This window comes from Ixodes scapularis, unplaced genomic scaffold (assembly GCF_016920785.2).
Source record: "Ixodes scapularis isolate PalLabHiFi unplaced genomic scaffold, ASM1692078v2 PGA_scaffold0__279_contigs__length_252992795, whole genome shotgun sequence".
Taxonomy (NCBI): domain Eukaryota; kingdom Metazoa; phylum Arthropoda; class Arachnida; order Ixodida; family Ixodidae; genus Ixodes; species Ixodes scapularis.
This window is the reverse complement of record NW_024609835.1, coordinates 150,939,242-151,227,599: the sequence shown is the minus strand read 5'-3', so window position 1 is coordinate 151,227,599 and position 288,358 is coordinate 150,939,242. Positions and strand designations below refer to the sequence as shown.

At 44.9% G+C, this 288,358-nt stretch overlaps 2 protein-coding genes, 1 non-coding gene and 1 pseudogene across 4 annotated transcripts; 3 read left to right on the top strand and 1 right to left on the bottom strand.

The window, feature by feature from the left end:
* The first annotated feature begins 84,946 nt into the window (after positions 1–84,946).
* LOC121837594 lies at positions 84,947–89,250 on the top strand. Its single transcript, XM_042293245.1, has 3 exons — positions 84,947–88,093; positions 88,859–89,068; positions 89,221–89,250. The coding sequence occupies exons 1-3, from the start codon at positions 84,947–84,949 to the stop codon at positions 89,248–89,250; spliced, it is 3,387 nt and encodes a 1,128-aa protein (XP_042149179.1).
* A 31,384-nt stretch (positions 89,251–120,634) lies between these two features.
* LOC120849171 lies at positions 120,635–121,331 on the bottom strand (annotated as a pseudogene).
* A 55,002-nt stretch (positions 121,332–176,333) lies between these two features.
* On the top strand, positions 176,334–287,760 carry LOC8026263 (atrial natriuretic peptide receptor 1). 2 transcript variants are annotated; one of them, XM_040504815.2, is made up of 23 exons: positions 176,334–177,105; positions 234,818–234,970; positions 235,496–235,653; positions 236,782–236,917; positions 239,487–239,581; positions 242,583–242,715; positions 242,807–242,891; positions 243,860–243,980; positions 246,372–246,425; positions 247,781–247,846; positions 247,969–248,049; positions 248,652–248,756; positions 248,874–248,945; positions 249,513–249,675; positions 250,395–250,550; positions 269,045–269,213; positions 275,650–275,802; positions 277,567–277,690; positions 277,771–277,839; positions 280,084–280,258; positions 281,277–281,375; positions 283,757–283,848; positions 287,557–287,760. In XM_040504815.2, the coding sequence occupies exons 1-23, from the start codon at positions 176,424–176,426 to the stop codon at positions 287,644–287,646; spliced, it is 3,231 nt and encodes a 1,076-aa protein (XP_040360749.1). In that variant the 5' UTR covers positions 176,334–176,423; the 3' UTR covers positions 287,647–287,760. The 2 variants fall into 2 exon arrangements, with proteins under 2 accessions (XP_040360749.1, XP_042146026.1); XM_042290092.1 differs by lacking the exon at positions 246,372–246,425.
* On the top strand, positions 200,606–200,682 carry Trnap-ggg. Its single transcript has one exon. It is a non-coding gene; the product is annotated as a tRNA-Pro (tRNA).
* Positions 287,761–288,358: the final 598 nt, after the last annotated feature.

The following is a 288,358-nucleotide window of genomic DNA, read 5'->3' as shown; positions in this document are numbered from 1 at the left end:
CCTAGAATGAGCATCTTTTCCACCCTTCTTCTTTCTTCAGAGTTCTACTAGAGTGCGTTGCCCTACAACGATGTCGTTCAACGAAGGTGACAAGGGGCGAGTGGTTCCACGAAGGAGGGGAGCTTCTTCGTCCTACTACTAGCAACTCCCCGAAAGAAGCTAAAATTGTCGCGTAGAAGAGTCTGCACCAAGTATAACCGCCAGCCGCATGTCCGCCCACGAGTGTTGGGACAACGGGAAATCCAAGTGGAAGAATATAGACTCCGAGAAGAAGCGGGGCATCCACGCAAGAGGTGTGTAATCAATTTCTATATTCGGGCAGAATAATGCAATGCGTTCGCAAAATCGCATGACAGGACGTGTGTACTAAATAACTCTGCAGGGGTCTTTGCCGTGGCAACCTGCAGCCTCCGCAGGAGCTAGTCAAGCACATTACTGCGGAGGCCGTAGGCGGGCAGTGACAGTGAATTGTCGCTATCTTTGGTGCTTCTTGTGCCGACTTTGACAACTTCCTTTTGCGTTTTGTGCTATGTCCAAGTGAGAATTACGCTGTGACATTCTGGTGGCGCCACACTACCTCAGCTTGGGCTCCGGCCCCTGTCTTAAGATTAGAGAGGCAACCTGGACGTATCAATAAAACGCGGCGCACAAACTGACACTAGTGCACGTAGACGTTAGGCTAAGTAGGAGTTTAGAATATGTGAATTAGAGCACGCACCTCATCTCCTTGTGGGCTAATCCTTTGAAGAAAAAAAAAAGTCTTGTACTGGTTTAATTGACTACCAGCTCTCATTTCTTCATTGTAACCTCCTAAGAAATGCCATTATGAGAACATGAGACGTGCTACTAGATCACACAGCTTCCAATCTTTATTTATAAAACAGATCTGTCAATGCTCTTCCGTTTATTATTTCGATTTTGGCATACTGTCTCGCAGGAACGCTAAAAACTGTGACAATAGACAGTTTTAGTATAGCGTTGCTGGACCTTACGTACGCAATACGCAATAGTATAGCGTACGCTAAAAATGACCTGCTCGGACCGAATTTAGTTGTGCGTTACGTTTTCGAGTGAACACCGCGCGTGATCTTGGATAAATTTGCTAGAGCCGCAGAATTCCGCGTGCTTATAGCGCAACCATGCTCCTGGAAAGAAATATTGAAAATGAAAACGTGTCCAATAATTTTATTTCAAATTAAACCAAGCCACAGCTGCCTCGTCAAGCGCGCTTTTCTGCGGGGTGCAGAGGCTACGAGTACGAGTGCGTAGCCAAATTCGATCACGGAGCCTCCGTCACTCGTCCCGTGGAAACGGCACCTTGTGCCAATACTATCGCGGAATAAAATTTATGACCCTGATGTCCAGTGCATAGCGAGAACTTCGGTGATTTCTTTTAAAGTCGTTCGTCCGTCGTCGATGAACTGTGGGAATAGGCTTAGCGTTGAGCAGATCGCAGCGTCGACGCTCATTCCGAGCGGCGAACATTTTCACTGTGCACTCCTCCAGCTGCAGGGCGATCTGATTAGACCGCGGTACATCCCAGAAAGAATCGCCGAGCTGAACACCACGCAATTTCACGTAACACAGAACTTCGAAAACATCACGTCGCCCTTGCTGCGCCAGTCGAGGCAACCGCCATCTTGAAGCTGGCGCTCTCGTTGGGCCCGAGATCTCTCGAGAGCGTCCCGCAAGGCCCGCTAGCCAGCAACGCAAAATCCCCAGCGTTGCGTGCGTACGCAATACGCTAGCCCTTTTATTGCGTTCTGCGCATGCGTACTTACGACCCGCAATTTCCTTGCGTACGCAAAGCTATACCGTACGATCCACTAAAACTGTCTAATGAGTCGAGTTTTCACGATTGCAACTTGTAGGTTTCCCCTTTAGGGGTGCCATGTAGGAACACAGTAAATTCCTTGGGTCTGGATAATGGTGTGTTTATTGATGAATACGCCACACGTTTGCCCGTGGGCCAACAAGGTCCGAAATAACAGCCCTGTCTCTTTTGATGGTATCACCATTCGGTGTCTGCGCTGCCGCTACTGACAGTATCACGGAAGGGAAAGGGTCAGAACCAGGAAGGAAGACTTTTATGTTTACCAACAGTTGGCATTTAACATTTCTGTAAGGGGGTCATTGTGACAGTTTCTCCTAGTTCTCCGGTGTCTTCACCTTGCCCGTAACACTCGGCGTCAATGTGTTATGCTTGCCTAGATTCGCCAGCCTCACAGCTGCTTGACTTGGGTGACATCATGGAGGTTGCGGTTGCTGCGCCACCAACTAGGCCCCCTCAACCGCCACATGTGGTCGTCTGAGTGAAGACGACTGGAGGCCGCACTGACTGGAGGAGCTGAACCTGCTGCAGGTGGAGCTACATCAGTGTCAGGTCGCCTATTAGCAGGTGCAAGCCCAGGCTTGCACCTGTCGAGCTTGAGGTGCTCCAGCTCGACAGACTAATCAAGCTGCAACAGCTGCTTGTTCTCGGGGCCCAGCTACAACAGTAGGCTGATTTATTCTATTTGTTTCATCTGCCTTTTTAGTAATTATAATGTTTTACATTTTTTTGTGTTTAAGAATGCTTTTTTAAAGTCCGTAACTTGCTTCATTTTATCCCTGACCTGAAGTTGTTACAAGTATAGACCTATCTCGTTCAGCAAAGCCTAGCATGTATTTAAACTTGTTTCTCGATTGGCTATTTGTAGTGAATATTTGATGCAAAAGGGCAGTTACGTCAGCTTTAAATGTATTCTCTCAAAGAGGAGGAAGTAACCGAGTATTTTTCTTTCTTACTAATTACATCGTTTCTATGTTCAGACAATAGGAAGCTAGCCCCAGTGAGCGATTGTTATCTCCACTGTAGACGAGATATTTGGCCAGTGTCGTACCACAGCTATCCTGGGGTCTTTAACTTACATCACAGTAGTCATACACAACCGCATGTTAGTACAATCATCGTCCACATCGATACAAGCAGAGGCAGGAATTGAACTCTGGATACCTATGTTTAGCTGTGCGAGCTTTCCCTCCACGTGCTCCGAGCTGTGAGGCGTTAGTGCAATCGACCACCGATCTCCCTGAACGAAAAATAGGAAACTATGTTTTAATGTACAGCGAGGTGTTTCCTAAATATTGCCACTGCTATTTATGCAATGTCTATTTTATTATTGTTTGTCTATCTGCAGCCTTGTTCATTAAATGCTGTTGTTACAGAGTTTTGCCATAGTTTTAATTGAGTTCAGACATGTCTCGTTTCCTCTCCAGGGGCATGTGCCTCGCAATCCTCTATGGACTTTCACTGCCTCCCAGAGTAAAGTCAACACCACATTGACGAGGCTTGCACACTGCCTTTTTATTGCGGAGATCGCCGTGTCACCGAGCTTTTGGTTGCTCGTCAAAAGATCCCCAGGTGGTCAAAATTAATCCTCAGTACTCTGCTGGAGCGTGCCAGATGCCATCGCTGGTTTGGCACGTAAAACCCCCAAATTTGATTTCACTCCCTTTTCACGGCACACTGCTACAGTGCCGACATAGCAATTGGGCCCAAGTTTGCAGCTGACCAGATTGTGATGCAGTAATTGAACAGCGGTTCCAGCTAAACCCTGCTATGGTGCTCGCCTCATTCATTATCGCACTCAGTAATACATAGTGTGATGCCATCAGTAGGGCCTTGCATACTTGTGTTGTTAGGTACCGTTAGGTAGGGCACCCTCGACCGCCTAACATCCGAAGGTGTCCTCACAAGGAATTGCTGCACTATTGCAATATTTATTCTAACCCAAAGTTCTTCATGTGGGGTGACAGCTGCAAGATATGATGTCAGACATCCTCATGTATAAGTTTATTTCAAACAAATTTGCCCTGAACAACTCGCTGAAAAGTCTCAAGTGGGAACATGACAAAGTTTTGAGTTATTTCTATGTAATTTCCTGAATCTTTTCACTTGCTTTGTATCCTGGTACCCCTCTGCTTTATGCTATTCCCAAGATTGAATTGTTCTCAAGCAAAACGTTTCCACAACAAAGAAAGCAAGTTGGTCTTGCTTCTTTTAAAAGGTTCACAAAACAGCAACGACCAGCATAGTTTAAAACACTGTCGTCCAGCTGGAACCCGAGTAGAACAAAGACAGTGCAACAAACCGTGGTGACTGACTGGGTGAGAAATTGGCGGATTTTTTTCGGTTCAAACTAGAAAGTCTGTGGCCATATTATAAGGTTGATTTGTTTCTCGTCCGATTGCATTTTGAGATTGAACATGGCCAGTGACTTGATTCTTCGGTGACCTAAGCTAAAAAGGGCATGCTCTGCGTTCAGTGCCTATACTGGAATCACCATGCAATGAGTTGAGCCCGCACCCATGTCCTGTTGGATGTGTCCATGGGGTCTGGAGCCGATGGGAGATGAGGCTGCCTTGGACAACATCAGGGGGGGGGGGGGGGGGGGGGCTGGTGGAGTAGGAAGTGGCTCGTTCTGCAGGCGGGCCAAGTTTTGCAGTGCAAGTCCACCAGTGACCATCACAGCTGACCATTCGGGCTTGTGCTGCAACCACATGTGGAGCCACGGAAAGTGCCTAGGCCCACTGCACTTAGTTCCTAGTCTGGAAGTGGGCCTTTTGGTACCTACACAAGACAAGAATTAAGAACCAATAAACATTCGTTTTTCTACTACTGATTAACGTATTGCTGCTCACACAAAAACAATACAGCACAATTATTGTTTAAATAGAAAATGTGGGACTAGTTTGTGCAATAGTGTGTGTCCAATTAATGCTCAGACTACTGTTCTCATAGAACGTTCTGTGTAGGAAAACACTCTTCAGATGTAGACACAGTTTTTTTGTCATGGACGGATAATGTCCCTTCCCACACATTAAGCTTCAAACAGTCTCTTTTAGATGGCTGCAGGCATCAGCACAGTTCGGGCGGTATGACGTACGATATGGACTTTTGGTGCTAGTTGTATTTTCGGTACACTTTGCTGCTTGCTGAAGGCTATCGCTCTGCGAATGGTGTGGCATCGGGGTATGTTTCCTAAATTAGTTTATATTTTTGGACTCGTGAGCCGTAATCTTATAAGCAACGAATGCCAGGAACCAACACTAACCAACCGCGATGAACAACAAATGTTCTCAAGCATTGGGTGTTTGCCATCCAGTTTGGTGGACACGACACAAAAACAAAAACTGTTTACACCTGGGACTATTGTCAGTTACTAATTGCACAGAATACTTAGTGAATGCCACCAAATAATGCTTTCATGTGTATGTAAAAAGTAACCACTCGCTCATAATTTCCTAAGTCTTCATATTTGAGAATCTGGCGATCAAAATAAGATTCATCTGGGAATAGGTGGTGGTGTGACACAACATCGTCTCATACAACATTCACTGGAAATGTGCTTTCGTCATGATCATTCTGGTAACGAGTGTTGGCTCGGGCCGCAACTATCGTGCTCGTCAACCCGATCGGGAGTTCGTTTTATTTTACGTATTTCTGTGCTAACAAGAGCCGGCAACCGTTTAATGACATTTCTTTCCCCAGAAGAATGCGAGTACCGCACGCTCGGTCGTGACAACTGTCGCAGGAAACAGGTTTGTTTTAAAGTCCGCTTTGATTGACATTGTTACGTCAGAGTTTAGACCTACGATACCGCGCATCTCAGCATACATTTTGATTAATTAAATTTGGCACGACTAACACAAACAACAGGAGCGAACTTACCTGCACGTTGATGGAGAAGTATCCATTTCTGTTTCCACATTGGGACCGCCGGGTCCTCTTATCAACCGCCGCGCCACCCGCGAACTTCACCGAGCGGGCGAAGATGGTCCGTGCGAGGATCCGCGAAACTCGCTCCGCAACCCGGCACACTGTTGGTCGCGGCATGTTCACATGGTTCCCGTAACAACTTGGAACGTCGCGGCATCTTAAAAGCTCGAAGCAACGAGGAGCTGCAGCATCAGTGAGGGCCGCAGGCCCCGAGTATTCGCGCTCTCGGCAGAGACAGCAGAGTGCTCGCTACGGTCGCATTAATGAAGTGGCACTGCATAAGAAATTCGGGGTCCCTGAAGTGTTCCAGCGGGTTCAGGCGTCCTCTGGAACATCGTCTTGTCACATTTCTCGGTTAGCTGTCACCTGTGTCGTCGCAGAAGATCTCTTCTTCGCTTAAAAGGAAGTGCGCGAACTCCACGAGCGAATCGTCGGTCGCCATGACAGTCCAAACTCAAGTCGAGGAGCGGCTCGACGAAGCACCGAACCTACCTTGAGATTCTCGAGGAAAGAGTCGAGTATTTCCTCGAGTCTAGGAGTGTTTGGAGTGGAGGTCGGTCTTTTGAAGCGCAAAATCGGCCTCGAGTGGTGTTTCGAGTCGAGTTTGAGTCGAGTTCGAGTCGAGGCCCGTTTATGAATTCGGCTGTTAGTGTCACTCCAAAACGATGGCAATGACGATGGGTAAAGTGATTGGCACGCAAAATATTAAAGTGGATAGGCATATTTCCATAAATAACTTCGTGGTCTTATATAAACACCTTACCACACATCGTTGCGCTAAGTCACGAGTTTTAATTCAAATTTAAGTCCAATTTGATTACTACTATCAGCCATTAAAAGCCAGGATAATCCAAAATTTAAACATCACTTTCATTCGCCACAACGGCCACAACGAAAAAAATAACAATTGGGGTGTTTATGCCGCCTAAAACGTAGTCTGCCTCAACGGGCGACTGGTCTCCCAGCTGTAGATGAGAAATTTAGCCAGTGCAGTACAACCGCTAGCCTGGGGTTTTCAACGTGCACCACGCAGTAGAGATACATTACCACACGCCGGTACAATGTTCATCCAGGTCAAAACGGGCAGAGGGATTGAACCCAGGATCCCTGGGCTCTGCAGCGCGAGCTTTAGCTCCGCGTGTTCTGAGCTGGTGTGCGCGGGCCCAATCGGCCACTCGCCACTCGCCACAACGAAACATCATTTATAGTGTGTGTGGAGGACGAGCTCAATAACGGTTAAGAGTTGAGCTTGTTGGTAAATACTTGTAAATATATCAGCTTGAACTTTAGAAATATCTAGAACACAAAGACAGAAAGGACAGGATATGACACACAACTGCCTACCAACGATGTTTTAGTGTAAACCTCTTCCTTGGGCTTTTGCTCCTTTAATCCGGTTAAAATTAATAATTTTAACCGGATTAATCGTCACCCTTTAGTTATTTAATTATTTGATTAATCGTCCTCGTTCTAAAGTCAAAATTATATATAGGGTGCCCCAAGTAAAAACCGTAAAAATCGGCGCCTGCACAGAGCACTCTAAACGTTTCGCCAAAGATGTATTTGACAGGTCGTTTTTTTTTTTCTTGTAAAATTAGAAAGCGTAGCTCCCTTTCTGTAAAAAATAGGGCCAAGAAACTTGCCAGGGTCAACGGGCGATGACGACGGAGACGACCGAGTCGAGTTAAGGGGCGCGTTTGGTGCGCGTATTAATAGATCGCATCGGGAGTAGCGTCCAAAGGTGTAGCCGACTATACTCTGTTTCACCTTATGATGTACCGCAGGGAAGTCTACAAGCGCGAGCTCCTTGCTATAAGGCACGTCCCGGCGGCACAAGCTCTCGTGCACTAAAGGCTGCTGCCAACGCTATGAGCTCGCGCTTCTAGGCTTCGCTGCGGTACAACATAAAATGAAACGGAGTATAGCGAAAGAAAGCAGACGACACGCAGACGAAATCTGTTTTTAGCAAAAGCGCCGTTGTTACGCAAACGCGTTTCTTTTTTACTTTAAGATTTGCTATTTTTTATTTTTTTTGGCGTGAACTAAAAAAAAGATTATGTTCATTTTAATAAAAACCACGGTGGTTGCGATTGATTGATTGAAACGATTTTTATTAGCAGAAAATGAAATAAACGCCGTGCCGTTTGAAGTGTATTCATCTGGAACGGTGGCTTAGGGAGGGAAGATAGGACCAAAGACGAGAGAGAGAAAGTTTAAGGAGGGAAAGATAATTAATTATATGTACAGGGGAAGGTTCGCTGTGCGCACGAGGCAAGCAGCGAGTCGAGAATGTGTTTCCGGTGGTCGGGGGGCTTTGTGGAGTGTGGGCATGTTCATTCCGCATGACTTCTGGGGCGATAGCTCGCCGGGATTAGATTGAGGTGTGTAGCCCTGTGCATGGAGTGCTTGGGACAGTCCCATATAATGTGAGGGCACTTCGCCGGCACTTTTCACTGAGGGCAAAGTGGGCTAGGGCCAACATCACCCTCGGAAATAGGGCGGTGAAATCTGGCCCCCCACACTGGTGTCAGTGCCGTTTCTGAATGAAGCTTACGGAGGCAGATCCTCTCCCATCTAGTGGATCCAGACGGGAGGAAACATTCCTCCTGAGGAAGGAGAGCAGCAACTCGTGCCATTCTGGCAAGACGAGCGGCCTCCTTGCGCTCCAATGGCTCCACGGGAACCTGGGCTGAATTGGGATGGAGGGGCGGACACAGCCTTGTGAGGGTTCAAAGGTAAGTAATAAATCCCTCTCGGCTGTGTACGCCTTTTCGTTACCCGGAATGTCGGCGTGGCCGGGTATCCACGTTATTGTTATGTGGCCCCCATTGGAGCGGTATAATTTACATACGGATCGGAGCTCCCGGACGGTTCCATTGCGGCTGGTCAGGCAGGCGCACTCTCCACTGCCTCCTGTGAGTCTGTGAATACGCGCATACGCCTACCGTGGTGATGTGAGTGTGACTGAATGGCCCACAGAATTGCTTGGAGCTCTGCAGTTTTGGAACTTGGGTGTACGGTGCAATTTTGCTGCATGTTTGCCGGGTGGTGTGTGAGTAATAGGCAACAGTGGTTTCTCCGTCATCTGCTTGGGCGGCATCAGAGTAAATGAGTAAATTTTGTTTTGTCCGTTTCCAGTATGGTAAGGGCTTTGATTTGCCGAGTTGCAGCCGCCCGCTTGCGATTGACAGGACGCAGGCCAAGTGTCTGTAGGAGTGGTTTTAGGTTTACAAGTAGCGTGTCCTCCCACGGAGGGTTAGGAGGGGCGTTGCTTAGGGCCTTGAATACGGGATCTCCCAGGTGACACTGTATAAGCCGGCCGGCCTGGGTTCTCTAAAGACGGAGTTTCTGACTGATGAGCATTTCAGCGGCAATCTCTCTAATGGAGTTGAGTTGTGCTGCCGAGTGGTGTTGGGCCACGGGGGTGATTTTGGGCAAGCCAGTTATGACCCGAATGGCTGCGCAATTAAGAGTTTCAAGTGTACGCTCCTGCGTACGAGTCAATTGAAGATAGTTGTACCCGTACACAGCCTTAGAAATAAGGAGTGAACGGATCAACTGGCGCAGGAGCTTTTCCTGAGCATCCCAGGTTTTGCCTGTGGTACGACGGATAATGTATAGGCCGTGCTTCCAATGGGCTTTAATGGAGCGCATCCAGCTCTGGTCCCCTCCATTTTGATCAATGGTGAGGCCCAGGGTGCTGAGGCAGGGCTGCTGTTCGAGTGTAATTCCGTGAAGATACAGCTTGAATAGGTCGCTGTAGTTTTTACGTCGCCCTTGGCCGTGGGCTACGATCATGTAATTCGTTTTAGTGGGGGACAGGGCCATGCCGTTGTACTCGAGGAACTGTGGGGTCACGTCCAGGGTATGTTGAAGTGTATTCTGTTGTGTAGCTAGTGGGGCGCCGGCCGTCCAGAGAGGGATATCGTCAGTGTATATTGTAAAACCGAGGCATTCCACTTCGTCAAGTCGGAAGGCGAGCTCGGTCATAGAAATAATAAAGAGGGTGAGCGAGAGAACTGCCCTTTCAGGCACTCTGTTGCATTGTGTGTGATGGGCTCTGAAGTGGCGCCTACCATGACTTGAAATTGGCGGTCTTTTAAGAATGACTTCACGAAATTTAGAATGCGATCGGTGAAGCCGAGGCGTTCAGCGGTACGGATTACGGTGTGATGAGGAATTGTGTCGAATGCTTTCTGCACGTCGGCCGAACGATCGTGCGTGGACCGGAAGTAAGGGGTGCGGTAATGTCGTGATGTATGAGCGCAAGACTATCTTGCTTGGAGAGGTTAGGGTGGAATCCGGTTTGCATAGGATGCAATTTGTTGTGAGTCTCTAAAATCCATGTGATTCGAGTAAGGACCATGCGCTCCATCACCTTACAAAGGTTAGATGTTAAGGAGATGGGACACAGGTTTTTGATATTAGTAAGCGACTTGCCAGGTTTGGGGATGGGTATGACGGTCAAGAGCTTCCAATCGTTGGGGAGCAGCCCTGTTTGCCACACGTCATTAAAACAGTTCAGCAGATCCTGCATATCGACTTCAAGGAGATTCCGTAAGGCATTAATGGTTATGCGGTCTGGGGCAGGGGCGGTATTGCACTTGCCCGTGTTCAGTGCAAACACCAGTTCCCCCATAGTGAAGAGGGAATCTTCGGAAAGATGCGCAGTTTCTGTTTGGATCTGGTAGCATTCAGAAGGCGGTGGAGTAGAAGGTATAAGGAAGAACGTTTCTGCAGCCGGTGTTTCCAACTCGTCTTCGGAAATGTGCAGATGCAGGGCCAAGTTGCTGCCCGTGTACTTATTCTTAGTTTTCCCGGCCATGCCCTGGTAGGTTCGCCAGACCTTGAGCCCTGTCCTTTCGTTGAATGAGTTGCAGTGTATCTGCCACGTGGATCTGTCGAGCTCCAGGGTGTATCGTTTGGCTTTGGCGGTAGCGAGGTTGAGTTTAATTTTGAGGCGTTGGCTTCGCTTGTTTTTACGGTATTGTTGGAGTGCCTGGGGTCGGCTCACCCACAGGTATAGGGGATGAAGGTCCAGAAATGGGGAGTCTTCCTTGACCTGATATGTAGATTGAGCCTAGTTTAGAGCCGAGTTAAGAGTAGAGAAGGCTTCACGGAAAGTGTCCCATTTAGTGAAACGTATTTTCTTGCGTGGGTGGCAGCCAATGTAGAGTGTGGTGCAGAGAGGGACGTGATTACTTCCCATAGTGTCCGTATAGGCGCTCCACCTGGTTCTGAGGCCCGAAAATGCCCATGTCAAATCCGATGGTTACGAGCAGTCTCGATAAGGAGGTAACGCCATCTATCAATGCGAGCGCCGAACGCGACCCGCCAGTCCACTTCGTCGCCTGCGTCGCAGCCCGCCGGTGACCCTGGCAAGTTTTTTGGCACTATTTTTTTCCAGAAACGGAGATACGTTTTCTGATTTTACAAGAAAAAACGGACCTGTTAAATACAACTTTGACAAAAAGTTCAGATTCCTAATTGTAGGCGTTGATTTTTACGCTACATTTTAGATCAAGCCTGGTGATTTGGAACGCCCTATACATGTATATATATACCGGGTGTTTCTGCGAAGACTTTCAAAAATCCTTAAAGTTAAAGCGTAAAAAAAAAAAAAAAAACTTTGTTCGGGAACAAACTACCAGCCACGGCGGACGTCAGGGATTGCCAAAAACATACTAATTAGCCAGCTAATTAATTAAAATTTGTTAAATAACTTTTTAATTAGGGGAAATAGACATATATGGTTCCAATTAGAAAGTTGCTGAGCGTTATTGAACACCACTAAATCAGTCGTTTTCAGAAAGACTTTCAGCGCGTGAGAAGAGTAGTAGTGCACTAAAGTTACCGCTCTTTGAGCAGGTACAGTACAAAGCTAGCGGTTGCGATAAGGCGCCCGCGAAATTTTTCCGTGTCTTATCTAGCCCCAGCCTTGTACCTGCTCCACGAGTGGTAACTTTAGTACAATACTACGCTTCTCACGCGCCGAAAGTCTTTTTGAAAATGACTGATTTAGTGGTTTTCGATAACGCTCAGCAACTTTCTAATTAGAACCATATGTCTATTTCCACTTATTAAAAAGTTAATTAACAAATTTTAATTAATTAGTTGGCTAATTACTATGTTTTTGGCAATTCCTGACGTCCGCCGTGGCTGGTAATTTGTTCCCGAAGAAAGCTTTTTTTTTTTTGACGCTTTAATTTTTAGGATTTTTGAAAGTCTTCGCAGAAACACCCGGTATATATGTTTGCCTTTGTTGAATATGTGATAAACGGCAAAATATACAATTTTGATTAAAAATCAACTTTGATGAGGAGTTGGGAACAGTCCAAAGACACTCACTCACAGAATATTACTTACGCTGCACGATCGAAGCAAAGAAGTTCGTTAATATTCTCCGGCAAGAGCGGTCTCCTTTGATTGTTCACAACAGTCTCTGCTGCGCTAAACGTACACTCGCACGGCGTTGAAGTGGCCGGCACACGTGTAAACTTCTGCACTTGTCTGGATTTACAAGTTTCACCTCAAATTTGTCCTTCATATAGGTATACTCACCCAAGTTTGCGTGGTGAAAGCGTATTATTTTTACTTTCTTTTGGTTTATCAAAATGTTACCAATTAACCGGCTAAGGAATAATCGCGATTAAAGCATTAATCGAATAATTGGTGGGTTAATCGATCAATTACCCAGTCCTAGTAATTTAGCAAAAGATTTATTGTATATTGGCCTCGAGACCCAGATTGAATTGTGAGAAAGCGTGCTTTTATTTATCCATGGTTATCTGGGATGCACGTGTCGATTCCATCTGTCTACAATGCGGGTGTAGACAAAGCATCTACACTAACGGCATTGAGCACGGGTAAGGGTACACAGCACCAGCTCTTAGGAGTTGATTCCAGTGCTCGAGCGCTGCATTGGCGCCTCCCATGACTTCGGCCTCAGGTGCGTAGCGTTCGTTTTGCTCCAAGTAAGTGTAAAACAAAGCGTAGTTCCGCTCTCCACCACATGAGCCTTGCCAATCGAATCTCGAGGCGAATACCTCATCTCACAAATGTCTGCAGTAAAGCCAAAGGCACAGGCGCGTGAGCCTGGCTCAGCAGAAGGCTTTTGTTTGTACGAGAATTCGTGCATAGGAGGCACTTTTCAAAGCCACGTGCCTGTGCCCATGCATTAGCTTGCACTACAGATGTTTGTGAGATGGAGTATAGGGCGTGATTTTTACAAATATCCATTTGAAGAAGAAGAAACACTCTGGTCATTCAGGCGTTCCTCATGCTATATCCGAAGCACTTGGCTTCCATCGGATGATCAGGGCGCGGTACAGGTCGTCCCAAGTATTTGTCTTCCCTCAAGGCAACGGACGGCTACGACTGGCCGTTGTCGACGCTGCTCACCATGCGTGCGACCTTGAGCGTTTCAGCCTGGCTCGTCTTGCTGCCGCTGCTGCCCTCCGGGGTCAAGTCAGCCGCCGTATACCAGGTTCCCGCGGCTGCACCCCGCTGCGTATGCTTCGTTGGTCTTGGCGGGTAAGCAGGCAATTTGACTCCGGCTGTGCATTCTCCGTGCTTTCTACCAGGTCCCTCTAGTCACAGGCAAGGTAATAAGCTAAAAAATTTGTTTTTATCGAAACAGAAAGATTGTTCATGTTACATAAGAGGTAGTGATAATAATAATAATAATAATAATAATAATAATAATAATAATAATAATAATAGAAAATACTTATCTCTATTTGCTCAAAAGAGCAAATAAAGTCTGTACCGTACCGTGGAGCCCAGCGGTGCCGCCTCTAGGAATGGCGATTATGTGATGATATATAGAAGATAAGAGTCTTAAAAGTACAGCCGATTTACTGGACACCACCTGTAAACATTCGCGTAACCTGGCCCTAGATATTCACACTTAAATTTTATTTTTGTTGCCATAGCTTCACCGGCCGCCATATTCGAGTGCGCTGTTCACAGCTCGTACTCAGAATGAGCTCAAACTTATATTCTGCCGGGACCGGCAATGACGACAGTGCGAGATGCGCGTTGCAAAAGCACTTTGGAAGCTCGCAGTCACCTTGCCACTTAGCAGCCACGAAACTAAAGTCTTGCTAGTGAAATTAATGGCTTATTGACAATTTCCATCATGCGTTTGTCAACCTACTTTCGCGGTGTTCTCCTTCAGTCGCTTCCACTGCAAATAACTGATTCACTCGAGAAAGCTGGCGAACGAGCGTACCCAAGGCCTCCAGATTTTTGGCGCGCGAAGCTCTTCTTCGGCCCTCGCAAATGCTCGGCTTTTCAGCAAAAGGGCCCTATAGCACAGCTTCTTCAGAGCTTCCCAGGGTGGGGCTAGTTCTGGGTCACACCAACATCACTAAGGTAAAATTTATGCACGCGGCAAAAAACATTATTAATAAAAAGTCCTGCTGAAGCTAGGGAACAAGCAGCGTAGCATCTGAGCTCGAGTCTAAAGCGCTGGCGCGCCTTAACTTAGCAAGCTTTTGTTTCACTATCTTGCAAGCCGGCCCATGGTCATCTGCATCAAGTCATGTGGAGCTCTGGTGATAGGTTAGTTTACAGCAATAGCTGTCATGGGCTCTTCCCACCACTGGAAATGACACCCGTTGTTGATGTTGTAGTAGCTGTTGATGTTGTAGCTAGCGACGTAAGGCGTCCGTAAACGGTGTTGCGAAAACCTTGAAAAAGATCACCGTCCGCCCGCGAGAGTCGAACCTGGGTCCGCTGTGTGCGAAGCGGAGACGTTATCACTAAGCTACGCTCCAACTATTTTGTTGAAAAAGCTTTGTGCGTAGCTTATAAGCTACGCACAAATCTTTCTTTTTATATATGGTAGTTATAGGGTGGAAAGTACATTCATAAAGACATTCATTCCATCGTACGTACACAGACAAACACAAAGAGGATCTTATTTAGAAACTCACTTGTTGCATATGCACTCGGCATCGTTCAGACGTGTCCTGCTCACGTTGCAAAATATACAATTACAGTTGCCAAATAATTAAAGTCGTCATTAATGCAATAAATCAATCCCTTATGAACAGAAAAGCCGTTGTTCAGAAATTAAGTGGTCCTAGACATCTATCAAACATAAAGAACCAATCTGGTCGGCTTAATTCAGAAAAAACGCTCCTAACATTCGCCACTTGTTCCTAAACTAAAGATTTCGTCAGACGAGGCTTTTCTGCATGTCGGTAAATCATCCTACATTTCCATAAGCTATGAAGTCCTATTAGCGCGAACATATCATACGGAATAATTTCTTTTTCCTCAAACGAAAGGAAGCCCAGGGTTCCTTTCCTTTGTTGAATGAGGTCCTTCCGTAGTGTACGTTGCAGTACATTCCAGAATAAAAAATGTGCCACATTATCATATAAAACAATGTTCTATTATCTCAGCTGGCTCGCTGCAAGTATAGTCTACGATTTACTGTCTAAGGTAAAAACATTTCCTTTTCTTGAAGGTAAGTTTGGACAGGAGATGTGGAGGTAGGTAATTTGAAGAAAATGCCTTTGCTGGTGGAGGTATTTCTATTTTTTCAACTCCTTTGAAAACATCTGTGGTGAGGTCAAAAGTAAAGCGAGTGCGATAGATAAGTATAGGGGAAATGCTTTCTGCGAATCTTGCTGACAAAGTTTCCCACTGCACACTAAAAAAATTAATGATTAAGGTGCAACCCCACCGTGCATGACGCTTTTATGCTTTTTTGACGGCTTATAACTTTCTTTCTATGTGCCTTACATTTATAAAGTTAATGTCAAATTAAAGAGCTGTTCTTTAGCGATATTTTAATGTCTCGGTATTACGATTATTTTTAGTGGTTAGTTATTTTTTTAGCTTTTAATAGACCACAGTCTCTAATATTGAAAATTTTATTTCTCGAGTTAAAACGTCCCATCGTCCACGATATTTTACGTGCGCGTTCGGTTGGATGCAATAAAGTAAAAAAAGTAAGCAAACAGCTGTACGGATAATGTATATTTTAAAATAAAAAAATAAAGTTTAGAATGGTATTATTTCGTGGCGCTATAAAAACGGAATCACGTCAACTAATCAAAATAACGAGACATTAAATTATGAAGCATCCTTCGATATTACAATTTCCAGAACTTTCATATTGATATATTACACGTTAATAGTGTTATAAGACCTCAAACTTTCCCCATTCAGTTACGACAAATTGTAGTTTCTTATTATAAAATACAGATGGCGACACGTGTTCATGAAGAGCTTGATGTGCATTTTCCGTCATGTGCCGCTTGGAACGCCACGTGAAAGACAGAAAAAGCGCCAGATGTCAGGGTGTCAGATGCCTGGATGCTCGCAGTGAGCGAGCCAGAGATGTCAGAAAAACAAGCACGAGGCTTTTGCGCGCGTTCTACTGTGCGTCGGTTCGCATGCCCGACGCGATCCAAATGAAATGTGCGCCATGAAATGCATTTTGCCATCTCAGATTCCGCCACGTATGCGAAAAAATTTTAATGTTTTTATCACTTGCAAAAATAATTTTCGCAATCAAACTATGCTTGTCGGAATGGTTCGACAATATTTTGTTTCAAAAACCACCTTGATGGCTCTTAAGTTGCAATGATATTAAAACAAAACACAAAACATTAAATCGTCTCGATGTCTCTGAGCCAACGTGCTGGCCCATGAATTCATATTTGTCGGATTTAAATAACGGCTGAGGTGCCCGCAATCCGACGGAGGCCAATCTGAGATTTCGGTTGCACGTCAAAAGATCTCCAGTTAGTCAAAATAAACAAGCATATTTTTTTATTAGGGCGTGTTAAGTGATTTTTGTTGGTTTGGCTTATGAAAAACTAAGATCTAAAAATTTGCTTTGCTTTACCTTAGTTCGGAGCGCAGCCAACGCTACGGGATGATGAAGCCACTGAAGCATCACCAAGAGCGCGAGGTTAAGCTGTTCATTCTCTTTCTGTGCCTAGGCGGTCGGTCTAAACTAGAGCCACTAAATAAGCTACGCTTCATACACATCTTAATGCTTAAAATGATGGTTGTCAGTTATCTGAAGCTTTATCTGAAATCACAGGAAACGCTTTTACGTCCTCCACAAATGTTTAAACTGTTCGAGAAAAAGCAAAGCAATATTACGTGAGCTACCTGACACCGAATGCTGAGGAAGTCGCACTTTTGAATTATGACGATCGGCAGTTGCGTTTATTTGTTACTAACCAACAAGATGGCGGTGCCCACAACAATATCGGGGGGAAAAGTGCCGGTACTCTAAGCGTAGCTCATTTGGTTTACCTCACATGCGAAACCTAAAGCCCCTCTATGCCGGGAAAAGTGGCGCCATTCATTGTTGTAGAAATGCTCGAGGCACGTGCCGCGCGCCACTTCTGGGAGATTCATGGCGTCTGAAATCTAGCTCAGTGCTGCGCTGTGCCGCCATGATCTTCCCAAGGGCTGCACGTTGCACGTGCCTCATGCATCGACGAAGCTTGCGCTACTTTTGAAACATGAAGTGGCTTTAGCTAAACCAAGTGCGGTGGGGGATCGTTAACCTAGGGTGCCTTCATGGTGCGCCTTGTTTAGGGTGCACAGGCATCTGGCCATTTTGTTCCACACGTTTATTTTTCTTTTTTGTTCATAAGCGCGTGAAAGAGCGTGTTCCTGCACGCTTTTGTAGCGCTGACTGTGCTATGGCGACATTTTGTTTTCGTGGATTTCTTTGTATTTTCCCCGTGAGCGCGTGCTGTCGGCATTGAGTACTACGAAGGGTGGCATCACCCTAAACAGAAGGACGTTGAGGCACCCTGCGTTAACCGAGTGTTTTGTGGCACCGCAGACCAGAGCACGTGGAGAAATGCTCGAGCGCGAGCTCCGTTCAGGGCAAGGAGCTTAAAGGAGCTGTGCAACAATTTTTGTACTGTGCACAAATACCGCTTAAAACGGATCCCTAACGTTAGTGACCTATGAAACACGCGTTCGTTTTTCACCCCACGCAATAGAAGTCCCAGAAAAAAATTTAAGAAAAACGAGCAGCGTTCACCCCCTCAACTCGCAGCCAGAACAGGCGGCCACGTGATCTGGAGCCGATTATATGCCGCCAGTGTGGATCATAGCCACGCGCTGGGGTTGGCAAAGCGCAGGACACGCGCTGAGTTCCAGACATTGTTATGGCTCGGCTGTTGTCGTCGTTGCAGCGATTGGACACGGGTCACTACCCGAATGCTCCTCGAGCTAGCAATTGTCACGAGCCCAAGTCGAGTGCCCACGTAATGCTCGGGTCCAATCTATGAACCGCATTCAGATATCGTCACTTGGGTGTACTGCGATCCCCGAGTTACGTCATCAAATTTTGCAAAGGAGAGATTAAATGAAAATGATCGCTTTTGTCCTTGAAATTACACCGCAACAAAGGAGTTTCTTGGCCAATGGCGTTGCGTGTGAGTATCCTTGAGTCCCAGGTGTGCCGGTAAGCTCATCTAGAGAGAAAAACATTCCAATTTAATATCGTTGCACAGCTCCTTTAAGCTACAGAACCTGTAGGGACTAAATCCCCTCGATGCCGTTTGCGCTGGTCTTTCATGTAACCTCAAATGTGCCAGTGCACGAGGCCCGTCTCTCGAGCAGCCCTTGGAGGCAAATGGCGGCGCAGCACTAAAATTACTGGCCCCTGAAAGAGATTGGTGGTGGAGCACCCACTCGTGGCACGTGTCTTTCGCGTTTCCACAACAATGGTTGGCGGTACTTGTAAGAAAACGCCTTTATCAAGGGCGTTTTTTTAGCAGGGACCCTGGGTCCAGTCGCCTATTTGCATCATACACCGTCGTGCGATCGTGTACCACATTTACTGCGTAATGTACGTTAAAGACACCGAGCTAACAGTTCTACAGCACTTTTTATAATCTTCATCGAGTAACAATGTCGCCCTACGAAACTCCTGTTCTCTAAAAAACTAACAACTGATTCTGAATGCTCTGTTACATTGCACTTTAATGTGTGTTCGCGTGTTCGCGTTTTTTTTTTTATCTTTGATTATGCGGTTCTTACTTATGAAACAAACTATAGTTGTCGGACTTCTGGAAAATATTATATAAGAAAATGGCACGTGAACGCAAAAGAAAACAAAAAAACATACACATAAACGCACTTAATAAAAATTATTGAAATAATAGAATTGATTATAATTGTATTTTCAAAGGTTTGAGCGCACCAAAGGCTATAGAAGCAAGCTCGATGCATTGGATGGTGCGCTTGTTCACTGGAAGTCTAGTTCAGGGTAGTATGCTCGCACTTGTATGTTCCGCTTCGCTCGCACGATAAAATCCAATACTCTACAGGTAATGTATTTAGTGAAACAAAGCTACCTTCTGCATATGTGCAATGCCCTCAGTTTCCGCGTGATTACACGGACGCTTGTTTATCATTATTGTTTTCGTTTCCCACTGAGATTCATTTCGTGCTTTTTTGTGTGATACATGCATTAGATACCAAGGTAACCCAGGAGCATTCTATTGCGCGGATTGTAAGAAAATCCTATGTAACTAGACACGTGTGCCACAATCAATACAAAATATTCTATAAGCTTCATATGTGACCGCTGGCCTCAGTAAACATTGCTGTTTGTCAAGAACAATTGCGATTGTATGAAATCACATGGGAAAAACTCGTTCTAAGCACACGACCGTTAGCATGCAGTAAATACTCATCATCGGCACCGAGATGATTGGTAGCCGTCAGCGGGTGGAGTTTTTCTATCGACCCAGAGTTAGAATGTTTCCTTCTTTCTGTTGTAAGCAATCAGGAGACAATTTACACCAAATCTTAGGGTAATAAAGTACTATGAACATTCAAACACTACTGCCTGAGCAGTATATGCGTGCAAGCTTTAGCTTTCGATGCACGCTTAACTTGCGATACGCTCAACGCTAGTGCAAGATGTAGCGTTGTTTCAGTCTTAATCAGCGTATCATGTACGTGCTTACACTGCATTGTATGCATCGTCAAACTCTGCCCGTTTGCGTCTTTTTCATTTATGCAGATCACTACTTGCGCGCATCGGGCGGGCGATCCAGACAGGTGTGCTTCTGCCCAAGTCTCATCTATCTTCTGTATTTGCAGAATCTGGACCTTGCAACGGCGATCGGTGAAAGTTATCAGCTGTGCCGCAGCGCTTCCTTCAGGCTGCAAGTCATCACGACGCCTTTTTTTAAGCAAATACCGTGGTCCTATCTGCCCGTTTTACATCTGTGGCCTCTGTACTCTTGAGTGGAGATCTGCGCCGCATTTCCGGTGACGTCGGTCTTTCCGGGACTTGAGCCTATATAAGAGTGCTCGGCGTGGTCTACCCCATTACAGCGGGCGATCCAGACACGCGTGCTTCTGCCCAAGTCTCATCTATCTTCTGTACTTGCAGAATCTGGACCTTGCAACGGCGATCGGTGTAAGTTATCGGCTGTGCCGCAGCGCTTCCTTCAAGCTGCAAGTCATCACGACGCCTTTTTTTAAGCAAACACCGTGGTCCTATCTGCCCGTTTTACATCTGTGGCCTCTGCACTCTTGAGTGGAGATCTGCGCCGCATTTTCGGTGACGTCGGTCTTTCCGGGACTTGAGCCTATATAAGAGTGCTCGGCGTGGTCTACCCCATTACAGCGGGTGATTCAGACACGTGTGCTTCTGCCTAAGTCTCATCTATCTTCTGTACTTGCAGGTGGGTACAGTGATTGGTTTTTGAATTTATTATTTTGTGGTTGTCTGGATCGCCCAGCTGTTGTTTCTTTGTGTTGCTTGTAATTAGCATGGCAGAAAAAAACCTTCAACCGTAAAGGAAGTAGTGAAGATCCTAGCCGAGGTTTCTACTAAGCTGAATGATATGAACACTAAACTAAGCCATGAAATTAATACCATGAACAGAAAATTAGGGACAGAACTGGAGAGCGTAAATCGGTCTATGGACTTTATGAATAAAAATTTCGAGGATTTAAAAAAAAGACCTTGCTGCCGCAGTCAAAGAGATTAAAGAACTGAGAGCTGAACAGGACGCTCTAAAAGTTGAAAACAAGCGGCTTGCTGACGAGCTTTGTACGGTAAAAAAGGAGCTTCTTGACCTCCAACAATACAGTCGAACAAATAATTTGGAAATCAAGGGACTCCCACAGAACCCAAACGAAGACCTTGAGACTCTCGTCGCTAAGCTTGCTGGTTGTGCAGGGGTTCAGGTGTGCCTTGCTGACATTGATGTTGTGCATCGTGTACCTTCGAAAACCCAGGGGGTACAAAATGTGATTGTAAAGTTTGTGCGACGTAGTGTCAGAGATGAAGTCTTGTCAAAGACAAAAAAACGAAGGCTTAGGAGCGCTGACCTTGGTTTTGAGACCTCTGTGCCAGTTTATATAAACGAACATTTATGTCTGGAAAACAAAATCTTGTTGAGCAAAGCGATCCGCTGTAAACAACCCCAAGATTCTCGGACAGGCGAGCGCCGCCACTACTTACGCCATCTATCGGCCACCGTTGCGCCGGCGCCCGTAACTCAATGGACCAAAGTGATCTTTTTTTATACAAAGAAGAGTAATCACTCAATCGCTTTGCACTTTCTTGTCACGTTTTAATACGCTGCCCTCAACCCCCACGAGAAATTTCGTGGTCCTGGGTTTATATTAAGTCTGGCCAAAATGCAACCAAATTTTTGCTCATTGGTTCCTATGGCGAACCGCAGAAAAATCACACGTCTTTTCAACATTCAATGCAAACCCTAAGAGAACCACAACCATCAATTTAGTTGCATTTTGCTATATATATAGCAAATGTCTCTAGCTCCATGGAAACATTTTTTATTTTCAAATTACTTAAATTTAAAGTGGTTCCCCAGGACTTTAAATACCAAAAAGAATCTGCAGTTGGTGAGGAGACTCGAGGATTCAGTGACGTTGTTGCGTTCCTAAATAAATTTTTTAGCAACATATGTAATGTATAACAAAACGGCAATTACACTGAATATTTTCTTAATTGATAAACACGAAACCTGAATGCAGGTTTTTTTCTTCTTTTTTTTTTTTTTTTTTTGTTCTCATCGCGTAATTAGCTCAAATACATTGTACTTAAAGCGCTGAATAATTAAGGAGTCAAAACGTTTTTTGATCCGCACTATATTTTACAAAGTGTCCAAATTTCATTTCACCAGCTATTCCACTTCCTCCCCCCCCCCCCCCCCCCAAGAATGGTATTCAAAATAAAAATGCCAAAATGAGTGGGCGTGGTCCAGACATTTTGGCCAACGCGACATGAAGAGTACCATTTATGGCTACGTTTAGCACGTTGTTACTGCTAATTAATCAATCTTATGTAGGTTTGCTGCGCGTGCGCCCAAGAGCATTTGAAACGGCCCAGTATCTCTTAAGTCATCACAACCTCAGACGTCAAAATCAGGCAAAAAAGGGGCGTGTCCCAGAAATTTGACATACGCGCCGCCAATTGTAGCATCAATGGCGAAACTCAGCACTCTATAAGCCATAATAATGCATCTCCTCTAGTTCTGCGACGCATATGCCCGAGTGCTTTTGAAGCGGCCCAGAATTTATTTAGTTATCGCTCTCCAAAGGTTGCCTCAGACGCCAAAATCAGCCAAAAGGGGGCGTTTCCCACAAATTCGGGCATACGCGCCGTCAATTGTACCATCAATGGCGACACTCAGCAGTCTGTAATTCATTATAAGGAATCTCCTCTAGGTCTATGACACGTATGCCCGAGTGCTTTTGAAGCGGCCCAGAATTTATTTAGTTATCGCTTTCCAAAGGTTGCCTCAGACGACAAAATCAGCCAAAAAGGGGGCGTTTCCCACAAATTCGGGCATACGCCCCGTCAATTGTACCATCAATGGCGACACTCAGCAGTCTGTAATTCATTATGAGGAATCTCCTCTAGGTCTATGACACGTATGCCCGAGTGCTCTTGAAGCGGCCCGGAATTTATTTAGTTATCGCTCTCCAAAGGTTGCCTCAGACGCCAAAATCAGCCAAAAAGGGGGCGTTTCCCACAAATTCGGGCATACGCGCCGTCAATTGTACCATCAATGGCGACGCTCAGCAGTCTGTAATTCATTATAAGGAATCTCCTCTAGGTCTATGACATGTATGCCCGAGTGCTTTTGAAGCGGCTCAGAATTTATTTAGTTATCGCTCTCCAAAGGTTGCCTCAGGCGCCAAAATCAGCCACAAAGGGGGCGTTTCCCACAAATTCGGGCACACGCGCCGTCAATTGTACCATCAAAGGCGACGCTCAGCAGTCTGTAATTCATTATAAGGAATCTCCTCTAGGTCTATGACGCGTATGCCCGAGTGCTTTTGAAGCGGCCCAGAATTTATTTAGTTATCGCTCTCCAAAGGTTGCCTCAGACGCCAAAATTAGCCGAAAAGGGGGCGTTTCCCACAAATTCGGGCATACGCGCCGTCAATTGTACCATCAGTGGCGACGCTCAGCAGTCTGTTATTCATTATAAGGAATCTCCTCTAGGTCTATGACACGTATGCCCGAGTGCTTTTGAAGCGGCCCAGAATTTATATAGTTATCGCTCTCCAAATGTTGCCTCAGACGCCAAAATCAGCCAAAAAGGGGGCGTTTCCCACAAATTCGGGCATACGCGCCGTCACTTGTACCATCAATGGCGACGCTCAGCAGTCTGTAATTCATTATAAGGAATCTCCTCTAGGTCTATGATACGTATGCCCGAGTGCTTTTGAAGCGGCTCAGAATTTATTTAGTTATCGCTCTCCAAAGGTTGCCTCAGGCGCCAAAATCAGCCAAAAAGGGGGCGTTTCCCACAAATTCGGGCATACGCGCCGTCAATTGTACCATCAATGGCGACGCTCAGCAGTCTGTAATTCATTATAAGGAATCTCCTCTAGGTCTATGACACGTATGCCCGAGTGCTTTTGAAGCGGCCCAGAATTTATATAGTTATCGCTCTCCAAAGGTTGCCTCAGACGCCAAAATCAGCCAAAAAGGGGGCGTTTCCCACAAATTCGGGCATACGCGCCGTCAATTGTACCATCAATGGCGACGCTCAGCAGTCTGTAATTCATTATAAGCAATCTCCTCTAGGTCTATGACACGTATGCCCTAGTGCTTTTGAAGCGGCCCAGAATTTATTTAGTTATCGCTCTCCAAAGGTTGCCTCAGACGCCAAAATCAGCCAAAAAGGGGGCGTTTCCCACAAATTCGGGCATACGTGCCGTCAATTGTACCATCAATGGCGACGCTCAGCAGTCTGTAATTGATTATAAGGAATCTCCTCTAGGTCTATGACACGTATGCCCTAGTGCTTTTGAAGCGGCCCAGAATTTATTTAGTTATCGCTCTCCAAATGTTGCCTCAGACGCCAAAATCAGCCAAAAAGGGGGCGTTTCCCACAAATTCGGGCATACGCGCCGTCAAGTGTACCATCAATGGCGACGCTCAGCAGTCTGTAATTCATTATAAGGAATCTCCTCTAGGTCTATGACACGTATGCCCTAGTGCTTTTGAAGCGGCCCAGAATTTATTTAGTTTTCGCTCTCCAAAGGTTGCCTCAGACGCCAAAATCAGCCAAAAAGGGGGCGTTTCCCACAAATTCGGGCATACGCGCCGTCAATCGTACCATCAATGGCGACGCTCAGCAGTCTGTAATTAATTATAAGGAATCTCCTCTAGGTCTATGACACGTATGCCCTAGTGCTTTTGAAGCGGCCCAGAATTTATTTAGTTATCGCTCTCCAAAGGTTGCCTCAGACGCCAAAATCAGCCAAAAAGGGGGCGTTTCCCACAAATTCGGGCATACGCGCCGTCAATTGTACCATCAATGGCGACGCTCAGCAGTCTGTAATTGATTATAAGGAATCTCCTCTAGGTCTATGACACGTATGCCCTAGTGCTTTTGAAGCGGCCCAGAATTTATTTAGTTATCGCTCTCCAAATGTTGCCTCAGACGCCAAAATCAGCCAAAAAGGGGGCGTTTCCCACAAATTCGGGCATACGCGCCGTCAAGTGTACCATCAATGGCGACGCTCAGCAGTCTGTAATTCATTATAAGGAATCTCCTCTAGGTCTATGACACGTATGCCCTAGTGCTCTTGAAGCGGCCCAGAATTTATTTAGTTATCGCTCTCCAAAGGTTGCCTCAGACGCCAAAATCAGCCAAAAAGGGGGCGTTTCCCACAAATTCGGGCATACGCGCCGTCAATTGTACCACAATGGCGACGCTCAGCAGTCTGTAATTCATTATAAGGAATCTCCTCTAGGTCTATGACACGTATGCCCTAGTGCTTTTGAAGCGGCCGAGAATTTATTTAGTTATCGCTCTCCAAAGGTTGCCTCAGACGCCAAAATCAGCCAAAAGGGGGCGTTTCCCACAAATTCGGGCATACGCGCCGTCAATTGTACCATCAATGGCGACGCTCAGCGGTCTGTAATTAATTATAAGGAATCTCCTCTAGGTCTATGACGCGTATGCCCGAGTGCTTTTGAAGCGGCCCAGCATTTATTTAGCTATCGCTCTCCAAATGTTGCCTCAGACGCCAAAATCAGCCAAAAAGGGGGCGTTTCCCACAATTTCGGGCATACGCGCCGTCAATTTTTACCATCAGTGGCGACGCTCAGCAGTCTGTAATTCATTATAAGGAATCTCCTCTAGGTCTATGACACGTATGCCCGAGTGCTTTTGAAGCGGCCCAGAATTTATTCAGTTATCGCTCTCCAAATGTTGCCTCAGACGCCAAAATCAGCCAAAAAGGGGGCGTTTCCCACAAATTCGGGCATACGCGCCGTCACTTGTACCATCAATGGCGACGCTCAGCAGTCTGTAATTCATTATAAGGAATCTCCTCTAAGTCTATGATACGTATGCCCGAGTGCATTTGAAACGGCCCAGAATTTATTTAGTTATCGCTCTCCAAATGTTGCCTCAGGCGCCAAAATCAGCCAAAAAGGGGGCGTTTCCCACAAATTCGGGCATACGCGCCGTCAATTGTACCATCAATGGCGACGGTCAGCAGTCTGTAATTCATTATAAGGAATCTCCTCTAGGTCTATGACACGTATGCCCGAGTGCTTTTGAAGCGGCCCAGAATTTATATAGTTATCGCTCTCCAAAGGTTGCCTCAGACGCCAAAATCAGCCAAAAAGGGGGCGTTTCCCACAAATTCGGTCATACGCGCCGTCAATTGTACCATCAATGGCGACGCTCAGCAGTCTGTAATTCATTATAAGGAATCTCCTCTAGGTCTATGACACGTATGCCCTAGTGCTTTTGAAGCGGCCCAGAATTAATTTAGTTATCGCTCTCCAAAGGTTGCCTCAGACGCCAAAATCAGCCAAAAAGGGGGCGTTTCCCACATATTCGGACATACGCGCCGTCAATTGTACCATCAATGGCGACGCTCAGCAGTCTGTAATTCATTATAAGGAATCTCCTCTAGGTCTATGACACGTATGCCCGAGTGCATTTGAAGCGGCCCAGAATTTATTTAGTTATCGCTCGCCAAAGGTTGCCTCAGACGCTAAAATCAGCCAAAAAGGGGGCGTTTCCCACAAATTCGGGCATACGCGCCGTCAATTGTACCATCAATGGCGACGCTCAGCAGTCTGTAATTCATTATAAGGAATCTCCTCTAGGTCTGTGACACGTATGCCCGAGTGCTTTTGAAGCGGCCCAGAATTTATTTAGTTATCGCTCTCCATAGGTTGCCTCAAACGCCAAAATCAACCAAAAAGGGGGCGTTTCCCACAAATTCGGGCATACGCGCCGTCAATTGTACCATCAATGGCGACGCTCAGCAGTCTGTAATTAATTAAAAGGAATCTCCTCTAGGTCTATGACACGTATGCCCGAGTGCTTTTGAAGCGGCCCAGAATTTATTTAGTTATCGCTCTCCAAACGTAGGCGACGCCATATCCCATGTTACAATAGCCATGTCCTCCGGATTTCGACAACAGCGCCACTCGCGGCAGTCTGCACTTCTGGCTTCACACGGCCGATGGGACGCCGCCGACGCTTTTTCCACTGCCCCTATATTCTAGTTCAGTGTAACTAGAGCGCCGACGTTAGAACGCACGACTCGAGAGCGCTGCGATAGGAGCGCGCTTGCCATTAGAGTGCACGTCACAAGAGCGCATGACCAGTAGAGCGCATGTCACGAGATTGATTACCTTGTCCGAAAAAGAAGCTTTATTGTACGCAAACAGTTTAAAGCACACAGAACCACTTGACGATCGGCTGGGTGCAGGAGCCGAGATTGAATGTTATTTCGAACGGTGAAGTTGTGTACATTAGGAAGTGACTTCATACTCAACCATAACCACATTTTCTGAGTTCCAAGTTTGCGAAGCGCTGCTCAACAACACAAGGAGCACCTCACTAGACTGTTTTTCTCTACCACACAAACTTATGGTGTAGTGGAAAGTCATCACTGGGGCCACTAACTTTAGCGCGTCGGTGTCGCATTGGCCCTGACAGCATTCACAAACACGTATAAAAGTGCGTCACAAACCGCTAACAAATAAATGCGCCCCGCAAACTCAATAATGAGCGGCCGCATCATCGACGTCTGTCCTGAGCCAACTCTGCATGCCATTCGTCCCTTCTTTTTCTGGACAGCATCTCCGTGGCAGTGCACACCGATGTTGCGATCGCCGGAGTACGGTAGAAGCTGGCCGTGTAGTTTCCGCTTCTTTTTTGTTGCGCCAGCGCTTGCTGCAGCCCAACGCACCACCGTCTTTCATAGCTCTGTTGCAAATCGCGGTCGTCTCAAAAACCAGCATGGTCGACACCGGCGTGCGACGTCCTTTTGTGGCGTAGGTGCAGCCCATTTATAGTACAATGGTTTGTTTTAGGCTTCATCTAGCAGTCTGAAGAGTCTAGGACATCTTGGTGCTCGAAATATTCGGTTTGCGGAGTTTTTGTTGCATGGTCGTGGAACACAAAGCGACGCAAAGAGTCGCTTTTGTCCTTATTTTACGATTATTGTTTGCCCGAACTTCATAAAAAAATGTCATCTTCTCTTTCTGCTCCACTTTTTAGCAGACACCACCGCCCCACGGGCGTTAGAGCATGTGTCTTCTCGCCTCCGACCACAATGAATAAACTTGCACCCCCGTGTAGCGTCTTTTGGGAAGCCGGGATCAGGGACTGCAATGATGCTCGACGATTCCTCAGAAGCGTTGCTAGCAACGCCGATTAGGTCACAGAGCAGTGAGCACACGCGTTTTGTAAATAAAAGGGGTTCACATTACCCTTTGTGCATGATTATATTTCTTTTGAAGGCAGCTGGCCTCAGACTCTTACTTTATTACGTATACGACGACTCACCTGTGATACGTGGGCGTTATAGTATTTGGGAGGGCTAGAAACTGGCATTCTTTCCGGAATATATTATTATCAAGCCACAGATGCGAATAACTTCATATGCGTATGCTTATGCACGTTACATACCTATCATCCAGACATATTTATGACAAATCTTAATAAAGATGTCCTAGACGTATATTCTAACCTTTAGAATATTAAAGCATGCTATTGCCAGAAATGACGGGCCGTTTATACCGAAGTATCCGTGTATCTTACGTCTTTTATGAACATGTCCTCATTGGATCACACAGGCAAATAATTGCTTGATTACACGTATCGTATATTTTCATTAGGGGGAAAAACATAGTCAAATAAGACATCTTGATAATTACATCCATTATATTTTATGCGCGACTGCCGCCACAATATTTGAACATTCAAATGTCCGGAATGCCTGCTGGAAAGCTCAGCTATTTGAACTTCCATACGTCTATTTACACAAAAATCTCCATGCAGCAAAAAGTCCTTGTACCGAAAAGTCCGTGCTTTGAAATGTCGGCACCGAAACGACCTACACCGAAACGTCTTACACTGAATTGTTCGGATCCCCAGTCTGAAGAATCCAACAACCTTGCGAATAAAGACAGAGCCATTTGACTCTCCTTGTATTTTTCTAAATTTGTAAAACGCCAGGTATCCGGGTTCATCAGAGATTTAAGCCATAACTGCAGGGACTGGCGGCTTCATAATAATATATAAAAACAAAACTTATGCAAACTTTCACAAGAGCGGTCGTTGAAACAGGGCGCTCTCGCACTACGCTTGGAAATATTGAATTAAAAAAAAAAGGAAACAATACTGGAACGGGGTGTGTGTGATTCATGCTGAAAGCAAGGACGGGGGGGGGGGGGGGGGGTGGAGGGGGGGAGGTGCACTCATCATTCTTCTTTGTTCAGTATACCAGGAACTCTGTGATAACGTTATTGCCCCGTTCAAGGTTTTCGGAACGCACAATGGCGGGGGGGGGGGGGGGGGGTCGTTTAGAGCCTGCTTGGGGAATTCCTTCGGGTCGCTGAGGTGGGGCTTGATGGAAGTAGGACATCCGGACGCTACAAGCTATTCCAGCCGATGCACTGCTGTGAGGATTTCATTAGCAAAGCGCACATGAAGGCTCCCTAAGTTTCATATGACTTCTCGCTTTTTGGCGCGCATCGCTGCACGAAATCCGAATGCCACGTGTCACTTTTCCCAGCACTGAGTCACCTCCGATGTCTCATGGTATCGAGGCGCTCGAGGGGGAAGGGGGGAGGGGGGGAGAGGAGTCTCCACTACGTTCTTTCTTGTGTTTGGGTTCAATGTTTCAAGCCCAAGCCTGTAAATAACGGGGAGGCTTGGGAGAAAGCTTCGAAAACCAGACAGCTTCTTGTGCAAATCGTGATTGATTTGAGCCTGAGCTACGAACTACGTGCATAATGAAATGTCCGAAAATATTTCTACCCTTTTTTCATCACTTTCATCGCCTCGCCTAAAACTTTCTGGTTTTCTCGTGCGTAAATGACATCTTTAAAACAATTGTGAGCTTGGATGTTCCCTACTTTAGACAAGCTTAGTAGCACAAGTGTGACACAAATAGGCGGCGCACACCAAGTCACTGAGCCAGAAACTTTCTGGTTGTCGCCGGGTAGTCAGCACTGCATAGTGTACGCGTGCTTGTCCTCATGCGACTGCCATTATATTGCCGGAGAAAAGCAGTTCTTTTCTTGGTCCTGACATTTAATTGAAAATATGGCATAGAATATAGTTATCCTTCGATGCAAAAGGAACTATTTCCGAAAACGAGAAACGATCTCCAAATACTATTTTAAAGCATTCAATTAAACGGCTTTGATGAAATGGCGTTTGATTCAATAACGTTCGATGAAATGGCTTCGATGAGACGGCCTTCGATGAAGTGTCCGGACCCAATCACCATCATTAATTTGAAATACGAGTTCATCTTTCCTACCTTGCTCAGTCCACGGATAAAACCACCTCATTTGGTTGGTTGCTAATATCAATGACCTAACTTGATTAGAAATGCCATCAGTGACGTTTTTGCGGTGGCCCGTGACCTGCTTTTTTGTTTCTGTTTATTATTAGTAATTATTTGTTACAGATGTACAGACTATTTTGGCAGTGTATTTACCTTCCGCTTTATAACGACTTCGGGCCACGAGAGTGCATTCGATAAACAAGTACACAAAAGTAGTAATTATGGTCGCGTTGTCAACTCTATCCCTTGCTTAATCATGTATACAATGCGTAGGAAGAAACGCGTTGACAGCGATATGAGGGGAGAAGCTTGGAGAATTGTTACGCGGGCGTTGGTTTTTAAAAGCCGGAGATCTTGAAGATGTGTGACAGAACGCGGGGGTTTGCGGCAGGGGTATGGAAACGGGGCTTTCGGATTTGGATTATTTCTGAAACTGATCATGGAATGGGGCAGAATCGTAAATGTCGGCGAGGAGCACTTTATTCTGTCAGGAAGACCCGGCTTGCTTTTGTAAGTAAACGACCGCTGAAACAAATAACAGACGTGCACTGGATTCTCCAGTAGCTTCGAAAAGCCACGTTACGTTCTCCGCTCAAACCGTTACATTGGACTTTAAAAATACGTGGAGCAGAAAAAACGATCAGATAGAAAAGCTACACGGACTGAGTGTGTCTCCGTTTCACCATAACTTGATAAACGGCGAAAGCTACGATCCCCGTTGGCCAATCAGAGCAAAGGAGCGACGCACGAGACAGCTCTCCGTGGGAGGATCGTGTTTCAATGATACATCGTCAAGTGCTTTGCTCCGATGCCCCGATTGGCTCACGAGGGTCGTAGCTTTATATCCTGTCTTCAAAGGACTGGCTCTCACAACGCTTGAACGAGCACTTAACGTTAAGCATTTAATTGCATTATAATTATAACACTTAACGCCTCGCCTTGTCCTGTGCGGAAGGTACTCCGTGATAATGGTTTTGTCCGGTTCGACATTCTGACAATATACAATGACACTTATGTGAGCTGCTTGGAGATGTCTTCGGGGTGATCCGGGAAGTCAGACATACTGCTTTGGTACAAGATTATGATCTGTATACCCAGGGATGGACCACACCGGACGCTGCAAGTCGTTCCAGCCAATGCAGCGCTGCGAGCGCTTCATTTGGTCTCGTGCTCCGCGTGTTTCCACACTCAGCGCATATCACGTCTCACACACTCAGAACTGATGTAGCTCCGATGACTCGTAGCGTCCGCTGCGGTCCATTATAAGGTAGAACGGATCGTAACAGACTACGCTGCTTTGTGTTTGCGAATAATGGATCGCTTAGAGTGGTTCATTGGTAAATCCTCCTTGAGTTCAGCCTGAGCTCGCAAACTCTGTACACAATAAAACTATGTGGCGTAGAAATAAAAGCCACTGAAAATGTCAGTACCGTTTTTCTTTTTGTACTTGCAACTTTTGTTATTGCTTGGGACCGAGTTCGGCCCTGGGAGCTGTTTGCCGCACTTTAAATTTGTGCAGTTATTAGTTAGTGCAATGATTTTCATGTAGGTGATAGGCCCTCTTGGGAAGAACATATTAGAAATAGTTCAATGCTATATCTTGAAGACATTGCCAGATAACAACTCACAAATATTGGGTAAAAATTTCAAAGTGGCCTAGTTTGTGTATTTCGAAGCGCTGCATTTTGGATAGAGACAGAGTAATGCAACATATTAATGAAACACCACGCGATATAGTGTAAAATATTTTCCTCGAGAAAAAAAAAGATAAACGAAGTTTTCTTTTAATTGCACGCTGAAGTTGGGGTTACTTTTCACATTGAAGCACGTTTGAAGCGTTGTAAATATTTTCAGTTATAAACTCGAGTAAAAAAATATTTTTAGATGATTTACCGTTCCGGAAAGAATATACAAAAAAAAATTCAACGCTATATCTAGAAAATATTACGAGATATGCACTCGCAAACATCAGATACAAATATCAAAGTTACACGCACGCACACACGCACGAAGGTACACAATAACCTGAAAGCCGAACGCAGAGGCTGATGTACGATTAGTGATCAAACTGTTTCTGCGGTTGACATCATGGGACGTCGCGTTCATGTGGGAGCTGTAAAGGTTAGGTGATCAAAAATGCACAATCATGACAATCAGAGCACATATCTCCAACATTTTTTACCCTCAACAACCTTCTCTCCCCCTCCCCCTTTTTTCTCGCTCAGAAAAAAAAAAAAAAAGGGAGATCATCTAATGGTGCGACTTTTGCCGACGGTGCACGCGCGCAAAAGTACTTGTCAATCGCAAAAGTGTTATTTACGAGATAAAGTACACATGAGAGTGATTGTCGCTTTAGATGTCATTATAATTGGTTTTAGTAGTGCACCCATACAGTAGCCTAACCACATAGTTTTAACCAACTACGTGAAAAGGATCAGTTCTTTCGTTGACCCGTTCAAGACTGGTAGTTGTTGAAATATTTTAGCAAAGCGAAAACCGGGTATCGGCGCAAATGATAATCTCTACGCAAACCCGAGCCCCTGAAACTTCAACAGAGCCTCCGGTATATGTGTGCGTGTGTTCACCTTGATTAGAGAAGTCATTCCAGACATAGTCACGGCAGTCCGGAAAGTCGAAGTGCTTCCGTCGCATTCCAATTAATGCTCGGAGCCTTTATTCTTGGCTGTAAGTATAGGTTAGGTTAGCTCGCACCTCACGCGTGATCCTGAGAACAAACGATTCCGTCAAAGCATTTTATGCTGCACAGGTTACGCCACCTCAGCTTATCGGATATCAGTGATACATTACAATAGACTTGAGTAGCTCTTGCTGTGTAGCAACTTACAAGCACAAGTAGAGAATTAAAGAAAAAAAATATTATCTTCTTTTTTTTTATTAAAAACGAGCTTGCGAGAGCACGGTTATGGTCTCATCTCATATGTTGCGCTGTAGTACAGCATGGCGACACCACTGATTCAGATACTTTGGAGTTATTAGCGCATCGTAAAACCTCGTTGTCATCGGCGGCTTCCTGAACAAGCTCGCGGCATGACAGTAATATATTATATTTCGCCTACATTGCACTGTTTGCAACAGCAGACTGATATTTCATTATCGACAAGCAAACTCTACCTGCAAAAATTAAATGTAATACGAAGAGAATGCCCATAGTTTTAGTAATCAGTTATTTGTAATGTGATATAATTAAATTTTAGTGATTTTTAAGAAAGGAATCGTAATGTAAAACAGTTAGTTTTGGAAAGTGCTTTTGCCATCTCTCGCCTAGAAATCTCAAGAGGGCGACTGTACTAAAGTGATTAACCATTTCGAGAAGAGATATTGAGTTGAGAAAAATTAACGCAATATTGTAATTACACTTCCAAAATTTGACGGGTGAACTTGTACGTTAAACTTTTGCTTACGGAAGGGTGAGTTCTAGTCACCGGTGTGGCCACGTGCAATATGACGTCTAAACGCGGCACTGGTCACTAGTAGGATCTCAAAACGCAATATAAAAATGCAAGGAACCGGGAAAAAAAAAGGCTGTTTCGTATTATGGATTTTTGCAGATCTCAATATTTGGAGTTTCGGTCAAATTTCAGAACAAAAACAACGGTTTGACAGCCCCCAGCACAGTTTATTTCAACGTGTGTCCCATTTAGGCAACACCAGGTGGGTTGGGGTAAAAGCACCAGACATGTTAGAGTACGCACGCTGGCATGAGTTCCCGTCCCGTAAACACTCTTCGCTTCCTCTTCAAGTACCCAGGGTCACATTACACTCTGTAGTACCGTATTTTCCGGACTATACAAGTTTAGAAGTTGAAAATTCGCCCGATGCAGAATATCTACAGGTGCGGACAATACAATGATTTAATTTTTCTAGATCCTTCACTATGACAATCGTGAAGGATTTTATGAGTAACGGACTATACTGATGTTGATTTACGTACGATAAAGCTTCATCGTGACCTAATACAGTAGGCGTTTGTCAAGATCTGCTGAGTATGATACTTTTTACGTTCGGACTAGGTGCTAAGTGCACTGGGTGCCGATTGTGTACCGGGTGCGGACTATCTAAGAAAACACTTTTATTTTTGACGCAAAATATTTCCCTGCGGACTATGCACCGGGTGCGGGCTATAGTCCTGAAAATGCGGTAGTTCCTTCGAACTCTAGGGTTTTTGGACGATGGCTCTTGGCCTATGCCCATCCTCACATGGCCTTGGGTCACTTTACATGGACGGCAGAAGCAGTCAAATGCTCGGAGTAGCCAAGCATGCTTATCGCAAAACAAAACAAAAATTCAGAGACAAAACCGAAAGGCTTGGCTCTGAAATGCTGCAGAAAGGAGAGTTCGGTTTCGGGTGCTTCTCTGGTATCGCCGAAGGAATGGGGTCGCTGTGCCTCCCGCCGCAAATCGCCCATTATGCCTTAGCTTGGCTTATCTGGCCCCGAGATGCAGCAACAAAAGGAGTCTCCCCGCCATTAAGTTAACTATGGGAGAGGAGGAAATGGGAAGTGTGGCGAGGGGAACTTTTTTTCTGGTTGAAAAATATTCTGCAGGTTGGTCTTTGAGCGCCGCGTGGTGGGAAGTTTTGAAACTAGCCCGAATGTCTCGGAATCTTGGCCTTGAAGGAAAAGGAATGGAAGTTTACCTGGGTGTCCAAGAGCAGAATTTTCATGCGAAAAAATGAGACTAGCGACGTCATTTTGATAACCAGTGAAGACGACCTTTCCAAGATTGCGTAGACGGAAATTAGTTTTTGATTTTGTTCTTTTTCATTTTTGATGTCTGAGAACTTTTTTACGCCCCTCGACTTCTATGATTTTCTGGAAGAAAAGCATTCCTTATCAGATACGTTTCTTCATATGAATACTAGGTCAATAAAAAACAAGCATGATGAGTTGCATAATCTGTTTCATGAATTCGGACCGCACTTAAGTGTTATCATGTTTTCCGAGACGTGGTATACAAGCAGTGCAGATTATTTCATTTTGCCCGACTACAATCATATCAGCGTTGATAGAGCTGGAAAAAGAGGCGATGGTGTCGCTATGTTACTGAAGAAGTATATGAGGTACGAAATATTAAAGCAGTTTTCAATAATCACCGTATGGTATGAAATTTTGACTGTTCTTGTTAATGATATTATATTTTCCGTAGTTTATCGTCCCCCAAGTGCTGCCTTTGCGCCTTTTATTCAATGTTTTGAAGAGCTCTGTGGATTTGTAAATGATCATAACTATAGATCTTGCATCGTTGGTGACTTTAATATTGATTTGTTTACTGATAGTAACTTGCAATTTGCGTTTACAACTCAGTTTCAATCCTTTGGTTTTTCTAATGTCATCAAGAACCCTACAAGAGTAACAAGTACAAGAGCTTGTCTTCTTGACTTGTTGATTACAAACCACGAACATTCCGTACTCTCTGCCGGCGTCATTTCATCAGATATCAGTGATCACCTTCCAATTTTTATATCGGTAGAGAAACGTCACTTCAGACAACGTTACCTTAGCTCGACGATTACATACCAACCTATCACGCAGCACCAGTTAGATGCTTTCCGCTATGAAATTGAACATACAAATTGGTCTGTTATTTTTGAAAGTTCATCGGTAGATGATGCTTATAATTCTTTTTTGGACTTGTATATTCGAATATATGGTAAATATTTTCCATTTAAAACCGTAAAACCCTCCAAAAACTCTCGCAAACCTTGGGTTACACCTAAACTTCTCACTATGATTCGCACGAAAAACAACTTATATGGTCAGTTTTTGAAATCTAGGGAAGCCTCGAAACTTGAGATTTTGAAGAAATATAGAAACAAACTAACAAGCGTGCTGCGACAAGCGAAGAAAGATTATTACATTAATATGTTTAATATTGATGATATACGTCAAAGTGACGTGATGTGGCAAAGACTGAAAACATTGCTTAACTACAAACCACAGATTTCTATGCCAGTTGAAATTAACATAGATGGTTGTATAATATCGGGGACGGATATGGTGAATGCTTTTAATAACTATTTTGTAAATCATACCACATCTCCTGTTTTTACTACTACTGTAAATAATGCACTTCAGTGCATGCCTTCACCCTTGCCTAATTCTATATTTCTTTTTCCTACTGATGTATCCGAAGTCTATAATATATTTATGAGTCTAAACAATAGTAGAAGTATTGATGCATACAATATGCAAATAAAACCAGCAAAGTATGTTCTAGATATCCTAGCACCATACCTAACTTATATATTCAATCTTGCACTTGAGTCCGGTGAGTTTCCTATCAAAATGCAGATTGCCAAAGTTAGTGTATTGCATAAAGGTGGTGATTTAAATAATATTAACAATTTTATACCAATTTCCATAATTCCAGTATTTTCTAAGCCACTCGAAAAAATCGTTTCAAATAGAATTGTCTCTCATCTTGAGAAATACCTTTTAATTACAAATTCTCAATTTGGTTTCCGTAAAAGTTATTCAACTGAGTTAGCATTATTAAAACAAAAATAAATAATATTAAAAGCACTAGATAATCACTTATTAACGATCGGTATATACTTAGATTTCTCTAAGGCCTTCGATACGATAAATCACAATGTCCTCATAGCAAAGTTAGAATACTATGGCATTCGTGGGAAAATATTAAGTTTGTTTCAATCTTACTTACGGAATCGTACCCAGTTCGTGTCTATATTTAACTTTAAATCTGATATTTCAAAAATAACAAATGGTGTACCCCAAGGCAGCATTTTAGGCCCCCTCCTTTTTATTCTTTATATTAACGATATTGTGAATGTAAATCGTGATCTTAAAGTTGAGTTCATAATATATGCTGATGACACTAGCACCTTATTTTCGGATAAAGATATTTGTACTCTAGTAACTAAATGTAATACCGTTCTTGAACGTGTAGAAAAATGGACAAAAAATAATCACCTTAAGTTAAATTCGAAAAACCAAAGCCATTTTATTTAAAAGTCAACACGCTACAGTTATGATCCCAAACCCACTGATTTTGAACAATGAAGAAATTGAATTTGTCGACACTATTAAGACTTTGGGTGTTTGGTTTACAAATAGTATGTCTTGAAATAAACATGTTGATAGTCTTTCGTCTAAATTGTCAAAAACAGTGGGGTTGCTAACCAAGTTTAAATCGTTGCTACCTCGTTGTGTTAAGCTCCAACTTTACAATGCTTTGGTATATTCCCAACTTAATTATTGTCATCTAGTTTGGGGAAATACAACAAAAACAAATATAAATAAACTACATGTTTTACAAAAGAAAGCTGTGCGTGCTATTGCCAATGTTTCATACTATGATCATACTGAACACTTGTTTTCATTGTTTAATATAAAACCGATTTCAAATATTTCCAGGTCCCGACTTCTTGTGGCGTACAAGAAGTCTACGCAGTTTAAAAATAAAGTTTTTGAGGAGTTATGTAACCTAGTCCTTTTCACTTCCTCGTATCAACTCCGCCCTAAAGAAAAATGGTTTGTTTCACCATCACATACATTATATTATAACCACACGCTAAATTACCAATTAACTACTTTGTTAAATGAATTATTTTTAAAAGGTGTTGATATTCATGCAATGACGCTGGCAGAGGTACGAGCATTATTTTAGGGTTGTTTTCTTAGGTACAGCTAAGGCACAAGGATCACTGTACCATTGTATACCACAAGGAATGCATTAATTTTTGTTTTTTCTCTTGTTTTTGTTTGATCTATGGTCTGTACATTTAAATAGAGTTCTTTCTTTCAATGTAGCTGTTGTGTTTGTTTTTGAAATTGCTTAGGAATAGCCTGCTGTAAAGGGGGCCAGGACCTCCGTCAAGCTGCTGCAGCAACTTTTTGCCTTGGTCCCCCGTTTCAGTGATGAAACAAAATAAAGATTTATTGATTTATAAATCACCAAATTAAGACTGGTGCAGGATGTCACAAAAAACATTTACAGTTTTTTTTTTTTACCGCGAAATAAACTACGCATTGCCTAGCGCTAAATTTCCGCCAAAAGGTAGTGCTATGTCACAACCAGATGCCAAAGGTTTTTTCCGAGCGGACACCTCATTCAAAAGTTATAAGTGATTTTCTGAAAATTTTCAATGGGAAAATGGAGCCCGTTTTTGCCCGTTTTCGGTTTCCGGTGCCATAGAGCATTATGTATTCGAAAACTACGTCGGCCGCCATTATCCCATTGAACTTTTCAGAAAATCACTTATAACTTTTGAATAAGGTATCGGATCGTGCTGAAACTTTGACAACTGGTTGTGACCTCTAGCGCTACCTTTGGGAGGAAAATGAGCGTACGGCGATGCCTAATTTATTCCTGCCGTAAAAAAAAAAAATTCTGTAACCTTTTTTGTGACTCACTGTACATTGCTTTAACTCTATGCGAAAGCTATCCACAGACCCAGAATTTTTGCCTGGCCAGTACTGCATTTATCACTGGATTCGTATTAAAATTAATTCCTATAATTTATTGCTGTGAATGAATTATTAACCTCGGAATGTTTTTTATTATGACTCCCGCACCAGTCCTACTTTGGGTTTACCAAACTCAACATCTAAGCCTGGGTGTCATTTTTTGTGTTTTCCAGCCTCGTTGTTTTGGTTAAACTAAACACCCAGCTACCTAAATGAGACACCTCACCGATAGTTCATTCGTCGTGATATTTTAGGTAGTTAATTCCTCAAGCCAAAATTTTGGAAACCCATGTCTATCACGTCATCACGTTTTCCTGGAAATCCCCAAAGAGCCACACACATACACCACAAAAGGGCCGGCCCATCTTATTGCCGCCTGCAGAGCCGGGAAAGCAACAATTGGTCAGGGACTTCTAGAAGATTCGCGTTCATTCCTGCATCACACTTAACTTTTGCCCTGCTTTCTTGTTCTCGAAAGTGCCAGTTCATCCTCGCCCCGAGCATGTGACACTCGAACCTTCTTTGCCTAACTTTCGAGATAGTGACGCCCTGTAGATAAGCAGCTGCCCGCGACATTGTTGAGTGAGTCTCGCTCTCGCTCTCTATTACGCTGCCGAATCGCCGCCTGGTTTCTGCTGCCTCGACGCTCTTTCTATACTTTTTTTTTGTTTTGCACAAAATCGCCGACAAAACCTTTATTTTTCAGTTCACTGTTTGTCCTCTCATCACCTTCATTCGTGACAATATAAATATGATTAGATTGAAATATGTGTAATTGGCCTCTGAAATCTCCGATAACATAGCACGGGCAATTTCATATTTTTCAAAACGTCGGAGGTTTTGTTATGCATGTGTCTCGCCATTTGGCTCGGGACGATTTTCGCGTTTTGTTCTGCCCACATTTGCTGGAGACGTGAGCTCGGAGCGTAGGCAACTGGCCCCCTTGCACAAGAACTGGCGCAGCCGTGCGCGTTCCAAAATAAGCTCGTGCAGAGAAGAACAAGCCAGGGACCACGGATGTCAAATTCAGGACATAGAAAAATAACCCACTGTATCGAAGCGCCACCACGCACGATTTCTCGCATTGATGTACAGGTCTAGAAGGCGATCCCACCGGCCATATATTGGTTCAGAATCACACTAACCAAGGGTGGGGTTGCACATTAAGTCGAACGCATCAAAACCTCCTTCCAAAAAAACTTCAAGGTCTACCGTGAAACGTTGGGCCCGTTGAAACAACCAAAAAGTTTAAGTTCTGGACAAGCTGCAATTGCAATACATTCTTTTTAAAGCATAGTTTACATTCGTAAAAGAAAAAAAAATAATAAAAAAATAAACGTGACACTAAAGGGCGGACGAATAGGTGACTTCGTCCCAACCCTCCAAGTTCAAGTGGAAAGAAAACGTTATCTCTTTTCAGGGGTTCCCCTGTCGACCACCATATGAAAGTTGAAAAAATCTTATGGATTTTTTGTACGCTCATTCGAGTGCAGTGAATCACCTGCAGCATATAGATAAGCTTTGAGGCTATGAATATGTAACAGACTCTTGCCCTTGTGAATATCGATATGTCTCTTCCTTTCCAATCATCTGTTTTTCGTTTCATTGATTAACAATAAGATTCACTACTGTGTATTTGTGATAGTGGGACACCCATATACGTTAGTGTGCCACGATTTCATCCTATGCCTGCATAGGCAGCTTGCTTAGTTGCCCACAAACCATACCAGAAACCATTACATTTTGAGGTGCTTACAGACGTCCCTGTTACCGCGCAGTAGCGGTTCGTTCATTTCATTGCTCCTCAACACTACTTTTTCCGGTACAAAAAAAAAATGCAACGTCATTCGCGTGCGTGAGAACTTTTGCGTCTTCATTTCCCCTGGGAAAACTCGCGAAAGTTTTCACTGTTAGGTACGCTAAGACACAAATGTTCTATGTATAGAGCACAAAGTAGCGGGGATAGTGGGCATTCCTACCTAACCAAAATGCGATGTTTTTGTTTTTTCTTCGTTTGACAGTAGGCTATTTACTATCAGTTCTGTTGAACTGTACGCATAGAAAAGTTGGACTTCCTGTTAAAGCGCCTCCACAACCTTTATAGGCTGTAAGAGCGCAAACGAAAATGAACGGCTGACCCGATCGAAAGCTTTGGCAAGATCTATTTGCACGAGTGCTACCTGGACGTCAGTATCTGGCACGGACTTTAGCATCGAATGCGCAACATGAATATTTGTTTCCATAGCTATGTCACGTATACCGCAAGTTTGATTTTATCCTAATAGGTTTTCAAATATCAGCTGTAATTTTCTTTAACACATTTCCGTAAATTTTATAACCCACGTTACGGGGTAGTTCGGACCAGACTTGTACGTAATCCGTTACAAGTAACGAAATTACTTGTAATCCCTTACATTTATCAGTAATTTTGTAACGGAATAATTCCATATTTTTTAGAGTAATTTTAAAGTAATTCCGTTACATTTTTTACGTAACGGATTCCTTGTAATCCGTTACATTTTCTTTTTGTCAGAACCAACCCCCCCCCCCCCCCCCAATTCTAAATAAAGATTTTTTTTTTTGTAAAGTCGAACGCAGTGACACCGTCACGCGAATCGACTAGCGTAATGGGAGGCTTGGCACTCTTCAGTTCCTCAAAGCCTTTTTTTGCAACACCAAGCCCCTGAATCTATCCTTTTTTTAGACCCTAACATCAATGTCAAAAAAATCCAAATAAACAATTCACGAAAAGAAAAAAAAAAGGAGGGGGGGGGCAAGTCTATTCCGCTTTTTTTTTTAGTCCCTTTGTTTTTTCTTTGCAATCGAAGACGGGGAGAGGAGGACACCAAGTGATTGTGCGCCTCTTCGAGAAGCTCGAGACAATTAACAATGTCCTTCTCGGATATAGTGACTACGACCATTTTCATAATGTCACAACAGGAGATAACGCTCCGTCTACCCTACCCTTTTTGTGGGTCAGCTTTTTGCGAGCATTTAGAATATGGTAGCAGTCTTCCTTTCTTCTTCTTCCTGTTTTGCCCCAGCAGGACGCATCTTATCTCAAGCAGATATTTTTCCAAATAAAACATAATGGTGGCTGACGTAGACTTGATATTCTGGGCTTTTTTGCTGCCCGTGGCATCAACGGACGTCTGTCTGGAGAACACCGGAGTAAACTGCAGTCGGTTCGTGCTCCGTGCGTTTTTGAACGGCACCAAGAAAAGTACACACGGCAAACGTCCGTTTACATTTCCTTGTTTTAAACGAAGTTCTAATTAATTGTTGTTATGAGTGTCCTTTTTTTTTCTTTTATTACTTATATTTATATACTGGAAGCGTTTTTTTATTCACCAACGTCTCAAGTGAGGCTCGAACTGTTCAGAACCAATGGAAGAAGAATATCGAGCCAAACCTTATTTATTATTTCATTATCACCTTACTGTTACAACTATGTTTTGCTATTAATGACTTCTACAGCTTCGCGATTTACAGAATGGAGAATTTTAGTAGATCGGTCCGATGACTCCGATAACGATATCCGATACTTCGCCGCCGTCTTTGCGTATGCATCATATCGTTATCGGGTACCGTTATCGCGGGTATGGGAGGTATCGGAAGGATCTACTAAATCTCTCAAATAGCAGGCAACGGCTGCAACGACGAAGCTTTGCTCTACATTCGCGAGGAAAATAGTACTTCCCTTTCTTCGCTGAAAAAGCTCAATGCAGAGCATGAAGCATTCGTGAGGAACAATATGACACTCCCATCCAGTGCCTCAGCTCAAATTTTGTTCAGCGTAGCAGTCGACATATTGAATAAGAGATAATGCAAAATGTCTGATGAGACATATAAGAGCCAGCTGTTGCTCAAAATACTCAAGGTCATTAAATGGAACAGGTGGCAAGAATAAAAACTTGAATAACCCTCTTCCCTTTGTTTCTTGATAACAATAATGTTAAAAGTAACGCCACGAAAGTAACCGATTACTTTTTCGGGTAACGGTCGGTTACTTTCATGGAAGGGTAATTGTAATTGTAACAAATTACAATTTAGCCTTGAGTAATTGTAAATGTAATTCCTTACTATTTTTCAGTAACGTGTACACGTCTGGTTCGGACTATAATTTTTAAATATTTGTAAGCATCTCTGCGTTTGTTTGTATTTCGGCACTAGTACCGTATGTCTACCGTAAAAGAATGGTTTAGAGCTTTTTTTAACGTGTACCTCCTGAAAAATGTTGAGCAGTACTGGGCATATTTCATTTCTAAACTGTTTGTAAAATTCTAAACTAAGTCTATCAGGTCCAGGTGTTTTGCCTTTTGGCATCGAGTTAACAGCAGCTGTGATTTTTTTTAGGGGTGAAGATGCTTTCATTCAACTTCTCTTCCTCGCTAAGCTTCGGCATCAACGGTGACAGTTGTTCGACATCGGACTTATTACTTAAAAGTACTGAATTAAAAAAAAATATTGATTAAGCTTTTAAATGAATTTAAAATTTCTGTTCGCTCGATCAGTGTAGTGCCTCCGTTGTTTATCGCTACAGTTTCTTTTGCTAATTCATAACGTCGTTCATCATCTAGGGCACTCCGTGTAAGCTGTTCACCATGTAGAAAGCGCTTCTTCGGGAACAATCTAGGGCTCCTCGGTACTCCTGCCTCGTATTTCTGAAGCTGACCTTTTAGTATTTTAACATCACACTGTATAAGCCTGGGTTTAGGCATTCAATCTCATGTACCTTTACTAGATTACGAACCAAATCACGTTTTTTTGCTTGTTTTCATGGGTAATAATTGTAGATCTCACGATTACTAGGTTTTTAGAGCGCAGCTCTTAGGCGCCCGCTTCCGGCTTGAGCGGCGTCGCCGTCGCCGTCGCCGTCGGCGTAACCAAGGTCATCCCAAGGTCACGTCACCCCCAAGGTCACGTGACTCCCCCCAAGATCACCTCGAGGTCACGTGACCCCCACGTGACCCCCTGAAGGTCACGTGGCCCCCAAGGTCGCGTGACCCCCGAGGTCACGTGGTCCCTTCCCCAAGGTCACCTCAAGATCACATGACCCCCAAGGTGACCCCCACGTGACCTCCCAAGGTCACGTGACCCCCCAAGGTCACCCCACGGTCACCTGACCCCCAGGTCACGCCTCCCCGAGGTCACGTGACCCCCCTCCCCGAAGTCACGTGACAACCCCCCTCCCCCCCCCCCGAGGTCACGTGACCCCCCCAGAGAATATTAAAGAATGAGGGGAGGAGGAGGAGAAGAAGGAGGGGTCTACCCTCCCCTCAGTACCCTTCACTCCTCCTCCTCAAGAGCTGCGCTCCAATTCGCCGTTACAGGGAGTTGTAAACGGCTTTCACTTGTTTGTCTCCTTGAAACTATCCCATTTGGCAAACATATGCATGTTGATGATTTGAAGAATGTCTGATAAAACTAAAACATTTTCTTTTATTTAATAATTTATTTATAAGTAGTTTTACGTTCGTTTTACGTAGCTCCCACTCCCCGCCAAAAGCATGTTTTTTCCTAGGACCAGCTCACTGGCACAAGACAGTGGCCGGAAAAAAATACTGGTTTAACTTGGTGGTCATTCATGAAGTCGAATATATTGCCCAATTGGTAAATCCTACCTAATCGTGCGTGAAACGTTCTTTCAAAATGAATGTACCGTATGTGTTCGCTCATTCTACAGGCGACATCAACTAGATTACGGTCCAGATGCATTGACCTGAGGGGCAGTTGTGCTAGCGTCATACCCAGTTTGTGTTGCCGATCGATCCTTTGTACTACGCACCATATTAAATTATACCATTACAACTAAACCTCGCTGTGTCTAATAGCGGTTCTAGAAGCTAAAAAAACTACCATCTTGCACTCGGTGTGTCTGGAGCATTTGGGGCAAATGAAGCGCCAATTCAAAGTTCTAATGCTAACATAACAAACAATAAGAAACCCTCCCGACCAATGTCAATGGAGACGGATGCTAAATCAAGCTTTTTACAAAACAAAAGGAAACATTCTGTAGAGAAACGAGCGGCTTTGCTACCGAATATTTCATAGTCATATGTTCATGTTTGGAGAGAGCTCAGACTCTTGTGCTGCAGCGAGGTCAACGTTTTGTTGTTTGAAAAGATGCGAGAGCTGCTATGGCTTCCTTCCAGACCTTAGATATTTTATATATAGGGTGACAAATGTAAAAAAAGGGTAGAAGGAATCTGGGAAATATGGGGGTACTGAAGTGTCCATTTTGGCTGTCCTCGGTAACCTTGTGGGTGTCGTTGGGCTTGGAGCAGGGTTGGTGTCTAGCTGCTACGTGCTTCCTCTCTTACTTAGAGTGCGTAGTAAGGCCTTCGTCAAAGGGAACACCCCCTATCAGGCAAAACTCGTTGGTGCCTTGTCCTGTGGGAATGGCTCCGCTGTCTCGTTGACCGAAAAGGTGGCTGTGGTCACGGGCATTGCGACAACCTGGTACTCTTAAGCGTGAAACACATGTGAGCAAGGATCGCGTCGCGTCGCGTCGCCAAGCGGCGTGACCACAGGAACCGCCAATGCCGTGCCGTCCTGTGATAGCGTCAGCAACGGTTGCTATGGTTACTTTGCTTGACGGCGCGAGGCGCCGCGATTTTCGCTCACAAGTGTTTCAGGTTGTGTTAGGATGAGAAGCAACAAGTATAATTCCCACATACAAGGACAGTTTTACTGTCCGCGCAGCAAACATACTACTCCCTGCTTGCCAACAGGCCCGAGCTACCCAAACAAACAAACAAGCCTATAAAAATAAATCTGTTTCCACCGCACGGTGGCGCAATGCGCGTGGCAACTTCCTTTTTCAGTTTATTCCGGCGAATGGAACGGCCTGAGGAGAGCCCGGCGCGTAAAAAATATTGGAGGCCATGGAGTGACGCCACAGCTTTCTGTTCTAGCCGCTAGATATCGTCAATTTCTCAGAAGTCGCCACTACTTCTCGGTATTCCGATTTGGCAACAAAAGTAAGGAAGTTAACACGGCAAAATGTCATTCCACTGTGTGCGCTTGTTTTCGATTGGTGTTCAGAACAGAGGAGTTTCCAGAAATTAGGCTCTCTACTAGTATAAATGTTTCGTTCGTGCGAGGACCGCCCGTCAGAAATGGGTGTGCTAACTTTCTATATTTTTCGTATATTTGCTCAACACGTGCACTGGAATAACGCATGAAGCTCAACTGTCATCTTGCTGTAATATGTTACACAACAAAACTTACTGGCTTCAGTGCCGTAGTCCGTTATTTTATTTTTCTCACAGTGTCGGGTTTTCGTCCTGGAGTCGAATGAATCCCAGGAGTTGGTATTTGCCCGAAAAGTAAAACTCCCGGGTATTGTTCATAAAAAGACGGTAAATAATTCGAGCAACTATGGTATGCGATTTGGATTTGAACTGGGCAGGAGCGGAGGGAGGCCACGTGAGTCGCGCTCCTCACTCTCATGCCGTGCTACTGAGGGAAGATTGCTACGCTGCCGGATGAAGCCCAGTCCCTGCGGACGCCGTGCACCCCGTTCGGCCAAGCTGAGCTGCGCCTTACAGGGTGAGGCTCTCGACTACAGGTATTCGCGACTTCAGCGATTTATAGGGGTCGCCACTATCGAGCAAAAATGGCAGTCTTAGAGAGGTCATGCATGTCGTGTGTCAGGTCAAAGCACAACGCTCGGGTCTCAAGAGGCAAGCATTGGGCTCAAATTGGTTTGCCGCGATTTTTATTCACTACGTTTCAAACCTCAGATGATGTGTTAGCGCAGGGGTTCTGAAATCTTTTCCGGTTGGATAAATTAAAAAAGGGACCTTTTCTTCAATGTCGGAAACCATGATGATCTAGGTGCCTCCAGACCCCAGCCAAAGCGGATCCTGGAGCCCGGACTCAAGTACCTGGCCTGCGTCTTTGGCTCTTGCGGTCCTGGCTGTGGAATCTGCGCTCCCCTTCGCCTGCGAAAAAATACAGGAAAGTCCGGACACGTCTTTTTTAGATTTTACAGCGGTAGTTATTAGGGCTCCTTGCGGGTGAGGTATGGCGGGATCCGCACGCAAAAACCCAGGTGATGGCGGGGAGAAAGGAATAGCGCCGCCCTGCAGTCACTCTGTTTCAGTGCTTTGGTTTCTCGCACAAACAAGCACTCGGAATTCTGGAAGGTTCTTCGGCGAGTCAACAAGGCCATCAGGACGCTCATTCAGTTCTCCCGACCCCCGTCATTGCCAGACCTTGCAACATCAGCTCTCCGTCCGAGGACCGGGAATGGGAAGCAAGCCGCGCTGATCTATCCGTCGAATATAAGCGAACATCCTGATTCCCGTCGTTCAACAACGCAACAGCTAGAGTTTTGAATCTCACACTTTGTGTGGTCATTTTCATTTTACGTTGTGCTCTATGTCCTTGCTTTTTTCCTTCCCTGTTTGTTGTCTTACGCGGCCTTGGTGTACCATAAGGATTCACTGGTTCTTGTTCAAGAGATAGTATAAATACTCCGAAGCGTGCTGCTATATTTATTTTTAGTATAACCTGCGGCTTCTGCGAGTCAATTACAGTGACGGAGCGTATCACGCGACTGATCTTCGCAAGAGGAGTGCCCCCTGACGCTGCGAATTGTCACGTGCCTCGCTCCAAAGCTCTGGTTGACACGCTGGGGCAGTAGCTTTCGTTGTTTTGTAAGTTCCTCTGAAACGGAGCATGGAAAGTTTCAAAGCGGGACGAAAGCACTTCCTACGGATCGTCCTCTCAGTCTGAGTCGCTGAAACTTTCTCTGTGTTAGCAATGTTTTCCTTTGCCTGAGTCTAGACTACAACGTCCTTCACCGTGGTATAAACATAAAAACGCGGGAAAACGACCTTGAGCAGCGGTGTTCTTCTAAAGCTTCTTTGGGTTTAAAGGTTCAATACCTGATTCTTGTACGCAGGCGTCTCGTTCCGCGCCGTGGAATACTCGCCTTTCCTAGTGGGCTTGGAGTGGCGTCGCACCATCGCCGCATCGTCGGCATCCACTTCCGAACCCGGAGCCCCTGCTTCCGACACCAAGAGAACCGTGGGGCAACTTGGCGTCACCACATGCTGGACACGGGTAATCGACTGCTTGACTTTTGAACTTTGACACGGAAGTGATGTATTCGACCTCTAGCAAAACTGACGAAGTTAAATTTTCGTTTAAGCATTATTATAGGCCAAGGTATTAGCCCGACAGATGCCTAATTATTGACGGACTCGTAAGTTTGCTATTGCTCCTCACCAGTGCCACCTTTTTCGCACGAAATCGGTCATGTGCGGTACGAGGATTTGTCTTTTTTCATTCTCTTCACGCATATGCAGTGCGGTGCACATAACAATGAATCACAGGTATATACCATACCTTGGTTGCTGATACATTTCGAGTTGTGTCAACCCCGTGCTGCCAGCACGATATATCAGGTTCTTAATTGAAAAGGTTTACTCCGACTTAACATAACAATCATTGGGCCTTTTGTTACTAATTTGTTATGTTAAGTCGGAGTAAACCTTTTCAATCATGAATTCACCCGGCTTTTGGAACATTTTTGCATTTATCCGAGTTCTCTACGGAAGTATTCTCCTTGGCACTGTGAGGGAGTACATCAACCAGTCTACGAAGATCGTGCGGCTGGAATGTCACCTGCACTTCAACTACGAGTGCCTGAACAACAACGTGGTGCCCAGAAGTCTCCACTGCAAGACCCTCGTCGACACCCCCTACGGCCGCACGCTCGCACGGAACTTCAGCCGCAACTGCCTAAAAGCCAGAATACAGGATAACAAGCAAGAAATACAGCAAGTAAGACGTCGTGTGTACGCGGCGGAAACCTGTCTCCGCTCTAGGCTTCGTCCCATTGATTTCCACGACATCATCAGGGCGCGCAAACAAGCTGAAGATTTGGAAAGAGGCAAGTACACCGAAGTCCATCGCCAGAAGTTGTCCCGGTTGTTACCTCGCCATCGGCCAGAACAGGATAGTTTAGAAGCAGTGCATAACTTTTCCTCGAAACGTCTATCGGACAATCACATGAGCTTATTGTCGAAGGGCCTGAATTTTGCAATTGCCCCACGGAAAGTGCCCAAACGTGATATCATCGTGGAGGTTGAGGAGAAGTTGCGGCATATCCAGGATACAACTGGGGTAAACTTGGCTCGTAGCCGAATTGTAAGTGTTTTGGCGAATGCAAAAAAGCACTCGGACGAACCTTACCGCTGGGGAACGCACGGCGCTAAATGATCTCAAATCAGATAAATCTATCGTTATCCTTTCGGCAGATAAAGGAGAGGCTACTGTATTGCTAGATCGAAAGGATTATGAGGAGAAAATGTACAGCATCTTGAACGATCCCTCGAACTTTATGAAGCTGAACCGTGACCCGACAGCAAAGTCAGAGCGCCAGCTCGTTGAACATTTACAGGTACTACGTAACAAGGGACGTTTGGATCAAACGTTGTACCGCCGACTGTTTTCTTCGGACGGGGCCACTCCGACCATCTACGGGCTACCTAAGGTGCATAAAGAGGGCTGCTCTCTCCGTCCTATCGTGTCGTTTGTAGGTTCACCAACCTACAACCTGTCGAAGTTCTTGGTTGAAGTGCTGAAGCCGTTAACTGAGAACAACTCTAGGTCGGTTAGAAACTCTCGCGATTTTGTAACCGAAGTCCGTATGCAGCAGCTTGATGATGACGATGTGATGGTGTCTTTTGATGTTATCTCATTGTTTACAAATGTCCCCATTGGCCTGGCTATCGATTATGTAGAGGCGCGTTTGAAAGAAGATTGTAATTTGGAGAGTCGTACGTCCTTACTTGTGGAGGATATTATAATTTTGTTGCGGTTTTGCCTGAATCAAACGTACTTCAGTTTCGCCAACACGATTTACCATCAAATCGAAGGGTGCCCTATGGGAAGTCCTATTTCTGTTACCGTAGCAAACTTAATGATGGAGCACGTCGAAACACTGGTGCTAAACTCAGTACCCTTTCCGGTGAAAATGTACTGTAGGTACGTAGATGACACTTTTGTAATTTTGAAAAGAATTAACCTAGATGCTTTCCACGTGGGGCTGAACAGCGTACACCACGCCATTCAGTTCACGTACGAAACAGAGACAGATAATGTGTTGCCTTTTTTGGATGTGTTGGTACGCCGGACCAGTAATGGCAGTGTGGAAACGACGGTGTACCGTAAGCAGTGTGACACCGGAAATTTTTTGTCCTTTGACTCGCATCACCCGACCGAACACAAACGGTCCGTTTTAAGAACCTTTTTATCACGTTGTGATGCAGTATGCTCTAACAAGCAGCTACGGTTGCAAGAGGTAGAAAATGTGGTTGGTGCGTTAGAGCGGCGCCATTATCCGAGGACGTTTATTAACGATACGCAGAGGCGGATGCAGGGGGAAGGGGGAATGAGTCACGAGTGCGGGCAACGTCTATTGTATCTATTCCCTATGTCCAGGGCGTGTCAGATGCTGTTCTGAGACCTCTGCGCCCGCTGGGCGTACAAACTGTTTTTAAACCATATTATACCTTAGCGAATGTGTTCCCAAAACCGAAGGACCGCACCTCTGCAGACGGTCAGAGTGGGGTCGTATACAAAGTGCAGTGCGGGGATTGTGACGCGACCTACATCGGCGAAACGGGCAGAAAGAGGGCAACGAGATTGAAAGAACACAAAAGGGACGTTGCCAAGGCCACCCATGCCACGCGGTCCAAGACGGAACTTGTCGAACACTGCTGGACGACAGGACACAGTTTCGATCTAGACAATGCGACGACGCTGGCCCGAGAACAAAGGTGGGGGCAAAGAAAATTCGTCGAGTCCTGGTTCATTCGCCGTGACTCATCGGTGTGCAACACCAACCGTGGCCCCCTGCCGGACGTTTACGGGGACGTGTGTGATGAGTAGACTGGTCGACCTCACCTCATTTGTGTCAGTGTATACTGAAGATGCCACCTGCATAGGTGGCGAAACGTCTGTACCTTTTGTTACTAATTTGTTATGTTAAGTCGGAGTAAACCTTTTCAATCATGAATTCACCCGGCTTTTGGAACATTTTTGCATATATCAGGTTCTGCATGAACCATTGTTCATCCCAGGAGTGGCACAAAACGCCATCCCACATTCGTATCTCACTCTCGCCTCTTGCTGTAGCTACTCCCGTTCTGTGGTCACCTAAATATGTTATGTGCTTAAAAAGCATCTTAAACAATGTGAATGCATATCCCCTTAAGTGGCCAAGGTGGCCCTTCATTTATTTACAGGATATATTTACAGATACCGTCCGGACCGGGAACCAGCCAGCTGAAGGTGTAGCCGTCGAAACCTTTCTCAAGCCACCTGCCCGAGTGATATCTCGTGGAGCTTTTTTTTTTCTTTTTCTTTCACCCGCGCACTGGTGCGCGTCTTTGCGTGTGGCTCGCTTTCTGTGAGCCACATCGCCATCGCGGACACCTAGTTGCTACAAGTCTTCCCCCCCTAGTGGAGCAGTAGAGTTTTGCTCCACGAAACAGTTTTTTGTTTGTTGGAGGGTTCTTGATCAGGCCTGCGAGTGTTGTCTTGCGGCTTCTGCAAGGTGACTGATGAAAACACGCATGCAGTGTCGCAAATTGAGGCTGCCATAAAAGCAGGTTTTACCCGGTCAATGGACACGACGTCGGTTCGTCCGTTGATGATGATGGTGAAAGTCTTCTTGTCTCGGGCGATGACTTTAAATGGGCCGTCGTAGGGTGGTGTTAAGGATGGACGCACGGAGTCACGACGTAGAAACACATGTGTACATGTTGTTAGTTCTGTGTGAATGAAAATTTGCCGTGGTGTTTGTTGTCGAGGCAAGGTCGGTCGCAAAGAGGATAGCAGGTCTCGTAGATCTTGAAGATACGAAGGAAGGTCGGGTGGTGGAGTGGACAGGTGTGTAAGGAACTCGCCAGGAAGTCGCAGTGTTGTTCCAAACACTAGTTCAGCAGCTGTACATCCAACATCTTCCTTCAAAGTGGCCCGGATCCCCAAAAGCACCAAAGGAAGATGGTTCACCCAGTTGGTCCTGTCGTCCTTTGTGATGAGCGAGGCCTTGAGTTGCCGGCGTAGTCTCTCAACCATGCCGTTGGCGGACGGATGGTAGGCTGTCGTGTGGATGTGGCACATTCCAAGCATTTTCGCCAGTGATGCGAAGAATGAACTTTGAAATTGCCTACCACGGTCCGTGGTGACGATAGAAGGGCAGCCGTACCGCGCAATCCAGTTGGTGATGAACGCTTGTGCCACGGTTTGTGCGGTGATGTCCGTAATTGGAATCGCTTCTGGCCATCTGGTAAAGCGATCCACGCATGTAAGGATATATCGGCACCCTTGGGATGGTGGGAGGGGTCCGACAATATCGACATGCACGTGGTCGAAGCGGGCGTCTGGTGGTTTGAAAATATGTAGCGGGCTCTTTGTATGACGCTGAATCTTGGAGCGTTGGCAAGAGGTGCAAGACCGCGTCCAGAGGCGAATGTCTCGGTCGATGTTGGGCCAGACATATCTCGAGCAGATCAGTCGTTGGGTTGCACGAATACCAGGATGGTTCAGGTCATGGAGGGAGTGAAAGATGGGGCGTCGAAAAACGGGCGGGATGTACGGTCGGGGCGTACCCGTTGAGGTGTCGCATACCACATCGCAGTTTGCAAGTGGTAGAGGTACAGGTCGAAGCTGCAGTGAGGTGGAGGACTCTTGGAGTCTCTGCAGCTCGTTGTCATTCTTTTGGGCTGTTCCCAGTTTGGAGAAGTCGAGGTCAGGTGACGCACTGAGTGTCTCGACGCGTGACAGGGCGTCTGCCGCCTCATTGTTCGCTCCAGATACGTGGCGCAGATCAGTTGTATATTTTGAAATATAAGCAAGGTGACGAATCTCTCGGGTCGAATACGAGGTTCGATTAGCGTGGAAGGCGAAGGTGAGGGGCTTGTGGTCTGTAAGGACGTGGAAAACCCGGCCTTCCAGGAAGTGTCTATAATGCCGTATCGCTGCATAGACGGCAAAGAGTTCGCGACCAAACGTGCTGTAACGTGTCTCCGCCGGCTTCAACTTCTGTGAGAAGAAGCCTAGCGGAAACCAGTCCGTCTGGTTGTACTGTTGTAGCACGGCTCCCACTGCGACATCCGAAGCGTCGACCATAAGTCTCGTGGGTGCGTCTGGTCGTGGGTAAACGAGAAGTGCCGTGTCGACAAGAGCTTGCTTTGCAGTCTTGAACGACTCCTCTGCCATCGAATTCCATTCGACCGGTGATGTGGGACCTTTTGGTGAGCGCAGCAGATCTGTTAAGGGTTTGAGAATTTGCGATTTACGTTTTGTCGGTTTTCTTGGGTGAGGAAGAAGAGACTTTCATTTTCCGTATCATCGATCAAATAATGAGGCAAATACTTCTTAAATAATTTGACAATGTTCCATTGTTGTACTAAGAGAATACTTTGCATTTCATCTGAAACTCTTAAATAAAATATATAACTTAAGGACACTGACAAGGCAAATAGAAGCGCTGGATGAAAACGTATTTAATAATTGGAAGCAGCTGATTTAACAGCATTTAAAAATAAGCAAGCAGCACACTCTAAAAAAGATTTTGTGATATTACTTTTCCCGCGAAGTGTGGAGTATCAAATACAGTGATATACCAAGGGAGGCAAAGAAAATATAAAACCAAAAATGGAAGTCGTTTACAAATCTCTTTAATGCGAAACTCTGGAGAAGGAGGAGTGGAGGGTACGGAGGGGAGGGTATGTCCCTCCTCCTACTCCTACCTTCCTCCTCTCCCCTTGTCCTTTCCTCCTCCTTATCTTCCTCCTCATGCTCCACTCGTCCTCCTCTTTCCCTCCGCCCCCTCCTTTCCATTTCCTCTCCACCTGCCGCTAGATTTGTTCATGGGGGATGTGACACGAAGTCGTGGCGTCATTTTCCTCGCTAAATTTAGCGAGGAAACTTAACCTACTAAAGTTAGCGTCAAATTTTTTCCGTTAAGTTTAGCGGGAAAATTTTCCCGCTAATTTAGCTGCAAAAGTTCCCCGCTAAATTTAGTGAAAAAGTGTGCTAAATTTAGCGGAAACGTTTCCCGCCGAATTCAACGGGAAAATTGACCGCTTTAACTTTAGTGGGGAAACGTTTATAATGCAACGCGTGGTTACACCGACGCCGCTAAATCCGGAAGCAGACACCTAGGAGCTGCGCTCTAAAAAAAGGTTTCGGCTTACAGATAATATCTGTATGACATGAGCATATAAAATATGCCCCCTGCCATTTCGTAGTTTTTGTTCCTGATCAAACACTTTCGCTGACACTTACCTTCATAAATCACAGTTATTGGTGCTTCAAGTGCTCCGTGGGACTCAAGTCTCGCTCGTAAACACGCATCGGCTTAGCAAATGCCGGCGCAGCAGGAGTAACTATAAAGCTACTTGATCGTGCTTGTATACTTTGCTACAGTCTACGTTAGGGCGAGAAAGATACTGCCGCGTGCTTGGAGGCCAACTGCATAGTACTTCAATGTCTTTCTAGGAAAAGAAGGACGTTGTCTATATTACTTTTTTTATTTCGTGAAGTTTGGATTTCTGCGCCATCCGAGGGCAAGCAGACGCTACTCTCTAGCTGTTTATGAAAAATACACGCTGCAGTCAAACAAATGCGGTAAATACTTCGGGACAGAAAGGAGTTCCATATCTGTTCACTCCTTCGCAGGTTGTCTTCAGTGCTACAGACCATTTTACAAGCAGGCTTCTGGCAGGTGTCATTTTCAGCTTTCGTGCTTATGTCGCTGTTGTTCAGCAACATAACCACGAATATTTATATATCTTTGTGAGTATTGAAGCGATGTAATCGAGTACAAATTTTAGCGACACTATTCAAAAACGGAAGTTACAATGCACAGCTTTGACTGGCTCTCCGTCAGAAATCTATGTAGAGATATTTTTGACCATTCATTGGGAAGTATAGGAGGCAAATAAGGAGTACCATTAGCCGAAAGCGGGCTCGGGGTGATACAGTGCGCGTTCACAAATTCCAATGTCACTAACCAGAAGCCGCGAATAATTCCCTGGCGGTACTCGCGTTAAACAAAATTAATAAGTTCTTCGGAGAAACTCTCGGCGACTGAAAATATGGTGTACGTGATGTTTCGATCACGGCAAGTTATCCGTACGCCAGGCAGCAAGGGCCGGGCTTCTGCTGTCCGAGCAGTCGGACGCCGTCCAAGCTAAAACAAAGTTCGAGAGGCAAATTTCTTTCTTCAAACTTTTTGCATGATCATTAGCGATATATCCCGTGCACCATGCTTTCAACCATGAGGAATTACTACGTTAAAGTGGTACTACGGCGATTTCTTGAGCTACATCAACTAGCTGTATTCTCGAAATCGCCGGCCTTTACCCTTTCAGGTATTGCATGTAGTATTGCGAAAATCAGAATGGTTATTGTGAAAGCGACAAATAGAAATGACGCCGAAACAAACATTCAAATATACCCGCCTTTTGTAATGCCATGTCTTTAGGAGAAGGCAGGCTTGCAGGTCGAGCGGGCAGTCTAAAAATGGACTATGCCGAGGAATTGCTTCGTGCTGGTCCGCGGGTGCTCGAGCGAGCCTCCGAAGTATTCATTTGACATTATGAAACTGTTTGTAATTAGTTAGGAAGGAAGCCTGCAGTCCAGATAGTGAACCCTTGCCTTTCCCTGACGTCAATTTTTCGTTGTCGCCTGTAGAGTCTCTAGCTTTGAAAATTACGATGGGACCAAAAGTATAAATTCAATAACTTGTTTGTTCGTATGTTTAGCAAATTTTCAGGCAAATCGAGGACTATGAAGAAAACGCCGGAGTACCCTTTAAATCTTACGCACATTAAAAGTGTTTCTTGCTACAACCGCGAGGAAATTACTTTGGCTTTTGGTTCTCCAAGAAAGCATGTCTAACTCGATTTGCGTATGGTGCACGCCCTGGCTCTGAACGCTCGGCTTCACTTTTTGAACAAACTATCTCTGTTTCCAAGGTACGCCAGTGCTCGGGCAGCTATAGGTTTGTCTTCATTGTCATAGAACGCTGTTTTCAACCATAGACAGTTGCAAGCACATCGCGACAACAATAACAGTCGGGCAACATGTTGCTGCCGCCCGGCAACCGTGTTGCCGGGCAGTCAAACACAAGAAAGTTCAACCGTTATCAAGGCTTCAGCGGCTGTCCAGTTTTGGTCGCCACTCCCCGTTTTACAAACTGTCCCTGAGTTTATGCTGCTTTTGCGGAATATAGGGGCGTTCCGCGACCAAAGGAAACAATACGCTTTGCTTTATTGACCGGGTCGTCAAGTTGATCAATCAGTTTTCGGTCGTTTGTTATTAAGCTAGCAAGAAAATAAAGCAGATTTTAATTGATTTTAGTGAGCACTACTACTTAAGTGATTGTTTCCGACAAAGTGGGGTGTAACGACAAAATTTGAAAAACCGCAGAACTTCCGCTCGTTCACAGAAGAACCTCGATGATTACTCGTCTTTCTATTTCGCACTAAAGGTTTTTGGAGCCACGCGCTCGTCTGGGCGTCTCTATATCATCCGCGGCCGTACAGTTTGCTGTTATGATAGTCACCCCACCTCAAGTCACCCAAGATGAATGTTTAAAGTTATCAGAAACTGAACTGTACAACTTTTTTCTCGATCGAGCATAAACAAACTACCTTGTTTTAGGGCAGACTAAGTTCCGCGATATGTCCTCTAATCATTAAAGCCACCAATGCTATTTAGGTTAAAAAAAGACGAGTTCGAAAATGTTGTTCTTAATCTGTAAAATTTGTGCATTTTGCGTTTAGGAAAAAGAGCTGAGTAGCCACAGGCCGCAGAAAAACGAATTCGATTGACACTTCTGACGTTGTGTAGTAACCGTCTCTGTGTCCCCCAATGCCTTTCTGACCAACCGAGAAGCACTGCAGCCTCACTTGCGGCCCTGAAGAAGCCGTCTCAACCAGCGGTTCCTTCGGATCCTATCGACTGCCGGTGGACCTGTTTCGCGCCAGCGTGATCTTCAGAGTTCGCGCCATGACGGCTCCAGATCCGGGAACCACTCTCTTTAAAGCCGCCTTTCATCAAAAGCGATTGGGTGTGTCTCTCCGCACCATTCATTGTCGCTCCGTAGAAATTAAACATCATTGTTACTTTGCGAAGTGCCTCTGCGCAGTCGACGTTTTCTGGAGTGCGCAATATTTATTGTGTTTTTTTAAGTGGGTCTTCAAGTTTCCCCTAATGAGTGCCACAAGTCGTTCTCCGATAACTGCGTGGGATATTTAGCACGAGTACAACAACGCATATATGACATCCCTAAGATGGGCTAATAACTTCACCAAACTTCAAGACAAAGACATGCAGAGGATAGGCCGCTAGCTTTTAGAACCGTCTCTGCGTATTGTCATTTGAAAGTTGCACGGCAAGCCGATCAATCCTTCTTGGTTGCAGAGCCCAGCGCGCCATGTGATGTGAGCGTCCGTACCCTAGGTTGGTCCGTGGTCCGGGTCACCTGGACGTCCTGGCCACTTCGTCTCGATGGCTTCCTGGCAAGTTCGTTTCGGCACAAACGTTTTCTCGAACTGTTTATTTCAAAGACAGAAAGTGTCATATTGATTCATCTCATTGTGGTGTTAATGTTTAGTTTCTGATGGATCCTATGCGGCGTGGAAGTTCGTCAGCTCTTTGCGCACCTCGTGTGTTTATTTACCCTCAAAGCGCCTTCACGTGCTTTTGCACCCCCCCCCCCCCCCCCCGCAATCCTCAAGCAATGAAGCTACACGGTTGGCTCTCTCGTCAACGCGCGTTCCATGTGCCTTCTCTATGTTGCCCTTTGATTGGCGTGCTGCTCCTTGCATTCCCCTGCGTGAAAGACGCATCATGGAGCACCTGCGCACCATATACGTCTTCCAGAATTAAATGACGCACTCTTTTTCTATTGCGTGACTTGAAGTTCGACATGATGAGGAAGAAAAAGTTCGAGTTCTCCCGTTTCTTTTTATATAATGACCATTATTTAGTGCATGCAATTCGGCTCCAAACAAACTCCTCCCTTCCATATGTGAAAGGTTGTACAAACATGCAACTCCTGCAGGTCCTGCCTATATTTTCTATCATTTAATGGTGGCTGACTTAAGAACACTTGAAAGATTTGCAATGTTAGGAACACAACCCCCCCCCCCCCCCCCCTCCCTCCGGGGCCGCAAAAAACAGCAACAACAATAACCATTTCGTCGTTTACCCTGAGACTGGGTTTTTTTTAGAAGAGCAGAAGTAACAGAAAAAACAGACAGGTCACAGGGCTGTCTATTGAAGGTGTGCTTGCAAAGTATGAAGGCGTTTTTGGGTAAAAGATTGGGAAGTTTGAGGGACCCCCAGTATCGCTGCACCTTGACTTTACAATGATGCCAGTCCGCATAAAACCCTGGCAAATGCCCTTCGCACTCACGCTTAAAATTGACGCTGAACATGACTGCCCTATTGAACAAGGCATTTTGGAGCCGGTCACGCAACCAAAGTAGGGGACCCCGATTGTGACGCCCATGAAGGCAACTGGAGGCATCAGAATATGCGGCGCCTACAAGTGCACTTTCAACAAGGCACTGGCTCAACTGTCTGTTTTTTTCTGTTACTTATGCTCTTCTATAGTCAGTTACAGGTTAAGAAGGTAGCGGCAAATGCCCCTCAAAGGGAATCGGATATCCCTCCGCCACCTTCGCATCCAATAGCGTCCCACCGTTTCCGTGACGTCGCGGCCAACGCGCGAGGAGGGTCTTGCCTTTCTGTACATATTTGTTTTATCTTTCGACTTTGACTTAGCATTGTGGAAGCTACGAGAGGGAGATTCGAGTTCTCCCCCACCGACGGAAACAAATGCGACCTTCGGGGATTAGCTTCCCCCCCGATGGATACGAAGGCTGCTTTCAGGGGCTCGGTTCGCTCTCCGATGAATACAAAGGTCGCTTTCTTAAAAAGTGGGATCGGAGACAAGTTGGAATCCATTGAAGCGGAACGAGGAGCGTTTCCAGTGAACTCTTCTTTCGACTGCGGAGAGATTTGAAACGGGCGCATCACACTTGTGGGAGGAGCTTCTCCTACCTTCTTGACTTGTAACCGACTATAAAAAAAAACCCAGTCTCAGGGTAAACGACGAAATGGTTGACTTCCACCAGCTAGCCTGTACTTTGACTCTTTTCTCATTAAACAACAATAAAGAGTCGACGTGTTGTCTCCGAAGGAAAGCACGGGCTTGCGGATCCACAGGTGGCGCGTTTTAATCCCGGCAGGGTTGCCCACAATGGGACGGAGGCTTACTGTGTAGAAGGCGCCGTGTAATCGAGCTTTACGTTATAATTACGAACGAGTGTGTTGGTGAATAGATATGAATACTTGAAAGCATAGCACACCGAGAACGGGGATGGAAACAGGACTTCTTTCCTTGAGCAACAACATAAAATGCCGCAAAACATAAAACCGCCCCCCCCCCCCCCCCCCCCCAAAGGTCTCAACGTTCTCGAAGAAGGATTGGATAAAATTGTTTAAAAAGCGCAAGCGTCATGACGAGGTATCAGTAATCTTGTTATCTCTGGTGTTAGGAATTCGACCTCTGTCATTGTCGGTGATAATGGAGGTGCAGAAATGTTGTTGACAGTCCTAAAGGGAAAAGTACTATAAAATTAAAAGTGTAAAAAGCACTAGCGTCACGACGGGATATAAGTAATCTAATCCTCTCTGGTGTTAAGAATTCAACCTTTGTCTTTCTGGGTGATAATGAAGGTAAAGAAATGATGTTGACAGTCCCTGTAGCAAATGGCTCAATGATTTTCTCAAAATATGTTGTTGGGCCGGCTCACTCTTCTAGTATTCGAGAAATAAGGAGTACAGTCATCGCGCGTGCGGCTGTGAAAGATGATTGAGTGATAAGACTCATTTGAAGCCTTCGATAATTCCAAGTTTTGTTCTCTGAGTTGATAGTGAAAGGGACACTGACACCCTTCAAATGTTTCTTTTTAATTTTTTGCCAGGTGATTTATTATGGTGTCGGAATACTACCCAATTAATATTTTACTACAGAGTCACGTATTTTTCTAATAAAGCCAAAAAAAGCAACTGCTGGAAACTGAAACCGAAACCCCCGCACCGCACGGAGAAGTGGACAGGAGAAAGTGAGTGGCGGAAGTCACGTGGCTACACTAGACCGTGTGATTTTTTTTTCTTCCGGGTGCAGCAGATGAAATGCGTTGCGGGATTCGTTCTCCGTGCGATACCTTTGCAGTTACGTTTGTTCCGCTCGCTGTTCTGTACTTCAACATGTTATGTACATTTAAGCGTAGGCAATCAGTAGTGAGTGCCCCTAGTGAATTCCCGTGGTCGGCTCCCGAAAGAATACTCCCAATATGTTGCGTGAAGAGCTGCCTTAGATGTCCTGCATCTGAAAGTGACATTGTGGGGCAGAGGTGCCAAACATGGAATCCCGTACCATTTAGTTCGGCGACGTATCGTCCACAAGAATTGTTTTTTTTTTTTCAGTAATAATTGTAAAAAAAAAAAGAAATGTAAACATCGCAAAATGTTTGGAAAAAAAATGGTACGCCTACACTAGGGATCGAACCCGTTCCCGCTGCATGTGAAGCGAACGTCTTTCCACTGAACTCAACTGAGGAAACCCTTTCGTTCGTAGTAATGCATCCGGTTGACTGTATGTCGGAAAGTTAGCTGCCGATTTTCCTCCAGTACATGCACTCCCGCCTTGAAATCCGGCAGCACCACGCATTGGCCACATTCGCACCAAGTGAAGAAACAGTACGCGTGCGTATTCAACTCGATGTACGCACTTCGTGCTTGACGTTTGAGCGAGCGACGTCTTCAACCACGAGAAGGGACGACGGCTCGGCGACGTCTTCGTGCAATCGGCTTGCTGGCCGGGCGTGTCGTACGGGATGAATATCAATTCTTTTGATCGATCCAAAATTTCTCTTTCGAAGGAAGACAGAATTTGCCGGTATCGTAAACGACAGTTCTGAAGTAGAGGTCCCACGCCCGTCGTCCACTGCCACTTGCGAGTCCCAAGAAACGCGAAATGACGCAATGATGAGAATTATGCAGTGAAGGCACAGAATGCTTCCGGTTGTCTGTGCAGCCTTTTTTTTTCAATTAACTCATTTGCAACTTTTTGGACGGCACAAAAAAATGGGTTTCTTTTTTTTATATCTTTAGTTTTGACTCTGTGGCTTCAATGACCCACGACTTGGATTAAATTTGGTGGTCGCGTCTAAACCTTAGAAAACGGCCTGTGACCACGGAAAAAAGAGTGAACACGACTCAAACCGGCCAGTTCTCGATCGGCGGTTTTCGGGCGGAAAGAAATCGAATTTCGAGCCGCAAATCCTGTTCTCGGTAGTTTGCCTCTCATATGTCACGTACAACTAAAAACCTCGGCGAGCATAAATACCCTGTCAGTGCCCCTCTAACGCATCTCCCAGTTGTTAAGTTTAAGTTATACGTCAAAAGATTCGCAGGTGGTGGCAATTAATCATCACTTCTCCGCTGGGGTGTGCCAGAGGCCCTTGGTTGGTTTCGTACATAAAACTCCCAAATTCACCCGAAGAAGATACGCTTTGCTTGAAGACCAAATAAGCTCAGTGCCAGTCGCAGTCGCACATTGAGAGTGACGTTTTAAGGGAACTTTACTTAGACTTCAACATAAATCGTATTACCTGGAATGAAATAGTACAAGGAGAACTCCTGATGCGCGGTTTGTTGGACCGGCGGTTAAATTGAATGCTACCTATCGCAGATCACGTGGTGTCGAACGGAGGGCCAAGTTTTATGCTCACATCTGCAGCTCCCTCGCAATGCATCGTCCGTCGTACTTGTGGGTCTCCTACCGTTCCTCAGGTACCGACTAAGGTCAATATTTCCGCTTCGGCGAGTTGATGGTTCATGCTTAGACTTCACAGCGCACAATAACTGCGTGGAGAACTTTTGAAGTGTATCTTTTCTTGTGCGCCGTGAAGTGTACCGACTTATGTCATAGTACGCAAGAAATTCGGATATGACACTACCTGCTTTTGAAATATATCAAACGACTACATTGCATACTATTGAAGCATGTTATTGAAGTGGCTGCAATGTGTTTACTTTAAGTTCATGAATAGCACTGCGAAAACCGTGAAGTGCATCTTTGTACAAGAGGTTTCCACAGTAGTTCAGCTTAACTAATTACAAGTAGTCTGACAATTACCTGAACAAAAAAATTTAAGACACAGAAAACTGACCAAGACCGCTGACAACACCTGTTGTTTTTGAGGCTGAGTCATTATTTTATCTTGTGGGCAAAACATAATCTAAATGCTTTGTTAAGATAAACTTTTTACCATTTGTGTCTTAATTAGTGTTCAGATCTTCAACACGATATGTCATGTTAGGAAATGCAAATACCGGAAACAAAACTATAGGCACTCTTTGATTTCCTGTGGCAATGTCCATGACCATCGAAATAGCCACTTGCGTGTTGGAGTTCAGAATTGTTATTAGACTGATCAGAGGGCAAAACATGTGACTCTATATCTTTATGTTTATGAATATGTGGTGCTGCCTTTTAGTGACTAATTCCATTTTAAATAAAAGTCAGCTCCGCCCTTTTTGTGAACTTACGGAAATAAGAAATAAAATAACTTCAGAATTGCGCTCTGAAGTTTTATAACAGAAAACTTTTCCTATAAAACTAATATATTTACTACACCATATTTAAGTGCGTTTTTTTTGGTAGATATTTCCTTTTATCCGAGGGTCTTTCTAAACGTTTTGTATCTTTCTCACTAGCGGTACTTGACCACGAGCGTCTGCAAAGGCCGATAATTCGGTAGTAACATAATAATTTTCATGCAGGTATCGCTACACGGTGCGCTCTTTTCGAGGTAATCCGAACGGCTCGGAGGTGCTCTTCAGCGCGCCTGTGGTGGCTACGCGGAAAGACAAACTCACTTTCGGTAAGTGTTTATGCAGTTATAGCATACGCTTTCGCACTCAACTCAAACGTTGATATGTCAACGCTTGAGTTCGCACGAACTCAATTTAAACGTTGAAGTCTCCATAATGGCATACTTGGTGAATAGGTGGAGCAAGAGCACATTATAAATATCGCTGCTCAAGTTCGTGTAAAATTAATATGAACAGTCTCGCGTACCCTAAAGAAAAGACGGCAACCGTCTGTCCGATATACTTATCAGTCGAGAAAATAAGAAACACAGTGAGATAATGTAGTACCTCGTGCTTTTTTCCCCTCAAGTAAAATATCTTCCGAATTACAAAATCTTCGCAGATGAAATCACTGAAAAAAAAATTGTATATAGAGGGGCGCATGAATACTGCACTCAGCAAACATTTGCCATAGTATATTGATGAATCCTAACTCGCGTAGACACCTAAGTGAGGAGAATATTGCCTTTATTAAAACAATTCGTGAGAGAACAAAAATGCATTAAGTGAGATTGCTTGACGGAGCCTTTCAGACAATAACAACCAAACCGGGTGTCATTATTTAGCCTTTAAAATATTTTTATAACGCCTTAAGGTGCTGTCACATTGAGACAACACGACGGCAACAGCAACATAACATGTTATACAATACTCGGGCAACTTAGTGCTCGCTACCCGTGTTGTCCAAAAGCATTGTCACACCGCGTAAAGACAGCACAGCATAGACGACAACGACAATGTTGTCTCGGCAGGACAGTTTTCGGCACCGGGAACCGCAGTGACTTGTGGTGGACAACGATTGTTGCCCAGATCGGTTGTTGAGCGAATCTTGTGCCGTCAACACTACAACACAGGTGACTTCCATGGCAGAGCTAGTACCCTACCATTAATATCGTTATTAAGGAGCTTACTAAAATAATGGCTGGGAAAAAGTTATCTAGCAATAATTAAGGCTGGCGTGCAGCTAAGCAAATTTGATTAAACTTTTTACTGCGTAATTACTGAAAGCGATTGTCGAAATGGTCACAGCTACGATCGTGAACGTTCAGACTGGTATTAAAATTAGAACCGCCGGGAGACCAACTCACATTACTGCTAGTGAAATAAAATAGCATGCCTACGCACCGGCTGATAAAGTAAAATAAGAGCAATCCAGGAAAGAGAATCTTAAAAAATTAAAGCATTAAAGCGACCACTATGATCATGATTGTTGATGCTTGGAACTTGAAAACAGCCGCCACCAGACACCTAAAGTGTTTCAAAAGTCCCGAGGACGTATTGGGGAGTGAAGTGATCACATAGCAGGTAATAGTAATAGGCAAATAGACAGCATTGAAAAATATTTATTCACTGATTGTTATGAAAGCCTATCGCGTTTGTGTCGCAGTTTTAAGCAATTTCTTTTCAGCTCAGCATCACGCTACAATAGACGCTTTGGGGTACTGCCAGTAATAACTCAATTTTACGGTAGAAATAGGAATAACATAAAAGTAAGAGCCGGACAGAAACACTTCATACGGTAGCGTAAATCCCGAACATATATCATCGATCTTACTTTCCTCGCTTAGAGCTATCTGCTTTGTCAGCGAATAAAGACATTCGGATAAAATAAAGGGTGGAAAATATTACACGTGACAAGGTATCTAATCAGAGTCACTGGTTGATGTCGTCCTGTGGAAATTTCTGGCCCTTCGAATGCACTGGCTCTTTGTAGTGTCATATTTCCAGCGACTCCGCGCCGCGCACGAACGAAGGCAAGCAATCAAGATGGCGGAGTGTTCCCCGTGTTGTCCCCGCCGTTAGTGCGGTGTGACTAGATGGTCGGACCACAAAATGACCAACACGGTTGCCGGGCGACAGCAGCATGTTGCCCGACTTTTGTTGTTGCCGCGTTTTGACATGATCATAAGGAACACGTTTCGCTCGCCTTACTGGATAGAGTTGTCGAACTGTTTCCTCAATGCGACAGCACCTTTACTTTCCATTAAAGGGGGGCTGAAGAGGTTCTTGAAGCAGACGAGTTAGATGTGAATTCTAGAGTATTTTTATTCCGTGAATCTGAATATCAGGTTCGTTTTCCCCGAAGATGTACCTAAAGCGAGAAAACTGAAAATACCTTTGACCAGTCGTTACGTCATTAAAGGATCTTTGGGCCACCAAGCGCGTGTCGATCGTGTGTGCAGCGCGTGCAATTGCAAGCTTGGCAGATATATTCCCCCGCACTGCCACCAGTCGTGGGTCTTTTTCTGACCTTCTTGAAAATAGCAAGTGTGCGCGTGCGTAGTTTTGAAATTAAGGTGCAACCCCACCCTTGGTTAATGTGATTCTGAACCAACAGATGGCGGTGGGATCACCTTCAAGGCCTGTACATCAATGCGAGAAATCGTATGTGGTGGCGCTTCGATGCAGTGGGGTATTTTTCTACATCCTGACTTTGACATCCCTGGTCCCTTGCTTGTTATTCTCTGCACGAGCTTTTTTGGAACGCGCACGGCTGCGCCAGTTCTCGTGCAAGGGGGCTAGCTGCCTACGCTTCGAGGTCACGTCTCCGGCAAATGTGGGCAGAACAAAACGCGGTAATCGTCCTGAGCCAAATGGCGAGACACAGGCACAGCAAAACCACCTACGCGCTGAAAAATATAAAATTGCCTGTGCGCTGCGATCGGAGATTTCAGAGGCCAATTACACATATATCAATGTGATCAGATTTATGTTGCCACGAATGAAGTTGACAACAGGACGAACAGTGAACCGAAAAATAAAGGTTTAATCGGCGAACTTGTGCCAAACAAAAAAAGTAAAGAAAGAGCGAAAGAGCTTCGACACAGCAGAAAAGCAGGCAGCGATTTGGCAACGTAACAGTGACCAAGAGCGAAACTGACTCGACAAGGCCGCGGGCAACTGGTTATCTACAGTGCGTCACTATCCCGAAAGGTTCGGCAAAGAAGGTTCAAGCGTCGCGCGCTCGGGGCGAGGTTGAACTGCACTATTGAGAACAAGAAAGCAGGGCGAAAGTTACATCTGGTGCAAGAATGAACGCGAATCTTCCAGAAGTCCGTGACCGAGCGTTGCTTTCTCGGCTCTGCGGGCGGCAATATGACGGGCCGGCCTTTTTGTCGTGCATGTGTTTGGGTCTTTGTGGATTTCCAGGAAAACGTGATGACGTGATAGACTTGGGTTTACAAAATTCTATACTTCGTATCATCCTACGGTGGATTAAAGGCCAAAGCCATGGGCCGCCAGGTCCAATCACGTTCCACGCTAAACTATGACACGCTTAGCATTGATTAGGTTTGGACGAGTAATGCTCCGGATCCAAAAACGCTGCGATATTTTTATAGCTTCGACACCGCAAAGAGCTTGTACGTCATGGGCTTCTTTTCAATGTAAAATTCTTAAGTCACTCAGTACAATTCGATCCGAACCACTGTCCGCCCATTCCCATCAGTTATACGACACGCGGGCGCCGATACGTGCATCGAAGCGAAATCACACGCAATTTCTAACTGGCTCGTGATTGGATCTGGCGGTTCGAACCTTCTACCTTTAGTACATCGTAGGGTGAGACGAAGTATAGCTTGAGGAATTAACTACCTCAAAAATCAAAACAAATGAACTATTTTTTGGCCGGTCAGGTGTCTCATTTAGGTAGCTGGGTGTTTATTTTGACCCAAACCACGAGACTGGAAAACACAAAAAATGACACTCAGCTTTAGATGTTGAGTTTGGTAAACCCGAAGTAGGACAGGTGCGGTAGTCGTACTACAAAAATGCCGAGGTTGAAAATTAACTCACAGCAATAAATGATAAGAATTAAATTTAATACGAATCCAGTGATAAATGCAATGACTGGCCAGGCAAAGATTCTGTGTCTGTGGATAGCTTTTGCACATAGTTTAAACAATGTACAGGGTGCCACAAAAAAACAGGCTTTGTTTTTACCGCAAGAATAAACTAGGCATCGCCGAACGCTCATTCTCCGCCCGAAGGCAGCGCTAGAGGTCACAACCAGATGTCAAAGTTCAGCCCGATCCGATACCTTATTCAAAAGTTATATGCGATTTTCTGAAAACTTCAATGGAAAAATGGCGGCCGACGGACTTCTCAAATACATGGGGCTCTAAGGCACCAGAAACCGAAAACGGACAAAAATGGGCTCCATTTTCCCATTGATATTTTCAGAAAATTACTTATATCTTTTGAATAAGGTGTCCCTTCGGGATGAAACTTTGGCATCTGGTTGTGACCTTGCGCTACCTTGGCGCGGAGAATGAGCATTAGGCGATGCGTAATTAATTTTTGCGGTAAAAAAAAACCCTGTCAATTTTTTTGGTGACATCCTGTACCAGTCTTAATTTTGTGATTTATGCGCGCAAGTAGTGGAGTTCATAAACGACAAAGATGCAAACGGGCAGAGTTTGACGTTGTATAAATGTATAAGATATAGTGTACGCATGCACATGGTACGCTGATTAAGAATGAAACAGCCCGACATTTTACACTAGCGTTAAGCGTATCGAAAGTTAAGAGTGCATCAAAAGCTAAAGATTGTACACATATACTGCTCAGGCCGTTATGTTTGAATGCTCATAGTACCTTGTTATAGCCAGATTTGGAGTAAGTTGTCTCCTGATTGCTTACAACAGAAAGAAGATAACATCCTAACTCTGGGTTGATAGTAAAATTCTGCCTGCTGACAGCTACCAATCATCTCGGCGCCGATTATGAGTATTTACTGCATGCCAACGGTCGCGTGCTTAGAACGAGTTTTTCCCACGTGATTTCAAACAATCGCATTTCTTCTTGACAAACAACAATCTTTTCTCAGGCTAGCGGTCACTTGTGAAGCTTAGAATATTTTGTATTGAGTGTGCGCAGGTGGCAAGTTGCATAGATTCTTTTTAGAATCCGCAAAATAGAATGCTCGTGGGTTGCCTTGGTCTCTAATGCAGGTAGCATACAAAAGAGCACGAAATGAATCGCAGTGGGAACCGAAAACAGTAATGATAAACAAGCATGTAATCATGCGAAAACTGAGGGCATTGCACATATACAGAAGGCAAGCTTTGCTTCACTAAATAAATTACCACTAAAGTATTTGGTTTTATCGTGCAAGCGAAGCGGAACATACAACTGCGAGCATACTGCCCTGAACCACACTTCCAATGAAGAAGCGCGCCATCCAAAGCATCGAGCTCGCTTTTATAACTTTTGGTGCGCTCAAACCTTTGAAAACACAATTATAATCAATTATGATATTTCAAATATTTTTATTAAGGGCGCCTATGTGTGTGTGTGTTTTTTTTTTTTTGTCTTTTGCGTTTACGTTCTACTTTCTTAGTAATATCATATTTTCCAGAAGTCCGACAACTATCGTCTGTTTCATCATAAGGAAGAGCTGCATAATCAAAAATGTATACAAAAAAAAATAAAAAAGAAAAGAACGGGAACACACATTAACGGTGCATTCAAAATGTGTTGTTAGTTTTTTTTTAGAAAGCAGCAGTTTCGTAGGGCGACATTGTTACCCGTTGTAGATTATAAAAAGTGCAGTACAACTGTTAAAAGCTCGGGGTCTCTAACGTGCATCACGCAGTATATGTGGTACACGATCGCCCGACGGTAGGATGCGGATGGGCGACTGAACCCAGGGTCCCTGCCAAAGCCCCTTGATAAAGGCATTTCTTACAAGTACCGCCAACCATTGTTGTGGAAACGCGCAAGACACGTGCCATAAGCGAGTGCTCCGCCGCCATTCGCTTTCAAGGGCCAGTCATTTTAGTGCTGCGCCACCATTTGCCTCCAAGTGCCGCTCGAGAGACGGGCCTCGTGTACTGGCACATTTTAGGTTACTTGAAAGACCAACGCAAACACACCGAGGAGATTTAGTCCCTACAGGTTCTGTAGCGTGAGCTCCGTGCTTTGAATGAAGCTCGCGCTCCAGGTGCTCTGATCTGCGGTGCCACAGCACACTCGACCAACGATCCACCACCGCACTTGGTTTAGCCTGTAAGCTAAACCAAATGAGCTACGCTTAGAGTATCGGCACTTTGTTCCCCCCGATATTATTGTGGGCGCCGCCATCTTTGTGGGTAGTAATAAATCAAACGCAACTGCCGATCGTCATGATTCAAAATTGCGACTTCCTCAGCATTAGTTTCGGTGTCAGGAAGCTCACGTAATACTGCTTTGCTTTGTCGCGAACTGTTTAAACATTTGTAGAGGACGGAAAAGCGTTTCCTGCGATTTCAGATAAAGCTTCAGATAACTGACAACCATCATTTTAAGCGCCTAGATGTGCATGAAGCGTAGCTTATTTAGTGGCTCTTATTTAGCCCGACCGCACAGGCACAGAAAAAGAACGAACTGTTTGACCTCGCGTTCTTCGCGCTGCTTCAGTGGCTCCATGAATTCGTAGCATTGGCTGCGTTCCGAACTAAGGTAAAGCAAAGCAAATATTTAGATCTTAGGGTTTCACAAGCCAAACAAATAAATCACTCAACACGCCCCAATAAAAAAAATGCAAGCTTATTTTGACTAACTGGAGGTCTTTTAACGTACAACCAAAATCTCAGATTGGCCTCCGTCGGATTGCGGGCAGCTCAGCCGATATTTAAACCCGACAAATATAAATTGATGGGCCACCGCGTTGACTCAAAGGTACTGAGACGATTTAATATTTTGTGTCTTGTTTTATTATCACTGCCACTTAAGATCCACCGAGGTGGTTTTTAAAACAAAATATAGTCAAAACATTCCGACAAGCATAGTTTGATTGTGCAAATGATTTTTGCAAGTGATAAAAAACATTAAAATGTTTTCGCATACGTGGCGGAATCTGAAATGGCAGAATGCATTTCATGGCGCCCATTTTATTTGGATCCCGTCGGGCATGTGTACCAACGCACAGTAGAACGCGCGCCAAAGTAGCTGTGGTGCACCCGCAGCCTCGTGCTTATTGTACTGACATTTCTGGCTCGCTCACTGCGGGCATCCAGGCATCTGAAACCCTGACATCTGGTGCTTTTCCTGTTTTTGACGTGGCGTTCCAAGCGGCACACGACGGAAAATGCTCATCAAGCTGTTCTTGAACACGTGTCGCCATCTGTATTTTATACTAAGAAACTACGATTTGCCGTAACTGAATGGGAAAATTTTGAGGTCTTATAACATTCTTAACGTGCAATATGTCAATATGGAAGTTCTGGAAAATGTAACATTGAATGACGCTTCATAATTTAATGTCTCGTTATTTTGATTAGTTGACGTGATTCCGATTTTATAGCGCCATGAAAAATGACCATTTTAAACCTTATTTTTTATTTTAAATGTACATCATCTGTACCGTTTGTTGCTTACTTTTTTCATTTCTTACATCCAACCAAACGCTTACGTAAAATATCGTAGACAATGGAACGTTATAACTTGAGAAATAAATTTTTCAATATTAGAGACAGTGGTCTATTAAAAGCTGAATAATTAACTGATAACTGAAAATAATCGTAATATCGAGACATTAAAATATTGTTCAAAATTAGCTCTTTAATTTGACATTAACTTTATAATTGTAAAATACATAGAAAGAAAGTTATAAGCCGTCAAAAAAGCACCAAAACGTCATGCACGGTGAGGTTGCACCTTAAGGCGCTGAAGATCCGTGAGAGCGGAGATTTCGAAAGCGCCTTTTATGACGTAACGCTCCGGGGAGGAAAGGCTTCAGCGGTTCCTTGAAATTTGTTTTCTGCAGCCTCCGTGCACCGAATCGAAAAATAATTTCGGTACTCATGATTGTGGAGGCCAAATAAAGACGATCTAAGTGTTCTTGCTCAAATACAGAACCGCTTCAATTTCCTTTTAAAGGGGTACGGAAACAAAATGACCGTGAGCGCGAGCTCTTTGTATACCCCTCGCTTCAAAATCGGCCAGCGAGAAGTGCAATGCGTATGGCGCATGTGGCGTCAATAGTTCATGAACGGCCATGGGTACTGTAGTTGAGAACTTTGCCGCTTAGTGGCTTAGTGGTGTCAACACGTGCCAATCCCGCCTAGTATAGTAACCTCCGAGCACTGTACGCCCGATGACATAGCTCTCCTGTAACATCATTTGCGGCCATGCCGCTATTTTATGTGCCACGAGCGTTCGCTTTACGGCGTTAGTTTCACACCGCAGAAGTAGTGGCTCGCGGAAACCAGTAAGAAGAAACAACCGTCAGTACCCAGCATTGGCCACACCTGTAAGCTATGTACATAAGGTAATTACTGGGCGCCATATTTGAGCACACTATTCACGGCACACCCGGGAGGGTGTGTGGTTGGCCTGGCAGAGGTCCCCGCACCCTCATATCAAGCTCCTACTTAACGTCTGCAAAGAACGACGATCTTGATAGTGTGGAATGCACGTTGCCGAAAAATTATGGAAGCTTTAACATATAAGATGTAGTAAACGCGTTAGCGTTCTCTACCGAGTCACATTCAGGACTAAGCAACTCCAAGAGCGAGCCATATACAGCCGCTAACTGGCGCTGCTTCGTAGAAACTCATTGTTCCTTTGTAGGCTACCAACGGAAGCAGGTGTTTCGCGTTCAGCCATCTTGAAATCCTAAGTTATGCAGGAAAGCCACTCCTCGCGCGCGTAGGAGCCGTGCTCCGTCGATTTCAGCCGGCCACGTGACTGAATTCGGCGAATAGCGCCGAAAACAGCAAAGCAGGAGAAGGAGGCAAAAGGGGAGGGGGGGGGGGGGCATATACACCGGGCCTCGTGCAACGTCGGCGAAGCGACTTTCCTGCACGGCGCAGGATTCTTTACTCCTCACGTGATCGATCTCGGTGAAAAGCTGAAAGGCTGAACGTAGAAAACAGATGCGCAACTCTGGCTCCTTTCGGTAGCCTATACAGGAACACTAGTAACTCATGACGTGCGGCATTCCAACGGAGCTTCACAGACCGCCACCAGACACAATTTTAAAAACTGTTAATTCGTTTTAAATGTTGTTTTCTTGACTTCTCTGCCGGCGGCCGAGCAACACTAGTCTAAACTAGTGTTTTTGGTCTGCCGGCACAACATAGACCACATTTAAACGAAGAAATAAGTGCAAACATCTTGTTACCATACTCCTCCAAGGAAGAGTTTATATGAATAATAGCACCAAAAATAATAAAGCAAACCTTTTTTTTATAAGATAAGAAAAGTTCAAGCAGCTCAAAAATTAAAGATGTTTAAATTATCTGTAATGCCGAATTAGAACGCAGCTCTTGATAAGGAGGAGGAGCGGAGGGTACCTTTTTAGGCGAACGTTTCCGGGGTTGACCGACGTCGGCGTCGGCGTAACCACGGGTTGTATTATGGGACGTTTCCCATAATGATGTCACACGTGGCATCCCGTGTGACGTTACGAGGATAAAATATTTCCACCAAATTTAGCGGGAAACTTTTACCCTCGTGAGGTCACACGTGACAACACATGTCACAATTTTCCCGCCAAATTTCGCGGAAAAAGTTTCCCGCCAAGCTTAGCGGGAAATATTTGCCCTCGTTACGTCACATGTAACGTTACGTGTGACGTCACGAGGACGAATGTCTTCGCTAAATTTAGCGGAAAACGTTTACCACCAAATTTAGCTGGAATTTTTTACCCTCGTGACTTCACACGTGACGTCCCGTGTGACATCCTAGGAAACGTCTCGTAAAGTCATAATGCAACGCGCGGTTAGGACGACGCCGACGCCGCAACCGGCGCCGCTCAACCCAAAAATGAGCGCCTAAGAGCTGCGCTCTAAAATAAGGAATTAATTATAGCTTTTCTGCACCGCTCATTGCCCGTTGACCATCATATTTTACCTACGTAGTTTACGTTCTAGACTTCACCCCAATGAGAATAAACAGCGGCATATTTTGTGTTCAGTCTAGACAGGCTACCTCCCAATAATTACATCGAACTCTGGGAGACATATTCGACGAACACCACATATGACACAGATAAATTGCAATGACCGCCGCCAGAATAGTACTACTGCTTCTTTTGATCGGAAAAATTATTCGTACGTCTGTAGAACGCGCAAAAAGCGAATTCTCAAATTGCCTTATTTATGAAGTAACTAAAAGGGCAAGTTCGTTTTTTTTTTCTTATAAAAAAATGATAAACCTCTCCGAGTATAAGGAATTCTCCTCAAATACGAATAGTATCTTTGACATCTGGTCACCTTGTCATAACGTTCAAAGAAGGCCCGCGAAACATTATTGTATGATTCGTTCGGTGTGCAAAGAGAAATTGAATCCTGTCAAAGGCGAAGAAGCATAAACTGACGACAGCGTCTCTCGAATACTGTGGCCCAAGCATCCCAGTTTATGTGAAGGAACACTTGACAGGAGAAGACAAAAAGCTGCTAGGAGCCGCAATCGCATGAAAAAGGTGGTGGTGGGTTGGAAGTATGACTGGGCTAGGGGCGGAAAAATATTTGCACGTAAGGACGACACCCTTGACGTACTCAAAATTAACAGTCAAAGCGACGCCGGAAAAATTGCCAACTAGGGTTTCGTAAATGTATTGTTTTAGGAAGTTTTCTTTTTTTTTTTTGTCATGACAGGAGATTAGCAGGAATACAAATATTATGACTGTTTATCTTTCGATGAAATGTACAATTATTACCACTCACATTTTTTTGTCATTCTTCTGAGCGCTCGAAATATTCGAAACAAACTAGACAAGCTTGATATATTATAGCAACCATTTTTTGTTAATTTTGACAAGATGTTATTTACACAAAACATGGCTAACTTCAAGCAAGCCTCCAACTTATTTTGCAAATTCCACATGCGAAAGATTCTGCAGAACAATAAAAAGGGGTGGTGGGATAGCCATGCATTTTCAGGATAATTTATGATACCAAGTTCTCGAAGACTTCAAATAAATAAAAAACGATATGGAATGTCATTTCGCCGAACTAGAGTCTGTGAATAGTGCAACTGTGTATAAGCCTCCCGCTGGCAATGTTCCTGAATTCTTGGAAACTTTTGAGAACTTGGAATTTCTATGCACATGTTCACTGCCATTTTTTTACACTTGGGGTCATATACATCAATGCAATCTCCAGCGATGGATATGCAAAAGAGTTTAAGAATATTTGGAATCAACACGCCTGTAACAATACCATAACGATACCCACCAAGCCGGGTCAAGAGAATGGCGCATCCATTCATATTTGCATCACAAATGCAATTACAGATAACGCTATATCTGGCGCTTTGACGGAAGACTGGAGTGACCATCTTCCCATTTTTCGTCAATGCCCATTCTTATTTCCAAAAAGCAGAATAAACTGAAACACTTTTTTACAAAAAAAAATATAAATTACAAAAATATAAACCCTGAACACTTTTACTCGCCTTCTTATGGAAACAAATTGAGAAGAGCTGTGTGCATAACAATGCGTGGATTCTGCTTTCAGTTACTTTATCTGCAAGTTTAAAATATGTTATAATATTGTTCTTTTTTTAAGCAATGCGACAAAAAAAAACGGGAATATAAAAAATAAGGTCAACGCGGATATAGTCAATCAAATAAATAAAACTAATAATGTGTGTCATGTTGTCTTGCGTTCTCGCGAACTCGTCTTGCTGAATGACTTCAAAGACGTAAGGAATCAAATGAACTCCTATTTGAAGAAAGCTGAGCGCCCATATTACCAGAAAGATGTACGTCAGTCCACAGTGACCAGAGAAATATATGCGAAACCTATAATACTAAGGCAAACTATAGAATGATAAATATGGCGGTGAAATAATTGTTATCCACGGCACTGATGTGACGGGTGTTGAAATAGTAAACCCAAAGAATCAGAATTTTATAAACGCAGGCAGATGTATGGTATCAGAACGCAATGCTGACTACGATAGAATGACAACACCAAATATTATCGCTTCTATATTGCTGTTTCCCACAACAGCGTACAAAATACAAATATTAATTGATAAAAATAAAAAGAGACGTTTCGGCGGGGAATGACGAGATCAAAGCCCTCCCTATTAAGAGGTTAGCCGGAAATATTAGCTTCATATTATCACATATAGCAAATAGCCTGCTAGAAAGCTGTATTTGCTCAAAAAGAATAGACCCTTTTCAAAAGTCAGAGTCCTTTTGTGGCAGTATAAAAAGCTCCATTATTGCCGCTCTAATGGCGGTGATAGGAGATCATGCGCGGCTAAATCAAACACCCTCGATTCCGTGCATCGAAGGTGACGTGAAAGGACCAACATCTTTTCCTTTTTTTTGCTCTATGCTTTCGAAGACGTTCGATTTTTCTGGTGTGGAGAAACAGTGTAGTTCCGCCATTAGAGCGTCGGGTCTGGCTCTGCACAAGGTGGGTAGACTGACTTTCGTAAAGGGTCTATTGAGGCTGGCTAAAGTTATTCCAGTCCCAAGGGTGGTTGCCAAGGAAATCTTAAAATTATAGGCCGATTTTAGCCCTGACAAAATTTTATAAAACATATGAGGCCATAATAATAAACTGCCGAGACAGCTTTTTCACAAAGCACCAAATAATGTCATCTGCGCAATATCGGTTAAAAAAAAACCAACAGAGCAAGCCCTACAGGACATTAAGGAGAGACAGTTTACAATTATTGAAAATAAGTTAACGACACTCGACTTATTTTTAAACCTGAGAAACGCCTTCGACACTGCTCAGCATAATATATTTTCCAAAAATTAGAGCCTTATGGTATCCGCTCGCTCTACATGTGAGGGAATGTAGATGCTCCCCGCTACTGTCCAGCACAAGGATCCTGAAGAGGTGTCCAGATAAGCGAACTCGAGAAATTCTTGAGGCTGAAGTGATTGCGACCAAAGGAGACGCCTGCATCAGTGCTCCTTCGGTGACTTTGTCATCAAAAGAATTAGAGTACATGAAACATTTCCCTTAGATATTCTTAATTTGCTTAAACTTCCTCTTTCTTTTTCTTAATATATTCGCTGTCATTTCTTTCACTGTTACTTTAATCATGGCCATCATTTCCTATTGTTTTTACTAAATTCCATTTTTTTCTTTTTCAATTTTCAGTCTTTTTAGATCCTTTCACTCCTTTCTCACAAATATTTCTAACATTTAACGTTAGGGATCTTCATCGTCCTCATCTTCCGAATTAAAACGTCAGTTGCGAGTAAGCGCTTGTCCTGTGTTTTCTCCCTCTTGTCCTTGTCTTTTGCGTTTTTTTAATTTTCGTGATATTTAACCAATTGTCTGCAATACGTAAAAATGCAAAAACTTTTATCAAGTAAGCTAGAAACGCGTAATGGAGTCCCACAGAGTTCTCCACTGGGCCCACAACTTTTCTTTATTTATATTAACGATATTTCAAGCGTACCGGGTTATCCAGATCTAATAATGTATGCGGATGACACTAATACATTTTTAGAAGAGAACACTTCAAATGCTGAAAGAAACCGCGAACACTTGTAAAGCTTTCAAGATGGCTGTGCTCTAAAAATTACAATAAAATACTAGCAAAACAAAATATGTAATTTTAAACCGGCAACAAAGCTGTATACAAAGATTCCTCAGATTGAATTTGAAGGTGAAATAATAGAACAGGCGACCGATCAAAAATGTTTAAGTGTTTGGTTTCATTAATATCTGAAGTGGAGTACACACGTATATGAATTAACATTCGAGTTACCCCGAGTTGTGTTTGTTTAGATAGTTTCAAGCCTCGTGCCTATGTGGCTTGTTGAAACGTCGCACTGCACTTCATTTTTCTCTCAAATTTGCTATGGAATTCCTATCTGGGGCGCGACAACAATATCAGATTTTAATAAAAGATTAAGTCTGCCAAAAAAGGTGCTACGGATACAAGAACATTATAGAGGTAACGTGAGTGAACTGCGCACGCAACCACTTTTTTATTAAATACTATAGCTTAAAAGCGAATTAAATATATTACGTGAAATTATTTCAGTTCATTTATAAAAGAAAGTTGTACGTTGCGCACAGCAAAACAGATATTTCATCGTAGCAGTTGCGTCACGTTAAAATAAGGATATACTGTATGAGAACTAATTACAAATGCAGAGTTTAATGCATCAAACATTTACCTTAATAAATAGTAGACCCGACATCAATTATGAACAATCTTTCCCAGTATTTAAAAAAGAGTGCAGGGCATTGCTGGTGGGCAGTGCTATACACTTTAGTATATCTAACTTCTATTACATTGTACACAAATATTTGTTATGCTTATTTTGTTTTCTCAGTCTATATTATATATCAGTTTCGGTGCTGATATTTTTGTCGTACATGCGTATATCGCATACTAGCACCTTGTTATGTATTTTGTAATGTCGCCGAGATTCTGAGCATTTTTATGAGCATCTTTTTTTATTGCTTTGTTTTTGTCGTAGCGTTCGGGGGATCGAAGACTGTTTTGTATTTAAACTGTAAAGAACCAGTGCCTCGTCAGGCAGTGCACGAGTCCATCCTTTGAATGCAGTAAAAAAAAAAAAAAAAAAACAATACGAATAAAAACACAAAAAAAGGTCGGTGAAAAACAAAAGTTGTATTGTCGATTTGTTTTCAGACTACGATATGTTAATTATAATTTGCAGTTCCGGTAGAATTAATGCCATCGAAAAAAAAGTTTGAGCCATGCAAATGACTTGTACCTCAGTGTTTTTTTGTTTTTTTACTGTCCTGAAAATCATATTATTTATAATAAGGGTTATGCAATCAGTTAAAACACGCAAAGATTGTTACTTGGTGGAAAATCTTCACAACGCCCATTCTCTGTTTATGTGAATGTGGAATCAACCAGAGCTGTTCCTCTACACGGAAATGCTGGTGGTGATCCTACTGGCAGGAATGCTGACAATCGTGGCCCTTCTGATGATCATCTTTATACTGGTAAGATCGGCTAAAACACTAGAATTCTTTAACTATAGCCACAGAAGTTGAAACGCTAGGAGAGGCAAATCCTTAGTCGTCTTATCGCTCCGCAGGCAATGAGATTGCTGCGTTGGTTCATGAAGAACGCCAAAAAACTAAACACGAAGCAAAGAAGCGTGAACAGCAAGCCCTGCGTTTCATAAGCTGTCATTGATTATAGTCACCCTGCTCTTGTCTAGCACACTAAAGTGATAACAAATCAGGAGCTTCCCAACTGAAAAGTTATGGGTGATTGATATCGGCCCTCTATACCAACACGAAAAATATCTCACCTGGTATTATGACCATTATTGTGCAAAGAAATGCCATGCCCAAAAGTCTGACTTTAGGGTCCGTTTGATGCTCTGAGCTACGAGAGCCACGAAACAATGGTGAGCTTCCTCGTTATCCACCTCACACGAGTCTATTCGAGCAAGTTTGATATGTCTTCACTCGCACGCAAACGCACCGAGCCAGACGCTTCTTGTTCGCGGTGTGCTTCCAATAGTAGAAATGGATTCTTTCAGTCACGCTTTTGCAAACCTCTGTATATGACGCCTGGCGTGACAACAGTCGAATGCGGCTATAGTCACTGACAGGATAAAAGCGCCAGGGAGGTTTTTTGGGCTTTTTTTAGTCCGAGCTTTCTACCTCGTATAGCTCTTCAGCATCTCGTGAGGAATGTGTGCTGGAAGCTTCGGAGTCTGAAACAAGCGCCCCACCATTTTCATTCTCTCAGTGACTCTAGTGGTTTGAATTGGAGCCCTACGGGTACGTTTACAATCGGTGCCTTGAGACGGACGTTCGTGTATCGAGGCGCTGATATATCTGAAGTCCAATATTCACCTTATATATTACAAATTCTAGTGCGTGGCTCTGATTTACACTTTCAGCATATCGTCGGCAGTACATTAAGTAGTCGCTTCCTTTGATATCGAGACGAGAAGTTAAACGCTGCTCGTCTATCTCTATTTTGTTTCGGTTGCAAGCGCGTGATGAGAAAAACAAGTGCACGTTTTGCCAATTTTGATTGCCAAGAATTTACTATGAGCAATATTTAAGGAAATTTAAAGATCTTCTTTACCCCCCTTAACGCTAGACAAGCATCTACGCTCCCATGTCTTCTTAACTTGGCTACCTCGATAAAAACGCAGACTCACGTGCGAAGCTGTACTTCGTCTCACCTAAGTCTGCGCGCAGCCGACTCAGGGAACTGATGAGACCAATCAAATGGCGTGAGAAGCGCAAGTCACTTGGCCTTCCCTGAACGTGATTGGTTCGGGGATGATAGAACACGTACAGAAACATGGCGAAAGGAATGCTGGTGCGCTTTTGCTCCGTTTGATATGTCCCATCAGCTCGTGGCATCGGTTCCGTCCTAATTTAGAGAGAAACAAAGTATATATGTTCATTTGGATGCGGGTTCCTCTACTTTGCATGCGTGAGAAATAAATGGGCTGTAATTACCTTATCCCGCAGAATCAGGTATCTTTTCTCATTTATTTATTTATTTTGATATCCACAGGGCCAAGGGCGCGTCAAAGAGGATACAAGGTGATATGAAATACCTCAACCGTTCAATGATCCCGGAGGAAAAACAAAATAATATTAACACGGTTCAAAAGATCTATTTGCACCCGAGTAGGTGTCATACTCCAGTACCACACACAGCGGGCTTTCTGTTAATAAGCGCCGAACAATTTTTAACAAAAAACATATACATCGCGTGATCATAAAAAAAAAAAAATCTTGACAATATTTGACCAGTGAATTTTTCAGTTTAAAGGTCTGGGTCTCAGCTGGGTGCTTGGCACCGACGACGATGGAGCTGTGGTCGTCATGCCTCTTCGGGAACCACACGCCCAGGGAGACCACCGGCGCCACATGTTGGCCAGGGGCCGACTCAACACGCTGCCCAGGATTCACTCGAGAGGAGACAGCTAGCACGCGCTCCGACGTCGAGAGGCCGAGGGCGGCCTAGGGCCAATATTTTTGTCGCTCATTAGCAGAGATGCACGGGGTGACCAATGAATGAGCGGCAGGTCTAATCTGTCCAGCAAACACAAATTTGCAATGCCGAATGTCACGCTTTAAAATAATTGGCGAAGCATTATAACTATTTTTATTCATTTATTTTTCTTAAGGGCTCTCTGGGGGGCATTACATTACAGTGCAAAACGGGGAAAAGGGGGGGGGGGGTTACATAGAGCTACGTGGTGTGGCTACATAATAAAAAGACAACACTGTCCAAGAGAAGTAAAGGACATCTCGTAAAACTACATAATGACACACATAAAAATATCTTGGAATGTCATAAAGACGCAGTAAATCATCAGCGCTACGCCGTCTGAGGTGCGCGTACATTGAGCAAATTCCATTCGCACATTTGTCAACCTCGTGGCATTGCGTCTCCGCTACGGCTCACGACCAACCGGAACGCACGCTACGAGCCAATCTATTGCTCGGTGCGTAACACGTGACCTTCCAGTTGGGCGAGGCGACGAACGAAGTATTAAGTGACGTGGACCCCATGGGAGCACTGATATGGATAGATCGGCTCGTTGTGGTCTGTTTCGGTACGTCATAAGACGAAATAGAGCATGGCGGAGATTCGCGCTCTAAGGAAACATTGCTGTAGCACACGCTCGTAGAAGACACATTCGAGTAGATACAGCGCTTAAAGGGCAACTCCACTCAATTCCGAAGCTTTCCAGAAAATTTGTGATTTCGCATTAAAAAGCGGTATTAAAAGACTCTGGGGGATCGGTGTCCGAGTGGGCTAGCGCACACCAGCTCGGAGCACGTGGAGGGAAAGCTCGCGCTGCGGAACTTAGGAATTCTGGGTTCAATTTCAACCCCTGTTTGTTTCGATCTGGACAAGCATCGTACCGGCGTGAGGTCGTGTACCACTACTGCGTGGCGCACGTTAAAGACCACAGACTAGCGGTTTTACTGCATTTGCTAAATTTCTCATCTACAGCGAGTGACACGTCGCAACTTTGAAATGGCTGACTAACTACACGTTGTCTAAATATCCACACAACCAAAATTATTATTAAAAGACACAACGTTATTTGTGTCTCTCGAAAAATGGGATATATATATATATATATATATATATATATATATATATATATATATAATGTAATTTTAAACACGAGCAGAAATGGAAACAGAAACTTTGGCTCCGCCCGGCAGCAGGATTCGGATCGCCAAGAACATGGCTTGGCTATCACGTGATACGAGATGTCACGTGATCCTCTGCGCAACGACGGAAGGTTTTGGGGCAGGCGTGTGCCAGGCGGAAGCGTCGTCTACACAGCAATCTTCACCACGTTTTGGTGTCTACGACATTCGACGATGCCTCAACAAATGCGGCATAAGTAGTATGTTGCGGATTAAGAACGTCGGGCGAGGGAAAGGAAGATGGGAAAGGAGGAAGCGGACGCAACGCTGGCGACGGAAGGTGGTTTCCTTCACACTTTGCCAGCGTTGTGTTCATTTTTTCTTCTCCCATCTTTCTTTTCCTCGCCCTACCTTCTTGAGTTGTCACCGACTATAGTTGTGTGCAGTGCAGACGAAGGCAATGGCGAGGCGAAGAGAGAAATGGCGAGCAAAAGGAAGGCAGGACCGGAGAGGAGGGTAATGGAAGGCGAGGAGAAAAAGGAGTAATGCAGATTCTTGGGCGAGTTGGTACTGAAACTTGAAAAACATAATAGCGCTTTACGACAGGGACGAAGAGGAGGAACGAGACAACACAATGCGCTAACTTCAACTGGTTTAATCGTCAGAAATTCAAGGGTATAAATACTCTGCGTCATCGCACCATTAAACCAATCCCACGCCACGCCAATGCTCGCAAGAACTGTGACGCTGTCGCCCAAATCGATCGACGCCAAGCTGACACATCGATCCCCGTAGTTTTCTATCAGGTCTGCCTCTATAATTTCCCTTAGGGTCTATCTCCGATTCTTTCTAATAACAGTGCACAAATTAAAATCAGGTTTGTACCCACAGTCATGGCAGTGCATTGACGAATGACCGACACGTTGTCCGCTCGCTTTTTGGTTGTGTTCGCGCAATCTATCATTTAGACATCTTCCCGTCTGTCCCACGTACTTTTTACCGCACATCAGCGGGATCTGATAGACGACCCTCTCTGCGCATTCTACAAACGGACTGCGATGCTTTTTTACGCAGCCAACCAGTGGTTTGCGGTTAGGGTCCGTCAGTTTGCACAACGTGGCAAATTTTTCCTGGTGCAGAAAAGAGTGTGGATGACTTTCTCGAATTGGTTACATTTATCTAAACTCGACCTTTGTTCAGTGGAACAACGAAGTGTATATTCAGAAACGAGGGGTGTGTATTGGCTCGTGTTTAGCTCCAATTTTGAGCGATGTATTTTTAGTCCATCATGACAGGGTTATCTCAGGGAGCCTGAATGACTTTCACGGTAGCAAGGTTTTTAGATTTGTCGACGTTTCTTCAGTTTTTCTCCACCATGATGTTTCTCACTTTCGCTCAGTGATGAACAGCCTTTTAACAGTTTTTAGTAACGTCCTAGATCCTCTCAAGCTTACGCACGAGGTACTTGTGGACAACGTCATACAGTTTTTAGATATCAGGCTCACACTTTCGGAGCAATATGTGCGTTGGAAATACCAACCGAGAACAAATTAGCCCCTGTTACCGTTCAATTCATCCCATTCGAACTCGTTAGGAGAAGAATTTTAAATTGGTGCTTAGAGAACACCATCAGAAGGTCGTGTCATCATCCGATGCCTTCAGGTCAGAAAGAGCAGTCGGATCGCTTGGTGGCTGCCGGTTATCCGGGGACGCTGCTGGTGTCAGTTGCAGAAAAGGTTTTAAAGAAGCTACGAGGAGTACCGAGTCCAGATCAAGATATGGGCCAAAAGAAACAAAGAGTGGCGGTTGTGCCTTACATGCACGAAACCACACAAAATCTCAAAAAGATTGCAAACCCCGTAAATTCTCAGGTGGTTTTTGCTGCTCCGGAAAAAACTTGCCAAGTTGTGCAGATTGACGGACCCTTACCGCAAAACACTGGTTGGCTGCGTGAAAAAGCATCCCAGTCCGTTTGCAGAATGCGCAGAGAGAGTCGTCTATCAAATTTCGCTGACGTGCGGTAAAACGTAAGTGGGACAGACGGGAAGATGTCTAAATGATAGATTGCGCAAATACAACCAAAAAGTGAGCGTACAGCCAGCGGCGTATCAACATGTTTTTAAGGGGGGGGGGGGGGGGACCAACCAACCCCCCCCCCTCCCCCCCGGGTCGCATATTTTCACTAGTGATGGATCGAACTTTTGCCGAATCTTGGGATTCGGCAGAGCCGAACCTTTGCCGAACTCTTCTAAAGATTCGGCGAAAGTACACTGCCATCATCATCATTATCATTTATTTTCCTTGAGGGCCCGTGGGGCATTATACAAGGGGGTGGCAATAGAACAAAACTAAATAGAACAGTAAACACAATTATACCACTGTAAGCTAGCTAGGTAGGTTAGATAAAGAGAGGGTAATGGCTTCAACAAATTTCGTAATATCACCAATAGAAACGATGTTATGAGGTAGTGAATTCCAATCCTAGACGGTCAATGGTAGTGTGGAAGTCTGGTGAGAAACAGTTGATGATCGAATTGGACGTAATTTACATAGGTTATCTAGACGCGGGAAAAAGCGATGGGGAAGTGATAGCAGTGATTCTTTGACGTAGATATTGCGATAAAAAACTCAATGGAGGAGAGAAAGGCGTGATACTCAGCAGCGAAGAGAAAGTGAATGAAGGTTAGCTGATTGGCGTGATCCTGATTTGCTGGTATATGGTGAGTAGTTGTTATAAATAAAACGAAGGGCTCTGTTTTGGACGGATTCTAGACTGTTTGTAAGATAGGGCTGCCATAGGGGGACCATATAGATGAGGCGTATTCTAACTTTGATCTTATAAGAGTAGTATATGCTAGTTGTTTTACGGAGCGTGTAGCAAGTTTGAGGTTAAGGCGCAAATATCCGAGAGAACGGTCACTATCAGAAATAATAGAAGTTATGTGAGTAGTCCATGATAGGTCAGAGGTGAGATGAACACCCAGGTATTTATATGATGAGCATGCTACTACTTGAGTGTTAGTGAGGTGATTAAAAATGGTGTGGCACGCAACTGCCGGAAAATGATAGGGTCTACATTTATTGAAGTTTAACGTCCTCTGCCATTTTTCACACCAATGGATTAAAGACTCAAAGTCTTCCTGGAGAGTATGATGATCAAGGTATAAAAGAGTGGGTCGGTGTGAGGTTGGCGCAATGCGCGGCGGCGATCGAAAGGGCGCTCCATTTGAAGAGCTTCGTGTGTCCTGAAGCCGCCGCTCGAAGGCGGCTCTCCGTTTGTATACACGGCGGCTTTGGCTCACAAGGGTGGATGGGGAGGTGTTTTCTTCGGCGGTGTCGGGTCCCGATCATTGCGCGCCCGCGGCAGTGCACCTGGAAAGACCCTGTACGTGATCCGAACGGACAGCATCTGGGATCGACTCGTCGGTGTCCCTTTCTTCTTTCTCTTACCCGACGATGTTCGCCTTTCCGGTCCTCACCGCACCGCGTCTCTCCGTCCTGTCGGCTCTCTTTGCTTCTCAAGGGGAGCCAGGCCGTGATTCCTGATACTGCTTTCGGCTTCCGACTCGTGTCGGCTTTCGTCATCTTCTCTTTGGAGAACCGCCTTGGCAGGTGGCTACGCCGACGCCGCCACACGTGGAAAGGGTGCCCGTTCGGGCCCTTTTCCTGCGACCCTTCAGGTGTTCGGAGACCAGCGATCACCCAAGGGTCCTCGTTCGGGCCCCAGAGGAAGGGTGCGTGACCTCTCGTATGTATGTTATGAGGGCGTTGCCAACTGCACCCAATAGGAGGGGTATTGGACTGTGATTGGGTGGAACAGGTTGCGGCCATGGGTTTTTAAGCCCGAGGTGGACTGGGAAAGGGAGTTTTTTTTGTACGAGCTCCAGGGAGTGACCAGATATACGCTCCCGGAGCGGGTCTTGCCGAAAGACTCCTGCCGTGTCCGGCAAGGATGATTGTTCTGTAAAATTCTGCTCTTGTAATTTTTATATTCACTCTTAATTAGTAAACGCATTTGTTCTTCTTGACGTCAAGTCTCCGTGATGCGTTATTCGACATCCTCGTCAACAGGCAAGACTTCAAAATTGACATCAAGCAGCTAGCATCAGCATCAAACATCACCATCAAAGAAGAAAAGAACCTCACTGGCGCAGTCGACAGGATGCGTATGCAAGGCTGCTGATCGAGGAGTGCTGGTGACATCGAGACGTCTGCTGGAAGCCGGGATCTCGGAACACTGGGCGCGAAGAAGTCACGGACAGCGTCCGACGGACAAGCACCGTCTCTTCATACGGACCTGGGTGGAGGAGCACCGGAACCGCATCGGCGTTCACTGGTAGGTGCCCTTTCGTTTGCTGGGACTTGCGCGCTCTATGACAGATCGGTATAATCTACGTAGTGGCAAGGGCAAACCAGGCGGTATGAACGGGGAGGACGGAGGTCGTGCGTCGGCGGTCAACGCTGAGGGTGATAGTAGCAGTAGTAGCTCAGAGATGTCGGTGGCAGACAAGATGTCACTAATGCAATTGCAATTACAAATCGCAGAGGCAGAACTGGAGAAGCAAAGGCTTCTGTTAGAAACTCAACGTCTTCAAAACTCGAGCGCGGTGTCCGTGGTGGATGGGAGGGGCGGACTTGGGGGTGCTGAGGAAGATAGGAGGCTGAAATACGCCAGCCTATTGAAGGGTGTCCTCGCCCCCATGCCTACTCATGAGCCGCTTGTGCCCGGATGGTTTGAGGATGTTGAGGCGACCCTAGACTCGTATGGTGTGCCCGACGAGTGGTGGGCGGGGATGGTCTTACCGCGGTTGAGTGAGAGGGCTCGGGGCATGCTTGCCAAGCTCTCCGCAGAAGAGCGCAAGGACTATCGGACGCTCAAATCCAAAGTATTGGGGGGTCTGCGGCTGTCAGCGGCTGAATACAGACGTCTCTTTCTGAGCTCTAGGAAGGGTAGCAAGGAGACGTGGGAGCAGTTTTCGGTCAGGCTCGAGAACTACTTGCAATACTACCTGAACAGCTCCAAGGTACAGACCATGGAGGAGTTGCAACAGCTAATGGTTAGCGACCGCATGAAGGAGTGTCTTGCACCAGACGCTAGAGCCCACGTCATACTAAAGGAAAAGGGAGGCTTCCTGACCCCGAGCGCGATTGCTCAGCTCTCAGAGGACTTTGACGAAAGTCTGAGATCGAAGGGGGGTTCGGCTACAGACAGGGGCGCTACGACAAAAAAGCCGAATACAGAAGCACGCGACAAGGACGGACGGTCAGCCGCACCGTTCGGGCGCCGCTGCTTTGGCTGTAACAAGCCGGGTCATATCGCAAAAGATTGCCCTACCCGCAACACCAACCCGAGCAACCGGATGGGAAAACGTAACGAGGAAAAGGATCGCACGTTGGCAGCTATGGTCAGTGCGATAGAATTTGAGGTTGAGCCCCGAACGGCGCCATCAAAGGAGTGCAGTGGCGGACACACGGTGTCGCTAAAAAGTGGCGATGTGAATATTACTGCAATCGTGGACTCCGGGGCCGACATTAGTGTGATTCGACAGTCTATCCTCCGTGACTATGAGGCCGCGGGCTCCAGGATTGAGCTCACGAGTGCGTTCGGCGATCGGGTGACCGCGGAGCTTGCGTATGTGCCGCTTAGTGCCGTCACGGGGGGCCCGTATGTCTCGTTGCAACCGGGAAGTCAAGGGGTGTTATGCGCCCTTACGGAGAGGTTGGTTGAGGGGGTTGACGCTTTGATCACACCTTCTGATTACGAGCAGCTTCTCAGCGAGCGAGTGTGCACTGACTCCGCGCCTCGGCCCATGGGGTCAATGGCAAGTAAAACAGTTGAGAAGGGTGGGGAGATCGGTGAGCGGTCGTTGGAAGCAGAAATGCTGACTGTAATGACGGAGGAACGAGAAACTGGCAGTGGGGCGAATCCGATTGCCAGGCATGAGTTTAGGCGATGTCAGGAAAGCGACACGACACTGGATGAGGCCTGGAAACAAGCTCGCGTGGGAACGCATGGAATGGTTGTAATGGACGAGCTTCTATACCATTGTGAACCAGTGGCCGGTCGATCATGCAACCAGTTGGTGATCCCCAAGGGTCGACGTGAGGAGGTGCTCCGAATGGCACACGATTCTGCATGGGCTGGGCATCTCGGTGAGCGTAAAACACTTCAGCGCATCAAGCAGTCGTTCTATTGGCCAGGCGTGGCCGCCGATGTCAAGGCATACTGCCAAAGCTGTCACACGTGCCAAGTGAGGTCTCCCGCGCGACAGTCAGACCGAGTGCCTATTGTGCCGCTCACGAGATCGGACGCGCCTTTCCAAATGGTAAACATGGATATTATTGGCCCGCTCGATCCGCCTTCAGGTAGGGGTCACCGCAATGCGCTCTGTGTCGTGGACTACTGCACGAGATGGCCCGAAGTCATCTGCCTTCGATCACTGACCGCGAAGGCAACATGTGACGCTCTCTTAGAAATCTTCTCGAGAATGGGAGTTCCTGAGACGGTTTGCTCGGATCAGGGAACTAACTTTACGGCAAAACTCACTCAGGAGCTTATGGCAAGGCTAGGAGCGACGCCGCGGTTCTCTACACCGGACCACCCGCAGAGCAACGGACTCGTGGAGAGGTGGAACGGAACATTCAAGGCGATGTTAAGCCACGTAGTCCAGGAGCATGGGCGCGACTGGGATAGGTACATACCGTACCTCTTATGGGCGTATCGCGAGGTTCCCAACGCTACAACCGGTGAGACACCGTTCGAGATGATGTACGGTAGGGTGCCGATCGGGCCACTGGCTATACTTCAGAAAACATGGACGGGTGAGTGGACGGTGCCAGACTCGCTGAATGTCTCAGCAGGAACGTATCTGTCTCAGTTGCGAAAGCGCCTCGAGAGTGCATCCGAACGTGCAAAGGAGACAGGTGCGCTGACCCAGGAGGCCTATGCTAACCGGTACAACCTACGGGCTAGGGATAAGCAGTTCAGTGATGGGGACCAGGTCTTGTGGTCCGAAAAAGAAAAAGAGGGTAAGTTGAGGCCAAAGTGGACCGGACCGGTCACGATAGTTCGGCGGTTGCGTCCGTATTCCTATGAAGTGGAGCTCGAGGATCGAAGTCGTAGAACTGTCCACGCAAACAACCTAAGGGCATATCACTCTCGCGTGTCAGTAGTGGGCGTGATCTTCGAGGAGGATCGAGCGTTCGGTGACGTTCCTACCCTTCCGAGTGCTAAAGGAAATAAGGAAAGCGGTGAGCTTCCGACGGTCGCTCATTTGACGAAACCCCAGCAGTATCAGCTGAAGGCATTGGTAGAGAAAAACCGCGTTGTATTTTCTGAAAGGCCGGGAATGTGCAACGTTGGAAAGCATAAAATCACACTGCAAGAGGGGTCCGAACCTCAGCGTGCGTACCCGTACCGGGTTCCCATGGCGTTCAGACGAGAAGTGGAACGCCAGGTGCACGAGCTTGAAGAATGGGGCTTAGTGTATCCAGTGGAAAGTAGTCACGCGCATCCAGTGGTATGTGTTGCCAAGAAGGATGGAAGTATGCGACTGTGCATAGACTATCGAAAGTTGAACGCTATCACCAAACCAGATGCCTTCCCCATGAGCAGGGTCAGTGATCTACTGCTTGAGGTTGCAGGAGCAAACTTCATATCGATCCTCGACATGCTTAGAGGATATTGGCAGATTCCGATGGACGAGCAGGCGCAGTACTATACAGCGTTTGTGACACCGCAAGGTCAGTACGCGTGGAAGGTAATGCCGTATGGGCTCCGAAACTCAGCCTCTACGTTTCAGAGGATCATCAATCAGATCTTGGCACCACATGCTGAGTATGCGTGCGCCTACATCGATGATGTGGCGATCTTTTCGAGGACGTGGGAAGAACACGTAATTCATCTGGAGCGCGTCTTGGCAGCAGTGGCGTCCGCTGGATTGACCGTTAACGTGCAGAAATGTAAATTCGCTCGCAGTGAAGTACATTTCTTGGGGCATGTTGTAGGGTCGGGGAAACATGGCCCGGACCCAAAGCGGGTAGAGGCAATTCGGGACATCGCTAGGCCGCAGACGAAGAGAGAGCTGCGGAGCTTTCTGGGGCTGGCAAACTACTACCGCGACTACGTCTCCGACTACTCTCGTCTTGTTCTGCCGCTGACTGATCTCACCAATAAGCGCGTACCGCAAAAGCTGCCGTGGACAAAAGAAGCCCAAGAGGCATTCGAAGAAGTGAAAGCACGGTTAGCTCAGGCGCCTGCACTCTTTGCGCCTGACCCCCAAAAGGAGTACATCTTGGCTACGGACGCTTCACAGTTCGCGATCGGGGCGTGCTTGGCTCAGGAAGATGACAACGGAAAAGAGCGTCCGATTGCTTTCCTTAGCAGGAAACTAACCCCTGCTGAAACTCGTTGGGCTACCATTGAGCGCGAGGCGTTCGCGATCATCTGGGCCCTACAGCGGCTCGAGACGTGGCTATTCGCGGCATCGATCAAGGTCGTCACTGACCACAATCCTCTTAGGTTTTTGACACTCAGCACCCCACATAGCGCCCGTCTCACCCGTTGGGCTCTCGCGCTGCAAAAATTTAATGTCACGGTTGTACATAAGAAGGGCAAACTAAATGCCAATGCGGACGCGCTCTCCAGACTGGTGACGGCCGAGGCATGACCACCTAGAGGGTAAAAACGTGTAACCCTGTAACTTGCGAGACAAAAGAATATTCTGTGCTGTCATGGAGTGTGCGGGTTGCAGCGGCCGGAGGGCCCTACCAGTGGCTAATGTGTGATGGTGTGTGCATGTGCGAACCCTTTGACAATCCTGCAAGAGAGGATACTCCGGCCGCGGGTCCATATCACAAGAGCGAATGACATTTTAGCGAACGGCGACATTTGAGCGAATGGTCGTTTTAGCGAATAACGGGGGCGCGCGTTAACCCATCCGTCGCGCTGCGCTTTACGCCGCTTCGCGGCGACAGTCTACGGCAACTCATTACAAAAATATGAACTCACTTGGCCCACCCGAAAACGCCGCTTCGCGGCGTCCGACTATTCGCTAAAGTGTCATTCGATGAAACGTGGGCGTTCGCTAAAACGTCATTCGATCAAGTGAGTGCCTCCCTCCGGCCGCCTGTATTTGTTATGCCCCTCGGAGGCAGGAGAGTTCGCTGTGCTATGTTTCACGGTCGTGCCGTGTTTATTATTGTCCCAGTGTATAGAGTGGTCCTTCTACTCCATTTCATCGGCTTTGCTATTTGTAGTGACTATTGCATATACATACATGTTGCTTAACTCCGTTAATTTGGATGCGATATAGTTGAAAAGTTGACGTGCTTGCTAAAGAGTAATTTTCTCTCAGATGGGGAAGGCGACACGTGTTTTTTTTTTTAAGAGGTGCTGTTGCCCTTGGGAGGCAGACCTTAACGTGGTTGCTCTATGTGTACGTCGTACGTTGTTGTGTTCTTGTTTTCATTTTTTTTTTTTCTGCGACCTCTAATTTTTTTGTACTGCTAACCAGTCCTAGAAGTTCTGGCGCAGTCTTGGAGGGGACGTGTGAGGTTGGCGCAATGCGCGGCGGCGATCGAAAGGGCGCTCCATTTGAAGAGCTTCGTGTGTCCTGAAGCCGCCGCTCGAAGGCGGCTCTCCGTTTGTATACACGGCGGCTTTGGCTCACAAGGGTGGATGGGGAGGTGTTTTCTTCGGCGGTGTCGGGTCCCGATCATTGCGCGCCCGCGGCAGTGCACCTGGAAAGACCCTGTACGTGATCCGAACGGACAGCATCTGGGATCGACTCGTCGGTGTCCCTTTCTTCTTTCTCTTACCCGACGATGTTCGCCTTTCCGGTCCTCACCGCACCGCGTCTCTCCGTCCTGTCGGCTCTCTTTGCTTCTCAAGGGGAGCCAGGCCGTGATTCCTGATACTGCTTTCGGCTTCCGACTCGTGTCGGCTTTCGTCATCTTCTCTTTGGAGAACCGCCTTGGCAGGTGGCTACGCCGACGCCGCCACACGTGGAAAGGGTGCCCGTTCGGGCCCTTTTCCTGCGACCCTTCAGGTGTTCGGAGACCAGCGATCACCCAAGGGTCCTCGTTCGGGCCCCAGAGGAAGGGTGCGTGACCTCTCGTATGTATGTTATGAGGGCGTTGCCAACTGCACCCAATAGGAGGGGTATTGGACTGTGAATGGGTGGAACAGGTTGCGGCCATGGGTTTTTAAACCCGAGGTGGACTGGGAAAGGGAGTTTTTTTTGTATGAGCTCCATGGAGTGACCAGATATACGCTCCCGGAGCGGGTCTTGCCGAAAGACTCCTGCCGTGTCCGGCAAGGATGATTGTTCTGTAAAATTCTGCTCTTGTAATTTTTATATTCACTCTTAATTAGTAAACGCATTTGTTCTTCTTGACGTCAAGTCTCCGTGATGCGTTATTCGACATCCTCGTCAACAGGCAAGACTTCAAAATTGACATCAAGCAGCTAGCATCAGCATCAAACATCACCATCAAAGAAGAAAAGAACCTCACTGCTCTCTTTGCTTCTCAAGGGGAGCCAGGCCGTGATTCCTGATACTGCTTTCGGCTTCCGACTCGTGTCGGCTTTCGTCATCTTCTCTTTGGAGAACCGCCTTGGCAGGTGGCTACGCCGACGCCGCCACACGTGGAAAGGGTGCCCGTTCGGGCCCTTTTCCTGCGACCCTTCAGGTGTTCGGAGACCAGCGATCACCCAAGGGTCCTCGTTCGGGCCCCAGAGGAAGGGTGCGTGACCTCTCGTATGTATGTTATGAGGGCGTTGCCAACTGCACCCAATAGGAGGGGTATTGGACTGTGATTGGGTGGAACAGGTTGCGGCCATGGGTTTTTAAACCCGAGGTGGACTGGGAAAGGGAGTTTTTTTTGTACGAGCTCCAGGGAGTGACCAGATATACGCTCCCGGAGCGGGTCTTGCCGAAAGACTCCTGCCGTGTCCGGCAAGGATGATTGTTCTGTAAAATTCTGCTCTTGTAATTTTTATATTCACTCTTAATTAGTAAACGCATTTGTTCTTCTTGACGTCAAGTCTCCGTGATGCGTTATTCGACATCCTCGTCAACAGGCAAGACTTCAAAATTGACATCAAGCAGCTAGCATCAGCATCAAACATCACCATCAAAAAAGAAAAGAACCTCACTGGCGCAGTCGACAGGATGCATAGACGCGGTGCGGTGAGGACCGGAAAGGCGAACATCGTCGGGTAAGAGAAAGAAGAAAGGGACACCGACGAGTCGATCCCAGATGCTGTCCGTTCGGATCACGTACAGGGTCTTTCCAGGTGCACTGCCGCGGGCGAGCAATGATCGGGACCCGACACCGCCGAAGAAAACACCTCCCCATCCACCCTTGTGAGCCAAAGCCGCCGTGTATACAAACGGAGAGCCGCCTTCGAGCGGCGGCTTCAGGACACACGAAGCTCTTCAAATGGAGCGCCCTTTCGATCGCCGCCGCGCATTGCGCCAACCTCACAGTCGGTAAATGACACAATCGTCGGCGAACAAGCGCACAGAAGAAGCTATATTAAGGTGGAGATCATTACTATAAATTAAGAACAGAAGGGGGCCACGTACGGTTCCCTGGGGGACATGTGACGTTACGGTAGAGGTAGGAGATTTTACGTTGTTAACGGAGGAATATTGCTTCCGGCTAATCGGAAATTCAGAAATACACTTAGCAACAGAGGGATTAATATTAATAGCATTGAGCTTTGTTAAAAAACGCTAAAGGTGGTACTTTGTCGAATGCTTTGGAGAGGTCAATGAAAATGGCGTCGGTCTGAATACTCGAATCGAAGCTTGAATAAATATCAGTAAGGAAGGTGGTTAGCTGGGTTTCACAAGAGTAAGATTTACGAAATCCGTGCTGATGTTCAAAAAGAAGGTTGTGAGAGTCAAGAAAGTTTATTATATTTGAGTAAAGTAAATGCTCGATGAGCTTAGATGGAGCACTGGTGAGAGAGTTGGGACGATAATTACTTATTACTTGGCGATCACCAGTTTTGTGAACAGGTATTACGTTAGCTATTTTCCAGACTTAACGTATATATTTAGTTTTTTCTCACGAAAAAAGGTTTTTGTTTCTTTCCTTAACTTAAATACAACACGTTGTGCCTATTGACACAGTTATTACTAAATGAGGTGATATTCTGCAAGATAATTGTATCGGTGTCGCTTTTGTGTGTTTACTTGCAGTTTTAGTGTCTGCTTCAAGAAAGTTGCGTGACAACGAGGTTGGGTAGTAGCCGGCGCAGTCACGAATCACGCTACAAGAGTTTTGATTTTGAGACTTCATCGGCACACGCCTGCAAGTGTGTTTACTTTGTTAATACAAAGGCAATCACTGCGTTCTTACTTTCCTTGGGAATCGCCGTTTCGTGCGCGAAAACAAATGCAACGGTTGCTGAGCCTCCACCAAAAGAGGTAACAACATTGTAAATATGCATGTTTTTCGATTTGAGGCACTTGACGTCAGGTTTGTATGAAAATGTGCGTTTCATATTCACAACGTGCCGTTTTTAACCTTTAAAATTCCGGTTTCTGGTGTTAGGACACACACGGACGTTTAGGAAGATGGGGATAATTAGCAATGTCGGATGTGCAACGTCGAGCATGATAGATAGTTGGGTGTTTAGTTTTATGCAGGTACATGAAAATCGCGAAATAAACCAAACTACAAAGCAATATCCTGTTTAGGCACAAACTACTTGTGAGCCGGATATACCATTGTTATAATAATAATAATAATAATAATAATAATGTTATTTGCACAAACTGGAAGGGGCCCATGTCGTGGTGTGCGGCCGGGCTAGGCAGATAGGTGAAAACCCTAACGCAGAGCGCCTGCCAGCTTGACACCACTTGTGAAAAAACAAAACCGATATATGCGTGTACAAACCATACACACTACAGAAAGTGCGTAAAAAGGAAAGAAAAGAAGGGGGAAAACATGTATCACATTATGAGGAGGATGCCACCTGCATCCCAAACATTCTGGAAAGCTCTCGTGGCTCTGCTCCGTTTGCCAGCAGTGGGTTGCGCACACTGAGCGCAATTGTCACTTGTCAGTCGATGTTTCAACTACCTGGTTTCATCAGTGGAAACGTCAAATGAAAATCACGCTATCCAGAATGCACCGCATTATTGTCTGTTGCGCAGTGGACTGCGTAAATTACTGGTTGATCTTGTGTTCTTGAGGCAGAAAATATTGAAGAGAACCACACTCGCGAAAGCTCACAAACGCACAGTTAACGAGTCGCCTAGTCCACACCTCGCCGTAACCGCTGGTTGTACTAAACTGTGCGATAGTAACCGCGCGACTGTGCGGCGTCCATTTGCGATCTATGGCCCCGTCGCGTTCGTGCGCGCGAGCAAACATTTGCCGAATTTTTGCCGAATTTTCGCCCGAACTTTGCTTCTAAATTTCAGCATGTGCGGAACTTTGCCGAATCTGAAGTTCGGCAGATTCGGTCCATCATAAACTTTTACGGCACAGATGATAGACCCCCTAGCAACGACGCTCACGCCGGATTGGCTGCTAGGCAACGCGCGGAATCTCAAATTTCGGATTCGAACAGCGCGTGTATATAACCCCGCCCCCTCCCCCCGCCTGCGTTTACGCCACTTCGCGGCGAGAGTGTGCGGCTGCTAATTACAAAACTATTAACCCACTTAGCCCCCCCCCCCCCCTTCTACCCCCGTACACGCCGCTTTGCAGCCGGCAACCCAAGCCCCGCTGCCCCCCATGCACATCCATAAATAGAGTCCCATACGATTTAGTTCAGCGATGTTTCGTCGACAACATTTTTTTTTCAGTGTTAATTGTAAAAAATAAATGTCGTATATATCGCCAAATGCCTCTACAAAACAAAATGTTTCAGGAAAAAAACAAAAAAAAAGGCCCACACCGTGGATAGAGCCTGGGTCTGCTACGTATGAGGCAGATATCTTACAACTAAGTTACGCTACCGCTTAGGAAACTCGCATTGTAACCACTGCCTATGTTGACGGCGGCAGCGCCTATCTCCACGAACCAGCCAATCCCGCGTGAGCGCCGTTGCTAGGGTTTGTTTCGCCCGCGCGTTAAAAATATGCCCCCGCGGGTCGGGGGGCGGTGTCCTTGGTATTCCTTGGGCGCCGCCGGCAAGTGTTTGCCCTGCCCAGTGGCGGCTGTTTCAGGGGGGGGGGGGGGGGGGGGGCAAAGCACATGCCCTTGCCTTCCCACTCTGAGAACTGGGGGGGGGGGGCATTTTTGCCCCCCCGGTTAATACGCCCATGCGGACAGCGTGACGGTCATTTGTCAATGCACTGCCATGACTGTGGGTGCAAACCTGAATTTAATTTGTGCACTGTTATTAGAAAGTATCGAGATAAGACGGTAAGGGAAATCGTAGAGGCAGACCTGATAAAAAAGACTACGGGGATCAAAGTGTCAGCGTGGCGTCGATCGATTTGGGCGACAAAGAGTCACAGTTCTTGCGAGCATTGGCGTGCCATGGGATTGGTTGAATGGTGCGATGATGCAGGGTATTTATAGCCTTGAATTTCTGACGATTAAACCAGTTGAAGTTAGCGCAATGGGTTGTCTCGTTCCTCCTCTTCGTCCCTGTCGTGAATCGCTATTATTTTTTCCGAGAAAAAGGAAGAGCATTAGGAATGTTAGAGAAGAGAGGAGGTTTCTCTTCTCCTTTCAGCCTTCCTCGTGCTTGCCATTTCTCCCCTCGCCTGGTGTTACCTTCGCCTGTACTGCACGCGACTAGTGACAGCGAGTATGGTGTCCGCAGTGTGAACGAAACTGCGAGGGAGAATAATCACCAACGGCGAGACGACGACGGCGATAGTGACGCAGGACACGGCGGTAACGGTGGGACGACGGCGAGACGGCCGGACGGTTCTCAAGAAAGCGCTGCACAGGCACGTTAGGCCAGTCACGTGGACACCGCTGATCGCCGACAGGAAACATCGCTGACGTCACCCATTACGCTTGCCCGGAAAGTAAAAACAAACAAAAAGGAGCAATGGGGGTGATGCTTAGCTCAATGTTGGCTATGACCACGCCGTAGCCTTGACTGCGCTGTTGGTTGCGCCTCGATTCGCCCGCTCGAATCAGCCGATTTCGCTACTTGGAGAGTTGCAGAGTTTGCCGGACAGTTTGCGAACCATTTAGACAGAGCTGGGTCGTAAAATTTGACTTGTGGTCTTCCTAGGTGATACTGAAAAGGACTGCATTGTTTTTTTCAAAAACAAAAATGAAGCGGAGTTGCTTTTTAAAAGACTGGAGGGTCTTCCGAGCCCGAAGCGCCCTTCTACGGATTTCCCCAATTCTGACAGAACAGCCGTGATTCCGACACCCAAGGATCCAACGCTCTCGTGTAAAAAATAGTGATGGTTGTCTGTACCAAACCATGTTCTGAGTTTGAGAATGGAATCGAGCGTTTTCGTGGAACAAAGACGAATCTACTCCTAATTGATTTCCCGATCCGTTTTGAACCTTCATGTGTGTATGTATGTCCATGCTACAATTACCACATTGAATGCACCATTCGAACATGCCAGTACACTTGAAATAAGAGACTCCGACGAGCGGGAACGGCACAAAGAAAGTATCGCTTTCATTACTTTATGCGATCCAGGGGTGGTGAGACAAAGTCTCAGCGATGTTCTTCAAGTCTGGGCATTGTTGGCAAAGTGCACGATAAAATAGGAATTCAAGGTGCGTCAGAAAACGCCATTTCACAAAAACAAGGTTGCATTTCAAGGTTTTCCAGGGAATGCTATTGATCCCTGGCAATCATGTGCGGCGCCCTCTTTTAGAAAGAGACAACAGGTGGGGCTCATGATCGCTTAAGAAATGTTCTAACTTCTAGGCTAACCAATTATAAACACTCTACGAACTGATGTCAAACATACCTTGTAACCTTTTTACTCTCGAGCCACACCAACTTTGCTCAAAAGCACATAAAAGTACATGGTCACGCTAAATCTACAAAACGTCCATATTCCGTAAATACAAAAAACAAACGAGAAAAAGACTTCTAGAATTGTTTGCATACAGAGCAGTGCAGTCATTGACAAGGTAAGCTGAAATGACCGAACCGCGACCGAAAGATATCGCGGACCTACCCCATTCCGAGAATCTGTACTCGTTGCTGACAGCGTGAGAACGGCAGTGAGTGTCGTTGGAACGCCCGGCCTCTAGCACGCGCTTCATACCTTCCGCCGTGCTTTGGACGGTTTGGACCCTGAAGCGTTGACGAGAGCAGGTGAAAAGACTGAAGCTCATCCCTGCTTTTCTCACCTTCTCGGTGACGAGTAGCAGCGAGAGAGAGCACGCGGACGAGATTGGAGTGTCACCTGTCGGAGCTTGATTAAGCTTGAAAACCGTGCGTCATTGCTGTCGTTGTACTGTTCTTAACGCGCATGGGGACAACTTTTCCTGGCAACCAAGACAAAGCTATAGGTACCCCTGCCCTCGTGTACACTGAGCTCCGAGCACCCCTGTGCTCGCGCGGTCTTCGCTTCTTCGGAAATGCCAGAAAATGTCCCCAGGTAATCGCCTTTTTTTTGTTGGGCAATCAACTCAGTGGCGTCATCTATCAGGTAGCACAGGCACACTTGCGGTCCGCGTGTATTTTCTAATCTTCCACTCATCGTTCTTTTCCCGTAAGAGTGAATTACGTCTGAGGGCGCGATGAGCGACAATCTGCCGGATATTGCGCTTAGATTCGGGCTCGTAAATATTGCGAAACCCGCCGTCTATTCCAGAACCGGAGACGTTTGAGGGTTATTTGCACGCGGGCGCCACCGTATTTCAGCTCACCCGACAAAGAGCGAATAGAGGCTGCTACTGTTCATGCACGTGACACGTTATACTCACTCAGGAACCACGCTCCAAGATAGTAGGGAGAGTTTAAGAAGATCGTACGCTGTGTGGAGCGGGCCCAGCAGGCGCGTGCTCAATCCATGAAAGTGACTGTACGAGCTCCCACTAGCAAAACGTAGTTTTACAATACGGGTCATTAAAAGTTTCTAGTGAATCGGCGACAGGAGCAGACAGTCGGTAGCAAAGTTCAAAAGCTAGTTAGAATGAAGTTTTCCTAACAGGTACGAAAGAAACAAGCTGAGTCAAATAACTGTGGCTAAAGTCACTGGATCCTGGAGAGGTAGCGTCATTGACTTCCCTGCCTGCTAGCCGGACACAAACCGATACTAACATACAGAAGACCAAACCCCGCAAGGTGATTGGCTGGTCGGTCTCAGTTGTCATGGCAATCGCCATTTCGGTTCATTCAGATTGTCGAAGCACCTGTGGCACCAAGATCGCTATGGAGCCTCATTGTAATGAAAGCGTTCCTCATGAATATAAGCGTTTTTGGCTCTGTGCATGCAATCCACTTACTAAGCATGTTTATCTCCACAGATCACTTACAACACTCAACCCCCTGCCTCCACCACGCTCTCCATGTCTTCCGCCATGCATTAGTTGCGCGCTCGCGCGCGAGGTACATGAGGCGCCGAAGCCCTGTTGAAGGTTGTCCCCTTCAGTTGCTCCCTTCCCCAGCTCGAATTGGAGAGGGGACAACTGAAGCTCCTCCCTACCGTTCTCACCTTGTTGGTCACTAATACCCGTGCCACACGGGCAACTCGAATGCCATTTACAACGAATGACATTTGAACGATCGGCCAATCAGCGCGCGACACTCCGAACGTGGGGCGTTCCACGCGCGACAGATCGCGAGCCGATTCGTTGATCACACGAATTTCATTCGTGGTAAATGGCATTCGAGTTGCCCGTGCGGCACTGGTATAAAAATGCTATAACTGCATTTGTCAGTCACTTAAGGCTGCTGTCCCATGGCAGCCATCTTGAACAATAGTTGAAAAAACCCCGAGACTGCGGGTAAACGACACAACACTAAAAAGTCTCTAACACAGCTGAAATGTTTAGTTTCCAAACCTTGTTATATAGGCAGTTCGATACAAAAGAAAAATAGGGGGAGAGGGTGAGAACCCCAAAGAAGGCCACTTTCCACCAACGTAACCTCTCACTAAACAACAAGGACAACAGACTCTGCGTCACGCACTTCTCTTATCTTTGACCCCTCGCTTCCCGACCGCCAAACACACTGGTAACCCCAAGCCCAGTAACACATATACAAAAAAGAAAAAAAGAAAAAAAGAAGAAAAGAAAAAAAGAAAAAAAAGAAAAGGGAAAGAACGACCCATCGTCCCTTCTACCCGAAAACCGACAGACATAAACCTTGAAGGTCAGAACTTTTCACAGCCTAAGAAAACGCCGCAGTTCATTGTCCAACCCAAACGACGGCTTATTAACTGCATTCCCGTGACCTAATATCGTTAATGACTCTTTTATCAACCGCTTATGATCATCATTTTCCCGCAACTCTACTGAAGTTAGAAGCCCCAACGGTACACAGTTTCTACATTCGATAACATGTTTTGACACTTCGGAGTACGGGTCTTGTTTCATTATACAACGTTTGTGTTCCATCATGCGCTCATTTATACAACGTTTAGTCTGTCCAATATAACAGAGGCCACAATCAAAGGGTATCTTGTAAACGACACCCGACGAACATTCTACATCCTTTTCTCTGTGTTTTTTCATGCAACCTGAAACAGTTGAGGCAAAAGGGGTCAAACGGCTCAATCTACAATCTGTAGAAAAGGCAGTGCCAATATTAAACCTGCTGGCTAACGCTTTGATGTTGTACGAAATTTTATGAAAATATGGAAGGACTACTCGCTTTGAAGGTCTAGGATTTTTCCGAATTGACTTCTTTGGACATATCATATACATCAACTGCCTTAAAATATGTTCCGGTGGATATCCAGCAACCTCGAAACGTTCTGTCAGTCGACGAAGAAAAGAGCCAATAAAATGTGAGCATGACATCTGTACTGTTGAATCGACGAGATTCCGAATTATTCCCAGTTTGACATGTTTAGAATGGCAGCTATTGAAAGGAAGAAGAGGTTTTGCTGCGAACTTTCCGTACTCCCAACAAAGGCCTGAACTATTCCTAAGTTAAATGTCGAGATACTGTAAACGGTCGTCATTCGGTCTCTCTGTAGCGAAGACTTTAATTCGGGCGCTGCTTCGAACACTACTTTCTCCAAAGAATCCGCCAAGGAGCCATCTGTCGAACAAACCAAGATATCGTCTACGTACCTCCTCACCAGAATTTCCTTAGGGGATCTATGTCTAAAAGACTCTAGAAGACGCAGATCTAGGTCTCTTAGATAAATATCCGAGAGAGTTGGGGCTACCGCCGAACCAATACACACACCCTGTTGCTGAATGTAACTTTGACCATTATGTTGCACAACCGTAGAAGCTAGATACACTTCTAAAATCTTGAGAACATCCTGAACAGATACCCCCGATTGCGTCTGGAAACTGACCAAATGTTCTTCCAGAAAGCTGCTGACCCTAGCCAATAACGTCTTAAGTTCTAAAGAATAGTACAGATCTTTTATGTCAAGTGAAAAGATCGTGCACCTCTTTCCGTAGAAAGGTTGCAATTCAGCTACTAAATCATCAGAACACCGCAGTGACAATGGGGATCTAGTATCCAAGATCGTGAGAGTCTTCTGAAGAAATGAGGACACTATTTTCTGCCATGTGCATTTCTCGTTTATGACTACTCTTAGAGGAAGATCTACCTTATGATCTTTAAGGAAAAATTTTATGCCAAACGTGTCTTTAGAAACATTATTAATTCTGGTGGTCAAAGCTGCTAGATCGGCGTCCTTACAAACCCTCACAATTTCTCTTTTGGACTTTTTCAAACAACCGTCAAAAGGTCTAAACAACCCCGCCATGGCTTCGTCTGATTTCCTTCGAAACTCCAACACTGGTAACACTGAAAACAAACCCGACTTATCGGTTTCTAAGAGAACTACATCTTTCTCATCTAATTCCCTCTTGACCGATACGATCTTGCTGAAGTCCCTACGGTCGCTTTTGTACGAATCGTCAACCAAATCCGACATCTTTTTTAAAGAAGACGTTATCAATGCAGTTTTTACCGCCGGGTCAGAGACGGCACTTGACACAGTATGAATCGCAGATACAACATCCATCCTGGACGGTTTTATATTTACACAAAATTTAGGGCCGTTAGCAAGAATGCGTTCCGTCGGTTTTGATAGTTGAACATCACATGGGTTGACGAACTTCTTTAGCACAGACAAAGCGGAAGACAGAACCGGATTCGACCTCCTCCAGGAATATATCCTAAGTCTTAACGTTCTAAAAGCTACGTCATAGTCCATCTTCTTTAGCGCAACCCACTGAGCAAGCCACCTTTTTCTTTTTTTTCTTTTTTGTATATTGTCACAGGTGGTGACCAAAAAACAATAGATGAACAGGAAGAAATAAACGTTTAATGTGGCGAACTTGTGCCAAAAATAAAAGAGTGCAAACGATAATAACAAAGCGTCGCGGGCGTCGAAATCGGCGAAACCGCAGGATCGAGCGCTGGGGCGAGACTGACTGCGGCTCGCCACGGGGAGCCCCTTATGTACATGCGTGGTCTTCTGGAATAATCGGCGTAGAAACTTCGACGCGTGGAACATTCGGGCCTGGAACAAGCAACATGATTCTCGAATTCTCCAGAACACTAAATTACAGGAATAAACAAAATTCGAACATGGGACGGATTCGAACCCCAGCTTTTCGCGTGGGAGGCAGGCGCGATAACCATTAGTCCACGCGCGCGCTGCCTACTTGGCCAGTGCGCGCGGCATTACTCCCTCCTTTAAAAAGTGCATCGCCCCGATGCAGCAGAAAACAAAACAAAGCAAACAAAAAGAACGGTAAACTAAAGAGACATTTGGAATACGTAAGGTACACTGTCCTATCGAGCGTAGTACGGCTTCATGCGCACGACGTGGACGACTTCTGATCACGGAGGGCGGCGTGATGAAGTCCGTGTTCCATCGGGCATCACCTCGTAGTTCAGATCACCGAGTCGACGAAGCACGATGTAGGGTCCAAAGTAGCGCTTCAGGAGTTTCTCGCTGAGACCACGGCGGCGGATCGGTGTCCACACCCACACCCTGTCTCCGGGCTGGAAGTGGACGTCCCGACGACGAAGGTTGTAGCGGCCAGTGTCGACACGTTGTTGAGCCTGAATCCGAAGTCTGGCGAGCTGACGGACTTCTTCTGCCCTTTGGGCAACCACCTGGGCGTCGTCGCTTGCGTCGAGAGCCGCTTCGTGGGGTAACATAGCGTCCAGCATTGTCGCTACCTTGCGCCCATGCACCAGCTGAAAGGGTGTCATTCCGGTGGTATCTTGTACGGCCGTGTTGTAGGCAAATGTGACGTACGGCAGCACCTCGTGCCATGTCTTGTGCTCCACGTCGACGTACATGGAGATCATGTCGGCGATGGTCTTGTTGAGTCTCTCCGTTAGCCCGTTGTCTGCGGGTGGTACGCCGTGGTGCGGCGATGGCTGGTGTGGCTGAGACGAAGGACTTCTTGCGTCAGCTGGGCCATGAATGATGATCCACGGTCTGAGATCAGGACTTCGGTAGCGCCGTGCCGGAGGACGATGGATTCAATGAAAAACTTGGCAACTTCCACAGCAGTTCCGGAAGGAAGGGCTTTCGTTTCGGCATACCGCGTGAGATAATCTGTGGCGACGATGATCCAGCGATTTCCCGACGTCGACGGCGGAAAAGGGCCAAGTAGATCCATTGCGATCTGCTGGAAGGGTGCTGTTGGCGGAGGAATTAACTGCAAGAGTCCGGCCGGCCTCGTCGGAGGTTTCTTTCGTCGCTGGCATTCATGACATGATCGCGTGTACAGGTGGACGGTTTTGGGGAGCTTGGGCCAGTAATACTTTTCACGAATACGTGCCAGGGTCCGGCTGTAACCAAGGTGTCCGGACGTCGGGTCGTCGTGGCAGGCTTGAAAGATCTCCTCCCGAAGGTCGGTCGGGATTACCAGCAGCCATGGCGAGTTGTTGTTCCCGAAGTTCTCTTTGTAGAGTACACCTTGTCTAATGGTGAAGGTCGGCAGCGCTCGTGAAAAAACACGTGGCATGGCACTCCCGCGCCCTTCCAGGTGCTCTATTAGTGCGCGCAGCTCAGGATCGTCTCGTTGACGCCGGGCCATGTCGTCGATGTTCACTGCGCCCAGAAAACACTCGTCGTCACCGTCGTCGCTGCTGCCGGAAGGTGTTGCGACGGGAGCTCTGGACAGGCAGTCGGCGTCGCTGTGCTTGCGGCCTGACTTTTAGACGACGGTCATGTTGAACTCTTGTAGTCGGAGACTCCACCGCGCGAGGCGTCCTGACGGGTCCTTGAGGTTCGCAAGCCAGCAGAGCGAGTGGTGGTCCGTGACTACCCGGAACGGGCTCCCGTATAAGTACGGACGAAACTTCGTGATTGCCCAGACGACCGCAAGGCATTCTTTCTCAGTCGTGGAGTAATTTCTCTCCGCCTTGGTCAATGTCCGACTTGCGTAGGCGATGACTCGCTCGGTGCCTTCTTGTACTTGAACCAAAACCGCGCCAAGCACTGCGTTACTTGCGTCCGTGTGAATCTTGGTTTCCGCATCCTGGTCGAAATGTCCAAGAACAGGAGGAGTCTGCAGTCGTCGCTTTAGCTCGTCAAATGCCTGCTGCTGTTCATCGGCCCATTCGAACTTCTCGGCGTCCTTCGTGAGGTGTGTGAGCGGTGCGGAAATTCTTGCGAAATCTCGAACGAAGCGCCGATAGTAGGCACATAGCCCAAGGAACCTTCGGACGGCCTTCTTGTCTCTTGGCGCTGGAAATGCTGCGACGGCACGAGTCTTCTCGGGGTCTGGACGGACACCTTCGTTACTAACCACGTGGCCGAGGAACTTGAGTTCGTCATAAGCGAACCGACACTTTGACGGCTTCAGGGTGAGTCCGGCGGTCCGTACGGAGTCGTCGCAAGTGCTCGTCGAAGTCGCTGGAAAACACGACGACGTCGTCGAGGTAGACGAGACAGCTCTGCCACTTAAGTCCTGCCAGTACGGTGTCCATGACACGTTGGAAAGTTGCTGGCGCCGTGCACAGTCCGAAGGGCATCACTTTGAACTCGTACAGTCCATCCGGCGTGACGAAGGCTGTTTTTTCTCGGTCCCTTTCGTCGACTTCGATCTGCCAGTAGCCGCTCTTCAGGTCCATCGATGAGAAATATCGAGAGTGGCGCAGCCGGTCTAGAGTGTCGTCGATGCGGGGGAGTGGGTAGACGTCTTTCTTCGTCACCGTGTTCAGTTGCCGGTAGTCTACACAGAACCTAAGCGTCCCGTCTTTCTTCTTAACCAGTACGACTGGAGAGGCCCAAGGACTGCTTGAAGGTTGAATTATGTCGTCGTTCAGCATTTCTTGAACTTGCTCCTGGATCGCCTGCCTTTCTTTAACGGAGACTCTGTATGGCGATCGATGCACAGGGCGCGCGTCGTCCTCGGTAACGATGCGCTGCTTCGCAAAGGTGGTTTGGCGCACCTTCGACGACGTGGCAAAGCAGTCGCGGTATTCGGCGAGAAGGTTAATCAACTGTCGTCGTTTCGGGCCCGGGAGTTTAGGGTCAATGTCGAGCTGCGCTGGCGACGCACTGTCTTGCTGAGGTGGCAAGAATTCGTCAGTAATGGCGGCGACAGCGGCGGAGTTTTGGAGTTCCTCGACCTGGCCCACGGCTGCACCTTTTGTGAGGTGTTGAGCTTCATTTCGGAAGTTCGTGACGAGGACCACAGTGCGGCCATCCTGAAGTTCAGCAACTCCTCTTGCGACGCCTATTCCTCTTCCCAGAAGCAACTGGATGCTTCCTTCGAGCAGAACTTCGCCGCAGAAATCTTCGGTGATCCCGACGGGTACGAAAACACTCGACCGCGGCGGTAAGTTCACGTGGCTGGCGAGGACTCGGACCGCAGATGACGTCGCTTTGGGTTCCTCCGGTGGTGAAACAGGCTTTCGCAGCGTCAACCGGTTTGCTCCGAGGTCGATGACGGCGCCATACTCGCAGAGGAAGTCCATTCCGAGGATAACGTCCCTCGAACAGTCTTGCAGAACGATGAACTTTACAGCGCACGTCTCACCGTGGATTTCGACGAGAGCGGTGCATCGCCCGACTGGTGTGATGAGGTGCCCACCGGCGGTTCGTATTTGAGGCCCATCCCACGGCGTCGTGACTTTTCGAAGGCGGCGAGAGAGCCTCCCACTCAAAACTGAGTAGTCTGCTCCGGTGTCCACGAGTGCCGATGCGTCGTGGCCGTCGATGATGACGTTTAGGTTGTTGGACACCGTTTCAGGAGCGTCGTTTCGGTCTCCGGTAGCGTTCCAGTGGGGGCCCTCCGACGTTCGTGGAGGATCTTGGCGTCGGTCGTCTTCGGCAACTCCACCTCCAGGGGTTGCCGCGCCTAGTTTCCCCGGCGTGGAGCGAGGGGCGACAGGCTTTCACGTCGGGGTCGGTGCGTCGGCGAAGCTGGACGTCGTGGTGAAGGCGATCGGAACTCTCGGCGGGACGCAGGCTCGGGGGACTGGGGTCGTCGCAAGTACTCGTCGATCTCCCGAGGGCGTTCACCATACCTGGGACGAGGGTCGCTTGGGTGGAATCCGCGCAGCCCGAGTCGTCGGTATGGGCACTGGCGGTACACATGGTCAGCTTCCCCGCACTGGTAACACAGCGGGCGTCGGTCGGCCGTCCTCCAGACGTCTGTCTTCCTCGGCGCAGGTCGGTCTGGGTGAACGTGCGCCTGATCTTCCTGTCGTCGGGGATACTGCGGTGTTGGGGCGTCTCTTCGGGGTGGCGCCGCGGCTTGGCGGGGAGCTTGCGGCGGTCGTCGGGCTATGGCAGCGTAGCTCAACGTCGGTTCCTGTGGCGCCACCGTGGTGACGGGAACCTCTGGTTGGAGCGCCCGTTGTACTTCCTCGCGCACAGCCTCGGCAATGGAAAGTGTCGCTGGACGACTTGCGGCTGGCAGCAACTGGCGGAGTTCCTCCCGGACGACCTCCCGGATAATTTCGCGGATATCCGTGCCAGGAGCGTGCTCGCCGCCAAGCAGCGCGGTTGCAGCGACACTTGGATGTCGCTGGTAGTGGGAAGCGCGCGCTTGGAGGGCGCGCTCGATGTTTGTCGCCTCGGTGACGAAGGCTTCGACGGTGCCCGGCGGGTTGCGCACGAGGCCTCCAAAGATGTCATCTCTCACCCCGCGCATGAGGACCCGCAGCTTCTTGTCGTCTGTGGCTCGTGGGTCGGCACGGGCGCTCAGGCGGAGGACATCTTCTACGAAGCTTGTGATGCTTTCGTCGGGGCCCTGCGTTCGAATTCTGAGGAGATCTTCTGCCTTCTCCCGTCGGTGTAGGGTGGCGAACGTCCGCTGCAACTCGGCCACACAGATGTCCCACGACGTAAGCGAAGCCTCGTGATTCTCGAACCAATGCCTCGCAGTACCCTCCAGCGAAAAGTAGAGGTTCTGGAGGCACTGCTCCGCAGTCCATCCGTTGTGCCGCGCCACACGCGCGTAGTGCTTGATCCAGTCTTCGACATCCTCATGGATCTCGCCGTGGAAGGGAGTCGGCGTACGGGGAGCGGCGGCAGGTAGACGACGGCAGGAGCGGCGGGAGTCGGCGTCTGGTCGGCCATCGTCGGCTTCATTGGCTGCTTGGGCCTGGGCGGCAGAAGTCCGAATTCCGGGTGTAGACTGTGGGTGCGACGACTGAACCGGATCTCGGTAGTGCCTTCGTCGGTTCTTCGTGGGCTTGGCGTTGGACTTGCACTGCGAACCCTCGGAGGGGAACGCTGCACGGGCATGCGTTACCCAGCACCTCCACTAATATGTCACAGGTGGTGACCAAAAAACAATAGATGAACAGGAAGAAATAAACGTTTAATGTGGCGAACTTGTGCCAAAAATAAAAGAGTGCAAAAGATAATAAAAAAGCGTCGCGAGCGTCGAAATCGGCGAAACCGCAGGATCGAGCGCTGGGGCGAGACTGACTGCGGCTCGCCACGCGGAGCCCCTTATTTAGTACATGCGTGGTCTTCTGGAATAATCGGCGTAGAAACTTCGACGCGTGGAACATTCGGGCCTGGAACAAGCAACATGATTCTCGAATTCTCCAGAACACTAAATTACGGGAATAAACAAAAGATACCTCGCTCCCAGGTTTCGAACCCCAGCTTTTCGCGTGGGAGGCAGGTGCGATAACCATTAGGCCACGCGCGCGCTGCCTACTTGGCCAGCGCGCGCGGCAATATGTGTTACTGGGCTTGGGGTTACCAGTGTGTTTGGCGGTCGGGAAGCGAGGGGTCAAAGATAAGAGAAGTGCGTGACGCAGAGTCTGTTGTCCTTGTTGTTTAGTCAGAGGTTACGTTGGTGGAAAGTGGCATTCTTTAGGGTTCTCTCCCTCTCCCCCTTTTTTTCTTTTGTATCGAAGTGCCTATATAACCAGGTTTGGAAAGTAAAAATTTCAGCTGTGTTAGAGACTTTTTAGTGTTGAGTCGTTTACCCGCAGTCTCAGGGTTTTTTCAACCATGTGCAATGTACACCAGCTCGTCTGCACCCTTACTTTTTGTTCATTAATCCTACAAGATGCAAACTTCGCCCCCCATTCGATTATTTCTATGGATTCAGCCCACTTTCCACAAGTGTTTTTTCACTCTTTGTGGGTTCTCTGCAAACTCGGACAACGGATGGCCCAGATGGAAGCGGAGGTGTCGTACATTGGAATGTGCCTCCGACACAAGTACGTCGACCCAACACAATTAGGTCATCTGGCATCCATGCAAGTCGGATGGCATCGAAAGAAGAGGATCCTCAACGATTACCGGGACGGCACAAGAGATCAGCTTCGAACTGTGAGTCTTCTATGTGACCGGCTATGGACTGCCCTTCTAGATAAGAACTTTCGCACTTCTTCCATGTTCACTCAGTGGCTTGCGCTAAAGAAGATGGACGTAGCTTTTAGAACTTTAAGACTTAGGATATATTCCCGGAGGAGGTCGAATCCGGTTCTGTCTTCCGCTTTGTCTGTGCTAAAGAAGTTCGTCAACCCATGTGATGTTCAACTATCAAAACCGACGGGACGCATTCTTGCTAACGGCCCTAAATTTTGTGTAAATATAAAACCGTCCAGGATGGATATTGTATCTGCGATTCATACTGTGTCAAGTGCCGTCTCTGACCCGGCGGTAAAAACTGCATTGATAACGTCTTCTTTAAAAAAGATGTCGGATTTGGTTGACGATTCGTACAAAAGCGACCGTAGGGACTTCAGCAAGATCGTATCGGTCAAGAGGGAATTAGATGAGAAAGATGTAGTACTCTTAGAAACCGATAAGTCGGGTTTGTTTTCAGTGGTACCAGTGTTGGAGTTTCGAAGGAAATCAGACGAAGCCATGGCGGGGTTGTTTAGACCTTTTGACGGTTGTTTGAAAAAGTCCAAAAGAGAAATTGTGAGGGTTTGTAAGGACGCCGTTCTAGCAGCTTTGACCACCAGAATTAACAATGTTTCTAAAGACACGTTTGGCATAAAATTTTTCCTTAAAGATCATAAGGTAGATCTTCCTCTAAGAGTAGTCATAAAGGAGAATGGCACATGGCAGAAAATAGTGTCCTCATTTCTTCAGAAGACTCTCACAATCTTGGATACTAGATCCCCGTTGTCACTGCGGTGTTCTGATGATTTAGTAGCTGAATTGCAACCTTTCCACGGAAAAAGGTGCATGATCTTTTCACTTGACATAAAAGATCTGTACTATTCTTTAGAACTTAACACGTTATTGGCTAGGGTCAGCAGCTTTTTGGAAGAACATTTGGTCAGTTTCCAGTCGCAATCGGGGGTATCTGTTCAGGATGTTCTCAAACTTTAAAAGTGTATCTAGCTTCTACGGTTCTGCAACATAATGGTCAAAGTTACATTCAGCAACAGGGTGTGTGTATTGGTTCGGCGGTAGCCCCAACTCTCTCGGATATTTATCTAGGAGACCTAGATCTGCGTCTTCTAGAGTCTTTTAGACATAGATCCCCTAAGGAAATTCTGGTGAGGAGGTACGTAGACGATATCTTGGTTTGTTCGACAGATGGCTCCTTGGCGGATTTTTTGGAGAAAGTAGTGTTCGAAGCAGCGCCCGAATTAAAGTTTTCGCTAGAGAGACCGAATGACGACCGTTTACAGTATCTCGATATTCAACTTAGGAATAGTTCAGGCCTTTGTTGGGAGTACGGAAAGTTCGCAGCAAAACCTCTTCTTCCTTTCAATAGCTGCCATTCTAAACATGTCAAACTGGGAATAATTCGGAATCGCGTCAATTCAACAGTACAGAAGTCATGCTCACATTTTATTGGCTCTTCTCTTCGTCGACTGACAGAACGTTTCGAGGTTGCTGGATATCCATCGGAACATATTTTAAGGCAGTTGATGTATATGATATGTCCAAAGAAGTAAATTCGGAAAAATCCTAGACCTTCAAAGCGAGTAGTCCTTCCATATTTTCAAAAAATTTCGCACAACATCAAAGCGTTAGCGAGCAGGTTTAATATTGGCACTGCCTTTTCTACAGATTATAGATTGAGCCGTTTGACCCCTTTTGGCTCAACTGTTTCAGGTTGCACGAAAAAACACAGAGAAAAGGATGTAGAATGTTCGTCGGGTGTCGTTTACAAGATACCCTTTGATTGTGGCCTCTGTTATATTGGACAGACTAAACGTTGTATAAATGAGCGCATGATGGAACACAAACGTATAATGAAACAAGACCCGTACTCCGAAGTGTCAAAACATGTTATCGAATGTAGAAACTGTGTACCGTTGTGGCATCTAACTTCAGTAGAGTTGCGGGAAAAAGATGATCATAAGCGGTTGATAAAAGAGTCATTAACGATATTAGGTCACGGGAATGCAGTTAATAAGCTGTCGTTTGGGTTGGACAATAAACTGGGGCGTTTTCTTAGGCTGTGAAAAGTTCTGACCTTCAAGGTTTATGTCTGTCGGTTTTCGGGTAGAAGGGACGATGGGTGGTTCTTTCCTTTTTCTTTTTTTTTTTCTTTTTTGTATATGTGTTACTGGGCTTGGGGTTGCCAGTGTGTTTGGCGGTCGGGAAGCGAGGGGTCAAAGATAAGAGAAGTGCGTGACGCCGAGTCTGTTGTCCTTGTTGTTTAGTCAGAGGTTACGTTGGTGGAACGTGGCATTCTTTGGGGTTCTCACCCTCTCCCCCTTTTTTTCTTTTGTATCGAAGTGCCTATATAACCAGGTTTGGAAAATAAAAATTTCAGCTGTGTTAGAGACTTTTTAGTGTTGTGTCGTTTACCCGCAGTCTCGGAGTTTTTTCAACCATGTGCAATGTGCACCAGCTCGTTTGCGCCCTTACTTCTTGTTCATTAATCTTGAACAAGGCGTTAGTTCAACCAATAGATGGCGACACGCACCCGTGGGGTGGCCGAAACATTGGTTCACAGTGGAATGGCTCGAGCACCATCACGTTCCCCTCGTGGCCTTGCTCGCGCCGCAGCCAGCTGTGCTCAGCTCGCTCAAGTAGCGTGGCCCAGCAAACGGATGTATGCGAGAATGTCAGGCTGGGTATAAATTGTTCTCTGATATGAGGAGATGCGGTTCGGCGGTTGTAACGGGCTTTTGCAATAAATCTTACCAAGAAGGAATCAAATGTTGATTGACCGTGTTAATATCCTATCAATGAAAAATTCTTCTGCAGGAATGCAAGCTCAGTAGACTCAATCATCCAAGACGCCAGTGGAAGCGGACGTCAAGTAAACTGCTTCGCAATTCACGGTACTTACCTCACCATTTTAATTACGACTAAAATAACGTAACGAAATATTATGTTTCACGGGGTCCGGAAGATGTTATAAAGGTTGTTACATTATAGGGGGTTCCCAGAAAACAAACGCCGTTGCTATATTTTCGGAAGTACCGACACATAAATTGTTGTAAGCACAGCTTAGTAGGAGTATGGTAACTACCATCAAAAGAAATAGGAAGACGTTTATTGGCAATGATGACGCTATGAATGAACGACCTTTATACGACGGCAAGTTATGAGCGTTCGGGAATTTATAAGTTCACGTGATTGCTGACTATAAACATGCGTTTTTGTCGGGAGATGGTGTTGCGGTGATGACCTGATATCGGACGACTCGTGGCAGACGAACAAGCAAGTCTCTTCTCAGCGAATGGTATGTGTCCAGTGTCAAGCACAACTCGTGGCTACCGACGTTGTCGACGTTTCGAACCCTTACCGCTTTCGACAAAAGTCCTGGCACCTAGGCTAACTTTCTGGAAAGACTCGAAGTCTTCCTTGAGTCCAACGCCATCATGAACAGTAACTGAAAACGATCCACTATTCAATCGGTGGGTGGCGAAACGTATCCGCATTTGCGGAGTCATGGGCGATGCGTACTCTAAGTGGCAAGAAGTTTACACGATGCTTGCCATGACGTCCAAACACGTCATTGACGTTCCACGGTCTCTTTTACCTACTTTTGCCCCACCGAAAATACTTTTCTCTGATAACTCGCCAAATCTTGCTTCAAACAAAATAAAAACGTTTTTGAAGAAAGAAGTGAAAGCTGCTGACAACTCACTGTAACGCAGAATTAGAGCGCAGCTCTTGAGGAGGAGGAGGGAAGGGCACTGGGGGGGTTAAACTAACCAGGGGGTGGGTCACGTGAACTTGGGGGGTCACGTGACCTTGGGGGTCACGTGACCCCCAATGCCGATGATGTCATCACTGACGTCACTGATGACGTCATCAGTGACGATAACGATGCGGGTACCGATGACGTCATTAGTGACGTCACTGATGACTTGACCAGTGATGATGACGATGCGAATGTCGGTGACGTCATCAGTGACGTCGCTGATGACGTCATCAGTGATGATGACGATGACGATTCGGATGTCGGTAACGTCATCAGTGATGATGACGATGACGATGCGGATGCCGGTGACGTCATCAGTGATGATGACGATGACGATGCGGATGCCGGTGACGTCATCAGTGACGATGACGATGTGGATGCCGGTGATGACATTAGTGACGTCACTGATGACGTCATCATTGATGATGACGATGACGATGCGGATGTCGGTAACGTCATCAGTGATGATGACGATGCGGATGCCGGTGACGTCATCAGTGATGATGACGATGACGATGTGGATGCCGGTGACGTCATCAGTGATGATGACGATGACGATGTGGATGCCGGTGACGCGATCGGTGATGATGACGTCATCAGTGATGATGACGATGTGGATGCCGGTGACGTCATCAGTGACGATGACGTCATTGGGGTCACGCGACATCGGCGGGGGTCACGTGACCTCAGGGGAGTCACGTGACTTCGGGGGGTCACGTGACCTCGGGGGGTCACGTGCCCCCACGAGGTCACGTGACCCCGGTGGGGGGCTCGCGCGGTGCATTATGGGACATTTCCCATGATGCACCGGGGTCACGTGACCTCGGGGGGTCACGTGCCCCGCACGAGGTCACGTGACCCCGGTGGGGGGCTCGCGCGGTGCATTATGGGACATTTCCCATGATGCACCGCGCGGTTACGCCGACGCCGACGCCGCTCAAGCCGGAAACGGGCCCCTAAGAGCTGCGCTCTAAAAAAACTGGCATCAGGGGCCGCTTGCTCGAAAGAGTTGAGACACAACTTGAGACAGTGTCAGCCGAGACCGAACGTGTGACACTTGCTCAAAACGAAACTAAGTCTGGACTTGAGACTGAAACCGAGTCTCTAACTCAACTTGTGTCTCAAGCCGTGAGACAGCCCGGTAGCAAATTAGCTGGCGGCCGATTTAAGACCCAAACTGAGACCCAAACGGAGACCGAAACTGAGACAGTCTCAGAGGTTAGCCACTTGCTCGAAACGAAACTTAGTCTGGACATGAGACCAAAACCGAGTCTCTGACTCAGCTCTAGTCTCAGATGTTGAGACAGTAACCGAGGAGGCTCACTGGCGGTCTCAGAGTAAAGAAAATGTCGGACGTGGCCACAAGACAGCGGCTCCAAACAATCTTCGCCGCAAGGATACACTCCGCGACACCGTCGGACCGTGTTTTCCAGGACCGATTTCGCCCCTTCGACGTTTCTGACGAGGTTTCGGTTTCGCAGCGACAGCAACATGCGCATCACCGGAGTCTTTGAGGTAAGAAAACAGTCTTATTTCTAACGTTCCTCTTCGACTATATGTTACATTTATTAAGCGGCCAGCTGCGAAGTAATTTTGGAGCAATCGAGACTTTTGTTTTCGCCAGCTAAAAGCCACTTCTGATCAACATGCAGCGCCGTCATTGCGTCCTCAAAACGTTGTGTAGTGGTCCTTCCCCAAGCTCTCTCTATTTTTTATTGTCTCTGGCTCTGGTGTGGCACGGTCTTTCGTATCACGGTGAGTTTCTCATTACGAAAACAGTTTTGAAATAACGAGCTACACAACTTGTCAGTGGAAACAGCTGGTGGATACTTGAGTGAGTTTTGAAAAGGAGCAGACTCTTCAAAACGGTAGCGAATGACATGTATTGATCATATCTCACGGCAAGCTTCGTTCTTTTGAGGACTATAGGGCCGCCCACACTAGCGAGAAAACGCGCTAGGCACGCCGATCGCGGGAAGACGCGTCCCGCATCCTGAAGACCACACTATACTTCATTTCACCTTAGGTCCGAGCGCGGCCGATGTTATGAGCCGAAGGGCCAATCAAACAGCGCAAAAAGCGCAGCGTCATGGCGTGCTCTCTGTGCTTGACGGGACTAGCCGGCGGAGGAGCACGCACATTGAGACGGCGAATACCGGCTATTCCTATCAACTGCAGAGAGCACGCCATGACGTTGCGCCTTTTTCACTGTTTGATTGGCCCTTCGACTCATAACATGGGTAGCGCTCGGACCTAAGCTGAAACGAAGTATAGATAGAGTTCTGCCGCCGCGAATGTCACGTGACAGCACAGGAGGCCTCGCGCACTCTTGAAGCATTCGAGCGAACGCTTCCCGCTCAACCGATTTCGCGGAACGCGTTTTCAACGCGATCGGCGCGCCGCGCGCGTTTTCTCGCTAGTGTGGGCGGCCCTTATGTCGGCAATGGAAACTGCTATAGTATTCAACTGACGGTGTAAACCACGTTTCCTCCTTCGGGTGGTCAACAGCAGCGGAACTCTCCGAACTGCAGCAGAAGTTTTACGCCATGGGCGGCTTTCCAGGCGTCGTGGGAGTCATCGACGGCGCCCACGTTCGGATCCAAGGGCCGCCGTGCAGGAGGAACTGTTCGTGAACAAGCACTACGGTCACCCCATCAACGTGCAGCTGATTGTGGACGCGCGCTCGAGGAACCTGAATGTGGTGCCATGTGACCCGGAAGCATCCATGATTCCTAAGTGGTGTCGCCGAGCAGTGACGGGGAGAACGCCGCGACGGGCGCGTACGGCGGCCTCCTCCTAGGCCATTGCAGCTACCCGTGCAGAGCGTGGGGCGCCTTTCCGATCGCCGACCGCGCCAGTGGAGTGTACGTACAACCAGGCTTACGGAACATCACGGTTTGTAATCGAAAGGTAGGTGTTATGGAGAGCTGCTTTCAGAGGAACAGTGTGCCTGTGAGATGTCTCGGAGCTACCTTTTTCTAAAGCGCAAAGGGCACACTGCGCATTGAATAGCCAGGCTATAAACAAACTGGTGTATGTGCACAGCGTATCCTACGATAACCACCATGCCAGGTTGTAGATAAAATTTGATTGTAGCCAGACTGCACCGAATGGCAAACAGCAGAAGTATCATGGGGCCTGGCAAAAGAACTGCTGAGTACAGTTGTATCGAGCATCACAATAAGTGGAGTCCAGAGTTCTGTTTGTTGTTGTAACCCCACAAACAATGAGCTGAAACACCCGATCCTAACTTCTCTGTGTCCATGTTCCTCACAGGCCCTATTACCTCAGTTCGCTAGATTTATGGCTTTTGGGTACATCACGTTGTTTTCTGTTCTAAAGGGTGCGGTACGTTCTGAGTATCTTAATTTCGCGCCTCCGCCAATGAGCTTTCGACTTTTTCCAGTAAGAAATAATTGCAAACCTAGAAGCGTGACCCTATTAAAATACACTCTGCGTTTCTTACGCTGTCAGACACGATAATGAGGCACGTTAATTTTTCTGATGCCAATGGGGGGTCGACTTTCTGCGGAAATACAGATACAGAGCCAAAGCATGCCATTTCACTGCGTAGCTAAATATAGTTTAACCAAAATAATTTGTTGGGTATAACTTCACCACTTAAAACAAAACTCTTATTGTTCTTTTTAGCCTTGTTTCCGCAACATTGCTACGATATCAGTCAGAATGTGTCAAACATGTTTTTTTCTTTTTTAACTCCCTTGGGTTTCCTTCGTTTGTTTGCCGCAGGGTTTCTGTACTCCATTACTTCATAACTGGGTTGGGAAACGGCGAAGGCTACAGTCTAAGCAAACCAATCAGCAGGTTGGGAAGAGACACTTGACTCACTATGTGCGTGCAGTGCTGTCAAAGACATGGGCAAAAAAGAGAAGAATGCCGCTTTTGTGAAAATTTGGAGTTACAGGTTAAGTTTCAGGGGAGAGAAAGCAACTTCCAAGTTCCTCCTTTCCCACTTCTTCAACTGCTCGGGTTACGCTTTGCCTCTGTCACCGATTGAATGGAGGGGACCGTAGCACTTGCTCTTTGCCAAGTGACGGTGCGACAGAGTTTAGTTTCCTGTTGAACAAACATGGCGTCTTTCTCTTGTTCAATGGGCAGGGGTGTGGATTGAGCTACAAGCTTTGAGCCGAGGGTCCCTGGGTTCTGCATCGCGAGTTTTTTCTATACAATTTCCGAGCTGTGGTACGCCACTGACTCTACCTAGAGCCAACAGTAATTGAATGTGATCCAAATAAGATTTCGTTTTGTGCTGTAGCTTGTGCATGTTCCTATTTTGGTGTATTGCGCAGACGCTATGATTTTCCAGCACCAGAAGAGTTATATCAATAACCTCAAAACTGGAGTGCCGGTGAACTTAACGGCGTTGAACTTCACGGCATTCACGGCACGACACAAATACTAAACGCATTGACGCTGCCTGCATGCCACTCGGCGGTGAAATCTCAAAAAGCCTGTACAAATGCGGTGGTGCGGAAGGCAAACCTTTTTCTTGAGGTGCGGCCGTGGCAGGCATTTTTGTGGTTTTGACGTTCGCTTTTAATTGGCTGAGTGTCTAAAAGTTGTTGCAACCTTTCTATGAAGACATAATTTCTTTAGTTTTGCATGCTGCCAAACAAAATAATGAAGTGGAAGGTTTGTGCATGCTAGAAACTAGAGGTGGGGACATTGAAGAAGACTAAACAAATTTTTTTTTTAATATGTTTACAATTCCCCTCTTCCCCCCTCTTTTTTATGGGCCTTCTTGTTGAGCAGCCTGCCCAAGCAGGGCAAAGACTCTTTTGCACTGTTCTGTATAAAAAATAGCCGCAATCTGCATCTCCCTTGTTGCTTTGTGCACTGCGCCTGTGCCGTTCTGAGCTCCTCGAGGGCTGTATTTAGTTAAGGAAGGACACACTTTCATGTGAGTGGCATGTTTTCTGCATGTTGCTCATACAGGTATTTATAATACTGCCTGTCTGCAGCCTGCAGGCGGTATGCTGAGCCTCCAAACTGGTTGTGGACAACACGGTCCCGGTCGGCGTGGGCCTGGTGGTGGTGGTCGCCCTTCCAACGGCAGCAGCGCTGCCTCAGGCTGAAGGGGAACCTCATCCTCGTCCAGAAGCCAGTCCAAAGGCTGGTAATCTTTTGTTCCCCGGACTTCGGCATCTTGAGGAAAATGACCCCGGGGGCCACAAAGTCCTTGTGGCCGAAGGCCCAACCTTCCGGGCCAACCCTTGTTAGTTGCTGGCCGCACATTGACTGGTGCTTTGCTAATCCTGAGGACAATCCACAAGAATGTTTTTAATGTCACCCCTGTACATAGTTCGAGTGCGCTCTTATTTTTTTCTCAGGAAATCGTTTTGTGTGCATGTGGATCAAGCTCGATCACTCAGCTTTCAATCATTGTGGCTATTGGTTTTGAAAGTAGCTAGGCTTGAGCGGAGCCAGTCTACGGTGTAAAAATCGAACCCTGTCGTAGCTGTTGCGGCTATTATTTCTGAAAGTAGCTGGGTTCGTGTAGAGCCAGCCTATGGTGTGCAGGTCAAGCGCAATCTTAGCTGTTGCATCTAACTTTTGTGAAAATAGCTTGTTTCAATTTGGGCCAGTGTGCAGTGTTGATGCAGTCCACCCAATTTTTTGGTTGCTTGTCCCTGTGCTGCTTTCCAGTGATAAAAAGAATACCATGCTAAGTAGCAGGTGTGCTCAGGGTGATACCAAATTTAGTGCTCAATATGTACAAGCATAGGATGACTTCTTATTAATTGTGTTCCAAAAAATGAGACGTTTACAATTCCCTGTAATGCCGAATAAGAATGCAGCTCTTGAGGAGGGTATGGAGAGGAGGGTATTGTTCGTTTATCTTAAGTGCGCAGAGTGACCACATTTCTGGGACGCGGATCAAGTGGATTTGGGGATGAAGAAACGACATACAGCTGCCAAGCTGCCATCTTGTTTATCATACGGGAAGAGAGGGGGAAAATACAAACAATAGCGGAACGGCTGCACGACCTTAGCGCTGGATTCGTGGCGCCATCTGGTAAGGGTCCATTACACGACCAACACTCCCCCTTAATAGACTGTCGCCACGTCCACGTTCTTGACACCCAAACGTTCACAATGCTTGAGGGTCAGCCTTCCCTTCAAGGCCTTGGTGAAGAGGTCTGCAGAGTTACTGGACGATTCGTTTTACTGGAGTTGCAGCTTTCCCTCTTTCACCTTTTCTCTCAGGAAGAAGTGCTTCAGATCAATGTGCTTGCTTCTCTCTGACGTGACTTGATTTTTCGCCAGCGCAATTGCACCCTGGTTGTCAACCAACAAGACCTGTGGTTCCTGTAGAAACTCGTGCGCACCAAGCTCCTTCATGAAGTTCTGTAGCCACATAACTTCCTTTGTAGCATGACACATGGCCGCATACTCTGCTTCGACGGTTGACAGTGCAGTACTTTGTTGTTTCCTGCTGCTCCACGAAATTGCAGCGCCGGCTAGCGTGAACACATAACCATTGAATGACTTCCTGTCAGCCTTGTCTGCATCGCAAAAGACCCGCACACACTTCCCAGTCCTTTGGTAGATTAGTGCATAATTCTTCGCATGCTTCACATAGCGAAAGATGTGCTTTATGCCACTCCAGTGCTCTTCTGTGGGATGTTCGTTTAACTGACTCATGTAAGTGGTGGCAAAAGCCAAGTCCGGTCTTGTTCCTTCGACAAGATAAAGCAACGCACCAGTAGAGACGTGTCCTCGACTGTTCATTTTTCTTCTACTTTGAAACTTTCCTCTTTTCCTGCCTCAGTCTTGGGCTAAGAAGAAAATGGTTAACATCCACCAGCTCGCCTGCGCAATCACTACATTACCAATGGCCTGTCTGTACTTGCGCTGCAGGTCTTCTCTCGTTCGGTCGTCGCTCTCTCCTCTTCGATACTTGCTTCCAGGATCCAAAAGAGATGATGCTGCCTTAGCATCTGCCATGTCTCAGACAGTTTTCCATCCCTTTCTCTTTTCAGTCGTATGGAAACGATGTGGCTAGCTTCCCCCAGGTCTTTTGCGTCAAATTCACTTTCTCCTCTTCTGCGATGATCAAGAGGTCATCAACGTAGATTCCTATGATGAGCTTCTTCTCTTTGCTGACATATACACAGGGGTCTGCTTTCAATCTTGTCATCCCCTGCAACTTCAGCAGTTTGTCCAAGATGAGATTCCACTCCCTTCCAGACCGTCGCTGTCCATACAAGCTCTTCTTTAGAAGGCGGACTTCATCCTTCTTGCAATCGCCGAAAGGCTGCGGTTTCATGTAGACGGTCTCCTTCAGTGTACCGTTCAAGTATGCTGCCGTGATATCAACCTGGTGGATCTTCCAGTTTCTTTCGACTGCTATGGCCAGCAGCGTCCAGATGGACTTCAGCTTGACAACAGGAGAGAAGGTCTTCTTGTAGTCGGTTCCTTCCACCTGGGAGTATCTGCACGGTACTAACCGTGCCTTGTACCTCTCCAGGTCACCGCTCTCGTCGTATTTCTTGCGGATTACCCACTTGCACTTTACGACCTGTCTCTCCTTCGGTCGTGACACCAGTTCCCATGTTCCTGAAGCTTCAAGGCCGTCCAGTTCACTTTGTATAGCTGCTTTCCATCTCTCTTTGTCTGATGCAGAAAAGGCTTCGTGTGGAGTTTCTGGATCTTCCCGGCTGTTTTGGTTGGCTATGCAGCAGCCGTGACATTCACTTTGACGTGTTCCCTTCTTTGCCAGTCTCGCTAATCTTCTGTATGCTTGCGTACCACAATCTTTCACATTGGATATCTGCTGTGTAGCTCCGTCGTTGTCTTCATCGGCTGATGAGCTAACCTCTTCGGCATTGTTGTGGCCACTATCATTTCGATCTGAACCACCAACCTCACGTGACCCGCTCCAGCTGTCTTCTACTTGAAACATGATTGTGCCCTCGGTGTCGCCACATACATCAACGTCGGTGCTTGGAACCTGGGCGAGCTTGCACGGGAAGGAGTCTTCTTCAAAGGTGACGTCCCGACTCACAAAGAAGTGGTCTTCTTTCTGGTTCCACAGCTTGTACCCCTTCACTCCTTCTGGTAGCCAACCAGTATGCACTCCTCTGCTTTCGGTTTCAACTTGCTTCTTTTGCATCGTCTGTTTTGCAGACTCCCTGTTCTGCATCCGAACACTGTTAGGTGGTCCAGTTTCACTTCTCGCCTTGTCCACAGAGCTTCTGGCGACTCTCCTTCGACTGCTTTCGATGAGCACTTGTTTGATGCGACTTGCAGTGACAACGGCGTCAGCCCAAACTTCTTTGGGGACGCCTGACTGGATGAGGAGACACCTCGTCATGTCAAGCAGAGTTTGGTTCATTCTCTCGGCAACTCCGTTCTGCTAAGGTATGCCAGGAATGGTGAGCCGACGCTTTATGCCATGCTTGGCCAGGTACTCATCAAACTCTTTGCATGTGTACTCTCCTCCATTGTCACCACGCAAAGTCTTCACCTTCGTGTTGTGGAGAATCTCAGCCATTCGTCTGTACTGGTTGAATCTGTCCAGCACTTCATTCTTCGTCTTCATTGGGTACACTACAGTGAATCTGGAGTAGTCATAAATGAATGTGACAAAGTATTTTGACCCTCCCTTCGAAGCAGGTGGGATCTTTCCAACTACATCCGAGTGAACCAGCTCCAGTGGGGCCTTAGCCCTCGTTCCACCCTTCTTCGGAAGCCGCTTCTCTTCAATTTGCCGAGGGCACATATGTCGAGCACTTTGCATCTTGACTGCTTCTCCCACTTTGGCAAAGTTTTCCACAGCTTCATGGTGGAGATGACCGAGTCGCCAATGCCACAAGGCGACGTCTGTCGCCTGTGCTAACTTCAGTGCTGCAAGCGACTTACTCACAGTCTACAATTTACCATCGCGCTTGGCTGCGAGAATTAGGTCACCATTTGCCTCAATCACTTTAGCTTGTCCGTTGCTGAAAGTCACGCTCAGTCCACGTTCCTCGATCTTCCCAACTGACAAGAGGTTACCGTCTAAGCTTGGTACATAGAGGACATCTTGGAGCTCGACGACAGTGCCACTGCAGTCTTTGGAAATTTAAATCTCTACCTTTCCTCTCCCGACGACTTCCATGACCTCCTTATTTGCTGCCTCAACAGTCGAACAGCAGGGCTTGAAAGTGGTGAATTTGACTTTGTTTGACGTCATGTGTTCTGTTGCTCCACTGTCAAGGTACCAGATATGTGTCCCTGAGGAACTCCCACCTCTGGCACACAGCGCCTTCTTCGGTTCACTGGAATTTCCTCTTCTCTGTAAGCCGCATCCTTCGTCATCGGTACCCTCCTTGCATTCCCTGGCAATGTGTCCAAATTTTCCGCACCGAGCTCGTTGTTTCGGTTCAAAGCACCTTGTACCAGTGCCAGTTGCTTTTTTCCTTTGAAACATGTTCTTGCCCGTTATGTTTGTGGAGCTGACTGCTCTGCATAATGGGCTTGTTCTTGTCATGAGGGAATTGTTTTCTTGACTCTCATTTAGTTTGTATTCTTCACGTTTGACTTGGCGCTTTTCTTCTACCAGCAGCGTTGCTTTCACCTCCTTCGTCGTGAGCGTTCCTTCGTCTTGCTCAAGATTTAGGGTAAGTGATTCAGACGTTTCTGGCAAGCCCATCAGCATCAGCAGTGCCACTTCCCTGTCAGTGAAGGCGTATCCTTCTTGTGTAGGTTCATTGTTCGATCCAAATAATCCTTCATGGTTTCATCTGGCTTCAGTCTGGTGTTGGAAAAGTCTCCCACCAACTGAAGAGCATGCAGTAGTCCACACTTTAAATGTATCTCTTCCAATGTATTCCAGGCCTGGCGAGCTGTCAAACATTCCCCAATGTCGTACAGGTAGGTGTCTTCTACTACTAGGAACATGAATGTCAAAGCCCTGTTGTTTATCTTCCTCTCGTCGTTTGTCATTTCTCTCCCACCATAGCCAGGCTCCATGGCTTCCCAACAGCCTTTCTGGACGGGTGCCGCTCTGGCTCAAATCGCCCACGCATGGTAATTTTCGTTTGAGAGTTTTGGTATTTTGAATTCGTCCAGTGCCGCCATCGTATTGCTTTGCTTCGTCGAGAGCGGTTCGAAGTAGGCTTACAGCGATGAACTTGCGTTGGGTTCCCGTTGCACGTCTTGTGGCACCCAGCGAAGCAGGAACACACGTACAGGTTTGGCGACGTCTTCCACGAACCGTCGACGCAGTTCTCCTTTGTTCACTTCTTTGCCGAGAAATTCGTCATTGGGGTGTCAGTTACTTCTTCCCGACACTTTCGTCACTGGCGCGCACCGAACCGATGTCAGTACTTCTTTCCGACAACCACAGGTGTCGCACGATGATCCGTCCTGCTCGAAAAGTGCAAAGGTCACGTCTTACCGACAACTTCGCTGTACCCACGCTTGGTGTGTGTAGACGTCTTCCGAACATAACAGCCCATGGAGTCCGCAGTGAGACCGGTGTTCGGCGACGCTCCGTCCGTCTGACGAAGAACGTGCCACCTTTTACTTTCTTAACGGGCACACACCACTTGTCAGTCACTTCGTCCTTGACAGTTTCACTACACTCACGCCCGTCTAGTCTTCTTCAGGCATCGGCACGACGTAACGAAGACGGTGTTGCTTGACAGTTTCTTCTTCAACGTGGTCGTACCTTTTCATCACTCATTAAAGGTGATCCCTCTTCTTCCGAAATAATGGTCGATGCGCCGTCCTGGGCCCATAACCTGTTTGTTTATCTTAAGTGCACAGTATGACCACATTTCTGAGATGTGGATCGAGTGGATTTGGGGATGAAGAAACGACATACAGCCGTCAAGCTGCCATCTGAGAGGGGGGGGGGGGGGGAAATGCAAACAAAAGGGGAACGGCTGCATGACCTTAGCGCTGGATTCGTGTCGCCATCTGATAACGGTCCATTACACTACCAACAGGTATGCCCCTCCCTCCTCCCTTCTGACCCTAGTGACGTCACATGTGATGTCATTATGGGAAACGTCCCAATGGAACGGGCAGTTATGCCAACACCGACGCCGCTCACTCCGGAGACGGGCGACTAAGTGCAGCACTCTAAAAGACATTCTTCATGTGGGCAATGTGCATGTTGCAGGTGTTGTGGAAGCTTGCCGTCAGTTTATGTGCTCTGCAGCTGCGAGCTCAGCTATGGCCGCCAGTGAATACTACCTGTAAAATGAGGTAGATGTAAAAGCACCTGCACATACATATTTATATAAGAGACTCTCAGCTTTGTGTGTCCATTTCTTTGACTTGGCATCTCAATACAATGGACCCAAAAAAAATGGGTCCCAAAGGAAATGAGGTCCAAGTGTTGTGTTTGTCGCCTTTGGACCTACGGAGATGTAGAGTTCTCGGCATAAAACATCAAATTCATGTTACTGCTTGCCATGTTTCGGCTTTACTTCATAAGCTTCTAGCCTGTGTATTTTTTGGTGATGGTGCAATGGAAACACAGTAACCTTTGTATTGTTTGCATTGCTTAACTCTTTTTTAAAATGTACCTTCTAGCACTTGAGCAGTGTACAAGATTAATTCTGCTATCAATAAGTGCAGTGTTCTTTCATTGAAAAATACCGACCTTGACGTCTAACTGAAATGACATGGCTCAAAGTTTCAGTGTTCTTGAATGTGCACAGATCCTTCTTGCTTCGGAGTGAACTTGCCGGAATGTTTCCTAGAGTGGGCTCAGTATTTAGTATTTGCATACCCAAGATACAGTTATGAAATCAATGTTAGCTTTGCTAGTAGAAATCCCAATCATGTCAACCTCAAAAGGCTAGACTTCTCTGCATCAAATGGCACATACTGCATTCTAATATATTTGTAGAAACAGCAGTAACATGACAGCTCACTGGTCCTGTGCCTGTGGAAAACGGCTCTTTTTACATTTTCTTTGGTCATTCGATTTTGTCCGATTGCAGCAAGGGCCTTCATTGTTTTGATTTGTTTGTAATAAAAGTTTTCAATCCAGAACTCTTGACAACTTCTATAATTTAGCCAGGAAAATTGGAAGTGAACAAGATTCCATGAGCTCATAAAAGGTGTTCTTGATTGTATTAAAATGTTCAAATCCAGAGTTCTTGACTACTACTATAATTCAGCCAGGAAAATAGGAAGTGAAAAAAATTGAGCATATAGAACGTGTGCTTAATTTTTATGTGCAGTAAAGACAAATTTATAATAAACTCGCCCTTGTGGTAAGCGTCAACTCTGCAGCTAAAAAGTTGTACGTTCTGCACCTTCTTTTTTTTTTTTACTTTTTGTCTCTTGCGTAGCATCGGTTGGTACCGCGAGTTCGGTACGGATAATATGTATGATCTCTATGGAACGGATGCCGTGCTTTCTTTTTAGCAACTTTTATAATCTTGTTAAATTTCTCTCGAATTACGCGTTTTCGTTTCTGCATTTCGTACACCAATTGATACTTTTTATCTTTGCACCAAATTACATTCGTCTTTACCTTTGAAGGGACGTACAGTGCTGTTCTTTTTTTTTAGAAAATGTATCGGCACGAACGGACATTTCTGTGGACACCTTTATTCGGCGTACGCACTCAACGTCGACGATGGTGGTGACAGACACGTCCAGAACCGCGGCTTGCTGTCGCTTTTCACGTGTAACCACGGTTTGCACGAAAAACACGACGCAGTTATGAGACTGTCGTCGTTTGTCGCTGCCCAAAACGACCGCGGCGTAGCAGAAGCAGATGACCCCGTGTCACATCCATGTCCGGATTCTTCCTTTTTCTACGTTTTCCTTAGATTCCCTCTCGAGGCACCGCTCACTCCGTTGTAGGTACTGGACTCAAGTCCTGACTTGGCTGAGACGGTTCCGATTTCGTTTCGAGCAAGCGGCTCAACCGGCGTCTTACGCTGGGTCTCAGCTGAGACCCAAGATGAGACCACACGAGAAAACAAAATGTCGGGCGTGGCTACCACAGCCACTACGCACTGGCTACAAGTCATTTTTACCGGCTGAATGCTTTCGTTAAAGCGAGTTTAGACTACTTCTACGCCATCGACGTCTTCAACAGGAAAGCCTGCCACGACTGTTTCGTTTTCGGTTTGGTGGTTTCGCAATCGTTTGTTTTTCCTGTGAGCTTGACTGGTCACCCATGTCCTGATGCAAGTGCTCAGGTAAGAAATAATATCAATAACACCACTGTTTAGTTGTGCTGTTTCGTAAAGGCAAATGTGAATAAGTTTGGCATAATTATAACTTATTTTTGCGGTTCAGTTCCTGACACAAATGCAGCGCCATCCATTCAAGAAAGAACGGAAAGCAAGATGTAGTACGTAGTCTTATTGTTCAGACAATTTTCAACCCGAGGATCATGGAGTTGGTCGAGGTACAGTTCCGAGGCAAGCCTTTCTTTGTAAAATGTTGTGTTTCGTGTTTAAAAACAGTCGGAAAAGCAAACAGTTTCTCAAAATGTCAGCGTCAACTCCCGACGGACGTCATGTTCCAAAACATTTTGGAAGATAGCGTGTAGCTTGATACGTTATAGCAGTGTTTATGAACCTTCGCTAGGAATTGTTATGGCGTGGCTATATATATTTAAATCTAAACTGCTCTAGTATTTTTATTGTCTGTCGTGAACGAATATCAGACATATTTCTCCACTTAAGGTGGTCACCAGCAGCGGAGCTCCTCGGAACCAACGCCGGACAAGTAGGTAGTCCTCTTGGTGGTCGGCATATGCTTACAGATCGTGAGGTGGTCGCCAAGTGGCCAGGAAGCACCCATGACCTCCACATGCTATCGCAGAGCTGTATCAGAGACAACTTCGGAGGAGGAACTTCAAACGGGCTCGTCATTGTGGATGGCGATCGGCTACGATGGCCGTGATTGATCGTGCCCTACCACTGGGTAGACACGCCAGCGGAGTGCGCATACAACCAGGTGCACGGAAAACTGGAAAAAAGGTAAGGGTTAGATGTAAGGGTTGTTTTTGAATTAGTTAGGTACAAGTAGTAATCATGCTGTCTACGAATATCTCGGGGCCAATCATACTGTGCTTGAGAGAATGAGGCCGTAACTAACAAACTTTTTTCAGTACACTTCAAGTATAGTCACTGTTAGATCCTGGCCGGTAGATGACGACAAGATAACATTAACTATTTATTAACTCAAGATACAAAGGCTACATGACGACGTGACATGTTTGTTGGCTGGTGTAGGCCGTTGACTGCATGCTTTGCAATGTTCCCGCGGTGTGGCATGGTCTTCTAGGTTTGGCATCTGTTTCCAGATGGTACCACCACTCAATACACAACACTCCTTCCCCCTAAGTGAACTCCTTCTCGAAGAGCTCGAGCCCCGTCTGATCTCTTCAGCCTGGCCACATCCACATCTTGCACTGGGCCCATCACCGACGTGTGCACTGCGCTGCCTGTGTCCGGGTGCCCAGGTCATTCAGGACGAGCAGCTTGCCGCTCTCCGTGGCTCATGTTGTCTGTTGCAACTCTCAATGCACCGCTCCTATACACTTCGTCGACAGAACGTCTCATGATAATGCCCTCCTGGGTGCGGGTTTTGTAGGAAACTGGACCCGTCATTTCAACCACTGTCGCCAGTATCCATAAAGGGCCACTGCTGTAGCTGCATGAATACTGGGTTTCTGGTCGAAACACTTGTGACTTCGGTTGGACTCCTACGCTTGAATTCTCATCAGCTTCCTTCCTTATGCTCTCAGTCTGGTCCGGGTGCAGTCGTTCAAGTATCGTCTTCAACCTTCTGTTCATCAGCATATCCACTGGGCTCTTGCCTGTCATCATGCATGGTGTTACATGCTACTGTAGCAGAAAACTGGCCAGATACTGCCCTCGTGTTCCCTTTTACAATACGCTGTAGCGAATCTTTCGTTGTGTGCACCATGCGCTCTGCTTGTTCGTTAGCTGACGGGTGGAAGGGTGCTGACGTGATCTGTCTGATGAGACCGGCTTTCAAGAATATGCGGAATTCTTCGCAGGTGAACTGAGCCCCGTCATGCGAGACCACGGTGCTGGAGTTGCATTCCATGCGTCTACTGAAGCACGAGGAGGTGCAAGTCGTTACTCTTGGCATGCCATGCACTCGATCACATGGTCTTCTATGCTTCTGTCCATCTGGGGCCACCATACATAGCTGCGAGCCAGAGCCTTCATTTGGACGATGCCAGGGTGTCCGACATGGAGGGCCTCCAGCAACACCTTCCTGCCTTCTGGGGGAATTACGACCCTGTTCCCCCAAAGTATACATACTTTGTGAACCGGCAGCTCATGTTGTCGAATCTTGAATGGCTGGAAATGTGCCTCAAGGCCGCCTGGCAGCTAACCCTTCAGAGCCCAGTTGAGAACCCTTCAAATGGCGTTCTCTGCTGTCATGTGTGCGACGTCCTTGGCGTGGGGCGGTGGATTGGATGTGTTCTCCAGAAACAAAACTTCTAGAGGAGGTGGCACCACAAACTCTGGAATGGTAAGTGAGAGGCGACTAAATGCATCGGTATGTTTTATGTCTTTCCGAGGTCAATGATCCAAACTGTAGTTATAAGCATTCTGTAGGATCGTCCAACGCAACATTCGTGGAGACAAGATGTATGGCATTTGCTTTGCAGGTGTGAACAGTCCCAAAGGTGGTTTGTGGTGTTATGATCTCGAAGGCGATGCGCATAGTCATGGAACTTCTTTACGCTTGCCAGCACTGCAAAGGCTTCTTTGTTGATTTGAGCATAGTTTGGCTTGGTAGATGTCAATGTGCGGGAGTAAAATGCGACGGACCTCTTTGTCATCTTCCGATCGACGGCCAAGTACAGCCTTAATGTCTGTCTTATGGCGAGGCATCACAAGTGAGCACAAAGGGCTTTGTTTCATCATAATGGTGCAGCAGACTTGCTGAGGACGGCAGCTGCTTGCGTTCGTTGAAAACTTGTTCATGAAGAGGCGTCCACTCCCACCGTGCCTCTTTGTCAAGTAGCTGACGTAGTGGCTCGGCCACCGCTGCCTTTTTCGTAGAAAGATGCGATAGAAGTTTAGCAGTCTTAGGAAAGCCTGTAGCTCCTGTTTGCTTGTTGGTACTGGTGCCTTATGAATCGCCTTCACCTTTTCTTTTGTTGGGTGCACACGCGTCTCGTCAATAAGAAATCCCAGGAACTCGAGATGCGACACTTCAAAATGGCACTTTTCACTTTTTACCCTGAGTCCAGCATCAGCAAGACGGTGCAGGACTTCCTCGAGGTAGCCTGCCAACTCTTCTTTGGTGCTTGCAGCAATTAGAACATTATCGAATTATGACACAACCCCGGTGATCCCCTTCAGGAGGTCGTCCATGAAGCTCTGAAAGATTCCAAGAGCAACATTTACTCCAAACCGTAGCCGCTTTACTCGAAATGCTCCTTGATCGGCTGTGATCGTTTGTGCCTCCGCCGCTTCTTCATCAGCCACCAGCTGCTGGTAAGCTTCTGCCAAGTCCAGTTTTGCAAACAGCCTCCCCCCCGAGAGTGATGCCAGGAGGTGCTGTACCATGGGGATCGGGTACGGGTGTTGAGCCAGTGCCTTGTTGAAAGTGCACTTGTAGGCGCCGCATATTCTGATGTCTCCAGTTGCCTTCATGGGCGTCACAATCGGGGTCTCCCACTTTGGTTGCGTGACCGGCTCCAAAATGCCTTGTTCAATAAGGCAATCATGTTCAGCGTCAATTTTAAGCGTGAGTGCGAAGGGCAATTGCCAGGGTTTTATGCGGACTGGCATAATTGTAAAGTCAAGGTGCATCGATACTGGGGGTCCCTCAAACTTCCCAATCTTTTACCCAAAAACGCCTTCATATTTTGCAAGCACACCTTCAATAGACAGCCCTGTGACCTTATTTACCCCTAGCAGCCTGATTCCCAATGGTTTAAACCAGTCCATGCCAAGGAGGGTTGTCCACTGTCCCTGTGCTACTAGCAGTTTCAGGTCTCCTTCGAAACTACCGTGCTTGACATGGACCTTATACACTCCCTTGATCTGCACCGTATTGCAATGGAAATCTGACTTGCGATTGAAATGGCTCACCCGGTACAGCATCTTCTTCATGCCCTCATTTGTTTGTTCTGGGATCATCGATAACTCTGACCCCGAGTCAACTTCCATCATTGCCGACGTCCGGTGCTTACGTGTCTGCGATGCCTGTGGCGGGGCCAGTTAGTATCGTACACATCATCAGATTGTGTGTCCAAGTTCAGAACGTTCGCCGTGGCTTTGGATCCTCTTGTTCCCATGGCCCGCTCTGCGCTCATTGTTTCATGCGACACACACAGTCGATGCGGCCGATTGTTCTGCATAAGTAACACTGGGCATCCTTAAATTGACAATACTCCCGTGCGTGAGCTCCTCCGCACCCATTGCAAGGCTTTGTTTTCCCGTGGTATACCGTTCCCTTGTCGGTTGCCTAAGCGTGTTTTCTCCTTCCTCTTAGTCCTGACGTATGGCAACGTCGGTTGCCACAGCTGGTTCTCCTCCCCTCACATCGGGGGTGCTTTGAGCCGCCGCTTCAGCTGCCAGCACTTCTTCCTGAGCGATCTTGAACGAGAGTTTTTTTTCGCGAAGAGTCGAGTTTCAAAAGTTTCATCTCTCAGGTCACACACGAGTCGATCTCACAGTGTTTCCGTGAGATTTGGAAAGTTGCAGTTTTGTGACAACCGCCGTAGTTCCACAATGAACAAGGCCACAGACTTCTCGGGACCCTGATTCCACCGGTAAAGGCATTCTGGCGTACAATCTCCGACGGTTGGCTGAAGGTCTTCGTTTTGGGAGTTGCCAACGCGAGTAGTGACTGTACTAAGTCAAAAGTGGCAGATCCGCAAGCGCTTAAAAAAAACAGCACATTTTCTGGTTGGGTTGGTGATATCGTTTGCCTCGAGATGGAAGTTCAATCTTGCCTCGTAGGCATCCCACTTCTCCCGAAACGCAGGGTTGAATTCTCCTATCTGTCCCAGGGTCGCCATTTCTTGTCGAGGGTACAAGGAGGGTATCCGAACAAAGGGCGATGTTCACAAACCTTGTGCCTCACCTGTACGTTGCGATGTGGCCGTAGAGTGCGGCAGTCTTTATGCAATCTTATCCTCATCACCACATGATAGATCCTGGCCAGTAGATGATGACCGGATAACATGAACTTTTTATTGAATCAAGATACAAAGGTTACGTAATGAAGACATGATAGGTTCACTGGCTGGCGTTGGCCGTTGACTGCGTGCTTCGCATTTTTTCCGCGGTGTGGCGTAATCTTTTAGGATTGCAATCCGTGTCCCAGATGGTGCCACCACTCTACACACAACAGTCACCATGAACAATCTATTGAAACTGTGGCTATTGCCAGAAACTTTTGAATAGGACACTGAAGTAAAAGATTTTGTCAGAAAAAATGGGTGATTACAAGCACAGAGACGTCAGAACCATTCAGCAGATTGGGGGGGGGGGGGCGACAGTGGTGAGGGGGAAGGGTAAGTTTGCACCCCTCCCCCGTATCTTTTCCATTAAATTTCTGACCTGTCGGGGGGGCAGTCTTCCCCCCCCCCCCCCCCCCCGCCCCCCTATTTCTTTTCGACGCCACTGTTCAAGCAGAATGTGATTACAACCATCGTGTCTGTAGTCGACTGTATACTGGTGGTTGAGGCGACGGCCATTTGCAGCGAGAGCTATGTTAAAATGCGCCTAATTCATCTGTAGCACTTGCTATGTATAGCGGCGATAGTTTCATTGAGTCACCCCGCAACAGAGTAACCGTCAAAGAAAAGAAAGTCCGAGTGGCAGAGGAGGGCTGCGGCTGCACAGTTGGCAGGACTCTTCGTGGCGGTGCATTGACGGCCCTTTTTAACATTTATGTTCACACACTCTTTGCATCAGCCTTGCCTGTTCGTGATAACGATGCCCTTTGCCTTTATCTTCATGATGTAGTTTCCATGTTTTGAGCGCACCTTGGGGCCTCCTCGCCGAGTACGGGAAGCATGCCTCGCCGCGAGCTCGGCCAGGCGATGATCAGTCGGCAGTGGCCCCCAAATGCATGCTCGCTGAAACGCTGCCACCGAGACATCGGCCTTAGCGGTCCATGACATATGGATCCTTGCATTGTTTACCAGTACTTCACTAACTCATAACTTTACTATAAGTGGCGTCTAGAGCCGCTGGTCAAATAATTGCGGGATTCCAGTTACGCCTTGAACCGCATATTTAAATTTGTTCTTCCGACACAATAGCCTTTCGCATCAAAACTTTGTCGGTGGCATATTGGAACTTTCTGCTCGTAGCACACTTTACCAACGCCGAAATATCCCGTACGCGCTGGTTGAATGTCGTCATCGTAAGTTTGGCACAGTTTTTCAAGTTCACATGCCAAAAACCAGGTAGTTTTGTAGAAAATATGGTGCACATCAGTCCATGTCCGGGCAATTTGTGGCATCCTATGCCTTGGTAAGTGCTTCCATGTGGTGGGAAGTCAGTCACCAGCATGGTGCGGGGCCCCCGTTCGTTTGCCGTCTGATAAGCAAGTTAGTTGCTTCGTTTTATATGGACCACACAGCCCAAGGAGTTGTGGCTACTTTTCGATACAGTGCAGTCAAACGCACTGAAACGAAACTGCGTGTATAGGCCTTTACGCCGCTGCGCTTCCATTTTGCACCTGCAGTTTGTACTTTCTTTCGTTGTCGTTCCCACTCGGCTTTGACGTCAGTGGATCATAGATGAAGGTTGCTCAAACATAAAAAGGGAGATGAATAGTTAGGTGTCTTGGCTGAATGTGCCTTAAGCAACTTCGACAAAAGGCAGCAAGAAGGGAGATGATTGTAAGGATTGCAAAGGAAAAAAAAGCTTTGATGCTGACTGCATGCCACGTCGGCGGTGACATCGCTCAGGCCTGTACAAATGCAATGGTGCGCAAGGCAAGCATTTTTTTTTTGTGGGTGCGGTCCTTACGCGTGTTTACTACAGTAATGACTTTCACTTTTATTTAGCTGAGTATGTAAAAGTCGTTGCATTTTTTTATGATGCCATCATTTCTTTATAGTTTTGCATGTTTCTAAATGAAATACATAATGCAGTGGAATTTGTTTGCATACTTGGAACCAAAAAGACATTGAAGAAAAACAAAAAAAACTGTTTATTGTGTTTACAAAGTAAAGCTGAAACGGCAATGCCTCTTTGCCAAACTGAAGGCCCCTTATCCCCTTTAAGGGCTTTGTTGTAGGGCCTTCCCAAGTAACGTGAACATTTTTTCTCCCTGTTCAATATAGAAGTTTGCTGCCTTTTTCATCATTTCGGCAGCCTCGCAGGCTGCCCTTGCTGCTGTCGCCTGCTCTTCCGATGCCCTTGCCTGCTCTCCCGTCGCCTTCAGTTTGGCAAGGAAACACTGCCGTTCTAACTTTACGTTCTCGTGTTGTTGCTCCAAGATGTCTCCATAAAACTGTTTGTCTGCAGCCCGTGTGCTGGCTGCCGAGCCTGCGGGTGGTGCGCTGGGCCTCCAGACCAGTCGTGAACGAGGTGGTCCCCGCCGGCCTAGTGGTGCCGGTCGCCCTTCAGCAGCAGCTGCTGCCTCAGGCGGTCCCCCTGCCGCAGGAGGAGGCCCCTCCCGACGTAGCAGCGGAGCTGCTGCACCAGGCTCCACGGGTGCCTCATTCTCGTCCAGCGGCCAGTCCGGAGGCTCGTAGTCCAGGGTTTCTTCGGACTCCGGCACCTCGAGGAATGCGACCCCGGGGTCCACTTCAACTTCGTAGCTGAGGACTCGGTCCTCTCCAACCACTTCGTTAGTGGTTGGCTGCACGGTGACTGATGCTGTGCTGGCCCTAAGGAAAATACACAAGAATGTTAGTCTTGTCACCCTTGTACATAATTTGAGAACACTCTTATTTGTATTTCATTCATGCTTTTTGTGTGCATGTGGATCAAGCTCGACTCCTCAGCTCTCGGCCATTGCTGCTATTAGTTGTGAAAGTATGTGGGCTTTAGTAGAACCAGTCTACAGTGTGCAGGTCAAGCCCGATCTTGGCTGTTGCGGCTATTAGTTATGAAAGCAGCGGGCTTCATGCAGATCCAGTGTGCAGTGTTGATGCCGGCCACATATTTCGGGTTGCTTGTCCCTACAATTCTGTTTTATGTCAAAAAGAGTACCATGTTGAGCAGCAGATGTGTTCAGGGTGATTCCAAATCTAGTGGTAGTGTCTACTGGTCGGTGCTTAATAAATTGTACTCACTGTACACCATATTTGAACTGACTGCTCAGGATTACTTCTGATTTCTTTTATTTATCAATACTGTTCACACTTTCAGGGTGGTTTTATTCCAGAAAAGACATTCCTCATGGTATGCAATGTGCATGTTGGAAGTGTTGCAAAAGCTTGACATCAGCATATGCTCAGCAGCAGCGAACTCAGCTGTGACAGTGAATGCTACCTACAAAATGAGCGAGATTTCAGAGCACTAATCTCGCACAAATATGTTTATGTAACAGACTGTTTCAGCTTTGTGCCCTCACTCATTTGACTTGCCATCTCAATACAACGGACCTGAAGCAAATGAGGTGCAAGCTTTGTGTTTGTGACCTTTGGGTCTACGTAGCAGTAGAGTTTTCAACATAAGACAATATATTTGTTTTGCTGTTTGTCATAGTTCGGCTTGACTTCATAAAAGTCTAGCCTGTATACAGTAGTCTGGCAATAATTCAAACTCGGATAATATACTTCTGGTTAATTCAAACTAATTTTCTAAGTTTGGTTGTTTCGCTATGTTCTTAGTGTATCCATATGCCACTTAAACCGAATGCCGTTTTCCTGTAATTCATATTTTTTGTTCTTGCAGCCCTTTTGTTGAGTGTGCTTCTTTCCGAGCACCGGTACACTGCAGTGGGAACACCCATGGAGCTGTTGCTTCTCCGCAATGCACCGGCGCTCGGTGATAAGCGCACTCAACGGGGCTCATGCGGAAATTTCTACAGCAACTTGCACAGACGCTGTGATCTGGTAGCATGGCATACACCGAGCACTGGCACATTGCGGAGAAGCAACAGATCCATGGGTGTTCCCTCTCAGTGCACCGATGCTCGGAAAGAAGCACGCTCAACAAAAGGGCTGCAAGAACAAAAAATATGAATTACAGGACAACGGCATTGAATTTAAGTGGCATAGCATGCGCAAGTCGCAACGTTTTCACAAGTTGCTATGAAAACTGTGGCGCAGTGCCCGCTTTTATTGTTCACGTGTCCCCCGTTTAATAGTTCACACTAGGCAACTTCTTGAACCAATGAACAAACTGAATTTTGTTTTGAGTTGTCATGTGGTGTGAGTTGTCATGTGGTGTTTGAACAGCCCACAACAATGAACATTTTTGAGGGATAAATAAACTTCTGTCTTACATTTCACGAATGTTTCATGTGTAGCATACCTGGTTATGATCAGTAGGCCTATGTAAAGGAAAGCATGAAATATCTTCTGTGTATGTGAAGCCACTCATAAGGCGAATCATTTTTTTTTTGCATCATTATTTAGATAAATTTCTGATAAATTAAACAAAATTCATGGCTTCCTGGAGTTTGAAATCATGAGAGTATAATGTATTTTGTAATGGTAGTGTAGTAGAAACACAATCCCCTTTGTCTTGTTCGCACTGCATGATACCTTTTTAAGATTTACCTTCTACCATTTCAGCAGTGTACCAGCCTAAGTCTGCTGTCATTTTTCTTTCCCAAACTTTCAAGACTCGGCCAACGGCGCTTGCAATGTTCAGAAGACTGCGTCGTCCTCCCCATGTACATGTCGGCTCATAATCACCATCATTTTAATCTTGCATCTCACAAGATTAAGTCGTGATCTTACATCATCACATAATCACCATCACAAGATGTGGCGTTGCGGGCGTACCTTGTACGGGCTGCTGCCTTTCTGCAGTGCCGTGGCTCTCCTAATCCAATAATTACTATTATTATTATTGTTTATATTATTTTTATTATCATCATTGATAAGCGCAGTGGTTTTTCATTGGCATGCCTAGCTCGACTTTAACATCAAGGAATATGGCTCATAGTTTTAGAGTTCTTGGATGTGCACGGTTCTTTCTTGCTCTGGAGAGAACACACCAGAACATTTCTTTGAGTGGCCCAGTATTTAGTACTTGCGAACTTCAGATATGACTATGAATACAATATTAGCTTTGCTAGCAGAACCCCCAATCGTGTGAATCTCGAAAGGCTAGACTTCGTACAAATAGCAGTAACATGACAGCTCACTCGTCGGTGTCTATGCCTCCTTCGATACCCAGAAGGTTGGGGCTTGTGGAACCGATGACCGCCAGCACAGCCTCAGCCAGCGGTGTCAGCGTGTGGTCGTTGCGTCCTGCGCCTGTGGAAGACAAGGTTCTCTTTATATTTTGTTTGAGCATTAAATTTTGTCTGATTGCAGCAGGCACATTCATTGTTTTGATTTGATTAATATCTTTATATCTCGATTGCTTCTATAATTTAGCCAAGAAAATGAGAAAGGGGAAAAAAAACTTATTTAGCACACAGAATGCGTGCTTCATTTTTATGTGCAGTAAAAACATGTATAGTAAACTCACCGGTCGTGGAGTCTGCCTTCTTCGAGAGGGTCAGTTCAGCGCGGCTGCGAGATTTGAGGTTTTGCCACTGCTTTTTGAGTTCCGGCACAGTGCGCAGCGTCGATGGATGCCGCGAATTCATCACGAATGCGATCTCCTGCCACGCTTTTCTTTTAGCAGCTTTTGTAATATTGTTGTTAAATTTGTTCTTAATTATACGTTTTCGTTTCTGGATTTCGTAAACCAATTAAAACTTATCATCTTCGGACCAATTTGATTTCTTTACCTTGGGAGGCATCCGTGATGGACCGGCGACATTCATGTCTGCGTGCAGCAAACTCAGACGGGCGTCTGCTAACTTAATGATCGAAACATAATTCTCAACTTTTATTGCAAATACTTCCGAGAAAATACGTCCAGCGCATTTGTTTTTCTTAAAAAATTGGGCGTCTAAGGACTCGCAGGCATTTCTGTAGACAACTTTATTCGGCGTACGCACTGGACGTCGACGACGGTGGTGACAGACGACAGCGTACGAAGCAATATGACAGCGTTGGTGCGCACTAAACTCTACCAAAAACCGCGCATCGCTGACTTTTTTTTTCTTCTATTTTGCACAGAACCACGGTATGTACGAGAAATGTGCCGCAGTTTTGCAACTATCGTAGTTTCTCTTGGCCCAAACCGATCGCAGCGTAGCAGAAGCAGACGATCTCTCGCTTGCCGCCTCGCGTCGCCGGCGCTTTCTTATTGGACAGGAGGTCAAAACTCGTCACTTCCAAGTCCGGAATCTTCGGCCCTGTTCCAAAATTTGCTCGGTCTCACTCTAGGGTAAAGGTGTTGTACCTTTGCGGTCGAAAACCTACCCGCGTCCGGCATTACTCGATTTTTGTTGTCACGTGACATGATCTGCCAGGGTAACTCGGATCCATTCGAGTAGATTTGGAACGCACCCTCTGTTTTCTCCGGTATTACTTCAGTTTTCCCTAGATTCCCTCTCTAGGTACTGCTCACTCCGTTCTTGGCGGTCTGGGTGCTAGACTCAAGTCCGGACTTGAGTCAAGGCCGCGCCGGAAACCGTGCTGGATCCGTCTTGGTCTCAGTCACGATCTCAGCCGAGACCGCCAGGCGCCTGAGTCAAGACTTGAGCCAAGATTTGAGTCAAGACTTTCTAGCAAGCGGCCCCTGGCATCACATTAGTGCACCATACCATCCTGCAACTAACGGGCATGCAGAACAGATGGTGTGCGAAACAAACAAAAAAAAGAGCCTTTTTGAAGCTTACGGAAGAAGCAGTTCAGTGAAGAATCGCCAGGTTGTTGTTCCATAAGCACGTGACAATCTCATCTTACACGGTAAAAACACCCGCCGAAGCAATATCCGGCGGACGAAGAGCCACACCCCTCGATCTCATGATACTATGGCTTCCAAACGAAGATCAAGAGATTCCCAGATCGGGAGTAATTGCAGCTTATTCGGTCGGAAAACTCGTCTACGTAAGGAATTTCAGCGGAAGTCGGGCCTTCCATGTAAAACTTGAGTAGATAAGGCTCTATGTTGGTTGACCAAAAGTTGTCATCTTTCTGAATACGTTGGATATCAATGCCCTTGAGTGTAAATAAAACTAAATCACAAAACTCTCTTTGTGTATTGTGTAACTGCCCTTTTATTTGATAGTAGAAGCTATCGTGGTGATTTAGACCTTTCACAACAGGCTTCTTTTTCTTATTTTTCGCCTCATACTCCTTTGGGGTTTAAGTATGCTTCAAGAATCTTTTGGAACGGGGACACTTTACGTCAACGAGGCCATTTGTTCCAAGTAGTCAATCAGGGAATGCTGCTAGAAATCCGTACCTCCTATTAACAAATAAGCCGCACTTCTGCACAGTGCAGTTTTCCTGTTCCACGTACAGTTGTAAAGCAGCATCCTCATTCATTCTACCATATTCTGTTGCGGGTAAAGAAAATCTTTGGGTACACGATATGTGAAACAAGTCTGGCACTGTACGTTGTGGTTCGACACCCACTAATGTCGTCATCCTTATAGAGCCTCATCATTTAATCATTACCTCGTCACCTCATATTGCTCTTAATCAACAGTAAGTACAATAGGCTACCGCCATATTACAACCCAAGAATTGAAAAATTGAGTCGTTCAGTCCTTCAACAAGTGTATTATTTATATAATGTTATTACGTTACATTACCTCGAGACGATCGACGTCCATCGTCGATCTTCAAATACTTATACCTGTATATAAATTAGACGCACAAGGAGGGGGGGGGGGGGGCGGTGGCCGATTGCATGGTCTTGCGCACACCAGCTCGGAGCTCTTGGAGGAAAAGTTCGCGCTGCAGAAGCCACCCCGCCCCTGCCCGTTTCGATCTGGAAGAGCATCGTACCGGCGTGCGGTCGTGTATCACTACTGCGTGGTGCACGTTAAAGACCCCAGGCTAGCGGTTGTACCGCACTGGCTAAATTGCTCACCTACAGCTCAGAGTCAGACGCCCACTAAGGCGGACTAACTTCCGGCTGTATAAACATACACATAACAATTTGCAATTAGACGCATGATGACAAAAAGCACAGCGTGCCGCCTCTTTTCTTCGGATGCCTTTTTTTAAACCAGCGTAAGCTCGCGCGTTCTCTCTTTTGAGACGGTTAGAACGGTCGCACATAAAACCCGCGTTTCTCCTACCCGGCCGCTTCTTCCTCTCATTATGTGTAGTTGGTTATAACTAAATAAGCAATAATAATGGTGTGTTATTCATATTTACTTTCAGTTTCAGTCAGGGGAAAGGAGTTTCGCGGGAAGTAGAGCAAATAAATTAGCTGCGCTTAGAGTATCGGCACTCTCTTCCCCGACAGCGTTGTGAACACCGCCATTCTGGTTCTTGTGCAGAGCAGGCGCAACTGCCGATCGTCATGATTCAAAAGTGCGACATCCTCAGCATTATATCGGTATTAGGAAGCTCATGTAATGTTGCTTTGCTTTGCCGCACCCTGTTTAAAGTGGAGGACGGAAAAGCGTTTCTTGTGATTTCAGATAAAACTTAAAATAACTGGCAACCATGATTTTAAGCCACAATATGGCCAAGTGTCGCTACTCTGACGCGTAGCTTATTTAATGACACTATTCATGCTCTTGTTCAAGAGGCTTGTAATACCTGGAGGGGCCATGACGTAAGCCCCGTGGATTCCACAAGCCACTACCTTTTGACACCTGCCTCTTCCTCATTCTTCCCGCTTGTGCCAGTAAATTAGCTACGGTTTAGGGTAACGCCACTTGGCCATATTGTGGCTTAAAATCATGGTTGCCAGTTACGTGAAGCTTTATCTAAAATCACAGGAAACGCTTTTCCGTCCCCCACAAATGTTTAAACAACCCGCGACAGAGCATTGCAATATTGCATCAGCTTCCTAGCACCGCATCTAATGCTGAGGAAGTCAAACTTTTAGATCATGACGATCGGCAGTTGCGTTTGCTCTGAACAAGACCCAAAATGACGGCGCCCAAAACAATTTTGGGGAACGGAATGCCGATACTTTAAAGCTCATTTAGTGACTCTAGGCATGAAGTGAACTCGGGTGTATTATTTTCCTCTTCGTCTTTATTGTTTATTGATTTCAATCATATAGAATAATGAACACAATATATCACGGTACGCGTGTGTAATTATGTGTGTTAGATTTATTAACCTGACCTAGTACTTAAACCATTCATTTATCGATCGTAAATCTTCCAATATATTTTTTAAATGTGAAGGTAAAAAGACACGGAGATTGACGTTGATACAGACGCCAACGCCGCCCTCGGAAATTTTTTGAACACTAGAAATCAGCAGTTTGTCTGCCATCCGCCAGGTAGCGCAACAAAACACCCAAACAGTTTTTAATTGTTTTTAAAATTAGCTAAGCTCTACACCTATTAAAAAACAAAGCAAGATCATTCTGAAAATTTAATACATCGCAAAGTATATCTGTTCCAAACAATAAATGTTATTAGATGCGAATAAATCTGTTTATGTCCAAAAAAGATATGTGTCAAAAACAGGTAAGTTTGAAAGGCTCCTGGAGCGTTATGACTTTGAAAATGATAAAAGGCCATCGTCCACCTCTTGGGCAACCATTGTAGCTCTAAATGTTACAAAAGATTTTATTATAGTTTAATTATTTCTTCAACGGCATTTGAAGTACCATGACTCGAAACACAAAAAGTGCTACGTTTGATATTAAATATCTAAACAAAAAAATTTTACACAACATTAAATTTTTTTGCATATTACCAATTATAAGCACTACATCTGTAACTAAATTCATTGCCCTAGCGCTTGTGATTAAAAACATATTTGTGCTGAAAAATGTCCATTTTAGGGCAATATTTGGAGGGATGAAAAAAACAAAGTAGTGCAAATAGCAAAAAAGTGTATCCTTACATTCTGCTCCGACACCATCTTAACAAAACTCCTATATTGGAACCGTGCTATCTTTAATGGATCGTTCATAAAACATGAACTAGCGGAGCAAGTGAGAGTCCGCGCCATCATATTTGCAACGCTACAAACGCGCATGAACAGTAAAAACCAACACACACATAATATCAAATGAAAGAGGATTGCACTGCCTTTCGAATGACATCAATCCCACAAAACAGTATTTAAAAGGAGATGAGTAATGATCTGCCAAAAAGTACTTAAACTGCCACATTCAGTGGGACCGTGGCCTTAATCTTCGACGGCACCGCGATGTGCAGTATGAAAAAATTAGTTATACACCTTTTCGGTGAATACCGAGAGGCCAATGAAGTCACTCCAAAAGCGCAACGCCGGGCCGTTCGCCATCTTTCAGCGCGTGGTTATGGGCCGGTTTGTCAAATCAAGCGCAGAGATTGCGTAGAAATTTTGCCTTCATATTCGCTGTGTATGCGTTTGCTCGTCTTAGTCTTATTGACAGCGCCATACAGAAACAAAGTATAGACTATACTGAGTAACTGGATAAAGGCAATGAGTTCGGGAAAAGGAGGTGTGGAAATCACGTCCTCGGTGAAGTAGAGTTGAACCTGCTTTCTTTCCCACGCCTGGACGCACGCCCTAACCCTACAGCCGAAACCGTGTGCTTGTAAACGCGGGTAATAAACGAGGGTCGAGGCCCGCGTTGGGCCCAACAAAAATAAAGAAACCACGGGAACTCCACTACACCGGCCCTCGACCCAATCGACGTTCTGTCAACAAACGAATGGCGGAGGGTCGCACTCACGCCCGTCCGTCGAGTGCTGGTTACACGTCAACAGGGCGCATGGGTTCGCGCACTCGCCGGGTGCTGCGTGTACGGGTATAAGGTGATTAGTGTGCCGAGATTTGGGAGTGTTTCCAACGGGGTCACTCGGTGCGTGGGCCGCGTTCGCAGTACGAGCTGCGACGAGGTGCCGGAATCGTCGATCTTCTGCAGGCGTCTCCAAACGTTTGGCTCAGACTCTCCGCCCTTCGTCATTCTTGCCACGCGCAAACTCACCCGAGCGCCTCAGCAGTTAATTTGAGCGGGGGGCGTCCGCCATTAATTTTAAAAACCGCAAACAATGTTTTCAAAATAATATTAAAGAAAAACAAAATTAAACTGCAAATTCATTGGCTCTCAAGCGTGACTCTACACACCTAATCACCTCAAAATACACGTGTATCTTGTTGTGTCCTCTTCTCTGCTTTTGTCCTCGCCTTTTTTGTTTTTTGCGCACAAGATTGCATAAGATGTCAAACCAACTCGCCCAAACAACCACTCTTCGTGTATCTTAGATTAGCTTTATGTTATCTTATCAAGAGGTACACATTTTCAAAAGCTAAAATTATTGCTTCTTTCGTGAACAACCAAATCTTTTAAGCACTACTTCGCACAGCGCACGAAGATTGCGCAAAAACGTAGTTTTTAGTTTTGTTTTGTTTTTAGGTCGATGGGACAACCAGTTCAGCGCATCGCTGCCCTGGTGTCTCGGGGGCATCAGTAGCAGCGGGGGAAAGAAACCCTAACCTTGCCGCTTTTTTTCTTCTTCTAAATAACGAATATAATAAATAAACCAAACGCTGGAATGACCCAGATTATGCAGTTGACTACTCGTTCTTTTTGCGTGCGTGTATTTTTTTCTACTTATATATACATATATATATATATTTAGTTTAGTGTTGTTCGGGAAACGTCACCATACCCTTAATTCAGGCTCATTACTAATCAGATTGGTTATAATAGGTACAATAATGGATGCATGTGTGTGAGAGGGGACGACGTTGTTAGCAGGAACGCTATAATTAACCTAATTTTTAAAGGTCGTGAAAAGTTTGAGGTCAAACTGGAATAAATATTCAACGTGAGCCCAAGCAGTAACATCGCTCTTAGAAAGGTTGAGACAGCTGTTTATCAGCAATAGCAAAATACTATATGGGTTCCATTTATATTTACGCATAAGAAAACCTTCAGCCTAACAGTCCCACCAACAGACAAGTCTACAGACGAAGGCATGTCTTACAATGTAGAAAGCTCGAAGAGCCAATCAATGCAATATTTTGAGTGCATCGAGCAATTGGTAAATCCCCAAAACTATTCGGCTTTAACGCGAATACTTCGCCGTAAGTATGGGCACACTAAACGTCATTTTCATTTTCTCAACATTGGTCGCGTACGCGTACATGCGCGTTCACGTGCATAAGACTGTTCAAACATGTCACGCGAGAATGTCTTCATCAGACGGTTGTCTGCCTTGGACACGGCTTACGCCCTTTATATCTGTCACTCCAAGGTCCATTAGCAAGACTGTATCTGCGTTTCTTCTATCTAATTCTGTTTCCGCGAAATTGATTAGACAAGAAAACTTTGAAGAATTTGTTTTCTGACCTTTCCAGATATCCTAGCTGAACCATCTCCACTTTTTCGAGAAATATTTACCGCTTCTACAAATAGGCCGACATAAATTTTGAGCCTAGTTACGTCACCCCTAAATTTAGCAAAGGGGGACGGACCCCCAGCTCCTAGCCCATTTTGAGCGAAAAATAAACGGACTTGCACGATACCGTCTCGCCTAAGTGGTGTTGGTTCGGCCGGGGTATGACGCTTCGTCGGATCAAACGTCACAGCCGTAGTTGCAACGAAGAATCCACACACTTCGTTTTCGAAGACATGTACACAGAGGGAGACTCAAAACATTGCGGAGTTGGAGTGGCATGCTATTCAATCATTCAATCCACCACACTGAACCGCTGTCCTTTCTAAAAGACAGGCTCTTCGGCAGATGGTGTGTTTTCTCCAACCACATTCTGTTAGAACACAATAACGCAAAATTGTCTCAAAAAAACATCAAGTCAATTTCGTCGCTAAATTTAGTGGGGAAGATGACGTCACGTGAGTACTTCATGTGACCTCAAAACACGTGTCGTTAATTTTCTATCAAAAACATTAGTGGGGGAATTGAGGTTACGTGACCACGTCGAGCGAGCAAGTAACGTGACATCAACTTCCTTGCTATATTTAGTGGGCAAATTTGTGCCCCTTGGCGCGGATTTATTGATATCATGAAACGACGTCTTGTGACCCCATGTCGTGTGACGTCAAGCTGTCGCTATATTTAGGGGGGAAATTGATGTCACTGACCAGAATTTTCCTGCTATATTTAGCGGAGCTATTAACATCATGTGGCCACTTCATGTGACCTCAATCACGTGACATCAATTTCAGCGACGTGATTCAATTTCAGCGACGTGCCAGTTTGCGTTCAACATATCGTGCACCAGCAGGTGTCTGTCAGCATGATCACGCCTGTGTAATTTTGTTTTTACTATGCCTACACAGTATTTCATTTAGCTTCGCACAACTTAGTAAAAGGGAACTTGAATGCAATGCTGCCTTGCAAACGCGTTATAACTAATTTGCAACACGGTCAATCTATGAATGAGGCTGCGGTCACTATCGAGAGAGCGGCGTCCACACCCGAACCAGTAGTCCAGTACAAGGCCTACAAATAAAATATTTAAAGTTAACCGTGGTCGAGGATAACTAAGAATACTTTAAAAAACCTTTTTTTCACTCCATCTTTCAGATAACAGAAAATGATCTCCCGTGATCAGAGTCAATATTCAGATATAAGAATCACCATTCTTATTTTCGACAGCTCGAGTTTACCTCTTTAGGGGATGGTGAAAATTTAATACTACGGAACATGTTATCCTGAAGGTGCTGGCATAATCGGTAACGCCATGACGATCTGGAATCGAAACAACCCATGGCTACCGATTCTTGTCGTCACTATCTTAAATCATCCGAGCAAAAAGCAAAAAAGAAATCCTTAATATGCGTGAAACCTCAGCAAAATAGGCAGTTGTGCGCCCCACAAATGTACATGCACCTCTTGGAAAGAAAACAACTTGTTAGTCAGTTCAACAACCAAAGGCCTTTTGTCTACTACGTAAAAGAATATTGTAACCGAACGGGAAAAAAAATAAATATTATCCCAATCACCAGGAGCGTTACAATTAATAATTATTAGGACCAATAAATGCCGTCAAAATGGTGTAATCAATTGCGTGTAATTAACTACTCGTCTCGCGTTGCAAACAAATCTGCAAGTAGGGCATTCTGGCCGCCGTCATCTCCCTTAGCGAAAAGTAGTTCAAAATAAGTATACTGAAAGTATACTAATAGTGAACTTAGGGTATGTACTGAAATCATACTAGTTTCACACTTTTATGAAACAAAATAGTATACCTTTAGTACACCCCCAGTACATATGTAGTATACCAGAAGTGCACCTCGAGTGTACTTTTAGCATACTATAAGCGCACGTTTAGTACACTACATGTATGCTTTTAGTGTACTAAGTGTACACTACCAGTACATATATGCGGAGTGTACCAAATAACTTGCACCAAACTTCAAAAAAAAATAAAAACGGAGCGTTCTGCGGGAGTGAAATTAACTGTACGCCGTTAGAAAGTCTCTGGCGAAAGTGCACGAAATTGTTTTAGTGCGCCAATTTATTTAATTAAGAGTAACAAGCTAACATTTGAAATCTTCGTATAAAAGCCGAGGTGTGAAATGGAAAGTTGTAGAGGGCATTAAGAAACACCCAATTAAACCATTTTCAACAAGGTGCACTTTGCATGCTCCTTTTTCCTAGCCTTCAAAAAAAAACGCCCGCGAAACACAAAAAAAATACCGCGTGACACCTCGCTTCCCCAATCACGGCGTGCGAGCGCGCCGCGAATGTGCGTTCTTTGAAGGCCAGAAAAAGCACGAAAATGTATTATGTTTCAAACACTTTAACTGGGTGTTTCTCAATGCGCCCTGCAACCTTACAATTGACATCTTGGCCCTTACAAGAATATTTGACAGGTTAGCTCATTAATCTTAGTTATTTACATAACCAGGCGCATTAAAAAAATCTGTGCACTTTCTCAAGACGCTTGCTAACGACAGTTGATTTCACTCCTGCAGAGCCCTCGAGTGTTTTTTTAAGTATGGTGCAAGCTATCTGGGACGCCGTGTATGTCGGGCGTTCTGAATGGAAACAATGGTCTCCAATTGGCCAGAAAAATCGGCGCCTGCATTTAAAAAGCTGACTTTTCAAAGGTGTTTCTTTGAACGGCTGTATTCCAACGTGCGAAATTTCATCTCATTAAGCTCCATTCTCGTGAAATGTTAAGAAATGCCGTTGACAACTCAATTGATGATGATAATGCAGAGGCGCCACCATCGGGAGATGCACTCTTAAAAATGAGTCAGGAAATTAACAAGGAAATCTTTGGCAGCTCTATTCCTCGTGAAAATGACATACCGGCGTCTTCTGAAACTGTGTGAAAGAAGTCATAAAGAAAAGGTGCATTGTATTTTCAACTGAAAGTATGTATGTGTAGCATACAAACATTATGATCAGTGTCCTTCGCGTAATTGATAAGACAGAAATTGAAATCCTACTTATCACTTTATTTTAGTTTCCGAGCCTGCCTCACTGTACACTCTCCTTTGTGATGAAGGTATGCCATTACATCCTGCGTAAAAAGAGAAGAGAAAATTACCCTATGCCATTCTCTGATATAACATCACATGTTATATCATAGGACCACTATGGTGAGGAAGGCAAGATAGTAACAACTTCATTCTGACAAAAGAGTGAGGAAAATCGGACAATATCGTTTCTGAAAGCCTGATATGTCAGACATTGGTGGTGTGCCTTCTTTGCAGGCCCAGGGCTATGCTACAGGTAATAGTGTTCATTGCAGGGCACAACATTTATTACCTCAAATCTTAGGCACCATAAAGAAAAAAAAAAAAAGAAAAGATTTAAGGTTGCAGCTTCTACATTTTAAGCACATGGATTGATGAAGGCCCTAACGAAAACATCTGAGAATGGCCAATTTTAGAGCTGTGTGTGCTAATAATAAATTTGTATTTTAGAAGTTTAGTATAATACGGTATTCGATATTGGTTTCAAGATTAATTGTACTACTGTAAACAACCTAATTTTTGCGAAGGCTTAGTTTTTGCGAGTTTATCGAAATTGCTCTAAATTGGTCATGCAAAAAAGTAACCCCATGGATACAAATGCATTGAACATTACTCCTGATTGCAAACTTTTGTACCTGGAAAGTATTCTCAACACTAACACTTCATAAAATGAATAAAATATTGAGCTCGCGCAAACAAAGTCGCTTATGCCATTCAAACCATTCAAAGTGCTCGCAGAGTCACCATTGCGATAGATTTGCTTTGTTCAGTGCGCTTCTCCGCATGTGCCAGTGCGCTGCAGAGATTAGTTATGGATGAAATCCCAAGAATAGGGGGACATACACACTTTTTGATAAAATAGAAACTAAAAATGTTCACGTCGAATGGCTTCCCAGGAGACTTCTCGGGTTCGGATGCACTGTTACTCCGCAACAAGCAGGCTCTCTTGGGATGACAAGAAAAAACCCCGCGCCCTGAATGCTGTTCGAACGAGCACTCGGAAGAGTTGAAAAGCCTGTCAAGCGCTCGCTATCGGGACAGGCCGCTTACTTATGGTGGCTTCATACCTGTCTGCTCGATGCATCATCCAGCCACCCATAAGAGAGATCAGTGGGCGGATGTCACTTTTACTCTTGTGATGCAGGTCCCTGCAGGTTCCCATAGGTTGCAACCTGCTAGCCCAACTGAGTCCGGCCTGCAGCCCTGAGGGGAATGTCAATTACACTTTTTTAGATGTAGACACCCACATTTTGCGTGTACCTGAAAGAAGCTCTAACACAGAGCAAACAAAATGATTGGCCTTTTTTTAATGCCTCCTTTTCTTTTCCTGAGAACACACATACAAGTCATACGCTATTACACATTCAGTGGTACGGCTTAATTTATGATAGGCACTTTTTTTTATATAACTTCGAGCTTTTAGAATAAAGATTCAATATAATGGGTCGGACATAAATGGTTGCTATGAGCTATCCTATATATTTACACATTATCTGATATCATAAAAGCACTAGAGCAGGGTAGGGCTGAAGTGCATTAATTATATATTTCTAACCAATTAAAAGTTGGCATTTATTCATTAGTATTGGCTATTATTTTTTGACAAAGAAGAACTGGGCAAGTTGGTACGTTGGTAGTCTTTCAACTCCATCGAATATTCAGGTCCTTTTATAATGTTTAATGCTTTTGTCTTTTTCTTACTGCTCTACCTTTTGTAGCGGCTTTCGCTGCCACTAAAAACGTGACATCCAAACTCACTTTATTCACAACACACAATCGCAAACTTGGAAAGCGTGTCGCTTCGGCATACGCAAAAAGATCGTCCGTCTCTACGGCACAGGCATCAATCAGCACGGGCAAGAAATCATGCTGCTCGCTCTTGTAACGTTTTTCTCGCTCCCGCTTTATGAAACAAATCGTTGGCCAGAGACTGTTGGGACCACACGTCCAGAACTAGCATGACCTGTGACTGCTTGAACTGCCGTCAGACTGTACTTGAACGCTGCGCAAACGCGTCGTCGGGAGACCGTCGTAGGGACGGCGCCCAGGACAGGCCCTCGGCTGGCCCTCGGTTCCGCCGCACGCGAATCTTTCTCACTCTGCGGAGAGAGCCATAAGTTTTGAAGATACGCTCTTCTCAAATAACGAAATAAAACCGGGTAGAGCATAGTGAGAGTCAAGCATAGCTTAGCAAGCACACGGTACACGACAAACTTTGAAACAGCGGCGCACTTCGCAGAAACAAAAGAAACTTCCTCACCCTCGCTTGCACCAGTCGGCCATGACTGTCCGCCACTTGCGACGCTACGCCTCACAGCTCTCAGTAATCGCTTGCTATTATTGAACACGGTATTCGTAAGTAAGCTATCTAAAATATCGGCTAAAACGGCTAAAACGTAAAAAAGAAAGCGATGCTCGAACCCTCCGGAACTAAAAGTGCTAAAAGGGCGGCCGAACGGGAGCTGATTCCCATAGCGATGGCCTTGCGCAGGTTTCAAAAGTCTCTTCTTTTTGTTCTTTGTTTTTTTGAAGACAAAACTAAGCAAATCAATATATTAATAATCAATAATTTCACTTTATTATATTCATAAAAAATTAACAAAACGTTTAGTCTATCTTAGGTTTTATCTAAACTTTCGGTTTTCTTTTTCAGTGTAAAACCGAAACTATCTCAAGCAATTTCTCCCTTGTCGCCAAGGCTATTTTGATTCATCAGCGCATGCTTGCACCGCTGGAATTTCGGCTTTTCTGGAAGGATCGGCTCTCGCAGCACATAAATAATGAGTGCAACCTCGTGTTTTGAAACAATAAGCGTGCCCGTCTTTTTTGACGAGGGAAAGACAGGTTAAATTTACGCAGATTTTTACAGTGCGGAACTCTCGATCGACGGTGTTGTTCGTTGTTGCAATTGTCAATCTCTTTTCACGTGAATTGAGATGTCTTAGATTTTTGCAAGACAAATCTACACCATGAAACACTTTCGGTGAAAGCTTGAGGTTGTTACATGAAGGCGCCGATTTTTTCATCTAATTTCAGAGCGAGCTTCCATTCATTACACCACTTCGCTTACGCGGTTCAGAAGTTGATTTGCGCTGCATGCGACTATGCAAGGTGGAGGATCTTGCGTCCCCATTGTTAGCCGTGGTTTCCTTTGCCTCCTGTCCTTTTGCTTGCTGTAGATGCAGATATCGGAAAGAGCGTATAGTGTGCTGAGGCCTGCATTGCAAAAATACTGGATAATCCTGCAAACGTAATTTGTCTACTAACCTATAAGGCAGCACGCAAGTGGCGGTGCACTTTGAAAACAAAGGCATGTGCATGCTTTTGCATCAGCAGCATCAAATACTTGGTGCAATTGCGATCGTCTATAGCTTCCGAATAGTGCTAATAGTTCTTAACAGTAAACTTTTATTCTTCAATAAAGGTAACAAATACAGTTCAGGAAAAATAAAATTTATTATCGCTCTAAAAGTAGACTTTTCAATTGATAAATATAGTAAAGATGCCTAGCTAAAATAATTATTGACAAGTTAGGTAACGATACTTTCCGTCGCGTACAATGTAGCTAATTTTTCTATTTGTGTTTTTTTTTTTTTTTTTTAAGGCGTATAGTTCCTGTGTCATTTGCGACGTAAGTATGCTCTGACAGTGCCGGTCGTTCCCCCGGGAAACTTTGGGACCACGTGGTCTGCACTGAAACGAGAAATGAAGCATCCCTTTGTCACAATATTGCAGCTATACCCGGTGCTATTTTTTAATCAGCAGGTTTTTAGAAAAAAGGGGCTCACTGCCACGTTGATTCAGTCTTCACTCTGTCGTGCGACTCGGCGGACATTACATGGGTGAATAACCGTGGCAACATTTTTATTAATTAACTAAAGTCCGTAAATTACCTTTTTCACTAGTGCTGTTTTAGAGGCAGTCATTATTAAAGCCTAACCCAATCAAAATCTGTTCACGAAACAGCAAGGTGCTTTGAGATACTTATTTATCAAATTTTGCACTTTCTTACCCCGATTCAAGAACCACGCGCGGCATAGGCGGGGAAAGTGGAGAGTGACTTCGCGGTTTTGACATGGCATGTCGGTGATGGCATGTTTGTTTGTGTTAGCGAGAACTTCTTATATTGGAGTTCCATGCATTATTTAATTTCCTAATGAAGTTACAAACCTCATAAAGTGCTGTCGCATTCAGCATGAACGTGCACACTTTTGACAGCGTGCCCTTGGTGGATGCTCCAGCATCACACCTCCAACGGTGCGTCCGAAGCGACTTCGTAAGCATAACACCCTGCACTCTGTCCAGCGCGCTGTTTTTTAATCAGCCGACGAAAGGCAGACTTTTAGCTATGAATAACCCAAAACTCGTCGCCTTTTCGCAAATTGTTTAAGTTGGGCTAGAGTTTATTCATAGCCCCTTCAAAATTGAAAGTTCAACATGGTCAATTACACTGTAAATTAAAAAAGGTAATTAGACAACGTACTGTGACGTTTATTTACTCATCTAATGTTCGCCGAGCCCCGTAAATATTTAGTGAAAACGGCATCGGCCTATTTATTGCGTTTTTAATATGTTGATGCTAACAATCGCACTATATAAATATATATATATATATATATATATATATATATATATATACCCGTTACTATAATTGGAGTAGGCCGACTGCAAGCACTGAAAGTAAGCCTTTAGTACACTTGAGTGCACTTCTTGTATACTGATTTTGAACTACTTTTTACCGTGGGCACTACGATTCTACTACATGTACTAGTTTTGTACGGACGAGTATACTTTCAGTCCACCGCCATTTTTACTGGAAGTATACTTTAAGTACACTTAAAGTATACAATCAGTACAAAGACCGCACTGAAAGTATACTTTTAGTATACTTTAGTACACTTCGAGTGTACTGATTTTGAACGACTTTTCGCTAAGGGCTATCTGTCTGCTATTGGCGACGTGAGCAGTCGATAGCGCCGCTGTGGTTGGCCTGCAACGATTGACCGAGTGCCGACAATGACGTGAGGAAAGGATTTCTCGTTGACGGAAATAATAGTAATGTAAAAACTTCAATTTTGACGGTGTTAAAAATGTTAATTTCAGGGCGTAATGATTTCAAGCTTCCACCCTGCTCCTTACAAACACTATTGCTCTTGTTGTTCGAAAGGTAATGACGTCAGGAGAGGGAACCAGAGGAGTGCGCTACCAAAACATTTTTACTAGAGGTGCTTTAATATTCACGGAACTGCTTTATCCACTCTCATTCCAGGCACGTTGAGCGAAAGCTCGTGCTGCGGAACCCAGGGTTGATCCTTGAGTTAGTTCCTTACTCTGGCCGTTGCGATATGAATGAGCGCACTGGCGTGCGGTAGTGTGGTCCTTACATCATAATACACGACAAAGGTTTCAGATTACCATCCGTCAACGCTACCTCTTGGCGTTAACATTGAAGGCTGCAACGCTTCAGACATGGCTCCTATGAATGCAGCGTGGAACATATATTGCAAAGTCTCAAGGGAAGAGTGAGCTTTCCATGTATAAACGTTTAAGGCGTCTTTTTTTTGTTTACTTCTTTGTGTTTAATACTTGATGCTGTCATGCATGTACTGGTGCATTCGATCGCCATTCTATAAATTAACAGAGAAGACTAAATATACCTAATTTTGAAGAATAAGATTGGGACCGAATACTTTAATCTGACGTATTGCTTGCTTTATTTGGTGATGTATTTTACCCAAATCGAACGAAAAGTGAAGGAAGTCTAGGCGGCTGTTATACTCGTTTTAAACGTCTGCACCCGCGAGCTATGCCTCTGAAAAGTTCCCCTCTGTCCATTTCCCGCACTCTTGCATTTTATAAGGTTAAGTGGTTGCGAACACGAACGACAAATATAAATAAAAATAAAATGTATAAAAAAAATAAAACCAGAACTTTCAAGCTGCGACGGCGTTTGCGCTCTTCCGTTAGCCAAGTGAAGGGAGTGTACAGTGAAGCGGTCACTTTACGGTCCCTCTTTCGAGAGAGCGCACGTGACTCTTTTTGTGCGACTCACTCACGTGTTGCTATTTCTCTATTTATTGAGCAGCTTTACTTCTTTTAGAAACACAAGTGAGTCTTAGCTACAATCACATAACAAACTGACGCAACAAATGCAGGCCTCTCAAAAGAATATCAGAGGTTCAGTTTTCTGAGAACATTTGCAGCACAAACAAGAGAGGAGGCGCTAGAAAATGTCTACCGTAATTTCTGAACTATAGTTGGCGGTATACCATTGAGGGCTTTGTTTTCCAAACACATTATTATTAGTGCTGTTGTCGCGCATTGGATTTGCCGAGAAGGTAGCTGAGCCAACGTGTTTCATCCGCATCAAGCTCGAACTTGATGACGAAAACGCCCGCTGCTTGATGTAAAATAAACGCTACTTGCAGAGTCCCGCTACAGAGGAAGCGACTATGGAGTCCCGTAAAAACCATAGTCACCTTCAAAATGCAGAGTGGTGACTTTCAGTTCTTGTTTTAGTTTTGAAAATTATACAAAATATACGAACAATAAGAAGTAGTATAGTATGAAGGCGAATTTACATCTGTAAACCTTTATCAGTCACCATCGCGATAATAAGGTGATTGGGACTCGCCGCGCCCTATGTAAGCTTTAATCTTTAAAATACGCATCAAGCACGAACTATCTAGAAGGATACAATGCTTTTCGGTCGAAATTTAGCAGCGAGGAATTGACTTTACAGCGGGTGCGAACAGTGGTGCGCAAGTTATTTCTGCGTCATATACGAACGTATCGGCACAACTTCGGCGTGAAAAATATTCCCTGACATGAACACTTCGTACAGGTAGGATTTATTGTAATTATTTTTTGTAAGCAGAGTGGACATTCAAGAGCTCGCATATTTCGCGTAATCAATTAATGCGACTCTAGTATCAAAATCTTGCGCCGCCACTTTGAAATGATTTATCAAATACGCGTCCACAAAGTAACATGGGGCCTTTGAAAACGGTGTTGTACTTTCTCAATGATCTAGTGTTTATATCGGAAGTTTCAGTCGGATGACAAAAAAATCATAGCAATACGGTGGTCGATAATAAAAGAAACTCTTTTTTTTTAACGTATTGCCAGCCCCGGAAGACGTCTGGAATTCGAAAAAGAAAAATACTAATTAGCTACATAACTAACTGAAGTTTACTGATTCACCGTTCATCAATATAAAACCGTATAGGATTTCAATGGGGAACTGGCTGGGGCGTCATGGAAAACCCCGACACCAGTAAATTGTGAGAAGATTTAAAGCGCGAGTAATACGCGTAGGTGCACTATACTTGGCGTCAACTATTTTATGCCACGTTGTCGAAGCTAGTCAATCTTCCAAAGTGCTCCCTCTCTGTCAAAGCTAGTTGCGCGAACGCATACAAATGAGGCGCAAAAGAAAAAGCCACGTGCTGTCGCAGCATTGCGAGACTGCTGCACAGTGCCAGCTTCGCTTTGACAATGTAGCACAGGTTATTTGACGCAGAATATAAAATGTCAACTTGTGCAGTAGGCACAAGGCTAGCCATGCAAAAACACGGATTATATTCGTATCATCCGCATTTTTGCATCACCAGCGTTGTGACCGTTCAGCACGTTTCAGATGGATACCATATCTGAATGGACATGTGGGCAAGTTGGTGTGGCTCATCGTGAAAAACAGCGCGAAAGGGACAAGGACAAAAAGGAAGGACTACACTTGACAAGCGCTGACTAACAACTGATTTCTTTTCGTTGGAATGTGTGGGTGGCACTACGTTCGCGCAGGCACAGGGCGCACCGTGGTGTCTGCCGCTTGTTCCTCCATAATTTCCCACTCCACGTGCTAAGATCCAGAAAATGAATATCACTCTTCGTTAGAGTCACTGAAGGTTTGCTCACGCACCAAGGTCTTTTGTTTTGTTTTGTTAGGTAGGTGGTCTCCTTCATTTCTCTGCACGTTTGGTTTTGGTGTTAAAACAATACGGTGGTGTTCGAAAACCGCGGCTCGAACCCGCAATCTCTACAATGCATCGCTAAATGCGGGTATGCAGCCTCTTTCAAGGAGCTGTGATGCTCTCTGTGTCGGATGTTCAGGCATCGCCCCGTTTGCCCTTACAGTCCGTTCTATGTTAGTGTAGGATGTGCATTTCGCAAATGCAAAGCGAGAAACATGATACGCCCGAAACTCAGCCCCTGCAAGGTCCCTTTCCCGCAAAATATTCGTGTCCAGCTTGGGGCACGTGAGCGGTTCTCCCCCAATTGACCCCGTAAGTGACTACGTCACAACATGGCGCCTGGGTCCAAACAAACCGTTGCTAGGGACGTTGCTAGGAACTAATGCATGGAGACTCCACATGAGGCTAGATTTTTGCTTACAAGTAAATAATGTTTTGTAAGCAACTTAACTTCTTGATATCTAATTATGAAGATGTTATTGTCGTCTCAGTGTCGAACTGCAACGATGAAAGCCATTTCTAAAGTATTGCACTCCGTTTTGCTTTGGTAGCAGAAGACACGATAGATTTGCTGGCCTCTGTTGCAGCGGGCGTCTTCATTGAATTGCGTCGGTAAATGAGCGACAAAAACAAGTGCATCGCCGGAGCCGTAGAGGCCTCCGCATTGTGCTTTTTTTTTTCTTGTACTAAATACTAATTTAAAAAAGCTAGTCTGAGCAAGAGAACATATGAAGAGAACAATGAAAAAAACATCACCAAAGTTAGATATATAAGCATAAAAAAATAACCGCATAGTGCATGGACACAGGCATACTTCTCAACGCTGTTTTACCATAGCAATGTAAGACTACTGCAAGTTTGAGCTGGATTTTACTCTCACTACTACTTGCGTGCAACTGCTTTATCAATATTATAGTAGTAATATATAAATATAGTGCCATATTTTAAGACACTATGACCGAGCAAAATATGGGTTTTACGTGCTCTCGGTTGGTTTGGCACTTTTTTACATCAAGGCAACTGTCCGCCAGTGCTACATGTACTCACCTTATGTTTTTTATCCAGTTATTTTGCGTTTTGGGGTCTTGCGGAAATCTGAAGAAACAGCAAGAATGTTTCTCCACGCGATGGTTACAACCGGGTACAAAACACCCCATAGCGCAAGTCCGCAAACAAAATTTGGCATCTCAATCGATCGCCCGAAGCGCTTTTCTCAGGGTGCAGTGCGGTCTTTTAGCGGACGATCATATCGAGCGACGCCCGGACTTTCTATAAACTATATTTTGCATCGCACGCCACTATGAATTCTTATAAATGCCTGAAACTCATTGTATTTCAAACGAATAGAATGCCGAAATATCGTCTTTAATGACACGAATCACATGACGGCGCCGGCTTGGCCGACCAGCGTGGCAGACGGCATACTTCTTGCATTCGTCGTCAGCTGCAGGCATCTTGAAACCGGAAGTTCAGTTGTAAATATTTAAGAAACGAGCGATTACCGGCACACTTCTGTGGAGACATATATGAAATTCATGCTTTCTATATCTGTGATTTTTAGAAGTTTAAATCCTAGTCCTGATTTTCGAACGATCGGGTTTCCGTTGCGAAACATAGCCACATGTATTTGTCCAAAACAACGACCTTAGCAACGGTTTGTGTGGATTCATGACGTCACACTTGCGGAGTCAATACGGAATTTGCGGCGAAAGGAAAAGGAAAGCGATACTGTGGCTCTGCAAGCTGAGCCTTTACACCGTTACTCTAACTATGTACTAATGCCGCTTCGGAAACATGGGTGCTTTCATGCCTCACTGGAAAGGTCGTGAGACTGGGAAGAGAGCGCGTATCTAGTCCGGCCGTGCTCTAACGAACAGTGGGATTCATATTTTGGATCTTGGTTAGCACGTGGAGTGGCCAACGAAGAATAAAGAAGTGAAAAATCTACGGTGCGCCCTGTGCCTGCGCGAACACTTTTTCATCTACACATTCTAATAAAAAATATGTTGTTAGTCAGCGGCAGTGCTTAACTTGTGAGGTTCTTCGTTTTTGTCCTTATCCCTTTCGCGCTAATATGTTTATTTTCACAACTTAAAAGTTAATTGGAAAGTTTAGTAAATTTAGTTGATTAGTACTTTTCTTTTTTTTTTAATTTCTGACGTACGTCATGGCTTGCTCTTTTGTCCCCGAAAAGTTTCACTTTTTTTCAACCACCCACACGGTATGATTTTTTTTCAAATCTTCGCTGAAACATCCGGTATGGTGTCTGCTATGAATCCCAGGTCTGTAAAACGAGCCGAAAAAAAATGGTGCCTGCACATAGAATGTTCGAAATTTCTTCGAATATCCATTTAGGTGATGCACTCTACCTGGTAGAAGCCCAAGGCGTAGCTCTTTTTTTGAAGAAATAAAATAGACCAACAAATTTCCATAGGTCAACGGCGGACGCGTTCGCAGACAACCGAGTTAGCGATAGTTGTAGCTTGTGGCGCCATCTCCGGATAAGTGCAGCGAGCAGACAACGCACTCTTGAGTCAGCGGCACAGGGCTTCCCAGACGACAGAGAGAATTGTTTATTGATGTTGATTTTACTATAATAACAGAGGCGCAAAAATTATTCAGAAAGAGTTTACACCAGAAAACCCAAATATATATATGGGTGGTTTCATCTCAAATCGTGCAGGCAAAAAGGGTCGAATTTTTAATTTCGATGAAAAAAATATATGTTATGGCGCCGTTTTTAAAAACGCAGTCGCCGCAGACCGCAAGTTCGTCGGATTTTTTGTTCGCGACTAATGAATTTTTAAAGAGGCCGCGGCGAAAAGCAGTGTTTTTCACACCCGTCGTGGGTCGGATGTTTCGCTTGATCTCCCGCCGTGGATTTTCAGTCCACATTATATTATCTTTTTGAAAGCACTCTGTGGACACATTTAAAAGGCTCCAATACCATAAAATAATTTTAGGCGTTTTGCTTTTTTTCTGTAAAAATGTCAAAAACGCCCCCTTGGTCAATTGTTGACGAACTTTGACAATTAATTACTGGCGATCTACTTGGGTTACATCAATACTTTTTATGTCCACGGAAAGCCCAAAACACGTTCTTTATATGTATTATAAAATAACTTGGCTGTATAAAATATTCTTTGCGGTACGTTTACGTTAATGTTATGTGAAAACCAAAAAGTACCATTTTTGAAATTGATTTTCTCAAAAAACCCATTTTTTATTTTTTTTATTTTTTGTTAAAATGTAGATGTGATAGTTTTCTATGCGAAAATCAAGTCTAGAAAGTGTATATTTTGTTTGTATGTTTTATATTTAAGCATCAATATCGTACAAAAACATGTTTTTACGGCACGAAATGGACTTACGATTTGCGCGTCTTCACAAGCTTGGAAATAGCTTTTTTTATTTTTTTCAACGTTCCCACATAAAAATGAAATACAGTATTTCCACCCTGTTATATTTATTGATTATTTAAATTTTATTATAGGCGGCAAGCTACATTGGGAGGAGTTCTAAAAAGAGAAAGCAACACTTATTAACAGAGCAGCAGGTGTCGTAAATTTTTAACGTGTAGGAGTCGGCAGACGTCGTATTGATTCGGGGCCCTCATTGGCCTGCATGAACGTCCCGCCCCTTCGGAGCCAGCAGATGACCACGACCTTTCGCGCTCGTTGTGTTAGATGGGACGGCCCGTGACAGTAAAGCGAGCAGCGCACCCTGTGTCACGAGGAGTGAAATGGTACGATTAAGTCGTTGACGCGGCGAACAGTGACAGCCACCCAGGAGGAGTCAGTCAGAGTATTGCACAAGGGAAAGCAAAGGAATCGTTGCCTGAAAGGATGAGGACACCATGGCCTTACAATATCGACGGTCAACAACTGTTCTGCCAGCCAAAACAACGCCGCGTGCGCGCTAAAACCGGCGGCGCAGGACAGAAATCCCACAGCCGCACCCACGAAGATGGGCCGGTTTCGTTAGGGATGTGGGGAAATTTGAAACCAGCCATCCGTGTATGCGTGAAACGATACCGCCTGTTTGCCCCAGCTTCGAGCGCCGTATCCTTACCTTGAAACGGCCGTGCTGTCTCTCTCTCTCCGGGGAGATCCGATAGCACCGAAGGGTTATCTATTAAACTTGAGGAAGAAAACGAGAAGGGGCTGTTTAAGTTTAATTATCCCCACCAACCCGCTCATTCTGTCCTTATAAAGGGCTATCTCTTTTGGAAACAGCAAAGCCCGGAGACTGACATTAAAACGAGCGTGTTGGTAAATATACTTGTGTTTGTATTTTGCCCGGAGACTAGTTGGGTCGAAGTCAGCCTCCTTGTCAACTATAACCGTTTGTGAAGAGTGGGCTTCTCCCGAGATGAAAAGTCAGCGCCGGCTGACGTGCTCTTTTGAAAAAGGGATGGGGAAAGAGAAAGTTTGAGTAACTGCAGAAACTACCTCGAAAGCTCCTCTCCCGATATGAAGCTTCAGGCATAGTCTCGGTAACCTTCTCGCGCATCGCCTGCTCGAATCTATTCTTCACTTTCTTTCGTACAGCCACTGTTCCTCACAGCCGTCGTGGATGTGCGTAACAGAGGGAAAAACAGATTCGAGCATCATCTGGACACCGTCATCCTGCCAGACTTCAGTGTCGTGGGACCGACTCGTGTGTGTTTCTTCGCCCCGCTGAACTTAGTTTCTCGGGTGCATTTTTGAACGTTTTTTTTTTTTTTTTTCAATGTTTTTTTATTAACTGTTTGTTAGCACTGTTCAGTTGTTGGGTTTATTTTGTCATGGCGTAGCGGCCTAGGCGGTGATGTAGAGAGCGTGTTCGCACGCATTTGGTTGCGTCCCATTTAGGGAATGCCCGGAGGAGTTGGTTTATCTTCTCGCCATGTGCGGCTGAGTTTTCCCGTCTTTATTAAATTATTGATTTCTTTTTTTTTTTTGTTTTACCTTTACGTGCCGTCGACTTCTTTGTCTTACTCTCCACCAGGCGTGGACCTATCGTCTTGCCACCACTCCAACCTAAATACTTTATTTTTTTAACGCAATTTTCGTTAAGATCGCAGTTGGGCAATTTAATTCCTATTTATTTATTTTTATTTCCTACCCCTCCCCATGACACACTCTCTGTGTGTTTCGGACCGTTTCTGTGTCACCACTTTTGTGTATTACGGAAGTGAAAGGACATTCCCTGGTGACCTGTGCGATGCGCGGTGAACAAGCCCCAGTGTTTGGTTTCGTAGAGAATTGTATATAATATATCGACGATGTGGTGACTTTCTTTGTCTTAGTGATATGACAGCTAATAGCTAGTCGTGCTAGTTTACTGTGAAAGGTTTATAAATCGAAACAATACAACGTCTGTGCCTTTTGGTTACTCAAAGTCTACTAGGCCTGCTGATTTGGTTAGATATGTATCTCGTGGTTCCCGCTCTTATCAAAACATACATAAATATTCAATACCACAAAATTCGTTTATAATTGATTACAAAATGCAGAAGAAAATTCAAGAAAACCTTCTCACAATTCATAGAGACGCATGGGTCGGAATGTCTGACTTGGGTCTTGCAAAACAAAGACGTTTTTTTTCCGATATTGAGGCCTAAATATAAAACATACAAACAAAATATACACTTTCTAGACCTGATTTTCGCGTAGAAAACTATCACATCTACATTTTACCGAAAAATAAAAAAATAAAAAATGGGTTTTTTGAGAAAATCAGTTTCAAAAATGGTACTTTTTGGTTTTCACATAACATTAACGTAAACGTACCGCAAAGAATATTTTATACAGCCAAGTCATTTTATAATACATATAAAGAACGTGTCTTGGGCTCTCCGTGGACATAAAAAGTATTGATGTAACTCAAGTAGATCGCCAGTAATTAATTGTCAAAGTTCGTCAACAATTGACCGAGGGGGCGTTTTTGACATTTTTACAGAAAAAAAGCAAAACGCCTAAAATTATTTTATGGTATTGGAGCCTTTTAAATGTGTCCACAGAGTGCTTTAAAAAAGATAATATAATGTGGACTGAAAATCCACGGCGGGAGATCAAGCGAAACATCCGACCCACGACGGGTGTGAAAAACACTGCTTTTCGCCGCGGCCTCTTTAAAAATTCATAAGTCGCGAACAAAAAATCCGACGAACTTGCGGTCTGCGGCGACTGCGTTTTTAAAAACGGCGCCATAACATATATTTTTTTTATCGAAATTAAAAATTCGACCCTTTTTGCCTGCACGATTTGAGATGAAACCACCCATATATATATATATAGTCTCTTTTTTTTATAAGTAGACGCCAGTTGCCTAAATAAATCAGCGAATGCCATATCTTTTTTTACTTTTTTGGTTCTTGAGATATTAACGACCAATGGGGTTAGAGCACAAGTGGAAGATTTGTTAATATTATTTGTCGCAAATTTCAGCACCCCAACAAAAACAAGTGCTCCACGAATAACTACCCGGAAGTTTAGATGATCTTTATAAAATTGATATGCTAGGGTATCGTTCTTTGCTTTCCGCAATAATATTGTTCCTTTATACGCTTTTTAATAACATTTTAGATTATCAACTATTTTTCGTTGAAGTTGGATTGACATTGTCGAGATTGTCTAAAAAATACAGCCACATCTAAATGCTCAAAAAATAAAATATTATACAGTGAGGCTTGTTTGTTTAATACAAGTTAACTGAGTGAATATCTAAGTCTTTCATCTTACAAATTAAAGTTTATTAAGAACCAATTATGTTTTAAATCGTCTTTTTTGTGTGTTTAAAAAGATTGGAGTTGACAACACAATAATATAACTACATGGAGTATAATGAATTACACTTAGCATGGTTATAGTAAAGAAAGAAATAGGCTGTATTGGTAAAAATGAAAAAAGCACATGTTTTAGAGCATCTCTGAACTGAAATATTCAATTCATGTTACTTCTTTGATAATATCCTGGAATACTATCTGTAAAAAATGGTGCGACCATTACGTTTTCAGTTAGCTTAGTAAGTTTGCAAAAACCGCTATAAACACTACTAGAATTATGAATTTGTTAAACCTTTTCCAAGTAACAATGCTTCCTATGAAAGCAATGTACGAAGATCTACTTTTAGTGTTAACGCCAGCTTATATGACAACCCAAGTTTATAAAAGAATGTCGTGGTGGGTGCCATGCTCAGAATATTTAAAGATTAAGTGTATAAATAAAAACTTATTAAGGTCATTAACGGATGTTTAATAAAATATGACCATGTAAGTTGTTTTTTGTGTTTTTACTTTGCATTTATAGTTTGAACTTAAAGTTGCTATGAAATTGGCAGCCGGTGACTGATGACCAATTTATATAATTTGTCACCAGTTCTTTGAGGCAAAACTTTTCAAAAAAATCAATTCTAAAATGAATTTAAGGTAAAAATGTTTACACTGCAGCAGTTACTTCAAAACGAGGAATGTAAATTGTATTTGTTTAAAACAGTTTCGAAGGAGTGCAGTAACCCGTAAAACAGTTTATGTAGGTTTCAAAATGTCTGATGGGAACTCTTCTTGTTAAACAAAAGACGCTCTTAGGGAAGACACCTGCGTTTATCATTTTAAAGGTTCTGAAGTTGCTACTATTGCTTACGCCGGTGTTTGTTTATGTTATGCTTCCCCTTTGTCTTCTGCAAACACTTTCTCCTCGTCATTCACTCCAGCAATAACTGCGCTTTGTATTTGTTCTTGTTTTCAGCGTTCCACTATCGTTTTTCTTGGCTTGTTTGGAGCTGCTTTTTCTCGCTTGGTAGGAATTCAACATTAGAGATGTTAAAAAATAAACATCGAATTTGGAGAATTTAATTTTGGCTATTCAAGCTATATTTGACGGCCGCACCTGTCAGTTTTTGGATTATACATCACAAAAGACAGTCTGCAAACACGAGTCAAAGAAATATCTGTGGTTTCAATGCTGCGTGCCAAGTTTTCTCGAACTCATTGCCATGCGGCATTCGAAGCACGGATCTTGTGGTGACTCGCGTTCGCAACTGTATGCAGACTGTATATTGTATGATGTATAAGCAGTGTGACCCCGGCTTTAATAGAGCGGTGCAACAATTTTTTGTACTTTGCGTAAATACCACTTAGAACAAATCCCTGATGTTTGACACCAATAAAGCACGCAATAAACGTCGCAGAAAAGAATTAAAAAAAAAAAAAACGGGCAGCGTTCACCCCCTCAACTCGCAGCCAGAAGAAGAGGCCGCGTGATCTGGAGACAATTATATGCCGCCAATGTTGATCATAGCCACGCCCTGGGGTTGGCAAGGCCCAGGACACGCGCTGAGTTTCAGACATTGTTATGGTTCGGCTATTGTCGTCACTGCAGCTATTGGACACGGGCCATACCCGAACGCTTGTAGAGCCATTGATTATCACGAGTCCGAATCGAGTGTTCACGCAATGCACTAGTGCAATCGATGAACCATATTTAAATACCGTCACTGGGGTATTCTGCGAACCCCACGCTACGTCATAAAATCTTCCAAATGAGAGACTAAAAAACAAAAACAAAAAAAACGCTCGTTTTTTTTGGCGTTGCGTGGGAGTGTACTTGAGTCTCACTATTGCCAATAAACTCGTATAAATTGAAAAACATTGCTATTGAATATCGTTTCACCGCCCCTTTTAGGTAGTAGTTTTGTAAAACCGTTAGGGCTAATATGAGTTTGTACTGAGCGCCTTTTGTTCTTCCTTTCTTGGGATTCTCAAGAAAAAAGGAATGCTGGAATACTGTTATGCAGTCGTTTTATTTGACACGATCTTCGCAATAATTCCTTTCCTTTTTTTCCCGGACAAACTGATCCGTCTTGGAGATCTCTGAATTATAGTCTCCATCTTTTAGAGCGCAGCTCTTAGGGGCCCGTTTCCAGCCTGAGCGGCGTCGGCGTCGGCGTCGGCGTCGGCGTAACCGGGGGGGGGGGGGTCACGTGACCCCCCGAGGTCACGTGACCCCCCTCCGAGGTCACGTGCCCCCCCCCCCGAGGTCACGTGACCCCCCCCCCCCCCGAGGTCACGTGACCCCCCCCCCCCCCCCCGAGGTCACGTGACCCCCTCCCCGGAGATCACGTGACCCCCCAGGGTCACGTGACTACCCGCAGGTGACGTGACCCCCCTCAGTACCCTTCCCTACTCCTCCTCAAGAGCTGCGCTCCAATTAGGCGATACAGGGATTTGTAAACGGCTTTCATTTTTTCCCTCAGTTTGCAAACACCTAAAAAATACTCGATACGTTCAAAAGATTTAAAACGTGCTACTCTCAATGCAAGTTGTTTATACGTTCTGCAAATGTATCGTTTCATGGCAAGAACCTTCTAAAAGAATATGTACGAGCCCTGGAAAGCTGCATTCACAAAAGTCACAAGGAGTTTGTTTATATCTCGAGTATCACGTAAATGTTTCAATATTCAACGTTTATTATTTTTTGTCTTCCTTGCTCTATTACTCTTTCTCTCTTCGTCAACGCTGTACTAGCACTGTTGGAGGCAATACAAATATACAATATATAAACGCCTCGACAATGAAAAAGTATTTAAGACGCCATCTATTATTGCTAATGTATAATGCTAAGGAGCGAAATGATTCATCACACCTGGCTGGTTCTTTTTTAATTGGCATGCTCTTTACATGTTTGCGCAATAAAGCTCGAGATTAGAGCAGTCCGATTATTCTCTTTATTTACTTCGAAATTTGAGCTCCAGACCGGAAATCTTACGTATGGAAGGGGTGAAGAAAAAAGGGGAAGAGGAGGGAATAAAAATATACGACATGCAATTTTGTTAGCTTTTTTCACCTTTTCTCATTACCATCCTACCAGCACATCCGGCAAGAATACAAAAAAAAAGTTAAGCTTATTATCACTTCACTTAATCCAATCACCAAGCTCTCCAATCAGACCTGGACAAGATAACCACGTGGTGTTCTTTGTGGCTAATCACCTTCAACCATAACAAAACAAAGCGTGTGTCATTTACAAAATGTTCCTCTGAGATTCCAACCCCTTACCTTCTGAATAATATACCGCCGAACTCACTTTACATATAGGGTGTTTTCACATGACGTCAATCCTTGATTTTGTTGTTAGTTAGTTTTTTTTAAACACATTCACTAATTTGAAAGATTATATCGCTACCAGTTGAGGCGATGTCAGAGTAGTAAGACATAAGCTTCTGTGCTCTACACATTTAGGGATTCATGTAAATTCTTGGAATACTCGCCTTCAGCACAGTTCATACAGCTCACAACAACAAAATGGTGGGAAAAATTACGTCAGTGAAAACACCCTATAAGTACCTGGGTTTCCACTTCTAGTCAGTTTTACCACATTGATCTCACCCTTGCTTCCACTAAGCGTTCCCTTGGATTCATAAAGCGCGATCTTAAACAAGCACCCGCACATTTACGAAAAGTTGCTTATTTGACTCTTATCCGCCCGATAATTGAATATGCTTCCGCCATATGGTATTGTCAACAAGCCTACATTATAAGTAGATCGAGTCCCTGCGAAACCGTGCTGCTCGTTTCAGTTGTATTGACTGCTCTCCTGTTTCTAGTGTCACCGCATGGAAAAAAAAGCTGAGTTGCAAGACCTATCAGGCCTACGTAAACATGTTCGTCTGTAATTATTTCACAAGCTCTATCCAAATTCATCGTTTCAGGGCGATTTGTTTTTTAAACACCACCACGTCGCGTTCATTCATTAAGGTGCAACCCCACCGTGCATGACGTTTTGGTGCTTTTTTGACGGCTTATAACTTTCTTTCTATGTATCATACAATTATAAAGTTATAGTCAAATTAAGGAGCTGTTTTTCAACAATACTTGAATGTCTCGATATTACGACTATTTTTAGCTGTTAGTTAATTATTCTGCTTTTAATAGACCACAGTCTCTAATATTGAAAAAGCTATTTCTCAAGTTATAACGTCGCATCGTCTACGATATTTTACGTGAACGTTCGGTTGGATGTGATAAATTAAAAAAGCAGGCACGAAACTGTACAAATGATGTATATTTTAAAATAAAAATAGAGTTTAAAATAGTATTATTTTATTGCGCTCTAAAAAACAAAATCACATCAACTAATAAAAAGAACGAGACATTAAATTATGAAGCATCCTTCGATATTACACTTCCTAGAAATTTCATATTGATACATTACACATTAACAATGTTATAAGGCCTTAAACTTTTGCCATTCAGTTACGGCAAATCGTAGTTTCTCAGTATAAAGTACAGATGGCGACACATGTTCAAGAACAGCTTGATGTGCATTTTCCGTTGTGTGCCGCTTGGAACGCCACGTGAAAGACAGAAAAAGCGCCAGATGTCAGGGTGTCAGACGCCTGGATGCCCGCAGTGAGCGACCCAGAGATGTCAGAACAACAAGCGCGAGGCTGCACGTGCACAGCTACTTTTGCGCGCGTTCTGCTGTGCGTCTGTACACATGCCCGCCGCGATCCAAATAAAATGGGCGCCATGAAATGCATTCTGCCATTTCAGGTTCCTCCACGTATGCGAAAACATTTTAATGTTTTCATCACTTGCAAAAATCATTTTCGCAATCAAACTGGAATGTTGGAATGGTTTGACCATATTTTGTTTCAAAAACCACCTCGGTGGCTTTTAAGTGGCAATGATATTAAAACAAAACACACAACATTAAATCGTCTCAGTGTCTTTGAGCCAACGCGCTGGCCCAAGAATCCATATTTGTTGGGTCTAAATATCGGCCGAGGTGCCCGCAATTCGATGGAGGCCAATCTGAGATTTCGGTTGCACGGCAAAAGATCTCCAGTTAGTCAAAATAAACTCGCAATTTTTGTATTGAGGCGTGTAAAGTGATTTTGGCCGGATTGGCTTGTGAAACCCTAAGATCTGACTATTTGCTTTGCTTTACCTTAGTTCGGAGCGCAGCAAACGCTATAGGCTGATGAAGCTACTGAAGCAGCGCCAAGAGCGCGAGGACAAGCTGTTCGTTCTCTTTCTCTTCCTATGCGGTCGGGCTAAATTAGAGCCACTAAATATGCTACGCTTCATACACATCTTGGTGCTAAAAATGATGGTTGTCAGTTATCTGAAGCTTTATCTGAAATCACAGGAAACGCTTTTCCGTCCTCCACAAATCTTTAAAAAGTTCACGACAAAGCAAAACAATATTACGTGAGCTTCCTGATACCGAAACTAATGCTGAGGAAGTCGCACTTTTAAATCATGACAACCGGCAGTTGCGTTTGATTTGTTACTAACCATGAAGATAGCGGCGCCCATAACAATATCGGGGGAAAAAGTGCCGATACTCTAAGCTTAGCTCATTTGCTTTATCTCACAAGCTAAACCAAGTGCGGTGGGGGATCGTTGGCCGAGTGTGTTGTGACAGCACGGATCAGAGCACGTGGAGAAATGCTCGAGCGCAAGCTCCGATCAAAGCACGGAGCTCACGCTGCAGAACGTGAAGGGACTAAGTCCCCTCGATTTGTTTGCGTTGGTCATTCAAATAACCTCAAAGGTGCCATTGCACGAGGCCCGTTTCTCGAGCGGCCCTTGGAGGCAAATGGCGCCGCAGCACGACTGACCGTCGAAAGCGAATGGCGGCGGAGCATCCTCTCGTGGCACGTGTCTTGCGCGTTTCCACAACAATGGTTGGCGGTACTTGTAACAAACACCTTTATCAAGGGACTTTAGCAGGGATCCTGGGTTCTGTGGCCCATCTGCATCCTACCATCGTGCGATCTTGTGGTACATATACTGCGTAATGCACGTTAAAGACACGAGCTAACAGCTGCACTGCACTTTTTATAACCTTCAACGGGTAACAATGTCGCCCTACGAAACTGGTTTTGAATGCGCCGTTACATTGCATTTTTAATGTTTGTTCGTGTGTTCGCGTTCTTTTCTTTTTCTCTTTTTTCTCTACATCTTTGATTATGCGACTCTTACGATAAAACAGACTATACGCTGCGTGCGGGAACTATAGGGGGCGCTTTGAAAAACGCGCGTAGCGCCACTAGTGGAGGAGCTGGTGTTCGACAGTGAGACGCGTTCAGCAGCCTGCGGCGCCTTTTCGCGTGCGAAGCTGTGGCGGCGGAAGTGGCTACGGGCGGAACTTTGGCTTTTTGAGCCGATACGTTGAGGGTGACGTTGCATGAGGACTAGGGCAGAGCTAAGAAAGTCGTCTAGCTGTCCTCCACTTTTTATATATATCAAACAATAAAGTTTACACCTTTTATCAGTCACACTGCAGCTGGCTTCCGACGAGAAACCTTCCCGGTTTCTAGAACGTGCAATCACTGCATTTGTTCTACCAAATCGGCGAGGCATTTACACCTGAAATTAATATACCCCAAATTCATTAAGTTCAGGGACTAGAAAAAAATTAAGATGATTTACATCGTGATTTAAGCCACACCAATATCACAGTGATAATTTTTTATGAAAACACCTTTTTCACAAAAATCATTTTCCCGCTATACTAATACCATATATACGTAATAAATACCATGCAATCATCAGGCAAATGAAAATATAGCACCCTGAACACGAGCAAAATGCGGTGCTCTTCTGCGCTAATCGCAGGGATGAGCTTTGTATCTACCTTCCATCTTTTTCGGTAATTACGTGGCATCTAATGAAATCATATCATAATGCCCACGACTTGTATGCGTGCGCACACACGCACACGGACAGACAAACGGTGTGACTGAGCGAGACAGACGCATACAGATCTAATTGTACACTAAGGTTGATCTTGAACCGGTCAGTATATATACGTTTTGTCTAACGCAGGCCTGCCCACTTCTTCATGAAATTATACCACCACCTTGCGCACTTTAAAACCAATGAAAGGAGGCACTTTCGTTAAGCAGCTTGCGAACTGTGATCGAGTTCAAAGGCCATAATTTTACGCCATTGAATATATATATATATATATATATATATATATATATATATATATATATTACTTTTTACTTTTGGTGCGGCTGAAGCCTTCAATACTTTGTTTGGAACCGGCCTCAGAAGCAATGGCGACAGTGGCACCGAGTGCGCGAAGCTGAGAAAACAACCTGGTGGGAATGAGCTGTTTCCTGGGAATTTTTATAAAAACTCGAAGATATTGTTATATTGTTTAGCTGAAGAATTGCAGCAAATAAAGCTTTTGCGGAACTCTCTCCTCCTCCTTCTCCCTCTCTCCACGGCGCTGACAAATGAAAGAAACCCCCGAGGTTTGGGTCAAAACGTGCATTCAAATGCCAACGCATTAAAACTATTACAGAGCGCAAAGCGACAGTGTAGAATATGTCAGCCGCACCGACACAGTAGCAGACATGATCGGGAGACCAAATTTCCGGCGTCGTACGGCACGGGTCTAACGTTTTCGCTGTCCCGCAAATTATCGGCCAGTTGAAAAACTACGAAACTGTATCCCCACGAGACGCGACGCATAACTATTGGAGCACTTGACGAAACAGTAGTTCATCAACCCAGCGCAACCGCACCGCTCCGATTTCAGTGCGTACCAATGTACGCGGCGTGCATGGTGTCGTTTCGTTGGGGTTCTCACTGCCTACCTTCGGTAACGGCCACACGGCGGCGCGCCGGTCGCGTCGCACGGAGTGTATAGTTGTTGGACTTCTGGAAAAATGATATAACTAAGTAAATGGCACGTGAACGCAAAAGACAAACAGAACATATATACACACACACACATAGGCGCTTTAATAAGAATAACTGAAATAATAGAATTGATTATAATTGCGTTTTCAGAGGTTTGAGCGCACCAAAAGCTATAAAAGCGAGCTCAATGCTTTTGATGGTGCGCTTGTTCACTGGAAGTGCAGTTCAGGGAATTATGCTCACACTTGTATGTTCCGCTTCGCTCGCAGAATAAAAAAAAAAAACTTTCCTGGTAATTTATTTAGTGAAACAAAGCTTAACTTCTGTATATGTGCAATGCCCTCAGTTTTCGCGTTATTACACGCTTGTTTATCATTATTGTTTTCGTTTCCCGCTGCAATTCAGTTAGTGTTATTTTGTGTGCTACATGCATTAGAGACCAAATAACCCAGAAGCATTCTATTTCGCGGATTGTAAAGAAAAAACCTATGCAACTTGCCGCGAGTGCCACAATAAATACAAAATATTATAAAATTCCCATGTGGCCGCCTGCGCGAGTAAACAATGTTGTTTGTCAAGAACAATTGCGACTGTATGAAATCACGTGGGAAAAACTCGTTCTAAGCACGCGACCGTTGGCATGCAGTGAATACTCATAATCGGTGCCGAGATGATTAGTAGCTGTCAGCAGGTGGAGTTTTTCTATCCACCCAGATTCAGAATGTTTCCATCTTTCTGTTGTAACCAATCAGGAGAAAACTTACACCAAATCTGAGGGTAATAAAGTACTGTGGAGCATTCAAACATAACGGCCTGAGTGGTATATGTGTACAAGTTTTGTCTTTTGATGCACCCTTATCTTTCGATACGCTTAGCGCTATAGTGTAAAATGTAGGACTGTTTCATTCTTAACCAGGGTACCATGTGCGTGCTTACACTATATTTTATACAACGTCAAACTCTACCCGTTTGCCTCTTTTTCTTTTTTTCACACCGCTACTTGCGAGCATAAATCACAAATTAAGACTGGTACAAGGTGTCACAAAAAAAAAAATTACAGTGTTTTTTTTTTGTCGCAGAAATGAACTACGCATCGCCTAACGCTCATTCTCCGCCCAAAGGTAGCGCTAGGTCACAACCAGATGCCAAAGTTTCATCCCGAGCGAACACCTTGTTCAAAAGTTATAAGTGATTTTCTGAAAATGTCATGGGAAAATGGAGCCCATTTTTGCCTGTTTTTGGTTTCTGGTGCCATAGAGCCCCATGTATTTAAGAACTCCGTGGGCCGCCATTTTCCCATTGAACTTTCCCGAAAATCACTTATAAGTTTTGAATGAGGTATCGGATCGGACTGAAAATTTGACATCTGGTTGAGACCTCTAGCGCTACCTTTGCGCGGAAAATGAGCGTTCGGCGATGCCTAGATTATTGCGTTTATTCGGAAGTTTATTCTTGCGGTAAAAAAAAAATTAAAAAAATCAAAAAAACCTGTAATTTTTTTTTTTTGTGACACTTTGTACATTGCTTAAACTATGTGCAAAAGCTATCCACAGACCCAGAATCATTACCTGGCAAGTCATTGCATTTATCATTGAATTCGTATTAAAATTAATTCTTATCATTTATTGCTGCGAGTTAACTTTTAACCTGGGCATTTTTTTTTTTTTTGTTATGACTCCCGCACCAGTCCTACTTTGGGTTTACCAAACCTAGCATCTGAACCTGGGTGTCATATTTAGTGCTTTCCAGTCTCGTGGTTTCGGTCAAAATAAACACTCAGCTACCTAAATGAGACACCTGACCGCCCCCCCCCCCCCCCAGAAAAAAAAATATATATATTTATTTTTTTATTTTTTACGTAGTTTATTCATCAGCTAGAGTTTTGGAAACCCAAGTCTATCACGTCATCACGTTTACCTGCAAATTCACAAAGGGCCAAACACATGGACGACATAAGGGCCGCCTCGTCATAGTGCCGCCCGCAGAGCCGCGAAAGCAACGCTCGGTCACGGATTTCTAGAAGATTCGCGCTCATTCTTGCACCCTTGCATCAGACAAAACTTTCGCCCTGCTTTCTTGTTCTCTAAGGTGCCAGTTCATTCTCACCCCGAGCGCGCGACGCTCGAACCTTCTTTGCCGAAATATCGAGATGGTGACGCACTGTAGATAAGCAGTTTCCAGCGACCTTTGCCGAGTCAGTCTCGAATCGCCGCCTGCTTTTCTGCTGCCTCGCGCTCTTTCTTTACTTTTTTTGTTTGGCACAAGTTCGCCGATTAAACCTTTATTTTTTTCAGTTAGTTCACTGTTCGTCCTCACATCACCTTCATTCGTGTCAGCATAAATCTGATCACATAGAAATGTGTGTAATTTGCCTCTGAAATCTCTGATAACGGCGCACAGGCAATTTTATATTTTTCAACGCGTCGGTGGTTTTGTTGTGCATGTGTCTCGCTATTTCGCTTAGGACAATTTTCGCGTTTTGTTTTCCCCACATTTGTTGGAGACGTGAGCTCGGAGCGTAGGCAGCTGGCCCCCTTGCACGAGAACTGGCGCAGCCGTGCGCGTTCCAAACAAAGCTCGTGCAGAGAAAAACAAGTAAAGGACCAGGGATATCTAATTCAGGGTATGGAAAAATACCCCACTGTATCGAAGCGCCACCACACACGATTTCTCGCACTGATGTACATGCCTGGAAGGCGATCCCACCGCCATCTGTTGGTTCAGAATCACATTAACAAAGGGTGGGGTTGCACCTTAAGGTAATGCGCATTCCACGCCACAGATCTAGTTATGCCCGATATTTCATACCACGAATCACCATCGACTGGAACAACCTACCGGCTTCATTGCTACTGAACTAGATATGTCTCACTTCCAAGAACTCGTGGGCAGTTTCTCTAATACTTAGCATTCTTTTTTATTCCTTGTTTATACTATATTGCCTTTTTCTGCTCTTTGTGTTTTTCTGTGTGTAGTATGATAGCTTTGCTTGACCCGTCCCCCCCCCCCCCCCCCCCTGTAATATCCTCCTAGAGAGGGCCTTTAGGGGGATTTTGAATAAATAAATGAATAAATAAATATAGGACCGCCACTCTAAGTTGACATTGAATCGTGGAGAGTGATATATTTCCGCTCTTCGCATACTATTGCTTAAAAGTAATGAAAACTTAATGAGTAGGCAAAGGTGGCAACTAAACTTAGCCGTTACTCATGAGTTTTTAAAGGTTCATGCACGTACTGAAAACCACTTCCACACCACTCACGTATACGTATAAGTATGCGTTATACGTATATGACATAAGACACTGGTTTACAAAACGGCATTTTAGAAGCAAGACGATATTATCGTGGACGGAAAAGAATCGACGAGCGCAATACTGCAAATAAATGTTTAATCGGCGAACTTGTGCCAGAAACAGAAGAAAGAATGACTGTCGAGAAAGCAGCCGCGAGCGTCAAAGGCGGCAGCGGCAAGCGTCGTATTGAAAGCTGGCTTGAGCGAGACTGCGAGAGTGCGTCACCCTCTGGAGAGTGAGTCGGCAAGGCCGCGATCGGCTTCTGATTTATTACACTCGGTATCTCAGATATTCGAATTAGAATGTTCGGGAGGGAGCTAGGGTGAAACTGACTGGGCAAGGTCATTCTGGAGTCCTTATCTTTTACATTCGGGGTAAGGGTACGCTCGAATCTTCTAGAACTTGAAGTACGGATCTGAGTTCCTTCTCGGTCATGCAAGCGGCAGTATCAATCAATTAGAGTTTACTGACATAATAAAATTAGACTTAATATGTGGGAACTTGCGTATCAATGCATGAAATGCTTTTAAACGCTACCACCTAATACCAAAATTGTGTCCGCCCGTCCGTTCGTCCATGCATTTTCCGCTAAATTTAGCGAGAAAAATGGGGCCACGTGACCCATACACCTTCTGGAAATTGACAGCACCTTACCTATACGCCGGGCCCCGTGTTTTTGGATAAATCTGAAAAACTCCAAGGACACCCGCCGGTAAAATTTTGATCTATTCGTATTCATCCGATGAACTCCGAATTTCAAAGTGCCCATGCCCCCCCCCCCCCCCCGTAAACCACCCTCCAAAAATAATTATTAAAAAATAAAAAATACGGTATTTTACAATGAAGTTCCATTAGCGCACGGATTCAATGGTCCTGGAAAAATGTTCCTCCCCCCCTCCCCCCCCCCCCCCCAGTTATCTTTCAAATCTCAGACCGTTCTCAAAAGGGGTCTTACCGCTTATCTTGTCAAGGTTCATTCACGACAACCGGCCATTATACTTTCGGGTCACAACAAAAGCCATGGTCTCAGTCTACAGTTTCGGTCATACAGAAGTGGTTGTTTTTGTAACAGTATGTGGATTACAGAGATTGCATAAAGTGAAAAAGAGGGACAGTTGAAACTTTTCTATTACAGCCTTTACCACTCCACCTCGCGCGGCCGCGGGATAAATTGATCAAATAGGATGGGATGAATACGAAATTCCCAGTGACAACCACTACGAGTGTTAAAGTTATCGACGCTTATCGAAGCAACACCTTTGTGCAACTTTGTCGTGGAACAAACTAGTATTGCCAATGGCAATGGCAGCAGCACCAAATCCAGCTGAAGAAATAATAATTGATACAATCCCGTTTCATATTTTTATCTCCTACGTTTGCACCCGGATGTTATTTATTTATGTGTTAATTTATTTTGAATGGGAAATACTACGAAATTAATCTCCGAATTTTAGAGGATTCAGAATAAAAAATCTAAACTCTGAATTTTCGGCAAAAACTAAACTTCGAAAAACCTCCTACGATTTCGACAAAAAATAAACGTTACTAAAAAGAGTAACTAAATACGTTACTGGTTAGTGATTTTGAAAAGGATCGCATTACGTTACCTCCTGTTTTGGGGGTTGTGTGGATATTTATACAGCGTGTAGTTGGTCAGCCATTAAAGTTGCGACGAGTCACACGCAGTAGATGAGCAATTTAGCCAGTGCGGTACAACCGCTAGCCTGGGGTCTTTAACGTGCACCACGCAGTAGTGATACACGACCGCAAGCCGGTACGATGCTTATCCAGATCGAAACGGGCAGGGGTGGGCTCGAACCCAGGATCCCTGGGTTCTACAGCGCGAGCTTTCGCTCCACGCTCCTCGAGCTGGGTGTGCGCTTTAGCCCACTCGGCCACCGATCCCTTTTTTTTTATTAAAAGTATGGGTATTTACAAAGTTTTAAAATGATCACATTGGTTGCCATACACTTATCATGTCAGTGAGCACTGTTTACAGGCGAGGACCGCGATTCACACACAAATTCAAAATGTATCTCGCTCAATCATTTCTCTGTAGCGTCAGATGCACCCCATGCAGCCACTCGCGCAGTGGCCCGGGAATCCTTGTTTACCACTGAGCCTTTAGAGCGCGGTTATGCATACGCCTTCCAAATAGCGACCAACATTCAAGCCCTTGTTGTTCCGTCGCCTCAAGAAGGCTGCTCACGTACAGAAAGCCGTCGCAGAAGTGTTGCCAGGCGGGCTTGGATCCCTCTCGGACCTCCAAGTGATCCGTCCTCGACCGCCACAGCGCATATAGACCGAGGAGTGCCAGCAGCTCCCATGCCCTACTCTGTGCGCTGTCGCCGAAAAGCAGAAATTTCGCGCTCTTCCACTCTACGTAAAGATCTATCTGCAGCACTGCTCGAAGCTCTGCCCAAAAAAGCTTCGCATTCGTACAGTACAAAAACACATGTTCAAGTGTTTCGGGAAACGGACACAACGCACAATATGTTGACCACGGTTCAAAGAAACCTTTTTTAACCAGCCACGTCTTGACCGGCAGTACTTCGAAATGGAAGCGTAGGAAAACATTCTTGACTGCCGTTCTGACAGGGTTACTTTTATGGTCAAATAACGAGTTATTTTATGGTCAAAAAACGAGTTACTTTTATGGCCAAATACACAACTGCTTTTGTGTCATGGTTTATTGTCCGATTTTTGAAGAAGACCACAAGAAAAAAAAGAAGACGAAGCAGCGCAAAATATCTAAAGGGCGAGGGGGGGGGGGGAGGGTGAATAAAAGAAGAAGAAGAACGTCGGGGATTAAGATGGTGACGAATGCGTTTTGAGATTTCTTTTCTGTTGCTCCGGACCTAGACCGAGTGGTTTTCAACCGATATCAAGTTTAAGATGAACCAGACGTGGAGCTGCCAGAGCATGTCACATCACCGGAGCTCATCGAACTGGGGTGCTATGTTGCGCTTTTTGGACTCCTAGGAGACTAGGGAGAAGGACGTGACGTCAACAACGCAGCAAATGCAGATTGGATGTTGATTTTGTTTTCTTCTGTCAACATCCAATCTGCGTTTGCTCTAGTCGTTAACGTCACTTCCTTCTCCCAAGTCTCCCGGGAGTCCAAAACGCGCAACACAGCACCCCTGGTCCTCCAGAAAGGTACAATTTCTTGGGAGAAGTTGATGGAAAAGGGGTCAGTCAAGATTAACATACAAATGGCTGTCTTTCACAAGCTTGTGTCGCAGCGAGTGGCGACTCCGGCCCCTACGGCCCCAAAAGCGTCTCCGGCTTCCAATGTGGCAGCAGTGCTCCAAGCGATTTATGCTCAACAGCAGCAAATGTCACAGCAAAACATCATTATCCAAAGCTTCAAGTCAACGCTCAGCGTGCAGAATAAAAGGCCCAGATACGAGGCGGTAAAGCCAGACATCTTCAACGGGCAATCAAAGAGTCCGGAAGGTTGGATTGCGTTCTTCGAGTACGCCTGCGAAAAAAATTCCTGGACTTCAGAACGAAACCGCATACAAAACATGCGCCTTTTTCTTGGAGAGGTAGCCAAGCAGTGGTACAAGTTACCCTTGGTTGACCACGCTGACGAGCCTTGGAACGAATGGAAATCCAACTTCTTGAGTACGTTCCAAGGAAATGCTGTGGAACGGTGGGACCAAACCATGCTATTGCCTTTCAAGCCTGGCTCTGGTACTCTCCTGGAGTATTTTCAGTAGTCGATGCACTTAAGCAGTGGCTTCCGGTCTAAGTTCTCATCAGTTATGTTTCCCCGCTTTTTTGAGAATGCATCTTCGGCGACGCATTCGAAGGAATGGAAGCGTTGTGCTTCCAAAAGAGCATGTAAATCTGGGACTCCCCTCTCTTTTGTTCTCTCTGGTTCTAAAGTTCCAACTTGAAAATGGGTTCTGTGCCTTCCCGCGTTGGCAAGCTCCAGGTTTACATTCGGTCTCTACACGATTCTAGAAGGTTCAACCAACGAACCTTATTGTGTTTGCTGGGTGAAAGACATTCCCAGTTGTGAAGTTCGACTGACGTGTTCAGCAAGAAACGTTGCTATACTGTTATACGGTTAAGTTGATTTTTTCGGGTTGCCCATCTGCCTCGGTCGGAATAGACGCATGCTCGGGCTATAATTATAAACAAGACTGTTCAAACGGTGTTGAACACGTTACTCGTCAAAACTAAGGAAATACCATTACTCGTTACTTGGACTTAAAAGTAAGTACGTACGATACTCATTCCTTTTCTAGACAAAGTAAATAAATAGGTTACTCGTTACCGAAAACAGTAACTAGGTAGAAGTAGCTCGTTACTAGCAACGCGTTACGTACATGTCTAATCCTACCTATACGTCAACTGAGTTTTCCCGCTCAATTTAGCGGGAAAATTCATGTCTTGCGACCTAGACACGAATCCAGTTTCCCCGCTAAAGTTAGCAGGGGAAATCGGCGTCCTATGACCTGATGTCACGTGACCTATACGAGTACAACCATTCAGTTTCTGCGCTAATTTTATCGGAAAGTATACGTCCAATTCCCTTCCCACATCCCTCCCCTCCCTTTCCTCTGCTTTTCTCTCCCAACCTTCTCCCCTCCTAGCAACACCTCCTAGATAAACCTAGGTAAGGTTCGTCCCAGTGTATCGCCCCCTCCTATCCGTCTCCCCCTCCGTCCCCACCTGCCTGATATTTTATAAACCTATGATATCTTATAATGCATAAAATACATTATAGTTTTGCCAAAAAAAAAACTTTAATGTATTTTATGCATTATAGAACTTCGAAAAGAAAAGACGCTGCTGATTAGTTTTTTTTTACAGTACTCATAGAGTTCAGAAAAGAGTTTAATACATTCAAGAACTGTGTTCTCAGTTTTAAGAGAGAATTGCTGTAATGTTACGCAATACTTTATAAATACCAATTCACGAACTACTCCAAGTATGCCAACATTAGCGAACTGAGTTGTTAGTTTTCATATTTTTCTTTTGGCACCCTACATGAAACATTCAGCAAGAAGCAAGAAATATAAGATAAAGTGCAGAATTACGTCATCGGCTCAATTGAAATCGATTTCCCACGCTCTAAATTGATTTTGTTTTAAGAAAATGCGTTTAAGAATCTCAGTACCCTCACATGAAATACAAAACTATCAGTTGACCTGAATCATCCTCATTTCAATAAAACCTAAACACGAAGGATTTCTTACGCTGCGTAAAAAAATTCTTCGAGATCTTAGTAAAATTACGACTTCTTTTATTATGAAAATTAATTTTAACCGTTCAACAATCGTGTACCTAATCCGTAAAAAAAGAAAAAGAAACGATTTCAGATCTTGTCAAACACCCGTACCTATCCGATCAAAGACACCGTAACCACTCACACGCACGGGCCGACAAGACACAAAGGGTAGCTGTAACCTACATCGTTCGCTCCTGCAGCGCCCGAAGGGAGTAAGAAATGGGGCGGGGATAAACTTAAGGTCGTCTTATTGACGCCCGCTTGAGTTCGAGGCTGCCGATCTGTGGTTTCGACAGTGACGGGTTGTTTCGGCGGCCAGTCAACGGCAGCTGGCCCCAGCCTCGCGGAGCGCCCGCGGACCGGAGCCACTCCTGAGTGCGACGGCGCCTCCGTCGCGTGGCGAGACGGGCGAGCGGTGCCGCTTTCGGCGGGGCCTCAGTGATCCCGACGCCGCGGCATGGCCCAGTTCCAGCGAGTCGCGCACGCGTGCCTGCTTCTGGCCGTACTATCGCTAACGGTCGCCTCGCCCGTTGAATACACGGTGGCCGTCATCATGGTCTCCGAGTCCGAGGAGAACCGCTTCGACATCCAGCGCATCGGACCGGCCATCGACATCGCCGCCGAAGAGAAGTGCCGGACAGATTACGCGACCCATCTCAAGATCATAGAGGCCTACTATCCCAAACGGTGCTCGGAGCGCTACGCCATCGGTCGAGCCACCGATCTTCTGGCGGCTGTAACGAGGGTGGCTGCCTTTGTGGGTCCCTCGTGCAGCAGCGACCTGAACATTGTGGAGCGCTACGCCAACTACAGGCAGATTCCTGTGGTGACCGGCCTCGGAGACAGCTTCGAGCGCAAGCCGAACCAGTCGTCAACGCTCATCAGGACGTCGTACGTGTTGAGGGACAAGGCGCGGGCCATCCTCGCCTTCCTGGGTCACTTCCAGTGGACCCACTTTGGGATCGTGTACCGCGACCGGAATATCTATTACGAGACCCTGTACAACGAGCTCGCGGACCTGGCCGAGGGCGTGAACATGACCGTCACCTGCAAACGGCATTTCCTCAGAGACGACAAGACCAAGATGGTGCTGTCGGACCTGCGGACCATCATGGCGGATATTAAGAGATGTGCTCGAAGTAAGGCTTTCCTTCTTTCAATAGTGGTTGCAGAAGTACAGATTTGCAATAAGTAGGAATACGACAGCAATGAATAGACACAAATTAAGATTAAATTCAGTTGTTGACCTTATCATCATAGTATAGCACAGAGAATGCAAACACACAGAGAGAGAGAGAGAGAGGGGGCGGCTTGGGCGTTAGGCTTAGGAACCTTCAGCTAATGCAAGCACGTGTTTAACGGATGCGCTCCAAGCGCGTCGTAGTCTTGCTTTCCTCGCAATCCAAGATAATGTTTATATTGATCAAAATCCAGAGTGGTCGAAATCCCCCGCTTTTTTACCCAATATATGCCCGACAAATTGTTTTTCAAATATCGCTTAAGGTGATTTGCTATCATAATTATTGAGGTCGTAGCCGACATCATGTGGGTCTCATGCGGCGAAATATTTGAGAGCTTACATTACGTTAGCAAAATAATTTTATTTCTATTGGATTATTAACGTCTTGACGCAAGCAATTGATGTCTACTATCTTTATCTAACTTCTAATGGTTAAGATAAAGATACGATGCATAGCCTCAGTCCTGATATACTTTTTTAGCGTTTAAATTTCGTTACTCTCGTCGGCTAGAACACGGCCTGTACAGTAGTGTTCGTGACGATAGTATCTCAAGCGATATTGCTCTCACTGCCGTTCATAGACATCTTTTCCGAGCCTTAAAACTAAGTAACAATACGTTCTATTCAGTTTATAAGTTAAATATCAGAATAACATAAAAAGACTTTAAAAAATATTGCTACGGTTTTTTTTTTCTTTTTTTTAAATATATTTTTGGGCATTAAAACGACGAGGTCCCTAAGCCTGAGGTATAGTAGCGCGCTTCCAGTGTCGTACATTTCAAGAATTAGTGCTTGGCAAAAAGTACACCCATCGAGGAATAGAAGCCATACCTTGATAGAACTCCGCCGCGAGGAACGAGCCGTACGCCATGTTTGACAAAACCAAACAGAAGATGACGATGTTTATTGGGATTGCGTAATATGCGATGGCTGTACAAGAAAAACGAAGATTGGGTTTCTTCAAACCTAAAGAAAACTGTCTATAACGGAACTTAAAAAAAAGTAACTAGGTTGCCTCACTCTATTGAGCCTATTGCCACTACATAAACTACTCTTCAGAGTAACCACACTTACCCATCTTGTGACTTAAAATTATTTTTTCCAGTTATCTGAACCTTTGTTTCAAATCACAGGAAACGCTTTTCCGTCCTCCACGAATGTTTAAAAGAGTTCGCGACAGAGCAAAGCAATACTACATGAGCCATCTAACATCGAATCTAAAGCTGAGGAAGTCGCACTTTTGAATAACGACGATCGGCAGTTGCGTCTGCTCTGCACAAGCACCAAGATGGCGACGCCCACAACAATAGTGGGAACTAGTGCCACTAAATAAGCTTATTTAGTGGCTCTAGTGGGAACAGAGGGTCAATACTCTAAGGGTAGCTTGTTTAGGGACTCTAATTGAGCCTATTGTCGATACAGGAGAAGTTTTGATCTCTGGATTTCAGGGAAAACTTCTTGCACTTCTTCCCACTTTAGCGGAGCGAACGCAGCAGAGGAGGTCGCCTCCTCTCCAGCGTTAACTCTGCTAAGGTAGAAATTGGTGAGAGGAGCTTCCCTTAACTCTTAACTTTTCACCGACTATAGTAAAGAAATGTTTCTTCTTTTACTAGGTTCAGAAAGAAGGAAAGGGTCGAGGAATAATAAAAGTGACTGGCCCTTGTAAGAACGAACGGATCTAGGTAGCAAGATTCACACTTTTCGACGGTTCTCATAAATCATGCTGCGTGAGTTATAAGCAAAAGGTTAATTCAACTAAACCGGAGCGAAGCAACTCCAGTATTCGATTATAATATGAAACTCTCCTCCAACAAAGATCGTCAAAAGGACTTGAACGGGGCAACATAAACTAGTATTTTAGTGAACATATATGTATATAATTAATATTACTGTACATAAATGTACATTAACCCTCAATCGGAACATAAAACAATTGTTCCACGAATTCTTAAACTTAGTTCAAATATTATATATATAGTGTATTTATTTTAATTAAATGTCCCCAGTCGTGTAAATAAGCCTAAAGAAAAAGGCTCCATATAGTTTGCTTTATTTTATGTGGGAGAGAACCCGAAGTTGCATACTGCGTTGCTGTGAACGATGCTTGCACTGCACGAGCCCGCATGCTCGGCAAATACGCTGAAAATTCGTAACTCCTTCTTGTGCTTTCTGCTACGCTCGCATTTTAAAGTGAAAAGGAGTATAAAGCGTATTCAGAAGACGCCATATTTGGGGATGCTGTTTGGAGCCGATGCTCAGAAGGAGCTCATAATAAAAGGTTGCTAAGAGCGGCAATCTTGATGCTGTGCGATGTGAAAGCTCGCCATCTCTAGAAGCTTGCCATCAGAGCGTGCTCGGCAGTCGCGCACACAGTTATGGCCGCCAGTGAATATTCCTTATAGGAAGTATTCACTGGCGGCCATAGCTGCGTGCGCGACTGCTGAGCGCGTGCTGATGGCAAGCTTCCACAGTTCTTTCGTAACGTGCATTCCGCACCCTCAAGATTGCCGGTGTTAGCAGCCTATTAATGTGGGCTCGTTCTGAGCATGCGCTCTAGACAGCACCCACAAATATGGCTCCCAGTGAATACTCCTTATAGGGGGCCTTTACACGGCGCCATATTTGAGGGCAATGTTTAGAGCACATGCTCAGAGCTCACATTAATAGCCTGCTGATATCTCTGTTGAACGGGCACACTTAACTGCAGTTACGCTAAGCCCCAGCTAGCGTACAATACTCGCGGACAATATTTTATGGTTACGCAGTCAAAGCTATGGGAGCACGTGCGCTTGATCATATTGAGCACCCATCATAGCAGTGCACGCGTGCTCTTCGCCTCTTCTGAAATAGCTATCCAAGAGTATAGTGGGGTAACTGTGGTGCCGCGTAACAGCAGTTAAAGGTGAGTTAACTGCGATTAAGTGTTACCGTGTAACAAGAGTATAAGACCGACAATCTTGATGACGCGGAATGCACGTTGCAAAAGAACACCGGAAGCTCGCCAACAGCATGCGCTCAGCAGTTGCGCAGACATATATGACCGCCAGTGAATTCTTTCTATATGTGAATATAAAAGTAAATGTATATATAGTGTTCTTTCTAGCAGCAGTTACGCACAAATAACGCCTTGGTTTTAACTTCATCAGAGAAGCTTCCAAAACCGGTCCGTGGTAATTTAGTTTACTGCATTTGCTGATTTCAAAGCATATATTACTATAAATGTCTGTAATGTTCAATAAGGAGTCGTGTGGAGCAGATCTGAGTGAGGTATCGCGCTCCATTGTGTTAGAAGCATTTCGAATCTTTACACTTTTGAGAGAGCGATATGAAGCGAATAGATACAAACATTTCTTGCTCGTTTTGGTGACAACAGAAAAAGCGATTTCACATTCGCCGGTGCGGACACCAAATGTTCATGTACCAATGAATTTATTCGCATGTTGTTTTGTGCGTTGTGGTTCATCGACTTTTGACACACAATAAAAGTGCTCTACAGTGGAATCATTTTACGGGATGACGTTTGAGCACTAAGTACTTCGTTTCATAATTCTTTTCTTACGCTTGTTGTTTAAAACGTTGAAGCTAGACTTTATACTCACTTCTTCGGTCCTGTTTAATTTACATTAATTTCGCTCTGTTTTGAAACTTTTGGAATTTGTGACTTGTTAAAAATGCAGTAGTGAATCCGCAAAATAAGTTATTGAGGACTAATATGCAAAAATTCAGTATCTACACTTGTCTTACCTTAATGCGGTTTGCATTGTGTGCACGTTCTACTTATGTGGTATGTCCACTCAAAGTAAACCTGCATCCTTTTTTCTCGCAAATATTTTTTACTTCTTTATGGGTTCCCCTTTATTATAACCCCATTCAAAACTGCAGGTAAACCCCGTTTAAAAATACCTAAATGAGTTTAATTATATATTTTTTTTATTTAGAATTTCTTTAAGAAGAGCTGCTATTTGCAAAATGCATCGGTACATTAATTGCGATGATACTTATTTTCTTCAAAAATGTTCAACCTCATCATGGCCAATGTGAGAACACGAGGTTTGTTTCCCTCACACACTAGTCGGGCCAATCTGGGGATCCAATTCTTCACACAGCAAATGACACCTCTATATGATCACATCATTATTCAGATCTTTCTATATTAATTCAAATATGTATGTTGGGTGTTCGTGCCTATGAGAATATAAAGAAGAAGAACACACGGCAGCATTAACCTATTCCAGCTCGCCTGGCTTCTTTAGATTTAAAAAATGCATTGCTGCAAACTTTAACTTTTAAAATGAGAGAACTTGAGAAACAAATAAAATCACCACTCTATTTATATTACAAAAAACGCAGGCAGCGGGATGATGGATGATAATGGCAGCTGGGCAGTCCAGAAATGCATGAAGAAAATGTAAGTGGCACGTGTGAATATCTGCGGACGAACTTTAGTTAGGAGCTGCAAAACTTTAAAGATTTTATTTTGTAAATTAAAAAAGGAGGGAAAGCTCTCTTGCAGACGTTTATTTCTTAAGTGCTTCGCTTGAGTGCTAAGTAACCAGCTGTGGCGCCCCAGATTGTATATTCTTTCTGCTTCAATTAGTGCTCCCTTGAAAAGCTGCGTTATATATATATTATTTTGCTCGGCAGAGTTTCACCAGAGCTTCAACTTTCCGGCAATGAAACGTGAAGTTGATTCAAACAGCTGCTATTAATTGCGGTTTCCTAGGTGCACTATCAGTCTTTTTTTTATAATGGATTCAAGAGGATTTGGATCACAGCATACTCATTCGATATAATGCAAAAATGCGCCCCGAAAAAAATAATGAAGTATTATGTATCGGGGACAGCGGCTCTTTTAGCAGCAATTTATAATCCGTGCTTTTATTTATTTCCCGAAAGTATTTTGTCGAAAAGTAACATGTCTTTCCACCTAAGACGAAGTCCACTATGAGTGTAGTCTAAGGCATTTTTCAAGAAAACATAGTAGGCGTGAAATAAGAACCGCGAAAGGTAAGCATCTTGTCTACTTATAGTTGCAATTGGCCCTTCTCTGTACGCCTAAAATATGTTTTATTCGTGTACCGACTTCTTGTTTTAAACAAAATTATGTGAGACGATCGTGACTAATACTAGTATTACTTATAGCGCGTTATTTTATATTTTAAGGCATGAGCTTTCATTTCTTTAGGCTGAATGTTTACTACACAGTCTATATTTTATGCGAAATATTCCATCCGTCTTGGTTAGAAGCAATGCACACCGTGACATTTGCAGTGAGCTTTTAGATAGCGAATCATAAAGCAAATATATAATAGACTAATCCTCCCGGAGACTTCTTCCTGCTAATACAAAATCCCTTCCTTTCTTCTCGTGGTGCTTTTTATTTCCCCTCCCCTCTTTCTCTCTTTTTATCTATATTTATCTTTCTCGTTTTCTGAGAACAGTGAGAATATATGTTCACAAAAAACTGGTACAGCACAACACCTTATAGTAACCAATCGGTGAAGTAGCAGTACGGGTGGCTGGTGTGACGCGTCTATGTCTGTAGGTGACAAGGCTCTTTGTTGATAGGCTCCAAATTGTGAGGAAGACAGGTACGTGTTGTTGAGCGGCAGCGTTGTCGAACACACGGACTAGAGAATGGGGCCTTGATAAGAGCCCCGGCTGAAGGAGCAGATATGTAGGAGACCCAGAACGCATCATTCGCCTCTCAAGCCACCGCGGTAACATTATTTGAATTAAAAAAAAATGTTTGTGTTTTATAAATCTATATAACAATACGTTTAAACATGTTTTCATCAAATATGACCGGGACAAAGGTAAATAAGTGAACACTAATTGGGAAATATATGTTCTCCGCAAAGGCATTCAAACGTAGGACATAAAAATCCTCTTAAATAATATAGGTGGCCCTAGTTTCTTTAAACGAACACAAGACTTGCAAGGCGCTTTAATAATGCCCGCTTCCTTTATAAATGGAATGTGAGGGCATGAACGAGCTGTTGAATATTAAGCGTGACGAAAAACCCGAGACTGTGGGTAAAACGGCACATACACTAAACGACATTTTAATGTATGTGTCGTTTTTACCCACAGCCTCTGAGTTTTTGTCATGTGGCTCCTCTTTCTCCAGCTTTGTGCAGTTTATAAATTCGGATTTTTACGCGTAAATAATATTTGTGCTGACACCCGTTATGTACACAGATATTTGGATAACTATTAGTAAAAAATCTTTCGCAACGTGCTGAATTCAAGGGGATCAATTATTACCCAAGATATTTGCACCGTTGTAAAGTCCTCTTAGCGCTACCTTCGAGGGCACAAATGCACGGTTGAGCATCTTAAGGAACTTTTATTAGATCTCGTATTCTAGGTTTGTGCGTTTTGCAAAATACATTTTAAACGGAAGTGACTAGACGTGTATTGTTCCTGCGCTTAAGTATGGCGAACACTTTTGTTTCCTTTCAACTACTTTAGTCTACTTTTGTCGCTAAATTTATCAGAAAACCTTTCGGTTCAATTTATATCATCTGACTTCGCCGTGTTGTGATGCCTTAGTAAAATTGTTTTTTTTTTTAACATTTTAGGTTTGAAAAATAGCACACAGAAAGTTCTTGAAGCTCCTTGGCCACAAACTAATGTGTGCTATATGACGATGAGCATGACAATGCTGTAATGGCGGAGGCGAGCTGGTGTAGATTTACCGTTTTCTTGAACCACCTCAGACTGAGTGGAGAACTAGATGAACCAAAAGTGGAAGGGACAGGAACAGAAAGACAGAAAGAAAGGGGATCGAACCCAATGATCCTGGGTTCAATCCCCTCACTTGCTCCTTCCGATCTGGACGAGCATCGTACCGGCTTGCGGTAGCACATCACTACCCCGTGATGCACCTTAAAGACACCAGGCTAACAGCAGACAAGAACGCGTTACTAAACGAAGTAACTAAGTGCTGTTACTCTTTACTCGCTATAAGCAACTAAGTAGTAGTTACTTTGATTCAAAAAGAACAAAAGGAACCTCATAAATGGGTTGCTTTCTCGTTACTCTGGATTTGTCGTTTTTCTAGCGTAACCATTAATTTGTTTTTTTGTTAATAATGTCTCACTTGTAAAAACCATTTATGGGTATACTGATAGTGGTCATAAACGTGGCTATACTGCCATACTTTGAGCACATCTTTCATTGTCCCTCTGGCGCTTTCTTTGCCTTGAAAGTTGCAGGCGCGAGCTGGGGTATCGGGAAACTCGTGTTGAACCACGTTGAACGCATTCTCCTTTAGAGGTAACTAGCCTAAATGCCGCAACTGGTTACTCAATCAAAAAGTAACGAAAGTACGTTACTTGCTTCTTTTTAGTGCGCAGCTCTTAGGCACCCGTTTCAGCGTAAAGCAGCGTCGCCGTCGGCGGAACTTCGCTAAATTTAGCGGTAAAACTGAGGTCACGTGACCTCAACACCAATTTAGTTTCCCCGCTAAATTTAGCCGGAAACTGGATTGGGGTTGAAGTCACGTGGCGTCAATTTCCCCCGAAATCTAGCGGAGAAACCGAATTTGCTTATGGGTGACGTGACACGAATTCATGTGACGTCATTTTCACCCTAAATCAAGTGGGGAAACTGAACTGGTGTTAGGGTCACGTGGCATCAATTTTCCAGCTAAATTTAGCGGGGAAACTGTGGGAGGAGGGAAGGGTATGAAGGAAGAGTAGGGAAGGAGACGGAGGAGGATGAGGAGGTGGAGGGAGAACACGAAGGGGGAAAGGAGGAGGGGAGAAGGAGGAGAGGAAGAGGGGGAGGAAAAGGAGGAGAGAGGAGGAGGGGAGGGGGAGAGGAGGAATAAGAGGACCTCCCCTCCGTACCCTCCCCTCCTCCTCCTCAAGACCTCCGCTCTTATTTCACATTACGGAGATTTGTGAGCGTCTTACATTTTTTAGTAACTAAGTTGGTACTTTGTTACAGAGAAAAGTAACTAGTTACAACTGCGCGTTACTTGTAACTCGTTACGTTCAAGTCTTATTAAGAGTTGTCCTGCACTGGCAAAAAATCTCATCGAGAGCTAAGTACCATACACCTATTTGGGCTAATATTCCCGCAATCTAAAATATTCACATAAAACCATTATTATGCGAAAGTGATAGATCGTTTCGTGTTCATTTGGCGAAGAACTGAGAGGACGACGCTGAAAACGCTGCTTTTGATCTGAAAACCCAGATCAAAAGCCTTTGCGGCTGTGGGAAAGTTGCACCAAGCTGCCTGTATGGCAGCCATTTGGACTCATGAAATGAGCAATTTCTTCCTGACTTCTCCATTCTTGCTGTGCCGATCCAAATTCGCTGTTGATGGGTAACTTTATAGAGCCTCTTTTTCATACAGGGAGTTTGCTATCCATGCACAGGCGAAACACGCGCACATCTTCGTACCACCACCATATGCAGTATCGGTGCATGGAAGCATTGAAAAATAATTTTGCTGTTTTGAAGTATGCAAGAAGAACAATATAATTATGAGAGACCCGTGAAGATGGATATGATAATAATAATATTAATAAGGTGAGTGCCAAGAACGCTTATATTGATGAGAAACGCCATCAGTACGATGATGCTCCACGGTGCTTTTGCTGCGACTGGATTAGAACAACCTCCTCAAAGCTTCGATGATTTCAAGGGGCCGAAATGGCGATTGCCATAGCAACAAGGCCGATTAACCAATCACCTTGCGGAGTTTTTGGCCGTCTGCATGTCAGCATTTCTTTGAGTTTGGCTAGAAGGCAGGGAAGGCAATAGCGCTACTTTCCAAGGATCCATTGACTTTATCTGCGGCATGCATCGCGTCAGCACGTGCTCTGCCGTGTTACGCCAAACATAGCGCGCGCTATACTTTGTGTCACGCCCCATAGGCGCAAGCGAAGCAGAGGTTACGAGAGCAAGCGCCACAGATTGAATCGATAGACCCTTTCCGAAGTTCAGTCGGGCCACTTAACTATCATCATCTAATTGGATATAATCTGGAGATGTTAAAGGCGGCCTTCGATGGCTCGTGAAGCCAGAATTTCAAAACGGTCACCGATGCGGAGCCTGAAAGTTCCAGACGTTAGTTTGCTAGTTGTTCAATGTCACCGTGGCGACTGTTATAAGCTTTTATCTGCTACGCTTTTGAGGGTGTCATATAAATCCTTAGAAGTTTGAGTCTCGACACGCCCCGAGCAGTTCATGACGATAATATGTAAATAAATTTATCAAGAGTTTTACTCAACTAAACACATCGATCATAGCAATGGTTTCTTGGCACCACCAAAACTGATACAAACAGAGAAATCACTGCACAGCGAAGAAGACTAAAGCTGGTTTCACATGCAGCGATTCCGCGGCCGAAATCGCTGCCGCTAGTGGCGCGGCGGCACCGATCGTGAGGTTTCAATTCACATGAGCGTTTCCTGTCGTTGCGATCAACGTTACTGGAGCAAGCTTGCTCCAGTAACTTTGGTTGCGATCACGGTTGCGATGATCAATGTTGCTTGCAGCAAGCAGATGCGCACAGTCGGCTAGGGAGGTTTTTAACAACAATTTGAATGCCTTAGTTTTCAGTTTTACCTTTAATTTCACCTTAATGAAAGAAAAAAAAAACGTTTTGAATTACTAAATGAACCTTGGTATTATTGGTTCTGTTTTTTTTTTTTGGCTTTTTTTTTTTCAAATTTCGTTGTCGGGGAGGATGAAACCTCGGATCATCCTCGGAAGCGTCACGGGCAGCGCCTTCCTCGGATATAAAGACTCCAACTGATACGACCGACCCGAACCTCCTGAACCCAAACCTCCCGTAGTAGTGCAGTGGTTTCACACCGGTCTTGTCGATCACTGCTTCGGTCAGCTCTTCCCTGAGTTTTTGTTTGGTCCCATTGTTCCTAAATTCTTCGAGCTGTGCGTCCCAAAGAACCCGACGCTTCGACACTTGACTGACAAGCAGTTCATTGAACTGGGCGCGATATATTTTGTCTTACTTGGTGTGACGATCTGTTTTGCAAAAGACACGCCAATGTCGCTCAGTTCTTGTTTTCTTCTTTTGTTTTTCTCACTAGCAATCGCACAACCCGTTTCCGATTAAAGTCTCTTGCGCTCGCTACAGTTGGTACTCAGGCGAGGAAAGTAAAAAAGAGCCGCGTGATTCATTGAGAAAACAAATCCCGAGGCAGGGAACAGAAATCGCCCTCCCCATAATTTACTGAACAGTTTCGACGCGACTGCTGAAGCAAGGACGCTCGACCCGCCAGAAAGAAGAAACCGCAAACCAGTCGCTTTCGTACTTTCTCTGCTTGTCGTCTGCTTCAAGAACGTGGAAACGCCGCCGTCCTATGCGCCAGCTTTTCCGCAATGTTTCTTCTCCTGTCACGTGATTTCCCGCCGCGCTGTGAGTGGCCAGCGCGGAAGCTGCCACTCTACCGCGACAAAAAATTTCTAACCTTGTGGAACCGTGCCGCTCAGCCGCTGCGGCTGTCCAGAGAGCCGCGAGGGCAGAAATCGCGCCGCTCTAGGGCCAAAATCGCTGCATTTGAAATCCGCTTAAGAGGTACTTAAGAGGTACTAGGCAGTCACCAAACGGGTCTCGAAGCATCTCATCACGGAGAAAAGCAAGTCGATTGGAACATCTGACTCTGAGCAGTGTTTGCCGTCCGTGTACGACAATGTGAAACTACTCTTCATCGTTTGCGCGAAAGCCTCCACCAAACGGCGAACTTCACAGCGTGTTCCCACTGCGCGAGAACGATCTCCCGAAGGTGTTTGGTGCACTCTTTTTTGTGCACGCCGTCACTACGGAATACAACAGTTCCCCTTCGAAAACACAATCGCACGAGCTGCGCGCATTGCAATCAAAGGTACGGAAGCGTGGGTGTTGCACCGTGCTAAGCTTTGTTTGTAAAAGAAAGCGCCAAAAGAGCCCTTCTACGCCTTCTGAAGCGAAGCACTCAAGTCCGCGCCTCTCACATAGCTTGCATGCGACTGGAGTGTAAACGTATATATAATCGTCGCCATTGTCCATTCACCGAAGACGTTGTCTCCGAGCGTATATTCAATCACGAATGCAAAGCATCAACGATTGTACGCTGCAAACGAATAAAGAATCCCGTGTTCCCTCGACAAACGCGACATTCTTCGAGAAGACGCCAACTTTAGGAGGCCCTGTGCAACCACCTTGGAATTTCTCGATGGCGGCGTCGACGTCGACCGAAACGCCTTTTTTTCCTGTGTGAATGCTCTTTTATAAATTATACACCAACACGCGGCCCTGACTTCACACCGCCGCGGTGGTGCTGCTACACGGAGCGCAAGTTCGTCTGCTTTTTGTACAGGGGTTGCATTGATGTCACAACGCCGAGCTCTTATTGGCTGATTGAAAAAAAGAAATAGTGGGTAGATTTCAAGGCATGTAGCAGTGAGGTCTGCCCACTATACTTTCAATCAAAGCCAATCAGATCTCGGCGTCGTTCTGACGTCGCCACGACTCCTGAGCAAGAAGCAGACGACCGGCTCTCTGCATTGTAAGGGCGCATGCGCAGACGCTTCACTTCACGCGGATCCGGTTCCTGCGCACGCGCAGGGCCCACACCCGTACTGCGCGTTCGCCCGCTCCTCGAGAGGGTTTGTTTGGAAACAGCGCGTTAGAATATTGCTTAGACTTTTCTCGCCCTTATGGTTCCTTATGATAAAACGCAGTACGAAGGCCCATTCACAAAGGGGCGTGTGCTTGCGTTTTCTTACGTCAAGGCCAGTTCACATGGTGCATTAGCTTACTTCGCGTTATGTTATGGCAGCTTACGTCCGCTTACGTCGAAAGTCACTGGGACATGTGTTCCTTGTCAGGTGTAGCAACCAAGTTAAGAGGTAGCGTTGCACGCGATATTCGAGACGCGGATGTTTCAATGACTCATCAAGGAATCTAAGAAAACCTAGGCAAACGTTCCTGTGTGAATGGGCCTTTAAGTCACCGAAGCATCTGTCTGTACCTCGAATGTTCAGTGCAAGGCTACTCCTTTAACTGGTTGCCACGTTTCATATGACGGACTAGTGTTCATGCGACTCTTGGCATGAACAAACGTAAGCTTACGTAACATCACGCAACGTGAGAAAACGGAGCTGTGTAAGCCGACTTTCAATGACTTGCCTCTGACGTCATTGCATCATTCTGGTTGTCAATTCTACTCGTTCATGCGGACACGGAAAAATATGATGGTGCAAACATTTTGCTGCAGAAGGTACACGCTTAGCAATAAGACCACCAAAATGGCCGCTGCAGAGAGCGTTGGGAGAGGAAATGATCACGTGTGCGACAAAACTCTGCTCCCGCAGGCATTCCTAGGTTCGCAGCGGAAATCCCGATCGTGGGTTTTGTTCGTTCGTTGGAACGCGTTTGATAGTTGTTATCCCACGGAAGCAAACTACCCTTCCAGGTGTTTTCTCTTCCCTTTCTCGAAGTTTGAGTTCTCATTCGTAAGGAATCGCTGGAGTTTCGAAAAACAAAAGAGTTAGGAGAGTCATTACTAGGATTACCAGGCGTCGCCGGCGATCGGCGTTCGGACGCCTCACCCTGACGTACCTACTCCCTTTGCGCGATGAGCAGACGAAATTTTGCTGGCTCTAATTGGCGCGACCAAGCGGGTAGTGACAAAGGCAGCTAGCTTTTCCACCTACCCATTATCCTTCTAGTCGGAGCTCGGCGCTCTGATGCCACCGCATCCTATGTGCAAGAAGCAGACGAACTTGCGTGCCGTATAGGCTCGTGCCGTTGGGCTGAGTCGTCGTCGTTGGCCGAGGGGACGCCATTACAAGTAGGGATGTCGCGAACCACCCTAGGTTCGATTTCGAAAGGTTTCGATATTTGCGAAGCGAACTGAGGTTCGATTTCGAAAAATTTAGATATTTTCGTACCGACCGAGGTTCGATTTCGAAAAATTCGCAACTTTTGTCCACAGCGGAGTTTCGAATTCGAAAATTTCGAAGCTTTCACGGTTTCTAAAATTTCGAATTCGAATATTTCGAATATTTTTTTACTTCAGGTTCGATAAATTCGAAGATTTCGAAATTCTTTGTAAAAAAAAAATTCGAAAACTTCGAACGCTTCGAATTTTTATAGACATAAAGTTCGAACAATCGAAGATTTCGAATTTCTTTTGGCATAAAGTTCGAAAAGTTCGAAAATTTTCGATTCTCTTTTAACGCTAAATTCAAAAAAAAAAACCTTCGAAGATTTTGCATTTTTTTTTAATCCAAGTTTTCAAAGTTTCAAGTCCGATTTTCAAGTTTTTCTACAGTTTCAGTTTCAAATAACGTTTTCACGACTCACTGGTTTTCACAAAATCAAGTTTAGAAAAGTTAGGGTGTGATATCTAGATTCTGCGAAGTTGGTCAGGCAATTAAATGAGACACGAGTGTCCCGGACGTGCTAGAATATTTGCCAGTGCAGAATTGTGACCGCCAGCCCCGGGGGGGGGGGGGGGGGGGGGGGTTAACCTGCATCACGCAGTACTGATTGCACGAACACACTGTTTTACGAGACTCATCCAGTTCGAAACGGCCAGGGGCGAGCAGGAGGTTAAGGCTCAGAAAAACCTTGAAGCGACCTGGCAAACTAGCTCGCCACCCCTTGCACGCTGGTAGTAATCCGATCCGGTGAAGTTTATAATTGTCCTGGAGGTTTATTTTCTGGGACGGAGGAATCGCCTCGCAAAAAGCACAAAAGCTGACACAACTCGAGGTCGAGGAGCGTTCTACCATACAAGTGGCGTCGGAAGAGGAAAAACGGGGGGAAAGAGGGTAGCGGGGGGAGGGGAAGGGGGGGGGCTTCAGCCTCTTTTTCCCTCTTGCAGGTATTTCGGACTGTTAAAGAAAACAATACGGGGAAAGAGGGCGTGGTCGAGCTTATTTTAATCTGAAATTATTTATGCATATGTATAGCTACTGTCGCTTTTCACTGCATAAAAGGTTGCGTAGATGGTCACTGTTAGAAACTCGTTGTCAGAAGGCACTGCTCGTCACATGCTTAGTGGTTCGGAAGTTCAAAGCTATGTCTTTTCGACCTAAACACCTGTGCCGATAGTAACAAAAAAAAAAAAAAGAATAAATGCGGGAATAAAAAGCAGGAGAAAAAAAAACTATCAAGAATTCGTCGGAAGTGTTCTATTCTTGCATATTCAGAGGTTCAGAACTTCGAAACAAGTTTCTTTTATTAAAATGTGTACAGGCTAGAAGAAACACGTCCCAGGAACGTGAAGCGAAAAAAAAAAAAACACGTTTTCTTTTAATGACGTGCTGAACTTGAACACTACTAGAAATCTTCTGCAATGAGTTAATTTATTCCTTAACGTGAAAAAACAATAAATATATTATTTTGTATTCTGCAGATGGCAATGATATGTACTGTCTGTGGTGTTAATTTAAATGCGATACCTCAAACAACTTAGACGAAAATAAATATCAAGTTTAGGTCATAATTGCATGCAGATACATGTTTGGACATTTCTTCGAAACTCACGTTGAATAACAATAATCACATCTTAAGACGGCACTTACCTAGGCTATACATAGATCATTCTTAAAAAAGTATAACAAACCTACCATAAATAGCTCCGGCTGCAGCGTGCTTCAAATCTGGCACAAACGATAATCGTCAAAAACCCGTCGTCCGTCCTCGCCCCTTCGGGGATTTATTTCTTTAAACCTAGGCATGCCAGAACATTGAAATAAATGACATTGTCTTTCGTAAGAAACGCAGCACCGCGTGTAAAAGTTCGAGAAAAAAAAATTACGAATGTACCCCACTACTTGAAATCAAATGAAACCGTCCGCCGGTCTTTCGAAGTTCGACGAACGTCGAACTTTTACCCTAAAAGTTCGAAGGTCGTCGAACTTCTGACTTTTCAGATATCGAAAGTTCGAAACTTTTCGAATTTTCTTGATAAATAAGTTTGAAAGTTCGAAATTAATCGAATTTTTTGGTCAGTCAAGTTCGAAAGTTCGACAAGCATCGAACTTTGCAGCGCAATAAGTTCGAAAGTTCGAAAAAGATCGAATTTTTTAGCGTAATAAGTTCGACGGTTCGAAAAGCGTCGAACTTCTTAGCTTAACAAGTTCGAAAATTCGACCTCCGTCGAATTTTACGATATAGACAATTCGAAAAATCGAAATCTTTCGAACCTTTCGAACCGCTTGATTCGATCATCGAAACTTCGATTCGAAAAAAGCTCGCGGCATCCCTAATTACAAGCAGTAATGTTTTGGAGTCAAGCAACACGATTGCTGGCGCTAGGCTTTTTAAATGTCTGTTGTACTTGGATTACCTCAACCTTTGAATCCTCTGACGACCAGCTCTAGAATAAAGCGCATAAAAAAGGGAACATTCAGCGAGATTTTTTTTCTTCTGCATTTAGTTCTTTTTTGTGTTGCTCGTTTGGCAGATTGCGCTTGGGTTGGCGCTCCGCTTGAAAGCGGGCACCTATTTTTAGGTTCCCGCTGCCGCCGAAAGTGAAGACGCTGGGCGGGTTGTTCTCGAGCCTGTATGGCTTCTGACAGTGGCACATACGTCTTGCATCTCAGCGAACAACGTCCCCTGGGATTGGCGAGTACCTTGTGAGTTTTACTTTCCCGACAGCTCTTGCTCTTCAATGCTGCCAGTTCGCTCACAGCGGAAGTGAAGACGCAGATTTTCGCTTTCTTTTCATCAGAGCTGTGTATAAGAGCTGCTTAGATTCCCGCACGCTTGCTACTTGTCATCATTGCCTTATAAACAATGATGTATTCGCAAAGTCGGTTTAGCATCTACTACAGGTAGCTTAAAATGTTTCCCACTGACGGGATTCTTACGTAAATAAGTGACACCCAATGAGCAACGGCAATAACATTCCGACATAATATGTTAAGTGATTGTGGCTGTATAAATTGCCGAGTAATGCGTGATCGCAGCATCAGCATACTAAAAGGACATGTTTTATAGTATGGTTGTGTATCACAAGGTCGCCTGCGCCTTGATATGTAATGGAAAAAGGCAAGCATGTGTGCAACCTGCCTAAATTATTTTTGTACAAGAATTTCAATTGATAAATACATTGACAATAAGAATAACGATAAAAATCCCTGGAAAAGGGGAACAATGGTGCAAAAGGACAAACAAAAATCGCCAAACAAAGCTCTGCGGATGTCTAACTCCTGGTGCGCGACTGAAAAAATCTGCCTAGTCTTTTTATCGAACCAGGGACCTCTCCACTTCCAGTGAAGCGCGCTCTACCAAATGAGCTAACCAGGAGTTAGACATCCGCAGAGCAAACGCATTTTAATAGCTGCCACCAGTTTAACGCCAACAAGGATCAACGGCTTAAATTTTTAAGTTATGATGATACTTCAATTAATGCAGAGGTACAAGCGAGTTGAGAAAGAATAACGATAATAATTCCTGCAGAAGGTAAACAAGGGGGACACTGGAAGAACAGAAATCTCCAAACACAGCAAGGTGACTAGTGCGCGACTGAAAAAAAAAAAAGTCTGGTCCTGGTATTGAACAAATTTACCCATAATGCACCGCGCGGTTACGCCGACGGCGACGCCGACGCCGACGCCGCTCAAGCCGGAAGCGGGCGCCTAAGAGCTGCGCTCTAAAAGGACCTCTTCATTTCCCGTGGACCGCTCTACCCAATGAGCTCACCAGGAGTTAGACGTCAGTAGAGAAAACGAGTTTGAACACCTGCTACACGTCTAACACCAAAAGGGTGAACGGCTTGCATTTAAAAGAAAACAACAAATTAGTCGTTAGTTGTTCATACAGCAGGAGTTTAGTCTGCCAGAACATGGCGACATTGTTACCCACTGTAGATAAGCAGTTTAGCCAGTGCGGTACAACCGCTAGCCTAGGGTCTTTAACGTGCACCATGAAGTAGTGATACACGACCACTCGCCGGTACGATGCTCATTCAGATCGAAACGGGCAGGGGTAGGCATTGAACCCAGGATCCCTGGGTTCTGCAGCGCGGGTTTTCGCTCCACGTGTTCCGAGCTGGTGTGCGCTAGCCCATTCGGCCACCGATCCCTCCCTTGCATTTTAAGGTTGTGGCGGTCCATCGGCCTACCAAGCCGCAGATAAAAGACGAAGACGTTACTCGTTGATACGAGCCCGGCGGCACGAGAAAATAAACAGAACGTTTTCACCTAAGCTCGGAGCCGGTCGCATCATCTATTTCGTCCACAACATCGAACGCGCTACAAAATGGTGACCTGAACGTGATGATCGGCTCCGAGCACCTGCCACCCAGGGGAACGTTCTCCGCGGCACGGGACACGGCAACGGCTTGGGATTTCTACGGTTATGCAAGAGCACGTCTCCCTCGGATCCCCGCATCCGGATCCTCCAACACTGCCTCTGCCCCGTCGCGTCTGCCGCCGCCATCTCCCAACAACGGGCTGCGACCACCTCGCTCACCCTGCCGGCTCGGCAAGTCAACATTCTTTGGCTTTTTCCACCACCGCCACATTCGCTGGTGTCGCCCTGGCAGTTTTGCTCATCTGTGTGGTGTGGTGCTGGCCTGGCACGGTCGCGTGCTGCCACACCATGTGGGGCGTGCCGCACCGCGCCACGCTGGGCGGACCACAGTGTTTTTGTCAAGACACTTCGCTAACCGACCAGGGCTTCCTTATCGATGGTTAGGCATTGTTCTTCGCTCGGTGCGTCACCTCCGGGGATTACGCTGTATTGGTCCTACAGCTGACCGCCATGTCCCCTGGAGCCCGAGCTGCGATCGAGCCTACTTCACATTGGATCCACAGCACGAACGGATCGTTATGCCCTCTCTCTGCTGCATCATTGCTCTAATAGGCCTGACTTCAGCGTCAACTCCCTGCATGGTTTGCGCAAGATGTCTTCTGCACCCCTCTCTGCCACGTCGTTCGGGTCGTATATCAAACGCCAACGGAAACAGTCCAACTCACTTGCTGAAGCCGCAACAATTCAACCCCTCCGTCTCCTACAGGCTGCATACCTGCATGCGACGGCTCTAGAGGGGGAGCTCTGTGGCGGTCCATCGGCCTACCAAGCCGCAGATAAAAGACGAAGACGTTAATCGTCGATACGTGCCCGGCGGCACGAGAAAATAAAAAGAACGTTTTCACCTAAGCTCGGAGTCGGTCGCATCATCTATACCGTCCTCAACATCGAACGCGCTACAAGGTTATCATTAGAGCCCTGCATATTCGCAGTAAACTAGCGGACGAGGACAAAAATGAATCAAATTTTGCGGATCGGATGTGGATGCCAGGGGTTGCGGATGCATATCGGACGTGAATATCCGCGGATCCGGATCTACATTTTTGCCGAGGCTGCCCATAAACCTGTACGACCACACAGTGTAGCGTGAATACGTGAGTGATACTATTAAGTGCATCATCGAATAATTTGCGGGACCAAATTACTCTTAAATAAAAGATGCCAATCAAGGACTAAAATGATCTTTACGTCAAAAGTTTTATTCTCGCCGAAGATCGATTTTGTGATCGTTCTATCTCGCCAAAACTGCTGTCCCTAGAAACAGTAAGAAATGCAGAACCATCAGACGTCCCGGCAAAGCGTGTTCTTGTTTAGCAGAGAAAAAGCAAAAATGTTCTTCGGTCAAAGAAAACGCAAAATGTACAAGCCACAAGAAAGCAGAAGCTTGCAAGTGGCTTCTTCGGCTACAAATGGATCGAGGAGACCGGATTCGATCCTTGAAGTGGCGGAACTTGCGCCAGCATGAGTTTTTGCACCTTATTCTTGTAGCGCAGTTCGTGCATGCCATCCCAGCATTAGTGCATCAACGGAGAAAGACTACTCATTAGCGGGTATTAATTTAAGAGAGGCTAAGCAGTCTGAATCCGTCCATGATGACGATATTCTGCTTCTTCTAACAGCATCATCAACAAGCGAAACATTGCGTGTGTGTGCGTTTTCGTTTCCTCAACTGTTGGCCCGCAATGTTTTAAATGTAATAATTGTTCCGAGCGTGCAGTTGAGGGTTTGCGTTTAAAACTGAAACCGATAGGAGGTTTTACCAGTATTGAATAGTGTAATATTTTCCCATTGGTGTACTCGCGCTTTGCCGCATGTGTAATACACGAGTTCTTTGCTTCGGTGAGTGCATTTCCTCTCTTACTTTTTTAATTGTTTGCCTAAATAAAATAACAGAATGTCACTCTTTCCTTTGTTAATCTTCATGTTTATGAAATATGCGTCTGCTTGACGCGCCTGCTTGTCGCATATTTTTTTCAATTTTTCCTTTTACAAAGCAAAAAGGGAAAAAAATATGAAATTTCCTTCCTTTTGACTTTATTTTCTGGGCAGGATGTCAGTGTCATGGACTCCCAAGACGATTTTATAACTGCGACCATATTTTCAGCAATGCAAAGTGTCTCTGGAAGAATGAACGCTTATTTTATAAATATGATACTACAGAATACGGACAAAATGACTTTCATCGTATTCTGACATGAAAAGTTCGTTGTACAAAGGTGAGCAGACAGCTTTTGGGGTATCATCCAGATGCTTTGTTTTTTATTTTGTGTTTTATTTGAATATACCCATGATTTTATAATGTAAAATAAATGTGCTAATTGAGGGTGGAATGCGGTTTCGAATATTGTGGATGCGGTTCGAGTGCGGATACAAAGTCTGCGGATGCAAATTGAATATGGGTGATCAAACTGTTGTCCGCGCAGGGCTCAAGTTATGATTACAATGCAATTAATGCAAGGGTGCAAGTGATCTAAAAAAGAAGAACAATAATAATCCGTGGAGAGGAGGAACAAGTCGGACAAAGGACGAATACCAATCTTCAAACACACCTAGGTGACTGGCTCGCGACTAAAAAAAGCTGCCTGGTTTGGAAATCAAACAAGGGACCTTTCAATTTCTAGTGGAGCGGCCTGTCAACTGAGCCAACCAGCAGTTAGACATCAGTAGAGCAGAGGGACTTTAATAGCTGCCACCAGCTTAGCACCAACAAGAATGAACGGCTTGCATTTTAAGGTTATGATGATAACGCAGATAATGCAAAGGTACCAGCGAGCTGGAAAACAATGGCGATAATAATCCCTCGAGAAGAGCAACAAGTGGGACAAAGACCAAACACAAATCTCCAAACAGAGCAAGTTGACTGGTGCGCGACTGAAAAAACTCCACCAGGCCCTGGTATCAAACCAGTAGCTTCTCCATTTCCAGTGGAGCACGCTCTACAAACTGAGCTAACCAGAACCAGAACTGAGCTAACCAGTCTAACACCAACAAGGGTGAACTGCTTGCATTTTTATGTTATGATGGTAATGCCAGTAATTCAAAGATGCAAGCAAATATAATAATTCCTGCAGAATGGGAACAACAGGTACAAAGGAGAAACGCAAATCTCCAAACACAGCTAGGTGACTGGTGCGCGAGCAAAAACATTCGCACGGTTCAGGTATCGAACAAGGGACCTCTCAATTTCCACTGGAGCGAACTGAGCAAACCAGGAGGTAGACATCAGTAGAGCAAACTGTTTTTAACAGCTGCCACCAGTCGAACACCAACAATGATGGACGGCTTGCATTTTAAGGTTAAGATGATAATGCAATTAATGCGAAAACTGAAGTGAGCCGGAAAATATTGATTATGATAATCCCTGAAAAGGGGGAACAGAGGGGACAAAGGACAAACTCGTCTTCAAACACAACTAGGTGACTGTTGCGCGACTGAAAAAATCCCCCTGGTCCTGGTATCGAACCAGGGACTCTACTGACGTCTAGCTCCTGGTTAGCTCAGTTAGTAGAGCGCTTCACTGAAAATGGAGAAGTTCCTGGTTAGGTATAAGGACCAGGCGGACTTTCTCAGTCGCGCACCAGTAGCCTAGCTGTGTTTAAAGATTTGTGTTTTTCCTCTGTACCCTTTGTTCTCCTTCACCAGGGATTATTACCGTTATTAATTTCCAGTTGGCTTGCACCTTTGCATTAAATGCATTATCATCATTGACCATGGGGTCAGTTTAGTCAAAACCTCGCTACAAGACTGACAAGGAAACTCCGCGTATTTACAAGAAAAGACATTAGAATAACAGGACTAAGTAGACCAAGGTAATATTAGAAAAATAACAAATTGCTTTGACCTGAATATGAGATGTCATAGTGTGAGATAAAAAGTATAAACGTAAAATACCACAACCTTGTCGCCACAAAAAAAAAAAAAAATTCAATGGATAATTTTAAGAACAAATGCGCTGGCGTAGAACTTTTTATAAAGAGAAATTGGGAGTTCCAATACGGTAAAACTTTCCAGATACAACAAAGGGAGAGACACAAGCCCGTCCTAAACAGTGTTATTGAAGACTAGGTGATTTTCTGTGTCACCTTTGAGTGGTATCACTGCGTTACAATGGGGATTGGCGAAACGTGATGTTAGAAAATTGGAACTAAAAAAAAATATTAACCTCTCTCGTAGCAGGTTTATTTCTGATATAACCGACTGGCAGTATGTTGCGTGTTTACACTCTTGCCTTGCCCTAGCGCTTCTTTTACTTGTTTGCTTTGCCCACGCGGTGCTTCCAATCCCACCTCTACAGTGGAAGCCGTTCTAAGTTTTTATAATGCAACACCACAACATAAAATGCTGCGGAGCACGTGCAGCTGTAGTGTGGTCATTTGTGTACCAGAGCTTCTTTTTATCATAGAAGGTAAAACAAATATATTTACATCGAATTGGATGCGGGTAAACTACACACGGAGGACCGCACACGTATTAAGAAAGCCAGTTTTATATATTCAAAGCAAACCTACACGGCGGCTCTAAGGTTACCTCTGCCTGATTCTGTGCTTGAAGTAATGACTTATCGAAAATTCAAAACCGGAGAATTTACGCCCAACAGTTTCCGAGTCGCCCGTTACATCGAAGCTCTGAGACTTCACTGCGAGGCGGGCCTGTCTCCTGCTGCACAGGCTGACAGAATAGCTGTTTGCACTTTTCTGGTGAGCACATAGCTTGTCAATCGTGTCGATCAACAGAGTTCACCTAGCAAAATACAATGCCCGAAGAGGTGGTTTGAGCCGAAAAGGCCACTCGCGCAGGGAACATGAACAGAACGTTTTGCCTGCTCATTGATCATGCTCAGATCGCGTTTTCAAGACAGACCGTCCTTTGCTCTCATAATTCGTCAAGGGCTTTGTGTAAATCACTTTGTTCGGCCCACTGCGAGCTATGCCAACACTACCTAGAATAATCAACGCCTGTGCACAAGAAGGTTTGACGTCATACCAGTGAGATCGAGAGAAGACGCAGATTGAATACGGGTGTTGGGTCAGTGCTCGGCTGGGCATTGTGTCCAATCAACGCGTCGAAGAACGCTGGGTGTCGGGCTCGAGTCCAATTGCTGAGTTGGAGCCATCCCACTGTGACGACCTTCCACGGAGGAAGAGTGGGGCGTTAGGAGGACGTCATTGTTCTAGATGATGCTGGCTAAGCGCGAATGTAAACGTACCGGTATTTATTTTGTGATACGCTGTTAACAGAGCTATGCGTCTACGTGCCGAAAGACGGCCCAGAAAGTCAATCAGCGACCTAAAGACTTACTTTCACCCGAAAATGACGTCGGTGCTGGGACATTGGGCATGGCATTTTATGACTACGCAATTCTTTGCTTTAGGCTTCACTGCAGACGGCACCTTCAAGTAAAAACGTGCAACTCTACTTGTCATTTGCTATGTTCCCTTCGTTTATCGCAACGATCAGCGCAACGAGTTAGAGCTCAACAAAAATATAGAAGCACTGATCTTTTTTTTTTTTACAGGATTAAAGAATTTCATCAAATACACTTTTCTAACTAATTTAGCACTGAACGTGTTGAGACAGTTCATCAAGTTTCCAAGGTAGGGAGCATACGTTTATTTGCTTGTCAGGAAAATGATCTCTGTAAGATGCTTTGTGCTCCAGCTGTTGATTGTTGATCGGTCGCACCTTCCTTCTTGATATAAACACATATAACAATCAGAACCGCGTTATCCTCAATACAACAAAAAAGGCATTGTTTTTTAACTTGATCTTGATAGTTATATTACTCTGTATAGAGTTCAAAGGATGGCGCAGGTATCGGTGTAATTTAGTTCGTGCATCGTACCCCAGCAGCATTATTCGACCACCGCATTTTAACACTTTGAACGTAGACAAACTTAAAAGTGAACATTTTCAAATTTGTCTATGTGAGTACTCGTTGCACCTACCCGCACACTGGTTAAAAGCTCACGTCACAGTCCTCGGGACTCGATAATCCTAGTCTCAATTCACGCTCTGGCCCATTGTAATAAGGGCGAGCACTGCACCGTCGTGCGTTCGTGTACTCGCTTATCCGAGATCCGTATTGAAGACTACTGACGCCTAACTCCTGCCTAGCTCAGTTGGTAAAGCGCTCCACTGGGAATGAAGAGGTCCCGGGTTCGATACCCGGACCAGGCGGGTTTTTTCAGTCGCGCACCAGTCACTTAGCTGTGTTTGGAGATTTATGTTTGTCCTTTGTACCCCTTGTCCACCTTCGCCAGGGCTTATTTTCGTCAGTCTTGTCCGGCTCGCTTGCACATTTGCATTTAATTGCCTTATAAGCACTGACCAAACTGCTCCCTGCAGCCTTGGACTCGTGGCGCCAATTTTAAAGCCATGGCGATATTTCATCGTATACGCGTTCAGAATGCCCAGTTCGATTTGGAGTAAGTTCATTAACAACGAGTTCTAAAGACGATTTCATGCATATTCTTAAGATACCCTAACTTTGTTCAAATATATTCTAAAAAAAAATTAAAAGTGAGTTTCTAATTTACGACGCTTTATTTTCGGTGCATCTTCTCGCATGTCCAAATGTCAGGTTACGATTTTTGAGCCCTTGGAAAATAGACCATAAACTTTTATAGCTTGAAATGTTACACTATTGATGTGATATTCTGACGTAGGTTCGGAAGCAATATAAGCGTTAAAATGACCAGGGTCAAGTTCGGCGCTAACTTTTTATTTTAGTTGTAGAACTTGATATATCTTAGTATGTTCTTAATTTTTTTCGATATTCGCAAAAACTGATCAGAAAGGCAGCAAGCAGACGAACACAAATCGGCCGCCGCCAATGTCAAATTTTTTCAAGGATTGTGCACAAAAAAGGCACTGTTTTTTTTAATTTTATATAGTCATTTAATATTGTTCCACCCAAGAATTAATCACATCAATCATTTACATTAATAGTTTTCAATTAAAAAAATGTTAGGCTACATCTGTAAATATTGTCAATACGCTTGTTGATTCTTGCTACAATAAAATTGTGATATATTTTTTTATTTTCTTCATAATTTCATTCCCAACAATTTTAGACCCTGTACACGGAAGAATTGTCGATAAATGCTGTCTCATCCAAAAGGTCAGTCCTTCTGGACTTTGGTATCAAAAGATTAAGCTTGGTTGCTAGGTTTGCCTGCATCCTTTTAACCGGGAGTTTACATTTTTATATACAAAAAATGCCCTCATTCGCTTGTTATCGCAATCTCTTTTTTATTAAAAAAAAAGAAACACACGTGATTCACAAAGAATATAAATTAATAGCTTTATTTTCCTTTCATTTCCCTTAGACTATGCTAACAACATATACATGCCACTGAGGTCAGCGCTTTTCGTGCATTTCGTGAGCACCAGATTCTTGGCCAGAAGGAGATGTATAACGTTTTTTCTGAAGTAATTGTTTCACCTCAGGCCGTTTTTACTTTCATCATCGCGATTGGGGGTATCCATATTTTAATTGAAAACTGTGCACAAAAATCAAGAAAAGAGCACGTTCATTATGTAGAAGAGAGTTATGAGCAAGGTCATCACCAACGTGATGACCTTGCGTGTCGTCTACTTCATCTTCGCGAAAATATTGTTTTTCTGGACCTCAATTATATAAAAGGTACGTAGATTTTCTTCACACCTGCAACCTCACGATAAGCTTGCCTCGCGGTACGTTTAATAAATGTCGGTCATTTATACTTGTACTTCTGGCCGACATTAATAAATGTCGGCCAGAAGTACAAGCTGTCACAAAAAACATTTACACGCTAAAATGGCTTGCAAAAATTATAATCTTGACAGATCTTGTATCAACTTTTCTCGAAAATGTCTTTCACTGGTTACATTTGTGTGTTAAAATGTTAAGTCGAAACTCCGAATAAAATAAATTAAGAAAATAAAACGAACTTTTTTTAATGGCGGAGCGGCAGCTGTCGGGGAGACACCGATCAACGGCCATGTTTCTTTGCCTTATCCAGAGATGGCACTGCAGATTACTGGACGTAAAGCTTTAGGCGCCGAGCGAAAAAGCGCGCTTTTATCCGAGTTTTGGGTTTCGAGGGATATTTGCCAAGTAAAGTTGTTTGGGTTTTCAGTTATGTTTCGTAGTGCAGAAAGTGACACGCCATAAATAATAATAAATAAAACCACCCAATGCTGCTCTAGGAATGACGTACCTTCGTCTGCGATGGTTCTTATTTCGCGCATATCCTGCTTTCGCAGTTTGACGTTCGAATGAGACACGAGAGACAGCCAGGAGTGCGCCTGAAAAAGCAGCGATTTGGTGGCTCTGAAAAGAGTCGCTGAAATCTGAACTACGGTCTTCGAGTTGCGGTCAAATGCCTCATTCACACACCGTAACCAGCTTCCAGTAGCCAGTGTGACTAGAAGGACGTATTCTTTAAAGTTTGTGTTAGAAGCCATTGGAGAGCCGTTCCGAGCGGTAAAAACATTGTATTGTTTTTGGTGCCATCACTCTCGTCTACAACATATCCATTCACAATGGAGAGTATAGGCAAATGGCAACGTTACATACTAGATCAGCTCAGCTACGGAGCTGCCCAATGATGTTGCTTTCTACGAGCAGTAGCCCCCCCCCCCCCCCCCCCCCCCCCCCCTTTCGTTCCGCGGTCCGCCACCCGTCGTTCAACGCGCCACCGTTTTGCGGACCGCTGCTATGGTGTCTGCAGTTTATTCTACGCCAAACATTAGTATTGAAGCACATCATTTTGAAAAGCCACTCAGGATGGCGCTTCAAACGATGGCAGGCGGAGTGAATGGAGATAAGTAGAGTACCCCGCTTTGCGGGAATTCCACAAGTTAGGTAACCCAATAACGTTGGCAGGTGGTAAGTATAGTAGCCGACGTTGGGTGTCCACTCTATCCACTGCACGTAGAAGGACAGAAAACACCGAGCAGCGTACCTTGAGGTTCTGGGTTCGACTGCTGGTGGCAAGTGTCCGTACGGGGTGTATATCGCGTTAATTCTGAGGAAGCGCTTGTGAAAGTTGCTTAGCTTATTTCTTATAGTAACAAATCCGATTGTGTTGACATGCCTTGCCTTATAGTATTCCCGGACGAACAGATGAACGGACAAGACACAGACAGACAGACTCTGAAAGGACTATTTTTACTTAATATTTGGGTTTATCGTTTAATCACCTTTATTTGTATGTTAACTAATTTTAGGCAAACAAAATATTAACCACTACTACAGAAATGCCGGAGCGCCTTTTTAGCAAAATAAAGGTGTCGTTTTTGTAAAAGTGAAGGTGTTTCAGGCGAGACATACATAATAGGCCAAGAAGCAACTGTTGATTCAACTCAGTAGTGAGTCTTGAGATTTTACTTACTCGCCTAATAGTAGAAGAGAGGGTTGGCTTCTACTAGTAGGCGTTGAGGAAAGAGCATGACGCGGCTTAAAATAAATATCTCATTTCATGATTTGACATTGGCACTCTTGCATAATTCACCACTCTTCCGTCCCCCACGTGGCGCCACCCAACCAGAATGCACGCGCTACAGAATTAGAAACGCCTCCTACAACTGTCGGCCCCCGACGGGCCCCGTTGGAGAGAAATGGCTGACGCGGCCGGGCTTCCGCGCTTGTGCAATATTGACGAAGGCCCCAACCGCGCAGGGTGTGCCCCGGGAATGGGCGCCGTACATGGCGAGAGATGACTTATGTATGTGGCTCTGGCAGCGAAAGTCTAGTGCAAACATGCAGCCAAGTCGGCCTCTTTCTGTGTCCCCTTGCGTGTGTATTACTTGTCGGGTTAACTTGGGATAAGAAAGAGAGTGAGAGAGAGAGAGATGCCTGCAAGCTATACTGCGATAACCTTGCCTGTCTGTCGTTGTTGTTGTTTTATGGACAAAAACAGCACATACACATCTGTTCAATGCTGAGAAGCCAAACAATCGTTTCAGAAATCTTGCATTCTACAGAATGATGCGGTTACGATTCAAAATGAGCTCATAAATTGTTTAAGTGCGGAGGTTTGAACAACACCCCGCGCGCTTTTTTACGCTCTCGTTTTCTGCCCCACGGCCCCAAGATCAAAAGTTTAGTTTTTGGCTTAGTTGCGCAAACATATGTCTCCAGATCACTATAAAAACAGCAGGTATTGTTGAGTTTGCACCAAGTGTAACATACCACAGTCAGCACTAATGCTATTCATGCCCAGAGCGACAATGGCTACTAAGTATTTGCTTACGCAATCGAGACGGAAGTTGGCCTAACCAAAGGAGCAGACAGCTGGGGCGCGAATTCTTTTGGCGTAGAGCCCCGAAGCAGTTCGCGTAAGCTACAGAGGATTTCCAAGTTATCCGTTTCTAGTTAAGTAACAGGAGGAACAGCGCAGAGAAAGACAAAAAAGGCAAACACAAAAAAGAGCGAACACGCTGAAGGGCAAACAAGGGCGCTGACTTACGACTCGTGTCTTTCTGTGCGTCGCTTTCCTTTTTATCCTTTTTTTCACTCTTGCACCTGCTACATCTTGACTAGTTAAATAACGTTGAACGGCCGTTGTATGCCAACTTGGCCTGATTGCCGCAAAGCGTGTACTTAAAGGGATACTCCACCGTTTTTTTCATTGTCTCCGATTTGCTTGAAATTTTGCTAAACTAACCAACAAACATTGCTAAAATAGTATCTCAAATATTAGGTCAAAATATTGTTTTTTCGCGAAGTTATTGAATTTACAGTTTTGGTCTTCACCATGTTTTTCAAACTGAAAGTCTCTACTGGCAACAATGAAAAAGTGACGTCAGTGGAAGGCAGGGGTTCACTCTTTGGGCTGTAGATTTTGTTTTAAACTGATTCGAAGCAGTTTCATGGTGTCAAATGAATGCTTGGGAAGCTCGCTGCAGTACCCGCGCTCCAGCACGGAACAAATGATTGGCACATTCTATTTTTTGGCTGCTTGCTCGACTGGCAAGCCTGCCTGCCGCTGACGTCACGGCACTGAAAAGTGCGGGTATATTTGAATGTTGGTTTTTGCACCATTTTCATTTGCCGATTTCACAATACCTATTATGAATTTCGCGATGCTAAATAGCATATCGGAAAGGCTAAAGGCCGGGGAGTCAGAAAATATAGTTAGTTGAGGTAGCTCAAAAAATCGGTGGAGTACCCCTTTAAGCTCAGGTCCTATCCAGGCGGTGGCGGAGAGGGGTCGACATGACAACGCGTTTAGAGGCACAACGCTGATATTAGTATTCCTACAAAATTACTGAATGCTAAAACTAATTCATTTGGCACGGAGTTGTTTTTAGCTGAAAATAGTCTATGGAGAATCTATTTTGTTTCTCATTTACTCAACAAAATGTATATACAAGTTTTTAGTTTTGACACATCAAGTATCGTGAGGCGCGCATTAACGATGTATAGAAATTCTAAGCCTAAAAGACATGATTAAGTCTAACAAACTATGAGTGCGTCTCCCCAACTTGTGTCTATAAGCACGAGCGCGTTCGTTTTTCTTAGTTTGGGCGGTGAGCATGCGCAAAAACGAAATTTGCGTTGCACGAAGCTTCTACACAGGCGTCGTGCCATAAGACGCGTCACCGCTGCGGCTTTAAAATTACCGACATCTCAGCCGGTCTTTTAAACCCATGATATTAAAGCTACGTAGACTGTTCTGCTTTTCCAAACTTTCCTATGATCAGCGCCTTACCCATGTAATCGAGCGCAGAACGTCACCTTTGCCGGACCCGAGCAACCGATTGGCTCATTTTTCTTAGAAGGTCGTATAACAAGACGTGCCCATCAGGGCGATAGCCTCCTGTTAGGTCCAAGCTGAACGTAAATTTGTAAATAGTAGGAAAATAAATGATAAAATTTCAACGTATGATCCGTAAGTTTTGCCCCCCCCCCCCCCCCAAACCCTTCCTCAATTTACAGCATCAATACGCCAGTAAGTACGGAAGTACCTTTTTGTCTTTTCGTCACAAAACAGTTAGGGTGATTTCAGATAAGATCGACCAAAGGATGGCTAGTCGACATTTTCAAATCAACTGATGTTTTTATATGTTATTGTCTAGTGTCTGGTATGAACGAATCCAAACTTAGTTTTGACTAGAAAAAATACTTGGGGACAGGAAAAATCGTAAGGCATGAGGTGGTGGACAGTTGCATTAACGCGCACTGATGGAGGGGGCCAGTTTGAGAGTGAATAACTAAAGCGATAACATTAGGAGAACTCTAATACGTTTTAGGCGCAAACTATGGGTATAGCTTGCTTGTAATATAAAGTAATCATATTTATTTAAAATTTATTTATTTTTCTAAAAATTGACAAACATGCCTGCTCGAACGACAAATGGCAAACTTTGGAGGTCTGTATCTCATGAAATAATTTAATCATTATGATATAATTTGCAGATATTATTCTACTAATATATAGCTCATATTTAAAAAATAACTAAGGTATCTGTGTGATACAATAGTTAGGATATATTTAGTCAAACATGGAAAAAAAATCAAACAAAGAAAAATTCCGATGCGAATAAAAAAAAAACACCACCCTCGATTTTTTTTAAATTTGGGTAACCTGTTATACTCTATTTCGGCATTCATTTCCATTAAAAACATGTTGCATCGTTTTATTGAGAAAGAAGATACAACTCCCCAAAGTAGGGTCCTTTTTCAAAGCCTACACTTAGCAGTGTTTTATACAAGAACTGACTCTGAGTTCCAGTTTCATGAAACCAACACACATCTTTTATATATTTTTATTCAGATGAGACCAATGATAACTAAAGAAATCGTTCACACACTTAAATTAAGGAGAAACTACTGTGTACAAAGAGGTATCATATTACGGACTAGTCATCCGAGAAAAGATCATGCAGCCATCGGCCACTAGGAACTTTGTTTACTTTATTCTCCTGCGACACTATATGCTATTCCCTCTTCCGCTCTACCTTCATCTCTCTCTCTCTCTCTCTCATATATATCCCTGATATATATCCAGAACAAAAACATGTTCAAGCATTCCCTTTCTGCGTGGTAGTGTTCTGTGGCTAGCAAAAATCATTCCCTCGCTAAGCTCACGATTATGGCAAAATAGTTGCCGGAAACCGCAGACGACACTCGTCGCTAGTTCTGGCAAAACGGCCGATACAATCTTTTTTTCGCATTTCCCCGCTCGCTGTCAAGGACAAGGGGGTTCGCTTCAACCAGCAAAACATGGCCGCCGACGCCTGTTTACTGAGCAGTCATGCCTGTCTCCATCTCACTCGCTGGCGTCACGGGCGATAATATCAGGCACAAAGGGGCACACCAACCGGCAGCATTATCCCCAAATACTCGAGCCTCGCGTAAATACATAGAGTGTAAACGCTGTCGCCATGTTATCGTAGTAAGACCGCCCCCCCCCCCTCCCCCAACGGGGGACTGCAGTACGCGACGGCGTACTAACACAACGGCGACGATATCGACATCGCGGGCTCCGAATTTTCCCATAGTTCTACTCCACGGGCATTTCTCGAAACGCTTGATATTGTGTACGCCCGCCTGGAAGGATTTCAGGCGCGTAGTTAAGATAAGGCGGCTCTCCGCGGCAAAAGAAAGCAATTTCACAAAAGCTTAAAAGCGGCGGCGACGCGTGTGCGGTGAACGCTTGTAGTTTTGGTGTAGACAGGGTGTGTGTGTTCTCGTTGATGACACCAGCCGGCGATAAGGCACTGCAGGCGGTAGCTCAGTACAGCAAGGGCTAATCCGAGTGACCATCAACGTAACCCCACCGCCAACCCCTCACGAACTGGTCGCCGACATGGCTCAGGCTGTGTCATGAACCACGTGGTAGAAGCTCGGGTGCTTTCATATCAGCGCGTGGAGGGACGACAGTGCGATTCCAAAAAATCTTTTTCAAAGGCCGCTGACCACAATTTTTTGTCTGGAGACTTTCCCTCTTTCTTCCTTTGACGTGGATCAAGCTTTGCCGACAGCCTCAGTTGTGACCTCTCTTTTCAAAAGTACGTTCGCAGTGAGTGGTTATTTTCTGCATCTGGACATGGGAAAAATGCATGTGACGGAGTTGGCGGACTCGTGAAGCACCAGGCCACGCTGAACAACCTGAGAGAACGTTCAGTAAGCGCAATTCAGACGGCCAGGACAATGGTGAGCGTTCTATCAAAGAAACTGAAAGGCGTGCATCTTGCATATCTGGACGAAAATGAGGTTGTTCGGTATCGTGAACAAAAAAAAGAAGAGTGGCTCACGGTGCGCGCCTTCCCTGGCATTCAGTCTTGGCACGCGTGGCGGCTCAGCAAGTCATCAACAGAAGGGACCTGTGACGTATATGTAGCACGGACAGTCGGATCGGCTTGGAAGCAACTTTATTAAATGGGTACAGCGAGGAAAACCTTAGCGTAAAGTGCCGAATTTGATTTCCCAAGGACTGCTCATTTTGAATGCAGGGACATCTTATTTATCACATTTTTCTTCACGGGGTATTTAACCTACTGTTTTTGTTGGTGGTTACTAATAATTTTTATCTGATCACTATAAAAAAAATCCCAAAAGGTTATCCTCGAGCAGGATAAAATATAACGGCTTGCCACGATTCATTCATACACCGAGGGCATCGAAGCTGCTCCAGTTAGGCACTATGGCATCCGTCACCTGAAATTGTTTGTAATCGTAAATACACAGCCAACCTAAATATCTTACTATTATATCTTTGTTTTTGTGTGTGGAAGTAAAGTTATTTATTTTACTCTAGATGTAAAATATACCGGAAGGTACAACTTCACACTGCATCATCTTTTCTCAAATCATTAGTCTCTAATATGATACCACTTTGTACGCTTATGTAAAATGCTGTATATAGTTTCTCCTCCCTTTTACTGTGTGACCGATCGCTCTTTTTATCAATGATCTCATCTGAATAAATGTATATAAAAGATTTGTGCAAGTTTCATGAAACTGGAACTCAGAGTCACTTCCTGTATAGGACACTGCTAAGTGTAGGCTTTGAAAAAGGACCCTAATTTGGGGAGTTGTTTCTTCTTTCACAGTGCAATGATGCAACATGTTTTTAATAGAAATGAATGCCGAAATAGAGTATAAGAGGGTACCCAAATTTTAAAAAAATCGAAGGTGGTGTTTTTTTTTATTCGCATTGGAATTTTTCTTTGTTTGATTTGTTTCCCATGTTTGCCTAAATATATTGTCACTATTGTGTCACTCAGATACCTTATTTATTTTTTCAATAATAGCCATATATTAGTAAAATAATGTCTGCAAGTTATGTAATAATGAATAAATTATTTCATGAGATACAGATTTCCAAAGTTTGCCATTTGTCGTTCGAGCAGGCATGTTTGGCAATTTTTAGAAAACTAAATAAATTTTTAATAAATATTATTACTTTATATTACAAACACGTTGTACCCATAGTTTGCTTGTAAAAAGTTTTAACATTCTCCTAAATTTATTGTTTTAATTATTCACTTTCAAACTTGCCCCCTCCATCAGTGCGCGTTATTGCAACTGTCCACCTCTCCCTGCCTTACGATTTTTCTTGTCTCCAAATTTTTTTTCTGGTCAAAACTAAGTGTGGATTCGTTTATACCAGACACTAGACAATGTCATATAAAAACATCAGTCGATTTAAAAATGTCGACCAGCCACCCTTTGGTCGATCTTATCTGAAATCACCCAGGACCCCATCACCGCACTTCTTTCAGAAAACAGAACTCCGCCTTATGCCCTTTATGCCTCGGCTCATTGGGCATTCGTGAAGAGTTGTTTCCTTTAGGCGGAGCCTCTCTTGTAGGTTCACTTTTCTGTTTAGTTGCAAGATTTTATACATATACAGCTCGCTCGCCCCCCCCCCCCCCCCCCCTTTTCCACCAAAAAGTATATATATATAAATTATAGACATATAGTTTGCTAATCCTAGATTTCAAATAATATTTTTAAAACCAAAAAAAAAAAAATCTATCGCTTTTCCACGCCCAACACAAGAAGAAAGAGCACTCGGTTACGCAGTTTCAAACTGGAAACATTTTACTTTTTTTTATTTCTGCTTGCAGAACGATGCACCTCGCGATTGTCATGCATCGCTGCCGCAGCGTTAATACGTCAGGATGTGTTTTCCAAGAAAGCTCGTTTATCTTCGCCATGTTCTTTCTCGGAAAGAGTTGAGCACGTTGGTTACACATGTTTAGGAGACACCAGCTGAACAACCCAAGCACACAAATGTAAGAAGGACGAGAGAGACGCATTCAACCGCTGGACTACCGACTGAAATTTAATGAAACATTTCATCTTCATCGCCAGGCTAGGATCAATCATACCTAGCTTGCTTCACTTCTTCCTCTTTTTCCTCATTATTAAACTAAGGCATCTTCCTCGTCTGTCTACTTGTGGGCGGTACTTCCCCTCGCAAGAACGTTCTCTCTTCTCTGGTTAAGGTCACAGAGGGTAAACTAACACACATGTCCCCTTTCTCTTGTATGTTTAAACTTCTAAAACCTCGCGTGCAAACCGGTTTCGATGGTGCCCCATGACGATAACTTTGTCTAGGTTCGCCTTGCACTTGCAGTCGCGGCAATGTAGGGCTAAGTGACCTGCTGCCGTCAAGGTCTTCAAGCTATTGGCGTGTTCCCGAGTCCTATCATTTATACAACGCCCGGTCTGGCCGATGTAACAGCGGCCGCATGTCAGGGGTATGTGGTATATAACCTCCTTGTCGCACTGGGCATAAACCGTCCTGTGATTGGTGCCACAAACCTTGCTGTTGCTGGTTTGCCCTTGATTAACCATGCGGCACAACGAATAGGCCTTATTGGGCGCCGAACACAGCACTTGTACCTCATGTCGATTGGCCATCTTTTTTAACCTATGCGTAATCCCATGAATATATGGAACAACCACAAACGGTCTACTTTTCTTCTTTTGCTGTGTGGAAGGGTCGTTGCGTCCGCAAGTCGTCTTGATGGTCCGGCAAATTCTTTCGCACACGGAGGCAAATGAGGAAATCATCGACGTACCTAAATATCGCCGCGATTCTTGGATCTTTAATACTTTCTTGGATGGCACGCCCGCACGCTCCGAGAAAAACTTCACACAGATACGGGGCCACTTTGGATCCTATGCATACGCCGCTTCTCTGCACGTAATGGCGATCTTGGTAGGCTACCACCGTGGCTGATAGGTAATAGCCCAAAAGTTCTAAGAAGGTATCTACTTGCATCCCTGCCGCATTCTGGAATGACGTGAGGCCTTGATCTTCTATGTTTGACCGAAGAACTTGTAGTAGACGTGCATGCGGGAGGGAGTAGTACATACCTTGAACGTCCACGGAAAACCCAGAAACGATGATGTTCCCTTTTTCTTTAAGAAAAGAAATCACATTTTCAGAATTGGAAATCCGGAAAGGGTCTTGCATCAAAACAAGGTTGATATTTTCGGTGAGAAATTTGGACACGCACGCTTGCCACGTGTTCCTCTCCGAAATAATTGCCCGGAACGGACTTCCCTCTTTGTGCGTTTTGACGGAGAAGAACACAAGCTTAGGCGCAATGGCATATTTTGGTCCGTGCCCCAAAACATGTTTAGCCCGCGCAGTTAGATCAAAATCCCCAATTAAATGGGGTGGAGACAATTTTGGATTCGCTTGGTTTTGGCGATGTAAGGACAGATGACGACGCCATATCGGAAGAAAGCGTGAAACCCAAAGGAAGTTTGTAGTATCGTTGGTTGTCCTCAGGTAAAAGGAAAAGGCAGAGTGGTTTGGGCATTTGACACGTAAAACGTCAGTAAGAAGACGCACCTGCCGCCATTTTTCAGACCTGAGTATTTTCGAAACCCGCTGGGCGTGTCCCTGCGATGGCTGAACCGCTCCGAAGAAAGCCTGCACATCCTCCAGTTTTGGGGCACGGACCAAAATATGCCATTGCGCCTAAGCTTGTGTTCTTCTCCGTCAAAACGCACAAAGAGGGAAGTCCGTTCCGGGCAATTATTTCGGAGAGGAACACGTGGCAAGCTTGCGTGTCCAAATTTCTCACCGAAAAGATCAATCTTGTTTTGATGCAAGACCCTTTCCGGATTTCCAATTCTGAAAATGTGATTTCTTTTCTTAAAGAAAAAGGGAACATCATCGTTTCTGGGTTTTCCGTGGACGTTTAAGATATGTACTACTCCATCCCGCATATACGTCTACTACAAGTTCTTCGGTCATAGAAGATCAAGGCCTCACGTCATTCCAGAATGCGGCAGGGATGCAAGTAGATACCTTCTTAGAACTTTTGGGCTATTACCTATCAGCCACGGTGGTAGCCTACCAAGATCGCCACTACGTGCAGAGAAGCGGCGTATGCATAGGATCCAAAGTGACCCCGTATCTGTGTGAAGTTTTTCTCGGAGCGTGCGGGCGTGCCATCCAAGAAAGTATTAAAGATCCAAGAATAGCGGCGATATTTAGGTATGTCGATGATTTCCCCATTTTATGCACTACAGAAGTTGACGATCATATCGACGGGTGCCTCAACAACATCCTGAGGAGTTTTCAGCACTCATGTATGGGGCTCGCTTTCACGCATGAGCTTCCAGAGAGGAAAATCATCAAGTTTCTGGATTTGGTCTTGGAGTTCAGAGCAGAACATGTTTGCTGGAGATACCAAGCCCGTTCAGGCAAAGGGTTTCTCCCCTTCTCGTCGCAGCATTCAAAAACTGTTAAGCAGGCGGTAGCTTCCACAGCCCTGTTTTCTAGCCTGAAGAAATCCTGTGAGCATCAGCTCTCCCGAAGCTTTGAGTTGCAAATATCCAGACTCGAAAACGCGGGCTACCCGCGACATGTAATTGCCTCCGTGTGCGAAAGAATTTGCCGCACCATCAAGACGACTTGCGGACGCAACGACCCTTCCACACAGCAAAAGAAGAAAAGTAGACCGTTTGTGGTTGTTCCATATATTCATGGGATTACGCATAGGTTAAAAAAGATGGCCAATCGACATGAGGTACAAGTGCTGTGTTCGGCGCCCAATAAGGCCTATTCGTTGTGCCGCAGGGTTAATCAAGGGCAAACCAGCAACAGCTAGGTTTGTGGCACCAATCACAGGACGGTTTATGCCCAGTGCGACAAGGAGGTTATATACCACATACCCCTGACATGCGGCCGCTGTTACATCGGCCAGACCGGGCGTTGTATAAATGATAGGACTGGGGAACATGCCAATAGCTTGAAGACCTTGACGGCAGCAGGTCACTTAGCCCTACATTGCCGCGACTGCAAGTGCAAGGCGAACCTAGACAAAGTTACCGTCATGGGGCACCATCGAAACCGGTTTGCACGCGAGGTTTTAGAAGTTTTAACATACAAGAGAAAGGGGACATGTGTGTTAGTTTACCCTCTGTGACCTTAACCAGAGAAGAGAGAACGTTCTTGCGAGGGGAAGTACCGCCCACAAGTAGACAGACGAGGAAGATGCCTTAGTTTAATAATGAGGAAAAAGAGGAAGAAGTGAAGCAAGCTAGGTATGATTGATCCTAGCCTGGCGATGAAGATGAAGTGTTTCATTAAATTTCAGTTGGTAGTCCAGCGGTTGAATGCGTCTCTCTCGTCCTTCTTACATTTGTGTGCTTGGGTTGTTCAGCTGGTGTCTCCTAAATATGTGTAACCAACGTGCTAAACTCTTTCCGGTGGTTAGTTTACTTTCTAGTTACCTGAGCTCTTTCATGTCCAATTTTCACCTCATCGATTCGGCGGGACTAAGCCTCCTCATTGCAACCAACATCTGCCAAGCCAGATTGCTCACACGCTGCATACAAAAGAAAATCATACTGGAGGATGTGCAGGCTTTCTTCGGAGCGGTTCAGCCATCGCAGGGACACGCCCAGCGGGTTTCGAAAATACTCAGGTGAAAAATGGCGGCAGGTGCGTCTTCTTACTGACGCTTTACGTGTCAAATGCCCAAACCACTCTGCCTTTTCCTTTTACCTGAGGACGACAAACGATACTACAAACTTCCTTTGGGTTTCACGCTTTCTTCCGATATGGCGTCGTCATCTGTCCTTACATTGCCAAAACCAAGCGAATCCAAAATTGTCTCCACCCCATTTAATTGGGGATTTTGATCTAACTGCGCGGGCTAAACATGTTTTGGGGCACGGACCAAAATATGCCATTGCGCCTAAGCTTGTATTCTTCTCCGTCAAAACGCACAAAGAGGGAAGTCCGTTCCGGGCAATTATTTCGGAGAGGAACACGTGGCAAGCTTGCGTGTCCAAATTTCTCACCGAAAAGATCAACCTTGTTTTGATGCAAGACCCTTTCCGGATTTCCAATTCTGAAAATGTGATTTCTTTTCTTAAAGAAAAAGGGAACATCATCGTTTCTGGGTTTTCCGTGGACGTTCAAGGTATGTACTACTCCCTCCCGCATGCACGTCTACTACAAGTTCTTCGGTCAAACATAGAAGATCAAGGCCTCACGTCATTCCAGAATGCGGCAGGGATGCAAGTAGATACCTTCTTAGAACTTTTGGGCTATTACCTATCAGCCACGGTGGTAGCCTACCAAGATCGCCACTACGTGCAGAGAAGCGGCGTATGCATAGGATCCAAAGTGGCACCGTATCTGTGTGAAGTTTTTCTCGGAGCGTGCGGGCGTGCCATCCAAGAAAGTATTAAAGATCCAAGAATCGCGGCGATATTTAGGTATGTCGATGATTTCCTCATTTTATGCACTACAGAAGTTGACGATCATATCGACGGGTGCCTCAACAACATCCTGAGGAGTTTTTAGCACTCATGTATGGGGCTCACTTTCACGCATGAGCTTCCAGAGAGGAAAATCATCAAGTTTCTGGATTTGGTCTTGGAGTTCAGAGCAGAACATGTTTGCTGGAGATACCAAGCCCGTTCAGGCAAAGGGTTTCTCCCCTTCTCGTTGCAGCATTCAAAAACTGTTAAGCAGGCGCTAGCTTCCACAGCCCTGTTTTCTAGCCTGAAGAAATCCTGTGAGCATCAGCTCTCCCGAAGCTTTGAGTTGCAAATATCCAGACTCGAAAACGCGGGCTACCCGCGACATGTAATTGCCTCCGTGTGCGAAAGAATTTGCCGCACCATCAAGACGACTTGCGGACGCAACGACCCTTCCACACAGCAAAAGAAGAAAAGTAGACCGTTTGTGGTTGTTCCATATATTCATGGGATTACGCATAGGTTAAAAAAGATGGCCAATCGACATGAGGTACAAGTGCTGTGTTCGGCGCCCAATAAGGCCTATTCGTTGTGCCGCAGGGTTAATCAAGGGCAAACCAGCAACAGCAAGGTTTGTGGCACCAATCACAGGACGGTTTATGCCCAGTGCGACAAGGAGGTTATATACCACATACCCCTGACATGCCGCCGCTGTTACATCGGCCAGACCGGGCGTTGTATAAATGATAGGACTCGGGAACATGCCAATAGCTTGAAGACCTTGAAGGCAGCAGGTCACTTAGCCCTACATTGCCGCGACTGCAAGTGCAAGGCGAACCTAGACAAAGTTACCGTCATGGGGCACCATCGAAACCGGTTTGCACGCGAGGTTTTAGAAGCTTTAAACATACAAGAGAAAGGGGACATGTGTGTTAGTTCACCCTCTGTGACCTTAACCAGAGAAGAGAGAACGTTCTTGCGAGGGGAAGTACCGCCCACAAGTAGACAGACGAGGAAGATGCCTTAGTTTAATAATGAGGAAAAAGAGGAAGAAGTGAAGCAAGCTAGGTATGATTGATCCTAGCCTGTCGATGAAGATAAAGTGTTTCATTAAATTTCAGTTGGTAGTCCAGCGGTTGAATGCGTCTCTCTCGTCCTTCTTACATTTGTGTGCTTGGGTTGTTCAGCTGGTGTCTCCTAAATAAGTTCTTTCTCGGCCCTGGCCGACGTTTAAACGACAACGTTTTTAGACCTGCTGCCGTTAGTCAGGGATGGAGCAAATGAGACGCCTCGCTCATGGCGAGGAGCAAATATTAGAGACGTTTGCAATTAGATGTAACGCCGAATTGGAACGCGGCTCTTGAGGTGGAGGAGGGGAGGGTACGGAGTAGAGGGTATGCACCTCCTCTCTCTCCTCTCCCTCCCCTCCAACTCGCCTGCTGCCCTCCAGTTCAGTGAAAAAATTTCGCTACATTTCCCGCTAAATTTAGCTAAAATCTCCCCGCTAAATTTAGCGGGGAAACGTTCCCGCTAAATTTAGCGGGTAATTTAGCAAACACCCTATTGAAAAAACCAGCTTAAGCTGGTCCCAGCTTCAAGCTGGGTTATTGCCCCAGCATGCCCAGCTTGGCATGCTGGTCATGCTGGTTGATCTGGTCATACTGGTCATGCTGGTTGATCTGGTCCCAGCTTCAAGCTGGGTTATTGCCCCAGGATGCCCAGTTTCGCATGCTGGTCATGCTGGTTGATCTGGTCCCAGCTTCACCCCGGGTTGTTGCCCCAGCATGCCCAGTTTGGCATGGTGGTCATGCTGGTTAAACTGGTCATGCTGGTGAACTTCCCAACCAGTTTAACCTGTTTTAATTAATACAATGGATAAACAAGCCAAGCTCTTCAGAAAAGCCAACTCGGCATCCAATTTATTATTTTCGTACTTGCGGCCGCCTCACATGAACTCAGATGCTACACATCCACGGCGCTGACACAGTACTAACCGACGCACAGACAGTGGTTCTCGGTGCAAAGCCTACAATGTTAATGAAACCAGATTGCTTATCTTTCAACACGAAAAATACTAGACACACGCCAAAAACAGGCAATAGCAAACGAAAATACTACGCGGATGACAGAAGCGAACCTGGGTCCCGCCAGTGATGGGAGCGAAGCGGCAACTTGCGTGGTCGGCTGAGGCAAGGAAATCCGTGTGGCTTAGATGGCATGGCGATACTCCCCGGCACCGCCGTCATTCTTGAGCACACACACGTTCGAAGACATGAAGCGACGCATCAGTCGGGACGTCCGACATCTTCCCGCACTGAACGGACTGGCGCTCGCTGTCTCCTCAAAACCCGCTTCGCTTGCACCGTCATTCAACTAGTCACCAAACAACGCGCACACAGCCGTCCCTTCGAAAATCTGTCCAAGATAGCCAAACGCGTCGCAAATTCTCCGTTCCTGCCACTCTCTCTCTCTTTCTCTCTCTTTTTCCGCACACAAAGGTAGCTTGCAGCGCGCCTGACGCGCCCGGTCGTCTACCAAAAACGAGAGGACAAAGAACAGGACGTGGCCTCGTTCCAGCCTAAGCCGACCTTGGCGCGCGCGCTCCCAGCAATGCCAGTTCGGCTATCTCTAGCCGACCTTGGCGTGCGCGCTCCCAGCATGACCAGCTTGACCACCACGATCATTAGTCCGACCAGATTCACTAGCTTGTCTCCCAGCATGACCAGCTTGTCTCCCAGCTTGACCACATTGGCTCCATGGAAAACCAGTTTGACCGGTTAAGACCAGACTGGCTCCCAGCTACACCAGATTGAATCTAAAACCAGATTCTAGTGAGACCATGATGGTTTTTACTTAAACCAGACTGACCAGCTTAAATTCTAGCTTGCCCAGCTTAAACCAGCTTGATTGCAAGTTAAACCAGCTTGACTACCACATTGACCAGGTTGACCAGCTTAGTTACCAGCTTAACCAGTTTGATTTTCATGCTGGTTTTTCCCCGTTAAATTTAGCGGGAAAATGCATTTTCCCGCTAAATTTAACGGGGAAATTTTTTTGCTAAATTTATCGGAGAATACTTTTTTCGCTAAATTTACCATCCTGCAACGTGCACGGTTACGCCGACGCCGACGCCGCTCAACCAAGAAACGGGCGCCTAAGAGTTATTATTACGCTGTGTCTGTACCGCAAGGAAACTATGTGGCTTGTCGGTAGCCGCCATCTTGGGTACAGGCGACCACCTTCGATGCGAGTGTGGCCCAGCGTAGCGCGGTCGCGCTTTCCAGGGAACGCCGTCAAGAGACTAAAATTAGCCGGGTGTCGAGTGTCGTCCAAAAAGAAAGCTCCTCTCGGTCCCCTGCCTCGCTTCGTTTGTCTACGCGCCGGTGGGATTGATGCCAGAATATAGTTTTGTTGAAGGCTTCGGATGCATGCGGAAATAATTCACGGCGCGTGTCCTTTCTTCTTTTTAATCTCGGGACGGTTAAAGCACAGTAATTAACGAGCTTTGTGTCAGGAAATATTACACATCCGGTGCACTAACACCTGCAGATTGGAGTTATGAACTTATATTAACGCATAATGGGTTGTGGGCTGGATTCTATGCAAAAACGAGTTACGCTGAAGCGTAACGAACAGGCATTGCACGCAGGACAAGGCTGAGTAACGGTTGATAGTGGAGCTTGTTGGTACATACTTGTATATATATTTGACAGCTTGAACCAGGGGAAGATATAGAGAAATTGAGACAGGGGAGAATAGACAGCTGACTACCAACGATTATTTAGTGGGAACTTCTTTTTCCTTGTGTGTTTTCAGACACCAACAAAAATTATTACATATTAAAACCTATTATACTAATATAATAATGCATGTTGGTAGTCAGCTGTCTATTCTCTCCTGTCTCAATTTCTCTATATCTTCCCCTGGTTCAAGCTGTCAAATATATATACAAGGACAAGGCAACACAGAGCACGAAGGCCCATAGCAGGCAAGGCATAAGCGTACATTGGATACAGAAACATAGGTCCTTTTAATTAATCATACTTAATCATAACTAGCGAGATGTACAAAGCGACGCAGCAAGAATTGAACCCGGCACCGTGTGACCCGGAATCCGACGCCTTTGCTCGTCTCCGCGGGGAGCAGATAAACGGAAAAGCAAGCAGCTGGATTAAGCATGAATTAAGCGAGCCTGCGGTTGAATTCGACTTGCGACGCGTCACTGCCTTCCGAATGACGAAGCATCATCCCACGATGCCACGGATATTGAAATTATAAACACTTGTCTCGATAATGTTGATAATCCCGGAGAGTGCATGCGCGTGTCGTGCGTGCTATGCACCCGAAACTAAGCATTCGGCTACCAAGCATCACAAATCGTAACGAACCCATAATGCATGCACGACTCATTCTATGCTCTCCAAATTTTACAGAATGATAAAGACAATTTTAATATTATTTTAAGCTGTTCACTAGAAAACACTGTAGCGCTACGAACCAGCATGATAGTCAAACCTAGAAGGACTTACCTGCAAGATGTAAATAACTTCCTCGCAGCCTTACATTGGCAGCTGATATTTTTGGTGCTTCCAGGAGGTTATTTTTCAAACTCTAGTTCTAACAAATGTATCTTTCTGCTGGTACCAGTCAGCTTTTTTTTGCCTGATTTGAGTAGTAGAAAAAACAATAGCTACTATTGAGCCAAAGGGTCGTGTTTCAAATGCTTATTTCTCGTCCACGTTCTTTTTTTAGACGCATTTGTTTCTGAACTCTCCGTATTTCCATTCATTATATTATTTTAGCTGCCTTCAACCTTTTATAAAGATATTGCGCATCATTCATTCACTTGTGTGGTAAACGAATTTCAGCGACTTATTTAATTAGTTGGCACAAAAAGATGGAGTTCGTACCGAAAGAGTAGTGTATAAAAAAAAGCAGCCTTTTCGCCACATTGTCGTATACGGAAATTTCGATCTACTTTAATAACAGGTAACAAGAAAGTTGTGGCCAGAGGACCTGTATTATTTTAAAAAAAAACTACATGGGCACCAAGAGTGCAAAATGTATTATCACGGTTAATGAAATTGCTTTTATTCTTAGAAGATGTGGAGCTGTTTTCAGAAAACAACTGACCACTGCGTGTATTCGTATTTGCATGTGTATTTAACTTACATATAAATGTCATAATATGTACCTGAGTTCATTGTAGAAAGCGGAACGAACTGCTGCAACTTTAACATCGCATATATTTATATAAAACTATAAAAATGAAATCAAATCAGATCATATTTATCCGACACCGCATCGTACAATGATCATGTCGGGACCACAGAAGAAAGCTACTGGAGTGCGGCTTGACTGGGTCCTTGCCCCCTACGCAGAGCGCCAGTTCGTCTGCTTCTCCCACAAGTGACGTCAGACAGCCAAGTTCCGATGTCTCCGATTGGAAAGATAGTGGGTACACTTGAATGTTAGCGGCCTTGAGGTCTACCCACTTATCCTTTCAGTTGGAGCCAATCAGAGCTCCGCGTTCTGACGTCACTGAAAACCCTGCGGAGGAATGCAGACGAACTTGCGCTCCGCATTGCCACTGACGGTTTAAAAAATGCCGGACTCTCGCGGATCTTATTAACGCTTTTAAGTCCCTGGCATTGTGGCACTAGCCGATTAGAACGGAGATTAACAAATCACAAAGCAAGAACCAGGATCATATTGACGCGCGCAGGGGTCACGGACTTCTAGAACTTTCTCGTTTATTCTTGCTCCGGACATAACTTCTGTCGTTTATCCCTGCTTGTGTTGTTCTAGAAAGTGCGTGTTCATTCTCGCCCCGAGCGCGCTACGCTCGAACCTTCTCTGCCGAATCTTCGAGATAGTGACCTACTCTAGATAAGACGCCGCTCGCGACCTTGTCGAGTCAGTCTCGCCCCAGCGCTCGATCTTGCGGTTTCGCCGACTTCGACGCCCGCGACGCTTTGTTATTATCTCTTGTACTCTTTTATTTTTGCCACAAGTTCGCCACATTAAACGTTTATTTCTTCCTGTTTATTTCCTGTTCTTTTTGGTCACCACCCGTGACAATATTAAGTCACGCCCTGTGTTTCTTAAAATGTCGGTGATTTTAAAATCTCAGTCGCGAGTAACACGGCAGGAACTCCCAGAGATGTTCAATAGATATTTAAATAATACACTCACAAACAAATGTAATAACATGGACATTCACACATCAAATGTCCTTTAGAATATTGTTTTAATAAAAGAATCAGGTCAGGTTACTTTGGCAAAAGAAGACAGTTTACAATCAAACTCAAAGTTTCGGCATAAACGCCTTTTTGATTATCTGTGTTGCTCCTATCGTTGGTTGACCCGATGATTGTAGTTCTGATTAGCCTTCGGCGCTTGGGTAATTTCCGGCACTGAAATTGCCACTGCCGAGTATATATACGGCTGCCTCCGGCGGAGTTCCAGGAAATTGGTCCCGTCATGTCTGCCCGACCCGGAACGACCGGCGTCGTAGCGACCATAACTGCTTTCGCCGCTTCGGCTGTCGTCGTAGGATTTACGGCATCGCATTAAAGCATTTCAATTGGAGAGCGTCAGGGTCCTCGTTTCATTTAGAAGGTCGCTTCAAGATGCTGCGTGCACCATGACAGACCATGAGAGGTCAACATATCACGCACTGCAAATTTTGTTAGAGGACCATGGATTGCGTACTAACTTACATCCCCCGGCACCTAACCACATACACACATCATCCACCTTCACCCACTTGAGCGATGTTAGCTACGCTAAGACGTTGTTTCTTACCAAGTTCGTACTCGAACATTGTTTGTTATGGGAAGACATCACTATCTTTAAGCAAAGTATTTTTATTACTACGTTATGACTCACTCATTGGCCCGTTAAATGTAATCCAACGTAGAGTTTTTTTTCTATATAATACTGTCTGTTTTCGTGACAGCGTTGGACAGTTTTCAGTTAACCCTATTATAGACTATACCAATAGTCACCTTCCGCGCACTGTCATTCTTGTCTACTGGGTTGTTGAATACCTGCTGGACATGTGCGGTTGATTTCTGCTGATGAATATCAGACGCCGTGAATACTTGTGCAGCCTAGTGACTCGCCTATTCTCGCCTAGACGACAAGTACCAGAAAGGTGTAAGCCGCTAATCCTAGATATGTGACTAGACTTTTTTCGCATAAAAGCATCACCAGGCGGCGAACGCCTTCCACAGAGGAAGTAAGAGAAGTACTGCAGCTCGGCTGTTCCGGATGCCAATCCCACTTCGAGCTTTCGCCGCTGCGTGAGGAGAGCCAGCGTATGAGCAGAACCCTTCGTGAAAAAGCCCATTGGAAACTGCCTGGGAACGGGAAAGAAATTATCCAAAAGCACTAACGGGGACAGCAGCTGATAGAATAATCAGCTGACGGGCGTAGCCTTATTATGCTCAGCTGCTTTTCTTGTGAATTTTGGACTAAGTTGTTTATATACTCAGCCCTGAGTGTAAATTGCACCGCCTTTTAACATGCTTCAAGAGATGGCGTTGGTGGCATTATGTTTAGGTGGGAAACAAAAACAAAAAACTTCACCTCTTATAAAAACGTTTTGAAGTGGTATTCTTTTAAAGATTTCACGTAAGGAATGCCCTAAAAAGCCCGATATCATTTTTCTGTCTGCGTGTACTGTGGAATTAAGTTACTCAGTTCCCTCAGGACCCTATATATATATATATATATATATATATATATATATATATATATATATATATATATATATATATATATATATATATATATATATATATATATATATATATATATATATATATATATATCCCGTGATTATTCAAATACACAAGAAAAATCCATGAACTGAACAAAAACAAGGATATATATTTTGTAAATAAAGTGAAAGTAGGCAGTTGGATCAATTTGTCATTGCTTTACTGTTTGTAGTTGTTGTTTCTAAAGTACGTTTGGAAATAAGAACGCTTTTGTGCGTGCTACATTTTTGTTTTTGGGCGTGGGTTCAGCCGGATTTAAGGAAAAGCACGTGCACGAAACCCCTATGCTGAGTAAAAAGGGAAAACTCTTTGCTATTTTAATCACAACCTCGCAAATAAACTTTTTTTTTTGTGGGGGGAACCCTTCCCTCCCCCCCCCCCACACACACATACACACAAAATACCAATGAATGGTACTTACTGTACACCAGATATGTGTGCGTAGTTTGCAGTACGTGGAAGAAATACGTTCTTCTAAAAAAATAGACCTTCATTTGTGTGGAATCTAAGTTTATGTTCATTCAACGTTGCTTTTCAACCAACGGCAAATGCAAGCTGGTTCTAAGTACGCGCTCCTAACAACGTTCTCAAATATGGCGTCCAATGAATATCTCGTATACAACTCAATTTCCTCAAGAAGATTTCACACGAGATGTGATGTAGCATGGATACCATAAAACGTAACCCATACGAATTTACGTAACCCAATAGAATTTACCTAAAATAGCATTTATATACTTTATTTCTTTGAGGGTTACTGTAAACGAATCAATTTTCGTGGGCTCAAATTTTCGCGAATCGGGCCAAAGCTGAAAATTTGAAATTATTCGCGGGTTCTAATTTTCGCGAATCGAGCGTAGCTTTCGTAGCGTTCACATATTTCCCGGATTTTTCGCGGGACGTATTCTTCGCCAATTGTAGACGATTCGTGAAATTCGCGAAAATTAGGTCCTCGCGAAAATTTAGTCGTTCACAGTATATACGAATTATTCTATTCTATAGGCTTCTTTTTAGATGTTTTAATACGCTTCGTTTTCATTATACCTCATTCAAAGTGCCCCCGATAAACACATCAGACGTTGGCTGGTGTTGGCTTCTTTGCTTCGTACGGAAAACACAGCGCTTTTGGTTTCCCCGCAAAGGTTTAGCAAAACGCACAACGTTAAAAAAACAGAATTTTAGATTTATGCCTAATGCATACCAGAACGGCACTTCTGCGTCGCACTTGCTTAAACAAACCAACAATGAAACTTTAAGAACATAGAAGAAGGATAATTAGATATAAACATTTCTAGGCATTTCTATGGCAAATCTAATATTAGTACTAACTTTTTCTTAGTGGTTTGATTTTTAGGCGCCATCATTGTTTGCGCTTTGCTCTGTGTTTTTGTCGAAATGTGAACTGCTGCTTGTAGGCGTCTTATAAATTATTCGGCTTACTCAGATATGCGCATGCACCCCTGTTATAGCGTAAGGGTTGCGTCGTTATGTGTGTATAGTAGATTTTCAGACCTATGGATGAAAAATGACGGACATTATTGTGTGCGTGCTTGTTTCTCTCCAGTGCGAGTTTGCGGCATCACTCCCTTCCGAACTGAGCGTTCAGCTTTATGTGGGTTGGTTTTGCTTTTTTTTTTTTAACAATTTTGCACAACCCTTTGTAAATAATATGCTAATACATTTTATTTGTTTTGTTGTTCTAGCGGGCGCTTCTTGTGTGTGTGTGTGTGTGTGTGTGTGTGTGTTCCGCCAGAAACTCTGTCTCTGCATGTTCTCTCCCTTCATAGTCCCGTGGGGAACTGAGAACATTCCAAAATAAGTAAATAAATGTAACATTTTTGTCCCCCAAATAGTCGAAGCTATACAACACGAAAACGGCTAAACCAAACAGATTTTTATTTTTTTTTATTTTATAACTTGTCGGGCCGTCTGTAGAGAGGCCAAGGCAGCACTCGAGGTATGGTAGTACAGAAAAAACGAAAGGACATATGAACAGTTTCATAAGTACACATTAACATAAAGTAGTGAAGCCAAAAAATGAAACAGCACAATGTGAACAGCTTGATAAGTCATCAGTAGCATGAGATAAATCACGTGTAACATGAACATGAAATTTAAGTAATGAAGTCGTGTAATACATGAGCGCTTCGTTGCACAGCAAGATGAAGGGGGGTTTCAGTCATGATGGTACTTAAGTAAGTGGGTGGGGGCGATAGAGGATAAATTTCTGTTATCTATATGTTTCATGTGCCATTGGATACTAGTGAATGCACGCTGACTGAGAACTTTTCAATGGAGTCTAGGTCAACGAGCTCTGGATTAAGCCTGTTCCACTCGGACACCGTTCGTGAAAAAAAGCTGTTGTTAAACACATCTTTGTGGCAGAAAGGCTCTCTCATTATCTTCTCCTGTTTCGTCCTGGTTCGACGATTTATGTTAGCAGCAACGTAATCGCCGATGTCTAGACTATTCATGCCGTTGAAAAGCTAGGTAGACATTTTTAGCTTGATAGCTTTACTTTGTAAAGCAAGTTGGGGCAAGACTGATTGCTGGTAAAGTTCCGTTATTGATGATCGTGTGCCATACCAATTGTAGATGAACCGCGGGGCTTTCTATTGAACATTTTCTAGCGCACTAATGATCGTTTGCAAACATAGGTCCCATGCCACGTCTGCATACTCTACCACGGGACGAATAAGGCCTTTATAACATGCAAACTGAGTCACGGAGAGTAGCATGGGTTCCTTCTCACGAGGTAGAACTTTCTTGCTACTTTCTTTACAAGTTCACTGATATGCGAATTCCAAGATAGGTTTGGGGTCAGTGTGAGTCGATGTAATTGCATTCTGTGGTTGTTTTTAAGCAGAGATTGTTGATAGTACAGGTGAAAGGAAGCAGCTGTTTTCTACTGGTGGCTGTTATATGGACGCACTACGAAGATTTGAGCACCATTTGCCATTTTGCATACCATGTTGGTACTTGCGATACGCAATCATTCAAGTCGATTTGGTCGGCGTGGCAAGTGACTTTTGAAAATGTCACTCAGTCGTCCGCGAAGAAACGTCATTGTATTGAGGGGTGACTTCTTTTAGCGCCCTATTGAAAAAACCAGCTTAAGCTGGTCCCAGCTTCAACCTGGGTTATTGCCCCAGCATGCCCAGCTTGGCATGCTGGTCATGCTGGTTGATCTGGTCATACTGGTCATGATGGTTGATCTGGTCCCAGCTTCAAGCTGGGTTATTGCCCCAGCATGCCCAGTTTGGCATGCTGGTCATGCTGGTTGATCTGGTTCCAGCTTCTAGCTGGGTTATTGCCCCAGCATGCCCAGTTTGGCATGCTGGTCATGCTGGTTAAACTGGTCATGCTGGTGAAGTTCCCAACCAGTTTAACCTGTTTAAATTAATACACAGGATAAACAAGCCTAGCTCTTCAGAAAAGTCAACTCGGCATCCAATTTATTATTTTCGTACTTGCGGCCGCCTCACATGAACTTAGATGCTACACAACCTGGGCGCTGACACAGTACTAACCGACGCACAGACAGCGGTTCTCGGTGCAAAGCCTACAATGTTAATAAAACCAGATTGCTTATCTTTCAACGCGAAAAATACTAGACACACGCCAAAAACAAGCAATAGCAAACGAAAATACTACACGGATGAGAGAAGCGAACCTGGGTCCCGCCAGTGATGGGAGCGAAGCGGCAACTTGTGTGGTCGGCTGAGGCGAGCAAATCCATGTGGCTTGGATGGCATTGGCGATACTCCTCGGCACCGCCGTCATTCTTGAGCACACACATGTTCGAAGACATGAAGCGACGCCTCAGTCGGGACATCCGACATCCGACTTCCTCAAAACCCGCTTCGCTTGCACCGTTATTTAACTAGTCTCCAAACAACGCGCACACAGCCGTCCCTTGGAAAATCTGTCCAAGATAGCCAAACGCGTCGCAAATTCTCCGTTCCTGCCACTCTCTCTCTCTCTCTTTTTTCGCACACAAAGGTAGCTTGCAGCGCGCCTGACGCGCCCGGTCGTCTACCAAAAAGAAGAGGACAAAGAGCAGGCGTGGCCTCGTTCCAGCCTAACTTAAGACGACCTTGGCGCGCACTCCCAGCATGACCAGCTTGACCACCACGATTATTAGTCCGACCAGATTCACCAGCTTGTCTCCCAGCATGACCAGCTTGTCTCCCAGCTTGACCACATTGGCTCCATGGAAAACCAGTTTGACCAGTTAAGACCAGACTGGCTCCCAGCTACACCAGATTGAATCTAAAACCAGATTCTAGTGAGACCATGATGGTTTTTACTTAAACCAGACTGACCAGCTTAAATTCTAGCTTGCCCAGCTTAAACCAGCTTGATTGCGAGTTAAACCAGTTTAACTACCACATTGACCAGATTGACCAGCTTAGTTACCAGCTTGGCCAGTTTGATTTTCATGCTGGTTTTTCCAATAGGGCGTCGTTAATAAAAACAAAAAAAAAACAATAGGCCTGATCACCAACCATTCCAAAACACCGAAGCGAACTCTGCCTTTTGCGATTTGCGACCGTTGTCGGCCAGGAATTATTTATGCTGAGTAAAATAGGAGTGAAGCCAATCGACTCTGTTGTCATTTTTAAGAATGTGCATCAGCTTGAGCAAGAGCTTGGGGCGAGAGACGTGGTCGAAAGGTTCGGCGAAGTCCAAGAATACCTTGTCTGCTTGACTGGTTTCGTCGAGTGTTTTCACCAGTACGTGGACTGTATGCAAGATTTACGTGACTTCGAGAGGCCGCGTCCAAAAACCGTACGTGTTGCTTCCTGCGGAAAAAACTTGCTTTTTTTCTTAGAAAGACCGTGAGTTGGTTGCATAAATAATTATTAATAATATTGCCACTTAAACATAACAACGAGTATGGCCTGCAGTTATACACAACCGAGGCACTCCCAGGTTTGTAAATTAAAATAACCCTGGCATTCTTCCAAGGACTGGGTACCACTCCAGCATCAAGACTTCGAGTGTAAATTACATAAAACTTCGGAACACCAATCGGCATGTCTGCGGAGAAAAAATGTTTTGTATCTCCTCCGGCTGGCCGGACTTTTTGGTGTCGAGCCCAAGCAGGTGATCGAAAATTCTCGCTTCAGACACTACATTGTTTGGAATTATGATACGCTTTCCGCTGTACGATTTGAACAGAGAGTTTTCGTTCGTGTACAAGTTCGAAAAAGCGTTAAACACGTTCGGTGTTCCCTCACTGTGATCAACTATGGTGTCGTCAAGCTTGATCGCAGTCACTGAGTTGCTTTTCTTAGCTAAATATGACCAAAACTTTACTGGGTTATAATTTAGAAAGGAGTGCAATGTTACATTAAAATAGAAAAAGCTAACTTTTTATCTTTGACTTTAGTTGTTTAAAGAGAACTCTGATGTTTCGTTTATGATTATACTGGTTGCAGCACACTTCCAATGACGATACCGGACTTAAAAGGTGTAATCCGACATATATGTTGACAAAAGCATGACAACCACTCAAACACAAAAACGAGAAGGAAGGTGTCCGTGAAGATTCAACACGATGTAGCACAAGCTGTCATTTGTAGAACCGAACACTAAACGCATCACAAAACAATTCTTGGGCTTCTTTGAAGAAATCGTTTGTTGCCGATATACGGGGAGGGCTTTTCTGATTTACTGCAGAAGCAGAATCCGCAGCAGCCACGCAGGGCGCAACACACGCCGAACTAGGTCCAGCAGCAGGCTTTCCGAAATTGCCAACGGCTAATGCGTCATCCGTCGCCCCACGCGACCACGCTGCAGCCATTTCCCGCGCAGAAAGAGCGGAGTCAAACGATAAAAAGTCTACGACAGATTGGTTCGGCAAAGGCGCACGTTCTACCACGCTTTCAGCTTAGGGAGAGGGAAATTGAGAGAAGGAAAGGCCAAAACGGGAGTGCTCACACAAAAGGCTTATCTTTTGGGGCATCCCAACCAGGACCTGGTCCTGCTCCCAACAACGACCAAAACGAGAGGATTTGTCACTTGTACCCAAGGTTGATAGTGCAGTGAATGGTATGTGTGGGCCTTGGGCTTGAGGCAGGTGCCGTGTTCTGCCTTATCACCAGCTTCTAGATTGTAGGCACGTGACCGTAACCGGAGACACATTTGGCCTAAAACACGCATAGCGTCTACCCTGCTGTCAATACCGAGTGAACAGGACAACTCTATGAAGTCCACCTTTTGAACTTCCAAAGAAGCTATCAAGCTCAAGATATACTTTTAAATGAAACATTACGCGCGACCATTTTTTTGGCTCGATGTCCATAAAACAATATATATATATATATATATATATATATATATATATATATATATATATATATATATATATATATATATATATATATATACAAACGAATATGTGCAGATGAATGAACCGTACTTAATCCAACGAATCAAAGAATCAAAGTTTTTCAGGAACCCGCCGAAAGCCTGGCTCCGCCGTTTTTTGGCTTTCGGCGGGTTCCTGAAAACCTTGATTCTTCGATTCATTGGATTAAGTACGGTTCATTCATCTGCACATATTCGTTTGCATCCTCCTCGGAGACCACGTATGATGGTGTGAAGTGCCCGTGTTGTATATATCTATCTATCTATTTATATATATATATATATATAGATATATATATATATTATATATATATATATTATATATATATATATATAGCAATAAATTTAAAATTATGTGTACACTGTTAAGTTCCCGTTTTTCAACTTTAAATTTTTCACGAAAGAGTTACACATAAAAGCCACCAAGGACAGCACATCTTCCGACTTTCAACACACGATGAATCGGCGACGCTCGTAAACGAAAGGTTGCTATGCTGCGCGAACGATTTTTGAAAGATGCTGCGTAAAGCACTCCGGGCGCGACGGCTTCGCAGCCGTTCGAAGGAAAAAAGAATCAGGACGACGAAGTAATGTCTTGCATCTTCAGTAAGCTAACGGTTCAGTCCGCTTGCTTAACGGATGAACAAATTTTGTTTCACTGCTAGATTTAGCGGGAAAATTGACATCACGTGACATGAGCACCAATTAAATTTCCCGCTAAATTTAGCGGGGCGGTTACACTGATGCGAAAGGCGACGCCGACACCGCTTAACGCGGAAACGCGCGCCTAAGAGCTGCGATCTAAAATCCATATTTTGATTAAATCGCTTTCCGATCTTATGCACTTCGTCATATTGTTCCACGTCAAGCATACAACCAAATTTCATTTGTCTTTCAATCTTCAAAATGGGCATTTGATTAATTGGTCCAAATATCTGGAATAAATTCACTTTAAGGATGTTAACAATAGTTAACCAATTACATGAGACTCATGCAATATTAGATAAATCAACTAGTGTCTTCGCGAGTACATATAACGTTTTGCATGCACGACCGAAATGGGCCCTAACGTCATTACCAGGTGATATATCTTTAACCGCTATATGTCATGACCGCTATATGTCACTATATATGGCAGTATTTGAAGTTTTATATAGCGATATGTGGCCGTATTTGCACGCGTATATGGCGATATATGGCATATTTATACACTTCTGTGACCATATAGGGCAGTTTTTGCCCCACTTTAATGGCCGTATTTGCTCCAATATATGGCGGTATATGGCCATATTTGACTCCTAATATTATCGTATATGGCCATATATGAAATATACGAGGGTCCTATATGAAATCTTATACAATCTTGTGCGCAACTTTGAATTTTAAGACAAGGCGGAATTTTCAACTGAATTTTATTGAAAACGTGTTCCGGTATATATAGTCTCAACCATCGTCATAATCACAACCAATGTCACTGTGACGATGGTTGAGACTATATATACCGGAACACGTTTTCAATAAAATTCAGTTGAAAATTCCGCCTTGTTGTGTCCTCTTCTCTGCTTTTGTCCTCGTCTTTGTTGCGCACAAGATTGTATAAGATGTCAAACCAACTCGCCCAAACAACCACTCTTCTTCCCTATATGAAATTTTTGTACTTGAATGCAAAGTGCTAACCTTTTCTCAAATTTTGTCACTATCTTCTTATACCTACAATATTAACGACACAGTACTCAGTAGCGCTTCATTCTAAAAATATCTTGGTCTTCATATAACAAGCGATTTAACATGGGCCAGTCATATTAAAAACATAATCGCTAAGGCAAATAGCACACTGGGTTTTCTATGAAGGAACTTAAGACTCGCCCCCCCCCCCCCCTAAAGTGAAACAGGTCGCGTACCTAAATTCAGTCCGCTCAAAGCAAGAGTGCTCTGCATCCGTATGGTCCCCGTGGCAAAACTACCTTAAACGAGAACTAGAAAGTGTGCAAAACAGAGGTTTGAGAGTTATTTTTCTGATTAATCTTTTTGCACTAGTGTTTCTAGTTTGCAAAAGCGAGCGAATCTTCCTGAGCTCGCTTTAAGACGGAAGATATCTGGATTGACGCAGTTATACAAGGTCTACCACCTCAGCCCTACGCTTAGAAAGATTTTACTCCCACGTCCCTTTGAGATTTTTCCAAGACTAGACAACAGCTGTAAGATAGAACCTATATTTGCCTCCACCACCTCCTACGCCAACTCTTTTCGCCCTTTAACAATATTAGAATGAGATGCTTTACCTGATAACATAGTTACAACTAACAATGTAGACGTATTTAAAAAGGTACTAGGTGAACATTTAGATCCCTGTGCAAACAATGCTGAGTCTTGGCATGTTAATAACGTGTCCTTCATTTTTTTATTCCTTTTTTGTGTTTATTTGCATTTTTGTTCACGGGTTTGTATACTATGTTCTATACTGAAATGCTCAGTTTCCCATTTCTTGTGTCGCTGCTGACGAGTTTGTTATACTGTTACTATATTGAAACTTTTAGTTTCCAATCCCTTGTGTAATGCCCTATAATGGGGCCTACAAGGTATTATGAAATAAATAGATAAATAAATGTAGGCGCCTACGTTACCGTGATTTTCTCTTACCTGATTAATCTTGCGTTTCAGACGCTTGGTTTTACGCGTTATCTATGAATTTTTACTTCTTACTTTCTTGGAGCGTAGTGGAGCGAAGCAATAGAAGCACGGGAGGATGACTTCCCGGAAGAAGGTCACGGTGTGTCCGGCCAGACGTTGTTTTGTTTTTGTACTTGGGAGAAATAGTCGAAAGTTCCCTCTATGTAATCTATAATATCGGTGTATTTAGCCCTATTGTAGATATCAGTATATTTAGCGTATTGCAATCCCTGCACTGCACAGTTGGTCGTCAAGCCGTTACGCGGGAAATTCGAGGAAGGTCACACACCACAAGTCTGGGAAACGATACTTCCTCTATAACTCTCGCTAGTGCGCCGAGCTGTGCCAGTGACTCCGAAACGAAATATATATTTATTAGTGACCTGCATTCAGGGGTGATAAGTGTAGCGATATTAACAATTTGCCGGAAGTTGTAGCAGGATGCCATGTCAATACGAACGTTGAAAACATCGCGACTAGTTAATGGCGTCATGCTGTTCCAATCAGATGGGGCAAGTTGAAGTCACCCATCAATAACATAAATTAAGAATTCTTAGAATACGTTTTGAGGACGTCGAGAATGCCCTCAATAAGGTGAATATATCCGCGTGGTGGCGCCTGTGCATTGCCCCGGTAAGGAAAGACTCACGGCCGGTCCGTATTTTAACCGATAGTAAGGAGTTTTTGTAGACCGCGTTTCGCCCTCCGCTAAGCCCTCCGCAACGAAGAAGCCGCTAATGTGTTTGCGCGCCGATGGCCTTGATTGTAGGGTTCCGAGTATTGTAGCGGGTTGCGGAGGGCATTGCGGGACGACGAAAACGATCTACGAAAACTCCTTCATGTTTTATGGTCGCCCGTGTGTGGAACGGGCACGCAGGAGAGGGAACTCCTTACTAGACCTGCGGCGCCACCACCTCTGTAGGGGCGATCCCGATGGAAAAATAATTAACCAATAGGAAATACCACAGAGTTGGCTATGTCACTGTTTAGCCACGTCTCCGTAATTATAAAGACGTCCAGGTGAAACTCCGAAGCACGTATTCAATCTCGGCTGTCTTGTTTACGATACTTGCGGCATTAAGGCTCACGAACCTAAAGGGTCTGAGGAGTCTGCAGGTCAGGGTTCGCTTCGACAAGGGCAACATTGACCCTTCAGAGTGGACCAAGATATGGTCTGAAAAGTTTACTTTCCGGCCAAATGTCGGCCACAAGCAATTCTTCAAGCTCTGGACTTTCCACGGACCTCTGGAACGATGAGCGCGTGTTGTACAGTGACGGCAACTTCATGCAAACAAAATTTTTATCACCAACCACTGCGAGGACACTAGCAGACACGTCGTCAAAGGAAGCCGACGGATGCGAGCGCGACACGAACACTACTCTACGCACTGGGGGCTGTCGCACCGCGCGCAACTTACTGCCGCGATTTGAACCGATTGGCGACTCTGGGCGTGGCCATTGGCGTGCTGATACGGGGAGCTACCCTCGGTGGCAGCATTTAACCTGATTTTCCCACTTGGTAATCATTGGTACCGTCCGTCGATCGGAGGGGCTCTTGCCACTGGAGCGTATGACAGGGGTCGGTGAGACCACCCTCCGGGCGGATGTCCGGAGGCCTCGTTGTTGGGTGGCCAGTCCTTGGGCACCGGAAGAACGGAAACACCAGTATCCTGTGCTGCGGTGAACGTAGGTACAGGTGTGCTTTGGCGCACAGAGGCCCGGCGACGGCGTCGAGGCATCTACGTACCAAGTCGGTGTTCCGCGCTTGGTGCACTAGCAGGGATTCTTTCTCACGTCGCAGAGTCAGCACGAAGTCCGATAGACCGTCAATCATGTGACAGAGCGCCAGCACCACCCCATGAAGGCCGCAGTCAACCGGCGGCACTTGTCGCTCCGGACCATCGACACTCAAGGTCGAGGACGGCGTCCCTGGTCCCGCGCCGGAGTCTTGAGTTGCCAAAGTCACAGGCGATTTTTCTGGGTCCCGGCGTTAGTGCATGACGCTCACTTAAATATTCTTGCGCCGTTCTTCTCGAGGAGGTAGATAAGGGCCTTGAGAACACTTACGCATTCGCAGTGAAAACTGCGAGAAAACGCGCACGAATAGAAGATAAAGCGCTGTCCGGATAGTGGGAAAGCACAGCAGCCGCGCACGTCTTTACCCGCTGCAGGGGATAAACGTGTGCGGCTACAATAAGAATTTATTCACAATTTTTCTAAAAATCCCGTCGTTCCTCGTGCAATTAAATACTAGATTTTAACTGAAAATTCTAGTCTCACTTTACTCGCGCATTTAATTCTGCATTTTTGACCGATTTCCACATATTTTTTTCTTCAAGTTTGTACACAACTCATACTACGACGCTGTGTCGAGAGTCGCGAAATCCCTCACGTAAATAAATAAATATATGAATAACTATTTAGTGAATTCACTTCATCGTGCAGTAAAATCTCGTAAAGTAAGCCTCGTCAGCCAATAAGACCGTCGAACTGTCCCTAGAAGTGATCTCGTTTATCATATAGAAGCAATGTCTATACCACATCTCAAAAAACAAAATTCTATACATTCAGGAGGAAGGTTCTCAGCCTAATATAACCCTGTAAAATGTGTATTAGCAATTTATTCTCGAAGTTGCGGTAACTATTGAACAACTGCCTCACTTATTAAATTACTCTTCTTTTATAACATGTTTTTGCATTATTTAATAATTGACCCAAGAAAAGTGTTATAACCGTAAGTTTCCTAACGGGCAAAGTGAAATTCACAAGAGTGTTTTTTTTTGTTTTTTTTTGTTTTGTTTTTTTAGTTGTGGTTCTCCTGTCCGGCGAGAAAGAAGTGCGCACCATGCTCGAGCATGCACAAGATCTCGGCATGACCTCTTCAGGGGAGTACGCATTCCTCTATTCCGAGCTTTTTCAAAGCGAAGCAGCGGGAAACATATCCTGGTCAACCGGCGTCGGTGAGCTCTTCTATTGTTTTAAGTAGTATTTGCACACTGAGTCCAGAATTTAGGCTCTCCTCCAACCTTTATATTCTGATTATGAGAATTTATTGCGATAGGATCAAGAAGCGGGTCATTTGGAATTTGTTTGATTTCTAGAACGTATAAACACATATTGTGTGCAATCGTAAACTAATTTAGGGTCCTATGTGTCGTCAAATTGATCCAGCATTTGGCAGGTATTCTAAAAGAGTTCACTACTACGGTGCTTCATTTTGTATAAGCAACGTCTCGAAAATATCACTTCAGGACGCCTCACGCAGGACTACAACGTTCCGCTTAGGGACAGCTTCTACGGGGTCGAAGCCTTGGTCATCAATTAGTATTGTATCATATACAGAGTCAAAATTCCTCTTGTGTGCAAGCTTAACTTATCTCTACGTAATTTTTGCTACCGCGAGTTTATTTGTCCTCCCTGATTAGTTTGCTATTACAAATTCGCTTTCTTCTATAATTTACACTGTTCGTAATTCCACTCGGTAGATGATGCAAGACGGCGAGAGCGGCTCCGCAAGGCCTTCGAATCCCTTTTAATAATCAGCCTCAACCAGCCGGTATCTGAAGAGTACCTACGCTTCTCCAACGAGGTGAAACGTCGTTCGCGAAAGAAATACTCGTTCACAGGTGACATGGAGCAAGTGGTGAGTGTCTAAACGCTAAATTCTTTTCGGAAAACGAGGCGAGTATAGCGCCTACGCAGTGACCCTGGTGCAGCTTGATTTGTGAAGGCCAATACTCTTGTCGGATTTGTAGAGGGTAATACTCCTGTAAAGTTCGGACCTTCACCCAAAAAGAAAAGGAGGTCGTTGCACACCACGCTTTAGCTCTGCTTTAACATAAAATGGCTTTTTCTCTTTATATATAGACAGGAGCACACTAACTCTCTTTACGCACAAAAGGAGTACTCTCGACAATAGGTACCAATGTCAGTGCAGGGGAAGTGGCGCGTCGCATTTGTCCCCTCGTCGTTTAAACTTTGACGAACTGACATCTGAACGGGCTTTTAAGATACGCATAAAAGGTTTTCGTTATAGAAGGACTCATCCCTAGAAAAGGTTTTCGTTGTTGTCTTAATTGTGTTTGAAATTTTGTGCGCCCTTTCTATACGTTCGTTCTGCCTCCTTCCGTGTCTTAGGTTTAGTAAAGAGAAGTATTCAACAGATTGCCGCGCGCTCACGTTTTTTTCAGTCTTCGAGAATGTTTGCTTCTGAAATATATACATTTTATAGTTGTTTGTAGAAACACGCATTACTAACTTACAATGTTTGAAATGGTGACAAAAATTCTGGCATCATATTTTAGTTTGTTTTACTACTAGTGACCAGCCCCAATGGAGTAAACATCAGTGGTAGCTGACATTTTGTCAGCCGTGTAACAACAGCTTTTGTAGCCGAATATTCTCTAGGGAAATGATTATTGAATGAAAAGTAATCTTAAGGCGTCATTTGACATTGGTATTAGCCTGTTTAATAAACTCTATATTCAAGTTAAAGTGTAAGCGAAATCACCTCTTCAATTACTAAAGACGTAAATATCTTAACTTTAGTCCTCGTCCATGGTGATGCACAAATTGGACTAATTTGCTCTCCCATCTCTAACGCAACCATTCCTGCCATAGGTATCAGAAAAATTAGAACCCAATATGCATATGCTTTCTTTTCGTATCGATAAACGTCCCAGGCGCTGCAAGGTTATATATTTTTCAGCGGTACGTATACGCCAGCCCTGGATGCCTTTTTATTAACAGTCCTGTTTCTGCGTGTCAATAGGTGAACTACTTCACAGCAAGCTTTCACGACGCTGTGGTCATGCTCTGCAAAGCGATCAATGAAACTGTGACCGTGGGGTTGGACCCCTACGCTGGTGTCAACCTGGTAAACAGGATGCGGAACGCCAATATATCAGGTAGGTGATGCATCAGACACAAAGATCTCCAAAAGAAAGCAGGCCCTCAGCGAGACAAGGTTTTTCTCTTAGATTTCGGTTATTAGTAGAGCTTGTGACTCACCTAAAATCGACAAGATCTACAAGCATTCCTGCAACATGAGACCCAGAGTACCCGCTTAAAATTTAACTACCTTGAAACAATTCGTTCATTCGTGTTAGGGGCCTCAGATTTTAGAGTGCGAAGAAACGACTTGAATGTCTAGATTGTCATCATCACCAATATAGACCTGAAGCGAGGAAATTTTTGTTAAGGAATTGGTTGAGTGCTTAATATTACTGTTATCACCAGACGCTTGGATATCCCCCTAACTCTTTAAACTAATCTGCTACTCATTTAGTTCACTTTTCCTCCTTAATTTTGACGAAGCTCGGTTTTACAGGGCCCAGCTGTTGTAGGCCTTTTCTCAATCAATATTACTCGCCAAAACTCCCCCAGACCGCTTTGGTCTGTTAAGGTGTTTCCTGGTGTACACAACAGACTTTCACATATGCCCTTATGTTCACACCACTCCAGACCACTGTGTCCTAGTATGCCCAAAAGCCGACTAGGATATTTTGGTGTGCACATCACACCAGACCACTGTTTTCTGGTATGCCCAAGAGGTCGACTAGTATGTTCTGGTGTGCACACTACACCAGCTTGGAGTGTACTGTGTGCAGATCACACTAGATAATGTGTCATAACTTGCACATCAGGGCAGTTTAGTTTGTTTTGGTGTGCACACCACACCAGATAGTGTGTTTTGATGTGACAATCGACAAGCTTGCTATGTTTTGATGTACACTCCACAACAGACTAGTGTGGCCTGGTATGCAGACCAGGTCAGCTTAGTGTGTCCTGGTGTCCAACACAGACAAACCTAGTGTTAAAAACACAATTTTTGAAGACAGTTTATAAAATGCAGCTGCAATGTTTTTCCGTAATACTTAGGAATCAAGGTCTTTGTGTTTAATGGATAAAAAGAATTAAGATCGGGCAAATGATTTTTTTTCATAACCCCTCTCATATGGGCCTTGAAAATTGAAACCAGATTATGGAAAATTCATAGGAAATTGTGTTCCGTACGTGAATCGTTCTTGCATCACAAACGTTTAGTTATACTCTGAGTTTTCAAGGCGCCAGACGCCTTCGTTCACGGCACTCTTCATCAGATAATGTTCTGAAGGGAATAGTTTTGACGAATCGGAGCGTATAATTAAAACATGTGATATTCGCAAGGGTCAATAACAGTTGCACAATTCTCTTTTGAGTCGGCATCAGCACATTATTATTGAGATACGCTCAACATATTACGCGTCAATGTTAATGTCGCCATAGTGTGTCAACCGGTAATTGGTAACTGTCTGAGGTTGGTACAGGATGGCTCGGTGGCTTCATACCAGCGCTTCAAAAATTGCATTGCGATTTGTCTTCTGCGCGCCTTTGAAGTCGACAAAGTAGTGTGTTCACTTCCTCGATATCTTTCCACCGAGTGACCGCGCACCTCGATGGAATGAGACAAGTAGGGAAAAAAAACAAAGAATGTTCGATAAGGCATACCATTTATTGCGCCTATTTTACCTTACAAAGAAGGAAAGAATTTGGAGAGACGGTGTCTTCTGAACTCAGTACAGTATTTTACGCTTCTCTTCCAGGGCAGCTAATCAACCTTTTCGCAAAACGTACGAGTAACTGTCGCATTATGCCAACCGTAACTTTCAAGTGGCGCAGATCATTAATCTTGTACATTAATCATTTCTATGTCACAGTTTTCTTTCCTTCACTAGATTTTTCAACACTACAAATCCAGTATTTGGTTCGACCCGGCTCTTAAAGATTCGAAGCCAGCCCATGGGCTCTGGTGCAACTAGAAATTTATAAACTTTTTTTTAGGCTCATGTGGATAAGTGATTAATGTCAGTCATTGTCGCAATTGTCTTTCTAATGCGATTCCCCTGTTTTTGCGACGTCCGGAAATAGATCGTTTTCCACTTTTTCTTTCTATGGGCAGGAATTATCGATCTTCTGGCAACCACAAGACACAAAAAAGTTGCTAGGCTTCAATCGCGTCAACTAGTTAATAAAATAGGTGCTCTTTTTTCAAAAAAAAAAAGAAACATTAGGAGCAGATGTAGAAGATTCGGCGTATGTTCGAGTACCGTAGGAATTTATTTTCTTATAATCAGTATTAAAATGATGCTCCTTGTTAGAAATATAAAAAATGTACCTTTAAACACATATCTTCTTTATATGACTAAGTGTTATTGTTAACTCTGTAATAAAATTTCGCAGCATAAATGAAGTGACATTTATTGCAATACATTTTACTGTATTTCTATTTTATATTTATTTATAAAAATGGTACAATCTCGTGGTTGTGTTTTGCAAATGGGTGTTTCATATTGATGCAGCCTTGACACAAAATGACAAACGCAACAAGCATGACCACAGAGTTTCGGTATCATGTTTGGAGAACCGACCAAGGAAACAATTCCAACCACAAATGCTGGTCATTGATCCAGCCTTTTTCTCCACTCCACATATCAGGTGTATCAGGGAGGGTGGTCATCGACAACAACGGCGACAGAATTGCAGACTACGCTCTTCTCGACCAGGTAGATCCGCAGACGGGACATTTTGACGTGAGTAACACTCCCTTACCGAGCTGCTTACGTCTGCAAGCGCGTGCGTCAAGCGCTCATGACTAATCGTAATGATAGTTTTATGGCAGCGCTCACACTTCGCAGGAACGACATCAATTTTGGATGCAGAGGAAAATGATAAACGATAAAACTGCGTCAGTTTTATGGAGCAGAAGGCATGTCCTAGACGTAACGAGACACAGAAGCGAGAAATAACTTCACAATAACACCAAACATGAACCAACATAGAGTAACAACCCAAACTGTTTCAAGAGTGTGCTTAGCACTTCCTCCTGTTTTGTGAGCTTCCAAAGGTAAACATTCTTGGGCTCGGTGTCATCGTTCGAATTTATTTTCCCGACTCAAATTCAAGTGAAATCATTGCTTCATACCATAGTAAATTGACGCGTATTTTCCACGGAAGTTCATATAATAGCATTTTCATTCTGAGACCGTGAGTCACTCGACTCCCTTGGAAAAAGAAAAAAAGATGAATCGTTATTTTATAAAAAAAAAAAATGTGTTACACAATGGCTAAAATTAGGACCAACATTAGCGCTTACCTGTCGCCTTCTACGGTGTTAGGTTGTTTCCTTTTCTTCTCAACTATTGATTTACCGCTCATATAGCAACCCTCTTTCCGCGCCTTCCTTTGCAAGTTGTTCGTGTTATGACTTTTCACATTGCAATCTGAGATGGGCATATCCTGAAGTGCTCATTCTTCAAAATGTGTGAAGTTTATTGCCAGAAGAAAACAAAATGTTTAATGGGAAATTTGCTAAAACTTCACTCTATCTAAATCTATATAAACTAAAAAAAGGCTACGAGCGTTTTGCACGGCAGCAGAACGTGCTTTAATGCAAGTGCAGGTGCAGGTAGACCTCAAGAGTTCATATTTAGGTATTTATGATTTCACTAAAATCTCGTAACATATTTTCTTTGCAAAATTTATTTCTGCGATTTTTTGTCCGCGTAGATACAAAACAGATCAAAACATAAAGTCAAGTTAAGCTTTCCGCTGATATTGAGGGCTTTAACACTGTCACTGAGGCCGGAAAGTGCTATTCAAAAGTAAAAACACGAGCTGGCTCCTCAAACCAATAAAAGCTGTATGTGCCATGGTTATTCGTGACATCTTGTTGTATGGTGAAATATTTCTGTTTCGTAGATTTCGCACTTGTGTCAGATAAATCTTGTGACACGTGAGTGTAGCTAGCACTGTCTGCACTGCCAAGTAAAGGTTGTTCCAAATATGAGCATTAATAAAACCTAAAATCACTAAGAGCCCTAAAAAAAAAAAAAAAAACGCAGGGAGCGGAGGTTTCCGACAATGAAATTGCGGCATTACTTTTTTTAGAACATACTGTAGGTCAAATACTGGCCCAAACGGGAGTGGAAAGAACAAGAAGTAAAATACAAATAAGCACTTTTGAAACCAAAAATAAAGCACGTCGATATACATATTCGAGGCACATACCAATAAATACAATACAAGAGAGGGACGTGCAAAATACTAACATGCAAGATATGTATACAGAAAAAGTATGCACATCTAAGAAAAATAACTCTGAATGGCATCACAAAAATCTGCAGCCTTAGCCGGTAAGAGCGCCAACGAACGAATCACGAAGCAAGAAGGGCTAACATAATAACCCAAGCCGACCCCAAGCCCTGCAATGCATTTCTGAACCGGTGTGGCTATAAACCTTTGGGGAGAAAAAAAGAAGAAAATTAAGAAAAAATATTGGCCGCGACAACCATTCTAGACGTGAACAAGAGGCGACATCTAGGAGGAGCGCATGGAACCAAGGCGCTTCCCTAAACACTCCCGGGATGGCACCACCATAGGCACGCCCTGGCGTAGGGAGGCTCTAGTGGAAGTGGGCGCAACTCAAATCCTGGAGAGCGTTTGCAATTTAATGGCGGCGCCTAAAGGAGAGGATTGGGAAAGGATATGCGCTAAAGTTGCTTGTGCGAGAGCAGACGCCCGCTTTGTTGCAAATATGTTGCCCCATGTGCCTTTCCTCCTCTCTTCTCCTATTGCAAGCAACCAACGAACGCCTTGGAGTAGCCTTTCTCCCTTCTCTCTTGCTCCGGGAATTGCAAACGTCGAGAGGGGAAAGCAGGGTAGCCAGACAAGCAGCAACGTCCACGACGGCGAAATTTACCGTTTTTAACGTTAACTAAATACTTAACCTATCGGAACAAAACTGGGGGCTATAAAAAAAGTAACAATTTTTAACTTGCGTAAATTATTCAAGTAAGTTAATGGGCGCTATGACCTGAGTTAGGAAATAAAGCGACCCTTTGCCTCGTAGACCAACGTTGGCGTAGACTTCCAGCAAAATTTATCAATTAAATGGCTTCCAATTCGCGTGATCTACGATCTAGCAGTTGCGCCCACACTCACTGGAGCCACCCTGCTCTGGCGTTCGCTTGGGCTCCTGGCCGCAACAAGGTACTCGTGAAAAGAATACAGGATAAGTTAAGACGGTGGTGGTCTAGTTCTTCGTAGCATTGGGACCGCAACATATTCTGGTAATTTGGATTGGCATTACAAAAATATTAAGTAGTACTAGCTTCTAGTAGCACACTAACTAAACAAAGTATAACAATCTCGGGTTCTGAGGCTTAAGGAGAAGATTAAATATTCTGCAAGCTGTAAAAATTTATTGTAACTGGGATCGCTCTACGGCCTGTGTACTCTGGAAGTAAATATGTGTACGGTGTAAATATAATTATGTTCGGTATTCAATAATAACAAAAGGTCTGAATTATGAATGAACTCAATTCTCTGTTGGTTTCACTTTAAGTATCTGCAGGTAGATTAGCATCCACCGCGTCAACTTGTTTTCTTTCTTAAATCTTCAGCTGCTAAATAGTTAAGCAGCTCTGCTGATTCAGATAGCGGTTTTTGAAATACTGTTTTCATAATCCAATTTTTGACCCATCGAGAGTTTCGACACATGCAATAAGCTATGTTACGTGTTTCTTTGAATAGGTAGTCTTAAAATATTTTGGGGCAAATCAAAGCTATCAGTTGGTCAACGATATCCACTGGCCAGGAAAGGGACCACCAGTGGACGTTCCCTTCTGCGGTTTTGACGGCAAAGACCCGAAATGTTTGAAGACTGGTGAGTAGTCCACTTGGGCCAACTAAAGAAGCTTTGTATCCTGAACTTCACATATATTTATAAGATTCTTTTTTTTCCTTTCCGTCCACAGATGACTTTCCCTTCATAGAAACCATCGTCATATCGGTCTTGGTCTTCATTGTCGTCATCTTGATCTGCGCATTTCTCGTTTACAGGTGACAGTAGTTTATAATCTTTAATTTACTAAAAAACATATATATGTTTGAAATTCAAAGGTCCAAATTTTATCCGGTTTCATATAAATATTGTGGCGATGAAGGGGCGAACTCAATGCAGTGCGTGCATGGGCGTGTTTGAACATGTGCTTAGAATATAGCCTCTTTTGTCTCGAAAACTGTCAACTTTGTTTGGTGATTCTTATCTAAAACACCCCCGCAATATGCTCATGTGATAAGCCTCGTGATCTTAGTTCACATAGTTCGCTGAGAAGTTTGATCGCACGACCAATAAACCTTGTGCTCTTCTTCGCCGCACCCCCCCCCCCCCCCCTTTTCTGCGTGCTCGGTGGAAAAGTCAACCGACGATTGACTGGTCCATTGAGCATGTAAGCTTCAATCGCCCTGTCAGTTTTGCAGTAAGGAGATTATTAACGTAGTTCATTTATTCGCTCCTCGTTTATTGAACCACAAGCCATTCCATAGTTTATAGTAATCGTCAGCAGTTAATTTTTCAACAATATGTTGTTTTATGTTTCGATTAAATTTTAATGGAGATACCAAAAATTAATAGTAGCTAAGACATCGCATAATCATAATGGTTTACTTTTCTCGAATTAAAGCTACATTAATTAAAGGATTTGCTAACCTACGCGCATCGTATTTTAATACATTTGAGCCCAATGAAGTCGGCCACATTTTGTAACAAAAATGTTTCTTGGATGTTTTTTTTTTACTTTAAATGTAATGAACAACGTAAAGTACTCTGTGCTGGATTAGAAACCTGTGTCGATGCACTGGTAACAAATATGATATGCCACTTACCTAGTTCATGATCTTGAAATATCTTGCCAACCAAGGTACCGTCTTAATACTATAAATAAATACAGTGCCCGAAACTCGTCTCTGATACCGAAATATTTCCTTTTTTCTTATGCTTACAAACTGATTGCGAATTTCTTTTGAAGAAAGATGCAATTAGAGAGCGCCATAGCAAATATGTCCTGGCGCATCAAGTGGGAAGAAATCACCTTCACACGGAACCAACGAAGCAGTTGGATGATGAGCCGACTTTCCATAACAAGCGCGGTGAGTATCCTTAAATAAATTTGCGAAATTAGACAAATTATTTAACCTGTCCCCTTTTGACATTCTTTTGTGCTTGCTCAGTTACCTTGTTTTGAAGGTGATGAATGGTGGTTACGTAGGTAGTTCAAAAGTTAACTAAAAAATACGAAGGCAATTTCCTAAACTACGCCATAACATGTCTCCAGAAATTATCACATTAGCTGGTATTTTCTTTTTTGCTTGGGTTTGTATGTATGGTCAAACAATGAAAGTATAAAAAATCGTACTTGCAATATACGCTATTGTTCATTTTAAAAGTAAAGTAAAAAATATGTTTTAATGAACTATTGAAAATAAATTAACAATAAACAATAGATATACAAACACAGCAGATGAATTCCTTTACTGGAGCCTTTGTACAAAAAAAATTACTAAAACCTTGCAGTAGGTGGCTTTCTTTGTAATTTGTTACTGCCCTTAGTTGTTAGCTTTTTATTTCTGCATCTTGTCAAAAGTCATAACTTTTTTTGTTGGAAGGGGGGGGGGGGGGGGGGTACTGTTTGCTATTGTGGTTCCTTCAGAAACCTAAGAATAGCAGATTACATTGCGCTGTTTCAAATGTGTAGAGCAGTAAATAAAAGTGTAGCTATGACCATGATGCAAAGTAACTATGACATGTGAACCTATACTATGGTGCCTGGAGGACGTCTCCAACTGGTTCGTTTAGCGTCCTATCTCTCACATACATCAAAAGTGGTCCGTTAGTGGCAACAAATGACGTCACGGAAGCCGGAATGTCCTTTTGTCAGATGTCGCGATCCTGCAGCGTGTCGTAGAAATGTTAACGAAAAGCACGAGCGAACGCGAGTGTCGTTGTTGTCGCGGCGTCCCAGCTTCTGGCTGCCTAAGCTTCTGTGGGCTGCCACACTTGAGAGCGACCTGCAGCAGAACAGGCGTCTGCATCATCCACCAATGCTGCTGGGACACAGCTAGGATCGCGACCGGCGACAGCATGAAACTTCTATGACGTCATCAGGCAGAAATTGAGGGACCACTTTTTTTTTGACGCGGTAAACACATCAGTTGCAGACGCGTTTCAGGCACCACACCTATGCGGAGGGCAAGTTCGCCTGCTTCTTGCGCAGGGGGTAGCGGTGACGTCAGAACGCCGAGCCCTGATTGGCTGATCGCGCCCCCCTATCTGAGCGTCGTCTGCTCCTTTGCAACGTCGTCTGCTCGCAACGTCGTCTGCGTCTGTGTTACCTTTCCTGCGACTTTCGTAAGTCGCAGGAAACGATCTTACACCAAAAATATGCGTAGGCCATAACTTAAGAACAAATTTGTATTCACGAAACGAAATTTTCGCAAGTTTTGCGCAGGCTACGACGAAATCCTAGGACAGCTTTGAAGCTGTCGTACGCACTTCTTACAATCAGCATGGCCGACAGCGTCGCGGTCGCGACGACCCACGGACGTTTATTTTTCTATGTGCGCTTCTCACGCGTCCCGACTTGAAGCAGCAAGAAAAAAGTAAAAAGTACTTGAAACAGACCACGACGAACAAGAACGCTGGATCCACAAACACCCGGGAAAAGCTCCAACGGCCATGATTCCACCGAACGCGACCAAGCGAGCACGGCAGTTAGGCCTAGCAGGCACTCCCGGACTCGGCGACCGTCTGCCCACGACCGGCTGGCGTGCTGAATGGAATATTCCCGCGCGACCCTTGTGAACCCTTCCCGTATTATACTTTGATCGCTGACCTCACTTTTGGATTAAGAGGTCAATTTCTTCCTCTTGTTATCCCCTTGTTTCCCGAGGCAACGGTGACTCTCGCCGGTGAAAAAGCGGTGAATTTCCGACAGACGCAGGAAAGGTAAAGCAGCCATCGCTTTGACTAGCAAACGTAGAGCAGACGACGTCAACTGCGCCAACCCGCTGACGCTGTTAAAGAATGGGGGGTATCGCCGCACACGAAAGGAGGGACAAAGTATTTGGGAGGGAACTTGCACGCTCACCTCCCGGTTCTTAGTAAACAAACCTCGGCGCCTCGGGACACCTCGCCAGTGAGTCCTCTGAATTCCCTCCTTGATGTGCGTCTGCTAGTTGTTAGACAAAAACAACGTACCGCTCGAGTTATTCCGTCTGCCCTCTGTGAAAGGCGAAGTCGAGCTCTCATGTAAAGACCTGCACTTCTGAAAGTCGCAGGAAAGGTGAGACAGACGCAAACGATGTTGCGAGCAGACGACGTTGCAAAGGAGCAGACGACGCTGAGATAGGGGGTCGCGATCAGCCAATCAGGGCTCGGCGTTCTGACGTCACCGCTACTTCCTTTCTCATGCGCAGAAGACGAAAATGAGCCCAATTGCGAGGCGTATACAAACGTTCATTTCACCCATTGTTCACAAAAAGATGTCCTCAAGGATGGAGAAAGGTTGGGTACATTGGACTCCAGATCTCCGGGACGTAGGTATACCTTTCTCCGCACGACACATATCGATTGAAGTGTGCCAGAAGATATAGGCTCTACTAATATATTTAATGCTCATTTACCGAACGGCTGACATAATGTTGCCAAGGTTGATGATTACTGACCGATTTTGGAAGGCTAGAGAGACGCTGTGATTTCGCTTAGCGTCTTGAATATTGAATATCTTGATTATTTATCATTACGAAAATCATAATCTGCGCTGTACATACGTTAATATTCACCGGAGCAAAACATTTTAATATCCGAAGTGAGTCGTTCTAAGAGGACTCTAATACTATGTATCAAACGAGATCTGTGGGTCATGTTTTCATAAGCGGGATCAAAAGGCGCCTATGGGGGATACCCGCCTTGTGTAACGTTGGTTGACATTGCATAACCGGCCTTTCTCGCCGCGCTCGTATCAATTCCCACAGGACGACGCCTTCGGCACTTGCTAAAGATTATTTGTTCCTCCTTTTTTTGCTTTATTGTAACGCTTAAAACTAGTGTGCAAGTAGACCCATAATTGCGCGGACGTAGAAGTGATGATTCTTATAGCTACATAGGAGAGTTGATTTTATTGCTACAATGGACTCGGTAGTTGAGATTTCTTTTACATATCAGATCCCCAGCCGGTCTGATTTAATCCTCAGCTTTCTTATTGTGATATCACAAGTGTCCTGTGTTTGTTTTACAGATAGGCCCTAATAATTAACATTTTCTTACGAGAACGTATATCCCTATAGGTAACGTTACAAAATCACGAGAAATGTATACAAGAGACATATTTTGCTTATGTCGCTCACTCATGGCATTATAAGAAAACTTTGTCGGCACTTGAATTATACAAGAAAGAAAACTTCAATTATTTGTTCTCTCCCAATCGTTGTTAACAAAATGAACTAAGAATCATACCGGTCACCGCAGACTAGGATATAATTAAAAATAAATATCACTGAGTGTCTTAGCACAACCTTTTACAAGAAAGTGTATCTTTAACGGCTGTACCACTCTTCCACTCTTCCCAGTGAGACTAGGTTATTAAAACTAAACAAAATAATTAGAAAACAGAAGTGCACTGTTTTGAAGTTACGCAACGTCTTCCAGTCAGAAAGGAGCAGCGAGCCCCCGATGTGATTCGTGATTTGTTTTGGCGTAACACTTCCAACTAACCATTTCCCGGCATATAACCTAAATCAAATAAACGTTTTTCCTTTTGTATATACACGTGCATGGTGCTTTTTATGGGCAAGATTTTAGAATGCACATTTGATCACTGGCATGCAACGACTGCCCATTTTCTCAGGATGAAACTATTGCAGAAAAGACTGAACATTAAGTTTATTTGCAGAGTGCTTTTCTGGAAGCAGGAAGTAAGGCCAATGAACAGCAGTTTAGTCTGACTGGAGCCTTCAAGGTCGGTGTTGCATTCGTTCTTTCCTTCTCTAAATGCTTAAGGGTTTAACTAGCTGAATGCTTTATAGGCATCATGGGGATGCAGTTAATCAGTGATGCCGCTACAATCTTGCTTGCTTTCAGGGCACGATTGTGTCTGTGAAGAGGTTGCATCATCAGAAAAGGATTGAGCTTACAAGAAATGTTCTGATCGAGCTCAAGCAGGTAATTATACGCCCACCTACATTTCGTCAAATTAGATAGATGGTTTCATTCACTATAGCAAACATGATATCAAGCAATATTCAAGCAATAAAATTATTTTATGCAGTATTTTATACAATAGCTAATATCAATATGATATTATGATGCTCTGCATTCCAGAAAGTTTATTGTTGTTTATTCTTATTTACGAAATTTTTAAAACTATAAAACTATTCACAAAATGAGCCAGAATGTATCCTTAGTTCAAAGCACTAAACTGGCTCGCTCAAGTAGGTAGTTTTCGCGTTTCTTCCATTTACCGAATGTGTCTGCGATTTTACAAGAAACAAAAATTAGTCAAAACTAAGCATTTTGAAACCAATCTGCTGAGCTTGCCTCGTGTTACATTGTTATATCACTGCATAGGTTACATAAAAGTCAATACTTGATTGCTTATTATATTTTGCATTGAGCAGGACAGCGTGTTTCATAAATTACTAGTTTGTGCGTTTTCTCCACTTCTTTTGAAGAATATTACTTAGCCAACAGGTATTTCTCAATGTAGTTCTCAATTTAATTTAACTGTCTCTTGTTGCTTGCTTAATGTGATTCACTGCACTCAGATGCGGGAAACCCAGCATGAAAATATTGCCAGGTTCGTCGGTGCCTGCATAGATGTGCCTAACATCGCAATACTCACGGAGTACTGCCCCAAAGGAAGCCTTCAGGTACAAGCTACAATGAGGACTGAAAGTTACAAGATTACATTTAATGCTGTGATGGCAACGAATCGTTGTATTATTTTCTTTTGTTTTTCTTTTTTTCTTCGTCTTCATTTCCTCCAGGATGTGCTACATAACGATTCGCTCCGGTTGGAATGGTTATTTCGTTACTCACTCATCAACGACATTGTGAAGGTAATAATGGCGTTTCCACTTCTGCAAAACAGCTTTCACAGATTCCTTCATATAAACTATAATTTTATCTTCTCTTTTGAGAAATAGTTTTAGAAACGCGTTCGAACTGGCCATGTTTTCAGACACGTCGTAACTACCCAAAGCGAAGCAATATCGGTATATTAGATTGCTCAATTGGAAGCAAGGTGTCGATCTTTTCTTCTTGTGATTAAATATCTAATGGTAGGGCAAGCCTTTTAGTCAAACAATAGCTAAAACGACAGTTTATAGGTCAGACACTGCAGCATTAAGGCCATAAGCGTACTAAAAATTAGCATTTTTTTTCTTTGCACTGTGTTGTAAACCCTGTTGTTAACTAGAATTTCAAGCATGCCCAATCGCGTCATAAAATTTCTAATTTTGTTATATCGCTGTATAGAGTAGCGATATGAGAAAGATAGTATGCTGTGTCAGACGTTGAGGCTGTTGCTGCATTGCAGCAGGGTACCTCATCTTCTCAAACCTAGTATGCCATCAATAACCTTAAGGAACGTTACCTTTCGCTTAATATTTCTGTCGTTATTTCAGGGAATGACGTACCTGCATGGAACCGAAATAGGCTCGCATGGCCGTCTACGGAGCTCGAACTGTGTAGTGGACAGCCACTTCGTCCTCAAACTTACAGATTTTGGACTACCTACTTTTAGAAAAGACGAGACATACGTCCCCTACGTCATCGAAGGTTCTCAAAGTAAGCTCAATGAAGCAGTAAGCTCAGGACGCAAGTGCGTTTTCTGTCAGGCGTGATCTATCCAGACAGTTAAAACGTGTGCCATTAAGGCTGAACCGTGCCTTGGTGTCTTATTCACGCAGAGTGACTCGTCAGGGGCAGCTTCAAAAAAGCAAGTTAGGGCAAGTTCTTGGCCCAGTTGTATTGCTAAGCAACTCATGAAATTGCAAGGTCAACCGATAAGAACTCCGGCAAACGAATCATAGAGCGCCAACATAATAGGCCACTCTCTGAATTTGGTTCTGTCTCTGGCCATAGGATATTGCTATTACGGTCTAGCAAACAATTCCAATAAAGGCCTCTACTGGCCTTCGCCACCTGTACATATTTCGGAGTTACAATCCGTATTAATATCCTGGAAGGAGAGTAAACCGTTTTATTATTAGACACCTTAAACTATCAGGGCCTACTCTGGTTATTTATTGCTGCATAAATGGGGGGGGGGGGGGGGACAATTATTATCATTGGTAAGTTTTCGTCGGCCGTTCAAACCAGCTTTCTTGATAAGTAATTTCAAGCACGAAGAGATTTCTAGAAGCTTTAATTTATGTCTAGAGCTGTGCTATACATACTTTTGTCCGTATTGAGGCATTATCTTACATTACTTCTTTCATTGAAACAACAAACAAAAATGCAAAGGTAAACAAAAATATTGTTGTTGTTGTTGTTGTCTTTTTAAGAGTACTTGTGGAAAGCTCCCGAACTTCTGCGTTTAAAGCATTGTTCACCAACGGGGACCCAGAAAGGAGATGTTTACAGCTTCGGAATAATTCTTCAGGAAATAATTCTCCGAGAAGACGCATTTTATCCCCATTGCGACCACCTAGAAACCTCTGGTACGTGTCCTTCGCTTTTCTCACTTGTACTGTGTTACGTGATCTAAGTAAATTTTGCGTTTCTCACTATACCGAAGTAATATATTCGGAAGATGCAATAAGTATCGCGTAATTTTTATTTTACAAGGTTCCAGTCGATTTTGGATATGAGTATAATTAAATGATACGAGTATAATTACATGACCTAGAAACGCGCTACGCATTACCAGTATTATTCGATCTTTTCTGGCAAACAAAAAACACCCTAAGGAAAAAAAAATTGTTTCCTGTAATTAAATTACGTCATAATTAGATAGCACTTATTTGCTTATATTGCAGAAATTGAATTCAATGAAAAAATATTATATTCACGATAATCTGATATTCCCATACTGGTGAATCTTTCGTCTCGCTAAAGGACCGGAGAAACGTTGTTTTGTTAAGAAAATTAAATATACAGTATTCCTGCGATGCAAAAAATCTTGAAAAAATCTGTATCTTTAAGGTGCGACCCCACCATGCATGACGTTTTGGGGATATTTGACGGTTTATAACTTTCTTTCTATGTGTTCTATAATTATAAAATTAATGTCAAATTAAAGAACTGTAATACTTTAATGTCTCGATATTACGATTAGGTTTAGATTTTAGTTAAATATTCAGCATTTAATAAACCACAGCCTCTAATATTGAAACAAATATTTCTCGAGTTATAACGTCCCATTGTCCACAATATTTTACGTGAGCGTTCGGTTGGATATAATAAAGTAAGAAAAGCAAGCAATGAACCGAGCAGGTAATTTATATTTTAAGATTAAAAATAAAGTTCAAAATGGTATCATTTTATGGTGCTATAAAAACGGAACCACGTGAACAAATCAATATTACGACACATTAAATTATTAAGTATCCTTCGATATTACATTTTTTGGAACTTCCATATAGATATATTACACTTTAAGAATGTTAACAGACCTCATACTTTTCCCATTCAGTTACGGCGAATTGCAGTTTCTTAATATAAAATACATATGGCGACACGTGTTCAAGAATAGCGTGATGTGAATTTTCCGTCGTGTGCCGTTTGGAACGCCACGTCAAAGACGAAAAAGTGCCAGATGTCAGGGTATCAAATGCATGGATGCCCGCAGCGAGCGAGCCAGAGATGTCAGAAGAAAAAGCACGAAGCTGCGGGTGCACCACACCTGCTTTTCCGCGCGTTCTACTGTGCGTCGGTACCACTGGTGCCACTAAATAAGCCACGCTTCAGAGCAACGACACTCGCCCATTTTTGTGGCTTAAATCATGGTAGCCGGTTATCTGAAAGTTGATCTGAAATTACAGGAAGGCTTTTCCGTCCTCCATAAATGTTTAAACAGTTCGCAACAGATAAAGGCAATATTGCATGAGCTTCCAATCACCGAATCTACTGCTGAGGAAGGAGCACGTCTGAATCATAATGATCGGCAGTTCCGTCTGCTCTGCACAAGCACCAAAAGGGCGGCGTCCACAACAATGTCGGGCAACGGAGTGCCGATACTTGAAGCGTAGCTCATATAGTGGCTCTAGGTACCACGATGGAAGGTCGGTACTCATGCCTGATGCGATCCAAATGAAATGAGCACCATGAAAAATTGTCCGCCATTTGGAATTTCGCCACGCATGCGAAAGCATTTTAATGTTTTCATCCCTTCCAAAAATCATTTTTGCAATCAAATTGTGCTTGTCGGAATGGTTCGACTATGATATTGAAACAAAACACAAAACATTAAAACGTCTGTCTCTCGGAGCCAAAGCGCTGGTTTATGAATTCGTATTTGTCGTGTTTAAATATCGGCCGAGGTGCCCGCAATCTGACGGAGGCCAATCTGAATTGGCGGTTCCACGTCAAAAGATCTCCAATTGATCAAAATAAACCCGCAATTTTTTTTTATTGAAGCGTGTTAAGTTCTTTTTTTTTTTTTGTTGAGGTATGGCATGTAAAATTTTAAGATCTAAATATTGACTTTGCCTTACCTTAGTTTGGAACGCAGCCTACGCTTCGGGCTGATGAAGCCACTGAAGCAGCACCAAGAGCGCGAGGTCAAGCAGTTCGCTTTCTTTTGTGAGCCTGTGCGGTCGGGCTAACCTAGAGCCACTAAATAAGCTACGCTTCATACACATTTTGGTGCTTAAAATGATGGTTGTCCGTTATTTGAAGTTTTATCTGAAATCACAGGAAACGCTTTTCCGTCCTCCACAAATGTATAAATAATTCGCGACAAAGTAAAGCAATATTACGTGAGCTTCCTAACATCAAAACTAATGCTGAGGAAGTCACACTTTTAAATCATGACGATCGGCAGTTGCGTTTGATTTGTACTAACCACCAAGATAGTGGCGCCTACAACAATATTGGGGAAAAGGGTGCCGATACTCTAAGCAAGGCTCGTTTGGTTTAGCTCACAGGATAAGCCAAGTGCGGTGGGGGATCGTCGGCCGTGTGTGTTGTGGCACCGCAGATCAGAGCACGTGGAGAAACGCGCGATTGCGAGCTCCGTTCAAAGCAGGGAGCTCACGCTGCAGAACCTGCAGGGACTAACCGCTCATTCACACTGGAAGCGGATCCGCGTTCGCAAAGCGGTTGCGACCGCGGGCTCGCTCGTGATGCACGTTGAAGACCCCGAGCGAACAGTTGTACTGTACATTTTTATAATCTAAAACGGGACACAATATCGCCCTACGAAAATCCTTCACTCTAAAAAAACCAACGACTCATTTTGAATGCATCGTTACATTGCATTTTAATGTGGGTTCGCGTGTTCCCGTTCTTTTCTTTTTTTTTTTTTTGTCTATATCTTTGATTATGCCGTTCTTACTTATGATGAAACAGACTATAGTTGACGGACTTCTGGAAAAATATTATATAACTAAGAAAATGGCACGTAAACGGAAAATAATAAAAAGAAACATTGGCGCATTTAATAAAAATAAATGAAAGAATAAAATTGAATATAATTGTGTTTTAAAAGCTTTGAGCGTACCAAAAGCTATAAGAGTGAGCTGCACGCTTTGAATGGGTTCTCTGGAAGAGTAGTTCAGTGCAGCATGCTCGCGCTTGCGAAGACGGAAGACGACGACGACGACACTGCGTCTGGTAATTCTATCTGTGTATCCTTAGATATAACCACATTTTTGCTAAATAGCGGGCCCGCACTTCGTATCTCCCGATTACGTAACAGCAGAAAAGTATCGGACCTTTCTTCGAGAAGGGCCCCCTTCAGAGAGGCCAAGCTTCCTGCAAAAATGAACACTGAATCAACAGACCAACTGATGCTCGCCTCCCTGCAAGATATAACAGATTCGGGGACGTCTTTTAAAGACGCCTATGAAATTCCGCCCAAAGTACCAAACACAGATGCAATGACTTGCACTTCCGCTACGATCGTGTCTGCCTGCGATGACGACGACATGCTGCCCGACGACGATGAATTCGAGACTGCTCAGGGAAAAAAGAGGCGTAAGACGGACCCACGGTGTCATGCTTCATCTCTCAAGGGTGAAGGCAACCGACAAGTTGGATGCACTGTATTATACATCCCGACTGAGAACCACAAGGTTAAGTCGCTCAGCAAACTCAAGCTTACAGACTACCTGAACAACGTTGGGCCAGGCATGGTGAGTGTGGTCCGGATTAACAAAACTCGAAACATTGTCGCAGTTGATGTGAAGCGACCTTTCTTTAAAGCAGAGCTTCTCAAGCTGTCTAATCTCTGCACAGTACCGGCCAGAGCCTTTCTGCCGAGTTAGTGCTCACACACTGTTTTGGCATTCTGCGAGTCATTGACCCTGACTGCACAGAAGACGACATTAAAACACATCTGCAGTTCTCCTTTGGCGTAGAAGAGGTGAAGCGACTTGGGAAGAATTCACCAGTATTGCGAGTCGCCTTCACAGGGAAAGTAGCTCCTCAACACGTCAAAGTGGTGCTTGCAAGGACTGAGTTGAATCCCTACCGAGCACGCCCCTTGCAGTGCTACGAATGTTACAAGTTCGGCCATAATGCAGCTGCGTGCACAGCAGAGTCTCAATTATGTTATCAATGTGGACTGCGTCACGAAAGCAACTGTGAAGCCAATCCCAGCTGCGTTAACTGTCAAGGACAGCACGCTTCCAACTCAGCCGAGTGCCCAGTCAAGGTAAGAGACACTGAAGTTACAAGGTATCGGCTAGAACACAACACCACTTTTCGCAAGGCACAATATGCCATGCACGCTAAGCATCAGGCAAACAAGGAAACTGCTGAAGGTGGCAAACCAGCGTCCAGAATCACCATCAATAGTGTGCCGTCACTGAAGGCTCAGAGTACCCTACTCTTAAGAACCTGGAGAACGAAAATGATGATCCTGGAGCCGTAGCGACTGCTACAACAGCCGCACTCAAAGAAGCACGAAAACTATTTTTTTTTTTTTTAAACATCAAAGACATTATTTTACGCGCGCCTTCCGATTCGCGTACCTCTGCACCAAACCAGGCTGGAGAAGCAGGTACTACATCGTTATTCCAAACCATTATACCCCTGGTATTCACCGCTTTTCGTCAAATATTGAAAACGATCCCACCAGTGTCAACGTCTCATCGCGCGATTGAAGCGATCCTTTCATTAGAGTCCTTTATAGTAAGTATATCTTGAAGTTCTACCATTCTCGCCTCACCCGAAGAAACGAACACTGGTCATGTTACGCTTCCATCGCTAGAAAAACAGACTTCAGGGAACCCCCGAATACAGGGAAATGTACACAACTTTCGTGAAAGTTTTTTTTTTATTTTATTTTTTTCCTTCCCGATTTCTGTCATCGTATTTTTGATACACAAGCTACGACTCTGGCTTTCAAAGAGACATTTTTGCTCCAAGGCAACTACCGATTCTCAGCATATATGTAAAACCACACCCTCTTTTTTTTTTTTTTTTTTTAATGCGCAAAGATTTTTTTTTTACATGATATGGAAGGCACGGCGTCTCAAAGCATCGCGCTTACAGTCTTGGTTGACATCATGCTTTGTCCAAGCCTTCCTTTCTAGCCTACATATGTTATCAGGAGAGCAAATTCTGTCCCAAGCAACCATTTTTCAATGGAATGCAAGGGGTCTCCGCACCCGACTATCTGACTTTCTATCAATTTCCCATAAGTAGCAATTTCCTGTCATAACTTTTTCGGAATCGAACATTGCTAGTGATTGTCGTCTATCGCGTTGCGAGGTTTTTCACTCGACGCGAGGTACAGCTCCAAGCCGAGTACTAGTCGCGGTTCGGAAAGACCTGACCTTTATTTCTCACGCACTTTCACCTGACGCTAACAACGAGTACGTAGCGTTGGCTGTCAAAAACGATCGCTGCGTATTCACCATAATCGCGGCGTATATTTCGCCAGATACTCAGTTTAAAACCCTACGTATTAACTCTATCATTGAAAGCACTCCTCCTCCGCACATCTTAATGGGGGAATTTAATGCCCATCACCCCTCATGGGCAAGTGTGAAGACAACTCTCCGGGGCACCTCACTTGCGGCACTTACCCATCAGCATGGCCTCTTTTCGCTGAACGATGGAAGTCCTACTTTTTTCCGTGGAACTACGGTGAGTAGCTGCTTGGATCTGACATTTGCTAGCGCAGGTCTTTCGAATTTTATTACGTGGTTCACGGACATCGAATGCCATGGCACTGACCATATTCCAACCTACACTCGTCTCAAGGGATTCGGGTCAAATTATAAATCCTCCCCAATTAGACGTACCGATTGGTCTCTCTTTAAAATTAACTTTGAAAACGCGTGTGATTCAATTGACAGCGACGAAGAGTTCTTTCATGGTATTGAAGAAGTTGGGAAGCAATCCACGAAAACATATAACTTGCCTCGAACCTACCCTGTCATCGATGCAGAGTATGAACGATGTTTCGCGCTTCGAAGAAGATTCAAGTGAAAGGCTAAAAAACCAGATGACCCTGAAGATATGCCCAAAACGAGACTGCCACATAAACGTATAAACGTCAACTAGACAAAATGGCTTGGAGCCGTTGGAGGGCCCACTGCGTAACTTTAGATCCTCGTAGGTTTCTCTCTCGGATATACAGCCTAGCACAAAACTTGCGGCCACCAGCCAAACACCGTCGTTCTTTCCGGGCACTAGCACTCAAGCAAGATGTTTCAGAACTAGTTTTGTCTGAAGCCTACTGCCAAAAACTTACAGAAAATGTCGCGAATCCGGTGGCAACACTTGTTAAACCTCATAGTCAGATCCGAGCGTGCAACCACATGGACGAATTATTTGATGCATGTGAACTGGAAAATGCACTTTCCGGATTGAACTGCTCGTCTTCTCCCCGACCGAATGTTATAACTTACTCAGAATTAGCTCATCTTGGTAACAAGGGTAGAGAGAGGCTCTAGGAGCTTTACAACTTGTCGTACGAAACTGGCCAGGTACCCCGGGAGTGGAAAACATCGCGCACCATGCCTATCCTTAAGCAAGGTAAATCGCCTCTGGACTTATTATCTTTCCATCCAATCGCTTTGTCTTCTTGTGCCGGGAAAGTGATGGAAAAAATTATTCACACACGACTTGAGTGGTACCTTGAACAATCTGAGGTATATCCTGAGTGTATGGCAGGCTTCTGACGAGCGAGGAATTCCCTTGACAACGTCATTGATCTCACAACTGGCATCCAAGAACAAAGAAAGTGTCGAAGAATCACTACCGCTGTATTTCTAGATATAAAAGGAGCGTTTGACTCTGTAAGTCACAAGGCTATCCGTGACGGCCTAAGCTATGCCGGAATAGAATGACGTCTCTACGCGTGGATTTTAAGCTACTTACGAGTAGATAGTCGGACAGTTCACATGCTGACAGCAGACAGGAAAACTACTGAGCATTCAGTATCTCGAGGTGTGCCGCAAGGCGGAGTTCTTAGTCCTACACTTTTCAATATTTCCCCCCTGGCACTCGTAAGCAAACTTCCCCGAGACGTCAGCATTACACGTTACGCGGACGACATCTGCATATGGACGTCATCAATTACGCAGTGATTTAATCGGATCCGCTTCCGAAAATTGCTTGAGATCATCTCCAGCTACTTACAACACCGTGGACTATCTCTATCCCCATCAAAGTGAGCCGCTATGGCATTTACCAGTAAGAGTACTCATAGGTACTGTCTGACAGTTTATGGTCATCCCATATCATATGTGGAAACGCACAGATTCCTCGGAATAGTTCTGGACATGTCTTTGACATGGATAACGCACATAAAGAAAATGAAAAAAAGCTTCTTGGCATTATTCAGCTCAATCGATTCATTAGTGGCACTAAGTGGGGCACCTCTGTAGCTGCCCTTCTTCAACTATATAACGCCCTTTTTGTCAGCTTCCTTCGATACAGCCTACCGGCACTTCATGGGACGTGCCGTACAAATATAAGAACAATAGAAGGTATGCAGGCTCAAGCTCTACGAGCCTGTCTAGGGCTCCCAAGATGCACCTCAAATGTCAGAACTGTAGGTGAGGCAGGGTCTGTTCCGATTGGCGCGCTGAGACTCCAAGAAACCCTTCGAGCGCACCTCCGCCACCTGCCAAGGCACAGAGATCACTACCTAGCAGATATCGCAAACAGCAGAAGCGCGTTTGGTTTTTCCCGAATCGTGAATGTTGACAACGCGGATCTTTCACGAGATTTTGAACCAGCAGAGTTCTCGTCGTTACGACCATGCATATATCCAGTAATTTCTATAAAACTAGATGTTCCAGGAATACATTCAAAAACACATACTTCATCGGAGGTATTGAAGCAACATTCTCTAGAAACCAATAATATGCATCACCGTTCCCGAATTCACGTGTACACAATGGATCTTCTACTCACGAAACTTCGGCTTTGTTATACCATCAATAAATAAAATACTCCAGGGAAAGCTAGGCCATGTAACATCATCGACGGCAGCAGAACTAGTAACGATTAGAGAAGCAATTGACTTAATTTATACGAGTGCCCCACACAATTGTTCAGTGTTTACTGATTCAAGGGCAGCTCTTCAGAGCTTTAACTCTACCAGAAGCAAGAACATTAATGCTCAGCTGGTACATCAGACACTAAAAATTCACAAAGCGGCTATAAATAATGGTCACACACTAATTCTACAATGAATCCCGAGCCATTGCGGTATCAGAGGCAACGAAAGTGCAGACTTTGCAGCCAAGAATGATCATCATCTCACATCCAAACGGGTAATTCCTTTTTCACGTTCAGACGCCAGAGCTACTACCAACCGCATTACTGCGGCTCCAGGAAGCACCCCCTGGGCGAATTCATTATATCACTACAGACACCTTCATAGGATTGACCCATTTCTTACCTTTCGCCCTCCCCGGGGGCTCAAACATCGGACAGAAACCGCTCTTCACTGAATACGACTGAATGTGGCCTCAACGAAATATTATCTAAATCTCACCGGTCAGCTGCACTCCTCTATCTGCGAGAGCTGTGACGTCGTAGAAGCGCTGGAACACGTTCTTTGTCACTGCGCCCTCTACGCTGACCAAAGAAAGGAATTGATAAACTTCCTGGCTCTTCACAACGGAGAACCGCTCACGCTCAATCATCTCCTGGGGCCATGGCCATCAGCATCGCAAGGAGTCAAGCCGACAAGCTCAATGATTCATTTTCTCCAAGCGACTAAACTTAAAACACTTTAGGACACGCTCCAAAAGTAACTGACAGCCATCCTCAAAGTTTTCTTTCTTTATTTTTCTTTTGTTGTCTTTTTTGCCTCTTTCTCCCTTTCCCATGTATAAAGTAGCAATCCTGCAAACTCCCGCGGGATAACCTCTTCATCTGTCCAATAAACATGTTTTCTCTCTTTTTTCTCTTGCGCTTGTATGTTCCGCTTCGCTCGTACGATAAAACCAAATATTTTACTGTTAATATATTTAGTAAAGCAAAGCCTACCTTGTGGGGCGCTCGGCCCGCCACACGGCGGCCAAACCGGAGACTAGCGGGGGGGCGGCACCCGGCGCCGACAGGGTAGAAAAGGGATGGCCCGTGTGGCCGAGGGCAGTTGTTGCCCCGAGTCTGGACCAGAGTCATGGTAATACACCCTGTTTGACCCCGAGGAACGAGTCGTCTGGTTGATCACCTGCGGCGGACGGCGGAAGGCGAACGCCACATCTGGCGCCCAACGGGGATTCTGTCGTCCGTCGTCGGTGATCTCGACCAGACGGTTCGTTCTCCCTTACTTCAACTTTGCATTTCTTAATTTATTTTCGGTCGTTGATTCGTCGCGGTTCGCGTTTTTCATTTTTTCTATATCGCGCCGTGTTTTTCTTGTTCATTGTGACTTTTTGCGCGCTCGCCTGTCACCGCGGTCTGCACGTCGCTGACGGTGCGGTTTTCTTGGCGTAGTTTGTTGGCGCGTTTTCTTTTTCTTCCCTCGTGTTCGCGTGTGCAGTTTTTTTCCCTTGTCGCGCGTTTTTCTTTTTTCCATGCCTCCCAAGAAACAGTCCCAGCCCCCGTCCGACCACGGCGACTCCAGCGAAGAAGACGCGGAGCCCGGTCCGTCGTCGGCTGAGGTCCTGGCTCTCATGGCCCGAATGTCCGCCACCCTCCAGTTGGTGACGGAGCGCCTCGCAACCGGCACGGGAGGAGCCGGCGGCCATGTGCAGCAGCGTGGGCCCGAGCTTCACCCTCGGCTCACGGTCCCCGTGTACACGGGGTTCGACGACAGGAAGTCCGTCGCCGACTTCCTGGAAGAGCTGGACGTCTACGCCCGAGCGTCCGGCGCCTCGGAGAGCTACGTGCTCGAGCGCATCCTGCCCCTCGCCTTACAAGCGAGCGCGAGACGATGGTGGGTGTTGCAAACTCCCTTTCCGTCCCTAGAGGCGTTCCGCCGTAGCTTCCGAGAACAGTTCCTGCCACCGGGGTACGACTCCCGAGTCCAGCGGGAGCTCGAACGACGTACCCAGCATCCAGAGGAAGGCCTCGTCGAATACATCCGGGCCATGCAGGAGCTGTTCAACCGAGCGGCGAAAGCTGCTCCCGAGTCGGAGAGGGTTGCACGCATCATCCGACAGAGCCACCCCCGTTACCACGTCTATCTTCAGGGGCGGCGGTTCGAGAGCGTGGAAGACCTCGTTCGTGCGGCGCGCGGCGTGCAAGACATGATCCTGGCCAGCGTGGACTACCGGCCGCCGCCCCCCGCCACAGAAGCCCTCGAACCATCGTGCGCGTGGTCGCCACCTGCACGCACCGCCCTGGAACGCACCCCTCCGACTCACCGCCCACCCGAAAGGGTCGGCGCCTACGCCTACTTGCCCCGCGCCCTGGACACCCTTGAGTGCACTCGGGATGGCGACGGGAGGCTCGGTGCTGCATCACCGGCTGGGGTCAGCGTGAGCTTAAATTCCCGACCGAGGGAAGCCCCAGGCGCCTGGGATTAGTCCCCCCAGGGCCCGCCGCGGGTGCCGCGAAACCCCGAGAGGGGCCGGCTGCAGTTCCCGGACAGCGAAAGCTGGCTGCATGACCCTCGGCGAGATCTTCAGATGGCCGAAAGGCCCCAGCGCCAGCGCCAGCCGAGAGGCGGCTGGCAACGTGAGAATGACCCGGCGGAGCCGAGAGGCAGCCGGCGACGTGGGAGTGAACGGGGCAACGTGGGAACCCAGCGGCAGAATGACTCCTGCTACAACTGCAGACAGCGTGGCCACTTCCGCAGCCAATGCCCACAACGGCGGCCCCGCGAGCAGCGAGAACTGCCTGACCAGGGAAACCGAGGCGGCCCGCGGCGCTGAACCCGGAGACCTCGCCGCCCAAGGCCGCCACCAGCCCCGGGAAATGTAAGTCGCCGGCAATACTTCCTTCTGTATGTCGAGTACGACCTACGAACCACAGCATCGAGCCTAGAATAACGATTTCTCTGCTCGGAGTTCTTTTCGCCGCCCTGTTCGATACCGGCGCGGGAGTTTCGCTTATCGGCGACGTCGTTTTTGAACTCTGCAAATCAAGAAATGTTAAGCTCCGTTGTTCGAGCACGCTTTTGCAGTTAGCGTCAGGCGCGCGAACAAAAGCAGCAGGCGCAGTAAGGCTGAGGATTTCTTTCGACGGAAAAACGCGGCGTCAGCGTTTCCTTTATCTGCCAGGATTGGCCGTACCTGTTATCTTGGGCCGAGATTTCATTGCAGACGAAAACATTTCGCTCGACTTTGCTGCCGGCGGGTATCGGCTGGACAACCAGCCACACGTGACCCCCTTCACCAGACGTGAAGACTGCGTCACCGGCACAACCCTTCCGACTCACTACACAGCGCGGCCAGCTGGAGTTCTTCCTGATGGCATCCGAGACGCCCTCAACGCGTGCCCAGCAACCAGCTCGCAAAAGCAGCAGCTCGAGAGCATCCTGCAGCCGTTCGCAACGATGTTCACGGAAACCCCGGGCAAGACCGACGTGTTGCTACACCGCATCGAGACTGGTGACGCCCGACCACTGCGGTGCAACCCTAGGCCCCTCAGCGTCCACAAGCGAGCCCTACTAGACGCAGCACTACAGGAGATGCTGGATACCGGAGCAGTGCAAGAGTCCCAGAGTCCATGGGCCTCCCTCGTCGTCTTGGCTCCGAAGAAGGACGGCTCGGTACGACTTTGCGTGGATTATCGCCGCCTCAACGCAGTGACGGTGAGAGATTCGTACCCCTTTCCTTCCATTGACTCGGTTATGTACGCGAATGGCAACGCGAAAGTGTTCACCACTTTGGACTGCAGTCGAGGTTTTTTGCAAATTGAGATTGATCCAGAGGACGTGCCAAAGACTGCGTTCACTTGCCACAGAGGATTGTTTGAATTTACCCGCCTCCCCTTTGGCCTTTCCAATTCACCCGCTAGCTTCCAGCGCTTAATGGATATCGTTCTCGGCGACACAAAATATAAATTCGCCATGGCATACATGGATGACATCGTTATTTTTTCCCAGACTTTCGAGGAATACCTGAAGCATCTTGGGATCGTCCTCGAGTGCCTGCGCCACGCCGGCCTGACGATTCACCCTGACAAGGTGCAGCTCGCTTCACCACAAATTAACCTCCTTGGCTTTGTAGTGGACAATGGAGTTCTTCGCCCCAACGAGGACAAGCTGCGTGCAATAACAGAGTATCCGCAGCCACACGACGTCAAGAGTTTGCAGCGGTTTCTTGGATTGATTGGGTTTTATCGCCAGTTCATCCCTCGCTGCGCCGAGATCGCTAACCCCCTGACCTTGCTCTTGCGCAAAGGCGAGAAATGGTGGTGGGGGGAGGATCAGCGCGTCGCTTTCCTTCAGCTCTCGAAAGCAATTACCGACGTCGTCTCTTTGAAGTTGCCGGATCTCAACCGACAATTTGTCGTCCAAACAGATGCCAGCAACTTCGGCCTGGGTGCAGTCCTCCTTCAGGAACACGACAACGTTCTTCGCCCAGTCGCCTTCGCTAGCCGCACGCTGACAGCGGCCGAGCGAAACTACTCCGTGACGGAAAAGGAGTGTCTCGCCATCATCTTCGCCCTCAAGAAGTTTAACATGTATCTCGATGGCGCTTCCTTTCAGATACAGACGGATCACCAAGCGCTCTCCTGGCTGAAGAATTTGCAGAATCCAGCCGGACGTCTTGCACGATGGGCTCTGACACTGCAAGCGTACGACTACACTATCGCCTACAGGAAAGGAGCAACTAATATTGTGGCAGACGCACTGTCACGGGCTCCTTTGCAGGTCCCTCCCACTGAGACGGAACCAAAGTTGGTGGGATTAACCGACATCGTGGCCCGCACTTCGGAGTCACGGTGGGGGACGTTGGTGAGCAGAGCAGACCTCCGCAAGGCCCAGCAGGAAGATGGACTGTGTCGACGCGTGTGCGAGAGGCTTGCGGCACGAAGAGCAAGCGGCACCGGAAGCGACGACGAGTACGACTCGTACCTGCTGAGCGAGGACGGACTTCTTCTCCGCTACATCCCCCAGGCAGACGACGACAGCGATGGATCGCCTTTCCGGATTGTGATACCTCGGAAGCTGCGCAAATCATTCATCAGGTACTTCCATGATTCAGCATTAGCGGGTCACAGCAGCGGCAGTAAGACTTACGATAAGTTATGTCGTGTTGCGACTTGGCCAGGAATCAGGCAGGATGTACTGAAGTATGCTCGCAGTTGTCCAGTGTGTCAGAAGGCGAAACCTCGCGGAGGCCAACCACCAGGATTAATGCAGCCAGTCGTTAGCCAATCGCCTCGGCAGATTGTCGCATGTGATGTCATGGGACCGTTTCCACGTAGTCCTCGCGGAAATCAGTACCTCCTTGTTGTGACTGACCACTTCACCAAGTGGGTCGAACTGTTCCCCTTACGGAAGCTTCTTTCGCAGCGCATCTGGGGCTGCCTTCTGTCCGTTTTCACGAGATTCGGCTTTCCTGCAGAGCTCATCACGGACGGTGCTTCGTACTTTCGAAGCAAGATTTTCGTCGACACCTGCGCTGCGCTTGGAATACGGCACAAGCTGACTTCGCCGTACATCCGCAAGCCAACATCACGGAGTGGATCAACCGCAACCTCAAAATGATGTTGATTTCCCACACAGCCCGTCACAAAGACTGGGATGCCAAACTCGACGAGATGGCATTTGCAACGCGCACCACGGTCAACCGATCCACTGGTTTCACGCCTGCCCGTCTCAACTTTGGTAAGGAGCTAACCTTCCCAATGGAAAATTCATTTCTATACACAGATGTTGCGCAGAATGGACGCCCATACGCGCAGTTCGCCCAGGACGTCCATCACCGACTCTCGTCGGCCGTTCGTGAAGCACGAGGGAACCTCGACGTCGCTCGTCTTCAACAAACCGCCCAGTACGACAAGGGCCGCCGCAGTGTCCACTTTCAGGTTGGAGACCTGGTACTTCGTCGGACACATCCCCTCAGCGATGCGTCGAAAGGCTTCGCAGCATCCCTCGCCAACCGTTGGGATGGACCCTTTCGCATAACGGAAACAGTTTCCCCGCTGAGCTACCGCCTAGCACGACTGCATTGTACACAGCAGTACGGCCCAATTCACGTGTCTGAGCTCAAGCGTTACTGCGAGCCAGCAGTTTTTCCGCAGGTCCCGGACATCCCAGCTCCCAGCCAGCCCTTGGACCACGGAACTACGCCCAGGCGGTACAACCTACGCCCGTTCTCTATTTCCTCCGCAGGATCCTCACTGCCACCAAGAGCGTTCCCGCCACGCCTATCATTTCAGGCGATTGGCGGCACGCTTCCCGCCGCGTCTTGAGCGTGCCTCCGTCGCGACTTGGACTGTGCTGGCAGAAGACCGCCCGGTGGGGTCGGCCTCAGCGCTACGCTGGAGGGAGCAGGCCCGGCCCGAGCGTGGCGCGCCCCCGGAGTCCGTCCCCGAGCCTTTCCGGGGCAACACGTTGGAGGACCGGCACCCGCACGAGCCCGCGACCGTATACAAGGAGGCGGAGCGCCGCCTGCTGTGCCTCGTCTGCGGAGTGCCGGAGCTCCACCGCCCCACCCACCTGGCGGGCGCCTTGCACCAGGCCCGCGTCGCGGCGGACTGGGCTCGCCGAGCCGCGCCACCTCCTGCTGCACCTCCGGCAGCCCCCCGCCCGTTGGAGGTCGCGGAAGCCATCCGGATCCTCCGCCAAGTCCGCCCGGATCTGCTCCGCGACCCGGCCCACGAGGAGGCCATCTTAGACCTCGACCTCTAAAAGGGGGGGGGGGGAGTTGTGGGGCGCTCGGCCCGCCACACGGCGGCCAAACCGGCGACTAGTGGGGGGGCGGCACCCGGCGCCGATAGGGTAGAAAAGGGATGGCCCGTGTGGCCGAGGGCAGTTGTTGCCCCGAGTCTGGACCAGAGTCATGGTAATAAACCCTGTTTGACCTCGAGGAACGAGTCGTCTGGTTGATCACCTACGGCGGAAGGCGAACGCCACAACCTTCCGCATATGTGCATAGCCCTCAGTTTTCCCGGGATTACACACTTGTTTATCATTATTGTTTTCGTCTCCCACTGCGATTTAGCCCGTGCTCTTTTCTGTGTTACGTGCATTAGGGACCAAGGTAACCAGGAGCATTCTATTTCGCATATTTAAAAAAAAAATCTATGCTACTTACCATGTGTGCCACAATCAATAAAAAATAATCCAAACTTGGCATGTGCCACATGCGTGAGTAAACAATGTTGTTTGTGAAGAACAATAGCGGTTGTATGAAATCACGGGCGAAAAACTCGTACTAAGCACGCGACCGTTGGCATGCTGTTAATACTCATAATTGACGCCGAGATTATTGATAGCCGTCAGCATGTGGAGTTTTTCTATCAGCCCAGAGTTAGAATGTTTCCTTTTTTCTCCTGTAAGCAATGAGGAGACAACTTATACCAAATCTGAGAGTAATAAGGTACTATGAACATTCAAACAGCACAGCCTGAGCAGTATATGTGTACAAGCTTTAGCTTTGAATGCTCCCTTAACTTTCGATACGCTCAACGTTAGTGTAAAATGTAGCGCTGGTTCAGCCTTAATTAGCGTACCATGTGCGTGCTTAAACTACATTTTATACAACGTCAAAAATTACTCGTGTGCCTCTTTTTTTAATTTTTGCACACCACTACTTGAGCATAATAATCACCAAATTAAGGCTGGCACATTGCTTAAACTTTGTGCAAAATCTATCCACAGCTTATACAATCTTGTGCGCAACAAAGACGAGGACAAAAGCAGAGAAGAAAACACAACAAGGCGCAACTTTCAACTGAATTTTATTGAAAACGTGTTCCGGTATATATATAGTCTCAACCATCGTTACAATGACAAAAAAAAAAAATAAACCCAGAAACTTTGCCTGGCCAGTCATTGAATTTATCACTGAACTCGTATTAAAATTAATTCTTGTCTTGTATTGCTGCGGGGAGTTTATTTTTAACTTTCGAAAGTTTTGCTTCTTTTTTTTTTTGTAATTACTTCCGCACGAGTCCTTTGGCTTTGGGTTTACCAAACTCAATATCTGAACCTGAGTGTTATTATGTGTTTTTCCGGTCTCGTGGTTTTGGTTAAAATAAACCGCCAGCTACCTAAATGAGACACCTGACCCCCCAAAAAATAGTTCATTTGTTTTGAATTTTTAGGTGTTTAATTCCTCAAGCAAGAATTTTGGAAACCCAAGTCTATCACGGCATCACGTTTTCCTGGAAATTGACAAAGAGCCAAAAACATGCACGACAAAAAGGTCGACGCGTCACATTAATCTGATCACATTGACATATGTGTAATTGGCCTTTCAAATACCCGCGGGGTGCTAACGGCGCACAGGCAATTTTATATTTTTCAACGCGTCGGTTGTTTTGTCGTGCATGTGCCTCAGGGGCATTTGGCTACGGACGATTTTCGCGTTTTGTACTGACCACATTTGCTGGAGGCGTGAGCTCGGAGCGTAGGCAACTGGCTCCCTCGCACGAGAACTGGAGCAGCCGTGCGCGTTCCAAAGAAAGCTCGTGCAAAGAAAAACAATCGAAGGACCAGGGATGTCAAATTCAGGATATATATTAAAAAAAAACAGTATTGAAGCGCCACCACTTTCGATTTCTCGCATTGATGTACAGGCCTGGAAGGCGATCCTACCGCCATCTGTTGGTTTAGAATCAGACTAACCAAGGGTGGGGTTGCACCTTAATACACCGTTTGCTAAATTGCCCGAGAACCAAATAGCACGCTGGAATGTAGTTTCACACGCCGCACGTGCTGCCGTCTGCAGTGGGTAACTATTCTGAAGCAAAGGCCTAAAACAAATTTCAGGCGCGTCGCCCTATTTTGGTTATTTACTTCGAATCTTTTACACCGGCATAGCGAACGCTTGCGGCGAGTGTACCTACATTCCCAGCCCTCCACTTGATGATTGGGTAATTTAGCAATAGATCTGTTGACTTAAGGAAGAGAAAACTAACGTCAAGATAAAATAACCTATTGTCCCCATAATCATAATTATGGCACAGGTAGATAGCGTCTTCAGACGCTTTGGTATTTTTTGCCTAAACCAGCCCCTATTATTTTGGTACATGTCAGATATTTGCCGGTACCATACAATAATGCTTACAGTGTGTTCTATTTAATGCGTTCGTTCAAAATATACGTTAAAGTGACTTGTGCTTTTTTCCAAGAAGGTGACGTCAAAATCCCAAAATTTTCATTGGATGTATGAACTTTTGAGCAGAGTAATGATATAATTCTGTTAAATGTTTTCGTCAAGACACAATGTCTTTTATTGTAAATACCAAGTAAGAAGGAAAAAGGTTAGAGCCAGTCACCTTTCAATTCGGTTAATCTTTTGTCGTGCAATCCGTAATTATTGGTGATTGAAGTGTGCCCGCTCTCGAGAACGACGTTCATTGCCATACAAACTTCTTTAAATAACAAGCTTACTTCACATATTATCTCATCTGTAAGCAGACGACAATGCAAATCCCGCCGACTACTAAGGTTCAACGTTTCTGAAGTTATCGTTTTGTTGTTTATTTCTGCCGAAAACACAAGCTCAAAATTACGACAGGACAGAGACACAAATTTCATTATTTTAAATGTACAATCAGAAACAAAACTTGTCTAAATACTGCGGAAGGCACTTGTGAGCTTGTAGAGCATCTAGCTTAAAACAAGGCAGTAAATTAGCAGCCGATTTAAAAGAATCTTTAGAAAAATTACCAAATTTTCCTGATTGTGAAAGAAAGCGCGACTTGGACGTGCACATAGAAGAGAGATACACCGGACGAACACTGACTAGCTAGTCAGCGTTTGTTCAGTGTATCTCTCTGCGTCCTCGTCCCAGTCTTGCTGATTTTCAATATGAACTCCTACCAACTCGCCCAAATATCTGTTCGACTTTTTCATGGTTAAAAATGCAGCACCTTTTAGTGGCAGAGATATGTATAGATGCCAGTAAGCAAGCGCTCACAGAAAGAGAAGAGATAAAGTGGGCGAAGCTCCAGGTACACACCACGTGGTTAATATTGACGAAATATCTCTAACATATCACTCTTTTGGCCTAACAAAACGGATAAATAAACGACAAAAAATATCTCAAATGTTTCTCTGATGTCTACGTAATAAACAAGCAGTTCCAACTACTGTACTTACCATTGTACACTTCAAAATCTTCTGGGCCTGCCATGTTCGTATTAAGATATTTTGAAGGGCTGATAGACTGATTTACTTAAATTTTATAAATACTTAAGTTTTAAAATAGCCTCCGAGAGCAAAAGAAAAAAAGAATAGCTTAAAGCAAGATGCATGTGCACACCAAACCAATTTCAACTGAAAACTTACGAATGAATAAGATTTTGCGGCAAATAGATACTAGAAGCTTGCACAGACCCCAATTTTACTTTCACCCAAAGCTTCTTGCTACTTTTAGATCAAATTCAGCTTTTTGTGACCTTCTTTTGCAGTTTCAGGGAGTTTAATCTCTTCGTCGTTTTACCGCAGATATCGTGGCTCGTGTGATAACACCAGAGGATCCTCCTTTCCGGCCTGTGGTGGATCGAGATGCGTGCATCAGCGAGTTGCACCAGCTCATGACGCGCTGCTGGGCCGAGGACCCCGACGAGCGACCCACATTCAACCACATCAAGGTCATGATGAGGGTCATCAACAGGTAACGGTGAAGAGGGGCGATTCGTGGCAGCGTGTCCTCAACAAAAATTGGCAGCGACATTTGTCTCCAAAGTGCTATAATGCACGGAATGCAGTAGTTGGTAGAGCGTTTTAATTTGTTTAGATGTGAACAGTCCTGTTGGGGAGTGAATACCATGTTCCTTGTTAATTTCCCTACAAAATTTAGTGATAAAATTGATGTCACGTGACCTGACGCCACGGGGCGGACACGTGACATTCCTACTTGACACTTGGACGTCACATCACATGATCTGACGTCTCACGACGACAGGTCACGTGACCTCGGTTTTGTCATGTTAAGTCGCCAGGACGTCAGACCAGGTGACGTCACGTAACGTAAATTTACCCGCTACGTTTAGTGGGGAATTAGTGTCATGTGGCCTAACGTCATGTGACGTCGAGTCACGTAAAATCGCGACGTCACATCACGTGACCCCGTTTTTTGATGTCGCGGTTTGAAGTCGTGCTCTCACATGATACGCTGACTTCAAGTGCCGGCAAATGCTGCACTCAATATAGCGGGGAGATGTGCTGACAGATGGACGGAGGGAAACATTTCTGGGATTAAGGGGTTTAGTTGAAAAGCTTTTCATGCCTTTTAAAAATACCACATCTCGCTTCTACAAAAGGGGACATAATATTATAATATTTTTATTCATTATGTATATTTTAACTCCATTTTTAATGTGCCGATTGAGGTGCCGAGTAGAAATTGTAACATGTAAGCACAACTAGAGTTTTTTAATGTTAGGTGCAACTTATAGAGACTGCCGAAATTGTGGACGTTATTAATTTATTTTGTTTCTCTTTATGCGTAATTATTAACTAGCCTAATCAATTAAGAAGGCACAGGTTAACAGAAGTACTCGATTTAGGTGCACACGACGAGAAAGTATTTAGATGGAATTTAATTGCTGAATAAAGTTGAAGAGCTTAGATATCCATACTTACATCGTTCTTACAACAATCTGTTTTGCATCGTCATATCGCTATACATTATGAAATCATCACATGGGCACTCACCATGCTGAATCTGAGAGTTCAGGTGTAACGTGCTCAAAACTCAGGCCCACAATTCCAAGGGTGCAATTTTCGACATACTTCGTTTTTGCCAAAAGGACTGAGAACTTCACAATCAAATATTGCGCGTTAACTCATAATATGTTACTAAAAAAATGCATCAAGAAATTTCACGTGACGTACAAGTAGTTCTGTCATTAACCAAAGCATAAGTTACATAACAACCTTCATTTGAGAAAACCTTGCGTAACGCTTCTTGTAATGTCTGTTGGCATTATGGCGAGGTGTAAACAGACATTTACAACTTGTCTTGGCGTGAATGGTGGGCGGCTCGGACGCCGCAGATCCTACACTATGTACACTGAGCGACACTGTTGGCTCATTTACAACATTGGCAATTCTCTGAATTTTGATTAGTCATAGTGAAGACAGGCGCCTCACCGTTTAGGCTAGTTTCCAGGATGAATACCTTCAGTCACACATGTAAGTTTTGGAGCAGCCTTTCAATTTAAGCAAGCAAATTTGAAAAAGAATGACGATCGTTTGTTTGTGGTCAGAGGGTTTACCTCATGGTGAATATGAGAACTTTATGAAATATGTTTGGTACATTCCGCTTGTGATCGGACTCACCTACAGACATGCACCGCAAGATACTCTCGAGATCTTTGTTACCGTGTGATGGTTTGAACTGGTTCTTAAGTGTTGGCGACTCTCTCGCCGGTGCCTCCAGTAGACCGACGCTGGCGAACAGGTCCCGGGAAACGTAAGCGGCAAAACCACAGTTTGTTTAACTGGTATCATTCAGCTTTAGAATAAGCCTCGTGTAATATGTAGTTGAAGCTCGCGATAGGCTCCGCGAATCCAATGAAGTCAAAAGAGAGACAGTCGAGTGCACCACCAAGTGCTTTTTTTGAGTACTTGATAATTCACAGTTCCGAAGTTCATTGCTTAAATTGTGTTGTTTGACATTAACTTCACAGGAAATGGGGTGAAATGGGGTATCTTTGCCTCGAAAAATGTATCAATCGCCATTACAATCTGTAGCTATTTCTTAAGTTTTTCTTTGCATTTTATTTCCTGCTACCTTTTTATGCACAACGATGAGTTTAATGTGCAGACACGCCAGTAAAAGCAATGACGATGTTTTTACAAAATATACATATTCTTAGTCATTGACTAAAAAAATTATTCACCCTCAAGTTTGTAAAATGTACTCAAAAGATAATCGTAAGTAACAGCTATACTTAATTGTACCAAAAAGGACATAGCACATGTACTCACAAAAACTTCGTCCACATTTTCACTCCATAAATATTTTTTTTAGAAACTACAATGACGAGGCAATTTGATAATGATTGTGGGGACAGCCTTTCATCAAGATGTTAGCTGAGAAGAATTATAGGGAACACTAAGATACCTTTAATTTAAAAAGAACTCTAACCAAATCTCAAAAAAGGTTCAGCCCGACGTTTTAAAATCTGCTCGATTTCTTCATAACAAGTGGCTAAATCGCCATTGCTGTACGTCCATGTATTTCGCCACTGGACGACGGCAATGAACAAGAAGCCATCTGTAGAGGAAAGAAAGGAATTTCGAGTTGTGAGCAATTAAGAAGATTAACGCTGCTGTTGCTCCACGCGATTTAGTCACCCCTGATGAACAAACCGAGCTGGTTTTCGGAACGTCGGGCTGAACCTTTCTTCGGTTTTGGTTGGAATTCTTGGTTTCTAAATTATTTGTTTTCTGCAACCAGGCACACTTCTATCGAAAATTTTCTCGTTTAAGATACCTTTGTTAATTCATTAATTTGAGAAATATATCATGCTAAACTTTTAAGCGATTCTTTCTTTTGCCTTCTAAACCCCATTCCAGCTACTATCGCTAGATGAAATGAGGTCGTCCGCGTGGTCAAAACTCTTGTTGTAAAATGTGTTTTACATTGTGAAATATTGAGACTTTAGAAACAATTAATGTACACCAGCTAAGTTTGCGCCGCAGAAAACGCAATTCAAGAAATGCTCCCGGTGAACCGTCTTCGTCTGCAACGCCGAGCCCCTCTCTGGAGGATCGGCGCGCTTTCTCTCAAGATGTTTTACGCAACGACACTTTATCTCAGGTGTTTTATACTAACGCCAGTTTTTTTTTTTATTATTTTAGAGCTGAGCTTTTAGGCGCCCGTTTCCGCGTATTGCGGCGTCGGCGTCGCCGTCGCCGTTGGCAGAACCGCCCGCGTTGCATTATGGTACGTTACAATCCTATACACCTATTTAATTCCCCGCAAAATTTAGTGACGAAACTAAATTGGTGTGTAAGTCTGTGATGTCCCTATTGAAAATTCCATCAAGCTACGTAATTTGGGACACTGACTGCCAGTCAGCAGCCTTGGTGGAACGTGATGGACCATCAGACGTCATCTGATGGTCCATCAGATGACGTCTGACTGCCACTGCCAAGGGAATTTCATCAACAAGGGCAGCATTTATATAAGAGTAAAGCTATACGCACTCACAAATATCGCCAAATGCCTCGATAAAACAAAATGTCCGAGAAAAAAAAAAAGAAAAAAAAAAGCAGGACCACCACGGATCGAACCCGCGACCACTTGCGTACAAATCGGACACCGTAACCGCTATGCTACGCCGTTTCTTAGAGAGCTAGATTTCACCATCCGTTTTGTACGAGATGCTTCGGTTGCAAATGCAGTTAAGCCGTCAGCATGTTATGCAAAGCACTCGTACATCACTCGCCGTACTTCAGTTCTACTCACCTGCCATGTAGAGTACTTTCGCGTCGTAGAACGATCCTTTTGTTCGCGCGTCACCGGCCCAGTAGACCTGGTACACCTCGTCGTCTTCAACAACACCGCTAAAGTCCCTTACATCGTCGGAACTCACAACAGGCTGGGTCTTCTCGAGTAGAAATTCTACTAAAACATAAGACATTGTAGAGCCCGGGCAGGATCGACAGGTTGGAGCAAGCGGGCAAACAAAACGAGTCGAGAGCGATCGTTCATGAAAGCTCGGCGAAGCCTCTATGGGCGAAGCGAAGTGTCGTGTTTGGCCTGTTCGGCGCTTCGGCGGGCTTCTGATCAAGGTTGTCGGTCGGTTGCTCGTCATTTCTCTAACGTCAGCGGTTTTATGGGCTCACGTCCCGAAATCGTTTTCTCGGTGCATAGATTACTTTTCGTATTCATAGATTTGACGAAATAGTGGTATCCGAACAAACTTTACGTCCTTTGACCGTACGTCTGTCTGCACGTCAAAGCTTTTTGACGTACAGTCAGAGACAATCGATGTACAGTCAGAATCGCCACCAAGACATCCTGATAGCATTTCGCGGCGGCCGACTGCCACCAGGAAACCATCAGAAAGCCGACAAGCGGGGTCTGACTGGAGTTCGACTGTCGGTCAGAGTAACTTGTTGGCCAATCAGACATGCTTGACGTACAGTCAGGCACAGTCAGCGGTCCACTAGAAAACATTGACTGCCAAACAGGGTTACATTGATGGATTTTTCCTTCGGGGTCCTATAATTCTACACTGTGCATTCAGTTTCCCCGCTAAATCTAGAGGCAGAACTGACGTCACAGGACTTAAACACAAATTTAGTTTTTCCGATAAATTTAGCGGGGAATTGATTTCGTGTCGAGGTCATATGGCGTCAGCTTTCCCACTAAATATCGCGAGGAAACCGACTTTGTCATGTGACATGAAGTCACGTGACATCATTTTACCCGCTATGGGGAAATTGAATTGGAGTTGAGGTCGCGCGGCGTCAATCTTTCAACTAAATTTGGCGGGGAAACTGTGACGTCATGTGACGTCACAGGCCACGTCTTCAAGAGATACGGCTTCACGAAATCCGGAGCAACTAACCAAAAACGCTTCATGTTAAAAGAAACACCGCGAGCGTTGCATTATGGGGCTCCCACAGTGCCCTCCTTGTTTTCCCTGGCCTAGCCTCAAACAAAACAAAACAAAGAAAGAATCGTGTACATACACGAATGCTGGACAAATTCGATGTTGCGAAAATACGCATCGCACCAAAAAAAAAGGCTTGTGAAGTTTTGGTCTTAGGCCAGGGGCCTATTTAGGAAAATTATTAAAGTTCGGAATAATTAAACTTTTAATTATTTTCGCGTATTTTTTTATATGTTGAGTTTAATCGCATGGTTTCAACTAAAATTTTGCTGAGAATCATCGAAAAACACTAAATCAACAAATTGCAGAACGATAGAAAGCACGCGCGGTATTTTACGGCTTTCTGAAAAACCGCGGAATTTCGACGGGATTTTAAGTTTCGGTTGCAATCAAAGCGCTTCTCGTCACCGGCGGCACCCCACCCCGTGGAGAAAGTGTAACCAGCCTCTGCTGCGTTGCGCAAGGACAGCACAGCAGAGGTTGGTTGCACTATTTCTCTACGGGGTGCGGTGCCGTCCGTGCCGAGAAGCACTCCGATTGCAAACCGAAACTTAAAAACCCGTCGAAATTGCGCGGTTTTTCAGAATGCCGTAAAATACCGCGCGTGCCTTCCATCGTTCTCCAACTTGTTGATTTAGTGTTTTTCGATGATGCTCAGCAGCAAGTTTATAATTGAAACCATGCCCTTAAATTCAATTTAAAAAAATAGCTCCAAACTAATTTGCAATTTAGTTATCCCGAACTCTAATAATTTTACTAAATAAACACCTGGCATTCAACGATATCGACACAAGTCTTTCGTTGGCGCGATGCGTAGTTTTCATAATATCGAATTTGTCCACCTTTCGTGAAACACCCTATCTATGCTGCCCTCAAACTTCGCATTACAGAGAAGCGTAACCGTCTGTAATATTTTTACCTTCACCTTGTTTGAAATATAAAACGTTTGTGTTAGGAAATGTATCAACTGAGATGTCCTAGTGTGAACTATTTAGTACCCTCCCGCCCATGGTACAAGTCATTTCTTATTTTGCTAGAAATACCTGTAACACACCCACAGAAAATTTTTCTATAATAGATAAAATTCACTAAAAATGTTAGTTAACGCACAGTTACAGTGGCTAATAAATACATGGGTACTTGTATTTCGTGGGCACACGTAAATCATTAGACACTACTTTGTAGTTACATTTACCCAGGTACTTTATTGTAGTTACATTTACCCAGGTATTATAAGTTGTTACTGTAGTTACATTTACCCAGGTATTCTAAAAGTCTTACTTTTTCTCTATTAATTTACACATCAGTATTATCTCACTAAGCTCGTTTGCTCACCCGGCGAGAAAATTATGTTATTCAAAGTGGTAGTGACGAGAAAAAAAAAGTGTAATCCAGAAAGTTCAAGAAGTAACAATCATGTATCCCATTCTAAAAAAAAACTGCCTGTCAATTTATTTGTGGTCTTGTATTTTCAAGAGGATACCATGGAGAAGTCAACATAATGGACAACATCATGGCTCGCATGGAGCAATACGCCAATGAGCTGGAGGTTCTTGTGGAGCAGAGAACGGCTGCATTTTTGGAAGAAAAGCGCAAGTCAGAAGAGTTACTCTACCAAGTCCTCCCTAGGTCCGTGGGTGGCTACAATAAGAAACTTAATTCAAATATTTGCTTGCTGCTTCTACTTCAATATAACACTGACAAATTATTCTTTAGAAATAGGTATAAAAATACATTTAACAATAAACTAAGAACGCTATCAGTCCACAGAAGTGGCCAAGCTTAAGCTATTAGAAAAGGAAAGGCATAAAAAAATTATAGAAGATAGTATTCTTCTGTTTAGGGTAAAATTAGCTGCCGAACATCGCGCAATTAATTTGTACAAAATTATATATATAACCGCAATACAGTTCTCTTTCAGTGCGCATGAATATGTAAAAAAATGTATCAAGTGACTTGTAACAGTCAGACCTGTTTTATAATCATTACGATCGGTATAAACTCTAACAATCACAAAGCTTTTTTTATCATAAAAACATTATGTTGCGCTTCGGTTAAACTAATTCATAGTCTTAAGATAAGCTGGCTCAAAGTGCAATAGACATACGGTCACCCAGTACTGAAAACAGGAGATATCAAACAGTTCAATTTGTGCTACGTCCCGTATCTCCCGCATAAAAAAAACATTAAAATGGCTGTGATATTTACTTCATCTAATGAACATTTTGTAAATAGTATTTCTCCACGTACGTGTGTTGTACCCATTGAATCATATAAAATATTTAAAGAAAAGACTGAAGCAAAGACTTGCATTATTTTGCTCAATTCATACGCAATATGTTTGTCATCTTTACAGCTTCATAAATCTTAATTGAAGCTTAATTTTCTTGTTGTCTCAATTGAACTATAATATAATATGTGCTCTTTGTTACTCTAACTGTTCCATATAAATATTAAAAAATATTATTATGGTGGCATATATATTTTATTCTTCCTTTTTTTAAAACTCTTTGTCGTGTAATAAATATCCGGTGAGTATAATGGGGAAATATGCCAGTCATGAAGTATAAAAGTTGGATAGAAAGAATAAATCATACCGAAAAAAACTTTCTATGTAGGGGGCCCACAATTAAGCCTGGCGCTTCGCTGTGGTCTCCCTACATAGAGTGATAAGATCAACGAAGTTGAGACCAACAAACTTGAAAGGGTTAACAGTGGACGTGTTCACGGAAGATCGAGTTGGCGATGGTTGTGACTTGTGCCGCGTTATTACAGCGAAAGTTAAACTTATATTTGAGCTACCAGGTAGCACTAAGTTTTGCAAAGGATTAATTGTCGCTGGCTTCAGCGTGTTATTTCGCGCGTTGTCGCCCCAGACAAACCGCGGTCATTGAAGATGCAGCTACCGGAAACGTAGCCAAGCTCACCTTCATGAAATGGTTAGCCAACAAGTTTATTGGAACATTAGTCCGTTCTGTTACTTAAGGCATGACGTATCTCAAATATTATTGCATGACGTATACTGTAATAATGCGCTCTGCTTCGCCTAGTTTGCATTTCACCCTCCAGGACAGTTAAACGCGAATATGAAATGCGCAACCTACAGCTAAAAATCAAATTTTTGGATTCTTAGGTAATGCTCCACAGATGAATATTCGACAATACAATATTTTATGTAGAGATTCTTAAGACTCTGAGCAATAAATGAAAAAACAGCATTTGCGTGTTTGTGTTAACTGTATCGCGCTATATATTAACTTCATTTTATGTATCTATACTTATCTTCATAGAGCTTGGTGTATCCGTGATTCAAAGTCTTCAAATTTCATAGCCGCAGCCATACAGTGACATGCTCTCATACATTCAAATCTAAATAGCTTTCTTTCACAACAGGTCGGTTGCAGAGCAACTGAAGCGTGGAAACGCAGTAATTCCGGAGTTGTATGATAGTGTGACGATATACTTCAGTGACATCGTCGGATTTACCTCCATGTGTTCCTCCAGCACTCCAATTCAGGTACGAAGCAAGATAATATAGCGTAAGCTTTTTTTTTTAAATGTCCAGTGTTTCACTAGGGGGACTTTCTTTTATTTTAGGTTGTAGACTTTTTGAACGATCTGTACACGTGCTTCGATGCCGTGATAAGCGACTTTGACGTCTATAAGGTGAGTAAGAATTTTCTTCAGTCGTGAAACATTCACATTGCGCGGACGACTGTTGATGTCCTAAAAGAGGCTCGGAAGGTAGAAAAAAGTGTGAAGAGGTACCGAATCGAGAGGCAGATATGACAAAGAACGTACTCGATTTGTCATGCATGTCCACACTTTAAGCGCTTGCTATTAGAAGCTACAACCTGTAGAGTAGATTGTTGGGCTAGTTGGTTTTGGAATTTGGAATACATTTTAGCGCTCAAAAAACAGGGACAAAGAGGCGAGAACAGACAGCACAGTGCGCTACTAACAACTCAGTTGTTAGTAGCACACTGTGCTGTCTGTTTCTTGCCTCTTTGTCCCTGTTTTTTGAGCGCTAAAATGTATTCCAAATACAACCTGTACATTACTTCCGTGGCATCAACAATTTATAATTACCTCATTTTGAGTACTGCGCCAACATACCGCGGAATCTTTGCGCTGAACATCCCCGAGGTTCGAGCACTACATGGCCGATTGACGTTAAATTTGAACCGTGTTATTTATTTTATCATTCGAGCAAATATGCGCTGTGGTTGCAGTAGTCCCCAACTCAACTTACAAACATTTTTCACTTTGACAATGACGTGGCGTTAAATTTTTATAAAGCAAAGAAACTCTCTATAGTTCGTGTAAAAAAATTGCGAGTACCTCAGTCTAGCATCTATGTATCAACTTTATAGGTAAAGAAATACGTTCTTTTTTCTTAAATAATGGCAGGTTTCAACAGCTTTTGTGATAATAATCGATCGTGAGACTCTTTCTAAACGGGTTTAGATAGCAAGCTGACGATCCAACCTTATTTACAATTAAATTTAATGCTCTGGATTGCTACAGTATGTGGTTTGATAGAAATAACAGAAAACATGCAGGCGACCTTGTGTACTTACAATATCTTGAAAACCCGAGACTAAGGAACTACAAAGTGGGAAGCACAAACACAGGTCTCGAACTTCTGTCAGTGTCTTGTTCACTTCGTTGTTCCTAAGTGACGGGTTTTCAAGACGCATGTGGTATACTTCTGAAAATTAAAATGAATTCTAACGTTTCTAAGCGGTTGACACATCGCCTATATATATTTTAAATTGATTAGGCGTTGTCGCCCAGTGTTATCGAACGGTGAATACCGCATTTTTGCCGAATTGAATTCCCGCCGCCCGAATATTGCGAACCCCAAACTTCTCCCTGGTGGTAGAGAAAAGAAGCGTTGTTCGGTAAAGATTTGTTTGAGCTACGAAAGGTGGCGCCAGCAGCCCCCTTTGGAGCTTTAAAGAACCAAAAGAAACAGTCGATTGCTTTGCCTATAATAAGTAGAGCCCTGCACGGATAACAGCTTGACCTTCCGCATCCTATTCGAATCCGCAGACTCTGTATCCGCTAAATCTAGCGGAAAAATTTCCCTGCTAAATCTAGTGGAAAAAATTTCCCTGCTATATCTAGCGGAAAAAATTTCCCCGCTAAATCTAGCGGAAAAATTTACCCGCTAAATCTAGCGGAAAAATTTCCCCGCTAAATCTAGCGGAAAAATTTCCCCGCTAAATAGCGGAAAAAATTTCCCCGCTAAATCTAGCGGAAACGTTTTTCCGCTAAATCCAGCGGAAAAAATTTCCCCGCTAAATCTAGTGGAAAAATTTTGGTCACGTGACCCGGGGGGGGGGGGTCACGTGACCTGGGGAGTCACGTGACACCCCGAGGTCACGTGACCTCTGAGGGGGCACGTGATTGCCCCCACATGACCCCACATGACCCGGGGGGGGGGGGGCGAGAACACGTGGCCCTCAGTACCCTTCCCTCCTCCTCCTCAAGAGCTGTGCTCCAATTCGGCGTTACAGCGAGTGGTAAACGGCTTTCACTTTTTTCTTTTTTTTTTTAAGTTTTCACTGACTAGAGCCGTCAAAAAGCCTATGTATCTCCTGGTATTGATTTGACGTCACTGCAAAGAGACCGCCGTTATATGCATAGTGCAAACGGAAATTCCACGTCTCAATATTTTTGTCTTGTCCTCCTGTGTGTTGAAGTGACTGACCCGCCGTGGGCGCTGCAAGGTTTTCTTTTTTTCTTTTTAAGACCGCGAAAAACTTTGGGGTTCGTTTTACAATCATCAGGAACACTCGTGAAGTACTCTGAAAAAGCGATAGGCTTGTAGCTGCTCTTCGAATTGCCAGATATTGCGCGACCTCGGTTGGCTCACTGCTGTGTATCCTTTTGTTTTGCTTTAAGGTAGAAACCATAGGGGACGCTTACATGGTTGTGTCTGGGCTTCCAGATCGGAATGGTCACAACCATGCTAGAGAGGTCGCCCGCATGGCGCTCAGCCTGCTCAGGGCGGTGCGAAACTTTCGAATCAGACACAGGCCTGACGACACGCTCAAGCTCCGGATAGGCATGCATACAGGTGAGTATGCGCCGCACAGGAGTCATTTTGCAGCAGATCATTATACAACGGACCGTTACCGTGTTCCCTAATTATAGATACTTCATCGGTTATTTCTCTTCAGTAGCTAATTTGCCGAGTTTGGCAAAGAGCGTGCTCTGCGTTTTATTTCTCTCAGTGAAATGCAGTACCTGCAAATATTCAGTTTATCTAATCAAAACCTGTGATATACTCAAAAGATTCATAACCTTGCACATTTTTAAGTAGGCAGATCGATGATTAAAATTGGCGTCTTGACTACCGTTGCTAATAGCGCAGTTCGCAGTAGTACGCCTTCATTTCAAAGTGAAACTAATCTATTGCAAAAATGGAATAAAAAAGTCTCAAAATGTTTTTAATTTTCCCCCGTTTTAGCAGAATTCAATATTAAATTTATCATCGATGCAGACGTTTGCAAATTCCGAATTGGAATTTTGTAATACCGGCATTTTTATAATAGAAAACAAGACATAAAAACGTGTGGCTACCGCATGAAGTTCTTAATCCGAAGTCATTTTAAATCGTCCTCCGTTTAACTGACTTTTTGTTTGAAAGTAGAATATTCGGTAACTTTTCCATTGCGCTGCTTTTGACACTGTGCAGACGGTTATCTGTATCTTCGATACATAATTAACCAAACCAGAGCTGAACAGCTCTGAGCAAAAATCGTCAACTGAGCTCGGCTCAATGCACCTAGTTTTCTTGTGTTTTTTTTTTCGTTTTTTTTTTTCAGATTGGTTTACGAAACACATTTTTGATACTTGGAATCAGAACTTGACTATGTACCTTATATTTCATCGTAGCATCGGCCCCGCTCAGAGTTAGGGAGAAATGAACTGTATATATTGTTCAAACGGTCGTTACGCTTTTGCGTGTCGCTTTTGCGTTTTGCTTTCATGTCTTACGTTCTTACTACTTTGGCCTCGCGAAAATGACGTTAAAAGTATTGCAAACTTTGTTGATACAAAAATTTATCACTTTATGCACATGTTTTGTGCAGGACCCTGTTGCGCTGGTGTAGTTGGTCAAAAGATGCCTCGTTACTGCCTCTTCGGTGACACAGTCAACACCGCTTCAAGAATGGAGTCAAACGGCGAGCGTAAGTTGAACCGGTGTTTTTTGCTTTATTTGGCAGTGAACAAGTACAGATGGGAGGGAACAAACTTACGAACAAAAACAAAAGCAGACATGATTACTTTTATGACGTGACTACGTCTACCTTTCATCGTTTGCGAGCTGTAAATGACATTCGATCACATGGCCTGGTGCCTTCGGCAGGCTCCTGACGCTTTTTACCTGCTACCTTTTATAACTTTAGTGGATCATTATGACCTGTGTGTAAGTTATATTCGGTAAATCGCAGCTAAACTTGCTAATGGGAAACCTTTTTTTTAATGATAAGCTAAACCACCTCTAAAATTTAATATGTTATAGCCGTGCTCACTTTTAAAAAACATATGAACAATTGTGTGCCTGTTTTACGTGGTTTTGTGTTTATCTCAACGGAACATTATGACAGCTGTTTTTTTTTTATATAGTGCACTCCTGCAAATGATTGTACCTTCCGTTTTTCTGGCCTAATTTGAGCACTAACATTTGTGGGCGTTGAGTACTTTAATGCATATTATTTTCGTGAATGTGGATAGAGGATATAATAATAATAATAGGTTTATTTTCCAACAAGAAAGGTACAGTGTTGGTGGGGGCTTTGGAAAAAAGCTGTGTGTACAGCTTGACTAGTTCTAAGCCCACCTAAAGCAGCAGCTACAAGCAGCGTGGACGGAAAAAAAAGAAATACACTGAGAACGCTAAACAAAAAAGAGATTGAACAGTGTGCAATGAGATATATGAAACTAAAGAAAATAAGCAGGCACTATAGAATAACGTCACTTGCTCATCGTTCAAGGCACTATAACAAAAAATACAACATTTAAGAGTAGACAAAAAATAGCACTGCCCCACATCGTTCAAGGAAAACCCAGAAAAATAGTCTACGTTAATTAATTGTACAATACACAAAACACAAGCACATTCCCCTTTACAAAAAAAAAATAAAAATACTCAGAAAATACACACAAAGGCACCGTTCAATCGTGGCCGATTTGCCCAGAGAGTATCATGTCCCGCAAGGTACCCACCAATAACGTGCCAAGTTCTATGTGGTGCATATGAAGGTGGTTAAGGATGGTCGGTAGTGTGTATGCTATAGTATGATGGCCATAATTTGTTCTAAAAAGAGGCACTTGCCAGGGCTGCAGAATGCGCGTTTGGTACGAGTGTACTTTTTGTGTTAGATTCGCTAAATATTCAAGATGATGTACATGCATGTTTTTTTCAATCATATATTTTGCGCAAAGGCGATATCTATACAAATCAAAAATTTTAATTACACCCAGTTGAGTAAAAAGTGAATCCATTGGACATTCGAGTGGGACTTTGCAAATACTTCTTAAAATCTTTTTTTGCAAAATGAATATTTTTTTACAGTTAGTAAAAGTAGTTGTGCCCCATACGAGATGACCATAGTTTATATGGGAATAAAATAATGAATTATATATTAACAACTTTACCTTAAGGGGAAATATGTGTTTATTACGATATATCAAGCCAACAATGCTGGACAATTTGGATATAATGTAGTTAACGTGATCATCCCATGACATTGTCTCTGAGAAAAAAATACCCAATGTTTTAAAAGAAGAGACTAACTCAATTCTAGAAGAGTTTAAACATATGGTCTTGTTTATGTCAACTTGTTTATTCTTTGGGCGAAATAGAACTTCCTTAGTCTTATTTATGTTTATTTTTAAAGCGTTACATTTGCTCCATTTCGCTAGTTTTTCTAGCGTATCATTCGCGGTATCTATGAGATCTGAGGCGGTATCACCAGTAAAAAATAAACTAGTGTCGTCAGCATAAATGATAAGCTTCGTTGATCGGCTGATATTTACAATGTCATTTACGTAAAGGTTGAATAAAAAAGGGCCCAAGATGCTTCCCTGGGGAACGCCTGACCGAATAGATTTTATTGATGATATACTACCCAAGCAAAAATAAAGCAGTATAACGTTTCGCTATCTCGGTTTTGGAACTGGAAGTCTATATGGATTCGATCTGTATTTCAGGTTTTCAAAAACCATTCCTTTGTCTGCAATTTGAATGACAGGTTTACAGAAACAATTCCAGTTAGATTCGCAGTTCTAGAATAAAGATAGTGATAAGTTATACTGTTCTTTTTCGGCAGGGTATTCATCCTTTTTTCTTCTGGCGCAGTATGAAAAAGTTATTAAACACTATGTATTTTCACATTTTCGTTTCTTTTGTACTCCTGCTGTGGTATGAAAGCACTACTGTTTCTCTAAGCATCTTCTCCGCAGTATTGTGTTTCAGTTATTTTTTGTGAAGGGCTGGCGGCATAAATTGCATTTATACTTTCGAAGTTACTTACAGTGCACTGTTCGCTACGAATTTTTATTCCAGCACTACGAATTCATGTCAGTCCAGATACGAAGGCCGTTTTGGAACGATTCGGGACGTTCCACTTGCAACCTCGTGGTGGTATCGATATCAAGGTAACGTACCTTCATTGTTAACCACTATAGTTTATAAGGAAGGACGGCACTTTCCAGCTTTACGAAAAAGCGTCACACAAAATTGAAATTTATTTGACGGGCAACTTATCGCCTGCCAAATTTAGAGTATTTTGTTAACTTTGTACACATTTACATTCGGTGGCCATTGTTATAGTGTCGCCACCGCAGCAAGACTTCTCGCTCTTGATGTCTCACTCTGATTGGCAGGTGCAAGCGATCTTGTGACAATAGTTATCCTCAATTGAGATTTTGTGTAAAGTTGTGGTACGAGTTGTGGTACATAACTGCACCGAAGTTTACCAACTAAAGCATCTTTGTCTACGTATAAAACTTGTAACTGTATTGACCGAAGTACTGCCGTATAAATTACCAGAAGTGCATATCCGCAAAACCGTAATTAACATAATTTTTATTAATCTATTTATTGATTCCAGTTATAGGTAGAAAATACTAAAATTCAGTCGCACGTTTTGAAATATCTCATAGGAGCAATTACAGCAGATGTATATTACAGCAGGTGTGTGCAATAAGAGCAAAGTTAACATTAACGGTTCGTAATACTATTCAGGCAAGCTAACAAATAAATTAACCATCTTTCGCGTTAACTTTATTTAAGTCGTTACCAATTCCCAATTAGAAACCTTTCACAGGAAATTGAGAAACTTCACTTCTAATACAAGTATCCAAAAAGAGTTCACCCACATCGTAAACACAGTATGCTTAGACTGGTGTATTTGCGGTGTGGTGTAACGTGCCTGGAACGCGTCTCAAAAAGCTGTGTCAAAGAGGCCGTGCAACGATATTGGTTAGGAATGTTTTATTTTTTTTCACTTTACACAAGCTTACTTGCACTAGTGGGGTCCAAGTATACTCACACATAACACCAGTAACGAAAACATAGTCAGAGTGCAGGCGAGCTGGTGTAAGTTGAACAGATTGTAAACCTGAGACTGGGGCAGAAAAGAGAACACAACAGAAGGTACCTTCTGTTGTGTTCTCTTTTCTGCCCCAGTTTCAGGTTTATGGACACTCCGAGGACGTTCTGTAGAGCAGCATCCCTAGGAAGAACATAAGGCATCGATATGTAGACCACGACTACTGCTGCCTTCCTGAAGTCATACTATGGCCGCCCTATAGAATATTGGCCAACGGACGTTCTATGGACGTCCTATTCTAGTGACCAGGTAATGTCATCCAATAACCAATCTATACTGAGACACCCGATTGAGCCCATACGGACACTATAGAGAGTCTACATTTCCATATGGTGTCTATAGGGTGCCTGCAGAGAACCCATCCAAGGTCTACAGGGACTCTCTATGAGGTCCGAGGGGAGCCATATAGGGCCTACACAGGGTCCTTATGGGGTCTGCAGGGAAGTCATACAGCGTCTGCACGGAGTCCCTACGGGGTTCGTATAGAAGCCACTCAGTCTGCAAGGTGTATGCTACGGGGTCCGCGGAGACCAATGTTACTAGAACAACTCAGTTATGATACTGTCACTGAGCCTGCTTTAAAAAAGTGGCACCGATTCTTACTCGAAAACCGTACTAATAGCGTTCACAACGCCACCATTTCTCTCGCAGCGACCACCCGAAGAACTGTATGGTTGCTTGTATTGTTTCGGGAGCATCGTATTCGATAGAGTCTGCCGCGACTCTTCTATTCTGGCTTTAATTGCCCATTTTGGCGCCGAAACATGGAGGGAGTTAAAAGGATGCCAACCTAATACCGACGTTAGCACGCGCCCAGGTCGAGACGCGCTACCTGAAACCAGCGGTGAGACATGGTTGTATAGAAACAATATTAATTGTGCCGCAAAACCTTGTAAACTAGAAATTTTAGAAAGCAGAGGCACCGGTAATTTTGTACCAATCTCCAACTAAAGTTCATACAAAAATAAGACTTCCGTTTATTTTTACGCAAAAACATGCTTCCTAAGATTTCATGGCCACTACAGTAAAGAAAAAAAGACTGAGCCGCCATTTGGCACCTCGAGCCTAGGAGTTTCGGTACCCTGGGAACATTCAGTGACTCTAGCATCAGCCATACAGAGCAATATTCATGTTTCAACCCGTCACTAAAGGGTGGCGTTGCTATCGCATTTAAAATAAGATAACCGAAAAGACAATAAGATAACAACAGGTAAGAATTATTTTGGTAAATACTAAACACTTTCACCTCCAGAAGGAAAATTCCCTAAAGTTTGGCATGTTTCTAGACAGCAATGTAACATATTGATGCCCGGCGCTTAATTAACGACTCTTTAACTCGGACACCTCCCTACACCTAACGAAAACATCTACCCGGCATCATTTTATTAATCTACCAATCTATAGCTCACACCACAGAGGCATTAGGATATCCACTGACTCACCGGGCCCATAGCATGGAATGAAAAACGTTTTACAGCGGAGTTGTTAAGGGCTAGTTTCCCCAGGATCGTGTCCGTTCTCAAATGACCTGATGACACAGAACTCTGGACAGCTACCGCCATCTATGAGCGACGGCGGCAAACTTTCGAGCTTTTCCACTCTCGCTTGCTGACTTGCGGACGGCCATTAATTCGTTCCCACCATAGTACAGCTTCGCTGGCCTTCCTTTACCAGAGTAAAAAAACTTAAATGTTTTTTTTGTTTTTTTTGTATCGGGAGATCTTAATATCGTTGTTATGGCCATTTTATGGCAAACTAGCGGTTAATAAGTGGTCCATCAACTGTCTACAAGAATTCATAGGATAGACATAAAGGTAATAGAATGGCACTAGTGTGGACACGGGACGTCCATACCTATTTTTGCAAGGTCACTTCCATGACGTCGTCAGGCGAAACGAGGGGCCACTTTTTAGGACGCGGCAGACACTCCAGTCTGACACGCGTTTCAGGCACCATAATGTGGGTAAGCGTTGACAGCTGTAAGAAAAGGAGAGCACGATGTATACGAAGGGTTTATCAAAGAAGTCATTAGGCACGTATTCAGGTATCTATTCTTTAATATATTTAGTCTTATGCTTCAGCTTCTACTAAGGGAAGCTGACAGCTATATATTTTATGAGTGGTCATGGTTGGGCGTCTGTAAAAACATAACTGGTATTCTTAAAAAATAATCTTGCTCGTTTGTGAGGGCCACTTGGAATTTGGTAAATATTGTAAGCATTCCGCTATTTCTACATGCCCTAAAAAACGAAGCCTCTTAACTCTGCATACATTCCGTTCACCGCTTAAGCTGAGACTAGAAGCTCCGCCTCCAGCGCGAGCTCGCTGGCTTCGCAGTGCTTCCGTTGGGCGTGCCTACGCATTCATACTTGTGTTACCAAGGCTAGAAAGCTCGCACTGAAGGCGGAGTTTCTAGTCTCAGTTTAAGGGTGAACGTGTATAGCAAAAGTACCCAAGATTTCCTTAGCTGCCATGCAGACTCAAAAACAAAATCTGCGGCACATTTTGCTCTTCTTTGTGAGATGATGTCTGGTGGCGGATATAAATGTAATAAAAACATGGCTCATTAAAAAAAGTGCTTAGTTTTTTTGTTGTTTTTTTTTTTTGCTCTGAAACGAAATAACGTTTTGAGTATACAATACATTTTAGTGGCGCTTTTCATTGCCTCTGTGCTTAAAAATAAAGGAACGCTTAAACTGGCACTACGAAAACCTGAAGCTGTATGACTTTGACGTATTTCTTTTTATTCCAGGGGAAGGGCCTAATGCACACGTTCTGGCTTTTGGGAGAGCACTCCAAGGATGTCCTGTTACATGATGGCATAAAGAAAGTAATGATATAGTGAAGTTGCAGGAACCTATCTCCTAGATCACCATTGATCACAAGACACAGTGGAATGCAAAAAGTTTTGGGTTTTCTTCTTTTTTAGTGGAAACAAGCCAATAAATCTTACCGATTTCACTAGTGTGAGGCAAGTGAATAACCTCGTAGCCCGACATTGTGGATGTTAGAACTCCGCCGCGAGGAACGAGCCGAACGCCATGTTTTGACAAAACCAAAACAGAAGATGACGATGTTTATTGGGATTGCGTCAGGTGCGATGGCTATACAAGAAAACGAAAATTGAGTTTCTTCACACTCCCCCACAATGACGTTAAGTCATTAATAAATAGATTCCATGGGGTATAAAAGTTGTACGGGTCTCCTAACAATATTACCATTAGGAAGACGCACCATAGCAGCTCGTATGTGCCCGTCTCGTCCAGTCAATGCTTCTACGACTTCTCCCGTCTTCCAAAGTTGTCGAGGTTGGAGATGTTGGTGAACCAACACTAGAGTTCCTTTCTTCAGGGCACTGGAGGAAGTCGGCACCGTGAAATGAGCAGATCGCAGACTGGTCAAGTATTCCCTCTTCCATCTACGCCAAAATTGATCTGCCATCCTTTGACGGTAACGCCACCGCCTGTTGTATTGTCCTTCAAGGGGAGGCACAGGCTCCACGCTGGAGCTGGTCGGAAGTGCAGTTAAACGCTTTCCCACCAGAAAATGGGAAG

Coding starts and splice junctions, on each gene's coding strand:
- LOC121837594 (XM_042293245.1), top strand. CDS start 84,947: ATGACAGATCGGTATAATCTACGTAGTGGCAAGGGCAAACCAGGCGGT. Junction 88,094..88,858: donor GTAGTCACGCGCATCCAGTG/GTATGTGTTGCC, acceptor GACCCCCAAAAG/GAGTACATCTTGGCTACGGA. Junction 89,069..89,220: donor TATTCGCGGCATCGATCAAG/GTCGTCACTGAC, acceptor CGCGCTCTCCAG/ACTGGTGACGGCCGAGGCAT.
- LOC8026263 (XM_040504815.2), top strand. CDS start 176,424: ATGGCCCAGTTCCAGCGAGTCGCGCACGCGTGCCTGCTTCTGGCCGTA. Junction 249,676..250,394: donor CGTCATCGAAGGTTCTCAAA/GTAAGCTCAATG, acceptor TGTCTTTTTAAG/AGTACTTGTGGAAAGCTCCC. Junction 269,214..275,649: donor ATGATGAGGGTCATCAACAG/GTAACGGTGAAG, acceptor TGTATTTTCAAG/AGGATACCATGGAGAAGTCA.